Below are 243793 nucleotides of genomic sequence, written 5' to 3' on the forward strand. Positions count from 1 at the left end.
GGAGACATTCTAATTATGCAGGACATTTTATACTTTTGAACTTTTAAATCATGTCCATGTCTGAGTTTTACTATATATATATATATATATATATATATATATATATATATATATACACATATATACACACACACACAACATATATATGTGTGTGTTTATATGTATGTTTATACATATTTATATATATATTTTTATATTTATATATGCTTATATATTTATATAAATATATATTATATATATATTTATGTTTCAGAATATGTCTAGAAAATCCCTCTGAGTACTGAAAAAGACCCAACTCACTCAGCCCCAAATTAACAGGCCAAGGCACTGTTTTAAAACTTAGATGATACCACTGACATATTTGAGAACTCTTAAACTTTTTGTGTATTACCCTATGCTATCTTAGTAACATGCTTTCCTTCAAAATCAACAAGAAATTAGCACTTTCTCTGTAATCAAGATTATGCCGGGTTTGAGATTCACAAAACAGAAAAAAAATTAAGAAAAGGAAGTGGGGGGCGGGAAAGTTCCTCGGAGGTGTCAAAATTCAAGGTGAGGCCGTGGATTGTTACCAGTGTCCACGTAAGGGGAATGCTTTCAGCAGATGAGCGAGCTGGGGAGAGGATGCTGATGGGAGTTGGCAGCCTCCTCAGTGTTTACCTAAGTGTGGGGCGTTGTGAAGGTGGCAGCCAGGAGCCAGAAAAGATGGGTGCTTCCCTGGAAAACACAGCAGGGCAAGAAGTTGCCTCCTGGAAAAGCGGGTCCATCAGGCTCAAGGAGGTGGAGAGGTCGCTCAGGCAAGTGTGAAAATGTAGGGATATTTGTTCACAACGGGACACAGGCTCGAGAGATGGAAAGAAGAAAAAAGATTGGGTTTCAGGGTACAAGTGGATTGAAAGGTGACTTTTCATTCAATAACTAAGAATCGTCTAAAGCAGGAGCCTCATTGGAAATAAAAATCTTGACTCCCCTCCCTCTGCCACAGTGATGTCACATCTGCCTGTGGACACTGGCTCTTGTGTTAATTGTTAAGTAACAAATCCAAGACATGGATTGAGGTCGGCTGGCTCCCGATCTGGCAGTCCTCACATCCCCTCCACCCACACCGCCTCACTTGCCCATGGTTATCAGGCACTTCCTACATGCAAGACACTATGAAGACCATAACAGGAAGAACTAAGGCGCAACCCCTGCTCCCCCAAAATACTCAGCAGGACTAAGACGAGCTAAGAAACTTTAGAGCATTAGAACCACCTGGAAGGCTCATTAGAACACATAAAAAAAGAATGTGTACATATATATATATTCAGTTATATATGTATATAAAACTGAGTCACTTTGCTGTCTAGCAGAAATTAACACAGCATTGTAAATCAACTATACTTCAACAAAATAAAAAATTAAAATAAAAAAAAACACACAGATTGCTGGGCCCCACCCAGAAGGTTTGATTCAGGAGGGCTGGATTAGATTCTGAGGCTCTGCATTTCTAACAAGTTCCAAGACAACGCTAATGCTGCTGGTCCAAGGACCACACTTTGACAACAGCTGACTTATGAGAAATAGTTAACTATAGATGCCATGGGAACTGAGAGTGTGGAGATACTCATTTATGGACATTAAAATTGTACCATAAATAAGCATTTGCTAAGTTCCCAAAGACTTTTAGGTCTATGATGTTCCCTGAAAAATGCATGTGGTTAATGTACTTTTTGTAAAAGCAAGTTCCAAGAGTGGGGAGCATATACTACCTAATTCGATCCTACGCAAGCATTAGAAACCAGGGCCTGAGGATGTCGTCTTTACAAGAGCAGATCCTGTGGTATGAGAGTCATGACACAAGCGCGTGGTCTCTGTGTGTGCAGGCCAGGCTGGACCACACGAAACATCTCTCTTCCTCAAGCTTTCCTGGGGAATATAATAACCACAAGAACTACAGTTTTATAGCAGATCGAAGTTTACAAATACTTTTCCACTGTGTTTACTTGAGGGACCAATTGAGAAACATATGAATAAGTATGCTATAAACTGTACAGTCTACTTAAATATTAGTTATCATCAAATTTGATCCCTACAGATTCCCAAGTGTGAGTATTGCTATCTTGTACCCATGAATAAAGTGAGACTGTGGCCAGTAAACTTCCAAGTGACAGAGATATGATTAAAATTAAGACTTTGAAATTTGGTCCCCAATTCTGTGCTGTAGTAGAAAGAAGATGTACCAGAAATGTCAATCTTTGCACTTGCTCTATCCATGGTCACCAAGGAAGAGACAGCCCTGGTAACCGTGTTTTATACCATGTCATCTCTGCTCTCTCTTTTTCCCCCAAAACCCCCTGACAGGGCCTCCAGCATCGCTAGGGGAAAACTCTCTGCCTCCTCTTCTTTCTGAGTCTGGGTTCTCTGCTTCTGGATACCCTCTCAATCCTCTCATCCCTATTAGACATGGAACCTTGAGTAAGTCTCTGTCCCTTTCAAAGAAAGAATTCCATTGATCAAGAGAGGAGATGGGAGCATTCTTCAATAATCCACCCTGTGTGTCCAACCACGGCCAGTCCCTAGATTTGGAAGCACTCTCTTCACTAGCGTTGTTTTGCAAAGCACGGTGGCTGCAGAGCGACCCTGGACAACCAGGTTCCTTAACACAAGGCCACTCCCCATCCTCTGGTGCCAACAAGGTCGGTCTGATCAGCAGTCATCACCTGTCCCAGGTTTCTGCCTGACCAAACTTGGCACATGTTTATCCCCTTATCATATGTCTTCTCCTGGAAGAATTTCTTGCACAATCTCCCAGCCTGGTAGAGGGAATGAAAAAATAGCCAGTGACTCAAAAAATACACACTCTGTTTCCTAATATTTTAAATGACTAGTTTCATGATTTGGGGTCATTACCTTTTTAAAAAAATGACGCCCTTTTAAAAAAAATGACGCCCAGAATACCTTTAAGGTGAAAAGCATGTTTAAACCATAGATCTATTTCCTTGTCGATGCCAGTGTATTGGAAGTGACTCCCTGGAGTGCTGTCTTGAGAAGGATGATAAGCCTGTGTCCATCACAGGTGTCATAACTGGTTAATAACTGTCACCGCATGGGAAGGGGAAGTGACCATCTGAATGCTGCATCTTTGCCCTCCCCTATCCAAATGCTATCATGGGTCCTTCCATTTCTTAGTTCTATGATTCTGTGTTATTATCCTTAATGTGAATGTTATCAAGCATATATTTACCTCTGAGATGTTAGCTCTATTTCTCCTGAAGGGTCATCTTTCTGGTTTTTTCCTGCTGTTTGGTCTTGGGCTCCATTTTTCCTCAGGTCAACATCACAATACACTAGCTCCCAATGCACAGCAAATGCATAATAATACAGTGTCTGCTAAACAATTCATAAAAAGTGGCATTAATAACACAAACCACATCCCTGCTTCCTTAGAAAAACCTGCATGGGGCAAACAAATTCAAAATCCCAGTAGGAGGGATGCAGCCCTGTGACCACAACTCTGGGATCCAGATTAAGTGGCTATAAGAAGAGAACTTTGATGAAAACCACCTTGGTTTTCCCTATTTCTTTTCTTCTGGAGCCTCTTTAAGTGTGGTGTCAAATTAGCCCAATGCACCATGGCCCTGTTTCTGTAGAAACTGTATCAGCATAAAATTACACAGCAGAGAAAATCATTAGGTCTAAACACTCTTCCAAAGAGCATTAGAAAGACAGCACTATTTACCTTGTGCTGCTGGCATCAGTGGGCCGCCTCCAACCTGAGCCTCAGTTTCCTCATCTGTCACAGAGGGGTTATGACAGATGACTTCTCAGGTCCTTTCCAGCTGTGACATCTTATGAAATCTATGACCTCCTCTGTGACAACCACTACACAGAATTGGGAAATTGAATGTAGTCTTTAAAAAGGAAATGGCCTGGGCTTCCCTGTTGGCGCAGTGGTTGAGAGTCCGCCTGCCGGTGTGGAGGACGTGGGTTCGAGCCCTGGTCTGGGAGGATCCTGCATGCCGCGGAGCGGCTGGGCCCGTGAGCCACAATTGCTGAGCGTGCGCGTCTGGGGCCTGTGCTCTGCAGCGGGAGAGGCGCGGTGGTGAGGGGTCTGCGCACCACGGTGAGGGGTGGCCCCCACTTGCCGCAACTGGGGAGGGCCCTCGCACAGGGGCGAAGACCCAACACAGCCATAAATAATAAATAAATAAATAAATAAAAATTAAAAAAAAAAAAGGAACTGGCCTGTGTAGCTATAATTAAACATTCTAATTGTTCTCTGCCACTGAGAATCTCATTTAAAAAAAAAATTCAATTGGTTAAATATTGGCTAGCTTCAGTATGGAGAACAGTATGGATGTTCCTTAAAAAACTAAAAATAGAGGCACCATATGATCTGGTAATCCCACTCCTGGGCATATATCCAGAGAAAAGTCTAATTTGAAAAGATACATGTACTCCAATGTTCATTGCAGCACTATTTACAATAGCCAGGACATGGAAGCAACCTAAATGTCCATCGACAGATGAATGGATAAAGCAGATGTGGTACATATATACAATGGAATACAACTCAGCCATAAAAAAGAATGAAATAATGCCATTTGCAGCAACAAGGATGGATCTAGAGACTATCATACTAAGTGGAATAAGTCAGACAGAGAAAGATAAATACCATATGATATCACTTATATGTGGAATCTAAAAAAAAATGATACAAATGAACTTATTTACATGGCAGAAACAGACTCACAGACATAGAAAACAAACTTATGGTTACCAAAGGGGAAAGGGGAAGAGGGATAAATTGGGAGATTGGGATTAGCAGATACACACTACTATATATAAAATAGATAAACAACAGGGACCTACTGTATAGCACAGGGAACTCTACTCAATAATCTGAAATAACCTAAATGGGAAAAGAATTTGGAAAAGAATAAATATATGTATATGTATAACTGAATCACTTTGCTGTTCTCCTGAAACTAACACAACATTGTAAATCAACTGTACTCCAATATAAAATAAAAATTTTTAAAAACTAAAAAAAAAAAAAAATTGGCTACCTTCAACTCAGTTGGTACCCACCCGTAGTTCTCAACCTGGGGGTGGAAATAGCACCAGGGGAAATTTGGCAAGATATGGAAACATTTTGATTGTCAAAACTGGGCCAGAGAAGACATGCCACTAGCATCTAGTGAGTCATGTCCACGATGTGCTGAATATACTGCCATGCTCAGGACAGCTCCCCAGCAAAGAAGATGGGTCAATGTCAATAGCGCTGAAGTCAGGGAACTCTGCACCACTCCACCACATCCCAACGAAGTTCACAAAGATGATGTGGGTGAGAACAAGATCTTCAATCTGATATAAAAATATGTTTCAGTTGTTTCAATGGACACAAATCAAGGTAATGTGTGGCTTATGTCAATGGTACTAGGCCAAATGAGGCACTACAACATAGCTAAAATATTTCAGGTTTCCAATATTCCCAAGTGACGAAAAAAGATTCACGCTTGGCAATATCTGAGCCAATGAGCGCTACTTGAAGCAGCACATTTTCCTATAGTAACATGCTTTGCTTGTATGAATTTCAATCTCTCATAATTTTATTTTTAACTTTTTTCAAGAAAAGCTGCAAGGTTCTCTTTAATTATCACTAAACGTGATAAATGAAACAGTTTTCTATTTCCCAGCCTCATTCAGCTAAAATACAAGAATGGAAAAACTTGCCAAAGGAATGTGCCTTCTCTTTCAGAGGGGAACCAGAAGCACCCTCCTATATCCAGTACTGAGACTGCCAAAGTAGAAGCTAGAAGAAAAACATATTTTTGCAGCTCTGCTAAATTTTATTTTTGCATGTTAACTATCTTTAGAGGATTAGAAAGAGTCCCACAGAAAAGCCTTAAAGCCACTACCTGCTTTTCTGCCTGATCAAAGAGGAAAGAAATATTTTCTTGTGCTAAACCCTTGAGGTTGGAAGATGATTGTTACGGTAGCATAACCTAACCTATCCTGACTAACACACTCAGAAATCGGACCCGTCTCTCTGGAACAGGCCTACAAGTGTGAGGCCCACGTGGCCTTGGGAGGATGAGAATATCTAAGACCTCAGGTAATCTAACTCTTAATCACAAATATGTAAATCCCAGATGCTGCACTTTCTATACCCCCCATGCCTCTTTGCTGTATATTAATCAGGGTCTGAGACCCTCCCAAATCAGTGTCTCCATTGTCACAAACTTTAATCCCAGTTACTAAGCATCTCAAAAAGTACATTTCTCGAGTGGCGGAGAGAAGATGGCGGAAGAATAAGACGCGGAGATCACCTTCCTTCCCACAGATACAGTAGAAATACATCTACACGTGGAACTGCTCCTATAGAACACCCACTGAACGCTGGCAGAAAACGTCCGACCTCCAAAAAGGCAAGAAACTCCCCCCGTACTTGGGTAGGGCAAAAGAAAAAAGAAATAACAGAGACAAAAGAATAGGGACTGGACCTGCACCAGGGGGAGGGAGCTGTGAAGGAGGAAAGGTTTCCACACACTAGGAAGCCCCTTCGCGGGCAGAGACTGCGGGTGGCAGAGGGGGGAAGCTTTGGAGCCACGGAGGAGAGCGCAGCCACAGGGGTGCGGAGGGCAAAGCGGAGAGACTCCCGCACAGAGGCTCGGCGCCGAGCAGCACTCAGCAGCCCGAGAGGCTTGTCTGCTCCCCCACTGGGGCGGGCGGGGGCTGGGAGCTGAGGCTCGGGCTTCGGTCGGATCCCAGGGAGAGGGCTGGGGTTGGCGGCGTGAACACAGCCTGAAGGGGTTAGTGCACCACAGCTAGCCAGGAGGGAGTCGGGAAAAAGTCTGCAGCTGCCGAAGAGGCAAGAGACTTTTTCTTCCCTCTTTGTTTCCTGGTGCGCGAGGAGAGGGGATTCAGAGCGCCGCCTAAACGAGCTCCAGAGACGGGTGCGAGCCGCGGCTATCAGCGCGGACCGCACAGCAACAGGGGCGCAGAGGAAAAAACGGAGAGACTCCCACACAGAGGCTTGGCGCCGAGCAGCACTCACCATCCCGAGGGACTTGTCTGCTCACCCGCCGGGGCGGGCGGGGCTGGGAGCTGAGGCTCAGCTTCGGTTGGATCGCAGGGAGAGGACTGGGGTTGGCGGCGTGAACACAGCCTGAAGGGGTTAGCGCACCACAGCTGGCTGGGAGGGAGTCGGGAAAAAGTCTGCAGCTGCCGAAGAGGCAAGAGACTTTTTCTTGCCTCTTTGTTTCACGGCGTGCAAGGAGAGGGGATTCAGAGAGCCGACTAAACGAACTCCAGAGACGGGGGCGAGCCGCGGCTATCTGCGCGGACCCCAGAGACGGGCGTGAGACGCTGGGGCTGCTGCTGCCACCTCCAAAAAGCCTGTGTGTGAGCACAGGTCACTCTCCACACCGCCCCTCCCGGGAGTCTGTGCAGCCCGCCACTGCTAGGGTCCCATGATCCGGGGACAAGTTCCCCGGGAGAACGCACTGCGCGCCTCAGGCTGGTGCAACGTCACGTGGGCCTCGGCCGCCGCAGGCTCGCCCCGCCTCCTCTGTACCCCTCCCTCCCCGCGGCCTGGGTGAGCCAGAGCCCCCGAAGCAGCTGCTCCTTTAACCCCGTCCTGTCTGGGCGGGGAATAGACGCCCTCAGGCGACCTACACGCAGAGGCGGGTCCAAATCCAAAGCTGAACCCCAGGAGCTCTGCGAACAGAGAAGAGAAGGGGAAATCTCTCCCAGCAGCCTCAGAAGCAGCGGATTAAAACTCCACAAACAACTTGATGTGCCTGCATCTGTTGAATACCTGAATAGACAACGAATCATCCCAAATTCAGGAGGCGGACTTTGGGAGCAGGATATATTAATTTTTCCCCTTTTCCTTTTTTTTGTGAGTGTATATGTATATGCTTCTGGGTGAGATTTTGTCTGTATAGCTTTGCTTTACAATAGCTTTATTTTACTTCACTATATTATAGCCTCTTTCTTTCTTTCTTTCTTTCTATTTTTTCTCCCTTTTACTCTGAGCCGTGTGGACAAAAGGCTCTTGGTGCTCCAGGCAGGCATCAGGGCCATGCCTCTGAGGTGGGAGAGCTAACTTCAGGAAACTGGTCCACAAGAGACCTCCCAGCTCCACGTAATACCAAACGGCGAAAATCTCTCAGAGATCTCCATCTCAACATCAAGACCCAGCTTCACTCAACGACCAGCAAGCTACAGTGCTGGACACCCTATGCCAAACAACTAGCAAGACAGGAACACAGCCCCATCCATTAGCAGAGAGGCTGCCTAAAATCAAAATAAGGCCACAGACACCCCAAAATACACCACCAGACGTGGACGTGCCCACCAGAAAGACAAGATCCAACCTCATCCACCAGAGCTCAGGCACTAGTTCCCTCCACCAGGAAGCCTACACAACCCACTGAACCAACCTTAGCCACTGGGGACAGATACCAAAAACAACGGGAACTACGAACCTGCAGCCGGTGAAAAGGAGACCCCAAACACAGTAAGATAAGCAAAATGAGAAGACAGAAAAACACACAGCAGATGAAGGAGCAGGGTCAAAAGACACCAGACTTAACAAGTGAAGAGGAAATAGGTAGTCTACCTGAAAAAGAATTCAGAATAATGATAGTAAGGATGATCCAAAATCTTGGAAATAGAATAGACAAAATGCAAGAAACATTTAACAAGGATGTAGAAGAACTAAAGAAGAACCAAGCAATGATGAAAAACACAATAAATGAAATTAAAAATACTCTAGATGGGATCAATAGCAGAATAACTGAGGCAGAAGAAAGGATAAGTGACCTGGAAGATAAAATGGTGGAAATAACTACTGCAGAGCAGGATAAAGAAAAAAGAATGAAAAGAACTGAGGACAGTCTCAGAGACCTCTGGGACAACATTAAATGCACCAACATTCGAATTATAGGGGTCCCAGAAGAAGAAGAGAAAAAGAAAGGGACTGAGAAAATATTTGAAGAGATTATAGTTGAAAACTTCCCTAATATGGGAAAGGAAATAGTTAATCAAGTCCTGGAAGCACAGAGAGTCCCATACAGGATAAACCCAAGGAGAAACACGCCAAGACACATTTTAATCAAACTGTCAAAAATTAAATATAAGGAAAACATATTAAAAGCAGCAAGGGAAAAACAACAAATAACACACAAGGGAATTCCCATAAGGTTAACATCTGATCTTTCAGCAGAAACTCTGCAAGCCAGAAGGGAGTGGCAGGATATACTTAAAGTGATGAAGGAGAAAAACCTACAACCAAGATTACTCTACCCAGCAAGGATCTCATTCAGATTTGATGGAGAAATTAAAACCTTTACAGACAAGCAAAAGCTGAGAGAGTTCAGCACCACCAAACCAGCTTTACAACAAATGCTAAAGGAACTTCTCTAGGCAAGAAACACAAGAGAAGGAAAACACCTACAATAACAAACCCAAAACATTTAAGAAAATGGGAATAGGAACATACATATCGATAATTACCTTGAATGTAAATGGATTAAATGCTCCCACCAAAAGACACAGGCTGGCCGAATGGATACAAAAACAAGACCCATATATATGCTGTCTACAAGAGACCCACTTCAGACCTAGAGACACATACAGACTGAAAGTGAGGGGATGGAAAAAGATATTCCATGCAAATGGAAATCAAAAGAAAGCTGGAGTAGCAATTCTCATATCAGACAAAATAGACTTTAAAATAAAGACTATTACAAGAGACAAAGAAGGACACTATATAATGATCAAGGGATCGATCCAAGAGGAAGGTATAACAATGGTAAATATTTATGCACCCAACATAGGAGCACCTCAATACACAAGGAAAATACTAACAGCCATAAAAGGGGAAATCGACAGCAACACAATCATAGTAGGGGACTTTAACACCCCACTTTCACCAATGGACAGATCATCCAAAATGAAAATAAATAAGGAAACACAAGCTTTAAATGATACATTAAACAAGATGGACTTAATTGATATTTATAGGACATTCCACCCAAAAACAACAGAATACACATTTTTCTCAAGTGCTCATGGAACATTCTCCAGGATAGATCATATCTTGGGTCACAAATCAAGCCTTGGTAAATTTAAGAAAATTGAAATCGTATCAAGTATCTTTTCCGACCACAATGCTATGAGACTAGATATCAATTACAGGAAAAGAACTGTAAAAAATACAAACACATGGAGGCTACACAATACACTACTTAATAACGAAGTGATCACTGAAGAAATCAAAGGGGAAATCAAAAAATACCTAGAAACAAATGACAATGGAGATACAACGACCCAAAATCTATGGGACGCAGCAAAAGCAGTGCTAAGAGGGAAGTTTATAGCAATACAAGCCTACCCCAAGAAACAGGAAACATCTCGAATAAACAACCTAACCTTGCACCTAAAGCAATTAGAGAAAGAAGAACAAAAAAACCCCAAAGCCAGCAGAAGGAAAGAAATTATAAAGATCAGGTCAGAAATAAATGAAAAAGAAATGAAGGAAACAATAGCAAAAATCAATGAAACTAAAAGCTGGTTCTTTGAGAAGATAAACAAAATTGATAAAGCATTAGCCAGACTCATCAAGAGAAAAAGGGAGAAGACTCAAATCAATAGAATTAGAAATGAAAAAGGAGAAGTAACCACTGACACTGCAGAAATACAAACGATCATGAGAGATTACTACAAGCAACTCTATGCCAATAAAATGGACAACCTGGAAGAAATGGACAGATTCTTAGAAATGCACAAACTGCCGAGACTGAACCAGGAAGAAATAGAAAATATGAACAGACCAATCACAAGCACTGAAATTGAAACTGTGATTAAAAATCTTCCAACAAACAAAAGCCCAGGACCAGATGGCTTCACAGGTGAATTCTATCAAACATTTAGAGAAGAGCTAACACCTATCCTTCTCAAACTCTTCCAAAATATTGCAGAGGGAGGAACACTCCCAAACTCATTCTACGAGGCCACCATCACCCTGATACCAAAACCAGACAAAGATGTCACAAAGAAAGAAAACTACAGGCCAATATCACTGATGAACATAGATGCAAAACTCCTCAACAAAATACTAGCAAACAGAATCCAACAGCACATGAAAAGGATCATACACCACGATCAAGTGGGGTTTATCCCAGGAATGCAAGGATTCTTCAATATACGCAAATCAATCAATGTGATACACCATATTAACAAATTGAAGGAGAAAAACCATATGATCATCTCAATAGATGCAGAGAAAGCTTTTGACAAAATTCAACACCCATTTATGATAAAAGCCCTGCAGAAAGTAGGCATAGAGGGAACTTACCTCAACATAATAAAGGCCATATATGACAAACCCACAGCCAACATTGTCCCCAATGGTGAAAACCTGAAACCATTTCCACTAAGATCAGGAACAAAACAAGGTTGCCCACTCTCACCACTATTATTCAACATAGTTTTGGAAGTGTTAGCCACAGCAATCAGAGAAGACAAAGAAATAAAAGGAATCCAAATTGGAAAAGAAGAAGTAAAGCTGTCATTATTTGCAGATGACATGATACTATACATAGAGAATCCTAAAGATGCTACCAGAAAACTACTAGAGCTAATCAATGAATTTGGTAAAGTAGCAGGATACAAAATTAATGCACAGAAATCTCTTGCATTTCTATACACTAATGATGAAAAATCTGAAAGTGAAATTAAGAAAACACTCCCGTTTACCATTGCAACAAAAAGAGTAAAATATCTAGGAATAACCTACCTAAGGAGACAAAAGACCTGTATGCAGAAAATTATAAGACACTGATGAAAGAAATTAAAGATGATACAAATAGATGGAGAGATATACCATGTTCCTGGATTGGAAGAATCAACATTGTGAAAATGACTCTACTACCCAAAGCAATCTACAGATTCAATGCAATCCCTATCAAACTACCACTGGCATTTTTCACAGAACTAGAACAAAAAATTTCACAATTTGTATGGAAACACAAAAGACCCCGAATAGCCAAAGCAATCTTGAGAACAAAAAATGGAGCTGGGGGAATCAGGCTCCCTGACTTCAGACTATATTACAAAGCTTCAGTAATCAAGACAGTTTGGTACTGGCACAAAAACAGAAATATAGATCAATGGAACAGGATAGAAAGCCCAGAGATAAACCCACACACATATGGTCACCTTATCTTTGATAAAGGAGGCAAGCATATACAGTGGAGAAAAGACAGCCTCTTCAATAAGTGGTGCTGGGAAAATTGGACAGATACATGTAAAAGTATGAAATTAGAACACTCCCTGACACCATGCACAAATATAAACTCAAAATGTATTAAAGACCTAAGTGTAAGGCCAGACACTATCAAACTCTTAGAGGAAAACATAGGCAGAACACTCTATGACATACATCACAGCAAGATTCTTTTTGACCCAGCTCCCAGAGAAATGGAAATAAGAACACAAATAAACAAATGGGACCTAATGAAACTTAAATGCTTTTGCACAGCAAAGGAAACCATAAACAAGACCAAAAGACAACCCTCAGAATGGGAGAAAATATTTGCAAATGAAGCAACTGACAAAGGATTAATCTCCAAGATTTACAAGCAGCTCATGCAGCTCAATAACAAAAAAAGGAACAACCCAATCCAAAAATGGGCAGAAGACCTAAATAGACATTTCTCCAAAGAAGATATACAGATGGCCTACAGACACATGAAAGAATGCTCAACATCATTAATCATTAGAGAAATGCAAATCAAAACTACAGTGAGATATCATCTCACACCGATCAGAATGGCCATCATCAAAAAATCTAGAAACAATAAATGCTGGAGAGGGTGTGGAGGAAAGGGAACCCTCTTGCACTGTTGGTGGGAATGCAAATTGATACAGCCACTATGGAGAACAGTATGGAGGTTCCTTAAAAAACTACAAATAGAACTACCATATGACCCAGCAATCCCACTACTGGGCATATACCCTGAGAAAACCATAGTTCAAAAAGAGTCATGTACCAAAATGTTCATTGCAGCTCTATTTACAATAGCCAGGACATGGAAGCAACCTAAATGTCCATCGACAGATGAATGGATAAAGAAGATGTGGCACATATATACAATGGAATATTACTCAGCCATAAAAAGAAATGAAATGGAGGTATTTGTAATGAGGTGGATGGAGTTAGAGTCTGTCATACAGAGTGAAGTAAGTCAGAAAGAGAAAAACAAATACAGTATGCTAACACATATACACGGAATCTAAGGAAAAAAAAAAAAGAAAAAGAAAAAAAAAAAAAGGCCATGAAGAACCTAGTGGCAAGACGGGAATAAAGACACAGACCTACTAGAGAATGGACTTGAGGATATGGGGAGGGGGTGGGGTGAGATGTGACAGGGTAAGAGAGTGTCATGGACATATATACACTACCAAATGTAAAATAGATAGCTAGTGGGAAGCAGCCACATAGCACAGGGAGATCAGCTCGGTGCTTTGTGACCACCTAGAGGGGTGGGATGGGGAGGGTGGGAGGGAGGGAGATGCAAGAGGGAAGAGATATGGGAACATATTGTATGTGTATAACTGATTCACTTTGTTATAAAGCAGAAGCTAATACACCATTGTAAGGCAATTATACTTCAATAAAGATGTTTAAAAAAAAAAAAAAGTACATTTCTCTGCTAAGTGATAGAGAATCTACGTTTGAGTGGTTTCCTGCTCTCCACTTGAATTCATCCCAAAATACAGACTTTCCTCTGCAAATTTTCCCTTTGTTTGACAAAGACGCTAATACCAAGTATCCCTACCTGATAATAGTCAGAGACCACTTCTATTTTATATTCTTGGGATACTTTATATTCAGGGTTTTCTCAGGCGTAATTAGGGAATTTGATGAATGATTTGACCTCATCTTTGCTCATGTATCACTTTATGTTTCAAGTACTGTCTTGATGGCAGGCTTTCTGTGGTCCTGGGGCCCATCACAAAACCATCACAGGAGAGCTGAGTCATTCATCCAGACTTCTCCATCTGAATCTCAATTATCCAAATAAAGCACCCCACTCCGTTGCCAACTGCCCAACTAAACCAAGTTATTACCAAGTTGCCCATTTTCTTTTATCAGCAGAAACCTGATTTATGAATTCTCAAACTTTTGACAAGTCATTCCTCAAAAGTAAGCTCTTCCATTGCTCTTAAAATGGTATGAGATTCTTGTTTTTTCAAAAAACACTGTGAGGGGCTTCCCTTGTTGTGCAGTGGTTAAGAATCCGCCTGTGGGTTAAGAATCCCACATGCCGCGGAGCAACTAGGCCCACGTGCCACAGCTACGGGGCCTGCACTCCAGAGCCCACGAGCCACAACTCTGGAAGCCTGGGTGCCTAGAGCCCGTGGACCGCAACGAAGAGTAGCCCCCGCTCACCACAACTAGAGAAAGCCTGCACACAGAAACAAAGATCCAATGCAGCCAAAAATACATAAATTAAATAAATAAAATTTTTTAAAATGTTAAAAACAAAAACACCGTGAATAGTTTTACACTTTGCTGTGGAAAACCTTCCAAAGTCTAGTATTAAGTCCTAAACTGGAGGAATTAGAATGCAACAGATATTTTTTGGCTGAAAGAGCAGACAGCTCCTTGCAAGGAAGACACAAGGCATTTAACAGCAGATGGCAAGAAGGAATAGGTCATGGTATCTGAAATCCCTCTCTGTTCTCAGGCTGTCTCTCTAAAAACAACACGGATGGAGTGAAGTAAGTCAAAAAGAGAAAAACAAATATCGTATATTAACACATATATGTGGAATCTAGAAAAACGGTACAGATGAACTGGTTTGCAAGGCAGAAATAGAGAAACAGATGTAGAGAACAAACGTATGGACACCAAGGGGGGAAAGCAGCAGGGGGATGGTGGGGTGTGATGAATTGGGAGATTGGGATTGACATGTATACACTAATATGTATAAAATAGATAACTAATAAGAACCTGCTGTATAAAAAAAATAAATTAAATTAAATTAAAAAAAAAACCATGGGTGACAGAATGTATAGTAATCACTTGTTTACCTGTGACAGAAAATAGTAATTTATCTGTTTACAAGTCTGTTTTTCCTGGACTCCAATGCGAGCTCTTGAGGGCAGGGAATGCGTCCCATTTATCACCTCAAGGCCTAGAACAGCACATGACATCCGGAAGGTATTTGATTGATTGAATAACTACATGAATGAACACTAGTTTTTCAACCTGATTTATCTGGCCTAGATACACTGTTTTGCTCTGCCTCTTAGACTGATTTTGCATTAAGGAACTATCACTAGAAATCTCCAACAACTTCAGAAAATTTTTTCCTTCCCCAAGGAGAGCCCCCCATGACTCTATCCATTTTGTTAATGGTGGCCTTTGGAAGATGCTGGCCATTGCATTCTATGCCCTTGTAAGACTGAACAAGAAGAAGTGGCAGGTGTTAGGATTGCACATGAAGAGGACTTACCTGTCACAGTGACAAAATATTGAAATGGGGATGCCAAAGAACATTCCAGAGTCTCCAGAACCTTCTCTTCTGGCGAGACCAAATGAAAAGTCCCCATCCTTTCTTCATCTCATGACCTCTCAAAGGCCCTCTGGCTGTATAATAATATTCAAGGGATAACAGTAGGAAAAGAGTGTGACCACACTTACTCGACTATAAAACAAAACTAAAAATACCAAACCACTCATAGAAAAATAAAAATAAAGGAGACTGTAAAGCACTTTGCAAACATAAAGGATTCTAGCAATGCTGAATAATAACTGTAATGCCTTCCAACAGAGCCACTGCCTTTGACAGGATTATCTTGAAATAGCAAGTAGGGGTCTATTCGGCCTAACAGAATTAAAAGCTGTTATCAGTGCCCTGGAAATCCATAAAGTCTGGATTTCATAACACAAGGCTGTTTTCTCTCTCTCTCTCTGTCTCCCTCCATCCCTCATTTCTTCCCTCTCTCCATTTCTTTTCTTTCTCCCTCCTTCTTTGTTTTGTAGTCTTATTTCTAGGAATATATGATGACAACAATTTACCTACAGTCAAGAAAATAGTACCCAATTACCTTAAGACAGAGCAAAATCTCACAAAGTTCTTTATCATTTTAAGGAGCAGAAAGCTTTTTAAAGCAAGCTTCAGTAATTGAAAACCAAATGACTTCCCAGTATTCTTGTTTAAGGAATCAGGGAGACTAACTGCAATCATGACCTAATTCATGGCCATGCTGTGTCTTCTCCCACTGCAACGTGACTCGGCAGCTCCTCCCATCAAGAGGGGAGTGTATTTCCTCACTATTTTTGTCTGGACTGGCCGAGGATTTGCTCTGTCCAGTAGAATGTGGCAGGAGAGAGGTATGTCCATCCTAGGTTTAGGCCTCAGGCCCTTTGTGTATTTGACTCTCCAGCTCAGACTTCCACCGCTGTCACACAGTGAGACCACATGGGAAGATCCACATTGTCCTGGCCAAGGGCAGTATCAATGACCAGTCATTCGCCAACCAACTCCTCGAATATGGGACAGGGCCCAGCCAATGTCCGCAGAGTTGCTGACCCAACATGGAACTCACCTCATTCATATGAGTTAGTTCAGCTGAGACCAGAAGAACCATCCAGCTGAACCAAAGACCTGTATGCAATAATAAATATTTATGGTTTTATGCCCCTAAGTTGTGGAGTGTTTGTTATGCAGGCATAGCTAACTGATATAGGCCTCACCTTCATCTCCTCACCATGTGATCATTGGTCTACCTGACATATATTAACCTCAGTGGAGTTGACACACACCAAGACTCTGGACATATACTTTGTACCTGCTACATTATGATAGGTTATTGACGTTTGGAACATCACCTGTGGTGCCTAAATGGCATCCCTACATTTAGAGGGATTTTTATGATGATCACAATCCCTAATTACATGGAACCCCTCTACTATTATTTATATTAAAGCAGCCATGCCCAAGCCTGGGCAAAACTGTGAAGTATGCAAATTGACAACATCATCTCATCTGTGATGAAGTCCTCTTCCCTTCATAGTTATTGCCCTACTTCAAGACTTTATCAGATAATCTCTGTTACTTATGGTATGGAAAAGAGTGAAAAATCTCTATCAAGACCAGAGATTTTAAATAGAGACTATCGTCCCTACAAGAGCAATAGAAAAACTTAGAAAATCCTTGAAATTGTGTGCAAATAATTGTATGCATGTTCATATATGTTTTGTTTGTTTGTTTTTTTTTACTGGAAAAATTGTCCAGTATCTCCTGTTAGTAAGAGATAGAATTTCTAGGCATAAATTTGGTAAGGATATAGAATATTTAAACAACACAATCAACCAATAGGATCAATAGAACACTCCATCCAACAATAGCAGAATATACATTTTTTTTTCAATTGCACATAGAACATTCACTAAGATAAACCGTATTGGGGTCATACACAACCTCAAAATATTTTAAAGAGTTGAAATATGTAGAGTGTGTTCTCTGAACATAATATAATCAAACTAGAAATCAATATGGAAAGACAACACACAAATCTCTAAAAACATGAAAAATAAACAACATACTTCTGAATAATCCATGGGTCAAAGAAAAAGTCTCAAAAAATGAAGAAAATACATGAAACTGAATAAAAACAAGACAAAGCATACATTTCATGGGGTTCAAATAATGCAGTGCTAGAGGGACATTTATAGCACTAAATGATTGCAACAGAAAAAAAGAAAAATCTTAAATCAGTAAATTAAGTTTCTACCTCAAAAAATTAGAAAAAGAAATATGAAATAAGTCCAAAACAAGAAGAAGGAAGGGAATTATGAATGTAAGAACAGAATTCAGTGAAACAAAACAGAAAAACAATAAAGAAAATCAACAACAAAAAAAGCTGGTTCTTCAGAAAAGATAATAAAACTGATAAACCTTTACTAAGAATAACAAAGTTTTTGTCTGTTTGTTTGTTTGTTTTAAATAGAGAGAGAGAAGGCACAAATCACCAATATCAGGAATGAATTAGGGAATATAACTGCAGCTCCTGCAGCATTAAAAAAATAATAAAGGAATATTATGAATGACTTTAGGCTCATAAATTTGACAATTAGAAGAAATGAGTCAATTGCTCAAAAACCACAAATGACAAAAATTCAACCAATAAACAGTAGACAATCTGAATCAGTCTATAACCATGTAAGAAAAGGAATTTGTAATTTAAAAGTTCCCAAATAAGAAATCTTCAGGGCCAGAGGGTTTCCCTTAAGAATTCTAGCAAACATTTAAAGAAGAATTAACAACAATTTTACATAATCTGTTTCAGAAAAGAGAGGAGGAAACACCTCCCAACTCATTTTCTGAGGCCAGTATTTCCCTGATACCGAAGGCAGACAAAGACAGTTCAAGAGAGAAAGAGAGAAAGCACATGGGCACAGGAGAGAGGGAGGAAGAGACATGGGGGTGGAGGCCCCTGGGGTCAGGCCAGGTCCCAGGCACAGCACAGAGGGGCCTTTTCCTCCCCAGGGGCTTTCTTCCCCTTTATCTGCCACAATGTAGAAGTGGGCGAGGAACGAAGGATCAGAGAAGGGGCCTCCACTCCAGCTCAAGTGGAGAATAAGAGGATAAGAAAGACATAGCTTGGGCTGGGAGGGATGGGGGTGATGTCTCCACCTCCCTGTGCTTCCCCACTGCACCCCACCCCCCGCCAGAGATTAATTTGTGTTCAGTGCATATTCATTATATTTTTGTCTCCTTAGTGATTTTTCCTTTGGAGAAATGCCCCCCTACACCTGGTGGGCCTACCCATCACAGGATCCTGACTCCCCAGGCAAGAGCATGAGCACATGACCCAGGGGGGCCAGACTATGCTGCCCTCTAGGTGGAGGCATTGACCTGGGGTTGAGCACATGACCCAAATAAGACAGCCTTTTTCGTTCTGAGATAGGAGACACCAAAGTGTCCAGAAGCCTGGAGTACACAGGAGCCGTCTGTGCTGCCTCATGAGAAGAACAACCCGTAAAGTGAAGTCTTCATAGCAGACATTAAAGTCCCAAGATGGAGATGGTCAAAGCCCCTATGGCAGTTGGTACCTCTCAATGCAATTGTACCTGAAGCAGCTGCCTCTGGGGTTTCCCAACGATTGAGGCCAATAAATTCCCTTGTTGCTTAAGCCAGTTTGATGTAGATTTCTGTTACTGGAAATCAGGCATCTTCTAATATATGATGTTACTCAGATCCAGCTGAAGTAACCTCATCCGTTGACATTTAAATAAAATGTATTTGTATCCCCTTCCCTTTATTCTATAGTAATTCATTTGCCTTTCCCAAGATGTCTGCAAGTTTGCCAGGATTTACAGTTTCCTACCTGCATTTAGCTCTGGGACCTTACTTTGTGTCGAGTGAAGTCTGATGGTCCCATGTAGATGCATTTCTCTGCACACTACACTGATTCAGCCATGGAATTTATCCCCTTTACTTTGACATTGCCAAAAACTACTCATAAGGGGTGTCTGTGTGTGTGTGTGTGTGTGTGTGTGTGTGTGTGTGTGTGTGTGTGTTTACAGCACAGAGAGACAGATAACCTGAGTTGACTGAGTGTTAGACATACCTTCTCTGTAAAGCCATGTAGAGTCCCCACCAGGAGTGGAATCTCCCACAGGTCTCTTATCTCAACCATCTCTCGTCTCCTACTGTTTGCTTGGTAATCTTCCTCTTCCTCTAGACTCTACACCTTTTCTGGCTTTCTTATTTTCCTGATCTCTCAGACTTGGATTCCTTCACCCAGAAAGCCAACCCCCTCATCCTATTATACTGAACAAGTTACCCTCACAGGCCTCCCTATGCAAATCCCAAAACTCATCAACATCCTCAGTTAAACTAAAGGGCCATTTGTTCAGATCCTCACCTTCAGAAACCCAGAATTTACAACTGCAGGCTCGCCTGCTTCTGTCCTCAATATGTCGTTGTGAAGAGAAGAAGCCATATACGAATTTATTTTTCATGATAAGAATTATGCTACCATCATCTATTTTCCCGCACCCACCCCCCACCCCCGCCCCTTCTCTTAGCAGGAAAGGCAGCTACAGTCAGTTGGGTTTCAAATAACAATATCGTCTCCTGGCCACACGTGTTTTGATTGAGAGATCATGATGAGCACCCCTGTTCTCCACTCAGCTATAGAGACAGTATCATCACATGCACAGCCACTACGTAGCAAGATGGAAGAAATCCTAAGCAAAACTCCCTCTTAGTTGAAATGACCTGAAGTTAGTAAGGTGTTCGCCCTAGTCTGGGGTTGGAGAGGGGTCAGGGTAGACAGCCTGCAGAAATGGCAAATCACAAGGTTTCTCTTTAGGGCAGGGCTTCTCAACCTTGGCATTATTGACATCTTGGACTAGATCCTTCTTTGTTGTAGGGGTCTCTCTTGTGCACTGTAGGGTATTTAGGATATTTGGTCTCTCCCCACTAGATACCAGTAGCATACTGACCCCTCTCTTCCCCATCGGGGAAAAACTTCTCCAGATGAGTATTATGCTAAGTGAAATAAGTCAAACAGAGAAAGACAAATATTGTATGATAGCACTTGTACATGGAATCTAAAAAATACAACGAACTAGTGAATATAGTGAATATAACAAAAAAGAAGCAGACTCACAGACATAAAGAACAAACTAGTGGTTACCAGAGGAGGCAGGGGGAGGCAAAACTGGGTTGGGTGATTAAGAGTTACAAACTATGAGGTTCAAAATAAGCTACCAGAATATATTTTACAACACGAGAAATATGACCAATATTGTATAATAACCATAAATGGAGTATAACCTTTAAAAATTGTTAATCACTGTATTGTACACCTATAACTTATATAACATTATAGAGCAACTATACTTATAAATAAATAAGTAAATTAATTAATTAAATAAAATAAAAATGTCCCCAGACATCACCAATATCCCAAGGGGGACAAAATTTCTGCTGGCTGAGAATCTCTGCTCTAGGGTGTCACTCTGTAGAAATACACAACAGAAAAGAAATGGGCATTGACTATAACATTATAAAATGTCTACATATAACCTAGTCTATGAACCGATTGAGTAAAACTAATTGCCTTGATTGTGTAGTTTTAACTGATACCCCCAAAATCCAATTTAACTATTAAGGCAAAAGCAGAATGTTTATTCACTATACTAATTTGTTTTAAAAATAACCCAGTCTGGCACACACCTTTGGTAATGATACATACTTCAGGAACATGCTGGGAGAATTAGCACTTAGAAAGTGCTTTAAAGATAAGACCATATTAAAATCATTAGTGTAGCTTTTAAAACCTATATTGTTTTAAAAATGGATTTTGCTAAGAGATATTCTGAGTTTCTAAACCAAACCTCTACTCATTTCTCCCTAATTACTTGTTAGTGGATTTTACAGATGTAGGGCTGGCTATAGTGCTATGTTTATTGGTCCCTGACATTTAACAGTCATAAAATTTTTGTTGACAGAAGGTGACCTATTATATTACACTGTCATAACTGGTTCAGATTCTTCCCCAAGCCATTGCTGGACCTTAACTGAAGGGCATAAGGAAAAGGAAAGAAAGAAGAGATTGGGTACAGCCTAAGCCAGAGGACGAAATTCCAGGGGCTAAGAGGCTTGAATCCAGAATCCATGCAGCCCTCTATACTTGAGATTAGGTGGGGTGGCAGGGCTATGATTCTGGGAAGTTTGTACAATTTAGAGAAGGTCTCTAGGTGTGAAATGAGAATACCATAGGAGCAGACGCAAAGTGCAGAAATTATAGTACAAGATAGGTTTGGTGGACATCTTTTCAAGCTCACCAGAAATAGGGGTCAGAAAAGGAAGACAAACTCCTATCCTGCTGTTGAGAATAAAGTTTCTGATACATCCTAAGAGGTCAGGTCCAGTTCAGAAACTAGGAAGAACTAAGGTTTCTGGATGTGCAGAGCTTACTGGAGATGGCAGCCTTATATACTCACTAAGACAGATAACCAACAAGGACCTTCTGTATAGCACAGAAGGTCCCACTACTCAATATTCTGTGATAACCTATATTAGAAAAGAATCTAAAAAAGAATGAACATATGTATATGTATAACTGAATCACTTTGCTGTACACCTGAAACTAACACAACATTGTAAATCAACTATACTCCAATAAAATTTTAAAAAAATAAAAAAAATTTAAAAATATATTCTTGCACCCCATGGGTCCATGGGATAGTGCTTAGTAATTAGAAACAGGACTCTGGAGACTGACTTGTCCAAGAAGATCCTGACACCCACCAAGAGAGAAACAAGAGAATACGAGGAACACTCCTAACTACAAATTAGAAACCTTTCTTTAGAGACAAGTTCCCTCATTCAGAGATGGAGAGATGGCATTTGTTAAGAGCTAAGGAGGAAGGGAAAGAGTATGTATCTGTCAGGGTAGAAAAACAAAATCGCCCCAAATATTTAAAATCAAGAGACAGAGCTACTGGGGGCAAGAGTTAGGGACAAACAAGGGATGTTGAGGCATCTGGCATTAACGTTAAGAAGCCAAGGCAGCAGCAGAGACAATCAGCATCACGGGAGCCCCGGCACAGGGCTTTCTGGATACACGCGGGGCCACACAGAGACACAGCTCTTGTCAGAGGTGGGCCTGCAAAGCAGGGAGGGAATGTGGAAGAAACAGCCTGACCTCACTCTGCTCTGATCTCTGATGGCTCCATTGGCTACACCCTAATGGAAGCCACCTGGTGAAGGAGCCTGGCTGTGTGGTCCAGAGGAACCACCCTTCTGTGTCAGAGTGGGCCTAGGTGGGAGGCAAATGGAGAATAACTAGCACAGGAATGCCTACTATGCAGACACCAGACTAGGCATTTTATCTAATTAAAGTCATATGTAGAATTGGTGGATGATTTGAGAAAACCTTTCCCCAAATATTTTCACTATCAACGTGAAATGTCCAGCATTCAATAAGATTTGGCTTTATTTTTGTGCCCTGAGTCTTCTGGAAGAATAACATTTTATATAGGTAAGAAACAGTTTGGCAAACGTTTTCTAGTTATAATTCTTGAGTTTTTTCGTAATCCTTGTATGGATGTCACCTAATCACAATTATTTACTGGCAGTGTGTGGATTAGATCAAGAATCTCCTGCGGGGCTTCCCTGGTGGCGCAGTGGTTGAGAGTCTGCCTGCCAATGCAGGGGACACGGGTTCGAGCCCTGGTCTGGGAAGATCCCACATGCCACGGAGCAACTAGGCCCGTGAGCCACAATTACTGAACCTGCGCGTCTGGAGCCTGTGCTCCGCAACAAGAGAGGCCGCGATAATGAGAGGCCTGCGCACCGCGATGAAGAGTGGCCCTCACTTGCCGCAACTAGAGAAAGCCCTCACACAGAAACGAAGACCCAACACAGCCATAAATAAATAAATAAATAAATAAATAAATAAATAAATAAATAAATAAACCGAAAAGTTAAAAAAAATAAATAAATAAAAATTAAAAAAAAAAAAAAAAAAAAGAATCTCCTGCGAGTTTGGCTGAAGTGCTGCTTAAATGAAGGAAGAAATTATGGAGAAGACTGTGGTAATGAATGATGGTGATTGGCTGTTGGGCTGTCAGGTAAAAGAAAATTTGCATTCCTTCCTTACAGCTGTGGGGCTCAGAACAAAGGTTGGAAGTGAATGGCCCACAGGCCAAATCCAGCTGTAGATGTGTGGTTTCCCCCTCAGAGTGTTGACCCACAGAATATTTTCAAGGTTTTGTATTGGTTGCCAATTTAATAGTCAGACCATACCACAGAGACACATTGTTAAGGCCACATTCTGGTTTATTTGAAAAAAAACCCATAGGAATATGGCCCACATTTGGCCCAAAGAAACAATAAATGAGAGCTGAAAAGTGGCATACTCTTCAGTTTACCATAGTCCCTACCACTCCCTATTGTCCTTACTACATTGTGGCCACATACCAGCTGCCACTTATTATAACACTTGAACTTCTTAATTTTAATACCTGGATTGCTTAACTCATGTGTACCATCTGCCATGTCTCTGTAGGAATTTGGATTTGGATTTCTTGAGTTAGAACGAGAATCCCTGGGTAAGTTCACAGAGAGAGAGATTTTCACCTGATAATAAGCATGAGCTTCCCAGAGACGCACTGATTGCCATAGATGATAACAAGGTCACTGACACTGAGGATTTACAAGGGAAGCTGGATCACAATTCGGCAGCAACTCTACAGAGAGAATTTAAGCTTTGGATGATAATCCTTAAAATCCCTTCCCTGAGATTTTACTGGAGTTTAGACTGTGATCTTTTAGAGCCATAGACTGTTCCTCACCTCTGATTCTAGCACACGAACTAGAACATGAAGCCAATAAACATATGTTACAGCAGATAATACTTTGATTCATTAACTATTCCTTACTTTAAGGCTATGATGGCTGAAACAATTTATTTTTTAATCTGGGGAAAATGCTGTATCAAGTTATTATTGTTCATCAATAAATTAATAATCTTACCTAAGAATGATCCAGCAGTCATGAGACTCAAAACAAGTAAAGTTTAAAAAGTCATGAAAAAGTAAATTATAAAAAGATCAGAGAAGTTCCTAAATAATGTTTATATCCTTTAAAATTTTTAAAAGGGATTACTCCAGTGAGTAACTAACAAAAGAGGAAAGAGGAAAAAAGAGGTACAGATTATGTTGGACTCAGCAAAAAACAATAAGGAGAGAATTTAACTAATAATGCAAAAACTCTAGAGTGTGACTACCTCTGAGTGTCTGATTAAAGACAGTGGCTTATAAAATATATAACTTAGTTTAGCAGTTATATGTTTTGTGCCTATTATATACATGCCATTCCTAAAAAGGAATAAAAAATTGAAAGTCTTTATGAAGAGCTCAAGACCCTTTTTTGTCCGTCCCTAAGAGGGGATACTGACATGGGACACAGGCCAAGATCACTATTTGGCTTCGTGGATAGAGCATGAAACTTTGCTGTAATCATAGAAGCTACAGTGTTATAAGCCAAAAAGTTAAAAACTGTACGATCCGCATAGCCTAGACTCTTTGGATTTCCTGTATTTTTAGAATTTCCCTTTTCTGAAAGTTTTCCCATGCCCCTGGGTCCTTGAGCATCTTTGGGACATTTATCTTTGAGTTTGTTCTTTCCCTCCTTTTCCTGCCCTAGGATTCACAAGATATCGAGGGCCAAGGTAAGCTTGTGGCCAATGGGGAAAGAGGCCAAGATGGTAAATTGACTTGCTTTTGATCTAGACCACAAAGCAAAGGGAATTTTTGAGACCCAACCAGAGGCCAGCTCACCCAACCTAGAGTTTCCAAATAACAGTTTGAAGTTAACATATTAGGACAATAAACCATCTGCTTGCTTCTTCTTCTGTGCCACTCTAACTCCATTCCCACAGAGCATTAGCCTGCTTTAAATTCCTTTAATGTTTTCTCATCATGCTTAGAATAAAATCCAAATGCTCTCCCAAAGTCTACAAGGCCCAGTATGATCTGATTCCCACCTTGTACTTCAATCTCATTTCATACAACTTTTATTTACGATACTCCATCCCACTGGCCTTTCATCTCTTCTTTAAACATACCAAGCTCATTCCTGGCTCATGGCCTTTCACATGCTGGTCCTCAATTTAGAACACTTTCCCCCAGTCCTCTGCCAGGCTGGCTTTTTCTCATTCTTCTGATCTCATATTAAATTTCACTGACTCAGAGGAACTCGCCCTAACTACATACATCTCATACCCACAACTCTCTTGAACATCACTTTGTTTTCTTTTCTTAGTACAAATCACAACCTACGTTAATTTATTTCTTGTCTTTGTCTCTATTCTAGAACATAAGCTCTATGAAAGCCTGAACTGAGTGTGGCTCCAATGCCTGGCACAGTGTCTGGCCAAGAAAAGGTTCTCAAATGTGGGAGTGATTGTAACAGCATGCATTGCCAGGAATGTCCACCCCAACACTTCCCATATAGATGCATGGCAGGATTTGAGAGTTCAGGAGCTAACAAAGAATGGTCTACCTCATCACAACCACCCAGTACAGGCATAAGTGAAAACCCCAGAGAGTAATGTAGGAGTTTAAGGAAAAAGAAGATGGTATTGGTTGAGGTGAATTAAGCAACACTCTATAGAAAAGTAGCATTACTTATCTATCTTTAAAACGTGCATTGGATTCCAATAGGTAAAAAAAAAAAAAAAAGAGAAGACGATATGAAGAGGAATAATACAAACAAAAGACTACATTGAAAGACATGTTTAGCGATAAATATTACACCAATGGAGTGAGAGGTTTCATAAGCAAAGAGTGAGAGAGAAAAGTGAGAAAGCCAGTCAGGGCTGTCCCAGGAATCCAGAATGGCAGGATAAAGAGTTTGACCCCATCTCATTATATACTGGGCATCCAGAAAAATTCCAGATTTGTGTTGCAATGATATTTAAGATGGATTGTAGTGGAGAGAGACTGGAAATCTGTTAAGAAGCTTTAACAATCAGTTGAATGGCAGCATTGGGTGCCTAAGATCCAGTTTTGTCAGTAGAAGATGAAATAAAGATACCAATGTCAGAGAGACATCCTGGAGGCTGAATCTTGTGGATGTCTGAGATGATAAAGAAAGAGGTTTTAGTGAAGCAAATAATGTGGCTCATATTCAAAGAGAAGAAAAAATAAGGATAAACTGGGTTGGGAAGAGGAAGCACTGAGTCCTGCTATGGGCAAGTGGTTTGAGTCCCCTGAATGACATCTAGATAAAGATGCCCTACAGTCAACTGGAAATGAAGATTCAATGGGGGGAGGGGTTGGTTGGACTGTGAAATCATCTCCTCTAGAGATAACAACTTAAAGTGTGCAGAAGAGTTCACTGATAGAAAAATACAGAGGTGAAGGAACAAAGAGAAAAGGCAGAACCTTGAGGAACATCTACATTTGGGGGCAGCTAGAGGAAGAGGGAAGCAAAGAAGTTTCATCAGGAAGTTCCAAAATAGACTGAACACGTGCTCTGTGTGTCAGAAGTTCAAGTTCCTAACAATAGTATCAATAAATGCATCTATTTATCTTCCAGCATTATTCTTCCTGCAGGATTGCAAATGTCTTATTAATGTCACCCACAACATCCATTTATCATGGCTGTTTATTATTCATCTCGAAGTGACAGCATACCTGGCACTTGTTTAAACGCTAGGAAGAGACTTCCTGCTGTAACAGATGTCAGGGAAAAGGAGGCAAGGTGTACGCTTCCATCTTAAAATAAAATCAGGATTTAGGATCTGGATTTTAAAGATACAAAATTCCTTTGTTTGTGTGAATTCTTTCCCCATCCAAAGAATTTGGGGAGAGAAATTTCATTGGTGTTTGTTTATGGTGAAAATAATTTTCTACGTGAATTATGAAAATTCTGTTAATTTTTCACTGAGGTTTTTATACCTCTCTGCACTTCAGTCTCTATATGAGATCTACAACTGATAAGCAGTCAGAGTTGCCCGAAGAAATTGGTACCAAGGAGTAGAAGACAGACCTGGTTGAATATGCAAGATTCACAATGATAATTTCAATTTTTATAACCCAAGGGTTTGTCTTTCTAGAAGTTACTATTTTTTTAACTTAATCTTCAGCTTGATTAATAGCCTCAAAGTTCAAGGTCCCAAAGGCTAGCCCTACCTGGCCAACAAACCTTACTTTCTGTTCCTTAAACCAGTGGTCCTCAGAGTGTGGTCTCTACCTTAGACCAATGATAAAAATTCCAAGGATTAGTCCAGTGCCCAGAGGACAAAATCTCCATTCTAAAGCTCAACAGCACATTCCTTTTACAAATGAGAAGATTGATCTTTCTACTGTATTTCATAGCTATGTCCACTTGCATCCTGTCTTATGTTTGTTAAGAAAAGAACTCCAAAATGGTGATCAATAAAACATATAAGGCGAATAACTGGGAAAGGAGCATGATTACAGTTTGAGTTGATAATCCAAGAGGGCCTGGTATAGAAAATAAATTTTTAAAATTAATATTAGTTAAAAATGTGCAATGGGTAATAATATTAGCACTCTCCTACTAGAAAATGATAATAAAACTTATGATCTTAAAATATATATGTTTCAGCATTTCCATAACAGTGGCCAAAAGTAGCATTACTTTATCTACCACCACACTCATGGGGATAAAATGGATGCAACTCTAGTGCTATTCTCTATTAATAGGAATCAGGGCTTCTCAGGGACTAAAAGCTTAGCTAATAGTAGAAAAAAATTAATATGGGTAGGAAACATCTTATTGCCTTTAAGAAACAGACTTTCAAAAATGCCTCAGGAAGACAAAAGAGGCAGCTTAATGGAGTGTACACATTGCAATCATTTGAGCAACATGAATAATTATAGTTCACTGGGACAACATGACTATGAAATGCCTTGATGCATAATAGTACTCAACGATGAAAAAGTGTGAGGTACACAAAAAGTTCATTGGAAAACAAAAACAAGGGCATATTTATTTTTTTTTAATATTTTTAATAAGTAGGTTAGAGAATTTATATAGAGACGATATAGAAATATAGATATGATATAGATGTTCTGTTTCTTTTATTTGATTTTTCTTCTAAGTAAATAGAAAAGAACAGATAGAGTTAATTTTAAGTCAAATAACTCAAGGAAAGTTAGAGATTTTTCTTGGTTAACCAGAGGAGTGATCACTTCCTATGGCCACACTTAACAGTCAATAGGAAGTCTAGCCGTGTATTAGAGGCTGAGGTATGAGGCAGCATCCGAAGAAGAGGGTCTGCTGCCTAGACTCCCCCTTTCACTCCTTCAGTGAGGAAACCACTGGGTGTTTTTATTCCAAAAATACTGAGAAATGAAGGCATCGTGAAGTAAAGGCTCACTGCCTGGGACTAAGATTGGATGGACGGGGCGCTCTCGGGGGTGCTCCATGTTGCTAGTATAAGGGTTTCTGATGACTCATTGCCATAGCAACTGAACCTTGACACTAAGACAAAATTCAGGCCAGAAAACATCAGCTCAGGATGGAATCAATTTTGAAGAGATCCACTAAGATCCCATATGCCAACCAAAAATAAATGACTGATAACCCAGAATCTGTAAACTCAGCTGGTCTGACACCGCATTCTGTATTACTGTAGCTCTAGGAAAGTAGAAACACTGAGAAGTATAAAATACAGGGAAGGTATAAAACAAGCTTATAAATAATGAAGACATAAATCAAACCCATAGTATAAATATTTCTTGATCACTTAAGTATAGGTGTAATACATTTTGAATCCCATTGTGATTACTTGTGTGTTTATATGCACGTATGTGCATGGTGTCTGCTTTTGAATTTTCTGAAGCTTTTAAATGAAATTGATAGAGATTTTATCGAAATATTTAGGAGCAGCTGTCTACTTAAATATGTAATCAGCAATTAAAGATTTAAGATGATTTGATTCCTAAAGTATGTTTTGATTTATTAGTGGCAAAAGTAGTGTTTGAATGTTGAGGAAAAAATTTAGTAATGAATAAGATTACAAATGTGAGCAATTAAAAAGTTACCAATAGTAGCAAGTGTTTTCTCTACACCTGGTCACTAAAGATCCTTGATCATTAAACATCCTTGGTCACTAGAGATCCTAGAAGATGTTATTCTCTGATTTTTCCTAGTAGGAATTTTGCCTTTCAATATCAGATCATACACCCAAGGATGGGGCTCTGATTTCTCCTTCCTTCCCCCAGAAGTGCAGGGCTGGGTACACACTACTGTTGGCTTAAACTAAGATTCAGTAGGAAATCTATAAAATAATTATTTTCCATTGTCTACTTCAGTCATTTTTGAGTAAAGGTGGAATGGTTACCAATAATGAAGGAAGCCCTGATCTCAGTCATACACTGAAAGCAAAGAAGCATAAAATATAGCCCTACCCTCCAAGACCTGAGCAAGGAGTGAAAAGAGGTAAGGCAGACTCTGGTACAACGATAATCCTGTTTACATCTCTGATGCACCAAGTCTTTACTGGGAACACCATAGCGGAAATGTGGGTTTTTGTATGTGTCCTCCACCCAACAACAAAAAAACAAATGAGGTGTGCGATGCCTCCAACAGAGATTCGGGCACATTTTCTTACTTTACAGGGCCAACATTTTCAACGTTTATCTTGACAAGTAGTCGTGGGTTAGTCTGACATGCTTTTTAGAGCATCATAACTTGAACTTAGAGAATTGGTTTGAGTTGATCACAATAAAGGCGGAGATGAAATCCCACTTACAAAACTGCGGTGCCAGAAAAAGCAAACCTCTTGTGTAACAGTCCTGACCAATGTGTTAGCTACTCCACGCAATATTCAATATTTCCACAAAAAGGTACCGGCACAACAAAGGCTGTGGACAGTGTCTTGGAGCCTCTTGTAATGGGATTTGACAAAAGCCAGGCACTTTGGGCAGGCTCCATCAATGTTAATTGAAGCAGAAGTGATTCAAAGACAAATAGGAGTCCTTGAGAGGTGACAGGGGGGCTTGGGGATTGTGACTCTTTCCTTTTCCCATTACCCCTTTATATTTAATTACTTGTTCTAGCCAGTGAATTGTAATTTGATTTGCCATTAGGTGACTCTCGCTTGGTCTCATATGTTAGCTGAGTCTTTCACTTAAAGGAAAAAATGTCTCATAGCCTGTGATGGTGCCTGTTTCACAGGACGGAAATTACCCCCTGGCAAGTGGGTCTCTAATTGATAAGGTCTCCTTTTCAGTTCCTAACATTGCAGAGGTATTTGTATTTGTGTGCAAGTTAGCTACTTATTGGAGAGGTGATCTCAGGAAACACTGGCTGAGAAGTGAGGTGTGAAACAAGGAAGGAAAGGTAGCCAGCAAAAGTGGGTTCACAAACTAGTTCCCACCATGGGCCACCGAAGTGTCACCTCATTGGGGACCTCAGAGCCAGCTTAGAATGCACCTCAGTCTGTCTCTCCAAAGGGTGAGGGAGGTGGGGCATTTATACACCAACGCTCCTCAGTCCTGGTTGAGGGCTAGACTCAGTGGGGTGGGGAGAACGCCCCAGAACTTCCGGCCTGGGGTGCACACAGGTACCCCAGTCCAAGAAAGCCCTCAGAAATAGGGACAAGGAGCCAACTGCGTCTGCTACAATCTGCCTGCAAATATGTAAACTGCTTTCAACGCCAGTGGTCCTTCAGAAAGACACACAATAACACCACCTCCTTGATAAGATGTTGGAGGGAATTAGGAAGAGGTTATTTCTGTCCCACTTGATGATGCCCTTAATACAGACTTTGGGAACTAAGGTTAGAGTCAGTATCGTTTTGCTGAAGAATCTAACATCGTGTCGCCTTTAGTAGGTGTCCATTCATTTACCCTTGAGGTAGCTCCTGGGCTCAACATTCCTGTCTGCTAGGCCCTCCCCTGGGTGCATCACTCTGGAACATCAGAATGCTAAAGAGAGGTCGAATTCAGCACACGGTGGGCTGAACCTGGATCCCACTCAGAAATAGGCATATTTTTTAACTTAAAAAATACTAATTTTTAAAATAAAACCTTTAATTTTCATATTGATTTGCTGTTAGTTGGCATACATTTGCCGAGCTTAGACAATAATTGTAGGAAGCAGGCAGGAGAGGATGGTAATCAATGACCCCAAGTTACAAGGAAGGACAATGAAGTTCCCAAGGTGAGGTTCAAAGTCAGAAGGCAGTAAAGCAGACAGGGGCTGGGACCCAGGTGAGGGAACAGCTGAGCACAGTGGTAAAGAGCCCAAGCTTTGGGGTCAGGTAGGCCTGGGGCATCCCAGCTGGGACTCCCACCAGCTGGGGGTCTGGCCCAGTGATCCAGCCATTCGTACCTCAGTTTCTCGTCCAAGTAATGGGAGGTGACAGGACCTACCTCATGTGGGTTTTGTGACAATTAAATGAGCCAGTGCTTGTAAAGTGTTGTGCCCAGTGCCCAGTATGTGGTAAGGACTTAATAATTGTTACTTGCTCTTGTGTTATTATTACCATTTTAATGACTTCAAGGTAGAAAGTAGGAAATGTTCTTTCTACTGTGCGTGGCTTGAAGTCCAGCGTAATATCCGTGGGACTATACTACGTATCACGGCAATCAGAGCAAATTCTGCTCGCCACCCAACACGGAATGAGTTACCTTAGCTCTGGTCTGTGCGTCACATTTGAAATCTCATGTGTGCAGGCGGGGAGTGCTTGGGGTTTTCTGGAAACTGCTTTCTGCTGAAGTGGCAGATCCAGTCTGATGAGGCCTGGGTGGAATTCTTCCCCGAGGTGAATGAGACCTCTGTGCCAGTATTTAGAGAGACACGACTGCCCTTGGATGCCCTGGGCCTGGTGGCGAAAACAGGTGAGAAAGGTGGCATCTCACACACCTGAGTGCATGTCAGTTTCACTTTCTGTAAAGGCAGCAGCGTCGCCCCTGAGGAGGGGGTGCGGCCCGACCCTGTCCTGCAGGAGGGACCAAGGTGTCTGGGTACAAGGTCCAGGCAGGGGCTGGCAGTCTCCTCCCCTGACTTCTGCCCATGAACCTCCACCTTTCCTTCTAAACGCTTTCAGCAAGGAGACCTAAGATGAAAATCAGAGGTTACTCGGTGCTCTCAACCAAAGGCCAACTCTAAGGAATTCAAATGTTCTTTCAACTCTTTATTAAGAAATAAAATCCCCACCATTTATTGAGTGCGGCCCCAGTCCAGTGTGTGTACAATGTGTGAGAACCAACCTTGTGATGTCCTTTTATGGGCACTTAGCACCATCACTATGGGAAGCACCATTATCCTCATATTTCCACATACTTTGTGTATGAGGAAATGGAGGTTCAGAGGGTGTGTGCCCTCAAGTCTCACGGAAATAAATGGGGCTCCAGAATTAGAGCATGCTGGCAGACTGCAGCACACTGGTCTCACAGGGCAACGCCTGACTAGAAAGTTCTGAAGGTGACTATAATAGGGAGAGCAGAAGAGGTGGACACACATGCTGACCCCATGTGCAGACATTCCTGAAGGACCAATAGCGTTGCATCCAGCTGAGATCTCTGGCAGGGCAGCCACTCACATGCCTACCCTGGACTTTCCTGCAAAGCCAATGAGGACACAGGACTGCAGGAAATGGACAGAGAGCTTGCTGCTGAGTCAGTGGAAGGTGTTTTATTGCGAGGCACGCACAGTTACAGAACACAAGTCAGAAACGCCACAGTCTACGCAAACGCAAACACAGAAGTGGGTCTCGTTCTCAGATTCCTCCAGAAGGGGCACGGTTGACGGGGCAGGTGATCTCTGGTCCCTGCTCTACCTTAGAGAAGCATCCACTTACTCCTGGTTAGTTTACATTCAAAGTATTTGAAGCCACTTTTGATATCCATAATTTCTCCACCATTCTAGCTGCAGGATCAGATAGGAATTAAATTTCCACCTACAAGGTTTGTGTTTCTTTGTGGAGTATCATACACCTCAAATAGCATGCAAGAGGCCCGGGTATAATATATGTTTGATTTATTTCAACCCCAAGCGATGCCGCACTGACGTTGCTTCAGTAGCGAAGCAAATGGGACTCGGGCCATTACCTGGATCCAGATGTGAAAAAAAGGAAGAAAGAAAATGTATTTTTAATCTAAAGATAGGTACTACACACATCAAACCATGCAGCCCCATTTACTAGATAATCTGGGATGACAATTCAAAAATCCCTAGGGACAGAATTGGTTCATAAACAAGGCTAATTTCAGCCACAGAATTATATTTTCCAAAGCAGTTCTTCTCTTACAATCCCCAAGGTCAAGGAAGAAAAAAGAAAAGACAGGGGGGGAAAAAAAGCCAACCATTCAAAAGCATCCAGAACTGGTGTCAATTGGGTGATGACAAAGCAAAGACAGTCCAATCAGGAACCGCAGCTCAGGGTGCTCCAGGCTGAAGGGTGCTGGGCTTGCGTCCCGCTCTGGGTGCTTCTCCGTTCCACCTGCTGTGCTCTGTCTTGGGGACCAGCATCCTCCTCCTCATCAGGGTCCTTCAGCAGATCCAGGACACCTGAGAAGACGGTCCATCCTCCAGATAAAAAGTAGAACCTGTGGAAGGACACACAGGAAAAGGCCTGTCATGCTGGGGCCCAAACCAACTGACAGCTAAACGCCGATGTAGTCAAGGGCAGAGGGAAGAGTGACATTCCTCACCTCCTCCAGGCTGGCTTCCTGCCGCCTCTCCAGGAAGGTGGCTTCATGCTTGGGAGCAGCTAGTGGCGTGGAATCTTTGAGATGCTGTCGTGAGTGCATCCGGGTGTCCATCACCTCTCAGGCCACGATCTCTCTGTTGACAAGAACATAAATCAATTCCCCTGCGTCACTGGCCTATGGAACCTTGAGGAGAGGGAGACACAACAGAGCAACACAGACACACGGAAAGGAGGGGAGGGAGGACAGGAGACAATAAACTCAGAAAGGATACTCTACCTGACGCCTGTCCCTGGGGTTCCCCGGGGCAGCCGGGTGCCGACGGGAGGCTTGAAGTGCTTTCTAAGGGTGCGCAGAGGTCTCAAAGGTCTGAAAGGTCGGGAAGCATCATTCCACTGCCGGGCGGGCACCTGAGCCCAAAACTCAGCTCCTCGAGAACCTCAGCCAGCCTCGCCCCAGCTCTCCCGAGTGGGTCCTGCCACTGAGATACTATATAACAGAGAGCAAAACGCAGTGGATATTAGCCGGGGGTGGCAGCGGGCAGGGGGACAGGCAGGGCAGGAGGGGCGTCAACCACCACCTGGGCTTCTCTTTAGTGAGTTCAATCAGCTTCCAACTCTCCATTTGCCACCAGGTGACAAATCTCTAAGAGTGTCCCCCAGGCCAGTGGTCCACACCCTTTGGTGTGGCTCCTGAAGGAAGCTTCTGTCACAGTCAGGCTCCCTGCCTAGGGCAGCAGAGCTCCAGACCTGGAGTGAGACAGGCGCCTGGCTCCACATCTGCCCCTCCTCCCCCAGAGCCCAGGGCCACCCCTCTGTCCTTCACAGGACCTGTGTCCCCAGAACACGAGGTAAGGAGCACACCGGAAAGAATGGGGCTGAGGACCCCCGGAACTTGGAGAGCTACCAGGAAGGCGAAGAGAGGAAGGCATTCCAGAGACACTTATCCAAACAAACCTAGCTGCCAGTGGGTAGGGGCTGGAGGGGGTAGTTTGTCCTGGGCACACGTAATAAAGAGGGCACATTGTCTGTAGAGAATTTAAAAGTAATAATAAAACTAAGAGCCAGTGTGCTTTTCACTACGACCATGCACTCACTGGCAACTCTAAGCAGTATGGGTGGCAAAATACTCCTTCCCACCCAGACAGACCCCCCACTCCTTGGCCTCATCTCACCAGAGTCTTTGCTTGTGCCCCTTCCTCCACCAGAAATCTGCTTCCCCCAATCCCACCAGCCATATCCAACCCACTTCCAAGATCCATTTAAATGCTATGCCTTCAAGGAAGACTCTCACGACCCCCCTGGCTGGGGGTCATCCCTTCCCCATCTTAACTCCGAGGGCAGCTTACCTACATCTTTCATTTCTACCTTACGCTAGTGTTAAACATGCAAAAGTGTTATCTTGCCTACTAGTCGCCATGAAGATGCGGTGGAAAGTGTATGGGATTTGGAATCAGGCCTGGGTTAGAACTGCAGCTCTCACACTGAACTAGCTGTGTGATGGTGGGCTGGTCATTAAACCTCTGTAGCTTGTTTCCATGTCTATAAACTGGGGAGACTCTCCCCTCTCTCACAGGGCTAGGCATTCAATTAGAAAATGCACACAATATGCCGAGCCTGAGATAATAGACCCTCTAAAGTTTTTTGTTTCTCTACTCTTCTTAAAGATAGAATCTTATTCTTTTGTCCTCCCTTCGCCACTCCTGCAGGACTTCCCAAGATGTCATAACATGTGGAAGGTACAGAAATGTGGAGGGTATTAAAAATGAGGGTATACAATACCTACCACATAGGCCTGTTTGGAGATTAAATGAGGGAATACTTGTTAGGCTCTTAGATCAGAACCTGGTACATGATATGAACGACAGAAATGTATGTGAAATAAAACAGTCTTGTGAGTTCACATACAACTCCTTGACTCCATGAAGCACTCCAAATACAGATTATCAAGACCTTCTTCCTCTGCTTCAAACTCCCTCCCACCTTCACCAAATAAAAGTATCAGAGGTAAACGGAGATGGTAGAGTGTTTAGAAAATCACATAATGTTAGTGCTAACATACCGTTTCCCCCTTTAGGTAACTAATGCATACTAAGAACACACAACATGCCAGGTACCACGCTAAGAATGTTACCAAGAGTGTCTTATCTAACCCTCCTCTGAACCCTATGAGGAGCTGCCTGACTATCCCTATTTGACAGAAGCAGCAACTGAGGCACAGAGAGGTTAAGTTACCGGCCTGTGGATGCACAGCCTGAGAGGACGGAAGCGTTCTGTGCCATCTGGTTCAGGAATCACTGGCCACCATGGCTGCCAAGCTCTTGAAAAGTGGCTCATTCAAGGAACTGAATTTTAACTTATACTTAATTTTAATTAATTTAACTTTAGTCACACATGCCCAGTGGCTGCCAGATTGGCGAGTGTGGGTCTATCATATCTACAGACCTCACAGGGGCCCTTGTTTGATGTTGGCGTCAACATGATTTGCCCTAGACATGAAGTCAGGGCAGAACCTTCATCAGGGGCAGCGGGGCTGTGCTATTTACAGAGCCTAGGCTGTGGGGCAGACACACTTGACGTTGAAATGCAGGTTCTACCACTTACTGGCTGTGCCCACAGCACATTAGTCCACCATCCTGTGCATCTGATCTCTTTTTGGTTAAGGGGGCACAGTAATACCATTTCTAGGGTTAGTGCGATCAAGTAATACAGCATCTGAGAGCATTTGAAGAGTGGGGAAGGGAGGACAAAGATAAAAAAGTAAGATTCTACCTTTAGGAAGAGATTCTAGTGTTTATATATGTTTTCCCCTCATGCCCTGACTTTAGAACTTAATCACCACCCCTCCCCAAGCTAAATAAGGGTCCTTAATGTCAGTCCCCCTGAACCAAGTTCTCGTGTCCAGGCTACTATGATGGCGATTTGTGTAACTGCATGGCAGCAGCAGCCGGCTCCAGGAAGAGCAACTGAGGACTCTGCAGTTTCTCTGTTCTCCCAGCCTCGGTTTCTCCACGCCTCCTTCAGAGACCCCGGCACAGCCGCTGTCCAGCTCCCGCTCCTCGGGGGTCTGGGTTTCCCTCTGCAGGGCCCACCGGCTAAGTGTTTAAGTTTGCATCATGCTAACGTCCTCCCTCTGTCCCCCAGCCCTAGAGGCACAGCTGCTCCCTGCAATCACCCCTCTGGAGTCTCAGTTTCCCACCTCACCTCTTGGATTGTCCACTACTGGTTAACAAGGGATGGGGTTCAGGACGCGTTCTGCCAGCATATGGCACCTTGCATATTGAATATGTGCAGCTGAAGGAGTCTGAGAAAACAGCAGCAGCAGTAAGCTCACTCTGCCCTCCTCCCCTCTCACTTCTTCCCTGAAACAGATCATAAAACCTTCCTGTGAGAGGTGCCCTCCCTACACCCAGAGAAAAGGAGCATCCTCATCTCCAAAGACAAAGGGATGCAGAGAAGAATCCCAGCACACAGGCCTTGCTAAGTTCCCCCAGGTCACTGCGCTGACCTCACACTCCTAACCTGTCATATTCCTCCACCACGGCCCTCCCCTCACCACACACAGCACAGAAATACGCAGGTCTGTTTCTTCTGGTCTTCATTTCCTTATGAAGGCTCTATGTCAGGTAAAACGTATATTAATAAATGTGTATGCCTTTCTCTTGTTAATCTGTTCTTGTCCCTTTAATTTTCAGACCCAGCCAGGGACCCTAAGAGGGCTGAGGAAAATGTTTTTCTCCCTGCACAAGTCTTCCTACTAATTCCTCCTGCTAAAGTAACTTGTGTAGCTTCTGTCTCCTAATCCAACCCAGCCTGAGACACCCTTTCCTCTCCCTCTTCCAGGGATAAACTGTCACCCTGCACATAAGGACGTACAAGCACGTCTACTTTTTCCCAGATAAAAGACATCAATAAATTATCAACATATTCTGACATCTCTATGCTAGATTCTCTCTGCCCAGCATCTAAATGCAGGACAGAAAAAGAAGTCAAGCACATGAAATCATATAATTTGACAGATTAGAGAGAGTAATCAAAGCCCATCTCCATGAATGCAGATCAGCACTGGGGACTCCTTGCAGGGGTGTGAGCCGAAGCCCGGGGCCCAGCGACCTGTGTCCGTGGACATATATTTATATATGTCCATATATGGACATATTTATAAATATATACATATATTATTTTTATATACACATATATTTATACATACACACAGATGTATAGGTACATCTGTATATGTACCTATACAGATCTATAGGTGCACGTTTATATACACACAGATCTATATGTACACATGCTTACATATACACAGATCTACATGTACACTTGTATATATATATACACACACATAGATCTATACGTACGTAAAATTAAAGCATTTGCTGAAATGGCTGAAGTGACTGGAGCTGGAAAATGGTAGTTTTCTACTAAGTTTTAGTTCCCCAGGGGTAACCCTAGGAGAAGGATTTGAGAGCTAATAGTTGATGGGGGCGTATTGGAAACACCAGTGGGAGGACAGGGAAAGGGCAGCGACCAGTAGAGGGGTGTCGCTGGGCCAGCTGTGGGTGACGTGGACACTGGGGCTCGAGCCCACGGGGACTCTGGAGAACAGCTGAGACTCATGTACCTCAAAACTACCCCGGGCTCCATCAGCTGCTGGCTGAGGATGCCCCTCAGGAAGAGGTGACACCCAGAGATTCCTGGACTGCCATGCTCAGGTGGTTTTTGGAGGAAACACTCATGCAAAGAAATGCAACTAATGGCAGTTGGAGGCTGGCCTCTGAAAGGCCTGAGGGATGAGGGCGGGACCCTGGCAGCCTCTGCCACATTTACGGTGCTGATGAGAGCCATGGCCTGGAAGGGGGGTGGTGGGAGGGAAGACTGAGGGAACTGCCATCTATGAAGACCTGAAGTGACGGGGTGACATTGAAGCCAGGACCACAGGCTTTCTCCTGCAGGTTCCTCGAGGGCTTGTGGCCCGGCAGCCAAGGGAGGGGGGTCCGGGCTCCCAGCTGCAGCAGACAGGAGGCAGGAGGCAGTTTGGAGTGAGGGTTCAGGCAGTGGTGGCTGATCAGTTAGGACGCCCGTGGACTCACTCACTGCCTGGGCTGCAGGCCACATCGGGGCTGGCAGACAGATTGGCCCCATGTGGATGTGAGACCATCACTTGATCTGTGGCATGAAGTCCTGATTCATCCACAGGAACCATCGCAGAAGGACGAGAGCAAGACTGGCCGGGGATGCGATGGGTCAGCGTGTCCGTCAGCATCTCAGCTGGGTCGGGGAGGTGGGGTGACCAGCGAGCAGTGGGGATTCAGCCTGGTGTCCTTATTTATAAAGGATGAGACTGACAGCGCTGGCGGAGTGGACCGGGGCGGCTGTGGTCACTGCCTCTGAAGTGGATCTGCTGTGGAACAGGCTCGTCTGGTACCGTGTTGTCTGTATGCTCCCTCCCCAGAGAGTTGGCAGATCTATATAGGTACCTATGGATCTGTGTATATATAAATATATGTACCTATAGATCTGTGTATATATAAATATGTGTACCTATAGATCTGTGTATATATAAATATATGTACCTATAGATCTGTGTATATATAAATATATGTACCTATAGATCTGTGTATATATAAATATGTGTACCTATAGATCTGTGTATATATAAATATGTGTACCTATAGATCTGTGTATATATAAATATGTGTACCTATGGATCTGTGTATATATAAATATGTGTACCTATGGATCTGTGTATATATAAATATGTGTACCTATGGATCTGTGTATATATAAATATGTGTACTTATGGATCTGTGTATATATAAATATGTGTACCTATAGATCTGTGTATATATAAATATATGTACCTGTAGATCTGTGTATATATAAATATGTGTACCTATAGATCTGTGTATATATAAATATGTGTACCTATGGATCTGTGTATATATAAATATGTGTACCTATAGATCTGTGTATATATAAATATGTGTACCTATAGATCTGTGTATATATAAATATGTGTACCTATAGATCTATGTATATATAAATATATGTACCTATAGATCTGTGTATATATAAATATGTGTACCTATAGATCTGTGTATATATAAATATGTGTACATATAGATCTGTGTATATAAAAATATATGTACCTATAGATCTATGTATATATAAATATATGTACCTATAGATCTGTGTATATATAAATATATGAACATATAGATCTGTGTATATATAAATATATGTACCTATAGATCTGTGTATATATAAATATATGAACGTATGGATCTGTGTATATATAAATATGTGTACATATAGATCTGTGTATATATAAATATATGTACCTATAGATCTGTGTATATATAAATATGTGTTCATATAGATCTGTGTATATATAAATATATGTACCTATAGATCTGTGTATATATAAATATATGAACATATAGATCTGTGTACATATAAATATATGAACATATAGATCTGTGTATATATAAATATGTGTTCCCAGGCTATGTTAATTGGATTTATAAATAATGAATGATATATATCTGGCTGATATTTGAGCTTTCATGTATTTTGCATTGTGCTGATTCTGTCTCTCCTGTAAGTTGATAAGATGCTCAAAGGCCAAGAGTGCATCACGTCCTTTTTCTATAATTTTACACCATGCCTGGCATGACGCTCTGCAGAGTGAATATTCAATCAGGGCCGACAGAGAGGAGGCCACAGAGGTCAGGTCTATTTGGTCCATGGGCTTGTCAAGGGTGAGAAAGCTCCTAAGAGAAGGAAACTGGGATGCTATTTTCAACTCTTTGAAGGATGAGCCTGGAAGCCCAGAATGGATGCTGGCACTGAGACAGGGCACAAGTCAGGACAGCAGGGTCAGGTGGTGCCCTCCACGCCCTCCAGGCCAGCAGGACGGGAGATGCTGCAGTCTCAGATGTGCTCTCTCAGCCCCTTTCTGAGTGAGAGTCCTGTCCAGGTCAACTGAGCCTGAGGGCCTAGACAAAGTCAGGTCCTTCCCCAGGAGACCTTCCCTGAAAATCCTGGCATTTTTGCTGAAAATCATTAGCCATCTGATTTATTAAGCACCTCAAAGTACATCACAAAACTGAGTGCTAATAGGTGAGGGACCAAAACAGGTAAAGAGGAGGCCCTACCTTGACCCATCTTATACCCTAGAAGGGAAGATTGGGGGACAATTATCAGAGGCAGGTAGGACTGAGCACTAACACCCCTGACTACAAACACCCCCCTTTGCCTGGGGCTCTCAACCGTCTCCTGGCTCCACTATTTCCCTTCCTAAATAAAATAAAGTTTCATCAGCCATTCTAGACCTGGAATCGTTATTAACCAGCTCCCCCAGGATGCAAAGATTTTTTTTTTTTTAACATCTTTATTGGAGTATAATTGCTTTACAATGGTGTGTTAGTTTTTGCTTTATAACAAAGTGAATCAGTTATACATATACATATGTTCCCATATCTCTTCCCTCTTGCATCTCCCTCCCTCCCACCCTCCCTATCCCACCCCTCTAGGTGGTCACAAAGCACAGAGCTGATTCTAAAGGACCTTCCAAATCAAAGAAAGGTGAAATGACACTCTGTTTCAGAACTGAGTATTTTGTTGCATTATTTTCTAAGCCTTTTGCAATTGATAATCCAGATAAGGTATTGATTAAATAGATCACTCGCATCTGCAGCTAGGCTGCTAGCAGAGGTCACTGTCACAGCCCTTCGGCCCTTCCTGGTTGAATCTGGTGCCCCACAAGTGAATGGCCACTCAAATCCCTGCACTCAGCCCCTTGCAGGGAGTCTTGCATCCCTGCAGGCACACGGGGAATCCTGCCCACAGGTTGCACCGTGCCCCAGCTCTGGGAACCTAAAAGAACATTTCTAAGACTTTATCTGGAGAAATCACACCAACATATGGTTTTACATAAATCTTGCTAAATGAGAAAATTTAAATTCTATAGCAGCTTTCTAAAAATAATTCTAATTTGAATAGAGAGTCCAGCCCTTTACAGATCCCAGACTGGTTTGCTTTCTTTCCCCCATCACATGGGAACTTGAAGAAGCTACAACAGTGACAAGCAGACAGAGCAATGGGTAATTCATCTGGGAACGAACAATAAACAGCTGTCACAATGGCTGGAAAGAAGCCAGAATTAAGAAGGGTGTGGAGGGACGCATGTGACAACCAGAGACCTCTTCGCACCCAACGTGAAGACGCATAGCAAACTTCCTCTAACTGCAGCCTGTCTGCAGAGAAAGGCTTCCTCTGACAGCCAGATAAATTGACTTAGCCAACAAACCATCATACACGAGATACATCAAAAACACACACAACAGCCAGGGCATGTGGTCTCAGAGTGAAGCTCTAAATGATCTTGCCAATTCACAAGGATTTTGCACACTCTTTATGGGAGAAATTCTCTACTAAACTTTTCACACGTGAGAAACACAATGCCTGTGGGATGTTTCATTAGTCACCTTCAGAGCTGCAGGTCAACTTAAAGAGAACCATGGCAAAAGGGAAAAAAGGAACACATTGCATCAAGCTTATTTACTCTCCGGGTTCTTTGCATGCATGTTACGGGGCCATCACTGCCTGAGGATAATGTCACGTGTTGCCAATGACTTTACCCACAAGGAAGGAAGAACTGGGCACTTCCTTAAGAGTCATGTGAAAAATATTCCCTACTATCCCAAACTGTGCTCAAGTTTGCACTGAACTTAGCATTGGCTATTTAAACTGTAGAAAGTTATCATTTAAACATGGCCCCTTGGTAGCCCTGTTAATGTTGAAAGTAGCTGCATACTAAAGCGAGGCTTATTTGAATGAAGTCAATTCTAATTCTGCCTGGTCTCCAATCCTAAAGCAGTTTAACATCTCCCCACCTTAGCTCTAAAGCAATTCTTTTCCTTCACCCTCATATTGCATCTGTCCTTGACAGTCTCTGGGTATTATGAATCAGGAACGGGCAAGGGATTATTAATTGTGTGGAGTGTTTTTATGATGCTGATGGTCAGTGGCCCAAAGAAGACGACAAACTCCTATTTGAACGTTTTAGACACATTCTTGTCTTTAGCAACTGGAGTATAAACTCCCTGAAGGTTGAGCCTTCTTATGCATGTTCCTTTTGTAAGTCTCATGATGCCTAGTCGAGTGCTGGATGTTGAGTTAAGGTGACTATATTTCCTAATAAAAAATCTGATGCTCACTGTAATAGGACATAGCTTTTTTTCCCCTCTGTGCTATACAGTAGGTCCTTGTTGATTATCTATTTTATATATAGTAGTGTGTACATATTAATCCCAACCTCATAATTTATTCCTCCCCCAACCTTTCCCCTTTGGTAACTGTAAGTTTGTTTTCTAAGTCTGTGAGTCTGTTTCTGTTTTGTAAATAAATTCATTTGTATCATCTTTTTAGATTCCACATATAAGCAATATTATTTGGTATTTGTCTTTCTCTTTCTGACTTACTTCACTTAGAATGGTCATCTCTAGGTCCATCCATGTTGCTGCAAATGGCATTATTTCATTCTTTTTTATGACTGAGTGATATTCCATTGCATATATGTACCACATCTTCTTTATCCATTCCTCTGTTGATGGACATTTAGGTTGTTTCCATGTCTTGGCTATTGTTAATAGTGCTGCAATGAACATTGAGGTGCATGCATCTTTTCAGATTATGTTTTTCACTGGGTATATGCCCAGGAGTGGGATTGCTGGGTCATATGGTAACTCCATTTTTAGTCTTCTAAGGAACCTCCATACTGTTCTCCATAGTGGTTGTACCAATTTACATTCTCAACAACAATGTAGTAGGGTTCCCTTTTCTCCACACCCTTTCCAGCATTTTGTAGACTTTTTGATGATGGCCATTCTGACTGGTATGAGGTGATATCTCATCATAGTTTTTATTTGCATTTCTCTAATAATTAGCAATGTTGAGCATCTTTTCATGTGCTTTGGGCCATCTGCATGTCTTCTGTACTAGGAGCTATCTTGCAGTGCTTCCAAACTGGGGTTAGACGTCCCCCAGGCTTCCAAGGGTAGGTCCCAGAGAAGTGTCCCTGATAAGGATGGTGCCAATCAGCCTCCTCCCGAAGAGCTTCCACTGTTTCTCATTTACTCCTCTCCCACTTCTACCTGTAACCCGCTGATTAAAGACAGAGGCTGGGAAGGAGACTGTCAACGCCAGAAAGCCACATGTGCAGCTCACTGATGTCAATACTGCAAAGAATCTGCCAGATCATCACAAAGGGGAAAGAGACGTGAGGTGCCAGCATCAAACCCAAACAGTGACAGGGCCAATTACAACTCCTCTCACCTTCCTGAAGTTGAAATGTCACTGACCCTGGAGAAATCCTCTGTCTATAAAAGCCCCATAAAAGAGGTACCACACCACTATGCCTCACATTCCCATGGATGCCCTGAGGAGGAGGCCAGGGGAATAGCCCACACGCTGTGCTATGCAGCAAACCTGTAAATGCCTTGATTTTGGAGAAGGCATCTTTAATTTAATCCAGAAGTCACAAACTCACATGAACTCAAAGGCCCTGGAGGTAACAGAGACAATGAAGAGGGCTGGGTGGGTGCATGTGAAACCTGATATCACATGATTTCCATTCCAGTGGTCACTTGTCACGGAGGGATTAAGGCCTGGGGATGCCAGATCTTTCCATTTTTCAAAAGAAGTCAGAAATCTAGATTATTTATGGCAAGCTTCCTGGTATGAAAATATTGGCAACTATAAATTTTTGTAATTCCCATGCTGGCAAACAAGAAACATCGAGCAGGCAGATTTGGCTTGTAAGTTACCAAATTCCTAGGTTTCCTCTATAGATAAAATTATAGAGGTAGAAAGAGTCAAATTGCAATGGTTTCAATGTAAACATATTCATAACCAAGAAACAAGTGTTTAAACACTAAATTTTACCAACATGGACACAGAGACCCAGAGAGAAAAGCAGTGTAGTCTGGTCCCTGCTGGTGGGTGGCAAAGTCAAAATAGAGAGCTAGGTTTCCTGACTCCTGGCCAGTAAACTTTTCCATGAAGCTCTAGTTCCTACTAAACTCTTGGATCACAAAGTGCTTTCTCTGTATTGGTTTCATCAATATATTCAATATTAACCAGTAGGCTGGTGCTATTTTGTTGTTGTTAATGACTAATGAAATTGATGTGACCTTGTCTTAATTTATACAAACTGGGAAGAGGCAGGAGGAAAAAACACTAACCGACTTTCTCTCTTATATAAAATCCAAAAGATAATTTATATTTTTCAACAAAATCCAAAGGATCCACTAATTTTCTTTTTTAAAAAACTACTGTATGAAGTGCCCTGCATTCTGGTTTATTATACAAAATTAGAATTCGGTTCTCTTTTCATCTGACAGTTCTGAAACCAACGGTCCTCAGGACCACCAACAGTACTGTCTGATGTCTGCAGGGAAAGAATGATACTTAGGTAGACAAACAAAATTATCCCAAACCACTGTTTGTCTAAACAGGGCTTATGGATATCCACACTGTCAAGGTAAAACACGCAGGAATCCAACATTATCTTCTATGAAAGCAAAACTGCATAAAAATATTTGGAATGCTAGGTAAGAGTCAGCATTGTAAAGTATCAGGAAAATCGACAGTTGCCCAAACATAAAGTTCCCTTCAAATCTAAGGCGAAAAACGGGGCCCTATTTGTTAAAATGTGGTTATTGGCTACTTTCTCTCATTCATCTGCACTTCCTTTCCTTTGTTCTTGTCTGTTCTTCACATCTTGTCTCCTGTTAGGACCTGATGTTCTAGAATCCCACTTCTTTCTCAGGTTCCCACCCCGGTTCCATGGCCACCACGTGGAGATCAGTCTCTTCAGAAAGTCTGTGTGAAGCACGCACAGCCTCGCCATTTAACCAGGCTCTGGGAAGACTCTTCTCTCAGGAAGTTCCCTCCTCTGCTTCCTCATTTGTTTAAAGCTTCTCATTTGTTTAAAGACTTAGTGAACACTCACGGGGTTAGACACTGACCCTACCCATTCAGGCCCATTCATCCAACAAATGGCACTCTTCGGTGGCCATTGTCACCTATATCTAAGTAGGCCCTTAGCTTTAAAGCTGCAGAAATAACAACAATCATAAATTTAAGTCCTCAAGGCTTACTTCCAATCACCTTCTCTGTCTACTTAGCCCTGATTCTATCAGACAAAGTTAGTCTCTCCTTGGCAATTTGGTCTCAGTCACCACAATTTCTTTTCACTAGTATTAAATATGTATTCTGTTACCTGCTAAGTTGCATTTTAAGCTCCTTGAGAAAAGAGACCAAGTACTATCGGCATTCGGAAATATTCCACCTAGTAAACACTTACTAGAATGTCCTATACTTAGTAGGTGTCCTTGTAGTAACTTGTTGAATTGAATTAGGCCCAAATTCATGTCTGGTCATCATTTTAAAACACATCGACCTTTGAAGATTCTTCTCGGTGCTCTCACTGGAGAAAGTGGGGTGAGTTCATCACCGTGCTGGGCAACATGAAAAGCCAAATGGATCTGCCTGGCCTTCTGAGTTTGTTACACAACCGGAATGCGAAGCTGGTGAGAAATCACATCTTTCCAGGTTGGCAGATCCATGAGGACCCCATGAAGATACTAACATATGAGCCCGACAGATGGGAGTAGGCATTTCCATTAAAGGCAATAGAGATGAGAAGGAACCTGTCATATCACAGGGCCTATCTGCCCAAGGAGAGGGTTCAATTAAAATGATTATTTATATATGTTCTGTAGAGCTGGAAAGACTCCATTCTTTATACCCCCTTGGGAATCTGGCAACGGACAAAGAGTATGTCCATTTTTGTGGGTGAAGCAAAGAGTAACTCAGTGAATAATCCCAGATCCCTTAGAGATTTAAGCTCTGTCTCCTGAGCTCAGACAATGGAATGTTTAGGCCACAGATTTCAAGACAAAGATCCTTTGGCAGGTTTATCTGTCCCTAATCAGAGTGTAAGAGCTAATGACAATGACATTTACTGTCATTTTCTAGGCATGGCTTTACAGAATGAGGTTATTTATTTCTTCCTAAATACAGATATGATTTAGATATTCAGTAGTGGCTTAACAATGGTTTCCTAGGCTAAAACACATATAAATAGCACAATAATTCCACTTAGGTAAGGTTTTTTACCATAAAATAGACCTGCTTATTAAAACAATTATCTTTCTTTATATTTAGTCAAACAATACACAGAGCAATAGCAAAGAAATTCAAACACCTAGTAGATTAGGTGCCCCGTTTACAAACCTTACACTGTTATCAGTCACTGCTCTCTCTAAGCGTGATCACAGATAAACCTGATTGGACCTCCTGACGCCTAAGTTTCTTACCTCTGTGTGTGTCTATGTGTGTCTGTGTTTTGGGTGGGGCTCTTTGCTCAAAAATCATCTACCCAGCATTATGAGTGTCTAACTCCACGTGGCCTTTCTTCATATTTAAGTTTTCACTTTCTCTAACATTGAAATTAACAGAAGAATACATCTCTCCTGTCTGCCAGACTACTTAGCACAGAATATTCCCTTTTTCCCTTTCCAGATTTCCTGGTTTCTCTTCTTTGCATGGCTTTGGCAAAAAGGATAAAACAGGCACTCTAGAGATATGACCAATTTTGTGAACCCTTTTATAGTTTATTTCTAATGTGAGAAAGAGTTCTACCATGAAATTGAGTCACTCTGTCTGTTACTTTAAGGTTTACTCCACAACCCTCCATAGCTGCTGCTCACAGATACTACACTATTTTAAAAGTACTTGGAATTACTTAAATACTTAAGTACCAACTTATTTCAGAACTTTTCCATTAAAAACATGTAAATAAAATATTTTCTTTATACACATACACCACACACAAGCACACACAGTATTTAAGTGCCCATAGGAACAAACTATATTAGATCCTCTGACATTTGTTTTTTCCTAAGAGCTTATATTAAAATAGGCAACACTGACTCAGACAGACAGATAGTGGGCACTCAGCAAACACTACCTCATCACCAGACTGTGAAGGACAATGAAATGCCTGTCCCATACACCAGGGGTCCCCAACCCCCAGGACACAGACTGCTACCAGTCCGCGGTCTGTTAGGAACTGGGCCGCACAGCAGGAGGTGAGTTGCGGGTGACCGAGAGAAGCTTCATCTGCCGCTTCCCACCGCTCGCATTACGACCTGAACCACACCCCCTCCATCCATGGAAAAACTGTCTTCCACGAAACCGGTCCCTTGGTGCCAGAAAGTTTGGGGACCACTGCCTTATACCACAGCCCCAGGGCTTCTGAGCTGAGAAGCAAAGATAGGTGTAAAACTGAGGAACGCACTCCAATATCTAGTGACACTCATTTCCAGTAGGCTAAGGAGGCTGAAAAATCATAAATACTGAACTTATCGAACAAAACAAAGAACCAGGACAACATGGCTTGAGAAATGAAAAAGGGAGATGGCTCAGTTAATGGAGCTGTCAGATTTCTTTACAATGTCTAAGAGAGGATGAGGAAATAGTCATGAAGCACTTGACTGAGTCTGACACACCAGAGCCCAATAAATCAGATCCTAAAATGCTGAAGGCTTTATGGGGTAATTGTAGAATACTCAGTAAAACTCATTCTGGTTTTTTTTTTAACATCTTTATTGGAGTATAATTGCTTTACATTGTTGTGTTACTTTCTACTGTATAACAAAGTGAATCAGCTATACGTATACATGTATCCCCATATCCCCTCCCTCTTGTGACTCCCTCCCACCCTCCCTATCCCAACCCTCTAGGTGGTCACAAAGCACCAAGCTGGTTTCCCTGTGCAACGCAGTTGCTTCCCACCAGCTATCTATTTTACATTTGGTAGTGTATATATGTCCATGCCACTCTATCACTTCGTCCCAGCTTACCCTTCCCCCTCCCCATGTCCTCAAGTCCATTCTCTAAGTCCGTGTCTTTACTCCTGTCCTGTCCCTAGGTTCTTCAGAAACTTTTTTTTTTTTTTAGATTCCATATATATGTGTTAGCATATGGTATTTGTTTTTATCTTTCTGACTTACTTCACTCTGTATGACAGACTCTAGGTCCATCCACCTCACTACAAATAACTCAATTTCATTTCATTTTATGGCTGAGTAATATTCCATTGTATATATGTGCCACATCTTCTTTATCCATTCAGCTGTCGATGGACACTTAGGTTCCTTCCATTTCCTGGCTATAGTAAAGAGTGCTGCAGTGAACATTGTGGTACATGACTCTTTTTGAATTATGGTTTTCTCAGGGTATATGCCCAGTAGTGGGACTGCTGGGTCGTATGGTAGTTCTATTTTTAGTTTTTTAAGGAACCTCCATACTGTTCTCCATAGAGGCTGTATCAATTTACATACACACCAACAGTGCAAGAGGGTTCCCTTTTCTCCACACCCTCTCTAGCATTACTGTTTGTAGATTTTTGATGATGGCCATTCTGAACGGTATGAGGTGATACCTCATTGTAGTTTTGATTTGTATTTCTCTAATGATTAGTGATGTTGAGCATTCTTTCATCTGTTTGTTGGCAATCTGTATATCTTCTTTGGAGAAATGTCTATTTAGGTCTTCTTCCCATTTTTGGATTGGGTTGTTTGTTTTTTTGATATTGAGCTGCATGAGCTGCTTGTAAATTTTGAAAATTAATCCTTTGTCAGTTTCTTCATTTGCAAATATTTTCTCCCATTCTGAGGGTTGTCTTTTCATCTTATGGTTTCCTTTGCTGTGCAAAAGCTTTTAAGTTCATTAGGTCCCATTTGTTTATTTTTGTTTTTATTTCCCTTTCTCTAGGAGGTGGGTCAAATAGGATGTTGCTGTGATTTATGACACAGAGTGTTTTGCTTATGTTTTCTTCTAAGAGTTTTATAGTGTCTGGACTTACATTTAGGTCTTTAATCCATTTTGAGTTTATTTTTGTGTATGGTGTTAGGGAGTGTTCTAACTTCATTCTTTTACATGTAGCTGTCCAGTTTTCCCAGCACCACTTATTGAAGAGTCTGTCTTTTCTCCACTGTATATTCTTGCCTCCTTTCTCAAAGATAAGGTGACCATATGTGCGTGAGGTTATCTCTGGGTTTTCTACCCTGTTCCGTGGATCTATATTTCTGTTTTTGTGTCAGTACCATACTGTCTTGATGATTGTAGCTTTGTAGTATAGTCTGAAGGAAGGGAGCCTGATTCCTCCAGCTCCGTTTTTCTTTCTCAAGATTGCTTTGGCTATTCGGGGTCTTTTGTGTTTTCATACAAATTGTGAAATTTTTTGTTCTAGTTCTGTGAAAAATGCCATTGGTAGTTTGATAGGGATTGCATTGAAACTGTCGATTGCTTTGGGTTGTTTAGTCATTTTCACAATGTTGATTTTTCCAATCCAAGAATATGATATATATCTCCATCTGTCTGTATCATCTTTAATTTCTTTCATCAGTGTCTTATAGTTTTCTGCATACAGGTCTTTTGTCTCCTTAGGCAGGTTTATTCCTAGGTATTTTATTCTGTTTGTTGCAACGGTAAATGGGAATGTTTCCTTAATTTCTCTTTCAGATTTTTCATCATTTGTGTATAAGAATGCAAGAGATTTCTGTGCGTTAATTTTGTGTCCTGTGACCTTACCAAATTCATTGATTAGCTATAGTAGGTTTCTGATAGCATCTTTAGGACTCTCTATGTATAGTATCATGTCATCTGCTAACAGTGACAGTTTTACTTCTTATTTCCCGATTTGTACCATTTTCTTTCTTTTTCTTCTCTGATTGCCATGGCTAAAACTTCCAAAACTATGTTGAATAATAGTGGTGAGAGTGTGTAACCTTGTCTTATTGCTGATCTTAGTGGAAATGCTTTCAGTTTTTCACCATTGAGAACGATGTTGGCTGTGGGTTTGTCATATATGGCCTTTATTATGTTGAGGTAAGTTCCCTCTATGCCTACTTTCTGGAGGGTTTTTATCATAAATTGGTGTTGAATTTTGTCAAAAGCTTTTTCTGCATCAATTGAGATGATCATATGGTTTTTATCCTTCATTAGTATGGTGTATCACATTGATTGATTTGTGTATATTGAAGAATCCTTGCATTTCTTGGACAAATCCCACTTGATCATGGTGTATGATCCTTTTCATGTGTTGCTGGATTCTGTTTGCTAGGATTTGGTTGAGGATTTTTAGGTCTATATTCATCAGTGATATTGGCCTGTAATTTTCTTTTTTTGTGATGTCTTTGTCTGCTTTTGGTATCAGGGTGATGGTGGCCTTGTAGAGTGAGTTTGGGAGTGTTCCTTCCTCTGCAATTTTTTGGAAGAGTCTGAGAAGGATGGATGTTGGCTCTTCTCTAAATGTTTGATAGAATTCGCCCGTGAAGCCATCTGGTCCTGGACTTTTGTTTGTTGGAAGATCTTTTAATTACAGTTTCAATTTCATTACTTGTGATAGGTCTGTTTATTTTTTCTAATTTTTCCTGGCTCGGTCTTGGAAAATTGTTACCTTTCCAAGAATTTGTCCATTTCTTCGAGGTTGTCCATTTTATTGGCATATAAAATAAAGATTATTGTAGTAATCTCTCATGATCCTTTGCATTTCCTTTGCTTTTCTGCAGTGTCAGTTGTAACTTCTCTTTTTTCATTTCTAATTCTATTGAGTTGAATTTTTTCCCTTTTTTTCTTGATGAGTCTGTCTAATGGTTTATCAATTTTGTTTATCTTCTCAAAGAACAAGCTTTTCGTTTTATTGATCTTTGCTATCGTTTCTTTCATTTCTTTTTCATTTATTTCTGATCAGATCTTCATGATTTCTTTCCTTCTGCTAACTTTGGGGGTTTTTTTGTTCTTCTTTCTCTAATTGCATTAGGTGTAAGATTAGGTTGTTTACTGGAGATTTTTCTAGTTTCTTGAGGTAGGATTTTATTGCTATAAACTTCCCTCTTAGAACTGTTTTGCTGCATCCATAGGTTTGGGTCATTGTGTTTTCATTGTCATTTGTTTCTAGGTATTTTTTGATTTCCTATTTGATTTCTTCAGTGGTCTCTTGGTTATTTAGTAACATATTGTTTAGCCTCCATATGTTTGTATTTTTTACATTTTTTCCCCTGTAATTGATATGTAGTCTTATAGCATGGTGGTCGGAAAAGATACTTGATACATTTCAATTTTCTTAAATTTACCAAAGCTTAATTTGTGACCCAAGATATGATCTCTCCTGGAGAATGTTCCCTGAGCACTTGAGAAAAAAACTGTATTCTGTTGTTTTTGGGTGGAATGTCCTATAAATATCAATTAAGTCATCTTGCTTAATATGTCATTTAAAGCTTGTGTTTCCTCATATATTTTCATTTTGGATGATCTGTCCATTGGTGAAAGTGTTAAAGTCCCCTACTATTATTGTGTTACCGTGAATTTCCTCTTTTATAGCTGTTAGCATTTGCCTTATGTATTGAGGTGCTCCTATGTTGGGTGCATAGGTATTTACAATTGTTATATCTTCTTCTTGGATTGATCCCTTGATCATTACGTAGTGTCCTTCTTTGTCTCTTGTAATAGCCTTTATTTTAAAGTCTATTTTATCTGATATGAGTATTGCTACTCCAGCTTTCTTTTGATTTCCATTTGCGTGGAATATCTTTTTCCATCCCCTCACTTTCAGTCTGTATGTGTCCCTAGGTCTGAAGTGGGTCTCTTGTAGGCAGCATATATATGGGTCTTATTTTTGTATCCATTCAGCCAGTCTATGTCTTTTGGTTGGAGCATTTAATCCATTTACATTTAAGGTAATTATCGATATGTATGTTCCTATTACCATTTTCTTAATTGTTTTGGGTTTGTTATTGTAAGTCTTTTCTTCTGTTTTGTTTCCTGCCTAGAGAAGCTCCTTTAGCATTTGTTGTAAAGCTAAAGCTGGTTTGGTGTTGCTGAATTCTCTTAGCTTTTGCTTGTCTGGAAAGCTTTTAATTTCTCTGTCAAATCTGAATGAGATCCTTGCCGGGTAGAGTAATCTTGGTTGTAGGTTTTTCTCCTTCATCACTTTAAATATGTCCTGCCACTCCCTTCTGGCTCACCGAGTTTCTGCTGAAAGATCAGCTGTTAGCCTTATGGGGATTCCCTTGTATGTTATCTGTTGCTTTTCCCTTGCTGCTTTTAATTTTTTTTCTTTGTATTTAATTTTTGATAGCTTGATTAATATGTGTCTTGGCGTGTTTCTCATTCGATTTATCCTGTATGGGACTCTCTGCGCTTCCTGGACTTGATTGACTCTTTCCTTTCCCATATTAGGGAAGTTTTCAACTATAACCTCTTCAAATATTTTCCTAGTCACTTTCTTTTTCTCTTCTTCTTCTGGGACCCCTATAATTCGAATGTTGGTGTGTTTAATGTTGTCCCAGAGGTCTCTGAGACCATCCTCAAGACTTTTCATTCTTTTTTCTTTATGATGCCCTATGGTAGTTATTTCCACTATTTTATCTTCTATGTCACTTATTCTTTCTTCTTCCTCTGTTATTCTGTTATCGATTCCTTCTAGAGAAATTTTAATTTCATTTATTGTGTTGTTCATCATTGTTTGTTTGCTCTTTCGTTCTTCTAGGTCCTTGTTAAACATTTCTTGTATTTTCTCCATTCTATTTCCAAGATTTTGGATCATCTTTACTATCATTACTCTGAATTCTTTTTCAGATAGACTGCCTATTTCCTCTTCATTTGTTTTGTCTGGTGGGTTTTTACCTTGCTTGTTCATCTGCTGTGTATTTCTCTGTCTTCTCATTTTGCTTAACTTACTGTGTTTGGGGGTCTCCATTTCACAGACTGAAGGTTCATAGTTCCCGTTGTTTTTGGTGTCTGCCCTCAGTGGGTAAGGTTGGTTCAGTGGGTTGTGTAGGCTTCCTGGTGGAGGGGACTGGTGCCTGTGTTCTGGTGGATGAGGCTGGATCTTGTCTTTCTGGCAGGCTGGACTGTGTCTGGTGGTGTGTTTTGGGGTGTCTGTGAACTTATGAATTTAGGCAGCCTCTCTGCTAATGGGTGGGGTTGTGTTTCTGTCTTGCTAGTGTTTTGGCATGGGATGTCCAGCACTGGAGCTTGCTGGTCATTGAGTGGAGCGGAGTCTTAACATTGAGATGGAGATTTCTGGGAGAGCTGTTGCTGATTGATATTACGAGGGGCTGGGAGGTCTCTGGTGGACCAATGTCCTGAATTTAGCTCTCCTACCTCAGAGGCTCAGGCCTGACACCTGGCCAGGGCACCATGACCCTGTCAGTCACACGGCTCAGAAGAAAAGGGAGAGAAAAAAAAAGAAAGAAAAATAGAATATAAAATAAAGTTATTAAAATAAAAAATATATTATTAAAATAAAAAATTTTTAAATAAAAAGAAAAAAAAGAAGAGAGCAACCCAACCAATAAACATATCCACCAATGATAACAAGCACTAAAAACTATGCTAAAAAAAATGGACAGACAGAACCCTTGGACATATGGTAAAAGCAAACCTATACAGACAAAATCACACAAAGAAGCATACACATACACACATAAGCGATGTAAGAATTAAGTTTCCCATTTCTCTCTTCCCTGACTCTAAATGGAAAACTCATTATTTCTGGTCTTTGGTGACCTTATCTACTAGTCTCTTTCAATAGAAGCTCCTGTGCATCTTGAGTTCTTTTTTCCTCTTTCTGCCTCCTATACATCATGTAATGATGACCACAGTAAGTTTAGTGAATATCCATCATCTCTAGATTACTGGGTTTTTATAAAAAGATACAGTTGAGAAACAGCCCGACAGAAGAGATGACTGGGAGAGGTATGGAGAAAGGGCTCAGAGCTTCCAATCCCTCTCTGGGTGAGTTACTCTCCCCAAACCTCCACGTGTTCACCAACCTGGAAACTCTCCAAACCCTGTCCTCTTAGGTTTTTATGGAGGCTTCATTGTATAGGCACAATTTTCTCTTTCAGATTTTTCATCATTAGTGTATAGGAATGCAAGAGATTTCTGTGTATTAATTTTATATCCTGCTACTTTACCAAATTCATTGATTAGCTTTAGTAGTTTTCTGGTAGCATCTTTAGGATTCTCTATGTATAGTATCATGTCATATGCAAACAGTGACAGTAGTAAATCTCATTCTTTAACAATTTTTATAAGAATGTCAAAACCTAGAAAAGTATTAAATGTTTTTTTTAAAACAAGTCTAACAATACAAAGAGAATCCAGAAGACAAAGTTATGGGATCATAGCAACATTGCAGTCAAGGTCCTTGTGCACACGTCTAGAAGCAGCAGTGTGCTAGAGCGTGCCTGTAGGATCGTGTGCATCTTTCCCCAAGTCTGTATGTTCCTAGTTTGAACTTGGCCATGGTGGGAGTATTTACAGCATGGAAACTGGCAAGTGCTACAAATGAGAGATTTTCATTCTTCTTTTCCTTTCTTCCTCTCTTTTTTTCTTGAGAGCCATTGGTTAAACATTCACCAGTACACTGACGTCTTGATGTAATAAGCTGTGACTTCTATAGAACTGTGTTTCCCAGTGGGCTTACTGGGTGTGTATTTTTTAATTTTTATACATGCTACCAGATTTTATTTTCCTTAATAGATAAATTTATGTTGTGACCATAAACATATGAAAGGATACACACAGCAGAGTCCTCGTCAGTTATATGGTGAATGGTACACCTGATTTTAATCATAGCCAATCGAAAGGGTGGAAAATTTTATTCCAATGTTATTTTAATTTGTGCCACCCAGATTACAAATGAGGTGAGTGACATTTTTGTAAGTTATTGGCAGTTTGCATTCTTTCTTCTGTGAACGGCCTGTTCATATACTTTGCCCACTTTTTAGTTTTATATCATTCGGTGCAATCATATTAGTTACATTAACTTTTGTCCTGCCCTGTGTTAGAAATACTTTTTTCCAAGTCTACTTTTGATCTTTAGATTCTGTCTTTGGTATCTTTTGTCAAACACTTTTTGTTTACCAATGTGTCTCTCTTTCTTCTATAACTCCTAGTTTTCTTGTTTCACCTAAGCAGTACCCTCCCCCACCCAGGTGCTATGTTCTGAAAGTTTTGCATCCTCCCCAAGTTCATACGTTGAAATCTTAATGCTCAGTGTGATGGCATGAGGAGCTGGAGTCTTTGGGAGGTGACTAGGTCTATAAAAGAGGCTTTTGCCATGTGAGGACCAAGGAGAAGTCACAGCTGGAGGAGGGTCCTCACTGGACCCTGCTGACCCCCAATCTCAGACTTCCAGCCTCCAGAACAAGAAGAAATACATTCTGCTCTTTGTGAGCCATGCAGTCTGTGGTATTTTGTTATAGTAGCCAGTACAGACTAAGACACCCAGGCTTCAAGGAAAGTCACATTGTCAGGTAACTAAGACCATGGCTCTATCCTCAAACTGCTTCATCTCGATTCCAACTCGGCTATTGTGAATGCTAATCTGCTCTAAACCTCTGTTTTCCCATTTATAAATTGGTCAAAAAACGAGTAACACATTCATAGAGTGATTTTGATAAGAAAGTATTTAACTATATATTGTGAAATTCACTGTTCATCACTGTCCTTCTCCGTCTTGAAATGTCTATTCTGGTTCAATTTTCATTTGGTTATGTTAGTTCATCCAATACTTTCACAGACAGAGCATAAGAATAGATGGCAGCCTGAGGCTTTGCATGTCTTTTCTCTAGTTGATGAGCGAAATCTCAATGCTCTCTCAACACCCCACTGCTTTCTAGCTTCAGTGGTTGCAGGCTAGTGCTGGTCTGATTCTCCTTCCCAACTAAGAAATATATTCTTTCTCTCTGGAAGCTTAGAAAAATTTCTGTCTCCATGTGCTTCCAGAATTTCACCAGGAGATAGAGATTATACATATATACCATACATTCTGCTACATACACACAGCCCTGTGTGTATGTGTGGATTTTATTTATACATAGTACTATACATACAAAACGTACACACCCACATGTATTCATGGATGTGTTTACATGTGTGTATATATTTATATGTGTGTATAAATATTTGTGGATATATACATGTCTGCACATATGTATGTATATACACATATACACCAATACTTTTGTTTTTTCATGAAACCAGCCTGGACCTGGATTATATTTTTCAAACAAACTTCAAGTCTTTCTTTATCTTAAGGAACTTTTCTTCTTCTTTTTTAAAAATTATTATTGCTCCTTTATCTGTTCCTTCACCCATCCCCAGAAAATTTTAATTTGCAAATTAAATGTCTTGGAACTGCCTTCTACATCACATATTTTCACTCAGTATATTCATTTCTTTGTATTTTTGCTCTGTGTTGTGAGATAATCATTACACTTGATCTCCTAGGAATTATAGTTGGTCTTCAGAAGAGACTATTCTTTCAAATTGTGTGCTGATTTTTTTTCTAATTTGCAAAGCATTTTTTTCTTACCTCTAGAATTTGGAGATTCTAATTGCATCACTTAAAAAAATCTTCTTACCTTTTTGATAAAGTTTGCATCTGTCAATTCTATTACTTCTATCTCAATAGGAAAACCTTTTCAACTGTTTAATTTGGCTGTTCACACATATTTCAGTCCTCTCCGTTTTCAGTACATAGTGGGTTGTACTTCCTGCCCACGTGAAGTTCTGTGTGACTTGCTTCTGCCATTAAATTGAGGAACGTGTTGTGTGTAACTTCAGAGCAGAGCTTTAAGGGATAGTCATGCTTCATAACACTCCTTTCTCTCTGTCCCAGCAATCACCACTGCTCAGAGAGAAGATTTTCTACCACCTTGAGCCTCAGAGTATGAACAATGATGCTGTGGAGAAAAGCCCTCCGATCAGCCTTCAGTGAACATAGCAGGTGGGGGAAAATTAAGCTTATTTTAAGCCACTTAATTTGGGGGTCTTTTGTTATTGCAGCAAAGTCTCGCATGTCCTACTGTACAACCTACTTAGTCTTCCTCTCTGGTAAAATTGTGCTTTTCTAGTCACAATTAAGTAACTTGTGCAGATAAAGATGTTGGACTTTCTCATGTGGTGAGAGTGAGCAGAAAGGGGTATTTCTTACACTAATAGGCTAGCTATGAATGAGCTGGTTCTTCTCAGATATGAGAATGAATACTTTCTAATCTCAAGTTCTCACAGTACAAATGATATTCTCCTTTTACATACCGAGACTAGGAGACATTCAGCTTCCCCATGGAGTAAAACACTGTGTTTAAATGGAGTCAGCACTTGGGGACCCTCCAAAGAGCAGAAGCAGTCGGTGGGGAGAGGTGGGCTCCTCACAAATCTCAGAAGTCATCATCTTGACCAAGCCCAATATTTATGGTGAAGTAAACCACCTTCTGTTGCTTGTCCCTTGACTCTTGTCCAGTGACTCTGAGAAGCAAGCTCGATGCCTGTTCTCTTGGGAATCTCTGGGGAATGTAGGGTCACAGGCCCACCCTCAAGGGTTCTCCAGCCTTCTTACTCTGGTTGCTGTAATGCTCCAGAAAAGGAGGTAAGAGGAATAGGTGGACAAAATGAGTGACTGTGCAGCTGTCTTCACAGATACCCCCTGGAGATTTAAGAAGAATAGAAGAGCTGCCAGGTATCCAGAGAGAAATAAACGTCCTGATTTACAAAGGGAGTGGGGATGATCAATGAGGAAAGAAAACAGACTCCAGAAATTGGTGAGCTTTATATCATGCCTTAATTAAATTCTAATGTGTATCTACTAACCCCAAACTATTATATATAGGCTGGATAAACAACAAGGTCCTACTGTATAGCACTGGAAACTAGATTCAATACCCTGTGATAAACCATAATGGAAAAGAATATGAAAAAGAATGTATATATATGTATAACTGAGTCACTTTGCTGTACAGTAGAAATTAATACAACAGTGTAAATCATTGATACTTCATTAAAATAATTAAAAATTCTAAAGCATATATTAAATAAATTGTGGCTGCTTCAAAAGAAGATGTGATTACCAAGAATTAATATTTGCTTACCTAGATAAGGTTGCCAAATCTGGCTGATTCAGGGACATAAAATAACAAGCTCAGCAAAAGATTTTACCGTTTCAAGTACCCTTTTAAAGAACATGGAGAAAGGACTAGGAGTGAGATGGATTATCAGCTGGCTGAAAAAAATATTCCTAAAGAGTGTTGATTAATAACTTCAAATCAGTGTGGAAGAAAATCTGTATAAGTTGCAGAAAGTTTTTATACTTTTCAATGACATATATCAATGTCAGATACAATAGCAGAAACCTGGCTGAACAGAAGCTCATATAAATAAGGCCCAGGGACTTTCAGTAGCCACAAGGTCAAAATGATGCATGAATGATACACTTGCTGAAACAGGGTAGGAAATCTTAGGCTGTATTTTAATGATGCACAGAGTCTAGAAGGTGGGCAAGGTGAGAAGAGGTCAGAGTAATTTACTTGGTACTGGCAGGTCTGTATCATGCCTTTGTGATGGTGAGAAAATGGAGGCCCCTCCTCTGTGAAGACACAACCTGGGCAGGGGGTTTAGTGGGGGGAGTGCAGGCTGGAATTTGGCCTCCCTACACCACCTTTGCCAGGCACCACTGCACAGTGTGCAGGCTGCACAAATGGACAGCAGCCTTGGTGATAAACTGCTATCAACTGCACTGTTCAGACCTCACCCGGCAGATCTCGCTCTGAACTGGGTATCCCTTTTTTTAATTGAAGTACAGTTGATCTACAATGTTGTGTTAGTTTCAGGTGTACAGCACAGTGATTCAGATACATAAATCTAAATATATATATATATATATATATATATATATATATATATATATATATGCACGTCTCCCCACAACTAGGGCACCTGCTAGACGCTGGTGGGGGGCCTTGACACCCAAGGGGACAGGAGGAACTCCTGAGTGACAGGGTAGGATGTGGGGGGAGAGAGGTGGGGAGGAGAAGTGGAGGCCAGACGGTGCCAGTGCCCCTGAGGGGTGGCTGGGGGAGGGGAGGGGGTTCAGAGGATCAGGGGGAATGCAGCTACCATTTCCCCTGCCCATTTGGGCCCCAGGAAGCCTGCTGGGCTCCCGGGCCTGTCCCTCCACCCTCTGAGGCCCCCTCTGGCACCTTGGGTCCTAGGGGCATGGGAGGGAGGGGGATAAGAAGAATAGAGGCAAATGGGGAGGGACCCTCCAGGATCGGAGGATCAGGGGGGAGGCGCAGTGAGTGTTTCTGCCAACCACTCAGGGCCCAGGGAGGCTGCTGAGGTCCTGGGCCTGATGATCCACACTCGAATGCCAGAGGCACTTCAGGGAACCTCCAGCCATGCTGAGCCTAAGCTCCGCTCCCACCCCCCAGGGCCTTTTCCAGCTGCATGGGTCCTAAGCATAGGCCCTGCCCCCCACCAAAACCTCTCCCCTACCTAAGCCTCGACCCCTGCATAAGCTCTGCCCCCCCACAGCCAAGGCCTTTTCTGGCTTTTTTTTCCTTCTTTTTTGCTATTGTGGTTCTGTTTTACCTTCTGGTTGTTGCTTCATCTGTATTTTTATTTTTTCTATCATATCTGTTAGTGTTCTAATCTTATTTTATTTTTTATTCTTTGTTATTGTTCTGCTCCTTTTTTTCTGGACTTTTTTTTTGCCTCCCTGCACGGCTTGTGAAATCTTGGTTCATGGGGCAGAGGTTGGGCCTGAGCTCCTGTAGTGGGAGCTCTGAGTCCAAACCATTGGAATAACAGAGAACCTCAGATCCCAGGGAATATTAATCGGAGTGAGGTCTACCGGAGTTCCTCATCTCAGCACCAAGACTTGGCTCTACACCACAGCCTACAAACTCCAGGGCTGGAAGCCTCAGGCCAAACAACCAGTAAGACAGGAACACAGTCCTACCCATCAAAAAAAAAAAAGGTGAGACAACAAGAAAATATGTTACAGATGAAGGAGCAAGGTAAAAACCTACAAGACCAAATAAATGAAGAGGAAATAGGCCACCTACCTGAAAAAGAATTCAGAGTAATGAGAGTAAAGATGATCCAAAATCTCAGAAATAGAATGGAGGCACAGATCAAGAAAATAGAAGAAATGTTTAACAAAGATCTAGAAGAACTAAAGAACAAACAAAAAGTGATGAAACACACAATAACTGAAATGAAAAATACACTAGAAGGAATCAGTAGCAGAATAACTGAGGCAGAAGCACGAATAAGTGAACTGGAAGATAGAAAGGTGGAAATAACTGCCGAGGAGCAGAATAAAAAAAAAAATGAATGAAAATAATTGAGGACAATCTCAGACATCTCTAGGACAACAATAAATGCACCAACATTTGAATTATAGGAGTCCCAAAAGAAGAAGAGAAAAAGAAAGGGTCTGAGAAAATACTTGATGAGGTTATAGTCAAAAACGTCCCAAACATGGGAAAGGAAGCACACCCAAGGCAAGGAAGCACAGAGAGTCCCACAAAGGATAAACCCTAGGAGAAACGCACAAAGACACATATTAATCAAAGTAACAAAAATTAAATTCAAGGAAAAAATACTAAAGGCAGCAAGGGAAAAGTGAAACATAACATACCAGGGGATCCCCAAAAGGTTATCAGCTGATTTTTCAGCAGAAACTCTGCAGGCCAGAAGGGAGTGGCAGGATATACTTAAAGTGATGAAAGAGAAAAACCTACAACGAAGATTACTCTACCCAGCAAGGATCTCATTCAGAGTTGACAGAAAATCAAAAGCTTTACAGACAAGCAAAAGATAAGAGAATTCAGCACCACCAAACCAGCTTTACAACAAATGCTAAAGGAACTTCTCTAGGCAGAAAACACAAGAGAAGAAAAAGTCCCCCCAAAACAAACCCAAAACAATTAAGAAAACTGTAATAGGAACATACATATGGATAATTACCTTAAATGTAAATGGATTAAATGCTCCAACCAAAAGACACAGACTCACTGAATGGATACAAAAACAAGACCAATATATATGCTGTCTACAAGAGACCCACTTCAGACCGAGGAACACAACAGACTGAAAGTGAGGGGATGGAAAAAGATATTCCATGCAAATGGAAATCAAAAGAAAGCTGGAGTAGCAATACTCATATCAGATAAAATAGACTTTAAAATAAAGACTGTTACAAGAGAAAAGGAAGGACACTGCATAATGATCAAGGGATCAATCTAAGAAGAAGATAAAACAATTATAAATATATATGCACCCAACATAGGAGCACCTCAATGCATAAGGCAAACGCTAACAAGCATAAAAGGGGAAATCGAGGGTAACACAAAAATAGCAGGGGATTTTAACACCCCACTTACACCAATGGACAGATCATCCAGACAGAAAATGAATGAGGAAACACAAGCTTTAAATGACACAATAGGCCAGACAGATTTAATTGATATTTATAGGACATTCCATACAAAAACAGCAGATTACACTTTCTTCTCAAGTGCACACGGAACATTCTCCAGGATAGATCACATCTTGGGTCACAATTCAAGCCTTGGAAAATTTAAGAAAATGGAAATCGTATCAAGCACCTTTTCTGACCACAGCACTATGAGGTTAGAAATCAATTACAGGAAGAAAACTATAAAAAACACAAATACATGGAGGCTAAACAGTGTGCTACTAAATAACCAAGAGATCACTGAAGAAATCAAAGAGGAAATAAAAAATACCTAGAAACAAAAGACAACGAAAACACAATGACCCAAAACCTATGGGACACAGCAAAAGCAGTTCTAAGAGGGAAGTTTATAGCAATTCAATCTCACCTCAAGAAACAAGAAAAATGTCAAATAAACATCTAAACTTATACCAAAAGCAACTAGTGAAAGAAGAACAAAGAAAACACAAAGTCAGTAGAAGGAAAGAAATCATAAAGATCAGAGCAGAAATAAATGAAATAGAAATGAAGAAAACAAGAGCAAAGATCAATAAAACTAAAAGTTGGTTCTTTGAGAAGATAAACAAAATTGATAAACCTTTAGCCAGACTCAACAAGGAAAAAAGGGAGAGAATGCAAATCAATAAAATTAGAAATGAAAAAGGAGAAGTTACAACTGACACCGTGGAAATACAAAGGATTATAAGAGACTACTACAAGCAACTATATGCTAATAAAATGGACCATCTCGAAGAAATGGACAAATTCTTGGAAAGGTACAATTTTCCAAGACTGAGCCAGGAAAAATTAGAAAATATAAACAGACCTATCACAAATAATGAAATTGAAACTGTAAGTAAAAATCTTCCAACAAACAAAAGTCCAGGACCAGATGGCTTCACAGGCGAATTCTATCAAACATTTAGAGAAGAGCTAACATCCATCCTTCTCAAACTCTTCAAAAAAACTGCAGAGGAAGAAACACTCCCAAACACATTCTACAAGGCCACCATCACCCTGATACCAAAAGCAGACAAAGATATCACAAAAAAGAAAATTACAGGCCAATGTCACTGATGAATATAGACACAAAAATCCTCAACCAAATCCTAGCAAACAGAATCCAGCAGCACACTAAAAGGATCATACACCATGATCAAGTGGGATTTGTCCCAGGAATGCAAGGATTCTTCAATATACACAAATCAATCAATGTGATACACCATATTAACAAATAAAGGAATAAAAACCATATGATAAACTCAACAGATGCAGGAAAAGCTTTTGACAAAATTCAACACCATTTATGATAAAAACTCTCCTGAAAGTGGGCATAGAGGGAACCTACCTCAACATAATAAAGACCATATATGACAAACCCACAGCAAGTATCATACTCATTGTTGAAAAACTGAAAGCATTTCCACTAAAATCAGGAACAAGACAAGGATGTCCACTCTCACCACTCTTATTCAACATAGTTTTGGAAGTCCTAGCCATGGCAATCAGAGAAGAAAAAGAAATAAAAGGAATACAAATTGGAAAAGAAGAAGTAAAACTGTTGCTGTTTGCAGATGACATGATACCATACACAGAAAAATCCTAAAGATGCCACCAGAAAACTACTAGAACTAATCAATGAATTTGTTAACTTCGCAGGATACAAAATGAATGCACAGAAATCTCTTGCATTCCTACACACTAACAAAGAAAGTTCAGAAAAAGAAATCAAGGAAACAATCCCATTTACCATTGCATCAAAAAGAGTAAAATACCTAGGAATAAAGCTACCTAAGGAGGCAAAAGACCTGTACTCAGAAAACTATAAAACAGTGATGAAAGAAATCAAAGATGACACAAACAGATGGAGAAATATACCATGTTCTTGGATTGGAAGAATCAATATTGTGAAAATGACTATACTACCCAAAGCAATCTACAGACTCAATGCAATCCTTTTCAAATAACCAATGGCATTCTTCACAGAATTAGAACAAAAAAATTTTACAATTTTTATGGAAACACAAAGGACCCCAAATAGCCAAAGCAATCTTGAGAAAGGAAAACGGAGCTGGAGCAATCAAGCGTCCCAACTTCAAACTATACTACAAAGCTACAGTAATCAAGACAGTATGGTACAGGCACAAAAAAAGAAATATAGATCAGTGGTATAGGATAGAAAGCCCAGAGATAAACCCATGCACATATGGTCACCTAATTTATGACAAAGGAGGCAAGTACATACAATGGAGAAAAGACAGCCTCTTCAATAAGTAGTGCTGGGAAAACTGGACAGCTACATGTAAAAGAATGAAATTAGAACACTCCCTAACACCATGCATAAAAATAAACTGAAAATGAATTAAAGACCTAAATGTAAGACCGGACTCTATAAAACTCTTAGAGGAAAACATAGGAAAAACACTCTTTGACATAAATCACAGCAGGATCTTTTTTGACCCACCTCCTAGAGTAATGAAAATAAAAACAAAAATAAACAAATGGGGCCTAATGAAACTTAAAAGCTTTTGCACACCAAAGGAAACCATAAACAAGACGAAAAGACAACCCTCAGAATGGGTGAAAATATTTGCCAAAGTAGCAACAGACAAAGGATTAATCTCCAAAATATACAAAGAGCTCATGTCGCTTAATATCAAAAACAAAAACACAATCAAAAACAAAAACAAATCAATAAATGGGCAGAAGACCTAAATAGACATCTCTCCAAGGAGGACATACAGATGGCCAATGGGCACATGAAAGGATGCTCAACATCACTAATTATTAGAGAAATGCAAATCAAAACTACAGTGAGGTATCACCTCATACTGGTCAGAATGGCCATCATCAAAAAAACAATACAAACAGTAAATGCTGGAGAGGGTGTGGAGAAAAGGGAATTCTCTTGCACTGTTGGTGGGAATGTAAATTGATACAGCCACTGTGGAGAACAGTATGGAGGTTCCTTAAAAAACTAAAAATAGAACTACCATATGACCCAGCAGTTCCACTACTGGGCACATACCCTGAGAAAACCATAATTCAAAAAGATACATGTACCCCAATGTTCATTGCAGCACTATTAATAATAGCCAGGACATGGAAACAACCTAAATGTTCAATGACAGATGAATGGATAAAGAAGGTGTGGTACATATATACAATGCAATATTACTCAGCCATAAAAAGGAACGAAACTGGGACATTTGTAGAGATGTGGATGGACCTAGAGTCTGTCATACAGAGTGAAGTAAGCCAGAAAGAGAAAAACAAATATCATATATTAACACATATATGTGGAATCTAGAAAAATTGTACAGGTGAACATATTTGCAGGGCAGAAATAGAGATGTAGACATAGAGACTGGACTTATGGACATAGAGGGGGAAGGGGAGGGTGGGACGAATTGGGAGATTAGGATTGACATATATACACTACCATGTGTAAAATAGAGTTATCGGGAACATGCTATAAAGCACAGGAAGCTCAGGTCGGTGCTCTGTGACGACCTGGATGGGTGCGATGGGGGTGGGGGATGAGAGGGAGGTCCAAGAAGGAGGGGATATATGTATACATATAGCTGATTCACTTCATTGTACAGCAGAAACTAACACAACATTGTAGAGCAATTATACCCAAACAAAAAAAAATAAAATAAAATATAATAAGAGGGAGAAAAAATTCTTTTTAAAGAATTTTATAGAAGAGCCTTCACTAAGCATAGGTTGAACTAGCAAAGCTCTTCCAAGATTCCACACAATTTCACAGCACACGGTGTTTGACTTGCACATACAAGAGGCTGTGAGAGACACAAACATAAATAACAAACATTTTCTGCCATGAAGTTGGTTATAGTGTAGTAACAAAGACAGACATGTACACAGCCATCATGTTAAGCTACAAACAATTATTTCCTGAAAGTACCCAGTATACAGAACCTGTACAATAGAAACCACATATCTTATTTATGTTCTCACCTGCAGGATTGGAGGCTGAGGCATCCAACAATTTGCCATCCATGTTTATTCTCTTGTCTTCCAATGTGTAACCCCAGTAGGAATACGAAGAATAAATTTATTCACAATAACCCCCTAAAGTCTATTCTTAGGTGTCAGAAAACAGACCCAAACATAGTGCCCTCTGTACAATCTCATTAATGTTCAATCTTATTTAAATCAGAATTATCATTCGTGCTTCCTATCTGGTTTGCCCTGGAGGGTCCTGCTGTCCCAGCATATTTCTAATACCACCTCCTTCACTCTCAAGAGTGTCCAGTTTGGACTATAAATTATACGGTTACCTGATGCTAACCTATCTTCTAAATACCCTATGCTCCACTTTGTGGAATACAAAGAAAGAAGAATAAAAAACACTATCTGGGTAGTTTTTTTTAATTTTATTGAAGTATAGTTGATTTACAATGTTGTGTTAATTTCTGCTGTACAGCAAAGTGACTCAGTTATACATATACATATACATATATATATTCTTTTCATTATGGTTTGTCACAGGATATTGAATCTAGTTCCATGTGCTATATAGTAGGACCTTGTTGTTTATCCATTCTATAGATAACAGTTTGCATCTGCTAATCCCAAACTCCCAATCCATCCCTCCCCCACCCCCCTCCACTTTGGCAACCACAAGTCTGTTCTCTATGTCTGTGAGTCTGTTTCATAGATAAGTTCATTTGTGTCATATTTTAGATTCCACATATAAGTGATATCATATGATATTTGTCTTTGTCTGACTTACTTCGCTTAGTATGATAATCTCTAGGTCCATCCATGTTGCTGCAAATGGCATTATTTCATTCTTTTTATGGCTGAGTAATATTCCATTGTATATATGTACCACATCTTCTTTATCCATTCATCTGTCAATGGCCATTTAGGTTGTTTCCATATCTGGGTAGTTTTAAAATTAAACAACATGCTCTCTAGGTGACCACTAACACTACTTAAATGTCTTTAATACAAAGCAGATTAAAATAGTTACCTAAACAAAATACAAACCTCTATAGAAGCGTGGTGCAGGAGGACAAGAGCCCCACCAACCACAGGAGGCAGGCTCTGAGAAGCAGCGAGTGTCCTAAACACTGAGGAGCAGGTGGGACCTCGGTCAGCAGGAGGGCCTCCCTACTAGAACATGGCAGCACTTTCACACTCATGTTTATTCAGTCATTTCTCTACGCATCTAACAAATAAGAATATAAGTAAAATTGGTTCCAGGAATACTTTATTATGGAGGTAATAAAATAGGGAAATAGAAATACTGGGTTAGTCATTAGAATATCTATTCCTGTATCAACATTCCTTTTTGGTTGTTGTTAGCAAAAGAAATTGAAATGGAAGGAAAATAAGAGTAAATGGGTTTTCCAAGGTCTTTTACATATTATTGTTAGCAAATGTGGTTCAGTGTAACCATCTTAAATGGTAATAGTTTGTCCCACAGTGGTTTTCTTCATAGAAGTAATTTTTTCTCCTTCTCCTGCCTGGGGATTTATGATTTAACAGGCTATAATAGGCAAGATAAAGCCATTCATCATACAGGCTTAATGTGGGAAAGTAAATTTAACCTGGTGAGCTTGATATATAAATATTGGCCTTTTGGGGAGCACACAGAGAGTGTTTACTTGAGTGTAAAATCCAGACTACATACTATGTCCAACAAAATTCTCGGGTCTGAGGTTCAGGGAAGGGTCTCTTTAGGTGATGGAGAACAGTGAGGATACGCCTGGGGGGAGGAAGAGGCTATGTGTTCCCCAGCCCTGCTCTCCTTTTGATAGAATTTTAATAACAGTACATCTTTCTCAGTATTTATATCTATATTTACATTTAAAGGACAATGGAAATGAACATCTTGTCACCTGGAAATTTGAGGGTGGGTCTGTTCTTGGTGGATTTATTCTCAAAGATGGTTGGAATGCCCCTGACAATGGCAGGGCAAATGAAAATCACATTTTGTGAGTTTTAATACCACGTCTCAACATTGTTCATCAGCCACCAACCGTATCATGTTCCAAACAGGCTTTGGGTGGTAAATGTGGGGACTGTCACCAGGGGGTGCTGTCAGAGGCTGTACATTCACCAGTCAATATAGAGAAATACTGTCAGCTGATCAGTCAAATGACTTGACTTTTAGCCAATGATTCTAGCATTCTCTAGATAAAGCTGAGATTCAGACTCAGAAATTTGGAAATGCAGCTATACATCTCCATGTAAAGCTTTAATAATAAGAGCCATGCTTACAGTTCGCAGCTGGATATGCCCCATTCATATAATTTAAAGTATCTTGGGATATTTGTCATTTTATTTTAAAGTATTTAAACTAAATTGTGAGGCTGTGTACATGAATAATGCAACTCTCATTAGAAGTGGTGATTAAGTCAAGCTGTCATCAGTAGCCAAAGGTTTTGCCAAAGCCAAAGCAGAAGCCATCTCAGCTAGGACAACTCGAGTTAAACACAAATAATGTTCAGAAGCCCAGTTATCAAGGAATGCTATGAAATTTTTTTTTTTCTGAACATCTTTAAAACAGGCATGTATATCCTGTTAATTCAGTTCAAGAGGTAATTCAGTTCAGTTCAACAAAATGCAGAGCACCTATAACATGGTAGCCTCTGGGTGCTGGGGATTGAAAGTTATGTGAACCATGGTCCCTGTCCTCAATAAGCTTATAATCTTCTAGTTTAGGGGATCAGGCTAATATAAAGGCAAAGAGATGGACTCAGGATATTAATTTTCAATTTGCCCAACTGTTTCAACTACATATACACATATGTACTGGATAAGGAAGGGATATACACAATTAAGGTAGTGAACCTGCCTTTGAGAAGCTCAGAATCCAGAATCTGGATTGTGGGGAGATATGCACACAGAGAAATTACAGGACAGGATGGTCCAGGGGACTGAGAACACAGCCAAGGTGGTCCCTAAGCTGGTCAGTGAAGCCTTCAGAGAAAGGGTGGGACTTAAAAGTGTATTGGATTCAGGAGGACAGAAGGCATTCCAGGAGGTCAGAGTTAGTGGGAAAATCACAGCAAAGAAATTTGCAAATTTTCTAGAGATTGAAGTGGGATAGGAAAAGCAAGGAGACAGATGCTATGGCTCAGTTAATGTGACAAAGGACTTGAGTGATAAGGCCAAAAAACATGTATGGAGCCTTACAGTAAACTCAGTATCAGGGGGCGGGGAATGAGCCAAGGATCAATGTTGCCACAGCCTTTCAACAAATCTCTAATTCACACGGCCAGGCCATTCACGGTTATGATGGGTGACCTCATCCTCGCTGAGTGAGGATGCTAAACGGAAGACGGTTACTCTGTGAAATGCACCCAGACACTAAATACTTTGCACGCCAGGAGGAAAGGTTTCAGTTACCTAGGGGATCTGATCATGCATTCACCATTCTGTGCTGGAAAATAAAATCTTGGCTTGTCTTGAAAAGAGAGTTTGTGCATGCAATTAACTCACTATACCCTGACTTGTCACCTCAAGGAAATTAGTTCTTTCCATCAATTTTAAGTACATTAGAGCTTTCAAGCAGCAAAACACATTCTGCATTATCAAGGACATCATTAGTCATGTGTGTCAAGCCCTGAAATGTCAAAAATGATTCTAACATTCTCGTAAACTGTTCGAAGTCCTGGAAGTCACAGAGGTGTGACTTTGTTTACAGACAACAGTAAAGAACGGTGGGAAAAAAAAACAAAAAAGAGGTGAGCAGGTAAATTACAACTATACATGTTTATTTCATTTAGGGCTTTAAGGTATCGCCCCTGGTGATAATATGACAGCATATGCACTAAGCTTTTGATATAATTCTGACAAATGGCTCCAGAATAAGACCTGGGGGTATCAGAATGTTTAGCTGTATGGATTAGAAAAGGCATATGATTCGGGAAAATCATTTGGCTTCAAAATATATGGTTCTTATAGTTGTTTCTGTACAGATAATGATACACAAAATACTGTGTTCAAATTACATTTAGAAGAGTAATTTCCATTCTAGGTTTCTTAGTTGAAAATCTCCTAATTGCATTTAAAAGCCTGAGAAAGTATTCTCCGGCCCCAGTTGTTCACTCTTTTAAAACATCCTTCTATAAATAAGGCTAATAGCTTCATTTTCTTTACAATAATGGGTTTAACTATTTATGGACATAACGACAGGTCAAAAACCAATCTCCGTTAACTGCCAGATGAAAACAATTCAGTAACTGCTTTTGGCTTTTTATTTTTAATGTGTTGGATGTAACACAACATTATTTGAGATAGTTATTAACCTTTGTCAGAATACTATCAGCACAAACCTACCCTGAAACTAACAGGCAGATGAGATGTAGCTTCTGCAAATTCAGGGGGCTGAAGGGCTAGGGGAGTGAACCGAGCCTTGACCGTGGGTCTTTCTGGTGGTGGCAGCCACTTATCGGAACACGATTTACAAAGTCAATACACACTCCAGCGGCTTTTGTGTTCCTTCTCTAATACTGTCAGGTCTTTCAAGGAGAAAGTGTCCCACAGCATCTGTGTGACAGTTTACCAACATGGCCAGCTACTGCTTGCCAACAATGAAACATAAACTGTTTCCTACAACTAAGAATTTTTAAAAATCAGTTTTCTATTAAAATAATATTGGCAAAGATAAAATTATAGGAATTAGATTCTTTTAGTCAATCTTAACCACACTGAAAGTTTTCCTAAAAAAGCACTCTTGATTATTAATGAGTTGGGAGAAGCTTATGCTGTTTCCTTCATTTTACCTAGAAGACCCATCCACCTTCCAAAAAACCTGTGATCCGAACTGTGGGGTCAGCATTCTGAACTACAGAAAAGAGTTTCTGGTCAACACCTTATTTTTGTCTGCCCTATAGATCCTCTCTCTGTGCATCCTTTCCTAACCCGGCATAGTCAGTAATTCACCCTACGATCAGTGCATAAGGAATTAACTGGCTCTTCACCATCACCCTGCCCTTTCTTCCCTCCTTCTCTTAGAGTCCTCCCTACCCCGTAATTTGCCATTTCATTTTACCAAAAAAGCCTATAAAACATTGGTACCTCTTTATGGGTGCTGGTCTATTAAACCATTTTTACTTCGCTGGAGCTAAGAGAGGGCGAGTCTCCACATTACCCAATCAAATAAAATCTAATGCCAACACTAAGCTCATAACCTGCCCGAATTAAGATCAGTTGTATACAATGTGTGGCTTATTGGGGGCATCACTTGTACAGCAATTCTTTCCAGGACCTTAGTCCATTTCCTATTCCATCCTGACACCACTATTGGAACTTGGTGGGTTCAATGAGTCAAAATGAATTCAGGACTCCTCTTCCAAACGATGCATGCATGAAATTAACAAGATTTTGGAAATACTAGTGTTAATCGCAAATCATCAAATCACATTACATACAGATTACTTAGCAAGTACAGTAAGTTTCTCAGTTAATTGGAAGCATAAAATAGAAGTGTTATTTTGCTTTTCATCATCAATCCTTCCCTATTAGAGAGATGATAAAAGTCAGAAAATCCTAATTTGTTAGATCTAGAGATCATCCCTGGATCATTAGTTTCTAGCCACTTTTGAACACCTACACCCTGAGAAGACCCCTCCCATACCCCTAAAATGTACAAAGGACAATCAGAAAACCACTTAGTATAGTCCATCCACTTTGCTTAACAGGAAGGATGGACACATGGCTAGTTTAAGGTGTAGATTTCTCTCCTGGTTTTCTCTCTATCTTTCTCTCTGTCTCTCCCCCCCCCTGCCCCTTTTCTTTTACCCCCTCCTCTTCCTCTGCTTCAAGCCTAGGGCCATGTTTCATTTCCTCCTGGTGTACTGCCTTCTTGCCACATGGTTCCCTTATTGGTCTGTTTTTTGCACCTACTCTCAAGATCACATTCTCCCATTTGGAAACGAGTTTCAGTATACTTGGCCCCTTCAGTCTCCACCCTTATCCTCCCAGAAAAAGATATAACTCTGAGAGGTCTTTCTGCTCTGACTCACTTTACTTATTAAATAATAAGAGCAGTTATTTCTCACCTTCACTTTTTCTAATAAGAAAAGACTGATTTCTTGAGACAATATCTCCAGAACAATAAGAAAACTTGTTTTGACAGTGTTTTTTGCTTATACCCCTCTTCCCCTCTACCACTTTTCAGTATTTCTCTCACAGCTATAAAAAACACAGTGACAGTACTTCAACTGATGCCATTTACATTTCTAAGTACTCCTAATCTCAATACGGTTGACTGTTTTCAGTTTTTACTTATTTTTGTTGAAGTATAGTTGATTTACAACATTATATTAGCTTCAATTCATTGTGATTCAGTATTTTTACAGATTATCCTCCATTAAAAGTTATTACAAGATTACGGCTATAATTCCCTGTGCTGTATAATATATCCTTATAGCTTATCTACTTTATACATAGTAGTTTGTATCTCTTAATCCCACGGCCCTAATTTGCCCCTCCCTCCTTCCTTCTCCCCACTGGTCACCACTAGTGTGGTTGCCTGCTTTTAGAATCAATGGTTGTTGCATCTACCTGACTATCCAGCCAGCTCATGGGCTCACTCATCATCATTAATTCAGGAACTGCCCAAGGTTTCCTGCCTAAGATGTGATGAGATTGATCAGCATCTCCTTCAGTCCCTGGTACACAGCAGGTACTTAGTAAATACTGTTGACTGACTGAAAGTGAGGAAAGCAATCTGATTAAACTAAGTCATACTAATACATGAATTCATGTTAACTCTTGTGAAATTCGTATTTCCAAATTCAGCTGTATATCCAGTTCCAGTCTTTTCTAAATGCACATAATTCTAAAAAGCTTTGTGTTTTCTCACAGTTGCTTCCCTACCAGGGCTCCAGCAGTAGGTAAGACATGTACATAGATTCCGATGGTCAATTTGTGAGAAGGGATTGTCGAGTTTACCCTGGTCCATTTCTGTGGAACAACAACATTATGGAACTGCTCCCTCAAACATCCATCAAGCGTCTCTCATCGGAAGTGTGACTGTTATTTCACTGAAGGATCCTAAAGAGAGCACCCATTTTATATGTTGGTGCTTCAACAATTTGAGAGATGCACCCAAATTCCGCTTTGGTTTCAGAGGGAAAGGGAAGGGAAGAAACCAACATTTATGAAAATGTCTCTTAGGGCCAGACACTGCTGCATATTCCATTTACATCCTAAAATTTACAATCAAACCTATTTTTTTGGTAATTCATTAATTCACTCAATCATTCATTCACTGCACGTTTATGGATTATTTGTTATATGTCAGGTACTGTGCTTAGCACTGGAGATGAAAGGATGAACAAGACATGTAGGAGGAAATGTATAGGTTAGAATGGTCCATGTAAAGGCAGAGTCATTATCCCCACTTTCCAGAAAAGGAAACAAGGCTCAAAGGGCTTAAACAACCTGTCTAAGTCACACAAGTTTCAAGTCATCGTAAGTCTCAGAGCCAGAATTCAAACCACCCAGGCCTTCCTGGTTATAAAGCTCAACCCCTTTTTGCTACCAAACATATTCCCCTTCATTGAGTGACTTCTACTCAAAATATGGTCCTCCGACTTGCATCATCAGCATGACTCTTAGGCCTCTCCCCCGCCAGACCTACGGAAACAGAATCTGCAATTTGTTTGTCATTGAACTATTGTTGATTTACAATATTGTGTTAGTTTTCGGTGTATAGCAAAGTGATTCAGTTATACATATATATGTATGTATCTATATTCTTTTTTTATATTCTTTTTAAAATTCCTTTCCACTATAGGTTATTACAAGAGATTGAATACAATTCCTTCTGCTATATGGTAGGACCTTGTTGGTTATCTATTTTATATATGGTAGTGTGCATCTGTTAATCCCAAACTCCTAGTTTATCCCTCCCCCCTTTCCCTTTGGTAACCATACGTTTGATTTTTATGTCTGTGAGTCTGTTTCTGTTTTGTAAATAAGTTCATTTGTACTATATTTTAGATTCCACATATAAGTGGTAGAATCTACATTTTTGACAATCCTCAAGTGATTTGTGTGTACATCATAATCTGCACAGATCTAGGTCAAGAAGCTCTTTGGTGAGGTAAGGGAAGGAAAACAAAGAATCACAGCATTTTGTTAAAACTATACCAAAAGGGCTATAATTCCACCAGCGTTGTCTGCCCTTTGAGATAAAAGATGTAGTCTGAGCCTTCACATTTATAACCTAACTTAAATAGCTTACGCACTTACACTTGAAGAAAAGCACAAGACACAAAATCAAAGTTGCACTGAGACTCTCAGAACACACACCAACTCCTGGAAAACATTGATTTGAATATGCCAGTTTGCTAAGAGTCTTCAGGATACGCCAGACTTAGACCACTTCTGTCCTCATTCAGTAAATCCTCTTAATTAGAATGACCTTTATTCCCTCTAAGTCACCAAGCTAACCTATATTTCCTTCCAGACACAAGTTAACTACCACTTCCTCGGGCATTCACTCATCAAACTGTGGAAAGTCCCTTGCAACTGAGAAAGGTCACTTGCAGGAAGCAAGGTCTTTCAAAAGATGTCAGTCACTGCAAAACTCTACAGGAACTTTTCCAACCCGCTGGCCAATAACCTCTCTCCATCTCATTCCTTTGGACCTGACCCACTGCTTCCTCTGTTATTCCTGGGTTCTTGGCTTTAATTGTGACAGATGTCTTCTGAGCTCTGAGTGACTGAGAACTGGACCAGTTTGTGGTCTTTCCCCATCACTCTGGAAGGTTCCAGTGCCTTTTTGTATTCACTTAAAACTTCCTATCTAGAAACAGCTAACCAACCAACCAATAAGAAAACCCTTCTGAATGCTCTCTGAATCTTGGTCCTAAGACATGTCTTCCTCCAGTTCAGTGTCAGAAGTCATCAATAAACTCTAAATCATCAAATCTAATAACCGCTTTTGGCAGGTTACAGTATTTTAAGGCATTATTCCTCTTGAGAAACTCCTTCCTCAGAAATCCCAGGGCTCTTTCTAGAATGTGAATGAGTGACTCTGGGGGAAACCAGGAAACGGACTACAAAACTACTTCACTGTAAGTTCAAAAACTATGCTTCAAAATGTACAAACCATTGGCACAAATGAGCAGGAAAAGAGGAAGGAGAAGAGCTGTGTAGGCAGGAAGGCATGAGACTCAGAAACCAACATCCTCCCTAAAGTGCAGCATCCGTGGCCAGAAGCTGGGGCTGTGAGGGGCCAGCATCCAGATGTCTCTTCAATGATGCCACTGAGGACACTGCAGGGCACACGATGCCTGCTGATGTCCCTCAACGATGACATCTGTCTGGTCCTGTGCCTTTGCTCCTGACCCCCTCGGACCACTCCACACAGACATCCTTAATGATAAGGATGCTCGTTACCCCCTGGAGGTTCGAGAGATCTTGAACACCAGGGGGAGGTGGCGGGAGCATGATAAGAAAATTCCCACATCTGACCAAGGTAGGACCAGATGGAACCAGTTCAAGATCCTCTCTTTCAACAAGGCCCATGTTGTAATTCACACCCAGTTTTATTTTCCCAGATTGGTTATTCTTGAATATAACCGTATTGGCCATTAACCTTCCTTAAAACATTCTCTCTCCTTCATCTATCTTTATGAACCAAAAGATCACAGCTCTCCCACTAAGGGTCCCTTCTGAAGCACTGGCTGTTTCTGCTTCTCTCACATCCTACAAAACTACTCCCAAAGCTTCCATCTACAGCCTTCTGTTACCTGCTTGCCTCCTCCAAGGTCTTTTCTCCTAACACCTTGGTCAATAGAGCACTATTTCTCCAAATTCTTCAGTTCTTGGTCTTCCATTCCAATGTCTCTTCTCCTTTGTGTGTTTCTACAGTAGTTCTTGATTGATTTAAAGGTGACATTTGAACAATTTAGGCTGTAGATCAAAAGAACCAAGCAAGTAGATGGATAAACAAACATGAATGCTACACTGAAAATGCTTACACTTTGGGAACAGACCCCAATTGTGTACCAACCACATGCGAAATTCAAACAGACTGAGCCTTCAATGGTAAGATAGATTGGAAAATTGGAGTAATTCACTGGGTAATTTAGTAAAAGAAATAAATAAATTCCAGCAATGAGGGGAGCATTTTTTTTTTTAATGAAAGGCATCCAGGTTGCCAGTCTACATTGATCAAATTGATGAGAAAATTGCTCAATTCTCTATTTCACATTTCCTGGTAAACACAGTGGAAGACATCCAGATGACTGAGCAATTTTATAAAGTGACTATTATACTCAGGCCTTAATGCAATGTACATGTGTGCAAATGCCTTGCATGTACTACCATGGAGAGATGAATCTGTGTTTGCATAATGACCTCTGCCAACAGTAGCCCTGTAGGTAGTATTTAAAAGAATACTGGGGCTTCCCTGGTGGTGCAGTGGTTAGGAATCCGCCTGCCAATGCAGGGGACACGGGTTCGAGCCCCGGTCCGGGAAGATCCCACATGCCGCGGAGCAACTAGGCCCGTGAGCCACAACTACTGAGCCTGCGCGACTGGAGCCTGTGCTCCGCAACGGGAGAGGCTGCGACAGGGAGAGGCCCGCGCACCGCGATGAAGCGTGGCCCCCGCTCGCCGCAACTGGAGAAAGCCCTTGCACAGAAACGAAGACCCAACACAGCCAAAAATAAATAAATAAATTAATTTAAAAAAAAAAAGAATACTGAAAGATCAGTGTTACACATCTCTCTCAGCAGCTGAAAGCTGGGTTAGGCTCTCCTTGGGGACTTTCTGGGTACAGTAGACAGTACAGAATTTTCTAAAGGCAGCCTCATATCTCCCTCAGGCCATATTCCTAAATTTTCTCAAATCAAAACAGATATTTGGTGACCACGTAGATAGTAGACACTCTAGGCTTTGCAGGCTACAGAGTCTCTGCTGCGACTACTCAGTTCAGCTACTGCAACATGAAAGCAGCCCTGGGAAAGACACAAGTGAATGGGCACGTCTGTGCGCCAGTAAAACACTATTTACAGAACCTGGTGAAAGGCCAGACTGGATCTGTTGGCCACAGTTTGCCCACCCCTGGTTCAGATTCTGGGGTGTAAAACTGGGTCAGAAAAACAGTCAGTTAATCACTCATCATCCTACTCACCATATTCATCATTATGATCCTCATAATCATCATTCCCATTTTATAGATGAGGAAAGGCCAAAAGATATACTTACAAAGTTGTTTATAGTGTTTGGGATGGGACCCTGATGATCTGTTCTCAAGTCTAATTTTCTTTCCAGTTGAGTACAGTTTATTTTTTATATAACATAAAAATAAAACATTCTAAAATCAACTAGAAAAATAATAAAATAAAAAAATAAAACATTCTAATAGTAGTTCAGTACCAGAGTAGAAGAAATGGCAAAAGAAAGAGGGTGGGGCAAAACTAAATTTAAAGGAGTAAAATTAAAGGAGTGCAAATTAACTGTGCACATCAATAATAGTGTTCACTGGAAAGAAAGAAACATGACTGCCAATAGGAATTCTCACCTGTCTACTGTGAACCACATTCATTTATCTCTTATCGGAGCTCCTTTTATTGGCTGTACCTCATCATTAACTTGGTTATTTTGAGTTTTAGTTCATAATTAGAAGTGTCAGAGTAATAGACATAGAACATTAGTGACACAAAAGGTCAGCTTCTTTTGAGCACCTATTTCCCAAGTTCAGCAGTAGACTTCCTGCATGAGTATACCTGAGCCCACAACAGGTAAAGATAATTCAGAACAGTTCACAGAAGCAGGTAAAAATATTCAGAATAATTTTAGTGATGCTATTTTGTCGTCTGAGCACATATATTTCATTAAAGATAACGAATTCAAGAGAATATTTTTATTCAGTTGTCCTATACGTTTGTTTTCAATAAAATAATTTGTGTCTTCAGACAAGACATATGTACTAAAACAAATATTTTTTCTTGCTCTAAAGCATTCGACTCAAACTCCCTCAAATTTTTATTAGTCACTACTAATTATTCTAGTTGCATTTGGATTTAGCAAAATATTTGTTTTGAGATTGTTCTGTTCAGAGTGAATTGATTGGCAAAAGGCAAACACACTTCTTGAATTTTTAATCCACGCTAGATTTATCAAAATTCAAATACAGATAGTGTTTTCAAAGAGCAAAGTTATTGTTTTTGTCTTTCCCTTCTCTTTGAGCCACTAGGCAGGTATTGTTGGTTCACCATGATGCATCTCCCCTACTCCATGGGCACACAGAAGACTCTGCCTCCCAGTCCCCCTGTAGCCGGTTAAGGCTCTGTGACCAGTTCTGGCCAACAAAACAAGAGCAGAAGACATGTCACTCTGGGCTGAGGTGGTGACAGCCCCAGCACGGCCCTCCAGTCTTGTTGCCCAGTCTTGGCAAATGTGGAGCGGGTCTGTTGAGATGGCAGAGCCACAGACTAGAGCTGCTTGAATTATTGAGTTACCTGGTAGAAGGAAGCTTCCCTGGAGAGTCTTCTGGCCGCCGCATGCACCACCCCCAACAGGGCCAGCCTCAGGGGCACGACTATGGAATCACACAGGACCCTACACTCTGTGCTAAACCAAGCACAGAGTGTCCTGCTGTTAATGTTCTGAAATTCTGAATAATTGTTGGAAAGAGGGTTCAATATTTTCATTTTGCACCAGGCCTCACAAATTGATACCCAGTCCCACCCATGGAGCAGACTTTGCATGAGGGGTGTGTGTGTGTGTTTGTGTGTAAGTGAGTGAGAGCACTGAGATTTTGAAGCTGTTGGTTTTTACATCATATCCCTCTCCTATGCTGACTAACACAATCGTGAAACGCTTCAAGCCTCAGTAAGTAAAACCCTAAGCCCCTCCTCCCTCTGAGACAGATGCTTTCACTCGATGCTCCTACAGTACTATTATCTGTTCCAGCACAACACTTACACAATTTACTGTGGTTATATCCTAGCCTGTCCATCTCCCTGTGGGGGGTACCATGGATTCATTTCCTCCATACACATGCCAGCCTTTCTAGTCTAACTTCTTACATGGCAGAGACTGGAAAGCTTAAAACTACATTTCCCAGATGACTCTGCAGTCGAGATCTCTGCTGTGACCTAGGCTTTGCCAAGGAGATGTAACCTGCAGAGGTTTGGAATAAAGAAGAAGGCAGTGCAAGACCACTGATGCTCCTGGGGAGATGGGCTCTTCCAAGCCTGGTGTAGGGGGATCCCTCCTGTGGCAGCGATGGCAGAGGGTCTTGCCTGATGTCATGAGCAAGGCTGTGGTTGGGTACCGCCCCTGGCAGCTCTCACACTTGGCTGCTTGGCATCCAAATGCAGTCCCCAGGGCTTTCCAAAGGTTTTGTCAGCTACCTAACACCCTCAAATAAATGGGTTTTTTTTTTTTTGGTTAGAGTAGACTCTGTTGTCTGAACAACAACATAAACTTATACTCCCTCCCCACCTGCCCCGCAGAGCATAATGTCTTAGAGGACAAGAACTGAGTCCAATCTATTTTCAAAATCACCTCTCTCTCCCACCCAGGACCAGCTTAGTGCTTTGGTATTTTAGGAAGAAGGGCAGACAAGTAGGCAGGCAGAAAGGAAGGAAGGAAGGATCAAAGGAAGAGGAGCATTCTTTTCGAACATTTATAGAACATGAATACAAATCTGTTAATAAATGACCCTCCTACTTTAAATGGATTAAAAATGTAATATATGGCTCTGACACCCAGGGCTTCAAACAGCCTTACAGCGATAGAAAAACTGAGCATCTCAAAAGCCACGGTGGATCTTTCCATGTGCTATGGTATAAAGGTAAAGTTGAGCATCTGTTCATTTGGGTTTCTGTAAAGTATCTATTTGACCCACTCTGTTTCTCAGATAAGAAAATTCTTTAAAAAACAAAAATTACGCAAATACAAAAAAAACCCTGTGCTTTTCCACGACTTGCAAGCCAGGTTTCCACCAGGCAAAGGTGCAGGGTGTTGCCCACAGTAGGGTAGCTGCTGTCCTGGGTGGGGAGAGGAAATTTGTCAAAAGATTCCAAAGGAAGCCCCTCCCTTCACCCAGGTTCCTAAGACATTTGCTCATAGCCCTCAGGGTAGCTTCTTTGGTGGTAGCAACACCTTGGGCTGCCCCATGTTTTTTTAAAAACCTGAAGTCAACATATTCAGCAAATAAGAATCATGCTACCCAGGCAAATACACTCTTTGCTTCTTCAGACATTCTCCTCAGTGTGGAATCCAGCACTACTTTATACAGTATCAGCTGCTTATTTGTGATCGTACAGTCACTGCAAAGTAGGTCAAGACATACTGGAGCTTTCCCGTTTCCCCAATAGTATATGCCAGGTGTGAAAGCTAAGACTTATCAGGGCTGGGGTATAGGAGAGGAGGGAAAAAACAAGCAGAGGGGAAGAAGAAATGCAATCTATTTCCCTCTATGCCTCTTCATAAATCTTCATCTTCTTTCCAACAATATCCAGGAAAATCACAGCTTCACCCAAGACAGGGATGCTCATTACCCAAGTTCAAAACCTATGAAAAATTACAGTAGAAAAATCATTCATGACTGATTTATGGTGAAATGGAAAGAAGTAGAAGTGTTGGACCAATCACCTACTTTGTAAATATCCTTCAATCTGAAACCTACTCTAGAGCTTGGCTCCAATCTGCTTCTATAATTAGAGTACCAAAACATGAGGCATTAATACCTCCAAGAGATCATTAATCATCCCAGCTCCCTCAGGATGGAGGCCCAGCCACGGGCTGGAGGGAGGGCTGAACAAATAAAATAGTCATTGATCTCTATTTGAAGACCAGAGCAAGACCGTTTACGCTATGTGTGTTTGTTGGCATCTATCACACTGGAATTGCTACGTAGACCATCAATAACAATACCGTTTCACTCTAACAAACTGAAACAGAGAAACAATGCACATTTTCTGGTAATCAACAAATTAAGATCCATTTGAGGTGCTTACACTTGTTTAGTGCTTAGTCCCTAATAGGTGATTAAACAGCAGCTAACATCATCGTCTCCTATTACCTCAGTATTGAGACAACAATTGATGTGTATGCAATAAAACAGTCCACAGTCTCCTTCATGACTCCTTCATGAATCGACATCTTTTCTGAGAGCAGTAAAATCTCATTAATATGAACAGTGTAGAGGGCACACCTTCTAAACAATGGGGGAAAGTAGTCATTATAGATGCATTTTGCTTAAATAAGTGAGGTTGCCTTCCTTTTATGGTCTGTTAGAAATACCCTAAGATTAGGAGCCAATAGGCATGGAATCAACCCCAGCTCACCTGCTTTGGTTGGAAAGATAAAACCCTAAGTACCCTATTTCCCTTGTCTGTTCATTGCAGATCATGATACCTGCCCATCTTCAGAGGATGGTTTGGAAGATGCTAGGATATAATACTTATAAAGTAGCTTTGCAAAGTTGGGATCATGAAGACAAAGGTAAACTTCCACTAAGACAAGAGAAATAAATTTGGAGTCCTCTAAAGATATGTATTAATGAACAGATAAGAATAATTTACTAGCATATTACTAGTTTATCTATAAACGAAGGCTTAGCTATCACTTGAAAATTATCTTCAAGCAGAGCAATCATTTCTAATTTTACACATTTGACTGATTTATTATGTGTTCTCTCTATATATGATTATAAGTATTAATCCCTAGACCCAGATCACATGGGAAGTAGCAGGGCTTCACTGTGCTAAAATAGCCCCTGGTCACCGCCATGCCTTAGCCAAGGGCCTCCTGCATCCCCTGTAGATAGATCCGGAATAGAGGGGCATGGAGTCCCCTGCAAAAACACTAACTGGATGACTCCGAGAATTCTACCCCCGTTCTCCATGAGCCTGTAGCAGAACACAGTGAGTGAAAGCCTCTCTGACTCTTTCATCATCTACCTTGTGACCAATAAGGACAGAACCAGGCATAGATACAGAGTCTGCCTCCTGTTCTGATATTCCAGGTACCCATGTGCTACTGAGCCTGCTGCTGACCTTGATTTAGGACGCAGGCAGCAGTGAACAGTAGCTATAAGTGAGACCTTAGTTCCCTGACCAGGAATCGAACTCTGGTTGCCTGGATGAAAACCAGGAGTCCTAACTGCTAGACCACAAAGGCCAGCGGCTAGAGCCTAAATCCCCCGTTCTTGCCTGCCTTGAATAGAAAATTCTGACGAGGAGGTGGAAGGTAAAGAGAAAAGTAAAGCATTTATTGGAAAAGCAGAGTACATGGGGAAAGACGCATGGGCGAACTCAGCAAGAGAGTGGAGAGAGTCACGGCTTTTGGGAAGTTTAAATCGTTTATAAGGGGGCAGTTTTCCAGGTCTTTGTCTTCCCCCTGGCCAATAGTCTTGCTTTGCCCCCATGGCTAATTTGCCTTAGGACCCTCCCCTAGGTGCTCACACACCCCTCAGCCAAGATGGATTTCAGCGCAAGGGCCTCTGGGAGGGGGTTTGGCATGACTTATTATAGTCTGGCATCCCCTTCTTTTTGACCCCCGAGGAGGCTTTCTGCGCATGTGCAGTGTCTCCCTTGCCCCAAGGATGGGAAACATGTGACCTCTTGATCTTTACTCAAACAGGGTTTAGCCCCTCTCTGTTCCTGCCGTGACTGTTATCTTAGAGTGTCCTCAGGAGACAAAGCCTGGCTACTTACCGTGTTTCTGTTATTTCTATTTTGAAGTGTAAACAGGAGCCTGATTGTAAATATCCTGGAGCCCACCTATCTCCTGCCTCAACCTGACGGACCTTCGAGAACTCCTTCCAATATTTTCCAGATGCCCTAAAGCAGGGCTGTTCAATAAACTTCCTGTGACGGAGGAAACATTCTTTAACCTGAACTCGGCAGCATGGCAGCCCTAGCCCTGGGCCTCAGGGGGTACGGCCCTGCTGCTTTCACATCACTCTCGCTTCCCCACAAGGATGTTGCCTCTCTCTGCCCTGCTGACCTTCCCACCCTCTTCAATGAATGTTTCCTTATTTCTCTGCTCTAGCCAGCTGGATGGTTATTGTTCAAATTGAATTGTTCTCTGTGAGGAGACCAGTGCTGGGAACTCCCACTCTGCCGTCTTGCAGACATCACCCTCTAAGATGCTGAGCATTTGAAATGTGGTTGGTGTGACTGAGGAGCTTAGCATTTTTTAATTGAATTAATTTAAACTCAAATAGCCATATGTGGTCAATGGCCACTGTACTAGCTAGCCACTGCAGCCTCGGAGTTCTTTTCCAGTCCAAACCCAGTTTTGCCATTCTCCTGGTGGGACCTTAAAAGTTACTTAATCTGTAGGAGCCGCATCTGCCAAATGGTGGTAATAGTATCAAACCATGTAAAGTCTTGGTGAGAATTAAAAATAATGTATTAACTACCTGGAGGAGGCAGTCAGGCTATTATGACCCAAGATTCTCTCCCAACCTAAATCCTCCATCACCTTTGAGCATCACTTCCTCCAGGAAACCTTACCTGGTCTTAAAATTCAGCCTAAAGCCCCTCCCTAAGAAGTCCTTTACTTAATTGCCTGTATTTCCTCACTAGACCTCGGGCTCCCAATTTACCATTATATTCCAAGCATCAGTGCCTAGAACACTGCAACCCAAAGAAACTATTAAAAGGCCCTTCTACCAACTTCCAACAGATCCCAATACAGTAAGGCCCCTACATACGAACAAGTTCTATTCCAAGATCCCATTCGTAAGTCCAATTTGTTCATAAGTCCAACAAGGTTAGCCTAGGTACCCAACTAACACAATCAGCTAGATAGTAGTGTACTGTAATAGGTTTATAATACTTTTCACACAAATAATATATAAAAATCAAACACAAAAATAAAGAAAACGTTTTTAATTTTACAATACAGTACCTGAAAAGTACAGTACAGTACCAGCTACATCACCACTGCTTTTACGCTTGCTTCCAGACATCCTGGGCTTGAAATAAGATACTGTACTACTGTACTCTATACAGTACAGTAAAGTACACAAAAGGACAACCATTTGTAGAGGATGCACGCACGTGACAATGTACACCAGGCACGTGAACTAATTTATGTGATTGGACATATGAACGCACATTCGCATCTTTGAAAGTATGCAACTTGAATGTTCGTATGTAGGGGACTTACTGTATACCACACACTGTAGGTGGTTCCCTCAGGGCTTGTAGTTGTTGGTTATCCAGGAACCATTGTCTATGTTCTCATCACAGAAAGTAAATCTGGTTTCCTATGAGAGCCAAGTAACCTGCTAAAAGCAGATTCACAGTGGAAGTACCCCGAGTGAATCTTCCAGCCTCATGTGGACAGGAGGAGCTGAGTGAGTCTAAGTACTGTCCTGGGTCCTCTTGCTCACCCCTCTGAAGGGCAGCAAGCCCTGAGATCACCAATGAATGACTGTGTTGGCAATGCATGCTGGGAGCCCTGTTAAGCCGGTAAAGTTAGCACTGCCCGCACCTTCACAAGGACCTCCCTGCCACCCTCTCCCCCACCCCCGGTTCAGACAGAAAACACACTATTAGGCTAAGCACACAATGGCCTATGTGCAGCTTATAACCCTATGGCTACACCCAAATGGTTTGATCAGGCTTCTGCTTTTTTGTTTTCCTTCAGAAAGATCACTGGACTTGGAAGAGAGCAGTAAATTAGTCCAGTGCTTAAAGAAAGGATGGCCATTCTAATGTCTCAGTATAGAACCAATCTCATTATTTCATGGAATAACAGAGGGCTTTTACTGTTACTTCATCTTTATGAGACTCCATTTCCACATCTGCCAAATGACAGTAATAGTACCCACCATGCAAGTTTGTGGTGAGTATCAAAAGTAATGCATTAAGTGTCGAATCTGTAGATTGCCTTGGATAGTATAGTCATTTTGATAATATTGATTCTTCCAATCCAAGAACACGGTATATCTTTCTATCTGTTTGTGTCATCTTCGATTTCTTTCATCAGCATCTTATAGTTTTCAGAGTACGGGTCTTTTGTCTTCTTAGGTAGGTTTACTCCTAGGTATTTTTCTTTTTGATGTGATGGTAAATGGGATTGTTTCCTTAATTTCCCTTTCTGATCTTTCATTGTTAGTGTATAGAAATGCAATAGATTTCTATGTATTAATTTTGCATCCTGTAACTTTACCAAATTCATTGATGAGCTCTAGTAGACTTCTGGGAGCGTCTCTTAGGATTTTCTTTGTATAGTATCATGTCATCTATAAAAGATACTCAGGCTATTACAAGGCAGCATTCTATACCTACTTAATTCCTATGTTGCTTCGTCCATGAATCTTTACCTGGTCTCAACATTTGGGAAACGATTCTTCCTATGAGGACTCAAGACACCTGAATTTTCTCAATTTATGTATCTTTTTCCTCTCATTAGACCTTGAATATCCTGTTTACCACTGCATCTCAAGCATTAATGCCTAGAACACAATAGGAACTCACTCCATGTTTAAAGAATGGATGAATGAGTGAATTAATGAAGGAATGGATGCTTATTCCTTAGCCATCAATAGAATCATGTGGGCATGATTTGCTCTAGTTAGTTAGGTTCTAGTCTAGTTAGTTTGCTCCCTTTCAGAACTGGAATTAGCTGGCAGGACAGGCCGAATAATGGCTCCCCAAAGCTGTCCACCTCATAATCCCCGGAACCTATGATACGTTAGGTTACACCACACAGAAGAATCCATTAATTATGGATGGAATTAACATTGCTAATCAGCTGACCTTAAAATAGGAAGATAATCCTGAATTATCTGGATGGGTCCAATGTAATCACAGGGGTCCTTAAAAGGGGAAGAGGAAGCAGAAGAGTTGGGTCAGAGAGAGATGAGCCACAGAAGGAGGTCACAGTGATGCAGTGTAAGGAGGACGGGACTCACTGATGCTGGCTTTAGAAAAGAAAGGAGGAGGCCACAGACCAGGGAGTGTGGGTGGCCTCCAGAGCCTGGACAAGGTAGGGGGCACCTTCTCTACCAGAGACCTCAGAAAGGAATACAGCCTCACTGACCTCATGATTTTAGCCCAGTGAGACCTATGTCAGACTTTTAACCTACAACATTGTAAGATAATAAATATGTGTTATTTTAAGCCACAAAATTTGCAGTAATTTGTTATACAGCAATAGAAAACAATCCACCTGGGTAGTTGAAGAAATATTAATGCCTGAGTCCCATCCCCAGAGATTCAGATTCAGTTAATCTGGGATGTCGCCAAGGCATTAGGATTTTTAAGAGTGCTGCAGGTGAGTCAGATGTGAAGCAAAGCTTAAGAATCATTCAATTATCCAACAGTATTTGGATATCCTCTCTCTCTCTCTCTCTCTCTCTCTCTCTCACGCACACACACACCTGCCCAGAAAAAAAAAAAATATCAACCCACTTCCATGCTCACACGCTCAGCTTAAGAGAAACAGGGGGACAAGCAAATTTAATATTCCTTAATTTTTAACAGGAATGTGTATGTTCCTGAGCGGTGTTTTGCTTGGCCATCACAACAACCCAGGTAAATTGGTAACGAAGAGATCACAATTCAGTCCATCAAGGAAAGAGATATGAAGACAGGGGCAGAGCCATTCCGTGGATTCTCCAACCTGGGAGTCAGTAAGTCAGGAGCCCGTCTTGGGACCACTTGGTGTCCAGGATCTTAAAAATCGAAGTGCCTTGGACCCTTGGAATTAGAAACCCACCCTTGAGTGAGCATTCCTGCACACCACGCCCAGGAATAACCAAACTAGGAAACAAGTGGTATGAGCATAAGTCACGAAAACCATTTTCACATTCTTGACTTTGAAATTGTGTCTCTCTTGCCATTGGTTCAATTTAGTAATGTATTCCTGACTCAGTTCATGAGTAGTCCATCAATGGAATTTCATCTTATCTCTTAGATCCAGTGTTAGCAACCCACAGCCCACAGGCCAAATCTGGCCCACTCCTGTTTTTGTAAATAAAGTTTTATTGAAATGCCACCATGATTATTTGCTTATATATTATCTATGGCTACTTCCTTGCTACAACAGCTGAGTTGAGTTGAGTAGTTGTGACAGAGATCATATGGCCCACAGTGCTGAAGATGCTTTTATTGTATGGCCCTTTACAGAAAAAGTTTACCAACTTCTACTCAGATCAAGTATGGGTCCTTCACTCTCCCCATTGCCAGCCACCATAGTTATTCTTCAGCCTGTTAACTTCATGAGGACAATTTAAAGAGCCTGGTAGAAGTGTCCAACAATAACAGTTCATGGATGTAGTCAGAATACCTAAGACTAATTATTTTTATAATAATTTTGATTTAACCAATGATTTAGTTCAGAGAAACTCAGTATTCTTTGAACATTATCTCATTTTTTTCTGACAGTTTTTATTAGAAAAAAAATTGGGAATAACCAATATATTAAAGACATCACTTTAATCATTTAAGATATTACCAGTTCCCTTGTGTTTTCTCCCACTGTCAGTGTTTTGAGAATTAATTGCTCAATTGTGCATAACACTGTATAATGCAACCTAAAAAGACATGGTATTTGCCTTCTGGGAGCTTACACAATCTAAGACAGACAAGGATGGCAGAGAAACAGTGCTCCTCAAGTGATATGCTAAACAAATCCATAAAACAAACAAATAAGCCTTAGTGTGATATATTCACAAAAGGTGAGCCCAGATTTAAAGGGAAGCAAATAAACAAATGTTCATGAAAGTGACCCAAGCCTTCTAACAAACTAATTATTTAATGGCAGTTTTCCTTGAGATGAAGGTGTAGATGGAGTGATTAAGGTGATCTGAGAAACAATTCTAGGAGTATGTTTTTTTTTATTTTTTTTATTTTTTTTTATTTTTATTTTTTAAAATTAATTTATTTATTTTTGACTGTGTTGGGTCTTCGTTTTCTGTGCGAGGGCTTTCTCTAGTTGCGGCAAGCGGGGGTCACTCTTCATCGCGGTGCGCGGGCCTCTCACTATCGCGGCCTCTTGTTGCAGAGCACAGGCTCCAGACGCGCAGGCTCAGCAGTTGTGGCTCACGGGCCCAGCTGCTCCGCAGCATGTGGGATCTTCCCAGACCAGGGCTCGAATCCGTGTCCCCCTGCATTGGCAGGCAGATTCTCAACCACTGCGCCACCAGGGAAGCCCCTGGTTTTTTTTTTAATTAATTAATTTATTTATTTATTTATTTATTTATGGCTGTGTTGGGTCTTTGTTGCTGTGCACAGGCTTTCTCTAGCTGTGGTGAGAGGGGGCTACTCTTCGTTGCAGTGTGCGGGCGACTCATTGCAGTGGCTTCTCTTGTTGCGGAGCATGGGCTCTAGGCGCACGGGCTTCAGTAGTTGTGGTGCACGGGCTCAGTAGTTGTGGCTCACAGGCTCTAGAGCGCAGGCTCTGTAGTTGTGGCACACGGGTTTAGTTGCTCTGTGGCATGTGGGATCTTCCTGGACCAGGGCTCGAACCCGTGTCCCCTGCATTGGCAGGCAGATTCTCAACCACTGCGTCACCAGGGAAGTCCCTAGGCATATGTCTTAATTACACTGAAAGGGGATAATTAGATGTAAGCATGGGCACAGAAATTCACCAAGGAAGACTAAGGAAAGTTGAAAGCATTCTAACATCCAACACTGGAAAGAAAGACCAGGCTCTACACATGGGATAGCAAACATGGTGCATGAGTGCCCCCCCAACCCCGTCTCTAACCTCACACGGCAGGCACCTCCAATTGACCACAGCCTTCTTGCTGGCCAGGCGTAGACATGGCCTTAAAATTCTTTTCATCTCAGCACTCTAAGCAGGTTTCATACTGACAAATGATCAGAAGTAGCCTTTACATTTAAAAAGGAAAGATAGCACCTCTACTTTAAGTCTTTATTCATTGGACATTGAGAGATGAGTAACTCGTTGCCCTGATCTCTGCCCACTGACCCAAAAAAAGGTTGACCAATGATAAATAATAACCTATACAGTCCTTAGATATCAGCTCAAAAGGCGCAACATAGGAATTACAGGTCCCCAGAGGAAAAAGCAACTGCTAATCAGAGTGAAACCTAGCATTGTGAGAGGAGAAAGGAAGTGGATGCCAGAGGGCAGGGCAGAGCCTGCTCCCCATCACTGGGCAGGCAGTGGGCATCATGGCTGCACCTGGCTCCTTCACACCCAGGCACCCAATCCTCGGCTACCGGAAGTGACCCTGCTGGTAGCACCCAACTGCATCCCTCCCCAGCAGAAGCCCTTGGTAACTCAAGGCTACACCGCCTCCCCTGGGAAGCCCCACTCAGTCACTCCTTGATACAGGAACAAAGCCTGGGGATTTTTCCCTGATTCCCAAGGATCATCCTGACTCCAGTCTCCCCTTGGGTTTTGTTGAGGCTTCAGTTGCAATTGCCTTGCAATTCAATTCCTCCTTCTGCCCAATCCGGCCACCCTCACTTCCTTAAAGATGGTGTTCTAAAGACCACTGCCCTCCAAAATCTTTTGCATGTAAATCGCCACCTCAGAGTCTGTTTCCAGGGAAACCAATTTAAGACAGAGGACCATCTGAACAGTGGATACCGTTAGGTACTTTTTTTAGACACAGGCTTAAGGTACGTGCTATAGCCAAGAGGTGAACCCAGGCAGGTGCTACACTGTTGAGATCATGGACTGATTGGCAGGATGACAACAAGAAGCCCAAACATTCAGAGGACCAGGTGACACTGGAAAGACGAAGGTTGAAAAGGTCAGAGGAGGCACTAGGTCCAAGTCAAGAAAGGACAAGAAGTTTGAACCAACAGTGCGAATGAGTAGAAACTCAAAGCAAGACTAATTCTGAGACAGGAAAGGTTGTCCCTTGAATATCAGTTATGTTTCTTACCCATGGGTAATCCCAAGCCTACATTTGTACACAAAAAGCAAATAACAATAATAATAATAGTAGCTACCATTTATGGGAAGGCAACCTCCAGCCAGGCACTGTGCTACTGGTTTTATATAAAATACTCATATACAAGTATACTACCTGTGTCACACAGACCACCCATACATATATACTACCTGCATACACATATACCACCTGCATACAAATATACCACCCACAGGCATACACTACCTGTGTCACATACACCACCTATACACATATGCCAGGCACAGACATATATTACATCATTGCACGCAAGTATCATGGTATCATTTTGCAGATGAGTACAAGTGAAACTCAGAAAAGCCAAGTGACCTCTAACTGTGAAAGTCAGTACTAATGGAATACTACTCAGCCATGAAAAAGAATGAAATAATGCCATTTGAAGCAACATGGATGGACCTAGAGATGAAGAAAGTCAGGGAAAGACAAATATCATATGATAACCCTTATATGTGGAATCTAAAAAAATGATACAAATGAACCTATTTACAAAACAGAAAAAGAGTCACAGACATAGAAAACAAAGTTATGGTTACCAAGGGGAAATGGGTAGGGGAGGGATTTAAAAAAAAAAATCATTATTAAAACCCAAGTCTGTATCAGTGTCCAGCCCATCATGCTTCTCCTACCCCACAAGTTAGTCCCAGTGGAATTCTATGAATCTAATATTTATAATAACAATAGCTAACGTATATTGAACACTTATCAAAAACCAGATACTTTCTGCCTCTTAAATCTTTACAACATCCCTAGGAGTTAGGTACTATTATTATTATTATTATTATTATTATTGTCATTTTACAAAAGACAAAAAAGAGACATGGAGAGACAGAAAAAAACTTGTCCAAAGTTGCACAGCTAGTAAGAGGTGGAGCAGAATTTAAACCCAGGCATCTGACTCCTTGTGTCACTGACCAGAAGCTGGGGTAAAGGAGCTGGGGATTCAGACAGTTCCTTCAAACAAATAATGAATCAAAATTGTTCTCAGATTTGTAACCTGAAATCTCAGAGATACAAGATGCTGCCGTCCACCGGGATGAAGAAACTGGAATCAGGTAAGAATCGTGGAGTGAAGGTGAAATTATTACCTTTACCCAGGTAATTTTGAGTAGATGATAAAAATATTCTGTTACATTTCATATTAAGATGGTATTTAATATTTTCAAAGGGTTTCTACTATATTATAGAATTTCTATCTTATATGATCATTTATATGATTTATACGGGGCTGGGTTAAGCTGACCATTTAGGGGTGGCCAGGAGATGCGGGTGTCATCTAAGAGTGATCAATAGCCAAACGCAGAGGAGCAGGAGCTGGCGGGGGGGGGGGAACGTCAGGACAGCAGACCAGACGGAGGAAAGGAGAAGCCCCGCTCTGGCTGGGGAGAGAGGATGCTGACAGAAGATGCCTTGCCTACCTGAGGGACAGAACAGCCTGGAACATCCTAACGACATTTCCATACATATCAAGAAGCAGTTCTCACTTTTTCCTTCAAATGCCTCCTTCCAAAACAAGTCTGGAATTGCTCCCCTCCCAAGCCTGATGTCACCTCTGGCACCTTGGTCACCACAGAAGAATGTTTCAGCCCCCAGGACCTTCACCCAGGCTAACACAACACTGTGCCCCTCCTGGGCAGTAGCAACTTCTCCTGGGCCTGATTCGGAGCTGTAGTTGAACTTGCCTTAAGCAGCCCTTGGAGCTGCCCTGGGAACCGTTTTCTTCACCACAGAGACTCTGCGTGGATGGCCCTTTGTCGGCCTCTGACACTTCAGCAGAAAGAAAGGAGGCAGCATCCTTATAAGAAGGCCCTTGCCATTTATGCTCCCTCAGCTCAGCAGTATAAGTTCATTCTCCTTCCTTCTCAGATATTCATTTCTCCTGGATTGCAAAATGCTGTCTCCTCCTCTTTTTGCCCTCCTCCTGGGTGGTGTCTCCCCTAAGAACTGGGGGCTCCAGCTCCTCCTCTGCACTGGGATTTATCTTCCCACCCTCACTTTATGGCCCTTTAGCATTAGTCCTTCCCCTAGACTTATGGGCCCCAACTTAACCCATCCATTTTGCCCATACAAACAACAGGCATCTCAGCTTCACTCAAATCCTCCTATGACTCTGCAAACCCGAGAACGACCCCTGTCATGTTTGCCATGAAACCTTGGTGCAAAGGAGTGCAGTGACTCACTGAGCTGTTACCAGCATCGCAAAGGCCCAAGTGGCTTGGCTCCTATTCCATCATCTTCTAGACCAAGGCCTCCTTCCTCCTTCAGAGCAGGATGACAGCAAATATACTCTCATCTTTATTCAAGCCAATAGCATCTCTAAGAGCAAATAGCTTTACCTAGTTAAGCAGTGGCATTCGGTAAGATCTCTCTACTTGCACATTCATGGCATGAAACCATTATCAAGTAATGTTGGCAAACAAGCATCAGTGCCTTCTAAGCACAAGACACTGTGTCCCTTTGCTTCTGAGTCACCCACGATGGACTAGCCAGTTTCTCAGGTCTGGTTTTGAAAATGAAGTCACCAAGTGGTTAGAGGCACCTCTGGCTCTGGTTGTCTCTGGCCTACGTGCCACAGGAAATCCAGGCATTTCCTGAAACTGAATGGGTACCAGCTGCCTGCTCGCTGGGTAGTCCACTTACACAGTCCAGCTTCCTCAGATCTGTTCAGATGAAGACTGGATCATGACGGGAGACAGGCTGGTCCCAAGGTCCCTGCTGATGGGATTAGTGGGGATCAACCCGGGGTCACCTTTCAGAACCACGATGTTGCAGAGGAAATTGCCAAACAATGAGCTTCCTATTGGATTGGAAGAGGGATGGGAAGCCACAAAATCTGGAAGCTGAGGGTCAGGGGAATCTTCAATGAGAAAGTTATTATAATATGACAAAATTCATTGTCTTTGAGGTGAGTGACCAAGACCTGGTTTGGCCACTGATTTACTCTGAAAGTTTGGGCAAAGGAGCCGTGAAGTGTACCTTCTGCCAAAAGAGAATGTCCTGGATGCCGAAAAAAATGAGTGCTTTACCATTCTGGTTGTAAATGTTATTGAACTGATAGAGAAAATAGACCCTGACCCTAAACCTAACCGCCTCTCCTTCCATACTCTCAGGGACCCCACCACTCACACACACTCCTCACCAAACGTCCAGAAAAGCCCCCAGACCCCCAGTAAGTCCCCTCTCTCCCCAGTAAGTCCCCACGTCCAGAAAAGCCCCCAGGTCCCCAGCCAGAGTGTGGAGGAGAGCAAACAGCAGAATGGACGACCAGGTCCCCAAAGGAATCAGGACAAAAGCAGCATCTGGGAAGCAAATCAAACAAGTCCTGAACCTCCTGCATCTTAAATCAACCTAGCATTTAAGTTAATATCAGCTAGGACACTGGGGCCTTGTTGAATTGAAATAAAAATCAATGTGTTTTGCAGAACATTTTCCAGAAAAGGATGAATCTGGAAGAACAATCACTCATGGGGAAGATAATGAGGGGAGTTGAGATGTCTTTTGGCTCTAATTTCAACCACCACAGAAAAAAACCAAACAAACATGGAATTCTTCTCATATCTAAAATTTAGGAGAAGCTGAAGAAACTAAACTTGCTTATCCTTTATAAAACAGTGCTCCAAGGTAGGGCAGGATAGATAACCCCATATAAATCCTGGAAAGTAAACAATGCTGAAAAAACAAAGGACTCTTTCTATCAATATTGGCTTTAAAACAAGAAAACGGCTGAGGCAGACAAAAGATTCTCCCCACAGAACCACTTGTCTTCCTGCCCCTTCCACTAAAAACCAAGCAAGGCTGTACAGTCATAGGGGCAAGTGTGCAGCCCACCACCTGGCAAGTCAGGAGGGCCTCCGACCCACCTTACCCCTTCGGACGAGGCTGGTGCTCAGCTTGTCAGCAACTGCCCCAGCGCACGAGACCCCAGAATACTTAAAGCAAAACAAAACTTCTAAGCTAGTTGGAAAATGGTTGCAGTCCTGAATCCCTGTGCATGTCCCCCACCCTGACTGCCTTTGGTCTCTCTTTGGGAACTTTCTAGAACCTCCCCCACGATTCAGCGTCTAAATGATAACAGCGGCCACTTCAGCTGCCACCAGGACCCTGCTTCAGGCTTACAGCCAGGATCTTTAGATTGAGTGGCCCCCCTGCCTTACCACTTGGTGAATATTAGCATCACTCCAACCTCTTTCCTCTTCTTGTGGTTCACGAGTAACGGGATCATACAGAGTTACTTCTTCCCAGGCAAAACCACCACCTCACCATCCCCAGATCAGCCCAGTGGAGCTATGGCTTTCAAAGTATCGTTCTAGGCAGTGCCTTGTTTTTCTTCCTGAGCAATACACAGCACCTCAAGAGTGCAGGAAGCCTGGACTTGGCATCAGAGTAGCCTGGGTTTAAACAAAGCCCAGATCTTCCCCTAGTTTAGTGGCCGTCGTGCAGCCACGTTCCTGAGCATCAGGTTTTCCACCTGCAATGCTACAGACGACACAGGACTCTTGCAGGGTTTCAGGAGGGTTAAAAATAATATAGATAAAGTGCCAAGCATAGTGCTGGGAGCCTGATTAGATGTTCTAATGTTATGATCACACTAGGAAGGGCAGTAGGTAGGACATGCGGAGTGAATACTCATGTCTATCTCTGTACTCCAGATACATTCCTCTCATTTCCTGAATTTTTTCTCTACTGAATCCTTATTTTGTGCAATAACAATCAACATCCTGCTCTCAGAGCCCACTTGGATAGATGCTACTCTACTGGAAAACTATGCCCAGTCCAGGGGCCCCTGGTGCAACCATATCTCTTGCCTCCATGATGTGACAACCCAGGACCTCAAAGTCTGTGGACCATCCATAACCACCTCCTCACCTGTGAAAGGACTCAAATAATACCCGAGGCTGACACTCAGTGGACTTTGCCCTTGGAGATCCTGATACTAGGACGCCATTGAATCAAGGTCTTGCCCTACGAACTGACAGCCACAAAATACCAAAGTCCAGCAAGACACCCCAGCTCACCGGGGTCTGCCTGAGAGGTAATCTTAAAGGCTCTGCTGCCTGGGCCACGGAAATGCTGCCTTCAGTGCTAAAGCTATGAAATTTCATTAAGAAACCAGGTATGATGCGGTGTTGACAATTCACCCTCGTCTAGACAAGCTCAAGGCCAGCCCGATTTATACTGGATGTTGAAATGTCATAAGTCTGGGGATCAGGATATGTATATAATAGGCTGCAACGATAGCACCTACTGTCCACTGAGCATGTTTTAGGTACCATGCCCTGGGCTCATTATTTTCCATATGTCATTTACAATCACTCCAAAACATAGCCATTACCTCGGTTATACTGATGGGATGCTAAGGCCCAGAGAGGTAAAATAATTTGCCCTGAATCACACAGCAAAGAAACAAAACCAGGATGCAAACCATGTCTGCTTTACTTTCAAAGCCCCTGCACTTCTCAGTGCGCGATACCTCTTATTCACATTTAATTCTGACGTTGGGTGGAAATCATCGTCTCCATTTGGCAGGTGAGGAACCAGAAATACAGAAAGGTCCACACTTGTAAGTGGTGAAGACAGTATAAAAACCCAGGCACACCGTCTCCCTCCATCTAAAATGCACGCAAGTGTGCAGGCACTAAAAGTAGAAGACTCAGCATTTATTTCATTAAAAAAAAATTGGGAGCAGCCTTGGGTGATGGGCAGGGGAGAAAATATGAGTGAATAGGATTCAGGATCCAGACAGTGTGAGCCAAGTGACCTGCAAGAGGCCTATCAACTCCATCTTCCCTGGAGACCATCTCCAGGGAAATGGTAACCTATGGGTTTCCCCCCAATCAAGTTGGCCCTCAGTCTTTGCTATTTTTTTTTAACGGGTCTCACATTCCCAGCTCAACAGTCTGGTGAAAGAAGGATATTTGTCACCTCCTGGCTGGGCTAACGGACTTCATCTCCTGTTCTCCAGCCTTCAGGGGCTTGAACACAGATCTCTCAATTTATTTCAATCATGCAATTTGCTTTCTTCCCTTTATTTCTGACCTGATCAGTTCAAGGAGTTTTCCATGATCAGTGCAGAAGGCAACATGTCCCATCTGATAGGAACAGTCAATATTTGGCAAAAGGTTAACATGTGACTCAAATGGTCAAGACGAAATTGAGACTGAAATTAGCAAACGCTGCCTGCTGCAGGTGCCCTCCAGAAAGCTCACTGGGTCTTGAATTCAATGCCTTTATTTCAAGCAAGCAACACAACTGCCACTGTTCGAGAATATTAAAAGAGTAAATAATGACACCTTTACACACTTGGCAGGCTCTCCCACCAAGTGGCTTCAGCATCAATGCCATGAAACCATCCCACACAGAGTGAAAGGAAATAAAATCACTGCTCTCACCAGCAAAATAAGTCAGCAGGCATTCCTCCCAGGGGGGTTTCAGGGGAAGTTTGCTCGTGGAGAAGCTAGTATCGTGTAAAACTTAAATTAAAAAAAGAAAAAAGAACAAGACAAAACTCTCTTCAGGATCAAAGATTTCACAGACTGAGAGAAGGTTCTGGAGCAGCTTTGCTAGTTAAGCTGGCTGAGGAGGCCTCGGCTGCCTTGGCTGTGATGGGAGATGCATCCCCACACCTCCCAACCCACACAGGACTCAGTCCCCCGGGGGCCAGGGCCAAATGACCTTGGCATGCCAGCCTTACGCAAGAGGGTACGTGTACATAATAAAACTCAGAGCTTCTGAGCCCCTCTTAAGAGTGGTTGCTTTAACTAAATGGGGCCCTTAGACCCAGCTTTCTAAAAAAAAAAAAAATTATCATCAGAGATGATCAAGTTCATTTGCCTCTGTTCTGCAGATAGGAAAACAGGAAGGCACACATGGGAAAGGACTTGCTTAGGGGGCTCTTGGAAAGTTTTTTTTTTTTTTTGGTCGAACCACACAGCTTGCGGGATCTTAGTTCCCCGACCAGGGATTGTACCTGGGGCCCCTGCAGTGGAAGTGTGGAGTCCTAACCACTGGACCGCCAGGGAATTCCTTCTTGGAAAGTTTTAAAAAATATTTTAATAAATATAAGGGAGCCTAGAGTGAACCAGAGTGTTCATAGAAAAAAAAAATTAGATTTTCCCCCATCTTCGTAATGAAAGAAGCCCATCTCAAGTAAGGAGACCTTTATTAGGCCTTTATAAATATTAAAATCAACTTTTGCCTAATTAGATAGTTGATGTTTTCAAAATTTACACCCCAGTACCAACTTTCACCAATATTCATCTCAAAAAGCATTAGCCTCATTCAGTCCCTACATTCTCCCGAGCATCCACCCCCAGAGGGGCCTGAGATATATGACACGTCTGTCTTTCATTTTCCTTCCACAGAACCGCACAGGCCGGGGCCTTCCTGACTGTCCTCTGCGGCTGCCCAACCACCTCCAAGCCAAGCACAGCCTCTCCATCCCCCTCTGTCCATCCCTTGCTCAGTCTTCCTCAGCACAGAAAGGGTACCACCGTCATCACAGCTGTTCAAGCCAAGGGACAGTAATAGCAACTCCACTCCCCAGCTTTCTAATAAGATACTTCCAATTACCTATGATCCAGAAGAATAGATCAAAAACCTATTAGCATTGGATGCAGTGTAAGCATATATATGCTTTGAATGAAGACCTAAGTAAGGAGCTTGTATTTGGTCCTATAATTTTATACCTGTTCTAGCTGCTCAGGACACTATGCCTGCTTACATCGTATTTATAGGTGTGCTCTACAGGGCATGCTAAAGGGAAAACAACTTCTAGAAAAGAAGCCTAGCGGTAGTAGTAGTAATAATAAATTTAATAATCATAATCATAATCATATCAAGTCATATTTACTGAGCCCTTACTAGTTGCCAGAGAACTTCCTAATTGCTTTATATATTTTAATTCACTCAATCTTCACAGTGATCTTATGAAGTGAGTACTGCTATTACCTTGCTAATTATACAGATGAGTAAACTGAGGCACAGAGAGGTTAAACAGTAAATTGTCAGAGTGAAACAGTTAGTTAATTAGCAGAGAAAGGATGTAAACCCCAAAAATCTTTATTTAAAATGTGTGCTCATAACCACTATCCCATGCTGCCTCCCAGTGAGCCATTACTGAGTTGTAATTCTACACTTTAAATATGAATGGATTAGTCATGTATATATTTAAAATAATGATGCTTTAAAATAATTTAAAACCAACAATACGTAAGTCCCTCAGTTACATCCCTTGACTTCTGGAAATGTTTAAAAAGACAGAAAAAAAAAGAATAAAAGATGTATTTTTAAAAGTGACGAAATCAATGGCAGGAGCAAAAAGAAACATGAACTAGCACTTTTGTACACATACAATCATGAACTAGAAGAATCATGACTTAGAAGAAATACTTTCTGTTGCTCTTCAAAATGGAAACGATATCACCACCAAAATATTGTTTTAAAAAAACATTTTCACCTTGTATAATTAATGGCAAAATTAATTTAAACGTTAAAATATTTGATGTGTCCTTGATGTGCACAAATGCGCAAGGGAGGATTGCTGCGTGGATGACTCAGGAGAGCGCCACCCAGGGGCACTTGAGACAGGCGTTCCCTTTACCACATTCTTGGAGACGCACTGGAGACAAGCAGACTCATGACAGAGACGCCTGCTTTTGCCTGAGTTTCTGGAAAGCAGAGCCTGGGTTAAAGGGAAACGGGAGTGAGTGACCTGGGGAGTGTGGTAGAAAGGGTGGAGGGCCAACACAGCAGCCACCAAGTGCCACCAATCTATGCCACTCAGACCGTGCCCAGGGGACAGAGGGCAAAGAATGCATCTTCAGGCTTTGGTCTCCCTCTGCTCAAAGATTTGTCCTGCATGGCAGGAAACGCTCACATTCCCAGGCTGAATGTGCACAGGCAAGACTGTGGTCCTCAGGACATCTCATGCCTCTGTGTCAACAGGAAGGTCTCAGGACAGGCCAGAGGGCAGGCACAGTCAGGGGGCACCTGGATGGAGCCGAGGAGAGTCCACACTGGGCAAGTCACAGCAGCAGCAGCTGAAGGAAATGCTGAAGCCCAGAGGGCCTGATGCACACAAGGCGTTCTGAGGAAGGGCTGGCGGGGCATACTTGTCACTGGCTGAATCACGGGGCCCAAAGAGGGCTGAGGAGCAGGTCCACTGCAGCCTGAAGAAGCGTAAGCACCAGGAGGCTTGGAGGGGGATCTCATGCGCATCTTTATTACCTACTTGAATGAAGACACAGAAAGCGAGTTCATGACCATTCAGATGTTACGAGACTGGGAAAGATAACTAGCAGACTGAATGAGTGAATCAGAGCTCTAAAGATTTTGACAGGCTGGAACGATGGGTGACAACTAGTCAGATTAAATTTAATAAGGAAAAAAGATTGCTTGGGTGGGTTCCCTGGCTAGATGAATCACCAGGAGGAATGAACATCTGCAGTAAAAAAATCATGAAAAGAGAATGTTTTATCTCTAATTCTTTCTCCTGAAGGGCTGGGTAGGGACACCAGAGAGAACACAGCACAGCATCATTGACCAAATGTCTACGAGCCAGGCCTTCCCTCCTCCAGATGTCAATTCCCTGGTCTCTTTACTCCATCCAGGAAGCAAACAAGAATGGCTTGTTGGATTTGCTTCCCAAGTTTTTGTTTTGAAAATGCTCAAACATAGAAAAGTTAAAAGAATACTACAATGAACCCCCATAGGCTTATCACCTAGATTTTAATTATTAACCCTTTGCCATGTTTTGTGTATGTGTTTGTGTGTGTTTACCCCAAGCATTTGAAAGTAACTCAAAACCCTTCAGCATACATCGCATGGCCACATGCCATTATCACATTGACAACTAGCAACAATTCTCTAATAATATCCAATGTTCAGTCCAGATTCAAATTTCCCCAGCCAGCTCATAACATCTTTTATAACTTTCCTTTTTCACACTGAACCTGGCCAAGGTTCCCATGTTACATTTGGTCATCATATCTCTAATAATCTAGAAGAATCTCGCCATGTTTTTGGTTTTAGATTCATCTGGTTGTTTACTCTTGGTGTCATGTAACTGATTCCTGTATTCTCAGTATCTCCTATAAATTGGAAGGTACCTCTACGTCTTGATTAATTTCACCTTGTGCATTTCTGACAAGAAGGCCCCACAGAGGATGGTTTTCCAAAGCCTTGCATCATTTTAGGAGGCACATTACATCCATTTGTCTCACTTTTAGTGATAAATCTGATTACACAGATAAGTAGTGATCACAAGATCTCTCCCTTATGAATACTATATGTTTCCCTTTTCAGTTAGCAAGTAATCTGTTGTATCATGTTTTCACACCGTGTGAGTATACTTTTTTTCCCAGCAACACTTTTCATAAAGGTTTTAATATCCATTGACAATACTTGTCTGGGTCAGTTATTTCACAGCAACTGTCAAAATGGAGATTTTCTAATTCTGTCATTACTTCTATTTTTATTTTATTTTATTTTTATTTATTTTTTGCTGCATTGGGTCTTCATTGCTGTGCACAGGCTTTCTCTAGTTGCGGCGAGCGGGGGCTACTCTTCGTTGTGGTGCGTGGACTTCTCATTGCGGTGTCTTCTCTTGTTGCAGAGCACGGGCTCTAGTCACGCGGGCTTCAGTAGTTGTGGCTCACGGGCTCTAGAGCACAGGCTCAGTAGTTGTGGTGCACGGGCTTAGTTGCTCCGAGGCATGTGGGGTCTTCCCGGACCAGGGCTCGAACCCGTGTCCCCTGCATTGGCAGGCGGATTCTTAACCACTGCGTCACCACGGAAGCCCTGTCATTACTTCTTTATTTATTAGCTGCCATTCTTCATGAAAGAATTCATCCTTCATCAACTGCAGATAAACTACAGTTCTTCCTAAAAATTCATACTGGATGTGTATATCTTCCTTGTATTTGAGAATTCCAACCGAACAGTGCATGGTTTATAACAGGGATTGGTAGACTTTTCTACAAAGAGCCTGACAACAAATATTTTAGGCTTTACAGGCCATATGGCTGTAAAGGCTTTACAGGTCTTTGTTGCAAATATTCAACTCTGCCATTGCGTGATAGTAGCCATGGACAACCCATAAGTAAATGGATGTGGTTGTCATCTGATAAAACTTTGTTTACAAAAACAAGTGGAGGGCCTGATTCACCTTCAGGCTGTAAATCGCCTACCCTGATCTATAATAATATCATTTACTTTTGGTGCCTTTCATTTGCCCTACTGAGTGGCTTTCAAAGTCCTTTTACATCCATCATGCAGTCTGTTCTTCACAACAGCCCTGGTCCCTGGGTGGATCACACACATGATTGCTGCAGGCAGATGACAGGAGGCTCAGGAAGGTTCCAGTGGGGCTGGAATCTAGTGTCCCAACTCCATGCCTGATGGTCTCATTCCCACTGTCTCTCTTTGTGTGGATGGATATAGACCCCAAACCCACCATCATGAGCAACCAGTGAAATGCCCCAAAGACTTCTGAAAAATGAAAGGTCAAACACTCTAATCACCAAAGTATGCCTTCCCCAGGGAGTCAGCTACTGATTTGCCAGAACAAAAAATAAACCATCATGGCATAAATATACTCTGAAGACTAACAGCTATATTTTCATTTCCATGAAAAGAAAACAAAATTTTAAATGTTCTGAAATGCATAACCCAGATGTAAAATAATGTCTGGGCTTGGTTTGTTAACAGAATATAAAAGTAAGTAGAAGTGCAAACCCTTCACATTGCTGTTTAACTTTGCAGCTAGATCTATCAAAATGTCAGAAGCCACAGTTTTCTTCCCTAACTTACTAACAGGTGGTAAAAAATACATATATACATGTGTATATATATATACACACATGTGTATATATGTATATATGTGTGTGTGTATATATATACATTTTTATATATAGGCATGTTGAACATTATAAAGTGCTACTCCAAAATCAGTTAATAGTGTTGGTGTCACTGCTGTTGTTAAACACAGAAATGATCCTTAAATGATTATACAAAATGCTTATTTTGCCTAACCAAGTAAGCTTGCATCCATGCCAGGAAAAGAAGACTATTTAAATACATAGGAATAAGCTCCAAATCTGGCCTTTTTATTATTGATTCTCACCGGCATACAGTCTTAGTGAAAACAGAACATTTAAGGGATCACAGTCTTATTTTTTTTTAATGCAAACTTTGTTTTAAACTCCATGAAAAAAGACCAGATGCTTAGAAAGTTGGAAACATCTTATCCATCATTTTCTAGTCCCACATCCATAAAATGTTGACAAAGTTCCAGAGATACAGCTGTCTTTTCACCATGAAAGACAAACAGGTCAGGGAAGAGGAAGGAAGCTAACTTTCAAGAGGCAACTAGTACGACCCGACAGTTACATTAGGCCTAACCCTAATGTTTACAGGGGCAAGAATACAAACGAAAGCCTAAGTACCCTAGGTTTAATGTTTTAAAGTTATATATAAAGCTAAGAAATAGTTACAATTCAGCAGTGTCTGGCTGACACAGCACAGCCCACAAACCCTCATGGCATTCAGATCAGGCGTCTTTTGTTGGAGACGTGGGAAAGCGTGTCCCTGGGGCCCGAGTAGTATTAGGAGTCAGGACAGTGGGTGTTTAACTGCCCTGCTGAGTGCTGAATGTTGAGAGGGAGGAAGGAGGGATAAGGTGAAGAGATACAAATTAAATAGGAGATTGACATTTTAAGTGGATAACACTGAGACCTGTAAAAACTTTAAGTGGGATTGTTTTACTAGAAATAAGAAAGTGGGTTTTGAGAGAGTAAATTGGTAGCAGTTATTAAACAAAATAAAAGCATTTCAGGATGAGACAACAGGAAACCAGGAAATTCTTAAACATATTCCTCAAGTCACAATTGGTGAAAAGGTGATAAAACTACATCACTGCACTACAGAGACGTCTGGTGTGTTCCTAGAAGGGTTCCCTTACAGCCAGTCCAGGGAAGGCCAGCCCTGTTTGCTACCTCTTAGCTGCTCGGATTACAACAGAGATTGGATGCTGCTGGTCTTGATCGGAAAAGGCATTTAAAGTCGGCAGAAAGTCTGGTGTACCATTTGCAAACTGTTCATTTGCAGCTGGGATCTCTTTCCCCCAAACTGCAGAGAACAGACAATTGCAGTCTGCACTTTTTTCTTTGTACCTTCTTCTTGCTTCTCATCTTCGTGGTTGCCCATTAAAAGTGATCGTCTTTGGAAGGGAGATCAGAAATAGCTGCAGAAGGGGTCTGTTCTTCCAAACGACATTGTTAAGATGCGGGTGTTTTTTTCCTAAAGCTGTTTCTCTTCTGATCTCTTCACTTTGCAGCTAAAATCTTTCAGCCTCCTTGGGATGAAAGAAGAACTGTACAATATTGATTTTTTTCCTTCCCCCTGTAAATTCATGACAAACGGTGAACAAAAGCTTATCTGGAAGTGTAGACGTCCAATTAAAATTTTACTCTCAAGTGAAAATTTCTCTAAAAAAAAAAAAGGGCCTCCACTTCTGCGCAGTCCTCCTGCGTCTCCATTCCCCCTGGGGACACGTCCCAGGGCAGCTCAAGAAACTAGTCTTGAAATTAACTTGAGGAGTGTGCACGTGTGTGTCAAAAGTGAGAAGCATCTGTCAACATGCTTTCTTCCTGGGGGTCAAAAGAGAAGTAAGACACGGCACCTGCAGGGAGGATGGTGGGGTTATGTGGATTTGGTGATGATTGGGATCCAGGCCCTTGGGATCTGGCCGTGGAGGGCCAGGAGGGGGGGCCTGCCATTCAGGCCGAGTGAGCACGTCAGCGTGGAGACAGGAACCAGAGGGCAGCAGGCCTGGCAAGGTGTGAGCACTGTATGTATGACGAGAAGTCAGAAAAAAATCTGGAGAACAAATTGGAGCCACCCTCAAGTGGGCCCATTTCATAAAGGCTTAGTATTTAAATTAGTTCTTTGCTCACTTTTTGTTTCTTGGCTCTGATTCTCTCTCTCCATCTCATGGCACCCCCTCCTACAACTGTGTCAGATATAAGCTTTCTCCACTCCCTCTTTATGCCTCTTCTCCAGCCACCACTTGAAACTATTGCTGGAAAGGTAAAAAAAACAAACAAACAAAAACCCAATAAAAACACGGCTGATTAAGGAAATTGGTGATGAAATACTGAAACGATGATTGATATTGCACCCCAAAACAGAAAGATAACCGCCTAGATACATGTATATATACAGGCATTCATGCATACACCTGTGTGCACACGGCACACATATACACACATTCACATGCTCTCACACATGTGCATGCACACACTTGCACACACCTACATGAGAACGCATGCATACACATGAATAGACATGTGTATTTGTACACACAGAGAACAAAAAGAAATGAAAAGAGAAAGTGATTCTCCCCTTTAAAAACAAAGCCGGTCTTGAAAGTGCCTGCCCATCTTTCCACCTCCCAGGGTTCACTATGTCACCCTAGTGAACTGTCCCACTGAAGAATAACAGCAACACTCTACTGATCATCCAACCTTGACTTGGTCATCATTTCTTTGCAGTGCCAAAGAATAGCTTTGAGTGACAGATTTAGAGGCATAACCTCTAATGCCAAATCCTAACTTCCTAACCTGGGTTCAGCCTCAGGAGGTCCAAAGCATTCTCAGGTTCCACGCTTCCCACCTTCCCCACATGCCATGCTGAGGGACAAAGGAAGGCATCTGAAACCCCACAGAATTATCTCGGAAAGGATCCTGGTATTTTGCGCCAAATACATGTTTCTCAAAACCTTGGCTTTATTGTGGATAAAGACCTACAATCCAAAGTTCTCAGCTCTCCATGTCACAGACATGGTTTCATTAACTCCAGAATCAGAATGCCTGAGAAAGGGGTTTTAAGAGAGACACATGTTTTGAACTTATCTGACCAAGCAAAGTGGGTGGGGGTACTGATTGCACCAGGCAGTTGGAGTCCTTAGCAAAAATTTCAAAAACAGATCTTGAATATGTTCACTGACAGATAAACTAGTTCTCATAGTTTTAGAAAAATGCTACATGGCAGGTACTCTTTTTCCTGCTCTCCTGAGCTTTTCCAACAACCCCCATGCACTTCAAAACCTCCTTCATCCATCCATCTGTCCATCCATCCATCTGCTCATTGAACAAATGTTTACTGAGAGCCTACCCTGTGGCAGGCACTGCTGTGTATCAGGGACTCAGCATAGACCAAAACAGATATAGCCCTTTCCTTCATGGACTTTACACTCCAAGAGGAAATAACAGTTATTCAAAAAGAAAAACACAAATGAATATCATTAAATATTGTGCTAAAGACTCTAAAGGAAAAAATGTCTCTGCAAGAGAATAAGCAAGAACACAGCCTTTGTGTGGTTAGGTATGGCTTCTCTAAAGGAGTGACAACGTTGCTGAGAAGGAAAGGATGTGCAGATACTAATCGGTGGGAAAAAGGAGAGAGGAAGGCTTCCCAGGGCAGGCGAGCAGAGACTATGTGAAGAACTGGAGGCAGGAGAGAGCAGGGGGTGTGGTCAGGTCCCGAGGGAGGCAGGTGAGACAGGAGAACAATGGAGTGAGGTGCGGAGTGGGTGGGGCAAGGTCAGAAAGCCAGGCCACTCAGACCTTGTGGCCTCGTGAGCCAGAATACGCAGGGCCCCCCGGCCAGGCAAGGACTTCGGGAAGTGTTAAGAGAGGAGTGATGCCATCTGACTTAGTTTTTAAGAGACTGCTCCAGCTTCTGCCGGGACAATGAGCCTGAGGGCTGAGGCAGGAGGTAAAGAGACTATTAGGGGCACAGATTCCCAGCGTGAGGTCTGAGGACTAGTGTCGTCAGCATCCCCTGGGAACTTAGAGAAAAGCAGGTTCAGGCGAATGGAATCAGGATCCCTGTGATGGGGCCCAGTGTCTTAACAAGCCCTCCATCAAAGCCTGTAACCACTAGTGTAGGAGGTTACCACATAGTCCTGGCAAGAAACTATGGTGACATAACAGGCTGGTGATGGTAGAGATGAAAACCATTAATCCATGAACAATTCTTAGGTATTAAGAGGTGTTCTTTACCAATATGGCAGAGATGAGTAAACAGAACACCTGTGCAGCTGAAATCAGCAAAACACACCAATTAGCCCCCCATTCAATAAGAAGCACCGATTTCACAGATATAGTTTCTTCTTTAATTGCTAGTTTTAGAAGGGAAACTGAACTGCTTAAGAGAGAACAACTTTGTGAGATGAGGTCCTCAGATGTGTGCATGCAGAATATTAGAATGTGGAGAGGGCACTAGTGGCCACCTAATGTGACCTTTACCGAGGATGTCCAGGGGTCCAAGGTGTGTCTGAGGTCGCATCAACCACAGCAGAGCTGACACTAGGGCCGTCCACCTCTCCCACATCTTTTCTCTCCCAACACCCCTACCAAAGAATCATGACGCTGGTTGGTGTTCATTTATATAAAAAAGTTTATGTAAACTTCATTTAATGACTATGAAGTAGCACACGGTGGAGTATCCCAGCTAAGTGAGAGGCAGGCTGTTTAAATAGCTCCTGAACGTTCTAGCTAAGACTCCACTCCGTGTCCTTAGCCACCATCCTCCTCTCGGTGCAGATGTGCTTGCAGGCTGCAAAGACACTCATTAGAGAGATTAGAGATGCTTCCAAGTGCAGGAGAGGGACAGAGCAACCAGGAGAGGTCTCTTCCTTGGCAACATCGATTAGGTGCTCCAAATTGCCCAGTGAAGCAACGTCTCTCTCCAAATAGAATGGAGATGGGAAAAAAAATCCATGGCAAACATCAAGAAAGAAGCAGCAGCTCCAATAATATCTTCGTCCAAAAACAAACCCCAAACCCTAACATCATTCAATGTTCTTTTTTAAAATTATTTTCTCAAAATAAAGAACAGCTGAATGGAGTGGGAGTTTTGATGGGGACAAATGATTTCTATAATTTGTTCTGGTCATTTTCTTCATTTGTTCTTAACAGATCAATAGCTGCCTTCACTTCCTCCCCCACAATTTAGCCATCTGGAAGAGAATGAGTTTCTGCAGAAAAGGTGTGACTCATTTGGAGGTTTGCGTTGGGGCATCCACACAGATATCAATTTGGGGAAACCTTCCTGTTCAGTATTGATGTCAGCACCTCAGCTGAGTTTAAATATCAAATGTTTACTCAGGGGAAAATATAATTACGTTTAAATTAAGGAAGCTTAGACATGAATAAAATAACAAAAAAGAATGATGCTTTCTCTCCAGTTCTAAAACAATCTACGACAGGAAACTCCTTCCCATGAAGATGGGGAGCTCACAGCCACTCAGCTATGTCATTCCAGGTGTTTCTGGTGACCCAGATGGGCTATGCTATGGTTCCGAGGGGGCTAGCAGACTGTGACTTCAAGGGAACCTCTTTAATACACAGGCTTTCAGTGCCTGATTTGCCCAGAGAGGCAGAGAAACCCAGAGAGAGAGAAATTAAAGAAACAGACACACAGAGTTGGAACGAGAGAGAGAGACACACACACAAAGATGCATTGAACACACACCCAGGAGAGGCTGCTTCAGCTGCCATGGTCTCCATTTCCTGTCCTTGGAATTCTCAAAATCTGCTCATGTCCTTAAAGCCAGGCCTCTCACAACCAGAGCACACTGTGGAGAATAACCCCTGGTTCTGATGACTTTGGAGGCAGTGGCTTCCATTTTTATTCAGTCAACATGACTACACTAATCTACATGATAAATAATCATAATTCAATTCACAAATATTAAACTCACAAAGGAAGCAAATGCAGTCAGATGACTCTCTCCCTAAAATCCGCTGATGCTCTCCCCTGCTCTGAGGACACAGGCCAATCTCTCCAACCTGCTTTCACCTCACCACCCCCCTTGCATCCTGCGTTCCGGTCAGAACCATGGACAGTTACCCAGACCCACCAAGGCCCCACCTCTTCTCCAGGCCTCTCCATAAGACCTCCACCCTCCCCACAAGACCCCACACTGCCTTTTCCCATGGTTCACTAGCCAGTCCAACCCCTGGTTCTCAGCATTTACAGAACAGCCTTCTCTAAATCCCCTCAACTCTGATTCCTATGTGTCCCCGCGGGACAGTGTGGCTGTCCCAGTCACAGCATGTCTGGACTCTTTCTCCACCTTCAGGACTGGGTTGTACTTTGCATGTTCACTGCTACATCCCAATCTCCCAACACTGAGGACAGTGTTTAAAGAGTGCAAATTTAGGGTCTCTGTGGGCTAAACCAGTCTTCCTTTACTTTGAGGATAACAAAAAGGAATTTTCACTAAGCGATATCAGCAAAAGAATTGCATCCTCCCAGTATTCCTTATGAAGGTCTAGGTCAAGCAACACCCAGATGTCATGAGCCCAGCTTTAGCTCACTGCCAGATGTGGGATTTTAAGAGTCAGCACAGCCCTGGACCAGTGTGGTTTGCTGGTAATGGGGGTGGGTGCTGAGGGATGTTGCCTCAATTTTCAGCCAGCCCACTGCACAGATAAGCAGACTATTTGTCTGAGGTTGAGTTCCCTGGGAAACAGAGTCTGAGATTTGTGTGCAGGAGGTCTACTGGGGGTCCGCTTGGGATCACTCCTGGAGGGAAAGGAAGGGAGCAGGATGAGGCAGAGGGAGGAGCTGACCTGTGAGGCCCTCTCAACAAGGACCTCTGGGTCCCCGGGGGAATCTGGGGGCTTGAATGGCCTCTTAGAGATTGTCCTGAATTGAGGCAAGGGGGCCAGGCATTTGTGCTCTAGAGGAAAAGTCACTGGATGCTGGGATGGATCACGACCTTGGGCAGCGAGCAGTTAGGAGGGAGAATGAGGTCTGGGAGCTGTCTGTGGCCACACTCACTGCAGCTGGGGAACGGGGCCTGGGCTGCACAGCACAGCAGGCACCACTGGATTTCGGAAGATGGAGAGAAAGGTTCTGATTGTTCATCACTTTCCATTGGCCAGAACTCATGGGTCCAGGATGCTCGTCAACTACAACTTGGCTTCAACCAATTAACAATACGATGATGGGACAGATTTCTCCCCAACATTCTTCCAGGGATAAATCTAAAGAGCTAGAAAGCACTTTTGATATGAAAACACAGCTCTCTCAAGAGACTTTTGGTAGTAGAGATGTGTAGCTTTGGGTAAAGAGGGGTTGAGGAAACACAGAAAACTTTAGGGGACCTCAATTAAGAACAAGAAAGAGTAGCTATGCATTATTCCTTCCACAGGCTTCCCAAGAGAAGGGAACAGAATCAGAATCAATCAAGATGAATCATGAAGGTCCAGACCCTCAAAGGGAATTTTCCTGAGGACCTATAAGAGCACAGATAGAAACTTGATGCATATTTGTTTAACCAAATTGAATGAAATCTTACACAAAGTTACGGCACTCAGACTTTTATTCTGAAACAGGGAAGGTTTTAGTTCTAAAATATGCTAAGTCAGCCTTTTAAAGGTAAATTAATAAATATGTCCTGGGGTTTGGGGATGAAAACAGGAGGTAAAGGAAATAACAGAAAAGGAAACGGGGTCTTATAGGAAGTGCGGAGTAGGTAAAGTGGAATCTTCTACTGCATTCTGGCTGTGTCTGAGCCAAGGAAGAAACTGGAAAGGCGTCTAAGAGGGGCTGAGAGATGTGGGCCCCAGGAAGGCAGAAATCAATAATTCTGAGTCATAAAACCAGAAAAGCATTGAACATTTGGATGGTGAAGCAGACTCAGGGGGGAAAAAAAAACCAACTTGGGTTATAAACAATATCTGCAAAAATAAACAAATAAACAAACACAAGCTACTTGCCACAACTGTTGGGAACAGAGGAATTACCTGACTACTCACTAAAAATGTATAAACTCTCATTAATATTGCCCTTACGTATAGTGCTGTTTTACGTTATTTTAGTGGACATAAAATTTTATAAGCTTTCATAGACTCATTTGGACCTTCCACTGCCTACCCTTATTTCAAATATGATGCCCTAGAATGTGAATTCTCCTACTATGAGGGGTTTTAATGCCTAATCTCTGTGGTTAGGGAGAAGCTATTGCATCTACACACGTTTTATTAATGGACACATATGTGTTCGATTGCAGCTTATCAATGTCCACAAACTCAAGGAACTTAACAAGAAAGATGGTGGTCCCAGCTCTGTCATTTACTAGCCTTGAGATCTTGCAAAATCCTCTTAAGACATAGCTTTCTCGTGTCTTATATAATGTAGGAATGAATATTAAACAGTCCCTGTCCATCTTGCAAGGATTTCTGATTCAAAGGAGATTTTGTAAGTGAAAGTAATTTGTAAATTTTAAGATGCAAAACAAACATAAGTAATTATCATGACATGTAGAGAGTATAGGAGTCTATTACAGAAAGAACATAGAAAATTTCTAGCAAAATTGGTGAAAAAGTATTTTAGATATAAGTTCACTTACATCTGGCCATTTTTCACCCTAGTGATAAAAGCTACCACAACATGAAACATAGTAAGAAATGAATTTCTTCATGGTTACCGTAGAAATGCTTTCCATGTTCTAAGTAGCATTACAAAACAGTTGTGTCTGGTGTGATAAAAAAAAAAAGTCAATATTTACCAAGCACACTTAATATGGGTTCACACTGTTCTAAGGGTTTTATATGTATGAACTCATTTAAGAACCCCATTACAACCATCAGAGGAAGGTACTATTATTACATCCACTTTACAGATGAGAAATCTGAGGCTCCAAGAAGTTAAGTGTCTAACCCCAAATCCCAGATACAGGAAGTGGAAATCCTGAGAGGTGCAGTTCAGTGGTCTGTCTCCTAAGCCAACTGGTGACACACCAGGGGACAGAGAATATCAACACTAACCTTGAAAAGTCATAACTGTGGGAAGCGGGGTGGGAAGACAAGGTCAGGGGAAGAAGGTATTTTTAAAATGTTACCGTGCTTAATGTTTTTACCTCTTTCAAGTGTATAAAACTATGTGATTAAAATCAAACCCTTAGCCCACAACAATCTATTTCTCCTTTATAAAGGAACAGACTTATCCGTGGTGGTTCTCTGCCTGATCTCACACTGACCTACCTCATTCCCAATCTTTAATGACCAACAATTCAACTCGAACCAGGGTAAATGGACAGCTTGGTCATGCCTTCAATCTGCTACCAGAACTTCTATGGCAACTACCCTAGAAAAAGGAAGTGATCCTGTAGCTTGGATCATCTCCTATCTTTCAGAAAAAGAACGCTGGAAAGCACCAATGATCCACACCTTTCGGCCAGCAATCTGTAATAATGAGCCCTGTTCTCCTACAGGTCAGAGCACGATACCCTGCCATTCAAGGAGGATGGAGAAAGTCAAAGGTCCTTTGAGCTGATGTGACCACAGGAAAGCATGGTCATTTTCAACTGCCAGGAAAGCTTCATTCACTTCTCAAACACGAGCACCTTCTCTGTGCCAGTCACTGAGTCAAACCCCAGAACACAGAATAAGGATGGCCCAGTCTCTTCCCTGAGGAGTTCAAAACATAGCAGGGAAAGGCCAGAGCATAAGTGTCCACCTGTGATGAGTGCTATAAGAGAGACAGGGAGAGAGGTAATGGGAACACAGAGGAAGGAGAGAACAGAGGGCGATGCATATTCAGGAATCATTTTTGAGTAAGATGGATGGGACTGGGGGTCCAACCACATGAGGTGGAAGGGAAAAAGAAATGGCTTTAAGATTTCTAGCTCCCAGACCAGCTCAGATCAACATAAAGAGACTAGTTCTAAAAAGCTCTACCCGAGTCCATTTGCTCAAAAGTCCAGAGTTTTAAGCTACTATTAGCACAACCTGTTGGCCACAGTAGAAGTTGGCATATATTGGGCTGGCATTAAACTTTATCTAAATAAACTTTGGAAGTTTCAAAGTGGAAGACCATTCTGAAAATGATGACATCCTTAACCTAGAAGAGGAGGAAAGGATAGTGGTTAAAAGTATATGAACTCTGCACAGACATAGAGAACAGACTTGTGGTTGCCAAGAGGGAGGGGGTGGGGGAGGGAAGGATTGGGAGTTTGGGCTCAGCAGATGCACACTATTACATAAAGGATGGGTAAATGACAAGGTCCTACTGTATAGCACAGGGAACTATAGTCAATAAAACATAATGGAAAAGAATATTAAAAAGAATGTATACATATGTAAAACTGAATCACTTTGCTATACAGCTGAAATTAATACAACATTGTAAATCAACTATATTTCAATAAAAAATAATTAAATAAAAGTATATGAACTCAGCAAATGGGCAATAAAAAGAAATAAAAGGCATCCAAATTGGAAAGGAAGTAGTAAACCTGTCACTGTTGCAGATGACATAATTTTATAAATAGAAAACCTTAAAGACTCCACCAAAAAAACTATTAAAAATAATAAAGGAATACAGTAAAGTTACAGGGTACAAAATCAACATACAAAAATCTGTTGCATTTCTATAGGCTAACAATGAACTAACAGAAAGAGAAATTAAGAAAACAATCCCATTTATAATCACAACAAAAAGAATAAAATACCTAGGAATAAATTTAATCAAGGAGGTGAAAGACCTGTACACAGAAAACTATTAAGACATTGTTAAAAACAAGTGAAGAAGACACAAATAAATGGAAAGATACTCTGTGCTCACAGATAGGAAGAGTTAACATAGTTAAAAAGGCCATGTTACCTAAAGGAATCTACAGATTCAATGCAACCCCTATCAAAATACCAAGGATATTTTTCACAGAACTAGAACAAAAAATTCCAAAATTTATATGGAACCATAAAAGACCCTGAATAGCCAAAACAATCCTGAGAAAGAAGAGCAAAGCTGGAGGTTTCACCCTCATTGATTTCAAAATACATTACAAAGCTACAGTAATCAAAACAGTATGAATTGGTAGAAAGACAGATACACAGATCAATGGAACAGAATTAAGAGCCCAGAAATAAACCCACACATATATGGACAATTAATTTACAACAAAAGAGCAAAGAACATATGATGGAGAAAGGACAGTCTCTTCAATAAATGGTGTTCAGAAAACTGGACACTTACATGCAAAAGAATGAAACCAGGCCACTATCTCACACCATACACAAAAATCAACTCAAAATGGATTAAAGTATTGAATGTAAGACCTGAAACCATAAAATTCCTAAAAGAAAACATAGGCAGCACATTCTTTGACATTGGTCTTCACAATATCTTTCTGAATCAGTCTCCTCAGGCAAGAGAAACAGGAGCAGAAATAAACAAATGGGACTATATCAAACTAAAAGCCTTCTGCACAGCAAAGGAAATAATCAACAAAACAAAAACCTACCAAGTGGGAGAAGATATTTGCAAATCATATATCTGATAAAAGATTAACATCCAAAATATATAAAGAACTCATACAACAACACTCAACAACAAAAAAACCCAATTAATAAATGGGCAGAGGATATATACACGAATATGTATAAAATAGATAACTAATAAGAACCTGCTGTATAAAAAATAAATAAATAAAATTAAATTAAAAAATGGGCAGAGGAACTAAATAGACATTTTTCCAAAGAATACATATGATGGCCAACAGTCACATGAAAAGAAGTTCAACATCACTAATTGTGGAAATGAAAATCAAAACCAAAATTAGATATCACCTCACCTGTTGGAATGGCTATTAACAAAAAGGCAAGAAATAACAACTGTTAGAGAGGATGTGGAGAAAAGGGCATCCTTGTGCACTGTTGGTGGGAATGTAAATTAGTGCAGCCATTGTGGAAAACAGTGTGGAGATTCCTCAAAAAATTATAACTAGAAACACCATATGATCCAGCTATTCCACTTCTGGGTATTAATCTGAAGAACACTAAAACACTAATTCAAAAAGATATATGTACCCCTATGTTCATAGCAGAATTATTCATAATAGCCAAGATGTAGAAGCAACCTAAGTGCCCATCAATGGAATGGATAAAGACGTGGTATATATATATATGTGTATATATATATATATATATATATATATATATATATATATATACGCACACACACACACACACACACACATATATATACGTGGTGTGTGTGTGTGTATATATATATATATATATATATATATATATATATATATATATATATACACAATGGAATATTACTCAGCCATAACAAAAGATGAAACTTTGCCATTTGCAAAAACATGGACAGAACTGGAGGGCATTATGCTAAACGAGGTGTCAGAAAGAAAAAGACAAACACTGTATGACTTCAGTCATACATGGAATCTATAATAAAAAACAACAAAACAAAAGCAAATAAATGTACAAACAAAGCCAAACAAAAACAAACATGTAGATATCAAGAACAGAGTAGTGGTTACAAGGGGAAGGAGCTGGGGGGTGGGTGAAATGGGTTAAGGGGGTCAACTCTGTGGTGATAGATGGAAACTAAATTTTTGGTGGTAAGCACTCTGCAGTGTACACAGAAGTAGAAATATAATGTTGTACATATGAAACTTACATAATGTTATAAACCAATGTTTACCACAATAAAAGAAATAATAAAAATAAAAGAAATAGACATTTTAAAGTATATAAGCTCTAAGACCAGACTGCCTTGGGGGTAAATCAATAGTACATGACCTTGGTCAGGTCATTTGTCTTGTCTAAGACTCAGATTTATTCAAATCTAAAAGAAAAAATAAAATAGTAAATACATCATAGAGCTGTTTTGTGGATTATAACATGCGCAGCATGAACAAGGACTCCAGCACACTGCTCAAGGACTATAAGCTGACAGCACCATTTTTGAAAATTGACTGTCAATATCTGTTAGTGTTGTACATACGTCCTATGCTGCAGCAGCTTCACTCTTAGGAATTCACCCAACAGAAGTGTGTACACATGGGCTCTGAATGATACACAGGAGAATTACATAGTGTTCCTATGTGTAATAATAAAAAAATTGAAAATAATACAAATTTCCAGCCACAGAAAAATGGATAAATTGTGGTGTTCATATGATGAAAAACTATACAGTATAGAACAAGTAATAACAACAAAGAGATGAATGAATCTCACAAACATAATATTGAGGAAAGATGCCAAACAGTACCTATGATATGACTCCACTTAAATTACCTACAGAAATATTCTAAACTAATAAATGTTATTAAGAGAATAATGATTAACCTTGAGTTACTAACTGGAAGGAACACTAAGAAAGCTATGAAGATGCTGGTGATACTCTGACCTTATTTGGATGCTGCTGACCTGAAAGTATTTACTTTATAAAAATTTATATGGCTATACATTATCACTTGAGCATTTCTCAGTATTTATGCTATATGTCACTAAAAATTTACTTAAAATTCATTTTTTAAAGTGATATTCTGCCTGTAAAACTCTCACACTACACAATTTCATGGCTTACTACAAAGCTACAATAATCAAGACAGTGTGGTAGCAAAAGTAAAGACATATAGGTCCGTGGAACAGAATAGAGAAATAGACCCACACACATACAGTCATCTGATCTTTGGCAAAGGAGAAAGGCAATTTCATGGGAAAAGGGTGGTCTTTTCAACAAGTGGCTCTGGAATAACTGTATGTCCATATGAAAAAAAAAAGAGAGAGGGCAGACAGCAGAAGTAAGAAGAAATACAGTCCTGCAACCTGTGGAACAAAAACCACATTCACAGAAAGATAGACAAGATGAAAAGGCAGTGGGCTATGTACCAAATGAAGGAACAAGATAAAACCCCAGAAAAACAACTAAATGAAGTGGAGATAGGCAACCTTCCAGAAAAAGAATGCAGAATAATGATAGTGAAGATGATACAGGACCTCGGAAAAAGAATGGAGGCAAAGATCGAGAAGATGCAAGAAATGTTTAACAAAGACCTAGAAGAATTAAAGAACAAACACCTAGAAGAATTAAGGAACAAACAAACAGATATGAACAATAAAATAACTAAAATGAAAAATACACTAGAAGGAATCAATAGCAGAATAACTGAGGCAGAAGAATGGATAAGTGACCTGGAAGACAGAATGGTGGAATTCACTGCCACAGAACAGAATGAAGAAAATGAAAAGAAGTGAAGACAGGCTAAGAGACCTCTGGGACAACATTAAACATAACAACATTAGCATTCTAGGGGTCCCAGAAAGAGAAGAGAGAAGAGAAAGGACCCGAGAAAATACTTGAAGAGATTATAGTTGAAAACTTCCTTAACATGGGAAAGGAAATAGGCACCCAAGTCCATGAAGTGCAGAGAGTCCCAGGCAAGATAAATGCAAGGAGAAACACGCCAAGACACGTAGTAATCAAATTGACAAAAATTAAAGACAAAGAAAAATTATTCAAAGCAACAAGGGAAAAATGACAAATAACATATAAGGCAACTCCCATAAGGTTAATAGCTGATTTCTCAGCAGAACTCTATAAGCCAAAAGGGAGTGGCATGATATATTTAAAGTGATGAAAGGGAAAAACCTACAACCAAGATTACTCTACCTGGCCAAGATCTCATTCAGATTCAATGGAGAAATCAAAAGATTTACAGACAAGCTAAATCTAAGAGAATTCAGCCACACCAAACCAGCTCTACAACAAACGCTAAAGGAACTTATCTAAGTGGGAAACACAAGAGAAGAAAAGGACCTACAAAAACAAACCAGTAACAATTAAGAAAATGGTAATAGGAACATACATATCGATAATTACCTTAAATGTGAACGGATTAAATGCTCCAACCAAAAGACACAGACTCACTGAATGGTTACAAAAACAAGACCCATATATATGTTGTCTACAAGAGACTTACTTCACACCTAGGGACACATACAGACTGAAAGTGAGGGGATGGAAAAAGATATTCCATGAAAATGGAAATCAAAAAAAAGCTGGAGTAGCTATACTCATATCAGATAAAATAGGCTTTAAAATAAAGAATGTTACAAGAGACAAGGAAGGACACTACATAATGATCAAGGGATCAATCCAAGAAGATATAACAATTATAAATATATATGCACCCAACATAGGAGCACCTCAATACATAAGGCAACCGCTAACAGCCATAAAACAGGAAATCGACAGTAACACAATAATAGTGGGGGACTTTAACACCTCACTTACACCAATGGACAGATCATCGAGACAGAAAATTAATAAGGAAACTCAAGCTTTAAATAACACAATGGACCAGACAGATTTAATTGATATTTATAGGACATTCCATCCAAAAACAGCAGATTACACTTTCTTCCCAAGTGCACACGGAACATTCTCCAGGATAGATCACATCTTGGGTCACAAATTAAGTCTCAGTAAACTTAAGAAAATTAAAATCATATCAAGCATCTTTTCTGACCAAAACGCTATGAGATTAGAAATCAATTAGAGGGGGAAAAAATGTAAAAAATACAAACACATGGAGGCTAAACAATACATTACTAAATAACCAAGAGATCACTGAAGAAATCAAAGAGGAAATCAGAAAATACCTAGGGACAAATTTCAACGAAAACACGACGATCCAAAACCTATGGGATACATCAAAAGCAGTTCTAAGAGGGAAGTTTATAGCAATACAAGCCTACTTCAAGAAACAAGAAAAATCTCAAATAGACAATCTAACCTTACACTTAAAGGAACTAGAGAGAGAAGAGCAAACAAAACCCAAAGTTAGCAGAAGGAAAGAAATCATAAAGAACAGAGCAGAAATAAATGAAATAGAAACAAAGAAAACAATAGCCAAGATCAATAAAACTAAAAGCTTTGAGAAGATAAACAAAATTGATAAACCATTAGCCAGACTCATGAAGAAGAAGCTGGAGAGGACTCAACTCAATAAAATTAGAAATGAAAAAGGAGAAGTTATAACAGACACCACAGAAATACAAAGCATCTTAAGAGACTACTACAAGCAACACTATGCCAATAAAATGGACGACCTGGAAGAAACGGACAAATACTTACAAAGGTATATCCTTCCAAGACTGAACCAGGAAGAAACAGAAAATATGAACAGACCAATCACAAGTAATGAAATTGAAACTGTGATTAAAAATCTTCCAACAAACAAAAGTCCAGGACCAGATGGCTTCACAGGTGAAATCTATCAAAAATTTAAAGAAGAGCTAACACCCATCCTTCTCAAACTCTTCCAAAAAACTGCAGCAGAAGGAACACTCCCAAACTCATTCTATGAGGTCACCATCACCCTGATACCAAAACCAGACAAAGATACTACAAAAAGAGAAAATTACAGATGAATATCACTGATAAATATAGAGGCAAAAATCCTCAACAAAATACTAGCAAACAGAATCCAACAACACATTAAAAGGATTATACACCATGATCAAGTGGGATTTATCCCAGAGATGCAAGGATTTTTCAATATATGCAAATCAAACGATGTGATACACCATATTAACAAATTGAAGAATAAAAAGCATATGATCATCTCAATAGATGCAGAAAAAGCTTTTGACAAAATTTAACACCCATTTATGACAAAAACTCTCCAGAAAGTGGGCCATAGAGGGAACCTACCTCAACATAATAAAGGCCATATACAACAAACCCACAGCAAACATCATTCTCAATGGTGAAAAACTGAAAGAATTTTCTCTAAGCAGGAACAAGACAAGAATGTCCACTCTCGCCACTATTATTCAACAAAGTTTTGGAAGTCCTAGCCATGGCAATCAGAGAAGAAAAAGGAATGAAAGGAATACAAATCCAAAAAGAAGAAGTAAAGCTGTCACTGTTTGCAGATGACATGATACTATACATAGAGAATCCTAAAGATGCCACCAGAAAACTACTAGAGCTCATCAATGAATTTGGTAAAGTTGCAGGACACAAAATTAATGCACAGAAATGTCTTGCATCCCTATACACTAATGAAGAAAAATCTGAAAGAGAAATTAAGGAAACACTCTCATTTACCACTGCAACAAAAAGAATAAAATACCTACGAATAAACCTACCTAGGGAGACAAAAGACCTGTATGCAGAAAACTATAAGACACTGATGAAAGAAATTAAAGATGATACAAACAGATGGAGAGACATACCATGTTCCTGGATTGGAAGAATCAATATTGTGAAAATTAGTATACTACCTAAAGCAATCTACAGATTCAATGCAATCCTTATCAAATTACCAATGGCATTTTTTACAGAACTAGAACAAAAAAATCTTAAAATTTGTATGGAGACACAAAAGACCCCGAATACCCAAAGCAGTCTTGAGGGAAAAAAACAGAGCTAGAGGAATCAGGCTCCCGGACTTCAGACTATACTAAAAAGCTACAGTAATCAAGACAGTATGGTACTGGCACAAAAACAGAAAAATAGATCAATGGAACAGGATAGAAAGCCCAGAGATAAACCCACGCACCTATGGTCAACTAATCTATGACAAAGGAGGAAAGCACATACAATGGAGAAAAGACAGTCTCTTCAATAAGTGGTGCTGGGAAAACTGGACAGCTACATGTAAAAGAATGAAATTAGAACACTCCCTAATACCATACACGAAAATAAACTCAAAATAGATTAGAGACCTAAATGTAAGACTGGACACTATAAAACTCCTAGAGGAAAACATAGGAAGAACACTCTTTGACATAAATCACAGCAAGATCTTTTTTGATCCACCTCCTAGAGTAATGGAAATAAAAACAAAAATAAACAAATGAGACCTAATGAAACTTAAACCTTTTGCCAAGCAAAGGAAACTACAAACAAGATGAAAAGACAACCCTCAGAATGGGAGAAAATATTTGCAAACGAATCAAAGGACAAAGGATTAATCTCCAAAATATATAAACAGCTCATGTAACTCAATATAAAAAAACAAACAACCCAATCAAATAATGGGCAGAAGACCTAAACAGACATATCTCCAAAGAAGACCTACAGATGGCCAAGAAGCACATGAAAAGCTGCTCAACATCAATAATTATTAGAGAAATGCAAATCAAAACTACGATGAGGTATCACCTCACACCAGTTAGAATGGGCATCATCAGAAAATCTACAAACAACAAATGCTGGAGAGGGTGTGGAGAAAAGGGAACCCTCTTGCACTGTTGGTGGGAATGTAAATTGATACAGCCGCTACAGAGAACAGTATGGAGGTTCCTTAGAAAACTAAAAATAGAATTACCATATGACCCAGCAATCCCACTACTGGGCATATACCCAGAGAAAACCATAATTCAAAAAGACACATGCGCCCCAATGTTCATTGCAGCACTATTTACAATAGCCAGGTCATGGAAGCAACCTAAATGCCCATTGACAGACGAATGGATAAAGAAGAAGTGGTACATATATACAAGGGAATATTACTCAGCCATGAAAAGGAACGAAACTGGGTCATTTGTAGAGACATGAATGGATCTAGAGACTGTCATACAGAGTGAAGTAAGTCAGAAAGAGAAGAACAAATATTGTATATTAATGCATATATGTGGAACCTAGAAAAATGGTACAGATGAACCAGTTTGCAAGGCAGAAATAGAGAGACCAATGTAGAGAACAAATGTATGGACACCAAGGGGGGAAAGCGGCAGGGGGTAGGGGTGGTGGTGTGATGAATTGGGAGGTTGGGATTGACATATATACACTAACATGTATAAAATGGATAATTAATAAGAACATGCTGTATAAAAGAATAAATAAAATAAAATCCAAAAAAATAAAAGCCTAGGCACACAGACACATACCTACACCTTTCCAAAAATAAAGTCAAAATAGATCATAGACCTGAATGTAAAATGCAAAATTATAAAACTTCTAGAAGAAAACTTAAAAGCATGATCCATGAAAGAAAAAATTGCTAAGTTGGACTCTATTAAAACCCAAAATTTCTCTGCAAAAGACACTGCTAAGAGTTTGAAAAGAGAAGCTACAGACTGGGAGATTATATTTGTAAAACACATATCAGAGAAAGGTTTTGTATCTAAAATATGTGAAGAACTCTTAAAATTCAACAATTTAAAAATAAACAACCCAATTTAAAAAGTGGGCAAAAGATCTGAACAGACACCTCACCAAAAAGATATACAGTTGGCAAATGAGCATATGAAAAGATGCTCCACATCATATGTCATTAGGGAATTACAAACTAGAACAACATTGAGATACCACTGCATACCTATTTGAATAACTAAAACCCAGAAAACTGTTGATACTAATAGCTGGTGAGGATGCTGAGTAACAGGAACTCTTATTCATTGCTGGTGGGGATGCAAAATGTACAGTCACACTGGAAGACAGTTTGTCATTTCCTTACAAAGTTAAACATAACCTTATTATATGATTCACCAATTGTGATCCTAGGTATTTACCCAACTGATTTGACAAATTATGTCCGTAAGTGCAAAAATCTGCACAAAAATGTTTATAGCATCTTTATTCAGAATTGGTAAAAACTAGAAGCAACCAAGATGTCCTTCAAGAGGTGAATAAATAAACTGTGGTGTATCCACACAGTGGCATAATATAAAGCAATAAAAAATAAGCTATCAAGGCATGGAAAGACACAGATGAATCTTAAATGCATATTGCTAATGAAAAAAGAAAAGCCATCCTAAAAGGCTACATAGTATGTTTCAAATTATATGACATTCTTGAAAAGTCAAAAGTATGGCAACAGTAAAAAGATCAATGGTTGCCAGGGTGTTGGAAAGGGCCTACTGAGTAGGTAAAGCACAGAAGAATTTTTATCTTGGTAAATCTACTTTGTACAAGAAACTAACACACTATTGTGAAGCAATTATACTCTAATAAAGATCTATTAAAAAAATGTAATAGTAGATACATGTCACTATGCATTTATTAAGCCCATACAACTTTACAGCACAAAATGTTACCTTCATGTACAGAAATTGTTAACAAATCATTTAGGAGGTTGGGAGATCCCAGGATGGCATGCTAAAAGTGATAAAGCAATCCAAATGTATTAGAAACATATGATACAGTCTCACCACAGGTGGGAAAAAACAGTGCTAACCTAAGTAACTTTGGAAAGAACTAGGATCTGTAAGACTAAAGACTAAAGATTAAACTGTACATAAGTACTGTACTCTAGTTGGTAAAGATTTTTCCCATAGGTTACAGATTAACAATTTTGATAGCACTATAAATGTTTACTGGTATTGAACAATTAAGAAAATGAGGGCTTCCCTGGTGGCGCAGTGGTTGAGAGTCCGCCTGCCAATGCAGGGGACACGGGTTCGAGCCCTGGTCTGGGAGGATCCCACATGCCGTGGAGCAGCTGGGCCCATGAGCCACAATTACTGAGCCTGCGCGTCTGGAGCCTGTGCTCCGCAACAAGAGAGGCCGCAATAGTGAGAGGCCCGCGCACCGCGATGAAGAGTGGCCCCCACTTGCCACGACTAGAGAAAGCCCTCGTACAGAAACGAAGACCCAACACAGCCAAAAATAAATAAATAAATTTATAAAAAGAAAAAGAAAAAAGAAAATGAATGGCAGAGTGTGGGACCAGGTTTCTCACTGTTGGAGTGGGAGGTTAGTTAGCAACAAGCAAGAGGAGAAGGCAAAAATGATCCGTGTGGCAAGGGATTAGAGTTGGAGACATCAGTGTGAACTCGTGTTCAGCTTAATATAGATACAAATGGTTACACGAAGAAATAGTTACAGATATTTATGTATAGTCAGGTTGGTATACACAGATATACGTACCTGCTCTGTCAGCTTAGTGTGTTTAAAATAAATGAGACCCCAGTAGCAAAGAGCACACCCAGCACCCAGACATTGGTTTCTAACACCATTCTCCAATAAATGGAAGCAGGGCTCCTTGGAGAAACAGCTGATTTTAGGACTGAGGTAGGAAATATATAAGATGAGTTTGGAGTATTTCATAGTGCTAGAAAGTAAGAAGGTGCTCCAAAAAGAATATTCAAAAACATACACGGTAATAGGAGTATGTCAAAGGGAAACAGGAGCCAACTGGAAGCTCCTAATGACCGAAGCTGGAACAATTTGAGCACAAAATAAAGTAGCATTGGATTATAACCAAAGCAGAAAATAAGTAACCATGAGTCCATAATGATATAACTAAATGATTGACTAATAAATGGGAGACAAGAGCTAAATCTCCATTGTAAAAGAATTCCAAATAACATAAGTAGATAACGCTGCCCTCCAGGGGTTGAAGCATAACGCCCCACTCATGAAGTGTGGGCTGCATGTAGCGACTTCCTTCCAAACAGCACAGTATGGAAAGGGGGAAAAAAGTAACTTTACAGTGGAGAATCCTGACAAACACCCCCTCATTCAGGCGATCAAAGTTAACATCAACAATGATATGTCATGCTGATAATATGCACCTTTGATAGGATGTGAGGAAAGTGGTATTTACCTCTGTCGTCCTCCTCTCCAAAACCCATAATGCCAGTCTAATCATGAGGAAAGCATCACACAAACCCCAGCTGAGGAGCACTCTACACAATCTGACCAGCACTCCACAAGGGTATCCAAACCAAGGAAGGGCTGAGAAACCCCACAGCCCAGAGGGGCCAAAGTAGACATGACTAATAAATGTGATGTGGTATCTTAGATGAAACCTTGGAACAGAAAAAAGGTAAAAGCTAAGGAAATTATATTAATTTTTTTTTTAATTTTTATTTATTTATTTATTTATTTTTGGCTGTGTTGGGTCCTCGTTTCTGTGCGAGGGCTTTCTCTAGTTGCGGCAAGCGGGGGCCACTCTTCATCGCGGTGCGCGGGCCTCTCACTATCGCGGCGTCTCTTGTTGCGGAGCACAGGCTCCAGATGCGCAGGCTCAGTAATTGTGGCTCACGGGCCTAGTTGGTCCGCGGCATATGGGATCCTCCCAGACCAGGGCGCGAACCCGTGTCCCCTGCATTGGCAGGCAGTTTCTCAACCACTGCGCCACCAGGGAAGCCCGAAATTATATTAATTTTTAAAAAATGATACCCTGCTTTTAAAGCTCTCAGCACAGAACCTGGTTTGTAACAAGTGTTCTCTGTATATTAGGTATTAGAACATCATGTGGATGAAGAAGAGGAGGAAGAATTAAGTATAAGAGCAGTTGGGGGAGGAGGTTGGGGGTTATAAATTCTGCTACATTCAGAGAGAGACAGTTATCAGGCCAACAGACAGTTATTGAAGTCATGGCAAAGTACACAGTTGCTAAGGACAGCTTCTAAGTACAGAACCTGGGAGACATATTATACACAAGGTAGACAGAGAAGAAATAATTTGGAAAAGAGACTTATTAGGAGGTGGGAAGAGAAGCAAAATAGGATCATGGTTCAGAAACAAAGGAAACAGAGTCTCCCAGGAAGGATGGTGTCAAGAGTTGTAATAAGACTGGGACAGATGAAAACTATATAGAGATTTGTCTGTGACCCCAGCTAGAACCATTTTAGAAGAGTTGAACTGGGAATGGAACTTGAAGGAGTAAAGGCAGTGAAACATGAACCACTAGGGCGATGAAGGTACGGGAAGAAATGTGACACTGTGTCAAGATGCCGTAGGTAATGGCAGTGTCTTTATTACAATATTTAAGATGAGCACTTTGGAAAGAAAACAATAGAAGATACAGGAAAGATGGTGTAACTAACAGAGTAAGGTCTGTGAGGGGGCATGAGAGGAAATGATCCAGTTCCCAACTGAAGCAGTTAGTCTTGGAGAGGAGGGTGACCCATCTTCCTCTAAGACAGGCAAGAAAGAAGCAAGGATGAGTACTAATATGGCCTGCTGCTGCTGATTTTGATAATGGTGATGATGATGATGATGGTGGTGGTGATGATGGTGGTAATGATGATGATGGTGGTGGTGATGATGGTGGTAATGATGATGATGGTGATGGTGGTGATGATGATGATGATTTTGATGATGATGGTAGTGATGGTGGTAATGATGCTGATGATGATGTGGTGATGATGGTGATGATGATTTTAATAATGGTGGTAATGGTGATGATGGTGGTGGTGATGGTGATGATGATGGTGGTGATGGTAATGATGATGGTGATGATGATTTTGATGATGATGATAGTGATGGTGATGATGGTGATGGTGATGATGATTTTGATAATGGTGGTAATGGTGATGGTAATGAAGATGATGGTGATGATGGTGGTGACGATGGTGATGATAGCTGCAGCTCCATTTACTGAGCTATTCCTTTGTGCTCTGTATTGGATGTCTCACTCATAGAGTCACCCCAGGAGGCATGTACTATTGTTACTTTCACTGGACTCAGCTAGGTTAAATAACTTGCCCATACTGCTAAGTGGCAGAACTTCACTGCTCCTCCCAACATTCTCCTCAGAATATTTCAGACCTTGTCCCCTTTTTGGTGGCAAGCAGTGTGTTTACGTTTTCTCCCAGCCCACAAACCTGGGTGTGAGAAATAAAGGGTATTCTGGTCCACCTCTAAAGTGCTGTGGAGCCTGTGTGAGTCACGTGTCGTCTCTGAGACTCAGTCTCTCTGTGGAATGAACAGCTGGAACTAGATGAATCGTTTCAGATTGTTTCTACCTCCAACATTCTTTGATCACTTTTAAAGCTCCCGAAAGACTTGGGAAGGCTACGTGTACCACCTAGCTGCAAAATCTTTCATAGCTTTCAAAGTGAAGAATTGTGGCTCATTCAACCCAGAGGTTAGTAAACTTTCTCTGTGAAGGGCCAGAGAGTAAATATTTTAGCTCTTTCCAGCGAAATGGTGTCTGCCACCATGACTCAGCTCTGTAATCACGGTAGAGAAAGCAGTCTTGGACAATACATAAGTGAATGAATGTGGTTGTGTTCCAATAAAACTTTATTCACAAAAACAGGCTGTGAGCTGGATTTGGCCCATGAACTGCAGTTTGCTAACTCCTACAACTTTGGAGCTGTGGCCATTAATACCACCTCTCTTCTATTTAGAGTATAACTTCAGATAAGTCAGTCAAGCTTTCCTCAAATCAGTAAGCTACAGACCACGGGGGTGGGGGGAGGGGAATCAAGGGCATTTACCTTTGGTGACAACAGGAGGCAAAGCTACTAACTTTAGTGTTAGTAAAACAATGGAAACAGACTTAGGGATATCACACAGTATGGCAAGGCCAGATGTTCTTCCTTTCCAGTAATAAATAAGAAAAAATAGAATGAAACTGAACCAAGAGTTATTTAAGTTAAGAAAGAAAGAAAAAAAATGAATGATTTCCTATGAAATACCATGCTGTCCTCTAAAGTAGAGGATTTGGTTTCTCTGTATATCTTCAAGAATTAAATAGATAATGATGTGATTGTTAAATCATCAGAAATAGGTCCAAACAGGAACTGATAGAAGGAAGTGAACTTGGAGCCCTCTTTCCTCAGCCTATGAAACCGACAAGGCCCTTCACTGCAGTGCACCACCACAGACACCTAGTCACATCCAAAGTATCCATTCAGCCCCTTCTGACACTCCCATTTACATGGGGACAAGCTGATTTCATCCCCACCTCCAGGGGAACTGTGATCTGGTCTAAGCCAGTCAAGCAAGATGATCAGAAGTCTCGGGCTGATTCAGAAATGAAGAAACATGGGCACAGGCACCTTGTCTGGACAGGGCCAGGTGTAGACAGGGGGCCTGGAACCACTGCAGCTGTTTGAGGGAAGCCAGGCCGAAGGGCATGGAAGCACCAGGGTGGGCATGCAGGCCAGGAGTCAGGAGAGTCACGAGCAGTGAAGTCAGGGTCCCCATTACACCATGGCTTCTGGATCAAGTGTCACTTGAAGACTGCTCTACTTTTGGCTTTGGACAGTTACATCACTGATACATCCCCTCTGTTGTCTGAGCCAGAGCTGGTTTCACTATTACTTTCAAAGATTCCACCCTAACTGTTACATATTCTCTCCCTGATTTGTATCTGTAGCATTCTTTAGGCAAGGAGATGAATGTTTAAATCAATCCTAACACTTTTATCTACTTTTAAAGTACTTTCCTAAACTTTACACTGTTTTTCAAGCACAATAGGCAAATGATCACCTCTTGTCACTGTGGTTGCAACTGGTCAGCAACTCATTTCTTCCACAGCTTCTGAAAGCAAAAGACAGACTAGCTTGAAGTCCCCTCCCCTTTCATCTGATCAGAAAAGAATGATCATAATTCAAAGTCCTGTCCTCATGAGAGAACTGCCTCTTGCTAATCAGTTCTGTCTTCCAGTCTCTAAGCTCCTACCTCAGAGAACCTCTGAGTGAAAGCATGGTTTCCACCCCTAGAGAACCCCATCCAAGGGCAAGAAATAAGATATTAGGAATCTTTACGTCTTAGGGCACCAGAAAAGAGATTTCTGATTTGGAATGAGGGGAAGGGGCTAGAAAATGTCAGGCTGTGCTATGTTTTGTGTGTTCCCTGCCTTCTATTTTTAGTTTCTTCCGGGAACCGTAGGACCACAGGAAATTTTTAGTGTTCAGCATATTGGATACTTTATATGAACATAAAAACAAGCACAGGACAGCCTATTGGCCATCATAACATTCCTCCCTTGCTGACCAGCAGCAAAACAAAGATAATGTATGACCAGCCCCTCCGATCCATTCATCTTCTCAAGATATGCCAGATTCTTAGCCTGGAAAGATGCATGACGCTGAAAAATCCGTCTTTTAAATGTCATTGAAATAAGGCTACTACTTCAAACACAAAGTCGTCTTTTTTCCTTCACTATTACTAAGGAAAACTTTTCCAAATGGCATGCCCTCCTGAAAACTCAAATACAGAGAGAACAGGCCCACTACAAAAGTACGCATGTCTCTACGTGCCCAGAATATAAAGGGCGTCAAGTAGGCCAAGTGGAAAGCAAACAGGAAAGCCAGTGGAAAGCAGACACAGGGACCTCAAAGGTAAACCTGGCTTCTTAAGTTCTGTTTCTGATGAACTTTCTTGGGATTCTATGCCCGTGAGAGAACGTAAAACACTGGAAAAGGAGGGCAAACAGTCTCAAAGCATAAAAAGGTGCCCAGTGGGTCTCTCAGACTCTGGCTGCAGCTTCTGCTTCTACCTGTTCTGATCCATCCATCCCCCTCCCCATCACACTACCTTTTCCTTCATCTCTTCCAAGGGTAATAAGCTCATCTACCAACGGCCCTGTCCTCTGGTGCCCGTGGGGCCTGAAATCCCATTAGCGTTATTCTTGTATTACTTTTCTTTCCTATGGGAACACAAGGGAGTAATGTTATAGCCATTATTCTAAGCAAGGGAGGCCAAAAGCCATGGTGCCTTTTCTTCGATATATCTTCATGCTTGCTTTAAGAAAGAAGGAATAATGTTTGCAAATACCCTGCTGTAAATTCTTTGTATAAGAATCCTACCTGCTTTATCTTTATTTCTTCCTAAATAGTTTAGAGAAGTTCTCCTTTATATCCACCCCCCACAAATCATACAAGGACATCATGGGTCAAAGTCACAATTGGATTATGGTTAAAATTATTTCCAAGAGCCCATACCTATGACACCAAAAATAAAATTATAAAAGGTCCCTTGGGATTATTTAAATGACCCACCTATGGAAGAAAGCTGAAAGAATTTGGAGGATTACACAAATACTTTGTGAATCTAGTCAACAGTATGTCCTATATTCATATTCTTCAATTCTTTTTCCTTAGCCCTTTTTATCAGTGGACACACAACTATGCTAAGCATTTTACACATATTTTTTCATATAAATATTCCATCAACATATTTGCCATTTTAAATAGCTTTCTATCTTTAAGGACATAAGAGAGATACACATGGCAACTGTCCCACATACACACATATACATGCATATTTGCATATACAACTCTTCTTCTCCTTACAAGGAATGAAGCAACTTTAAACAAAAAGCTGAAGATAATGGGAAATGATGTCCTAGTCTGCATCTCTGCATCCCCACAGATACCCAAATCACAAAGTTGGTTTCTTTACTTACTCTCATGAAAGACAAAATGGTGCAAGTGTAGCATTTTCCAACCATAGTTCTATGTTAGAACCCCCAAGAGGATCTTTTAAAGAATATTAATACCTGGGCCCCACTCCTGGAGATTCTGATGTAATTTGTTGAGTGGAAAGGGCCTTAAATATAGGGTCGGATGGACCTGTATTTGAGCTCCTTCTCGATCACTATGAAGTACATACCCTTGGGTAAGTCACTGAAATTCTCTGCCTCAGTCTTCTAATCTGGACAACGGGAATGGTATTACAGAGAGAATCAGAGATAATATACACAAAATTCCCAGCATACTCCCTGGCAAACAGTACATCTCCAAAAAGGGCAGCTTATTATTACTCATACTCACTAGTCTTCATGTTTCCTGACAGTAAAACAGAAACCAAAGTAAAAGAGAAGGCTATGCAGCCTTCAAGGATTCAAACATGTTTTAAATGTCATGCTGTTTAGGAACTATGTCCATGAAAAATTGTACATGATCTGAAATACTATTGTGACATCTTAAAGAGATAATACAATTCAGTGCTAAGCAATGATGTATTCTGACTCTTTCATTTTATCACACATTTCTTTTTATTAAATGTCTTTATCTAATTTAACACAAATATATTAACTGCCTGGGTTTTAACATGACCAGTATTTTTTTAACCACAATCGAGTATAATAGAAAGCTCTTTAATGTTTATTTAACAGTAGAGCATTACTTGTGTGTAAACAAAGCCCGAAATTAGTGGTCTCTTGTATAATGGTATTGTTCTTTATTTTTACTTCCTAAGTTACATATGAATTTATGCTGCATACAAATCTGAGTGGATGTAAGCTGGACACATTACCAAGATGCTATTAAGTTGTCATGGTCTGATAGTGCTCAGTGTCATCTCCTTTGTGCGGTGCCTTGTTACCAAATGCCTCCAATGCAAAATGTGTGACTGCAAAAATCAAGTACAAACAGGAAGAAGACAAACATGTGCAAATGTGGGGGTAAATCTTTTCCTTTCGGTACATTGACCTGAATTACAAACTGAGTTTTTTTGCTAAAGCAATCCCATGTTTCTATAAACACATCCCTCTAGTAGAAGAATACCATAGAAAAAGATGCAAAAGGAGGTACGTTGACAACACCATAGGTTCTGACTTCTACAGGATGGCATATTATTCCTCCTTTTCAGAGAAAAAGTTCCAGCCCTGTTACTAAAAGTGAAAATGAAGAATCCACAAGAAGAAAGGGTGTAGCTGGTGTGCAGAATCTGAGCACTCAGGCTCACGGGAAAGGGAGCAAGGGGACAATGGTCGTTCTCCATCCTCACATTCTAGACACTGGAAGGAATAAAAAGGGTACTGGGAAAAATGCCCCGAGGCACCACCCCAAATGTTTTCAGTTACTATTCTGAACATTCATAAGCATCAAAAACATGCTATGCTGAACACATTCTTTGGTAGTTATCAATCAAAAGCACATTTTTTCACAAATGCACAGTGGGAAAAAAGCTGCAACTCTGGCATCTTTATGCCTCCTGATTCTTTTCTCTGGGAAAATATTGCTTTTAATTGATGTTTGTTCTTATAATGGACTCGAGCCTTTGAGGTCTTACTGCTTAGAGCGCTCTTAATGTACAGTCAATCTACACAGAAAGTTCGCGCTGATTATATGCAGCTCAAAGGATTTCAAAACATCTCCCTAGAAGCTTTGCCTTTCTCGTCAGAATTCCCAGATGAATTTCCTGGAGGCTGATTTTCAACAGAGTCTCCTGTTGGAAATGGATTTTGCACAGAAGTGAGATGCATCAAAAGCAGTGAGGGAGATGGCTCTGATTCCACCACACGGAGGAACCAAAGCAGCCTCTTCCCAGACACCAGCAGTGCTGTGCAGGCATGAAGCATTCCCTCACCCTCCTCCCCTGTGCTTTCCTGGCCATTTTTCCCTCTGGTTTCATCCTTCACGTTTGGCTGGGCTTATTTCAGAGGTCCTGGGCCCTCTCTCTTGGAATTTCTACTAAATTCACTGGATTTGTTTGGTGTGCAGCTTTCTTGTACCTCTTCAGCATTTGGTGGGGTTAATTCTTTTTTTTGGGGGGGGGGTCCTTATTACTACTTTATTTTTTATTTAATTTTTATTTTATCTTAGAATATAGTTGATCTACAACGTTGTGTTAGTTTCAGGTGTACAGCAAAGTGATTCAGTTATACACATACATATACCTTTTCTTTTTCAGATTCTTTTCCCATAGAGGTTATTAAAATTATTGAATAGAGTTCCCTGTGCTATACAGTAGGTCCTTGTTGATTATTTTATATATAGTAGTCTATATATGTTATGATGGGGTTAATTCTTAAAAATGTGTTCAGGCCAATGCAATGCCACATGTAGGCCTCAGTCTCTTTGGGGTCCTTCCCGTGCACCCTCACATGTGGGGTCTGTACCAGCTCTCTCCCATCTCACCCAACATGAAGAATGACTGAAATAGAAAACATAGTATCAATGATGCAGGAAGAGTGGCCAAGATGGTGGAGCAGGAAGACCCTGAGCTCACCTCCTCCTTTGGGTACCAAAATCACAGTTACCTACAGAGCAACTATTGATGAGAATGACCTGGACACTAGCAGAAAAGAGTTCCCATGACAAAAGCAGGAACCACAACAAGATGGGTAGAAAGGGAAGAGATGCTATACCGCAACACCCCAGGAGGGCAACCCACAAACAAGAGGAAAATTACAACTGCAGATTCTCCCCAAGGAACAAGCCCCACAGGCTCCCCAGCCTGGGGGTCCTGCACCAGGAAGATGAGCCCCCAGAACATTGGGCTTTGAAGGCCAGCAGGGCTTGTGTACAGAACACTGCAAGAGCTATAGGACAGAGACTCCTCTGTGAGCACACACAAAATCTCACACACTTAGAGACCCAGCACAGAGGCAGGAATTTGAAAGGAGCCTGGGTCAGATGCCCTTGCTGATCTTGGAGAGACTCCTGAGAGGAAGGAGGCATCAGGACTCCCCCAGGGACACACATGCTAGTGGCAGCCATTTCTGTCAGCTTGTTCTACCATGAGGAGACTGGTGCTGGAAAGAGCCATTTTGCCCTCTAGCTTTTTAGTGCCCTGGGCTTACTCGCCTACCAGCCAGTCAGCACCAGTCCCAGGACACCCAGGCCAAGCAGCCAGCTGCATGGGGTCCCAGCATCACTCACCAGGGGGATGGCACCAGCCCCAGGCTCCCCCAGGTCCCCAATCAAGTAGCCTCAGGACACAGCACTGCTCGCCAGCAGCCAACAGCCTCCACAGGAGGCAGGACCTGACAGCCAACTGGCCAGGGACCAGCCCCACCTACCACCATGCCCACAGTAGTCAACCCCACCATCACAGAAGGACCCATGCAGCTCACACAGATGGCACCCCTATATCATGTCACTCCAAGGACCAGAGGGGAGTGTGCTGCTAGACCCCATAAAATGTCTCCTACACAAGGCCACTTCTCCAAGATTGGGAAACATGACTGACCTACGACCCAGAGAATTAGGCAAAATGAGGTGACAAAGGAATATGTCCCAAATAAAGAAACAAGATAAAACCCCAGAAGAAGAACTAAGTGAAGTAGAGATAAGCAATCTACCCAATAAAGAGTTCAAGGTAATGACTGTAAAGATGCTCTAAGAACTTGGGAGAAGAATAAATGAACACAGTGAAAAGTTTAACAAAGAGTTAGAAAATATAAAGAAGAACCAAGCAGAGCTGAAGAAATAAAATTGAAATAAAAAATAAACTAGAAGAAAACAACAGTAGATTAGATGATAAAGAGGAATGGATCAGCAAACTGGAAGAAAGAGTAATGGAAATTACCCAAGCTGAACAGAAAAAATTTTTTTTTAATTTTTTAATTAGGACAGTTTAAGAGACCTTTGAGACAACATCAAGCATAATAACATTTGCATTATAGGGGTTCCAGGAGAAAAGAAAGAGAAAAGGGCAGAGAATGTATTTGAAGTGATAATAGTTGAAAACTTCCCTAACCCAGAAAATGAAATAGACATCCAGGTCCAGGAAGCACAGCGAGTCCCAAACAAGATCAACTGAAAGAGATGAACACCAAGACACACTGTAATTAAAATGGCCAAAATGAAAGCTAAAGAGAGAATATTAAAAACAGCAAGGAAAAAGCAACAAGTTACATACAAGGGAACTTCCATAAGACCAACAGGTCACTTCGGCAGAAACTTTGCAGGCCAGAAGGGAGTGTCACGATATATTTAAAATGATAAAAGGAAAAAAACCTACAAGAAGAATACTCTACCCAGCAAGGCTACCATTCAGATTTGAAGAAGAGATAAAGAGATTTATAGACAAGCAAAAGCTAAGAGTTCAGCACCATTAAGCCAGCTCTACAAGAAATGTTAAAGAGACTTCTCTAAGTGAAAAAAAAAAGACCACAACTAAAATAAGAAAATTATGAAAGGAAAAATATCATTGGTAAAGGCAAATCTCATTTTTGAGGTAAATCTCAAAAGTAAAGATAGTAGATCGAGCACTTAAAAAGGTGCTAGGAAGTTTAAAAGACAAAAGTAGTAAAATCATCTATATCCACAATAAGTAGTTAAGGGATACACAAAACAAAAAGATGTAAAATATGATGTCAAAACACTAAATGTTGAGGAAGGGTAAAAATGCAGGGTTGTTAGAATGCATTCAAACTCAAGAGATGATCAACTTAAAGTAATCATATATATATTATCTTATATATATAGTTTGATATGTATATGGTTGCTATATATAAAGCTCATAGAAACTACAAACCAAAAATCTATAACAGATACACACACATAAAGAAAAACACCCAAACATAACATTAAGATAGTCATCAAATCATAAGGGAAGAGAGCAAAAGAAGAAAGAACAAAAAGGAACTACAAAAACAGCCCCAAAACAATTAACAAAATGGAAATAAGTATATACCTATCAATAATTATTTTAAATATAAGTGGACTAAATGCTCTAATCAAAAGACATAAACTGCCTGAATGGATAAAAAAGCAAGACCCATATATATGCTGCCTATAAGAGAGTCACTTCAGATCTGAACACACACACAGACTGAAAATGAGGGGATAGAAAAATGTATTCAATGAAAATGGAAACAAAAAAAAGCTGGGGTAGCAATACTTATACCAGACAAAATAGACTTTAAAACAAAGACTGTAACCAGAGACAAAGAGGACATTACATATGATAAAGGAATCAATCCCACAAGAAGATATAACAATTGTAAATATTTATGCACCCAACATAGGAGCACCTAAATACATAAAGCAAATATTAACAAACATAAAGGAAGAAATTGAGAGTAATGCAATCATAGTACAGGACTATAACACCCCATTTACATCAATGGACAGATCTTCCAGACAGAAAATCAATAAGGAAACACTGGCCTTAAACAACACATTAAATCAGATGGATATATACATATATATACACACATGACATTCCATTCAAGAGCAGCAGAATACCCATTCTTTTCAAGTGCACAGGGAACATTTTTCAGAATCAATCACATGCTAGGCCACAAAACAAGTCTCAGTAAATTTAAGAAGATGGAAATCATATCAAGCATCTTTTCTGACCACAATGCTATGAGACTAGTTGAGACAATGGTATAAGAAAACAACTGCAAAAAACACAAACAAGTGGAGGCTAAACAATATGCTACTAAACAACCAATGAGTCAGTGAAGAAATCAAAGAGGAAAGCAAAGAATACCTGGAGACAAATGAAAATGGAAACAAAATAATCCCAAATCTAGGGTCACAGAAAAAGCAGTTCTAAGAGGGAAGTTTATAACGATACAAGTCTACCTCAGGACACAAGAAAAATCTCAAAAGAAAAAAAAATAATCTTTACACCTAAAGGAACTAGAAAAAGAAGGACAAACTAAATCCAAAGTCAATAGAAGGAAAGAAATAATAAAGATCAGAGCAGAAATAAATGAAATAGAGAAAAAAAAAAAGACAGAAAAGATCAATGAAACTAAGAGATGATTCTTTGAAAAGATAAACAAAACTGATAAACCTTTAGCCAGACTCATCAAGAAAAAAATAGAGAGGGCCCAAATTAATAAAATCAGAAATGAAAGAGAAGTTACAAGCAACACCGCAGAAATACAAAGGATCACAAGAAACTACTATGTACAATTATACACCAAAAAGATGGACAACCTAGAAGAAATGGATAAATTCTTAGAAACACACAATCTCACATGACTGAATCAGGAACAAATGCAAAACATGAACAGACCAATTACCAGTAATGAAATTGAATCACTAATTTAAAAACCTCCCAACAAAGAAAGTCCAGGACCAGAGAGTCTCACAGGTGAATTCTACCAAACATTTAAAGAAGAGTTAATGCCTATCCTTCTCAAACTGTTCCAAAAAACTGTAGAGGAAGAAAGGTCCAAACTCATTCTGTGAGGCCAGAATCACCCTGATAACCGAAACGAGACAAAGACACCACAGAAAAATAAAAATTACAGCCCAATAGCACTGATGAACATTAATGCAAAAATCCTCAACAAATTATTAGCAAACCAAATCCAACAAGACATTAAAAGGATCATACACCATGATCCATGATCATCACTGGGATTTATTCCAGTGATGCAAGGATGGTTCAATGTCCACTAATCAGTCAGTGTGATACACCACATCAACAAAGTGAAGAATAAGAATCATATGATCATCTCAGTAGATGAAGAAAAAGCTTTTGACAAAAGTCAACATCCATTTATGATAAAAACTCTCAACAAAGTGGGTATAGAGCAATCAAACCTCAACATAATATATGCCATATATGATAAGCCTTCAGCTAACATCATACTCAACAGTAAAAGCTGAGAAACAAACCCACACTTATATGGTCAATTAATCTACAACAAAGGAGACAACAGTATACTATGGGGAAAAGAGCTTCTTCAATAAATGGTGTTAGGAAACTGGACAGCTACATGCAGAAGAAATACACTGGACTACTTTTCCACACCATGTACAAAAATAAATTCTAAATGGATTAAGGACTTAAATGTAAGACCTGAAAACATAGAACTCCTAGAAGAAAACATAGCCAATAAGCTCTTTGACATCTGTCTTAGCCATACATTTTTTGGCTATGTCTCCTCCAGCAAGGGAAACAAAAGCAAAAATAAACAAATGGGACTATATCAGACTGAAAAGCTTTTGTATATCAACACAACAAAAAGACTGCATACTGAATGGGGGAATACATCTGCAAACTATATATCTGATAAGGGGTTAATATCCAAAATATACAAATAACTCATATAACTCAACATCAAAAAAAAAAAAAAGATTTAAAAATAGGCAAAGGACCTGAATAGACAGTTTCCAAAGAAGACATAAAGATGGCCAACAGACACATGCTCAATATCACTAATCATCAGGAAATCCAAATCAAAACCACCATGAGGTATCACCTCACACCTGTCATAATAGCCATTATTAAAAAGACAACAAATAACAAATACTGTCAAGGATGTGGAGTAAAGGGAACTCTCATGCACTATTGGTGGGAGTGTAAATTGTTGCAGCCACTGTGGAAAACAGTATGGAGATTCCTCAAAAAAAATAAAAATAAAAACAGGACTACCATACAGTCCAGCAATTCCAATTCTGTGTATAGTTCCCAAAAAAACCCTCAAAATCATTAATTTGAAAAGAAATATGCACTCCTATGCTCACTGAAGAATTATCTACAATAGCCAAGATACGGAAGCAACCTAAGCGTCCATCAAAAGATGAATGAAAAAAAACGTGTGATATATATGTGTGTGTATATATATATATATATATATATATATACGAAGAATGAAATCTTGCTACTTGCAACAACATGGATGGACCTAGAGGGAATCATGCTAGGTGAAATAACTCAGAGAAAAACAAATACCATATGATTTCACTTATATGGAATCTAAAAAACAAAACAAATGAACAAACATAACAACAGAAATAGAGTCATACATACAGAAAATAAACACAGGGGACAGGGATAGGGAGATGAGTGAAATAGGTGACGGAAATTAAGAGGTACAAACTTTCGGTTACAAAATAAATGAGTCATAAGGATGAAATGTATAGCATGGGGAATATAGTCAATAATAATGTAATATATTTGTATAGTAACAGATGGTGACTAGACTTATTGTGGTGATCATTTGTAATATATCAAAATATTGAATCACTATATTGTATAACAAGAACTAACAGAGTGTTGTCGGTCAATTATACTTCCAAAACAAACAAATTTATAGAAAAAGAGATCAGATTTGTTGCTACCAGAGGCATGACGTAGGGGAGGGGGAATCGGATGCAGGTGGTCAAAAGGTATAAAGGTAAGATAAATAAGTACTAGGGGTGTAATGTACAACATGATTAATATAATTAACACTGATGTATGTTATACATGAAAGAAGTTAAGAGAGTAAATCCTAAGAGTTCTCATCACAAGGAAAAAATTTTTTTCTTTTTCTCTTATTTTGTATCTATATGAGATGATGGATGTTCACTAAACTTGTGGTCATCATTTTATGATGTCTGTAAGTCAAATTATTATGCTGTACATCTAAAACTTATACAGTCCTGAATGTCAATGATATCTCAATAAAACTGGAAGAAAAAAAAGAAAAGAAATCATATTATCTAATTCAACAGGATACACAGGAGGCAGGAAGCACTCTCTTTTACCTAAGTCTAGAAAGTATCTTCCTAATAGAAAAGGTTATAACCACAGAGATAAACCAATTATAAAAAAGATTATTTTTTTAATTTTTTAAGTTTTCTTTCCCTAATCATCCTATATGAATCATAAACATGGCTCCAATTTCTGGCTTGCACTTTTAATGTTCATAGCTTCCCATATTTTATACACACACACACACACACATACCAGCCACTGTATCTGGCTCAATACGTCATTTGATTTCATGTCTTGGAACACCAAGATGTACTCAACTCAGGCAGCCCAACTGCCCTAGTGCAAGATCAGGCTTAGGAGTAAGGGGAAAGCAAAAGGGATGGGGAAGTAGTTTAAATTCCAATAAAGGAGCAGAAAGCTGGAAACATTACTTGGATCCCACCCCCTACAGCTTTCTAAACATTTTGGTATTTCTTCAAAATAATGGATATTGTAAATCAAAGTCAGGAATCCAAATACTACAGAGGCCCAGGAGATAAGTGATGGATCCTGAGTCAGGGGCCTTGGGTGGTCGCGGCACAGGGCATTGTGCGATCCAGAAACATCCTCCACTATCCGATGGCATTTGTCTTGGCTTTTGTTCCACTGCAATATACCCTGCACTTGCTATATAATAGAATTCCTGAAAGTTCACCCTTGGCCCAGTGTGTTATGAATATTCTATCTGGGCAGGCGCAGAGTGAATTCTAACATCCAGCTGGGAACTCCAGCTGCCACGTCTCCTTCTTCCTTGCCAGCTTCAGGTCTTTGCTCAAATGTCCCTTTTCAGGCAGACCTTCCCTGACCTCCTCTGCCAGCAATTCGCCTTCCCTGCTCTACTCTTCTCCATAGTTCTTCTCATCTGACTTAATGTAACTGTTATTTATGTGTCTGCCTCTCTTTCCTTTAGGAAACAATCTTTGTAAGGGTAGAAATTCTGTCCATTTTTTTCACTGCTCTATCTTCAGCACCCAGAATGGTAGCTGGCACAGAGCAGATGCTCAACTACTTGTGGGTCAGATGAAAGACTTCATCCTTGACTGGGAGATGTCAAGAGTGACTGGCCCTATCTGGGTCTTCCAGCTGCTAATGGAGGAATGACAGAACACAAGAAGCTGAGGAGTCCACAAGATGAAAATGAACCCTAAGAGCAACAATGAAGCCCCCACTACACCTCTCCTGATAATGGAACCAACTGTTTCGTAAGGGATGTGTGTTGTCATGGTGACACAAGGCAAGAGAATGGAGAAGATGGGAGGGAGCAATAGCTATACCATTCGGAATGGTTTGCTTCTTCAAGATGGATTTAACACACTTCACAGCCTACGACCATGGGACAGCAGCCAGCTCTAAGTTAGTACCTAATGTTTAAGGTTTGCAAATCAGACTATCTGCCCTGGAGAAATAGTAAGGAGGGCTCAAGTCCCACAGATGGTGATGGGGCCAGAGTGGTGCTGTGATACAGTGGAGTGAGGGTCAGAATGGACTCGGTCTGGCTTCCAGTCCCAGCCACGCTGATTCCAGCAGTGAAAAGCTGGAAGAAGGACCTCAGCTCTCATCTTCTTTGAGGAAAGAATTCAGCAAAGGGACCAACATTGTGAAAGAGATAAAAGCGTTTATTAGAAGCAGAGCACGTGTGAAAAAACACATGGGCAGACTCAGAGTGAGTTACACGCCATAGGGGTGGCTTAGATTGTTTATATATGGGCAGTTTTCCAGGGTTTTTTTTTCCTGGCCTATCATCTCCACATTTGGTCCTGGTGTGGGCATGCATCTCTCAGCCAAGATGGATTCCAGCTGGCATCTTCTCCTTTCTTTTGTCCTTCCCCTAGACTGAGGGCCTGTGTCTGGCCGGGAAATCCACAAGAATGCACCCAATCAGGGCCCAATGCTCCTGCTGGTATCCCATCTCAAAGCATCAGCAGGAGGTCAGCTACAGCTGCTCAGCCTGGGGCCTATCTCCTACCTCAATGCCATGGACCGCGTTGCCTTGTGTGCTCAGTAAGGTACATACTGTAGTTCATTTACTGCTCACTCTATCTCTGAACCCATCACTTCATTTGAAGCATTTTTTGAGAATGCCTACCAGGTACAAAGCATTGTACCAGGTGCCATAGGGGAGAGAGCAGAGAATCAAGTACCTGCCCTCAAAAACTGAGTTACTCTGTGGAACGCTGAGATTGCTGGCTTGTATGAGCCTCTGAGTTGTATCTGGGTCAGAGGACCTATGGTGAAACCCTGGCCGAGAGAACTGTGCCTTTCATATCTGCCTTCATTGGTCCCTTTTAAATCTTTATCTATATTCTCATGTCCAGGAATGCTAGAGACGCCTATTTCATCATTATTTTGTTTTAAGAAAGCTGTGTACTAGAATCAGCGCAGGGCTTGCTGGCTTTCTGTGACCCCAGGCCTTCCAGAAAATTAATACAATTACATTGTTAAGCACTCCCAAATGTGAATGAATCATTATATTCACTACGCCCAAAGGTAAGGAGCCCAAAAGAGAATCTACAGTTTTATAGGAAGGTGCCATAACACCCGTGACCACTATCACCCCCAAAATAAGACTACCCACCAAGTAAATCAGGTCACATGTGAAGGGAGTGGTTACTAGAACCTTTCAAACCAATACACAAAAGATGGGAGAATGTAAACTAAGAACCATTTTGAACAAGAGTTGGGGGGGTGGAAAATGACTGGTAACAGGCTAAATATGAACTTGTAGAGTGACTGCCAAGTCAAACGCCAGCACCCAGAAACAGCCAGAGGAGCCGTAATGGGTCAGCACCACACTGACATTTACATGAAAGGTACTGCTCAGAGGTCAGGGGATCTTTACATGGCAATCTCCTTAGAAGGTCATGTGTACTGCTACACACTCCATTTTGAACATGTCCAGAGATGGGAGGTAAAAGAAGGCAAAGGGACAAGAATTGGCTATGATGCCTAGAGAAGAGGTTAAAAATACTACTTCTTAATTAAAGAAATGAGACATAGTCAGGACTATGTCTGCAAAGAAACTATCCAAAGCAAGAGTTTGGGGAGGTTAGTACCTTCATCTAACAGCTACTAAGTCCACCCACCAGAGACAAGATTTCTCCTCCTAGGGGAAAAAAAACACCAGCAGCATATTGTGGACATGGCAAATCTGAGTGCTGAGAGCAGAGATTCCTCCTGAAGGAAGACGTTGGCAAAAAGGAGAAGCTGCGATCTCCTGGGTGGGACAGTCAACACGAGGTTATATAAACCCCTAGGCAGAGTGGTACAGAAGCAACCCCTCAACAGCCCTCTCCTGTCACCTTGTTCTGAGATGCAGAGGGAGAATGAAACAAATAAATCCAATTTCCAATAACATTTTTTTAAATAAATTTATTTATTTTTGGCTGTGTTGGGTCTTTGTTGCTGCGTGCGGGCTTTCTCTAGTTGCGGTAAGCGGGGGCTACTCTTCATTACGGTGCGCAGGCCTCTCATTAAGGTGGCTTCTCTTGTTGCGGAGCATGGGCTCTAGATGTGCAGGCTTCAGTAGTTGTGGCACATGGGCTCAGTAGTTGTGGCTCGAGGGCTCTAGAGCGCAGGCTCAGTAATTGTGGTGCACGGGCTTAGTTGCTCCGCGGCATGTGGGATATTCCCGGACCAGGGCTCGAACCCGTGTCCCCTGCATTGGCAGGCGGATTCTTAAGCACTGCGCCACCAGGGAATCCCCTCCAATAACATTTTTGAACAGTGACATCACAGCCTTACATTTTGAAGTGCTAAGTAGGTGCCCGCTAGCATGCCAACACAGAATCAATACCATTTTTCAATTTAATTCACAAAACAGAAAAATTGAGCATTTCCTAAAAGATACAGCAAGAAATACTAGCAAGAAAAACTTAGTTTCAATGTGTTTTATATTAAAGTAATTGAATAAAAAACATGGGGCAGGGACAAAATGATTCTTGTATTAAAAATTGCCTTCTCCAAAAGCTCACCAAGCAGTTATCATACAATGAAGAACTTAAAAGGACTTAACCTTTCTGCTTGACCCATGGAAGAATTAAATTATATCTTCCCAACCTGATTTCTCCCATGAAATCTATTCTGTTTAGGATGAAGGTCAAGTACCAAGTGAGAATGATTTAGTGCTGCCCTTCAAACCCAATTCCATAATCACACTCTTGTCTCAAAATACCAGCCGGACGTCAAAGATGAAAAGAAAAAAATGACACCAAAAAATGCAGCCACACTCTCAAGAAAATTATGAAGCTAGAATAGGACCATTTCAAATTCTATCATCCTCAAGTACAAATAGCATTTTCATTCATCAAATACTAAACAAACACAGAGTCCATAGCTGGCCCCACTGTTAGCTGCATCTCACCTTTCACACCGAGCAGCAGAACTTGACTTCTTTTGAAAAGCTGCAGTGCTTACATTAAATTCTTTTCTTTCCCTTTCTGCCCATGCATAATAGTCACTTGACTTCAGAGAAAGGAAAATTTGACAACCCATGGCATTACTGAAAATTCTTCAAAAACAGGCAGGACCAAAATAGCACAGAGGACAAGGAGAGCAACGGTTTGGTCTATAACACAAACCTATCAAAAGCGTGGAATGGAAAAAGAAATAGTCTTTATTGATTATTACCTGCGCAATGATGAACCAGGAGAGTTTTGGAAGAGGAAGATGTCATTTAAATAGAAGCCCTAAAACAAGTTTGAGCTAGGCAAGACAACTGCACATTAAAGGAATTTCTTCTGCTGCTCTCTCTTCTAAAGCACTGTTGAGGCATGCCAGAGATTAAAATTATTCTTCATGGATAAATTTGGGTTTTAATTAAATAAAGATGAATTAACCAATATAAGTTAATTGAGTACCAACTATGTGCTCTGCTTTCTACTACATCTTTACAAAGTAATAGAGGAAATGTTGTTTGGTTTCAGAAAGCTACAGTCTAATTAGGGTCATCAGACACCTTGGTGTCAGAAGCTAAATTATAGGGCAAAACAGCAAAATGTAAGTTGTCTCCAGGTAGTACATGACATAACGTATGGTTGTGTGATCAGAAGTGGTATAAATTCAAAGGAACAGGATGGCACCATGAACTTGGCAGACTGAGATGGGCCTTGACATAAGGTTAAAAGTTCTGGCACTTTTGCAGGAGAAGAAAGAACAAAAGAGTTGGGGAAGGAGTCACAGGAACAGAGCCTGAAGGCAGAAAGCCTTGAATCCACTTTGGGAAGCAGACAGAGTGCAGCTGGCTTGGCAACTCCCTTGAGGCCAGTTCACAGCTGCTCAGGTCTATGTTCAGGACATTTTATATATTAGGGGCTACACATCTATGTGACTATCTGCCTAACGCCCTTCTTCTCATGTTCATGGCAATGGACAAGTTTACCTACCTCTCTCACCTGTTGTTTCTTTCTTTCTTTTTTCTCCGTATGATTGACCATCTTAACCATTTTTAAATGTACACTTCAGTGGTACATTCATATTGTTGTACAAACATCACTACCATCCATCTCCAGATTCTTTTTTATCTTGCAGAACTGAAACTCTGTACCCATTCAGCAATAACTCCCCACCCCCCTCCCCCCAGCCACTGGCAACTACCATTCTACTTTCTTTCTTCCTTTATATAAAAAAAAAAAAATCTCCTATTTTCTCCTGCGCCCCAACCTCCAGTAATCACCATCCTACTCCCTGTTACTGTGAGTTTGGCTTTCTTTTTTTTTTTTTTTGGTAAGATTCTACATGTAGGATCATGCAGTATTTGTCTTTCTGTGTCTGGTTTATTTCAGTTAGCATAATGTCCTCCAGGTTCATCCACGCTGTCACTAATGGCACAATTTCCCTGTTTTATAATGCTGAATAATATTCCATTGTGTTTGTGTACATCACACCACATTTTCTTTATCTATTCATCCATCGACTGACACTTAGATTGTTTCCTATTGTGAATAATGCTGCAATGGACATGGGAGTGCAGACATTTCTTTGAGGTAGTGATTGTATTTCTCCTGGATATAGACCCAGAAGTGGGTCATATGGTAGTTCTATTTTTAATTTTTTGAGGAAACTCCATACTGTTGCCCATAATGGTTGTACTAATTCACATTCCCACCAACAGTGCACAAGGGATTCTTTTTTCTATCTTTGCCAACACTTGTTATTACTAGTCTTTTTGATAAATGCCATCCTAACAGGTGTGAGGTGATATTTCATTCTGGTTTTGATTTGCATTTCCGTGATGATTAGTGATGTTGAGCATCTTTTCATGTTCTTGTTGGCCATTTGTATGTCTTCTTTGGAAAAAGTCTAATCAGATACTTTGCCTATTTTTTAATTGTGTTTTGTTTTTGTTTTTTTGTTTTTGCTATTTAGGTGTAAGCAGTCCTTATATATTTTGGATATTAACATCTTACCAGATACATGGCTTCAAATATTCTCTCCTGTCCCGTAGGTTGCCTTTTCATCTTGACTGATTCCTTTGCTATGTAGAAACTTTTTCATTTCATGTAGTCCCACTTGTCTACTTTTGCTTCTGTTGCCTGTGTTTTGGGTGTCAAACCCAAAAAATCATTGCCAAGACCAATGTCAAGGAGTTTTTACCCTATGTTTTCTTCCAAGAGTTTTACAGTTTCAGATCTTACATTTAAGTCCTTAATCCATTTTGAGTTGATTTTTGTGTATGGTGTGAGATAAAGGTCCAGTTTTATTCTTTTGCATGTGGACATTCAGTTTTCCAACACTATTTATTGAAGAGACTATTACTTTTCCCACTGTGTATTCCTGACACCTTTGTTGAAAATTAGTTGACTGTATCTGCATGGGTTTATATCTGGGCTCTTGATTCTGTTTCATTGATCTATGTGTCTGTTTTTGTGACAGCACCATACTGTTTTGATTAATATAGCTTTCTAATATAGTTTGAAATCAGGAAATGTGATGCTTCCAGCTTTGTTCTTCTTAATCAAGATTGCTTTAGCTATTTGGGGTCTTCTGTAGTTCTATATGAATTTTAAGAAATGTTTTCCTATTTCTGTAAAAAATGCAATTGGAATTTTGATAGAGGTTGAACTGAATCTGCAAATCACTTTAGGTAGTATGGACATTTTAACAATATTAATTCTTCCAAACTATGAGCATATGATAGTTTTCTGTTTATTTGTGCCTGCTTCATTTTTTTCCATCAACATTTTACGTTTTTCAGTGTACAGATTGTTCACCTCATTGGTTAAATTTATTCCTAAATATTTTATTCTTTTTGATGTTACTATAAATGGGATTGTTTTCTTAATTTCTTTTTCAGATAGTGTCTTTTAATATCTTTTTCAGATAGCTTGTTGTTAGTATATAGAAACACAACTGATTTCTGTATGTTGATTTTGCATCCTGCAACTTTACTGAGTTTATTTATTAGTTTTAACAATTTTTTGGTGGAGTCTTCAGGGTTTTCTACATATGAGATCATATATTCTGCAAACAGAGACAATTTTACTTCTTCCTTTCTGAAATGGATGCCTTTTGTTTCTTTTTCTTGCCCAACTGTTCTGTCTAGGACTTCCTCTACCATATTGAATAGAAGTGATAAGAGCAGGCACCCTAAGATCAAGTCCTGATCTTAAAGGAAAAGCTTCCAGCTTTTCACCATTGAGTATGATGTTAGATGTGGGCCTATCATTTATGGCCTTTATTATGTTGAGGTACATTCCCTTTTTATATCATTCATTTAGAGTTTTTATCACAAAATGATGTTGAATTTTGCCACATTCTGCACCCATTGATATGATTATATGATTTTTATCCTTCATTTTGTTAATGAATATTGTATCACAATTATTGATTCATATATGTTGAACCCAAGTGTACCTTGCATCCCAGGGATAAATCCTGCTTGATTATGGTGTATGATCCTTTAATGTGCTGTTGAGCAGACATTGTTGACTGGCTAAAGTAACAGTCATTCCTAACCTGTACTAGAGTGCTGCCTCTTACAACAGAGGCTGGTAAGCTAGTTGCTTGTTTTCCCAGACTCCCTCACAGGTAAAGACATTCACATGGCTCCATTCTGGCTGACAAATCATAAAGGAAAGTCTAGTGTGGGCTTCCAAAAAAAGTAGGTGAAAAAGATAGGAGGAAGAAGCAATTCTGCTAACCATGCAAACACTTCTCTTCTTGCCTTGAATATGTACATGAACCTTGGACCTCTCTGGCAGCCATCTTACAATGAAGAGATAACAAGCAAGAATATGAAAAGTCCATCCAGGGAAGACAGAGTGAAAAGATAGAAGGTCACTCATGCTGTAATTGAAATAATGGTTCAACCCTAACTCCAGATTTTTTGTTGTAATAGTAAATAAGTATTAAGCCACCATTAGTTTACACTACTTTGTTATCTGCAGCCAAAAGCATTCCTAACAAATTTACCTGCCCTCATCCTCCATAATGCCAAGTCTGCAAGGATGCCTCAGGAGAAGCTATATACTTCACACCTTTATTCTCAAGCTACAGTTAACTGTTCAACCATGAGGCCCTGACACAAGTTCCTTCCTGGGATTTTTAAAACTGAATCTAGGAAGGAAACTCAGTCCTTTCACATGGCTAGAGTCTTATAAAATGTTAAACTTGGGTCATCAACAGCAATGGTTTTTGCACTGAATAGAATGCCTGTCTACAGTGAGAAACATAAGTGTCAATGTGCACATAAAGGAAACATGAAAGAAAGTCCTGGTGGGACTCAGTTCCCTGGTGCTGGCTGCTCCCAAGCCCAGCTGCACTGGTGCCCTTTCTATAGTTTGCTGGGTCAACCATTCTTTGAATTCCCATAAATCCGCCTTTTTGCCTAAATTAGTTTTGAGTTAGCTTTCCTTAATTCATAACCTCCCAAATGCAAACTATATATAATATTTCATATTCTTCCCAGAAGAACTTTCTTACGTGTTTTCCCTTAGACTAATATGAGATGCAAGTATGAATTTTCCACAAGGTCAAAGTATAAGAAAAAGGTAGAGTTAATCTTTTCTCCTAAATCAGGCTGGGAAATACTATTATTATTCTGGGTTCAAATTCTAGCTCTATCTTTAGCACTTTAGTGACCTTGGGTAAGTTATTTAACCTCTCTGGGCCTCAGTTTACTTACCTATAAAATAAGGATGACAACTGTAACTAACTCAGAGTGTTTCTAAGAATTAAATAAATCAATACATATAAAGAACTTAGGACAATGTGAGGTAATAAGGGCTCAATAAATGTGAATATTCTTAGGCTTACCTCAAAATCCTGAAAATAATGAGATACGTGATCCATGAAAGATAATAAATGAACTTTCAGCCGTGGGTCCAACAAATTAATCTTTTAAGAATCTACTGTTTTTGTAGCACTTCATAGTGCTTAAAATAGTGCCTGATACTAATTCTTAAAATAAACCTATTAAGTAGCTTATAACTATAATCATTCTAGAGGCAAGTAAACCAAAGATTCAGGAAATTTAAATAGTATGTCCACTAGGGCATAACTAGAATTTGAACCCAAGGTTGTATGAATTATAAGACTCAACTTTTCTCATAAAACCATACAGCTACAGGATAAGAATACATTCAATATTTTGGTTCTGGGTAGTAAAGTAGAACAATTATAGTAGACTAATAGGGTCTAAAATCATATTTTAAAGCAAAAATTAAGTACAGATAAAATGGCCCTTGCAAAGTCTCTTAATTCATCTATAAATTTCTAGCACTTGGGTCCTTAAAAGCACAAACGCCAAGAATTTATTTTTTTAGTTTTTCTCTTTTTTTGTTTTTGAAAAAATCTTTGAGGGAGGGAGTACATGGAGCCCCATGGGGCAAAGGGATATCTTTTTATAAGTTCTTTTTTTGTTGAATTGGTGTAGCTGAATTTGTGCCAGTAGAATATATAGTGTGACTTCATGGTGACCACTACTCAAGAGAGCACAGTCTTCATTGAATAGCATGACTACCCACTCCGGGTACGATCATTTAACTTCCCTTCCACCTTCAGGAAGGATGAAACAGCTGACTCAAGGTCAGGGACAGAAAAAAAGAGAAAAGTAGAAATATTCAAATATTTCTGTTTCCTCAAAAGAGTTAAGTAATTACATATTTGCCTTCTCACCCTATGGACAGATACTGCCTTCATACATCTTTATGTTTTAATAAATTTTGACATTTTAGCTAATATTGTCTGTTGAGCACGTATGTTTATTACCACTCTGGCTCAAAATCCCACAAATCATAACAGTAGAAAAAAATTTTAAGGCCAAAAAAAAAAAAAACCACAAAGAAGAGGAGAAAAACAACAATTAAATTTTGAAAGCTGGAGAGGAATTGAAATTAGCAGACCAGACAAAGTGTTTCAGCAATGAAGAACCCCCTTTCCAAGAGGGTCTGTACCACCAGCCCCCAAAGGACTCAGGATGGGGGGCAATGGATATGGATGAAAGATGCAAGTTAAGCAGAGAATAAGGGAATGGTTGGAAGTCAAAAAACAACCAGATCCCCTAGACTCCCTCCACCAAACTCCCTTATGCTGTCAAGCTACATCACACACCCAAGGGCATCTTCTTGGCAGGAGTAACAATGGCTCCAGGCAGCCCCCTTCCTGGGGCCCCGAATGTTCACAGGACACACCTGAGCAGTCTTTGCCCCACCAAACTCAGGCTATATCCTCCTATTTAACTGGATCTTTCCTTTCTCTCTGCAGCATCCCCTGTACAGCAACTTATTCTTCACTGCCCTGCACAGCCTGTCCTCAGACACACATTTCAGTCTTGCAACTGACTTGGAATTTTCTGTCTTTTGTTACCTAGCACCTTTGATGAAACAGAATTTAATATCCTATCACACTTACATAATCAAATATTATAAACCTAAATACTGTTTTTTAAAAACATCATGACACACCTATAATAGGGGAGGTGTCTGACTTGGGGTGAGGGGAAGAGCTAAATCCTTATTTGCCAAAGGAGAACATTAATAGATAATACCTAAAACTAAAAAAATACATCAAGAAATGGGAGTATACATCGACAGATGAATGGATAAAGAAGATGTGGAATATATATATATATATATGTATATATATATATATATGTATATATGCAATGGAATATATATATATATACACACACACATACACACAGATATGCAATGGAATACTAATCAGCCATAAAAACGAATGAAATAATGTCATTTGCAGCAACATGGATGGACCTAGAGATTACCATACTAAGTGAAGTAAGTCAGAAAGAGAAAGACAAATATCATACAATATCACTTATATGTGGAATCTAAAATACGACACAAACAAACATATCTACAAAACAGAAACAAACTCACAGACATAGAGAACAGTCTTGTGGTTGCCAAGGGGGAGGAGGGTGGAGAAGGGAAGGATTGGGGTTTTGGGATTAGCAGGTGCAAGCTATTATATATAAAATGGATAAAAAACAAGGTCCTACTGTATAACACAGGAAACTATTCAACATCTTGTGATAAACCATAATGGAAAAGAATATTTACAGAAGAATATATATATATATATATATATATATATATATATATATATATATATATAACTGAATCACTTTGCTGTACAGCAGAGATTAACACAACATTGTAAATCAACTATACTTCAATAACACTTAAAAAAAAGAAGTAGGAGTATAAACTTGTTTTTTGGAAACATGGAGATTAAACAGAAGAAACAGCTCTAAAAGTTGGAAGCAGTTGGCTCTGGAGACTAGGAATGGAGCTGAGAGGGCTACTGTCATTCATGGTGAGTTTTTCAGGATTGTGTGATTTTAAAATTATATGTAACCTTGAAAAAATAAAAATCAGACAAAATAAAATACATATGCAGTAATCTGTTCCCTCTCCTAGTTGCTAACTCCATGTTCAGTTTTGCTTTCACATTCAACGTGGGTAAGTCACGTCAGGATGTCAGAGTGATTAACCACAAGTGGACACTTTAAACAAGTCTGAGAAAATCCACACTGAAATACTATAAACTAGGAGATGATACATCAGTCCATAAAGTCTTTCCCAAATGTATTCTTTCACACAGTGAGGTCCTCTAATATATCAAAAATGATTCAATCGGTTTTTAAATGTGACTTACATACAGTTTTACAGCAATATATTCATTGAATGTAGAAAAGAAGGGCTGTATTCAATCTGCAATTTCCACACTATCACACTGAAGATGATGTGATTATGTGAGATTACTACCTTAAAAAACTTGAAACAGTCGCTGGTTATATTTCAATCAAAATATGCACTTTTCAAAATTTTTTGAATGAGGTGATCAATCCATTACGACATTGCTTAAAGCTTATGAGTTAAAATGAGTACTCTGTGAATGATTTTCTCACCTTTAGAGTAGCTCTGAAACACAGATTCACAAGCATTATTAGAAGTGTGATCAACCCCACTGAGGACTGTGGCAAACATAGGGCTTTAGTAAAGCTGACTGTTGAAACCTGCATTCACTGTCAACATTCAGCCGTTTTCCCCTCATCCACAAAGATTGCCCTCAGATCACACATTGTTTGATAACTTCCACAGCCGTGGATATTCTGGAGTTGTTCAAAACACTCAACTTAAATTTGTTTTTCATTACATCATAGTGACTTTGGCTTCTTATGTTTGACACACCATAGGTTTCAAATTATATTTTTTCACTGCAAAGGAACACATGTCTAGAAGTTCACTGCCTGCACTCACAAGATTTCCCATGTACATTTTCACAGATTTATAAAGATGCCTAGAACTACTGAAATCTCTGGGCATATGTCAACTGTGGACACCAAATTTCTACCATGAGCTTAGCTTAAAATTCACTACTGTACAAGGTCTAGTATACAGAAAGGTCTAAAATGGTATCGTCAAATGTTATTCTTTTTATACTTTTAAGAAGGTAAATCATGTAATATTTAATATAGTTTTCAGGAAATTATTTCCAGGCTCAGATAGTAATTGAAATAATTGGAGTGGCTAAAATCAAAATTTTTCAGATAGTGCCAGTATGCAGCATTAGCATGTTTTTATAAGGCTTTTTTCATTATCCAACACATGTTTAAGGCTGTACATTAAATTCATTATCATTTTTTCCCTTATTAGAAAGCTTTATCCAACTGTCCTGGGGTATCCTATATGTGTAGGCTTAAAAATCATTCTCCTAATCAATGATAAAAATGAACAAAATCAGTTAACACAATATTGTAAATCAACTACACTTCAATAAAAAAACTAAAATAAAATAAATTAATAACAAAAAAATAAAATGAACAAAATCAAATCAGCAATATATCATCATTATCATCAACAATGACATGAGGCAATGGTCCCACATTTCCAGCAAAAACTTGAAGGTATAGGTGCCATAAATGATCTCCTTTGAGCTAAAAGAATATAGCAAAATTTGGCATTAACTCCCCTTCCCGAGAAAGCAGTGCAGTGTAAACAGGAAATGCTAAAATGTCTCACCAGCACCTCTCAAGTGTGAGGTTCCAGTGAGCAAGTGGGTAAAAGAGTGTGTCAAGAAAGATAGGAAACCCTACTTGGAATCAAGTCATCCCTCCTTCTATCCACAGCACTCAGGCCACAGGTCCTGAACCAGGAAACACACTCGAGGAACCATCACTGAAACTGGGGACAAAGAACTTCGAGAAAAGTCAGCTGTGCAGGGATGGAGTACATGCCCCCTCCCCTCTAACAGGCCCTGAGCCCACAGCACCACTGCACCTCCCTTCTCACAGGATGCCCGTGCCCCCTGAGCAAGGAGAAGCCTCGAAAGCCCAAAGAGCAAGGAAGGCAAGGATGACACACGAACATACTCCCTCAAGTTGATAAATCAAGTGACAGAAGTGACATGATAACACAGACAGATGCCCAAAAGGCAGCTGATAAAATTCAGCATCCATTCCTAATTAAGACACTTTAAAAAACTGGAATAGCAGACACTTCTATAACATAATATCCTTAACAGTGAGAGTTAAAAAAAATCCTCACTGAAAGAAAGATTTTAAAAAATCAAGGATGAAGGCTGGAAGTTTTAATCAATTCAGAATAAGAAAATGAAGTAAGTGGCAAACATTTTTTGGAGGTTGTTGGCAACATGCATCAAAAGGCCTTTTACTGACCACTTCCACGTCTAAGACTTTACCCTCTGAGATAAGCCACCAGAGGTGTGCACACATGCCTAAGGGCCTGTCACAATGGGAGGTGACACAGATGTAAACACTGAACAAAAGCAATTGTAAAGGAACACGTGTGTGTGTGTGTGTGTGTGTGTGTGTGTGTGTGTGTGGTCCAGCTAACTGTTAATACTATGCAGTCATTAAAAATGTTACCCGGGCTTCCCTGGTGGCACAGCGGTTGAGAATCTGCCTGCTAATGCAGGGGACACGGGTTCGAGCCCTGGTCTGGGAAGATCCCACGTGCCGCGGAGTGACTAGGCCCGTGAGCCACAACTACTGAGCCTGCGCGTCTGGAGCCTGTGCTCCGCAACAAGAGAGGCCGCGATAGTGAGAGGCCCGCGCACCATGATGAAGAGTGGCCCCCGCTTGCCGCAACTAGAGGAAGCCCTCGCACAGAAACGAAGACTCAACGCAGCCAAAAAATAAATAAATAAAATTAAAAAAAAATCAAATCAAAAGCTTTACAGACAAGCAAAAGCTAAGAGAATTCAGCACCACCAAACCAGCTCTACAACAAATGCTAAAGGAACTTCTCTAAGTGGGAAACACAAGAGAAGAAAAGGACCTACAAAAACAAACCCAAAACAATTAAGAAAATGGTCATAGGAACATACATATCGATAATTACCTTAAACGTGAATGGATTAAATGCCCCAACCAAAAGACATAGACTGGCTGAATGGATACAAAAACAAGACCCATATGTATGCTGTCTACAAGAGACCCACTTTAGACCTAGGGACACATACAGACTGAAAGTGAGGGGATGGAAAAAGATATTCCATGCAAATGGAAATCAAAAGAAAGCTGGAGTAGCTATACTCATATCAGATAAAATAGACTTTAAAATAAAGAATGGTACAAGAGACAAGGAAGGACACTACATAATGATCCAGGGATCAATCCAAGAAGAAGATATAACAATTGTAAATATATATGCACCCAACATAGGAGCACCTCAATACATAAGGCAACTGCTAACAGCTATAAAAGAGGAAATCGACAGTAACACAATAATAGTGGGGGACTTTAACACTTCACTTACACCAATGGACAGATCATCCAAAATGAAAATAAATAAGGAAACAGAAGCTTTAAATGACACAATAGACCAGATAGATTTAATTGATATATATAGGACATTCCATCCAAAAACAGCAGATTACACGTTCTTCTCAAGTGTGCATGGAACATTCTCCAGGATAGATCACATCTTGGGTCACAAATCAAGCCTCAGTAAATTTAAGAAAATTGAAATCATATCAAGCATCTTTTCTGACCACAACACTATGAGATTAGAAATGAATTACAGGGAAAAAAACGTAAAAAAGACAAAAACATGGAGGCTAAACAATACGTTACTAAATAACCAAGAGATCACTGAAGAAATCAAAGAGGAAATAAAAAAATACCTAGAGACAAATGACAATGAAAACACGATGACCCAAAACCTATGGGATGCAGCAAAAGCGGTTCTAAGAGGGAAGTTTATAGCTATACAAGCCTACCTAAAGAAACAAGAAAAATCTCAAGTAAACAATCTAACCTTACACCTAAAGAACCTAGAGAAAGAAGAACAAACAAAACCCAAAGTTAGCAGAAGGAAAGAAATCATAAAGATCAGAGCAGAAATAAATGAAATAGAAGCAAAGAAAACAATAGCAAAGATCAATAAAACTAAAAGTTGGTTCTTTGAGAAGATAAACAAAATTGATAAGCCATTAGCCAGACTCATCAAGAAAAAGAGGGAGAGGACTCAAATCAATAAAATCAGAAATGAAAAAGGAGAAGTTACAACAGACACCGCAGAAATACAAAGCATCCTAAGAGACTACTACAAGCAACTTTATGCCAATAAAATGGACAACCTGGAAGAAATGGACAAATTCTTAGAAAGGTATAACCTTCCAAGACTGAACCAGGAAGAAACAGAAAATATGAACAGACCAATCACAAGTAATGAAATTGAAACTGTGATTAAAAATCTTCCAACAAACAAAAGTCCAGAACCAGATGGCTTCACAGGTGAATTCTATCAAACATTTAGAGAAGAGCTAACACCCATCCTTCTCAAACTCTTCCAAAAAATTGCAGAGGAAGGAACACTCCCAAACTCATTCTATGAGGCCACCATCACCCTGATACCAAAACCAGACAAAGACACTACAAAAAAAGAAAATTACAGACCAATATCACTGATGAATATAGATGCAAAAATCCTCAACAAAATACTAGCAAACAGAATCCAACAACACATTAAAAGGATCATACACCACGATCAAGTGGGATTTATCCCAGGGATGCAAGGATTCTTCAATATACGCAAATCAATCAATGTGATACACCATATTAACAAATTGAAGAATAAAAACCATATGATCATCTCAATAGATGCAGAAAAAGCTTTTGACAAAATTCAACACCATTTATGATAATAACTCTCCAGAAAGTGGGCATAGAGGGAACCTACCTCAACATAATAAAGGCCATATATGAAAACCCACAGCAAACATCATTGTCAATGGTGAAAAACTGAAAGCATTTCCTCTAAGATCAGGAACGAGACAAGGATGTCCACTCTCACCACTATTATTCAACATAGTTCTGGAAGTCCTAGCCACGGCAATCAGAGAAGAAAAAGAAATAAAAGGAATACAAATTGGAAAAGAAGAAGTAAAACTGTCACTGTTTGCGGATGACATGATACTATACATAGAGAATCCTAAAACTGCCACCAGAAAACTGCTAGAGCTAATTAATGAATTTGGTAAAGTTGCAGGATACAAAATTAATGCACAGAAAGCTCTTGCATTCCTATACACTAATGATGAAAAATCTGAAAGAGAAATTATGGAAACACTCCCATTTACCATTGCAACAAAAAGAATAAAATACCTAGGAATAAACCTACCTAGGGAGACAAAAGACCTGTATGCAGAAAACTATAAGACACTGATGAAAGAAATTAAAGATGGTACCAACAGATGGAGAGATATACCATGTTCTTGGATTGGAAGAATCAACATTGTGAAAATGAGTATACTACCCAAAGCAATCTACAGATTCAATGCAATCCCTATTAAATTACCAATGGCATTTTTTACGGAGCTAGAACAAATCATCTTAAAATTTGTATGGAGACACAAAAGACCCCGAATAGCCAAAGCAGTCTTGAGGCAAAAAAATGGAGCTGGAGGAATCAGACTCCCTGACTTCAGACTCTACTACAAAGCTACAGTAATCAACACAATATGGTACTGGCACAAAAACAGAAACATAGATCAATGGAACAAGATAGAAAGCCCAGAGATTAACCCACGCACCTATGGTCAACTAATCTATGACAAAGGAGGCAAAGATATACAATGGAGAAAAGACAGTCTCTTCAATAAGTGGTGCTGGGAAAACTGGACAGCTACATGTAAAAGAATGAAATTAGAATACTCCCTAACACCATACACAAAAATAAACTCAAAATGGATTAGAGACCTAAATATAAGACTGGACACTATAAAACTCTTAGAGGAAAACATAGGAAGAACACTCTTTGACATAAATCACAGCAAGATCTTTTTTGATCCACCTCCTAGAGTAATGGAAATAAAAACAAAAATAAACAAGTGGGACCTAATGAAACTTCAAAGCTTTTGCACAGCAAAGGAAACCATAAACAAGACGAAAAGACAACCCTCAGAATGGGAGAAAATATTTGCAAATGAATCAACGGACAAAGGATTAATCTCCAAAATATATAAACAGCTCATTCAGCTCAATATCAAAGAAACAAACACCCCAATCCAAAAATGGGCAGAAGACCTAAATAGACATTTCTCCAAAGAAGACATACAGACGGCCATGAAGCACATGAAAAGATGCTCAACATCACTAATTATTAGAGAAATGCAAATCAAAACTACAATGAGGTATCACCTCACTCCTGTTAGAATGGGCATCATCAGAAAATCTACAAACAACAAATGCTGGAGAGGGTGTGGAGAAAAGGGAACCCTCTTGCACTGTTGGTGGGAATGTAAATTGATACAGCCACTATCGAGAACAATATGGAGGTTCCTTAAAAAACTAAAAATAGAATTACCATATGACCCAGCAATCCCACTACTGGGCATATACCCAGAGAAAACCGTAATTCAAAAAGACACATGCACCCGAATGTTCATTGCAGCACTATTTACAATAGCCAGGTCATGGAAGCAACCTAAATGCCCATCAACAGACGAATGGATAAAGAAGATGTGGTACATATATACAATGGAATATTACTCAGCCATAAAAAGGAACAAAATTGAGTCATTTGTTGAGATGTGGATGGATCTAGAGAGTGTCATACAGAGTGAAGTAAGTCAGAAAGAGAAAAACAAATATCGTATATTAACGCATGTATGTGGAACCTAGAAAAATGGTACAGATGAGCCAGTTTGCAGGGCAGAAGTTGAGACACAGATGTAGAGAATGGACATATGGACACCAAGGGGGGAAAACTGCGGTGAGGGTGGGATGGTGGTGTGCTGAATTGGGCGATTGGGAGTGACATGTATACACTGATGTGTATAAAATTGATGCCTAATAAGAACCTGCAGTATAAAAATCAAACAAAACAACTAATACTAAACTTTCATTGGGTTATTTATATGGAAATATGTTAATATAAATGTTTCAGACATTACATGAAATTTCTAAAAATCTTGTATTTGTATTTGTATGGAAATATGTATGGAAATATGTTAATATAAATGTTTCAGACATTACATGAAATTTCTAAAAATCTTATATGTTCTGGTATAATGTTATAAGTAATAATCCTAGTTATTACTTTAAAATGTATATCTCAGAAATAACTAATTTTCTTGTCAACTGCATTATTATGAACTTTCATCAAATCTTTAACCGTGGTCATTTTTAAGTCTTTTGTCATTTACAGACAGTTCTGGGTGGACTCTGATGATTTTGCAAATATGTTCCTATAAAAGGGTTTCATCTTCAAGAAATTCATGGAAAAGACTCTGACAAGTACAGGTTTCTGGTAACTGACTGTACTGCTGAACTGAATGAATAAGCATTTTCAGAACTCTAATGAAAAACTGATGAACTCATAAAAGTGCTAACAAAATATCAAGATGAAAAAAATAATGAATTACATGGGACTGAGTGAACTGATGAGGATGAGTATAATTTTTGTGACTTTCTGTCTGAATTTAAAAAAAAAAAAATCCCACAAGGACTCAGAGGCAAAGAATATACAAATCAATTTTCACTGCAAAGTAAAGGAGCTGTTACAGTGGAGGATTACTGGACTGAATGTCAATATTATGACATAGTATGAGTGTGTTTCATGTTTGGTAATTGCAATCATTGTTGCTTTTGTTGTGGTCATCCATGTACAATGCTTGGTGTCAGTCTATTTATCTCTTGTAAAAATAAAATACAGTGTGTGTGTGTGGAAAAAAAAAAAAAGTCTATTTAAAAAAAAAAAAAAAAATGTTACCCAAACTACATAAGGATATGGGTAAATGATTGCTATATTGTAAGTATTGTAAAATAAGGTGAATAACAGTATGCTCTTCATTCTGTAAAAAAACAAACAAACAAAAAACAATGCCCACGTCCACCTATGCACAGACATACATAGAACAATGTGCCTAAATTTTTAACAGTCAACAGAACAAAATTATAAGTAATTTCCAATCTTTATACTATTTAAATATTTTCCAACCTTTATCTAGAGTAGACAAATATTCCTCATAAATTATGGAAGAGCAGTAAATATGAAGTGGTTTTGAAGCATCACAGTAGGGTCTGTGCCAAGCCAGGGCAGCAGGCTGGAGTTTGGTAAAGTCCCGAAGAAAAGGCTTCCTCCAAGTGACACGACTGAAATAGAGGCAAAGACCAGACCATGCTGAGTACCGAATGCTTGGAAATTCTCGGTAACCCAGGAGGGAATAATTAGAAAACACACAAACACAGGATAATGGCTAGATCATCATGTTATCAGCCAAGAAAGACCTTGTCAGATGCCTTTTAAAAGAGGTTGTGAAGCAACCTAAGTGTCCATCAACAGATGAATGGATAAAGAAGATGCGGTATATATACACAATGGAATGTTAATTCAGCCATAATAAAGAATGAAATAATGCCATTTGCAGCAATATGGACAGACCTAAAGATTATCATACAAAGTGAAGTAAGCCAGACCAAGAAAGACAAACACCCTATGATATCATTTATGTGTGGAATCTAAAAAAAAATAGTGATACAAATGAATTTATTTACAAAACAGAAAGAGACTCAGACTTAGAAAACAAACTTATGGTTACCAAAGGGGAAACATGGTGGGGGAGGGATAAATTAGGAGTTTGGGATTAACATATACACACTACTATATACAAAATAGATAATCAACAAGGACCTACTGTATAGTACATGAAACTCTACTCAATATTCTATAATAACCTATATGGGAAAAGAATCTGAAAAAGAATGGATAAATCTATATGTATAACTGATTCACTTTGCTGTACAGCAGAAAGTAACACAACACTGTAAATCAACTATACTCCAATATAAAATAAAAAATTAAATTAAAAATAGAGGGTGTGATAGTTAACCCAGTTTCAACAACTCCCAAAAACCAGCATGAAGGATGGCCTGGCAGGCTACGCTGTAGCATATTCTACTTCACAAGAAGGTGAAGGGAAAGATCACCAGAGGTGGGTACAAGATGCAGGGCAGTGGTGGTGTCTTTTGCACCTGTGCATCTGGCCGCAGGCCTTGGGAGAACTACAGCTAGAAACCAAGTGGTAGGGGCTCTGAAGAGGAGCGTGTCTAAATGATCCCTGATCACAATTCAGAAAAAGCAAAGCAAGGAAGTCCATGATAAAGTTCACCATCTGCACATCATGAGACAGAACCCTGCAGATTATAGGCATCACCTACTGGAAGAAGATGAAGATGCTTCCAGTAGACACATCTCTCTGTGCACAGAAAACAAGGCACTCCAGCCACGGAGGAGATGCGTAGGAAAGCGGGTGCTTGGAGGCAAGACAGTGCAGTCTGAGACAAACCCGAAGAAAGAGGTTTACACAAAAGGTGGAAACTGCCCCCAAATGTCTCTTGTCCAGAAAATAGATTGGGTTGTTCAGAAAGGCTCCTCAGAATTTTATGAAGATTTTAAAGCATAAGACACATTTATTGACTCAGCAAAAATATATGTAGACTTTAAAATTTCCTAGTTCTGGTTCATGCCTTGTTCATGAGTTCTAAGAATAGAGTTCCAAGAACAGAGGTGAAACTCTTTAGATCAAAAAAATGAGGTCAAAAGTCTAACATGCTTTCAAATAAGATATATTTTTCAGTTTTAAAAACAAGTCCCTGGCCCCTCTACCCACTAGATTCCACCAGCAACCTCCACTCTTGCAGTTCTGACAACCAGAAATGTCCCAGAGGAGGGGCAAAATTCCCCTCCCCCCATTTGAGAATGACATACCTAGCAGCATTTTGACCACACATTGGGATATTTCAAAGTCTGGATATTAAAGACAGTTATTGGGGACTTTATAAACCTCAGTGCACTTGCTTAGAATTGAATTTAAGGAGAATAACAACATGATTTTTAGTTGTCTGCTGTGATTTAACCTAATCTAAGGAAAATGTAAAATTTACCAGAGGGTGTGTTGAAGGGTGAATCTCTTCTCATAAAAATAAGACCATCTCATAAATTTTACAGAAAGTTTCAGTCATTCCTTTATGTTTCCATGGCTTGCAAGAAAAGTAGGACTAGGCTAGAAGGCAGAAGTATAAAATCCTGTTACCAACACAAACTACTGCATAATTAGCAGATTTAAGTTATGTTAGAATGAGCATATGTATATATCATCAATGGATTCTCCATTATATGCACACAAGAATGTTCTATTTGGTGAAAACAGTCACTAAGTGTGAATAAAGGGGTTTCTGCCGCAAAGTAAATCTATGGAAACATATTGAAATCTTGATACTCTGCTCTAATCTCTACCCATCTCTTTTCTTTAGATCATTTTTTCAATTCTAACATACACTTTAGACACCAAGCACTTTTTGAGACTTCTTTCTGTGAGAACGACACTTGCATCATTCAAGGGTGTCTTTCAAGATGTCATAAAAATTGTATTTCTCCACAAATCACATTGACTTGTTTTTCATACTCTAAATATCCAATCCTCACCTCTCCAGGACCTTTTAGTTTAGATTATTATAATATTAATTACTTGTTATTATTAATTACTATTGACTCAGAGAAACTTTTAGTTATTTTAGTTCCTTCTCGAATTTTCTTCTCTCCCTCCTTCTAAAGTCTGAATTCTTATCTTCAGCCTGTACTCTTCTTTCTCCACATGTTTGTCTCTCAGAAAACTTAGACACACTGACAGTAAAAGTACTAATCAAACAAAAATTTTTTACACAGTGTTTCCTAAGAGCCCAGCCCTGGACCAGGTGCTATGAAGCAGGAGATGAGTAGATATGGAGGTTCCACCCTGGATAACCCTGGAACACAGGTTCAGCCACAGAGTCAAAGAGCAGGAAATAAGAGCACAGGTGTCCCTTAGCCGAGCCATCCCCCACCTCCAGGCAGGGCCGCTCCTCTGAGCATAAAAGTCCAGGCAGCTCAGCACCAGGCGGGGCATGCGGGCTCCTGGTCCAGGCCTCAGCTCCATCACCTACAGTGTGATGCGCACTGGGCGTGTAACTGCACGAGGGTCCACATCTCTTAGGCTGAACCGTATTAAATCGCCAGTCTAGGACTGTTCTGACCTACATCAATCACAACAGCAATCTCACATGGTTCAATCTAATATAAAATGGGAATACTCATCTTACCAACACTCCTGGGATCATTGGAAGGTTCAAATGAATTAATGCAAGCAAAGCACTTAGAACATTCCCAGTCCATAGTGAACACGCAACACAACTTTATTATTGTCATGACTATTTTCTGATACTCATTTCCTTCCATGGATTTGAACTTCCTGATGTCTAAGCCTCTTTCTCACTCACCTCTGAGTTTACCCTTACCCTAACTCCAACTCCTAGAACAGTACTGGGCGCCTAGTAAATGATTAATACATGTGTGTTGATGAGTGAATAAATGAAGTGGAGCTGCAGAACGAACCACAAAGGTGGAGGAGGATTTGCACGAAGGGGTCGGCCCATGAAATGGGCAAGATTCAAATGTGTACAAAGGACCAGGGAGAGTGTGTTAAATGGCATGAGGGAGGGACTTGTACAAAGAATGGAAAGAATTCTGTGCAGGCTGGCCAGGGCCCCAGCTCTACAGAATGACCTGTGTGAGGGAGAAAAAAGGCACCTCTCTGGGCCACTGCAGATGTCAGCCTCCACTAGCTGAGGATCAGGAGCCTTGGGCAGTGTGCACCCTGCACTACCATCCAGAGTGGCCCTGAGGTGGCTCCCTGAGAGGCAGCAGAGGACTTCGTTTTCCCAGCAGGCGCTCAGGACCTGAGTCTGCCTGTAAAGTGGCTGCTGCCATCAGCAAACCCTCTCCTCAAGGCTCCAGGTGGCCGCTCTCATTTGCCTCTCTACCTCTAGACCTCAGCTAACAGACAGCACCCCACAGGGTTTGAATTCAGCTCTGCTGCTTATGTGACCTGGGGTGAGTTAAACTTAACCTGTCTGTGCCTCAGTTTCCTCATCTGGAAAATGGGATGGTTGACACTTGCCACACTGCTGCTGTGAGGAGCAGGTGTGCAAGACCCTCAGCACAGGCCAGGCTCCAGCGACACCAAATGAGGGTCCCTGGGTACCACAGACCCGGCTATATGATGTTTCCTGCGTTTCCAATATGAAGCGTTTGGAAAGCCAGCTATTCAAAATGAAAAGAGCTCTTTATACCCCTTGGGGATGGGGGATTATACATTCTCACACTTTAAATTACCTTTCTTATTGAGTACAAGAAGTTGGTCCTATGGTTTTAGCTAATAAAATACTAATATTAGAACACTTCTGAGGATCAGAAACTAGGAGAAAGCATTTAGATTTTTTTATATGTTCATAGTTGCACAGTCTTTTATCCTTGGGAAGTACCCCAGAGGGATGGTTAGAATTCTCTTCCTCAATTTACAAATGAAGAAACTGAGGCTTAGAAACACAGAAGGGCTGGCCGTAGGGCACACAGAACTAGTAGGAGAGCCAGCTGAAGCAGGTCAGGTTTTGAGGGATCTGGAGCTTATATAATAAGCGATGACCAAGAAAAAGAATTCAATGTTATGAACACAAAAGGAGGTACAGCACGTTGGAAGGACCCTTGCACGTGAGTGGGCTTGAAGCTTTAACTTTATTCACTGCAAGACAGTTCCTCCTCTGGCTGGGATTAGAGGTGATTTATTGCATTCAGTGCCATGTTACGGAGTGTGTGGGGCCTATGCTCAGTGCTTTACTGACCATAATTCTGGAAGCACCCACCCTCATGCTCCCCGACCTCCCAACACCACTAAGCCTGAGTGTGATGGTCAGTTTTACGTATCAACTTGTCTGGGCTGCTGTACCCTATTATTGAATCAAACTCTAACCTTGGTGTTGCTGGGAAGGTATTAGGTAGATGTGGTGAACTTAAAGGAAATTACCCTAGATAATGTGGGTGGGCCTCATCCAATCAGTTGAGGACTTAAGAGCAAAAACAGGGTCTCCCCAGAGATCAGTTCTGCCTCAAAACTGTAATGTAGAAATACTGCCTGACTTCGCAAGCTGAGGGCCTGCCCTACAGATTCCACACTTGCCAGCCCCACAACTGCATGACCCAATTCCTTAAAATAAATCATCTATCTGTGTACACACACACACACTTATACATCTTTTCTATATTTATTATAAGTACTTATAAATGTTACATAAATATACATTATACACACACCTACACACGCACATGAATATCTACATATCTCCTCTTGTTCCTATCTCTGTGCAGAACCCTGGCTGAAACACTAGGCCCCCTCCTGCTCAGGGGGTGGGTATGGTCAGCTCTTCGCTAGGTGTGCAGTTCGGGGTGATACGCGGCACAGCACCGGGCCACCTCTTCCAGATGCCGGGACTCTGTTCCATGAATAAGCATCCCCCCCCCCGGCCCTTTCTCATCACACCTGTTCTCATGGGAGAGTGCCCCCCCATCAATCCTTAGCCTCACACTTCCCAACCTCCCAACGCCATGACTGCACCCACCCAGGTGGTTAGAGGGCCTGGTGGGAAACATTCTAAAATAGGACAATCCAGGACTTTGCCCTGCACATACCCCCACTATTCAGAAGTCACAAACTCTCAGCAGGAGGGCTGAATCCCATCCAGAAGTGTTTCATTTGTCCCATATTGCTTCAAAATAATTCAGGCCAACATTTAAAAATTCATTAGAGTTCACGTCAAAAACTAGCATTTCCAGTTTCCTCTGAAAATACTGCAATGCCTAGAAACACCACGGGGGTGGGGCTGGCCACTGCTTCCTTTAGGAGCAAGCGCTCACCTGTCCATGCCCATCTCCACCACATCCTTTAGCACACCAGCCTCCTTCTTTTATTAAGGTTGTCCACTTGAACCCTATAATCCATCATTGGGGGGGGATTTAAAAGTGACTGAAATCCTGCCACCAGCCAAGAGAGAAGTAAGGTTAGTTGCATGAAGCCTTCGGCCGTGGGCTGGATGGGCACCCGGGAAGGCTGGGCCCAGTTCCCCTGCATCTTTGTACCCCCACCTCCCATCCCAGCAGGAACTCCCTGAGGGCCTGGCTGATGTGCAGCTTCCTGAACTCCAGCCCATTTATTGGTCATTAGAGCAAACAGGAGATGCACAGGGAAAAAAATACAAGTTATTCACGTTTTCTAATCAGCAGTTCTCAAAATAGATTCAGTGGGTGCAGGAATTGGAAAATCTTGGTTGAGAGGGCAATTAAGGATTACATGAGACCTTTACTTTTAAATTCCTTCCAGCTCACCTACGTACAGTTGGTGCTAAAAAAAAAATCATCATTAGTAGGAGATGCTTTTAAAGTTAATATTCTGGTAGAGAGGAAAGGACTGTCACGAGCTATCTATATGATTATGAAACCACTTGAAAATAACAGCCGACTGCTCTGAAGTGTAGACTAGATCATGGGGTGGGTGACAAGAGGAAGCTGGTATTCATACTATGACAGATCTTTATTTGGGGCAACAGGCCTAATGAAACAGGGAATTTATCTACTCTTCATATTCTCCTTCAGTTGTTGGTAATCATGGAACAGGATGATGAAATCCTGAATTTACTACCATTGCCACTAGCAGACTATATGGTGCCTGTACACAAATTAGATACAGCTCTCCCCCCATCCCGAGCAGGACAGTGAGTACAAGGTACCGGGGTGGGGGGGCGGGCTGTCATACATGGGGGAGAAAAGCCCCACGGACACTTGAAGTGGTCATAGGACATTTGTGCCAGGGGGAAAAAAGGCAGCTCCACCTCCGATTAGATGGAGCTACCTGCCAGGGCGCATGACTTGGTGAGCAGAGCATAGGCTGAATTTCAGTGCCAAGCTGTCTTCCTGTCTGGACACATCTATGCAAAACTAAAACAGCACTGCTGTCCTCAGCAGGCCTATCTGGGGGATAAAATATTATAGTTTCTTGTCTACAAGTAAGATACAGGAAAAGGAAGGAGAGACAGAAGTCAGTTCTTTTTTTAAAATTAATTTTATTGAAGTAGAGGTGATTTACAATGTTGTGTTAATTTCTGCTGCACAGCAAAGTGACTCAGTTATATATATACATACATTCTTTTTTATATTCTTTTCCATTATGGTTTGTCACAAGATATTGAATATAGTTCCCTGTGCTACACAGTAGGACCTTCTTGTTTATCCATCCTATATACAATAGTTTGTGTCTGCTAATCCCAAACTCCCAATCCATCCTTCCCCCACACCCCTCCCCTTTGGCAACCATAAATCTGTTCTCTATGTTTGTGAGTCTGTTTCTGTTTTGTAGATATGTTCATTTGTGTCCTATTTTAGATTCCACATATATGTGATATCATATGGTGTCTGTCTCTCTTTCTGACTTACTTTGCTTAGTATGATAATCTCTAGGTCTATCCATGTTGCTGCAAATAGGATTACTTCATTCTTCTCTATGGCTGAGTAATATTCCATTGTGTGTGTGTGTGTGTGTGTGTATATATATATATACCACATCTTCTTTACCCATTCATCCACTGATGGACATTTAGGTCGTTTCCATGTCTTGGCTATTGTAAATAGTGCTGCTATTTACATGAACATAAGGATGCATGTATCTTTTTGAATCATAGTTTTGTCTGGGTATGTGCCCAGGAGGGGGATTGCTGGATCATATGGCAACTCTATTTTTAGTTTTCTGAGGAATCTCCGTACTGTTCTCCATAGTGGCTGCACCAATTTACATTCCCACCAACAGTGTAAGAAGGTTCCCTTTTCTCCACACCCTCTCCAGCATTTATTGTTTGTAGATTTTTTGATGATGGCCATTCTGATCGGTGTGAGATGATACCTCATTGTAGTTTTGATTTGCATTTCTCTAATAATTAGTGATGATAAGCACCTTTTCATGTGCTTATTAGCCATCTGTATGTCTTCTTTGGAGAAATGTCTATTTAGGTCTTCTGCTCATTTTTTGATTGGACTGTTAGTTTTTTTGTTACTGAGTTGTATGAGCTGTTTGTATATTTTGGAGATTTAAGTCCTTGTCGGTCACATCATTTGCAAATATTTTCGCCCAGTCCATAGGTTGTCTTTTCATTTTGTTTATGGTTTCCTTTACTGTGCAAAGGCTTATAAGTTTGATTAGGTGCCATTTGTTTATTTTTGATTTTACGTCTATTGGCTTGGGAGACTGACCTAAGAAAACATTGGTACCATTTATGTCAGAGAGAGAAGTAAGTTCTTTAAGTGAGTAGGAGCTAAACATATTTTATGACAGACCCAGACACTAAATTCATTTACTCATCTGTTTATTCAACAGTGACTGAGCAGCTAATATGTGCCAGTTAAGGAAGATTCAAAGGTGTCTTAGACATGGTCCCTCAAGATGCCAAGGAGAAGGATGTGTCAATAAGAGCTTAGCAGGTGTAATGATTTCAGAAGAACGTTGGAAGGTTGGGATTACTGGTGGGTGGGAAGGCTGCTGATGGTTAGGCTAGTGCTTTCTAGCCTTCATACTCACAGGCATTTCTGAAGGCTCTACCTGCATATTCTGCTTAGAAGGTGCAATGCTGAAAAATGAGAATTAAAACCAACATATCCAGTTTTTACAGTCACCAATTTCCTTAGAAAGCCAGAGAAAGACAGCTAATTTTAAAAGTGGTAGGCATCAGAGTGCAAAATTACATGATGAAAAATGTTCCCAATAATAGTACAACTGGCTCTATTAATAAACAGAAAAGATTCATTTCTTTTTGCAACATAGCAAGCCAGGTACAGAAGGTTTGAGTCTAAAGCATGAATGCAAGGGGAGAGATATATTGAAAGTATCTTTAAGGGTCCAATATGGTATTTTTAGTTACTAAAAATAATCTCATGAACCAGAAACTGGCTTCTTATTAACTGCTCTGAAAAATCCCCCAGATTCCAAGTAGTAACCAACCCATATTAAGTTATATCCTCCTTTTCAAAGTTTAATCCCATGAGTATTCTGAGGGATATTAATAACAATAGACAATGGTTATTGAGCCAATTTCTATATGCCAGGCATTCTTATGGCTGTTTTGCTATATTAACTATCTTAACACTTTTACAGCATTTCCTTTTCCCTAATAAGGAAAATAAGATACAGACTGTTTAAGTAATTTGCCCAGAAACACAGCGATAGTTAGGAGTGAGGCTGGGATGTCAACAAAGGCTGTCTGGCTCCAGCATCTGGGCTGTCAACCACTGCACTTCACTGCTTCTATGACAGTCATCATCCTTCTATTTCACTTATCATACTGAATTATAATGATTGGCTTAGATACTTAAGTTCCCCAGGACATCATGTGTTCCTTGAAGACAAAGAGTCACCACTCACTAGCACAGGGCCTGCTACATATAAGGCAGCCAGTAAATATTTGCTAAATAAATGAATGACACATACGTATGCTTATGGTTCTGTCTTAAACTCTGTGTAGCCCTACCAAAAGAACTTACCACATATACCACAGGAAACAGGCAAAACTAAGTGAAACACAGAAGTTGGGAGAAAAGAAAATCCTAAATACACAAAGGCAGGTGATTGAAGAGTTTTGTCAAAATTTTCTGACAGCCTGCAATGAAGTTCCAGCTCAAGAGCATCTTCCAGGATGCTGGGAATAATCACAAGAGGCCAACAAGGATCTTACTTTACCACCAGGTTAAGAGTGAGTGTGTGCGTGTGTGTGTGTGTGTGTGCGTGCGTGTGTTTGCGCACGTGTGTGTTTAGGGGTGGGGAGGTGGGGGCAGGGAGAATGAATACCAGCCTTTATAAGGTGTGGGCTGTAAATGAATGTGGCTGAAATACTGCAAATAGAATACAAAAGTTAACCACAGTGCCCAGACCAAGAAACCCAAAGAAACAATCCAGAGCTGCACAGAGAACGCAATCAACACCAGTCAGCGCAATCAAAGCATAATCACAAGCTCATGCCAGATTTTCTGCTCTCACAGAAACCAGATAGAAAAATATACCCAGAAACTAGCTTTTACTCTTGACTGTCTAAAGAGAGGGTAGATTATAGCTTTTAAAACTTTAGAAGAGTTAACATGTAGAAAATGAGACACTATCTCCCAAAGAAGTAAAGAAATGCAATGTCCTTTTGGTGTAAAATCCAATGGAATGAACCAAAGATTTCATGAAACCTAATTCCAATCATCACCATCTCCCCTACCAACTCTAACATGGCTTCAAACCAGACCTGAGTCCAGTAACTTCCCCAAAGTTCCACTGGAAGATACCAGAACAACACCCGGCAGCAGCCTTCAGGTTGAGGACCTGCCCATAACTGCAATAAACACCACCAAAATATTCCCTGTCCAAACAATGGCCAGAGTGATTTTTTTAATCACACATTAGATTACACCATCCTTGTTTAAATATTTCCGTTGCATCTATAATGAAACACCACGTGTCTACAAGGCCACGGGTAAACCCACTCATCTTATCTTACTCCCTGCCAGGCAGCCTGCAGCGGCCCTTCTGTGATTCAAGCACTCGTAAGAAGTTTGCACCAGCTGCTTCTTCTGCTTCACAAAATGGCATTTCCCTAGATCATTTCCTTGTTCTTTTCTTCTTAGCATTCAAACTTCCCCTCCAATCTGTTATCACCTTACCGTTTTCTTTTTTTTTTTTTTAATAAATTTATTTATTTATCTATTTATTTTTGGCTGCGTTGGGTCTTCGTTGCTGCGCGTAGACTTTCTCTAGTTGTGGCAAGCAGGGACTACTCTTTGTTGCGGTGCGCAGGCTTCTCATTGCAGTGGCTTCTCTTGTTGCAGAGCACAGGCTCTAGGCACACGGGCTTCAGTAGTTGTGGCACGTGGGCTCAGTAGTTGTGTCCCGGGCTCTAGAGCGCAGGCTCAGTAGTTGTGGCACACGGGCTTAGTTGCTCTGCGGCATGTGGGATCTTCCAGGACCAGGGCTCCAACCCGTGTCCCCTGCATTGGCAGGCGGATTCCTAACCACTGCACCACCAAGGAAGCCCCCGTTTTCTTTTCAATATTTTATTTTCACCATCTAAAATTATCTTGATCTGATTCGTTGATTTCTTTAGTATTGTTTTATCCATTCGGATCCAAGCAGGAAATAGATGCTACAAATAAATCAGGCGTCACTTACGGAAAGGGCTCCTTACAGAGGTGCAGGCAGAATGTGGGAAACTGCAGGACAGCACAGTCCCCAGGCCAAGGGACAGGAGGGATGTGAGGCCTGGAGGGGAGGGGTGGGTGCAGATGCTGGTATATGGAGGTGGAAAGGGTTTTGCATTTCGAGGGCCACCTGGTAGGAGCTGTGACCTTCAGAAGCTGGTTCAGCCAACCCGCAGACTCAAGGAGAGACAGGCAGGGAGTAAACGTCCCGAAGCCCACCCTTCCCTGCACCCTGACCTCCAGCAGCTGCTCCCCATTGGCCAAGCTCAACAAAAACAAGAGGGCAAGGAATCTTTGAGTGAAAGCTAGGGATCAGCAATTTTTTTCAATAACAGGCCAGATAGTAGATATTTCAGGTTTTTTGGGCCAAAGGGTCTCTCTCAGTTCTGCTGTCTCAGGGCAGAAAGCAGCCATGGCCAACAGTAAACAGATGAGACTTGTACATACTGACACTGAAACTCAAGTCTCATGTCATTTTCATGTGTCATGCAATATTCTTCTTTGGATTTTTTTCATGCATTCAAAACTACACAAATCATTCTTACTCACAGGCCATACAGACAAAAAAAGTACGCCCATTCCCTCCACTTCTATTTAACATAGTACTGGAAGTCTTTGTCAAGCCCTGGACAAGAAAAAGAAATGAAAGCCATCCAAATTGGCTGCTGGGAACCCACGAAGACTTGACACACAGGGGGCCTGGCTATTTCAGGGGGTCCATGCCAGAGCCCCTTCTAACCAGGAAGCCTCTAACAGCCTCCTCCAAACTGCCCTCAAGGTCCTGATTTTTCCTCTGATGGCACTGGCCAGAGTTACACCACTATCCTGTACAGATGGAAAAATCTGGGCTGTAGACCCTAAGTTAATGATGCAATGCCATTCTGCTTGTGTGGCGTCCTTGTCTTGTTCCGGATTTTAGAGAAAAAGCTTTCAGCTTTTCACCACTGAGTATGATGCTAGCTGTGGGTTTGTCATTAATGAGTACTTAATTTTGTCAAATGCTTTTTCTGCATCTTTTGAGATGATCATGTGACATTTATCCTTCCGTTTGTTAATGTGGTGTCTCACATTGGTTGATTTGAGAATATTGAACCATCCTTGCATCCCTGGAATAATCCCACTTGATCATGGTGCATGAGCCTTCTATATACTGTTGAACTTGATTTGCTAATATTTTGTTGAGGATTTTTACATCTATATTTATCAGAGATATTGGTCTGTAATTTACTTTTTTTGTAGTGTCTTTGTCTGGCTCTGGTATCAGGTAATGGTGACCACCTAGAATGAATTTGTTCCATCCTCTTCAATTTTTTGGAATAGTTTGAGAAGAATAGGTATTAGCTCTTCTTTATATATTTGGTAAAATTTCCCTGTGAAGCTGTCTGGTCCTGGACTTTTGTTTGCTAGGGTTTTTTTTTTTTTTAATTACTAATCCAAGTTCATTACTAGTGATTGGTCTTTCCAGATTATCTATTTCTTCCTAATTCAGTCTTGGAAGGTTGTTTTTTTCCAGACATTTTCCCATTTCTTTGAGGTTATACAATTTGGTGGCATATAATGGTTGACAGTATTCTCTTATGATTGTTTGTATTTCTGTGATAGTGGTTGCAATTACTCCTCTTTTATTTCTTATTTTGTTTATTTGGGTCCTCTCTCTTTTTTTCTTAATAAGCCTAGCTAAAGGCTTATCAATTTTTTTCTTTTCGAAAAATTGCTCTTGGTTTCATTGATCTTTTCTATTGTTTGTTTGTTTGTTGACATAACTGTATTTGTTTTAAACAGGTAGTCCTTTAAGTTCAAACACATTCTAAAAGATCCACATTTTTTTACTCCCTTCCCCCACACTTTGTGTTTTTGATGTTATACACCTTCATGTTTATCCTTTTACTGATTATTGTAGTTATACTTGATTTTACAAATTTTTTGTCTTTTAATCTTTAGCTTATTTAAGTGGTTGATCCTCAGCCTTTACTATATATTTTCCTTTACAAGTGTGATTTTTTTCCTTTCCTATAGATACTGACTTCTTGTTATAAGCTTTTCTTTTCCACTTGGAAAAGACCCTTTAACATTTCTTTTAGGGTTAGTTTAGTACTGATGAACTTTTTTAGTTTTTGCTAGCCTGAGTTCTTTATCTCTCCTTCAATTCTAATGATAATCTTGCTGGCAGGTATCCTAGGTTGAAAGTGTTTCCCTTTCAGTACTTTAAGTATATCATACCACTCCTTTCTGGCCTGCAATGTTTCTGCAAAAAAGTCAGCAGTTAGCCTGATGAGGGTTCCCTTGTATATGACTCTTTCTTTTTCTCCTGCTGCCTTTAGAATCCTCTCTTTATCTTTTGCCATTTTAATTATGATATGTCTTGGTGTGGGTCTGTTTGGGTTCATCTTGTTTGGGATTCTCTGTACTTCCTGTACCTGGATATCTATTTCCTTCTTTGGGTTTGGGAATTTTTCAGCCATAATTTCATTAAATACATTTTCCACCCCCTTTTCTCTCTCTCCTCCTTCTGGAGCCCCTATAATGTGAATTTTGGTATGCATAATGTTGTCCTAGAGTTTCCTTAAATTTTTTTTAAATGTGTTTTTCTTTGTGCTGTTCTGATTGGGTGATTTCCATTATTCTATCCTCCGGATCACTTATGCATTCTTCTGTTTTACCTAATCTGCTGTTCCCTCCTTCTAGGGTGTTTTTCATCTCAATTATTATATTCTTCAGTTCTGACTGGTTCTTTTTTTATAAATTTTTTAATATTTTCTAGGTCCTTGTTAAAATTCTCACTGTGTTCATCTAGTCTTTTCCTCATTTAGTTAGCATTCTTATTACTAATTCTTTGAATTCTTTATCTAGTAAATTGTTTATTTTTGTTTCATTAGTTGTTTTTTTCAGAGGTTTTCTCTTGTTCTTTCAATTGACACAAATTCTTCTATCTTCTCATTTTGCTTATCTTTCCCTATCTCTATAAAATTAGGTGAAACAGGCCTATTCTGGTTGTGAAGGGGTGTCCTTGTGTGGGAGCGTCCCTATACATTCTGCGTGTGCCAGCTGCTTTGGTGGGCGAGCTGGTGAACACAAGTCACGTCATCCCCCAGTGTGGGCTGGCAGCTCTCACCTTGGTAGGAGGTGGGGCTGGAGATGGATGGGCTAGAGCCAGAGCTGGGTGTGAGCCGGGGCTTCTCCTGTGCTCAGTGGCCAACATCACTCTACTAGGGGCGGGGGCAGTTCTTAAGTTGCTGGATCAGAAGCCCTGAGGGTTGGGGTCCAGGCTGGTGCTGTTCTTTTTAAGGGTGCGCTCCTCCCCATCCTAGCACCCCCACCCTCATCCCCAGAGGGGAGCCGTGCTGAAGTAAGAGGGGCTGGCATGGATATTTGGTGAGGGCCAGGGCACTGGGTGTGGCAAAGTGGCCACTGTCAGAGATCCAATCTGCCTCTGATGCACTGTCTGTACAGTCACCGGTAACAGCTGCCCCCTCCCTGCTCAGACACCACTTAGAGTTTGAGCCACCACAGAATCTCACAACCGAGCTTTTTGCTCAGTCATGGCAGCCCTCGCTCCCGTGTGGAGCTGCGAGATGAAACAAGGCTTTAGGGTTAGGAGCGTTCACCTCACTCAGGCTGGGGTGTACACCAGGGCAGTCGAGGGAAACCAGTCAGCTACCCTGCTGGTTTCAGTTCACCCTCTCCATCCTGCTTCAGGAGGAAGCAAGCATTTGTGTGCTCCTCATGGCAGAATCCAGGCTTCTGTTGGTCCCACCAGCCAAGGGGGGCTCATCTTCCCTGTGTCAGACCCCAGGACTGGGATGTCCAATATGTGGCTTGAACCGCTCATTCCCAAGGGAGGGTCTCCACCTCTATTATCTCCTGTTTCCTCTGAGTCCCCTCCCAGGGGCACAGGTCCTGACCCAATCGCTTTTCTTCTCTTCCTACCTGATTACATATGTATCTTTCTTACGGCCTTGGTTGTGCAAGAGTCCTTCTGCCAGTTTCCAGTTAGTTTTCAGTGAGAACTGTTTCACATGTAGATGTATTTTTGGTGTGTTCATGTAGGGAGGTGAGTTCTGTGTCCTCCTACTCCACCATCTTGATCCGATTCCAAGATACATAATTGTTTTAACAAAATAGCAGATTTGCATTTAGTTTAATATATAAATAAATGTGGCATAAATAGTCATTTTTGTACTAGGAATATATCATATTTCTTTTTAACATGACAAGGCTCAGACTCTTACAAAAAAAAATAGCTGAAGTTCCATATTAATAGGAATTTGTTATTTACACCACTTCTGCAAAATTCACTGTGTGATTATTTTGGAAAGTTTCCTGCCACTGAGGTCAGGCCTAAATTCTAGAATAAGCTTCCTTCCGTGGGTGCTCTGCCTCAATGAATTTCCTGAAATAGCAGTCCCTTTGCCCCAGCTCTCATGGGTCTCTGATGACAGTGGCCCCTGAGAGCCCTGAGTCTGTGGCAACTCTTCCCCATCAAGCACTCAATCAGATGACTGACTCCCCATGTAACTTTTAAAATGTACTAGACAGCTTTAAACACAAAGTCAACAATGAAATATCCTAAGAGCGAGAGATATCTTCCCACCCAAATGATCACATCATCTTCTCTTCTCCACCCAAAGATAGACCCCTTCATCATCATGCTTTGTCCCTACTCTCAGCTGCTCTCCTATTCATCTTCCTGCATCTAGCAACAAGGATTTAAAGGTCCTGAGTACTGCACTGGGGTTACAGAAATTATGACAATTCTGGCTCACAAGGAAAAAGCAAACAAATGAATATTCTTATTGAGGAGCAGAAATATATACACATTAAATAATTTTTGACCCAAACAATAATGCATTTTGTGGCATTAGTATTTTTACTAAGTATTTATAACAAATAATCTTCAATTAACACAGTGACCTTGTTTTCAGAAGCATATAGCACCTCACAACAACAACAAAAAAATTTAAGAGTCAGCAGAATCCAAAGTGTTTTAAGTGTTCCCACTTGAAACAATAGGAGAGCAAGAAGAAAATTCAACACGGAGGCAACAATCATGGCAGCATGACTGAGACCCAAAGCAAAGCAGAGTGGAATATTTATAAAATAATTTCAACAGCCCTATACATGGGCTTATCTCCAGTTTCATAACCATGAAGCCCACATGGTCCATGACCATGAATTCACTCCAGTATCCTGTCCGAGACGTGAAAAGGCCTCTCCATTTCGAATTCCCATGGGGAGTCAGCATCTGATTTTATCACAGAGACTCAAACTTAACATGACAACTGATTTTAAATATATAATTTCCTAAGAGTTCTGAGATTTGGCATACGGAATTTTGCTTTTTAGCATGGGAAACACAATTCCCTAAAAGAGAAACCAGTTTGTTAATCAACGGGCCTGAGTCTTGATTATCAATTAAACAGAATCTAAAAACATCTAAACCGATGCTAAACATATCTATGCAGATGGTCTCATTCAGTCCACAAATCTCAAGAGAGAAAACTCTAGCCCATTCATGGAAATTTTATCTCCTACAAAGTGACAGGAACATGCCATTGAATGCAATTGGTCTTTTAAAAAGAATAACATTGATATTTGTATGAAAAGTGATTTAAGAGAGTTGAGTTAGAACATGGCCTGGGATTGGGTGCAGCAATAGGATTTTGAAATAAACAAAATTCTACAATCTTTTTTTGGCAAAAATCACAGTATTCTTGACTTATGTGAGTATAAAATATTCAATATTATCTTTAAAAATGCAATCTTTCCCAAGCAAGATTCCTATTGACCTCCATGGAACTTCTAAAATTGAAATAACTTTAGGGATGCTTCCAGGTACAATTTTAACAAACTCACTGAAAGACAGTCAAGCCTTTAAAAATTTTCCCTGAACACCAGCAATTTTCTGTCAGGGATCATTATTATGGGAGATACTAAGAAAGTTTGTTTTTAATCATTCATAAGATTTCATATCTGTATTATACGAAAATCTTTCATTTTAAGACTATATCAAAAACTGTTCCAAAGTGGTGAGGATTGTGCTTTGAAATATAAAATTTTATTGGTAAAATTAAAAGAGGTACTCTGTAAATATATGGACAATTAAAACACGTTTCCAATAAACGTCTTGTTTATGCACAAACATGGACCACTTTGTACAGTAATGAATATTTTCCTCGGAGTTCTCTATCTGTAAAGTTTACCACATGGGACAAGATGTGAATTTGGCTGGGCTGTTTACCACTTATTCCAGAGTGCTTGCAAATAGCTTCCCGTATTTGATCAGCCAACTTTTCCTACATTCACAGGTGTGAGAATAGGAGAGATTTGGGGAAGGAAAAAAAATGGGACTGTCATGTGATTATAGAGCTTTCATTTTCAGAAGTGGTACTACTCCAAGAACCATACAGCTCTCCAATCAGAGAACATTCACTCTTTCTTTGCTGTTTTCCTAATCTTCACATTTGCTTTCTCTCTCCTTTACCCATGTGGGGTTAGCTGACAGAAGATCAACAACAGAGAATGTCCTTAGAAGAAATTTGGCAAGAATGTCTTTTTTTTTAAGCACAGGAAAGCAAACCTTCCAAATCAATGGAGAAGAAATTACATTTTCAACCAATATTGCCTAAAAATTTGCTAATTTGGAAAAAGAAAATCAAATTAGAGTCTCACCTTATACCACACACTCAAATAAATTCCAAATCAATTTAAGGAGTAATGTATAAGTGATAGAGCATAGGCAAATATTTAACTTATTTGGGAGAAAGATTTTCTAAGAAAATATGCAAAGGAAAAGGTAGGAGGAAAAAATCTTAAATTATTTTCTTAAAGAATGCAATAATAGAGGTCTGGGCAAGATGGCGGAAGAGTAAGACGCGGAGATCACCTTCCTTCCCACAGATACAGTAGAAATACATCTACACGTGGAACTGCTCCTACAGAACACCCACTGAACGCTGGCAGAAGACGTCAGACCTCCCAAAAGGCAAGAAAATCCCCACATACTTGGGTAGGGCAAAAGAGAAAAGAAATAACAGAGACAAAAGAATAGGGATGGGACCTGCAACAGTGGGAGGGAGCTGTGAAGGAGGAAAGGTTTCCACACACTAGGAAGCCCCTTTGCGGGCAGAGACTGCGAGTGGCAGAGGGGGGAAGCTTCGGAGCCATGGAGGAGAGCACAGCAACAGGGGTGTGGAGGGCAAAGCAGAGAGATTCCCGCACGGAGGATCGGTGCCGAGCAACACTCACCAGCCCGAGAGGTTTGTCTGCTCAGCCGCCGGGGCAGCTGGGGGCTGGGAGCTGAGGCTCCGGCTTCAGTGCTAGCTGGGAGGGAGTCCGGGAAAAAGTCTGCAGCTGCCGAAGAGGCAAAACTTTTTCTTGCCTCTTTGTTTCGCGGCGCGCAAGGAGAGGGGATTCAGAGCGCCGCCTAAACGAGCTCCAGAGACGGGCGCGAGCCGCGGCTATCAGCGCGGATCCCAGAGCAACAGGGTCGCAGAGGGAAAAACGGAGAGATTCCCGCACAGAGGCTCAGCGCCGAGCAGCACTCACCAGCCCGAGAGGCTTGTCTGCTCACCCGCCGCGGTGGGCGGGGGCTGGGAGCTGAGGCTCGGACTTCGGTCGGATCGCAGGGAGAGGACTGGGGTTGGCGGCATGAACACAGCCTGAAGGGGTTAGTGTGCCATGGCTAGCCGGGAGGGAGCCCGAGAAAAAGTCTGCAGCTGCCGAAGAGGCAAGAGACTTTTTCTTGCCTCTTTGTTTCACGGCGCACGAGGAGAGGGGATTCAGAGCGCCGCCTAAACGAGCTCCAGAGACGGGCGTGAGCCGCGGCTATCAGCGCGGACCCCAGAGACGGGCCCGAGCCTCGGTTATCAGCGCGGACCCCAGAGACGGGCAAGAGACGCTAACGCTGCTGCTGCCTCCACCAAGAAGCCTGTGTGCGAGCACAGGTCACTCTCCACACTGCCCCTCCCGGGAGCCGGTGCAGCCCGCCACTGCCAGGCTCCCGTGATCCGGGGACAACTTCCCCGGGGGAGAAAGCACGGCGCGCCTCAGGCTGCTGCAACGTAACGCCGGCCTCTGCTGCAGCAGGCTCGCCCCGCATCCGTACCCCTCTCTCCCCCCGTCCTGAGTGAGCCAAAGCCCCCAAAGCAGCTGCTCCTTTAACCCCATTCTGTCTGGGCGGGGAACAGACGCCCTCAGGCGACCTACATGCAGAGGCGGGTCCAAATCCAAAGCTGAACCCCGGGAGGTGTGCGAACAAAGAAGAGAAAGGGAAATCTCTCCCAGCAGCCTCAGAAGCAGCGGATTAAAGCTTCCACAAACAACTTGATGTGCCTGCATCTGTTGAATACCTGAATAGACAACAAATCATCCCAAATTCAGGAGGTGAACTTTGGGAGCAGGATATATTAATTTTTCCCCTTTTCCTTTTTTTGCGAGTGTATATGTGTATGCTTCTGGATGAGATTTTGTCTGTATAGCTTTGCTTTCACCATTAGTCCTAGGGTTAGGTCTGTCCGTTTTTTTTTTGTTTGTTTGTTTTACTTAAAAAATTTCTTTTCCTAATAAATGTTTGCTTAATAATTTTTTCCTTATTTTCTATTTTTAGAAATTAAAAAAAAATTTTAATAAGTTTTTTCATATTTTTTATTTTAAAAAATTAAAATTTTTTTCTTAATTTTTCTTATTTTTCTTATAAAAAATTAATAAATCTTTTTTAAAAATTAAAAAAAATTTTCTTAATAAATTTTTCTTAATAATTTTTTTCTTATTTTTTATTATAATAGCTTTATTTTATCTTATTTTATCCACTTTCTTTCTTTCTTTCTATTTTTTTCTCCCTTTTATTCTGAGCCGTGTGGATGAAAGGCTCTTGGTGCTCCAGCCAGGCATCAGGGCTGTGCCTCTGAGATGGGAGAGCCAACTTCAGGACACTGGTCCACAAGAGACCTCCCAGCTCCACGTAATACCAAACGGCGAAAATCTCTCAGAGATCTCCATCTCAACATCAAGCCCCAGCTTCACTCAACGACCAGCAACCTACAGTGCTGGACACCCTATGCCAAACAACTAGCAAGACAGGAACACAGCCCCATCCATTAGCAGAGAGGCTGCCTAAAATCATAATAAGGCCACAGACACCCCAAAACACACCACCAGACGTGGATGTGCCCACCAGAAAGACAAGATCCAACCTCATCCACCAGAACACAGGCACTAGTCCCCTCCCCCAGGAGGCCTACACAACCCACTGAACGAACCTTAGCCACTGGGGACAGATACCAAAAACAACGGGAACTACGAACCTGCAGCCTGTGAAAAGGAGACCCCAAACACAGTAAGATAAGCAAAATGAGAAGACAAAAAAACACACAGCAGATGAAGGAGCAGGGTCAAAACACACCAGACCTAACAAATGAAGAGGAAATAGGCAGTCTACCTGAAAAAGAATTCAGAATAATGATAGTAAGGATGATCCAAAATCTTGGAAATAGAATAGACAAAATGCAAGAAACATTTAACAAGGACATAGAAAAACTAAAGAGGAACCAAGCAACGATGAAAAACACAATAAATGAAACTAAAAATACTCTAGACGGGATCAATAGCAGAATAACTGAGGCAGAAGAACGGATAAGTGACCTGGAAGATTAAATAGTGGAAATAACTACTGCAGAGCAGAATAAAGAAAAAAGAATGAAAAGAACTGAGGACAGTCTCAGAGACCTCTGGGACAACATTAAACGCACCAACATTCGAATTATAGGGGTCCCAGAAGAAGAAGAGAAAAAGAAAGGGACTGAGAAAATATTTGAAGAAATTAGAGTTGAAAACTTCCCTAATATGGGAAAGGAAATAGTGAATCAAGTCCTGGAAGTGCAGAGAGTCCCATACAGGATAAATCCAAGGAGAAACATGCCAAGACACATGTTAATCAAACTATGAAAAATTAAATATAAAGAAAACATATTAAAAGCAGCAAGGGAAAAACAACAAATAACACACAAGGGAATCCCCATAAGGTTAACAGCTGATCTTTCAGCAGAAACTCTGCAAGCCAGAAGGGAGTGGCAGGATATACTTAAAGTGATGAAGGAGAAAACCTACAACAAAGATTACTTTACCCAGCAAGGATCTCATTCAGATTTGATGGAGAAATTAAAACCTTTACAGACAAGCAAAAGCTGAGAGAGTTCAGCACCACCAAACCAGCTTTACAACAAATGCTAAAGGAACTTCTCTAGGCAAGAAACACAAGAGAAGGAAAACACTTATAATAACAAACCCAAAATATTTAAGAAAATGGGAATAGGAACATACATATCAATAATTACCTTAAATGTAAATGGATTAAATGCTCCCACCAAAAGACACAGACTGGCTGAGTGGATACAAAAACAAGACCCATACATATGCTGTCTACAAGAGACCCACTTCAGACCTAGAGACACATACAGACTGAAAGTGAGGGGATGGAAAAAGATATTCCATGCAAATGGAAATCAAAAGAAAGCTGCAGTAGCAATTCTCATATCAGACAAAATAGACTTTAAAATAAAGACTATTACAAGAGACAAAGAAGGACACTATATAATGATCAAGGGATCGATCCAAGAGGAAGGTATAACAATTGTAAATATTTATGCACCCAACATAGGAGCACCTCAATACATAAGGCAAATACTAACAGCCATAAAAGGGGAAATTGACAGTAACACAATCATAGTAGGGGACTTTAACACCCCACTTTCACCAATGGACAGATCATCCAAAATGAAAATAAATAAGGAAACACAAGCTTTAAATGATACATTAAACAAGATGGACTTAATTCATATTTCTAGGACATTCCACCCAAAAACAATAGAATACACATTCTTCTCAAGTGCTCATGGAACATTCTCCAGGAGAGATCATATCTTGGGTCACAAATCAAGCCTTGGTAAATTTAAGAAAATTGAAATCACATCAAGTATTTTTTCCGACCACAACACTATAAGACTAGATATCAATTACAGGAATAGATCTGTAAAAAATACAAACACATGGAGGCTACACAATACACTACTTCATAATGAAGTGATCACTGAAGAAATCAAAAGGGAAATCAAAAAATACCTAGAAACAAATGACAATGGAGGCACGATGACCCAAAACCTATGGGATGCAGCAAAAGCAGTGCTAAGAGGGAAGTTTATAGCAATACAAGCCTACCTCAAGAAACAGGAAACATCTCGAATAAACAACCTAACCTTGCACCTAAAGCAATTAGAGAAAGAAGAACAAAAAAACCCCAAAGCCAGCAGAAGGAAAGAAATTATAAAGATCAGGTCAGAAATAAATGAAAAAGAAATGAAGGAAACAATAGCAAAAATCAATGAAACTAAAAGCTGGTTCTTTGAGAAGATAAACAAAATTGATAAACCACTAGCCAGACTCATCAAGAGAAAAAGGGAGAAGACTCAAATCAATAGAATTAGAAATGAAAAAGGAGAAGTAACCACTGACACTGCAGAAATACAAACGATCATGAGAGATTACTACAAGCAACTATATGCCAATAAAATGGACAACCTGGAAGAAATGGACAACTTCTTAGAAATGCACAACCTCCCCAGACTGAACCAGGAAGAAATAGAAAATATGAACGGACCAATCACAAGCACTGAAATTGAAACTGTGATTAAAAATCTTCCAACAAACAAAAGCCCAGGACCAGATGGCTTCACAGGTGAATTCTATCAAACATTTAGAGAAGAGCTAACACCTATCCTTCTCAAACTCTTCCAAAATACTGCAGAGGGAGGAACACTCCCCAACTCATTCTACGAGGCCACCATCACCCTGATTCCAAAACCAGACAAAGATGTCACAAAGAAAGAAAACTACAGGCCAATATCACTGATGAACATAGATGCAAAAATCCTCAACAAAATACTAGCAAACAGAATCCAACAGCATATTAAAAGGATCATACACCATGATCAAGTGGGGTTTATTCCAGGAATGCAAGGATTCTTCAATATATGCAAATCAATCAACGCGATACATCATATTAACAAACTGAAGGAGAAAAACCATATGATCATCTCAATAGACACAGAGAAAGCTTTCGACAAAATTCAACACCCATTTATGATAAAAACTCTCCAGAAAGTAGGCATACAGGGAACTTTCCTCAACATAATAAAGGCCATATATGACAAACCCACAGCCAACATTGTCCTCAATGGTGAAAAACTGAAACCATTTCCACTAAGATCAGGAAGAAGACAAGGTTGCCCACTCTCACCACTATTATTCAACATAATTTTGGAAGTGTTAGCCACAGCAATCAGAGAAGACAAAGAAATAAAAGGAATCCAAATCGGAAAAGAAGAAGTAAAGCTGTCACTGTTTGCAGATGACATGATACTATACATAGAGAATCCTAAAACTGCCACCAGAAAACTACTAGAGCTAATCAATGAATTTGGTAAAGTAGCAGGATACAAAATTAATGCACAGAAATCTCTTGCATTCCTATATACTAATGTTGAAAAATCTGAAAGTGAAATTAAGAAAACACTCCCGTTTACCACTGCAACAAAAAGAATAAAATATCTAGGAATAAACCTACCTAAGGAGACAAAAGACCTGTATGCAGAAAATTATAGGACACTGATCAAAGAAATTAAAGATGATACAAATAGATGGAGAGATATACCATCTTCTGGGATTGGAAGAATCAACATTGTGAAAATGACTCTACTACCCAAAGCAATCTACAGATTCAATGCAATCCCTATCAAACTACCACTGACATTTTTCACAGAACTAGAACAAAAAATTTCACAATTTGTATGGAGACACAAAAGACCCCGAATAGCCAAAGCAATCTTGAGAACAAAAAATGGAGCTGGAGGAATCAGGCTCCCTGACTTCAGACTATATTACAAAGCTACAGTAATCAAGACAGTTTGGTACTGGCACAAAAACAGAAATATAGATCAATGGAACAGGATAGAAAGCCCAGAGATAAACCCACGCATATATGGTCACCTTATCTTTGATAAAGGAGGCAAGCATATACAGTGGAGAAAAGACAGCCTCTTCAATAAGTGGTGCTGGGAAAATTGGACAGATACATGTAAAAGTATGAAATTAGAACACTCCCTGTCACCATACACAAAAATAAACTCAAAATGGATTAAAGACCTAAGTGTAAGGCCAGACACTATCAAACTCTTAGAGGAAAACATAGGCAGAACACTCTATGACATAAATCACAGCAAGATCCTTTTTGACCCAGCCCCTAGAGAAATGGAAATAAAAACACAAATAAACAAATGGGACCTAATGAAACTTAAAAGCTTTTGCACAGCAAAGGAAACCATAAGCAAGACGAAAAGACAACCCTCAGAATGGGAGAAAATATTTGCAAATGAAGCAACTGACAAAGGATTAATCTCCAAGATTTACAAGCAGCTCATGCAGCTCAATAACAAAAAAACGAACAACCCAATCCAAAAATGGGCAGAAGACCTAAATAGACATTTCTCCAAAGAAGATATACAGATGGCCAACAGACACATGAAAGAATGCTCAACATCATTAATCATTAGAGAAATGCAAATCAAAACTACAATGAGATAGCATCTCACACCGGTCAGAATGGCCATCATCAAAAAATCTAGAAACAATAAATGCTGGAGAGGGTGTGGAGGAAAGGGAACCCTCTTGCACTGTTGGTGGGAATGTAAATTGATACAGCCACTATGGAGAACAGTATGGAGGTTCCTTAAAAAACTAAAAATAGAACTACCATACGACCCAGCAATCCCACTACTGGGCATATACCCTGAGAAAACCATAATTCAAAAAGAGTCATGTACCAAAATGTTCATTGCAGCTCTATTTACAATAGCCAGGACATGGAAGCAACCTAAGTGTCCATGATCGGATGAATGGATAAAGAAGATGTGGCACATATATACAATGGAATATTACTCAGCCATAAAAAGAAACGAAATGGAGTTATTTGTAGTGAGGTGGATGGAGTTAGAGTCTGTCATACAGAGTGAAGTAAGTCAGAAAGAGAAAAACAAATACAGTATGCTAACACATATATATGGAATCTAAGGAAAAAAAAAAAAAGGTCATGACGGGAATAAAGACACAGACCTACTAGAGAATGGACTTGAGGATATGGGGAGGGGGAGGGTTGAGATGTGACAGTGTGAGAGAGTGTCATGGACATATATACACTACGAAATGTAAAATAGATAGCTAGTGGGAAGCAGCCGCATAGCACAGGGAGATCAGCTCGGTGATTTGTGACCACCTGGAGGGGTGGGATAGGGAGGGTGGGAGGGAGGGAGATGCAAGAGGGAAGAGACATGGGAACATATGTATATGTATAACTGATTCACTTTGTTATAAAGCAGAAACTAACACACCATTGTAAAGCAATTATACTTCAATAAAGATGTTTAAAAAAAAAAGAATGCAATAATAAAGTTCTTTTACTACTCAGGTGTAACTACAATTAAGATAATTTTTCTACTTACAAAAATTTTACACTCTCACATTTGAAAATTTAGAAGACAAAAAGAGTAAAAACAAAACAAAAAAATGCTTAAATCACCTACAATGCCACTCCAAGAGATAGCCACCATTCATGTTTCCTTATGTCCTTTTATTTATCTAATTATTTAATATTTTATATTAAAAAGGGAGGGACAAATTAGGGGTATGGGATTAAGAGATACAAACTACCATATATTAAAAAGATAAGCAACAAGGATATACTGTATAGCACAGGGAATTATACCAATGATCTTCTAATAACCTTTAATGGAATATAAGCTGCAAAAATACTGAATCACTATGCTGTACACCTGAACTAACACAATATTGTAAATCAACTATACTTCAATGAAAAATAAATTAAATTAAAGCAACTGTCTTTCAAAAAAAAAGGATACCATATATATACACTGGGCCAATGGGATTGTGCTTTGAGGTAGTTTGAGAGGGAATACACCCCCAGACTCCAGGCATAAGGCACATAACCCAGATCCAAGACAGTTAAGACTTGATATGCACCCTGGCCACAGTGAACCACGCGGGGAAGGATACATGACCCATTCGGAGCCAGTTAGACTGCTGGGACTTCCAAAAAAAGAACCTCACTCCTCCTAACTGGCTTGGGGCCACGTTTGGCAGCCATCTGTGACCAGAAAGGGAGCTGCTGTGTGAGCACAGAGCAGAGGCACTAAAAGCAGAGCCAAAAAATAAGGAGAAACTCAATTCTAATTTAAGCTCTGAAGCCAACGGAGCCTAAAGCCAGCCCTACCCCAGAACTGCTGAATTATGTGAGCCAATATACTTCATTTCTCTTGAATTGATCATGTTGAGTTTTCCATCATTAGCAACTGAAAATGCTCCCAGATTCGTTTGTGAGCAGGGGATAAAAATAACCTCCATGAAAAAGAAAAGAGAAGCCTCCAACACTGTTGGTGGCAATGTAAATTGGTGCAGCCGCTATGGAGAACACTATGAAGGTTCCTTAAAAAACTAAAAATAGAGTTACCATATGAACCAGTAATCCCACTCCTGGGCATATATCTAGAGAAAACCATAATTCAAAAAGATACATGCACCCCTATGTTCATAGCAGCACTATTTACAATAGCCAAGACATAGAAACAACCTAAATTTCCATTAACAGAGGAAGGGATAAAGAAGATGTAGTACATATGTACAATGGAATATTACTCAGCCATAAAAGAGAATGAAATAATGCCATTTGCAGCAACAAGGATGGATCTAGAGATTATCATACTAAGTGGAATAAGTCAGACAGAGAAAGACAAATACCATATGATATCACTTATATGTGGAATCTAAAAAAATGATACAAATGAACTTATTTACAACACAGAAACAGACTCACAGACATAGAAAACAAACTTATGGTTACCAAAGGGGAAATGTGGGGGGGAGGGATAAATTAGGAATTTGGGATGACATATACACACTACTATATATAAAATAGGTAAAAAACAGGACCTACTGTATAGCACAGGAGACTATACTCAGTAACTTGTAATAACCTATTATAGGAAAAAAATCTTTAAAAGTATATATATATATATATATATATATATATATATATATATATAAAACTTAAGTTTTAACTTATGTGATTAAGTTACATATATAACTTAATCACTTCGCTATACACCTGAAACTAACACATTGTAAATCAACTATACTTCAATAAAAAAATAAATTTAAAAAAATGAAAAATAACTTCCATGAAGTTATGTTTCCAATAATCAACACCTCTTTTTCACCAGTAGTTTCCATTTTCTTAGCTTAAACCTATGAGGGATCCATTTCTGGAGATGTGGATTCATGCAGAATTGTCTGAAAATTAGCACAAGAGCTACCTGAAGAAAAACCATGAGGAAAGGTAAACAAACGATGGACCATAAAACTGCAGCCATGCTATAAAAGTTACCGAGCAAAGTCTGGGGACATACGTAGGAATTTCTGTGGCAGTTAAGGATTTGGCCTCTTTTCCTTGGATTATGGGACTGTTTGGAACTGTCACTGTAACAGAACCTGTGTCTTCTACGGTTTTCCTCATATTCTCACTCTGAGAATCTCCTATACCCACAGCTCTTGGCTAAATGAGTGCAAAAATGGTAATCTCTTACAGAGGAAAAGAAACAAAGAAACAGCTCTAACCACACTAAGGTATTTCACAGCTTCTGTTACCAGCTAGATGCCAATCACTGCCTTGAAGGATGAATAATTATGCACTAAGGTGCCACACCCATCAATCAGTAACATGAATTTATTTTATTTTTTTAACATCTTTATTGGAGTATAATTGCTTTACAATGGTGTGTTAGTTTCTGCTTTATAACAAAGTGAATCAGCTATACATATACATATATCCCCATATTTCCTCCCCCTTTCGTCTCCCTCCCACCCTCCCTATCCCACCCCTCTAGGTGGACACAAAGTACTGAGCTGATCTCCCTGTGCTACGTGGCTGCTTCCCACTAGCTATCTATTTTACATTTGGTAGTGTATATATGTCCATGCCACTCTCTCACTTCATCCAAGCTTACCCTTCCCACTCCCCATGTACTCAAGTCCATTCTCTATGTCTGTGTCTTTATTCCTGTCCTGCACCTAGGTTCACCAGAACCAATTTTTTTTTTAGATTCCATATATATGTGTTAGCATAAGGTATTTGTTTTTTGCTTTCTGACTTACCTCACTCTGTATGACAGACTCTAGGTCCATCCACATCACTACACATAACTCAATTTCGTTTCTTTTTATGGCTGAGTAATATTCCATTGTATATATGTGACACATCTTCTTTATCCATTCATCTGTCGATGGACACTTAGGTTGCTTCCATGTCCTGGCTATTGTAAATAGAGCTGCAGTGAACATTGTGGTACATGACTCTTTTTGAATTATGGTTTTCTCAGTGTATATGCCCAGTAGTGGGATTGCTGGGTAATATGCTGGTTCTATTTTTAGTTTTTTAAGGAACCTCCATCCTGTTCTACATAGTGGCTGTATCAATTTACATTCCCACCAACAGTGCAAGAGGGTTCCCTTTTCTCCACACCCTCTCCAGCATTTATTGTTTGTAGATTTTTTGATGACGGCCATTCTGACTGATGTGAGGTGATATCTCATTGTAGTTTTGATTTGCATTTCTCTAATGATTAGTGATGTTGAGCATCCTTTCATGTGTTTATTGGCAATCTGTATATCTTCTCTGGAGAAATGTCTATTTAGGTCTTCTGCCCATTTGCGGATTGGGTTGCTTGTTTTTTTGCTATTGAGATGCATGACCTGCATGTAAATTTTGGAGATTAATCCTATGTCAGTTACTTCATTTGTAAATATCTTCTCCGAGTCTGAGGGTTGTCTTTTCGTCTTATGGTTTCCTTTGCTGTGCATAAGCTTTTAAGTTTCAATAGGTCCCATTTGCTTATTTTTATTTTTATTTCCACTTCTCTAGGAGGTGGGTCAAAAAGGATCTTGCTGTGATTTATGTCACAGAGTGTTCTGCCTATGTTTTCCTCTAAGAGTGTTATAGTGTCTGGCCTTATATTTAGGTCTTTAATCCATTCTGAGTTTATTTTTGTGTATGGTGTTAGGGAGAGTTCCATTTTCATTCTTTTACATGTAGCTGTCCAGTTTTCCCAGCACCACTTATTGAAGAGCCTGTCTTTTCTCCATTGTATATTCTTGCCTCCTTTATCAAACATAAGGTGACCAAATGTGTGTGGGTTTATCTCAGGGCTTGCTATCCTGTTCCACTGATATATATTTCTGTTTTTGTGCCAGTACCATACTGTCTTGATTACTACAGCTTTGTAGTATAGTCTGAGGTCTGGGAGCCTGATTCCTCCAGCTCCATTTTTCTTTCCCAAGATTGCTTTGGCTATTCGGAGTCTTTTGTGTTTCCATACAAATTGTGAAATTTTTTGTTCTGGTTCTGTGACAAATGCCATTGGTAGTTTGATAGGGATTGCACTGAATCTGTAGATTGCTTTGGGTAGTAGAGTCATTTTCACCATGTTGATTCTTCCAATCCAAGAACATGGTATATCTCTCCATCTGTTTGTATCATCTTTAATTTCTTTCATCAGTGTCTTATAGTTTTCTGCATACAGGTTGTTTGTCTCCTTAGGTAGGTTTACCCCTAGGTATTTTATTCTTTTTGTTGCAATGGTAAATGGGACTGTTTCCTTAATTTCTCTTTCAGATTTTTCATCATTAGTGTATAGGAATGCAAGAGATTTCTGTGCATTAACTTTGTATCCTGCTACTTTACCAAATTCATTGATTACCTCTAGTAGTTTTCTGGTAGCAACTTTAGGATTCGCTATGTAGAGTATCATGTCATATGCAAACAGTGACAGCTTTACTTCTTCTTTTCCAATTTGGATTCCTTTTATTTCTTTTTTTCTCTGGTGGCTGTGGCTAAAACTTCCAAAACTATGTTGAATAATAGTGGTGAGAGTGGACAACCTTGTCTTGCTCCTGATCTTAGAGGAAATGGTTTCAGTTTCTCACCACTGAGAATGATGTTGGCTGTGGGTTTGTTGTATATGGCATTTATTATGTTGAGGTAAATTCCCTCTATGCCTACTTTCTGGAGGGGTTTTATCATAAATGGGTGTTGAATTTTGTCAAAAGTTTTTCTGCATCTATTGAGATGATCATATGGTTTTTCTCCTTCAATTTGTTAATATGGTGTATCACATTGATTGATTTGCATATATTGAAGAATCCTTGCATTCCTGGGATAAACCCTACTTGCCTGTGGTGTATGATCGTTTTAATGTGCTGTTGGATTCTGTTTGCTAGTATTTTGTTGAGGATTTTTGCATCTATGTTCATCAGTGATATTGGCCTGTAGTTTTCTTTCTTTGTGACATCTTTGTCTGGTTTTGGAATCAGGGTGATGGTGGCCTCGTAGAATGAGTTTGGGAGTGTTCGTCCCTCTGCAATATTTTGGAAGAGTTTGAGAAGGATAGGTGTTAGCTCTTCTCTAAATGTTTGATAGAATTCGCCTGTGAAGCCATCTGGTCCTGGGCTTTTGTTTGTTGGAAGATTTTTAATCAGTTTCAATTTCAATGCTTATAATTGGTCTGTTCATATTTTCTATTTCTTCCTGGCTCAGTCTCAAAAGGTTGTGGATTTCTAAGAATTTGTCCATTTCTTCCAGGTTGTCCATTTTATTGGCATATAGTTGCTTGTAGTAATCTCTCATGATCCTTTGTATTTCTGCAGTGTCAGTGGTTACTTCTCCTTTTTCATTTCCAATTCTACTGATTTGACTCTTCTCCCTTTTTTTCTTGATGAGTCTGGCTAGTGGTTTATCAATTTTGCTTAACTTCTCAAAGAACCAAGCTTTAGTTTTATTGACCTTTGGTATTGTTTTCTTCATTTCATTTATTTCTGATCTGATCTTTATGATTTCTTTCCTTCTGCTAACTTTGGGGTTTTTTGTTCTTCTATGTCTAATTGCTTTAGCTGTAAGGTTAGGTTGTTTACTTGAGATGTTTCTTGTTTCTTGAGGTAGGATTGTATTGCTATAAACTTCCCTGTTAGAACTGCTTTTGCTGCATCCCATAGGTTTTGGGTCATCGTGTTTTCATTGTCATTTGTTTCTAGCTATTTATTGATTTCTTATTTGATTTCTTCAGCGATTTCTTGGTTATTTAGTAGTGTATTGTTTAGCCTCCATGGGTTTGTATTTTTTACAGATTTTTTTTTTTGTAATTGATATCTAGTCTCATAGTGTTGTGGTCGGAAAAGATACTTGATACAATTTCAATTTGCTTAAATTTACCAAGGTTTGATTTGTGACCCAAGATATGATCTATCCTGGAGAATGTTCCATGAGCACTTGAGAAGAAAGTGTTTTCTGTTGTTTTTGGATGGAATGTCCTATAGATATCAATTAAGTCCATCTTGTTTAATGTATCGTTTAACGCTTGTTTCCTTATTTATTTTCATTTTGGATGATCTGTCCATTGGTGAAAGTGGGGTGTTAAAGTCCCCTACTATGATTGTGTTACTGTCGATTTCCCCTTTTATGGCTGTTAGCATTTGACTTATGTATTGAGGTGCTCCTATGTTGGGTGTATAAATATTTACAATTGTTATATCTTCTTCTTGGATTGATCCCTTGATCATTATGTAGTGTCCTTCCTTGTCTCTTATAACAGTCTTTATTTTAAAGTCTATTTTGTCTGATATGAGAATTGCTACTCCAGCTTTCTTTTGATTTCCACTTGCATGGAATATCTTTTTCCACCCCCTTTCAATCTGTATGTGTCCCTAGGTCTGAAGTGGGTCCCTTGTAGGCAGTGTATATATGGGTCTTGTTTTTGTATCCATTCAGCCAGTCTATGTCTTTTGGTTGGAGCATTTAATCCATTTACATTTAAGGTAATTATCAATATGTATGTTCCTATTACCATTTTCTTAATTGTTTTGGGTTTGTTATTATAAGTGTTTTCCTTCTCTTGTGTTTCTTGCCTAGACAAGTTCCTTTAGCATTTGTTGTAAAGCTGGTTTGGTTGTGCTGAATTCTCTTAGCTTTTGCTTGTCTGTAAAGGTTTTAATTTCTCCATCAAATCTGAATGAGATCCTTGCTGGGTAGAGTAATCTTGGTTGTAGGTTTTTCCCTTTCATCACTTTAAATATGTCCTGCCACTCCCTTCTGGCTTGCAGAGTTTCTGCTGAAAGATCAGCTGTTAACCTTATGGGGATTCCCTTGTATGTTATTTGTTGTTTTTCCCTTGCTGCTTTTAATATTTTTTCTTTGTATTTAATTTTTGATAGTTTGATTAATATGTGTCTTGGAATGTTTCTCCTTGGATTTATCCTGTATGGGACCCTCTGTGCTTCCTGGACTTGATTGACTGTTTCCTTTCCCATATTAGGGAAGTTTTCAACTATAATCTCTTCAAATATTTTCTCAGTCCCTTTCTTTTTCTCTTCTTCTTCTGGGACCCCTATAATTTGAATGTTGGTGTGTTTAATGCTGTCCCAGTGGTCTCTGAGACTGTCCTCAAGTCTTTTCATTCTTTTTTCTTTATTCTGCTCTGTGGTAGTTATTTCCACTATGTTATATTCCAGGTTACTTTTCCTTTCTTCCGTCTCTGTTATTCTGCTATTGATTCCTTCTAGAGAATTTTTAATTTCATTTATTGTGTTGTTCATCATTGTTTGTTTGCTCTTTAGTTCTTCTAGGTCCTTGTTAAACGTTTCTTGTATTTTCTCCATTCTATTTCCAAGATTTTGGATCATCTTTACTATCATTACTGTGAATTCTTTTTCAGATAGACTACCTATTTCCTCTTCATTTGTTTGGTCTGGTGGGTTTTTACTTTGCTCCCTCATCTGCTGTGTGTTTCTCTGTCTTCTCATTTTCCTTAACTTACTGTGTTTGGGGTCTCCATTTCACAGGCTGCAGGTTCGTAGTTCCCGTTGTTTTTGATGTCTTCCCCCAGTGGGTAAGGTTGGTTCAGTCAGTTGTGTAGGCTTCCTGGTGGAGGGGACTGGTGCCTGTGTTCTGGTGGATGAGGCTAGATCTTGTCTTTCTGGTGGGCAGGACCATGTCTGGTGGTGTGTTTTGGGGTGTCTGTGGCCTTATTATGATTTTAGGCATCCTCTCTGCTAATGGGTGGGGTTGTGTTCTTGTCTTGCTAGTTGTTTGGCATAGGGTGTCCAGCACTGTAGCTTGCTGTTCATTGAGTGGAGCACTGAGATGGAGACCTCTGGTAGAGCTTCCACCATTTGATATTATGTGGAGCCAGGAGGTATCTGGTAGGCCGATGTCCTGAACTCGGCTATCCCACCTCAGAGGCACAGCCCTGACACCCGGCCAGAGCACCAAGACCCTGTCAGCCACACGGCTCTGAGACAGTCATAGCTGTTTTTAGGATTCGAGACAGGGATTCAGGGAACCATGAAAAGATGGTGTGCTCCATCCAAGATGATCTCCTCTTCATCCTGAAGCCATCTGTAGAGAGTTACTACATCCTGGTGACCAATAGCACTCTGGTGACCAAGGTGGTGGCAGTGGACGGCGATTTGAGCCAGAACGCCTGGCTGTTGTAGCAGCTGCTCAAGGCCACAGAGCCCAGGCTGTTGTGCTTGTGGGTGCTCAACAGCGAGGTGCGCATGGCCTGGCTGCTGAGCGAGTACAACGTGGCCAAGCACAGGCTGGTGGTGCTGGTCAAGGACAATGGCGAGCCGCCACTGTTGGCCAGCATCACGCTGTACGTGTTGCTGGTGGACAGCTTCTCGCAGCCCTACCTGCCAGCCCCAGAAGCCAGTAACATGAATTTACTGACCTCCTATTATGTGCCCAGCATCATTCAAAGTGCTCTCTAAATCAGAATGTGTATTGACACTGTATTAAAATGTCAAAGTTATTTTTGCAGCCCCTCAAAGTGACATGTGGGAAACACCATGCCGGCCTTTCCACTGTGTCCACCAACCACACAGTTGTGTGTGACACTGGCCACGGGCACCGACTTATGAAGGCACCGATCAGATTTCATTTCTAGAGAAAAAAAATCACCTTGATGACAGTTTTATAATCGTGTCACTGTGTGTATGTGTGTGTGTGTGTGTGTGTGTGTGTGTGTGTGTGTGTGTTAAAGGTAATTGTCAAATGCAGAAAATAAGAAAAGAGGGATAAGACTAAGATACTAACAGTGTATAAAGACCATTATGAGTAGTGTTTTATTCTGTTTTTACAGATTTAGACTTAAAATGCAGTATCCAGTCGGCTCTCCATATCCTTAGGTTCCACAACTGCGAATTCAACCAACTGCAGATTGAAAATATTTATAAAGAACAATTCAAAAATTTCTAAAAAGCAAAACTTGAATATGCTGTGCACCAGCAACTATTTACGTGGCATTTACATTGTATTAGGTATTATAAGTAATCTAGGGACTTCCGTGGTGGTCCAGTGGTTAAGAATCCACCTTCCAATGCAGGGGACGTGGGTTCAATCCTTGGTCGGGGAACTAAGATCCCACATGCCGTGGGGCAACTAAGTCCAGCCTCTAGAGCCCGCATGCCACAACTAGAGAGCCCGCACACCACAACGAAGAGCCTGCAGGCCACAACAAAGAGCCCACATACTGCAACAAAGAGCCCGTGTGCCAACAAAAGATCCTGCATGCTGCAACTAAGACCCGATGCAGCCAAATGAATATTAAAAAAAAGAACTGAAGAAACTAAAAAAATTATTGATAATAAAAAAATAAGTAATCTAGAGATGATTTAACATATATAGGAGGATGTGCATAGGTTATATGCAAATAATATGCCATTTTATATGACACTTGAGCATCCTCAGATTTTAGTATCTGCCCAGGGTCCTAGTACCAACCTCCTGCAGATACCAAGGAATGACTGTAATTTGTTCTTTCTTGTCTCTCTTCTTGCTTTGGGGGCATATAAGAGACAGAGAACAGAAAAACAGTGAGGAAAAACAGCACCATTCCATTGAGAAATTTTCAACAGCTGCTGAGATTGTGGCCTGCCACAAGAAAGTCAAAGCTTTGAAACACCAAAGCACCAGAGACACAGCAGTTGGCTATGCCACAGAGAAACTTCTGACCCCATGAAAGGAAGCAAGGTGAATTAGGACATCAGGATAATTGAGAGTTAAAGGGAAATTAGGACAAATGGAAGCAGTTGTTAGCAACTGTTTTTCCTATGTGAAAACTGTATCTGTGGTGGACATTTACTGACTGACCGCTTTGGCTACTGAGCATCCAAACGTACTCTTTGGTCTTGGTAGAATAACAAAGCCAGGCACACCCCAACCCATCCCAAGAGCCAGTCATGTAATCCAAGCTTCAGCCATTGCACACTTTAGTGTAACTTACAATCTTCAGCAAAGTGGCACAAGATCATAAATGATGAAACAGTTAGGTAGCCCCTGTCGCTGGATGCCCAGAGCTGCCTGTTCCTCATCTATCACCAAGCATCATCCTTCAGTCTACTATCCATTCTGCCATCTACTTAGTATCCCTTCTCTAAATGCTCTTTTTATTTTTTACCTTGGACAGAATTGGGATCTGTTGCTTACAGAAAAGGCTCTTAACCGATGAAGTATCCAACCACACCTCAGTGTTTGTATTTCTTTGACTCTTACTCTAAGATGCATGGCATTGTGTTAAAGCTCAATAACAGATACAAATTAAGATTAGGAGCATTTGCAGGATATGTACCCATTACCTAGACCTTGGTGGCTCAGAGTAATTTGTTTCTTGACTAAAAGTATCCCCACATGGGGAGGGTGGGAGGGAGGGAGATGCAAGAGGGAAGAGATATGGGAACATATTGTATGTGTATAACTGATTCACTTTGTTATAAAGCAGACGCTAACACACCATTGTAAGGCAATTATACTTCAATAAAGATGTTTAAAAAAAAAAAAAAGTATCCCCACAGTCATAATCCACACATATTACCATGATCTGTGGGTTACTTTTATAGCCACAAAACCTCAAGCCCAAACCTCCAACCAACCTAACCCATGTCCTTCTAAGAAGGAAAGAGAAATGAAGGAAGGGAAGAGAAAGAAGGAAAGGATAAAAGAGTAAAAAAGGCAAAGGAGGAAGGCAGGAAGGGAAAGAGAGAGAGAAAGAAAGAAAGGAAGGAAGGAAGGAAGGAAGGGAGGGAGGGAGGGAGGAAGTAAAGAAAGAAGGAAGGAAAGAAAAGGGATCACAATATCTTTTAATACTATTTCGCAGGGAAAATATATACACGTTCTTGATTTTTTAGCAATCTTTCCACTCCTATGATATCAAAAAGTTCTACTTTTTACCCAATATAATTCTACTAATTTGTGTCTCCTTTATCCTAATTTATCTTGGTAACTTAATTCATTATTTTTCTGGGAAAGATACTACTGTGTTTCTAATAGCACAAGCTATATAGTGGGATCATTACCATCAGTACTAGAAGACAGTTTTTGCTAACAGTAAACCATAAATGTTAATAGCTATATTTTGATAGGGGGAAAAAAAAGTAGACCCAACTCAAAAAGATATGCCTATCAGGTCTATTAGTAATGCTGATGGCTGCAATTTACAGATTATCTACATCCGCCAGGCACCAAGTGGGATGCGTTACATACGTTCTCAGTAGTCTCCCATGACAATCACAGGGAGCAGGGACCGTGCTCCCACGTTACTGATAAGAAAATCAAGACAGGTCAAAGCTAACCTAAGGCCTGTCTTCTTCCCAAAACACTATACCACTCACAGCTGCCTTTGCTCCAAGGAAACCAAGCCACACCACCCAAGTAGCATCACAAGGTCGGCTGCCCAGACTGCAATAGTCATAATCAACTAGTAATTAAAGCTCTACAAACCCTTTCAAGTGATGTCATCACTTCCCAGAGAGTTTCAAAAGAATCCTGAACATTCTCCAAAAAGATACGACCATTTATAGACTGATGACATTCAGTCTGATTCATACCTTATTACCAAAAAGAATGAAGTGGATTATTTAAGAAAAAAATTCTATAAATTAAATTGAATTCATTAAATCATGCTAGCAGGCACTGCAAGAAGACGAGAGCTGGGCTCAGCCTGTCTTTTTGTGTCTAACTCTGTGGAGCATAAACATCATCCAAAGTCCTTGAACCAGTCGCCCACAGATGTCTTTAAGCTTCTGGACTGCAGGACTCTTGCCCAGAAATGCTGAGAAGTTTAAACATTCTTTGGTTTGTGTCTTATGGCCTCTCAAGTTCTTTGTCCACCCTTGGCTGAAAGGCAAAGGACAGAAGGAATGGTAAAAAGACTAAATGACCCACAGAATCTGACAATCTATTAACAGCCATTCAGACTCTGCATCAACAAAATGTTGCTATATTAGTAACAATGCTAACGTGCCCTTTGTATGCAAAAACAAAGCTTTCATAATTACCCTGAGAGCAGTCAGAGGGAACCATGTTTGGAATTTCTGATCCACCTGATTGCTTCCAATGAGATTTTCTTAATCAAAAATGATTTGAGTGAATTCAGTTTATCCTTTCAGAACCAATATAGGGGGTGGTGGTTACGACTTGGGACACTAGAACTGCATTGTTTAAACCACGAGCCACGTGTGGCCGCTGAGCACCTGAACTGTACCCAAGTCTAAGTGAGAAGTAGCAGGAGTGTCAAACGCTCGATGGATCTCGAGGATTAGGTAACAAAAAGTCAAAAGAATGTAAAATAGCTCAATAACATTGAAATAATTCTTTGGATATATTAGGTTAAATAAAATGCATTCTTAAAAATATTTTTGCCTGTTTCTTTTTATTTTTTACAACATAGCTACTAGGAAAGTTAAAATTACATTCTATTTCCTTTGGAAAGCACTGCTCCACTGCCGCAGAAGGTCTGGGATCTGTCATTCACCAGCTGGGCTGCCACACAGGCTGTGTGGACTGTGTGAAACACAAGGGTACCTGGCAGGGGACCTAAGCAGAAGCCGAAATCCATCCTCTGCTCTGGCAGCCAAGCCATCACCAGAGTGGGAGCCTTTTCCTAATTTGCACACAGTGCTACATGGGCTAGGCGTAGCCCTGCTTATTAGCTGCCCTACTTTAAGTTACTTCTCCCTCTTTCCCATTTCCGTCATCCAAAAAAATGGGGCAACCTGGACTTTACAGGGTTCTAGCAAAGATTAAATAAGTTAATTAATGTCCAAGGCCTAGCCCCTGGGGTACATAGTAAGTACTCAATAAATGTTAGTTACTATTGGCTGTTCTATATAAATTATTCCGAATTTTGAGTCTTCTACAGAGACATTTTCATTCTAACACCAGTCCTTCGAGCAGGTAACAATTCTCTAAGTCAGACAACCATGGTTTAAAGGAAAGGAAGAGTGAGTGGCCAGGCGTGCTTTCCCAACAGTTGACTGATGAAATGGAATCAACCCAAGAAACTTCAAACATTGGATTTCACCAAAAGAAACTGTACCATAACAATTGAGAAAGAAGGTATATAGATGGAAATTTTCCTTTTAAGAGTCAAATGGAAATCTGAGGAAAGAGAAGAAATGCCAAATAAATTATATCTCCTCAACTCGCGGTGACTATAAATTTTCCCCTTGAAATGAATGCCAGGTGTATAAGAAGGATAAAATTTCAATTAAGCTGCTATATAAAGATTAAATGAACTTTAAAACAACTAGTGTGCTTGAAAAGGTTATTCTTCATCATAGGGTCTGTGTCAACCACGATCCAAAAGTCTAAGGGCTCAGACTGGGCACAGCATCTCAAAGGTGGTAATATTTCACCTCCAAGTGCAAGGTGAGGAGGGGCACCAGAGGAAGCAGGAGGGTGTTCCCATCAGGGGGGAACTGTCACCTCGGCCTGTTTTCTCACTATGGGGAAATAAGTTACCGACACAGAGTTCATTAAGCTGTAAGCCCAATTACTACCACATGGCACCAACCATATTGCAATTACAGCCCTTCCAAGAGGCAGCCAGCCGCCGTTTCAGTAGAGAAACACTGGTTTGGACAAGGTTTATAAATGATTTTCATTAACTATCATTTACCATTAGTGCAAATCAAAGCACTAAATGCCCACTTTGCTGTAGAGAGTGACCTTTGGCCTGGATTCTCTCTCTAACTGATGAGGGCTAAATGTATTGTGACAACTCCTAATCACATTTAGTGCAGCCCGTGATCTGATGGCACTGGCTGTCCCATCAACTACAAACAGCCCTGGCAAGGCCATTATATTCCATTTCCTTTTAGAGGTATGCATATCATATCCCAGGGACTCAAGAAATAGAAGCCTCTTCCAACCATCCGGAGTATATTTCAATAGCTTAAAAAACTCATACAGTTACACCATTACCGACAAAGAATTGCTGGCAATGAGAACATATTTCTCTTCTTTATAATTCAGGTTTATAGGCCTAAAATACATTAATCCGATCAGCCCAACTCTAGTAGGATAGATAAAAAGCCAGTCATCAGAACCCACCCATCAGAAACAATCCTCTCCAAATCCACACATAATGATTGCAGCTCCGCTTCAGCTCATAAAAAGTGAATACAACTGTGTGATATTTAATACCGAGGCATTGGTGCTTGATTTTGTACTAATCCTGGATAACACATTTCCAGAAACGTCCAGGGGAAACACTGGGAAATCTAGACTCATAACAGGAAAATGATTTCCTCTGAAACACTAACGCCTCGATTTGAATGAAAACAAGTAAATGGCTGCCAAACGTTCAAAAAATAAAATCCTAAATTATGAGTCTGACTCCACATCGCGGTAGGTAATAGGTTTCCTGTTCCTGAAAGAGGCTGGATCATACGCTTCCCCAGCAAACATCTGACCCCAAACCGGGGATAACGGATGCTAAGGACCCAGGGGGAGGCCAAGAGGGAAAAGAGGTAGAAGATTTACAGAGTGATGCAAAGGTTGCTTTCTAATAAAAAGCTAAAGCCAAGAGGCAGTTAACAATACATTAAATGCTGCCGGTGCTGGGACCTTCTCAGGCAAGTGTTGGTTCTCATCCATCAATGTCCCTGCATCACCAAGGCCGGCTGTCCCCACCCTGTGTTCGCTGCTCTTTACGCTGGGGGAGCAGCCAGCTGGTGCCCGCCCTCTGTTCCATAGGAAAGTGACACCTATTTGTGGAAAACTCAGGAAAAGGTGATGGCTTTTATCTCGATACAAATATTTAAGGAAAAGAAAAAACCCACAACATCAGAGGCTACTGTAGTGTTTTGGAAGTTAAATGGATAGTTTACATGCACAGGGCCCCTTTCCACAGACATCTGGCAAAATGCTATGTATGTGCTTTATCAACATCAAAAGAGCTGAAATGATTTTTAACTTGGTTACATGGACATCCTTAAAAACAAACCAAAAAAGCCCCACTATCATTGCTTTCTATACTTGGAACCTGTGAGAACTTAGAAATCGAGGAGAATGTTTCCTCTGCAAGTAAAACTGAAAAGCAGAGATGTGTAAAGTCACTTTAAAGGTACAGAATCACTTCTATGTGAAGAAGGGAGCTCCTTGGGCAACTGAAGCATGGATGATACGATGATGATGGTTTCTCACAGGCCAAATACTTTGCTAAACCATTTACTCATCCTTTTTCATTTATAGGAAACTTGGAGCACAGTGAGGCAAGTAACTTGCCCGAGGTCATAGGGAGCAATCCCAGTAGGCAGTGCCCACACAAGCACCACTTAAGGGATCTGGTCCCACTCTTTTGTGGAACTGATGTAATCAACGATCAGCCTCATGCCACTGAATATTTAAATCATGTAGCTCAGTCATCTTGGCTGGTTGCAGCTTCACTGGGCAACCAGCTGACTACAGTTTGTTGTCCGTGCCTTCAAGGACTTAGTGGGTTAGAGGGTGACACACATCAACCCTTTTGGCAAGTGGGGCTCCCTGTGTGTTCATCAATTGGTTTTCTGGTTTTACATATTAGGGTCCGAGTTTGTGAGTTTATGAGTCCACAGCCCAGAGAAGAAACCACTAGCAGTGCACGGACAAATGGGTGTGCTGAGCTGCTGGGACTGGGCCCAGAAGGTGACAAATTCTCAAAACTAATGGCATCCTCCAATGAGATCCCCGGCAGGTGTGGGGCAGGAAATCAGAACACTGTCATTAGACAAGTTAGACTCCTTTTCTTTTAGTTTAATGCACACAATTACACAACTCAGGGTCTCTGATATCCCATGGTTTTCCAAAACATTTTTTAAGTGCAGAAAGTAAAAGCCTAAGGTCATACAGTTAACCTACAAAGAGCTCATTAAATCACCTTTTAATCCTACCTTACAAAAAGATTCCCCTGAATCTACCAAGTCAGGACATGCCTTATTTGTACCTCTTCATGCTATTCTACACTTTGGATATGGATTATAGAATCTTCTATGCTTTTTTTTTTTTTATTCAAACAGAAAGTCACAAAAATTATAATCATCCTCATCAGTTCACTCAGTCCCATGTAATTAATTTTTTTTTCATCTTGATCTTTTGTTAGCACTTTTATGAATTCATCAGTTTTCCATTAGAGTTCTGAAAATGCTTATTCATTCAGTTCAGCAGTATAGTCAGTTACCAGAAACCTGTGCTTGTCAGAGTCTTTTCCATGAATTCCTTGAAGATGAAACCCTTTTATAGGAACATTTTTGCAAAAGCATCAGAGTACACCCAGAACTGTCTGTAAATAACAAAAGACTTTAAAATGACCACGGTTAAAGATTTGATGAAAGTTCATAATAATGCAGTTGACAAGGAAATTTAGTTATTTCTGAGATACACATTTTAAAATAATAACTAGAATTATGACTTATAACATTATACCAGAACATATAAGATTTTTAGGAATTTCATGTAATGTCTGAAACATTTATATTAACATATTTCCATACAAATAACCCAAAGAAAGTTTAGTATTAGTTGTTTTTTTGTTTTTGAATTTTTGAATTTTATTTATTTTTTTATACAGCAGGTTCTTATTAGTCATCAATTTTATACACATCAGTGTATACATGTCAATCCCAATCGCCCAATTCAGCACACCACCATCCCCACCCCGCCGCAGCTTTCCCCCCTTGGTGTCTATACATTTGTTCTCTACATCTGTGTCTCAACTTCTGCCCTGCAAACCAGTTCATCTGTACCATTTTTCTAGGTTCCACATACATGCATTAATATACGATATTTGTTTTTCTCTTTCTGACATACTTCACTCTGTATGACAGTCTCTAGATCCATCCACGTCTCAACAAATGACCCAATTTTGTTCCTTTTTATGGCTGAGTAATATTCCATTGTATATATGTACCACAACTTCTTTATCCATTCGTCTGTCGATGGGCATTTAGGTTGCTTCCATGACCTGGCTATTGTAAATAGTGCTGCAATGAACACTGGGGTGCATGCATCTTTTTGAGTTACTGTTTTCTCCAGGTATATGCCCAGTAGCGGGATTGCTGGATCATATGGTACTTCTATTTTAACTTCAAAGTCACTAAAACTAAAAGCTTTGCTCCCTTCTTTAAAGTGACGCTATTACGAACAAGCTACCATTAGAAAGAAAATATTCTAAATGCTTCTTCAAATAGATGGTCCGTGTTTTAGCAAAACAGGGCAGTTCCACTTAATCCAGTTCCCTTTGAAGACGAAGTGCTTTGGAATTCAATCTTTATAAATGGATCAACTGCAACTGTGTCGATTTTCTAATTTATTCATTGCCTTAACCTTGACCTGCCTGACCGCAGGTCAAGCTGGAGTTGAACTTAGGGGGAAAAGCACCCTGAATGATCTTTAGAAAACAGAGCTGTGAGGCTGAACCCCAAGGAATGGCGTTACAGCAAAGGGATGAAGACCAAAGACTGAAGTTGGGATCATACAGAGATGAGAATCCCAGCTCTGCTACGGAAGAACTATTGCCCTCGGCAAGTTATCGAACTTCTCTGAGTCTCAGTTTTCTCACCTATGGACTGGAATAATTTTAAAAGCTAACATTTAAGTAATTACTAATTCCAGACATTATTCTGATTAGCAATTTCAGCCTGGCCACTATATAATGAAGGTGGTTTATTGTTGCCATTTTACACATGGGGGACTCGAGGTTCAGTGAAATTAAAAGACTTGCCAAGGACACACAGCTAGTCAATAGCAGAGCTGGGCTTGGGACCCAGGCTGTCTGATGCTGACTTGCCTCCTTAATCATTTTACTTAATACCACCCAGGGTGGGTAATACAATTAAATGAGATGATACATGTAAAGCATATTATCCAGCACGCATTAAGTATGCAGAACTTACAGGTGTTATTTTTATTTTAATTTTTAATTATTAGTTTATTTTGCTGAAGTGAAAAAGGAATGTAGACCCTTATTCCTTCATGGGTAAATGCCTGTTTATGGAATGAAAATACTACTTATACTACTATAATAGCAGAAGCAATAATGCCATAATAGTCATAGAGTAGTTCAGGGCATGGCTCCAAGCTCAGAAGGTCTGGGTTCCAAATCCGGTGTCATGGACTGAGTGCTTGTGTTCCCCAAATCTGTGTGTTGAAGTCCTAACCCGCAGTGTGGTGGGCCTTTGGGAGGTGATTAGGTTTGGATGAGGTTGTGAGGGTGGAGCCCTCGTAATGAGATTAGTGTCCTCATAAAGAAGAGGAAGAGAGGGATCTCTCCCTTCGTGCACACACTGAGGAAGGCAGTGTGAGGACACAGCAAGAAGGCGGTTGTCTACAAATCAGGAAGGGAGCCCTCCCTAGGAAACCACCTGCTAACACCTTGATCTTGGATGTCCCAGCTCCAGAACTGAGACATAAACCCCTGTTGTTTAAGCCACCCAGTCTGTAGTGTTTGCTCAGGTGCAGCCTGAGCTGATGAAAACACCAAGTCTGCTTCTTACTGGTGAGATTGTGGACAAGTTGCTTAATCTCTTGGAGCCTCACCTATACAAGGTCCCCTACTTCGTAAGACTGTAGTGAGAATTACATGAGATGATACAACAAGAGCGCTTAGCAGGTGCCTGGCAGAGAGTAAGGACTCTCTAAATATCAGCTGTTACTTTGGGTATGGCCCCCTTCTCTCATAGACTCCAAGACTGTAAAATCAAATATGCCTGTTGATATGTCTGTTCATTTGGGGGCTCATGTACTAGCAGAGGTTTCCAACACTCCTAGGAGGTATCACTCATCCACCTCCAGGACGTTTTTGCTCTCCTACAACTGTTCACCATTGCAGCCCCAGCAGTGCTAACATATACAAATGAGCCACACAGGCTTTTCTGTTTTCCCATTTTCCTTCCCATATCCTCTCAGCAAGCATTTTTCTTTTTAATGAACTCCTCTAGAAGTAGGTTCTCGGATCATTCTCTTTTCTTAATGTACTGATTTATAGAACATCCCCTGTGCTGCCTCCTCCTGTACTAATCTAGCTCCCCAGGCTGCAGTCACACCTGCAGGTGGCACCAGGTGGTCCCTCGGGGGCAGTAAGCACCTGCTCTGAGCATTACAGCTCCGGGATCTCTGGTTCCACACGTGAACATGACCCACTCCTCCTCTGACCAACCCTAGCCTCCAAAGAAATCCGTTTCATGTCCTGGAGACTGCAGATTTCCTCTACCTGATAATATCTGAAGTTAGAGAAACCAAATTACAGCTGTGTGTTGGATGTTGAGGAGAAAGGCATCATTTAGAGAAAGTTATTTGCTCTGGTGCAGAAAGAACAACCTAACATTTAGGCTGAATTTTTTCATTTTTCAACCAGTGGAGTCAGTATAGCATACATCAAGCCTTAAAACCATCTTTATTTCTCCCCAGCTACTTTGGATTATTAAAAAGTCCTTACTATTCCATTTCCTTTTTGCCCTGTAGTATTTGGACCTCATTAGAAATGTTGATTACTGAGAATGTAAGCTTTTGCCATACAGCCAAAAAATACTGAACGTCTCTCCTTTAATCACTAATTAGCATATTTTGGTTTCTCTTTTCTGTTGTTTATGCACTTTGCAAGTTAGACTCATTTCTCCGAAATGAGGCTAAGCCCTTTCACACCGATTTTAAATGGGGAAAACGAAAGTGGAACATTTCAGCTTTCTCCCCCCCTTTCTCTTTCTAAATATTTAAGACACAAGCGCCAGTCCTTTAAAAAGGCATCATTTTATCATATATAATCCTTCCCAGAAAAGTGACTATATCATGCACCTTCTAGCCAAACCCACCTCAACAATAAGACTACATATTCAATTCTGGGTAACAGGGGGTCCTCAGGAGCGAGGATGCTCTAACAGTCTGAATGTTTTCCTCGAGAGCAAACACTGGTCACGGCCAGGCGACTTGCCCCCACTCAGCCTCTCTCCCGAGGGTGCTGTCTCAGGTCCTACACAACCAAGTTCCCAACTGCCCTGTCCCCATCTTCCCTTCCCTCATTTCTTTTTTTTTTTTTTAATTTTACTGAAGTAGAGTTGATTTACAATGTTGTGTTAATTTCTGCTGTACAGCAAGGTGACTCAGTTTTATATATATATATATATGTATATACACACACATTCTTTTTCACATTCTTTTCCATTACGGTTTATCACAGGATATTGAATAGAGTCAGTAGGACCTTGTTGTTTATCCATTCTATATATAATAGTTTGCATCTGCTAACCCCAAACTCCCCATCCATCCCTCCTCTAACCCTCCTCCCCCTTGGCAACCATAAGTCTATTCTCTGTGTCTGTGATTCTGTTTCTGTTTCGTAGATAGGTTCATTTGTGCCATATTTTAGATTCCACATATAGGTTATATCATATGGTATTTGTCTTTCTCTTTCTGACTTCACTTAGTATGATAATCTCTAGTTGCATCCATGTTGCTGCAAATGGCATTATTTTGTTCTTTTTTATGGCTGCGTAGTATTCCATTGTATATATGTACCACATCGTCTTTATCCATTCATCTGTTGATGGACATTTAGGTTGTTTCCATGTGTTGACTATTGTGAGTAGTGCTGCAATGAACATAGGGTTGCATGTATCTTTTCAAATAAGAATTTTGTCTAGGTACATGCCCAGGAGTGGCACTGCCAGATCATATGGTAGCTCTATTTTTACTTTTCTGAAGAACCTCCATACTGTTCTCCAAAGTGGCTGCACCAATTTACATTCCCACCAACAGACCTTCACCCTATTTGTAATGTGCACACATAGTCCTTGTTCTATTCAGATGCCAGCTCCACCACGTTTCACTCAGAGGAGTTATATCTGTCTCATCATTATTTAAAGCCAATTGCTGTGTCCCCAGTTCCAATGACTGCATTATAAAACAAATACATTTTGCCTTTAGACTATAAGGTCAGTCTTCTGGGCTTTGGCCAGTTAGCTTGATTCCAAGAACAGAAAACCAACAAAGAGTATTTATCATTTTCATAAATGCGTAGGTATCACTCACTTTAGAACCAACAAGAGTGACACATAAGGAATGTGTAACATAAATCCCTTCCAGCTGGAGATGTTTCCAGGTATCCATGCCAACAGACCTCTGCCTTCTGTCCAACTTCTGTTCTCTTGACTCACCCCTTGTTCATGCTGCTGAGATACTTCCTATTACAGTCTTTTCATAAACTGCCTAAATTTTGACACATCCAAAAATATCTTTATTTTGCCTTCCTACTTGATTGGTAAAGTGACTGAGAATAGAATTCTAGCTTCAAAACCTCCCCTGTTTGGGACTTCCCTGGCGGTCCAGTAGTTAAGACTCTACACTTCCACCTCAGGGGGCATGGGTTCAATCCCTGGTCAGGGAATTAAGATCCTGTATGCCGTGTGGCGCAGCCCCCAAAAAAGAAATACCATTTGATTGTCTCAATAAAAGCAGAAAATTATTAAAACAAAACAAAACAAACCTTCCCCTGTTAGGTAGCTAGTCAGACATGAGCAGGTCCCACCCTATCCTGGACACTCATCATCTTTCCCTCCACCACCTGGACACTGGTGACCAGAACACACCCAGAGATCCTCCCTTTTGTGGTTAAAGACCGCTAAGTTTCCAGCCTTATCAGGGCCAAACAAGATAACAAAAACCCAACAGGCTTTCCAAACCTCCAGCACTGGCACAGGTGCACCAAGACCTAAGAGGTGACTCAGAGTAATCCGGGGTTCATTATGCCATATTTATAATAAGTTAGCATTGCGTTTCCCCCCCCCCCATTGGATTTCGCTTGGGTGCTTATGGGTAAGCGCCTGTGCGCAAGGAGAAAAGCTGTATAACCTAAAGTTGTCAATCAGCTTGTCATAAGTGATGCAGGACACAGGGAGGGACCTTCCGTCACTCTGAAATGCCAACCTACCCCCATTGTGGGGTTACTTCTGGTTCCCAGACAGCCCGTTCTCCTACTTTTCTCGAGACTATACTTTCACTTTGCTTCATAAAACTCCTGCTGCTTGAAACTGCTCTATGTCTCTTGACTGAATTCTTTCCTTTGGGAGGACAAGAACTGAGATATCACCATTCCACCAGGGATACCCCCACCCTCCCTGCATCATGAAGACACTGCTTCCTTATCTTCTGCTGACAAAGGCAGTATATCACTCTAATTCGGATACCTGGGTAAATAATTTGCTTCCTCTCCTCTCTAGAAGCTTTTGGGATCTTCTCTGTATCCTCGGAGTACTAGAATTCCCTCAGGATAAGGTAACTATATTACCATGACTTTTGAGACAGAAACCCATGTCAAACTCTTCTGTTCTTAGTGGGAAGCCCAAGGGATAGTGTAAAATCAGCTACAGCCACAGGGATGCTTTAAACAGTGCTATCAGCTTGGGTCTTTTTCTTCCCATCTCTCAGAGCTGGTCTCCTGTGTGTTGGATTTTCTCAGGCTGACACGGTCCTTAACAATGACCCCTTTTGGTTTCACAGTCACTGGATCTATAAGTGCTGGAAACCTCAGGAAGGGTAGGAACCAGTCTCTCACAGCTTCTGCATGGCTCCCCTAAGAAGCACTAATTGGGCAGTTCTAGAACACGGTAGAGGAGCTCTTAGTTACCAAAAGGAAAAAAAAGCTGAACAGACAACAGAAGTCCACTAAATTGGCAGCGGGTTTTCTTTTCCTTCGTTCTGTTTGGCACTTGCTGGAACCTTTCAATCTAAATACTTGTATTTCTTCTGCTAAAGAAAATTTTCGTCTATTATTTGTTAGCTAGGTCCTCTCTTCTTTTTATTCTCTTTCTGGAGCTCCTGTTAGAATCAGGTTGGATGCCTAGACCTCTGCTTCCTGTCTCAGTGCTCTTTCCCAATTTCCTGACTCTGTCTCTTTACTGGTCAGTGTGGGAGGTTTCCTGGGCTCTGTCTTCAAAACACCAACATGGTCTTCAGCCCCATTCAACTTATTACCAAGCCAAGACTTTTTTAATATCAGCAATCTATGCTTTGATTTTCAGAAACTCTTGCCTGTTTTCTGGATGAAAACTACTCTGAGAACACTAATTTGAACTTTTTCCCATTATTTGAATTATTTCTATTTAATTTTAGATGAGTCATTCTGTTCGTCTTTGTCCTCTTGTGCTTTTCCTGGTGGTTTTCATCAGATATCTGCTAAACCTTGTTTGACCATTCCTATTTTTGAATGTGTGTCGACTGAAAAAAAACAACTGCACAACCTAAAAGTTGAGAATTATGTTTTATTTTGCAGACATTCTGAGGACTTAAGCCCGGGACACAGCACCTCAGATAAAACTGAGGACAGCTCCAAAGAGACAAGGAGGAGCCAGGATATACAGGAGCTTTTGCAACCAGGTAGTCGGAACCTCAAAAGATTCCCATTAATTAAAGAAAACCAGACATCTCAAGTTAAGGAATTTAATGATTTTCTATGTATGGGAGGATACAAGAGGCTGGGCTCATTGAAATCATTCCTTTGATATGCACCTCAGCTCTCTGGGGCCAGTATCCTGCTTTTCTCCATCCTGAGTCCCCTCAGGGTGCAACGTTTGGTTGGTTGGGGGAGGGGGGCGGCTGCAGTGGCTGAGGGCTTGGCAGTGGGCAGCCTGTTTGTCTCCAGCCTGAGTTCCCTCAATGCTCACGGTCCCAGTGGCTGTAATGTGATGGCTTGATGGCTGCAATATCCTTTGTTTAGTGATATGACACGCAATATTTTTCATTCACATATGGTTTAGGAGAGGCAGCGTGGATTTTCTTTAAAGCTTGTTACACCAGCATCTGGGCCTTGAGGAGAGGCTGAGTGCAGGTTCCAGGTGGGACAGTGGAGCATGGAAGGGTATCAGCAGGCACACACCCTGGATACACCCGGGCACGGGGCCTGCAACAGACAGGGAGCAGCCACGACCACCGTTGGGGTAGACTAGTCTGCTACATTTCCTTCCTGGGCGCTGCCCTGTCTTCTGTTTTCCTTACCATGTCTGTCCCAGCGATCAGGATTTCCTGCACACACACCACCACCTCACTCACAGACTCCGACAGTCTCACTGGGATGTGTCCTAAGACAAATCACTTTCTTTAGGAAAGTCCTTTTGCCTTAGCTCAAGGGAAAAGCCCATTCCAACAAGCTGTTCATATGCATAATGGCTGGGCCGTCAGAAGCACCGTCTATACAGTGAACAGCTCTAGTGGTTGCTCCATGGCCCAGTCTAGCCCCTATGTTGATGTTGACCTTGGCCTGGAAGCTGCTCTGGACTGGTTTCTACCTGAGCTTTCCCCACCAGGCCAACCCCATCCATTTGTTACCTTCCACACACTCTGCAAAAGTTCTGGCCACAGAAAGTACCTTCACTTGTTCTTCTTATACTTTAATTCTTTAAAAAACTTTTTTCTGTAATTTTAATGGAAGGGAAAAGAGTTATATGCATATCATCAGACTACCATTTTGAGCCAGAAGCCTCTGGGTACCAATTAAATCCTACTGGATTGACAAAAATTTAAGTGATTAATAACACTGGGAGATGGCAAATGTGTGAGAAATGGGTACTTTGCCTGTAGAGAAAAGGAGTCTAGAACATCCTTCTTGGAGGGAATTTGACAGTCACCATCAATATATTAAATGTCCACAATCCCTGATTTTATAATCACACATTTATAATCTACTGTACAGAAACACTAGCATGACTATTAACGATATATTATATAATTATGTTTACCAAAGCACTCTACCCAAAAGGTGAAGGCACACAGAGGGCAATGATTGAACAAGATTGTATATCCATAAGATGGGTAAAGAATGAGGTAAATCTATTTGTGATGGCTTTGAAAGATGCCCATGATATATGATTGACAAAAGCAAGTTGCACAAGAGTATGTTTTTGATGATGTTATTTTAAAATAATAAAATAAAACAGTGTGTATTAATGATGTGCCTTGCACATCCTGACATATTATAAAATGTTTCTAATATATTTCTTTTGCCTTTCCTACTTCTTTCCTTTTTAATTTGCAACCTCTGTATAAACCAGACATAGTTAGTAGCTACTGTCAATTAAAATCAAGCAACAACAATGCATGAAATGCAAGATTTCTCTGGAAAAAAAGAAAGTACTGATATGATATACAGACCCAAAAAAAGTGTTGTAAATCATAAGTAAAATATTTTAGTATTCTAGAACATTTTATTTCCTAAAATTTTCATATTCACACCTCCAAAATTTTAGGTATGTGAATTCTATGGCTAATGTCAGTATCCTTCATGCCAAAATCTGAATTCATCTTCATTAAGGCAAAATACTTTCACCAAATATCTGTGTGACAACTTGCTGATTTCACCAAGAATCAGTTCCTAGTTGTATATCACGTGCCCAAAGGCACTGTGTACTGTTCTCTTTCCCTTCACTTCCTCCACAAACTCTCTTTACCCTTTTCTTGGACATTTCAGAGTAAAGAACAGCAGAGCCAGGACTGGAATTTATTAGGTGAAAAGCAAAGTTTTTCACCAAAACAATAAAGCTTAGACTTGTTTTACAATTTCAAAGTGACATTTGAATACACTCATTGCATCTAGAGGCACTTAAGCAAGTTTTACTAATAAACCCATCAAAGTCATTCTCCATTTCTGTCACAGCGGTTTTGATTTATAGCTTTTTTTTATTTTCTTAGAATTTGCATCTCTCTGCTTACGTTGCCCACCTGTTCTTGCATGTCATCCACTTTATCCATTACAGTCCTTAGCATATTAATCACTCTGATCATTCCAACATCCCTGCCACATCTGAGTCTAATTCTGATGCTTGCTCTGTCTCTTCAAACTGTAGTTTTTGCCTTACAGTATGCCTTGTAATTTTTTGTTGAAAGGTGGACATGATGTACTGGGTAAAAGGAACTATAGTAAACAGGCCTTTAGTAATGTGGTGGAGAATGTGGGGGAGGGGAAGCGGTCCATGGTCCTGTGATTAGGTCTCCGTCTTCCTGTGAACCTGTGCCCCAGGCTGTGACCTTTACACGTGCTTTTCAGTCCCCACCCCACCCCTCTTAGGTGAGACAGGAAGGCAAGAGGGGGCTTCTCTTCCCCATGGTGGGTTTTGATAAAACACCAGTCAACTGGGCTCTAGTGAAATAGTTTATCTTGAGAGCAGGCCTTGTTAAGAAGAACAGAACGCTCTGGCATATTTCAAAATGGTTACCTTTCCCCTCTCCGTGTCGGAAGCACACAGGGATTTTTCTTCCATCTTCACTGTGAGAACCTGGTGCTCCTGGAGCTAAAACACAAGTGTGGGGATCCCCAAAGACCAGGCCCCCTTAGAGTTCTTAACTCTCAAACTTGGCCACACTGAGTCTCCAGCGATTCATCAGTTCTGGTTCAGGTGTTCATGCTCTGGGGTTGGTTCCTGCAGATATTTTTGCTCCAGGGTTTCTCCTTTGGTAAGTTGTGATTCTCTGTATTCACAACTTGTCTCTTCAATTTGGGGGCAGCGGTTTGCCCTGCAACCTTGGTTCTCTGATGGATCTAAGAAGAGTTGATTTTCCATTCGTTTACTGTTTTTTCTTGTTGGGCAGACAGGGGAGAGGACGTCCAAGCTCCTTATTCACCAGACCAAGAAAAGGGAAAATTTTACAACCCTTAATACTGGATGCTTACTTGAAATGTCTCTGTGATTTGGCAGTGTCTACTCCAAATCATATTATTTATTTTTTAAATGACAAAATGAAGGAAGAAATCTTAAACAAACTTATTCAATAAATTAGCAGCAGGTCACATGAGAGGAATAGGGTCAAACTTACCTCCAGTGGGATGCCCGGAACTCTTTCTGGCTGTTAGAAACTGGTGGTTACAAAGACTTTAACTCTAGCTGGTGAGGGTGGGGGTAGGGTGGAAGAGAGAGCCTACTAATCATTTGCTTTTACTAAGTTACTAATGAGATTACCAGTTCACTCCTTCAGATAGACAAGGAAGCTATTAAGAATTAGGGCAGCTTCCAAAATCATCCCAAATTAAACACACACAAACACACACACACACACACACACACACACCACAGAAGGGGAAAACCAAATGGCTAAGAAACACAGGAGGTGTTCAAATTTACTATTAATAAGAGGAATGAAACTAAATGTCACTAGGGTGGCCGATTTAGAAAGGGGGACAATTCCACATGATGTTACGAATGATTCTCATGTATATGTCTCATAAACCCACTTACACTGCTTATAGGAGATAAAGAGGTATGACCATTCCAGAAAGCAATGTGGCAGTATCTACCCCATGTGTCAATCCAACCCCGAATACACACCCCACAGCCATGCTGACACAGCGGAGCACTACCTGCTGTAGCTGGGAGTGCAAGGCACTCCGGATGCCTCCCACTAGGGAGATGAACCAGCAAAATATGGTGACGCACACTTGGAGTATCACGCAGCTGTTAGAAGCAAACCAGCTGTACACAAAGCATAGGCAGATATTAAGACATTGTCTTGGGGTAAAATAAAATAACCAAAGGTGAACAATAGTATAAAACACAAAACAAGATAACAGATTTTGTGGGCATCTTTAAGGACAACACACTAAAGTCGGTGCCTATGTGGAAGAGAAGAGTTGAAAAGGGCAGGGGATGTCATGGGGTAAAGGTAAAAAATGAACAAAGAATAAGAGAGAAGCCTTACATGGGAAAGAACAATAAACCCATGCAAGCTGTCTCTAGAAGACTCTACATTTCACCCAACTCCTCAGCTTCCCCTGGACCTGCCAACTCACAGCAGAAAGGGACCCTAGGCCTAGGTCTGTCTTTTTCCTCTTAATTTTTCCCAGACATCCCTTGTGTACCTGTTGAGTTCTCAGCCACGTAATCATTTGCCTCCCATGGGCTGGTTCACCACTGAGTGAGTCAATTTTTAATAAATCACTTAATTCATTTCACAAGTTCTGACTTGTTTTGTCATTTCAAAAGTGACATTATGGAAAACAGTATGGAGGTTCCTCAGAAAACTAAAAATAGAGTTGCCATATGATCCTGCAATCCCACTCCTAGGTATATATCCAGACAAAACTATAATTCATAAAAGTACAACCACTCTTATGTTCCTATCAGCACTATTCACAATAGCCAAGACATGGAAACAACCTAAATGTCCATGAACAGATGAATGGATAAAGAAGGCGTGGTACATATATACAATGGAATACTACTCAGCCATAAAAAAGATGGAAATAATGCCATTTGCAGCAACATGGATGGACCTAGAGATTACCATACTAAGCAAAGTAAGTCAGAAAGAGAAATACAAATACCATATGATATCACTTATATGTGGCATCTAAAATATGACACAAATGAACCTATCTACAAAACAGACGCAGACTCACACACATAGAGAACAGGCTTGCAGTTGCCAAGGTGGAGGGGGCTGGGGGAGGGATGCAGTGGGAGGTTGGGGTTAGCAGATGCAAACTTTTATATGTAGGATGGACAAACAACAAGGTCCTACTGTATAGCACAGGGAACTATATTCAGTATCCTATGATAAACCATAATGGAAAAGAAAATTTTAAAAAGAATGTATATATATGTATTACTGAGTCACTTTGCTGTACAGCAGAGATTAACACAACACTGTAAATCAACTATACTTCAGTTTAAAGAACAAGTGACACTTCATTACACTCAGTGCATTCAGGGGCACTTAAGAAATTTTTATAATCCTTGATACTAAATGTTTACTTGAATGTGTCTAATCTGAAAGCATGTATTCTTATTATTGTACACATGAGAAAATCTTGCTTATACAAATAAATCTAGTAAATTAGCATCAGGCTGTAAGTGAACAGTCAGGATCCCTGCCTCTCAGACAAGCTCCTCTACTCGCAGGGTAAAGCCCAGGGTGGCAAACGTTGCCTAAGGCCTCAGCGCTACTTACAGGCAGTCAGGTATAGACCACAGGTCTCGAAAGTCCCAGTTCCAAGAGCTCTGTCTCCTTGCTGTGCATCTCTTCACTGATTCCAAAAGACTAGGTGTTGCCCACAATGCTCCCTTTCTGGTGAAACCAATATTTTTTTTAAGGAAGGATACGCAGCTCTCTGACGCCTACTGCTAACTGTCAAGGGGAAAGGACCACAAACTCACATACCAGTGTTGGAAAAAGATAGAGTCAAGGGCACAAAAAAACAGGGACTTTTGAGGGTGGTTGGCAGTTCCATCCTTTTATATTTTTCATATGAAATCCAAAAAGGCAGAACTTGGTTACCTTTTAAATATTTTCCCACAACGAAAAAAAAGCTTCATGCTGAAAAATCCAACATGATACAGTCATATTTCCCTGAAAACCCCCACTTTCTTCATTTATTAATCACATTCTGCCATCGTGGTAGCATTAGAAAATTAAATTAGTTCTCACTGACCAAATACTTAAAGGAAAGAAAGAAGAGCCTCAAACTGCCTCCCAAAAAAGTAAAATAGTCCCAGCAGACTGAATTAAAATGCTCATTTTAGTCTTCCCGGGGTCTAAATCTCCTCAGGCACCTTCTGTGATCTTTTATTTAGAGGAAAGAACTATTCAGCTGCCCGCCTATACTTTCTCCTTAAGGCATTTAGCCCTAAAGAACGAGGAAACAGGAAAACATTTCTAAAGAAAGCCCAAAATATAAGAAATGAAGAACCAGATTAGAATCGAAGCAATTTCTGCAGGAGGTGGACCATGGTGTCATTTGGAGTAAGCCTGAAAGCACAGATGACATGTGACCCACTCTGATCTTTCATAAAGAAGTGGAATTCATATTGATAGAAAGAGCTCCCAGCTCTAAGAAAACAAAAGTAGCAACAATCAACAATGCTGATCTCTTTCCTCACAGAAGCGCTATTCATGGACAAAGGAATTGAAGTGGAAAAATAACTTCAGATTTCAATCTACTCTATGGAGTGATTCACACGCACATACACAGAAAACAGGCTTAAATGGTAATCACCTGACAAAGTACAATAAACCTGGGTAGCGGCACCTCTCCCGGGTTGAAGAGTGAATTCGTACACTTACCAACAGCCCAGAGGTCACCGGGAGGAACGTCTCATTCTAACGTGAGCTCACTTAACCACTTCTGCCAAAGGAGATTCTAAAAAATGCTGAAGGTCTCCGGATAACACTGCCGAGTCACAGCCAGGAACGCAATGCAAAGCTTAAAAGCCTCCACTAACAGGAAATGATCTCATGTGGGGAACTAACTGAAATCTCCCACCCCAGCGACTTCACCTGTCTCTTCCCTTGTTGATTTCAGAGGTTGATGCTGCTCCAGTGGTGAGCTGGTCCCTTACTGGAAACGGGTCATCAGCTTGGCCTTTGGGATGAGCTCCTGTGCCGTTTGACCCCTGCTTCTGGTTCTCCCTTCACAGCACTCCAGACACATGGGGGGCTCCTGAGGAAACCCTCTGGTTCATGAAAATAAGTCACGTGAAGAGAAGAGCAAACAGGTCCTTCCTATGAACTGTAAGGAGCCGGGAGACGGCCACGGTGGGGCCTCTGAGATGCTGGGGGTGTGGGGGGAGCTCAGGACAACTCTCCAAAGGATGTGGGGAGACCAGTGATTCCTAACCTTCATCCTGAAGATACTTCCTAACACTAACATTTACCTACTAACATTTATCTACAGGCAATGTTCACCGCAGCCCTGTTTACAACAGGGGAAAACTAGAAGAAACCCAAAGTTCATCATTAAGGAAATAACTGCTTATACTTATATGGACATTGAGTAGAATATTATTCATCCATGAAAAGCAATGCTGCTAGATGCGTATTAACACAGAAATATGTTATATTATGTTATTTAAGAAAGTAGGTTGCAATACTACATACACAGAGCGTTCCGTTTATGTTTCATTCTGTATGCGTTTGTGTGTGTATCTAAAAATACTGGTCTAGAAAAATACACACCAGGATGCTGGCAGTGGTGATTGCTGGGTGGTAGGATTATGAGAGTTTTGCTCTTCTTGTTCTTACCTATGAATATGTTCTGATTTTTCCTCACAATGAACATATATAGCTTTTGTAGTCAAAAAAAAAAAATCTAGTAGTTCTTTTATGTTTGAAAACCTCTCTTAGGGAAGATGACTTGCTACTTTGTACAAAACTAAGTAGAAAAGTGGAACAGTTCAGATAAATAAATTTGATAAATTTATTAGGGTCAGATCAATAAATTAGGGTGTAGACAAGGGTACCTTCCAAAATGGGGGACATGTCAGAGAACCAGCAAATGAAAAGTTAAATGAGGTGAGAATCATCGGTTTCCCCACATCCTGCAGGGTCTCTAAAGCTCCTGGGGATGCCCCACCCTCCTGGCTGTCCTCACCCTCTACTGCCCCTTCATTCTGGCGTCCACTCCTCCTCCCGTGGCCCTGGGCTTATCTCAGCTATTGCTCTGTACCTGGACCTTCCACCACGCTCTCTCCTGGCCTGTAGAAATAGACTCCAACCCCCAGAAGTCCTCTGGATGCAGCTCTGTGTATGCAAAACCACGTGCATCACCCCCTCCCTACCATCTCCTTTCCCAGGATTCCTTCTCTACTCAGGGGCATCGTCAGCACCCAAGCTGACATCTCAGGGTTACTTTGAACCCTTACTTCTCTCTTATTCTTCAAGCAATTCAGGACATGTGATGCCATGCCCACTAACTAAATGCCTCTGGTGTCTGTTGTCGCCTCTTAATTTCCTCCCAGCCTTAGCCCAATCCCCCATCATCCCTAACCTGCATCCAATACTTCCTCCTTTCAGTTCAAAACAGAAGTTCGTTATCTCTTCCCTGTGCAAAGCCATCTGGTACCCACTCGCCTGCAAGATCAAGTCCAAATTGCTTTCTGCTATGCACAAGGCCCTTTAAAATCTAGTTCCAACTTGCCTTTCCAGTATTAACACTCCTCGACCACCACCACCACCATCACGCCCCACCTTACACACACACACACACACACACACTCACACAAAGAGTACCCACCAAGTCCCAAACATGCAATGCGTACAACGCCCACATCACTGCATCCCATTTCTACCGCCTGAAACACCCCCTCTTTCCTCTCCTATGATCCGTTCTTTAGCATCTTTCTCAAACACTGTCTCCTCTCTGATCACTAAGCCTCAGCCCCACTCCTGTGCAGTCATTTTTTCCCATTCTGCTTTCATATCAGCACCGTCCTGTTTTATGCTTCTTATACCTTCATTCCCACGCTGCCCCCGTCCGCAAATGAGACTATGAGAGGGTCCTTGCCCAGGTCTTCTGTTGCAGCTGGGAAAGCTAAATGTCCTTCTCCAGTCTCTCTTGCAGCCAGGGATGGTTGTGTGACACAGCTGGCCGAGGAGACACCAGTGCAAAACTGCTGGGGAATCTCTGCATAATTTTTCTGTTTCCCTGGTAACAGAAAAAAGCACAGCTGACACTTTCCTCTTGCTCTCACCTGGCACATGGACATGACATCTGGGACTGCAGAAGATATCTTGCCCATGTGAGGGCAAAGCCCAGAGCATCACAGAGGTTACAGCCTGACATCTTGGAGCCCCTGAACAATACTTACAGCCACCAATCTGCAGACTTACAAGGTGAGAAAAGTCAACTCTGGTTTTATAGCTATTTTTCACATTGTCTGTTGCTTGCTGCATCCCTAACTGATATTTTTATAAGCAAATTAATGTAGCAATAACTACTGGGGATCTACCAGTCTCCTGACACTATACTGAGTATTTTTGTTTGCTTTATTTAATCTTTAGGCATCACCACTTCTTTTTGCAGAATTAAAGACTCTTGTACTGAAAACATAAGTAATTTCTCAACCATCACACACAGCTATGGAGTTTCTGAGCCAGGATTCCAATTCAGTGCAGTCTTATTTGAAAGCTTGTTCTTTTTGCCACTTTTGAAGACTGATTCAATGAGGCTAGACCAAGAAGAGGGCCATCGAAGACAACGTGGGTTTGTAAGCCCAGCAAATGAGAAAATCTGTATCAGCTGAATCCATTTACCAGTTTACCAAGGAGTCGGTAGTGTGGGATAGAATCAGAAGCCCTGCTAAAGTTGGTAACAGATGAATTCTTTCTAAACTGCCTTCACAAGAATTACCAATCCTGCTACCCTTTGTCACAGGAGATTGGATTCTCCTCTATAGAGCCAAGATGGTTACTTACTGCCCAGTGCTCCGTTCTTCAAGATGTTTGCAAATTCATTCTCAAAGGAGACCCGTGTTCAAAGAAAGGTTGGGGAAAAGTAAGGTCGTCTAAAGCATTTATGTGCATGCAAAGGCATCACAGGACAGGAAATGTCTCTGTCCTGAGTGAGGAGGCCACGTTTGGGGTCAGGAATGATTTTAAAAGGAGCAGGAAAACACCTCCACAAGTGTGATTTAAGGATCAAGAAACATGTGATTTAATTTAACCTAGAGATATGAGACCAAAAAGTCAAATATACCCACTCTATTGCTCTTTGTCTGATGGACCCCATATTGTGGAAGAAAAGGGAGGGCTTTATACCAGATAGAATATATTTCAATCTCAGCTCCACCATGAACTGTGTCTTAGCCTCTGAAACTCAATTATCTTAATGGTCAAATGAGGATGATACCTTATAAGGTTTTGTGAGGATAATTAAATGAGATAACAGAGAAGTAAAACACTCAGGTCAATGTCTGGCCCCAGTAAGTGCTGGAGAAGTGGTGTTGTTGATGATAACAATAACAATGACAAGAGCAATGACAACAATGGCTCAGAAGTACCTCAACTGAAGGATGACCATGTCCACGTTGGGGACAAAAGAGGTGGTTTAGGTACGCAAGTTAAAGTATTACTAGAAGCAGTGCCACGAACATAAGTCCAAGAACACTTGGGGTAAACATGGCTGATTGCTTCCTATGGAACGGTTGATGTCTTAAAGACCTCATGTATTCTAGAATAATCCTGAAAAAGAATGGTGGGCATTTATGTTTATCCAAAGTGGTACCCCTCCTTTATCAACAGTATAAACAGTTTATAATACACTTAGCCACCAAGTTTGAAATTATGTAAGTCTTGCTGAAATTTTTACTATGGGATTGGGTTCACACTATTTTAAATTTTACTCATCAAGTAAAGCAATATTAACTTTTATCACAAAATTTCACATCCGCATTTCAGTTCTCATAAAATGGGAGTGTTCCCAGGCAAGCCAAGTTCTGAAGTCTGGTACCTCAGGTAGAGCTGCTTGTCTCTGTATCAAAATCCATCCTCACCCAATCCCCAATCCTAGAGAAAATGCCGCTCCAGAGAAAATGGACTCAGCTTTTCCATTTCTTGGCCCTTGTGGACCAGTCAGAGCCTTGGCAAGGGCTCTCCTGCAGAATGTAAATGACCTTGCCTTCTCCACCCTTTCTCAGACTGGATGCATGTGACAATTTGCCCTTCAAGAATGCCCGACCACAAGATGCAAGGAGTCTGGTGTCCTGACTCACTACAGGAAGAAAAGCCACCACTGACCGGGAAACACACATCTTGGACTGTGACATTAGTGAGAAACTTTTATAGTGTTTGAGACATTATACATCTTTAGGTCTTTCTTTTTTAACAGCAATTCTGCCTCTCCTAACTAATAAAGATTCCAGAGAGGAAAGTCACATGAAAGATTTGAGTCAATAAGACCAGTTGGGATACTTACACAAGAGACAAAAAAAATCTAGGTACATAATTGCAACACTCTAGGAGAATTTTTTTTAACTGAACAGTCAGCATCCACTAGGATGTCCAGCTAGTGTATCTGACAGGTGCTATCAACGGCACAGAAAAAAATTCCAAACCCATCAGATATATGTTAAGTTTTACATCTCTGTATGAAAAGCCTAGGTTAGTATGGCTTCCATAGGTTCAGAAAGGACCTTTGCTGAAGTTTCTATCTTCATGAAAATGAAAACTAAAAACAGATAGTTAATTGAAGAATCTTTCAATCTAGTAACTGGCTAGAGGAGCCCACCTCCAAGATCCCGACCTCTTGGTACTCACACTCCTGTGCTGTCCCCTGCCGCACTGAATAGGGCTGACCTGTGTAACCAGTAAGTAGGGTACTGCACACAAGACCAAGTGTGACCAAGGCTGTCAGAAAGACACTGTCGCTTCCACCTTCCTCTCTCTTGGATCACTTGTTCTGGGAGAAATCAGCCACCATGTTGTAAGGATACTCAAGTAGCCGTATGGAAAGATTTAACTGGTAAGGAACTTAGGCTCCCACCAACAACCAGCACTGTGCCTTTCCAGCCACATAACTGGGCCATACTGGCAGCTAATGACCCAGCCCCAGTCAAGCCTTGAGATCCCTGCAGTCCTGGTTGACATCTGTGTGCTGCAACTTCATGAGGGACCCTGATCCAGAACCACCCAGATGAGTTGCCTGAATTCCTGACCTACAGAAATTGTATGCATTGAAAAGTTTTTATTGTTTGTTAAGCTGTTAAGTTTTGGGGTAATCTTTTATGCGGTGATAGGTAACTAATTCACTAGCCTCTTTTATAGATAAATAAATAGAGAGGTAGTTCTACTACAGCTGAAAAGCTTTGCTCATCTTTAATTCTTTTTAATGCTTCCTGGAAATATGGGAGTAGGCTGTGCCAGACATCATGTAAGTATCATACTGAGTTTTCTTCAACTGAGTCACACGATGAAATCAGTTCTATGTGACAAGGCAGCAGAGGTTTTACTCATGAACTTGTTCATATGAAACTTGCTCATATGAAAGGCAAATGTAAAGGTTTCTTTGTGTGTGTGTGAAATGTGTGTGTACATGTGTGTTGGTTGTGAGAACTGAAGAAAACAGGGCTAATTAATCATAGTAGAAACTTCATTCAGGGAATCAGAGACTCTGTCTTAAGAGCCCCACATGTCACATGAAGTGAAGACTCAGGGCATTTTTATGCTTGGGCTCCTCACGGTATGTGGGACGTCTCCCATCCCATGATTGAGAGCCCTCACACAACTCCTGCAGTTTTATCTTTCTTGACTGAGGGCACTTAAGATGAAGTGGAGGAAATCTCTCCTTGCCGCACAGGGCAACTGGCCAGCTGGTTGGAAGCGTCACAGTGTCTGGTCACGCTGGCGTGATCACTAATCATTTCTCTCTTTACATTTTTAGGAACCATCACTCGTTCTGACCTCATGTCAGCTGACACTGACCGGGCCTAGTAACAGAGCCCCACATTGGAAAACTACACCAGGAAGGCCCAGAACCTACTGAACAAGACCGTGCCACACCTCTACCAGGGTCAGAAGCCAGGATGTCTGATGACCGTTGTGTGAGACCCACAATTCTGACCAGCAGGCCACTGCACAGCTCCAGTGGGCAGGGAATCCTCATTTGAAATGGCTGATTTCTTTTTTTCCCAATCTAAATCTTCATAAAATCTGAAATCTAGCAAATATTAAAAAATGACATGGTATTTTTATAGTAACCTAACAGACCCTATGAGATCATTTTCATGAACACTGCATCACTTTTTAATAAAAAGTGTGTGTAAGGTACCCTTTGCCTTTTACCTTGTTGATGGTCTGCAGACCAGCACTTAAGCACATCCTGCAATGATTCCCCACCTGGAGTCTTTGAAGGTGGTCCTGGTGTTCCATAAATAATCCTCATCATTGCAAAAAACATAACAGGAACTCTGTACTTGCCCGTGATAAAGCTGCCTGGGGTGAGTTAAGCAGGGGTGGGCACACTAGGGTCTGGTGGCCAAACTGGGCCCAGCACCTGTTTTTGTGAACAAAATTTTATTGAAGTGCAACCACATCCATTTATTTGTAGGTTGTCTGTAATGGCTCTCATACTACAACAGCACAGTTGGGTGGCTGAGGTGGAGAATTGTATGGCTCACAAAGCCAAAAATATTTATTATCTGGCCCTTTGCAGAAAAAGTTAGCCAACCTCTGAAATAAAGCATCACACTCACACTTCTCACCTTGGGCTCAGCAAGTGTTACCTGGTGTGGGGCCCTTCCCTGGCGCCTCACACAGATTGAGAGTTAATTTCTTGGTTTAATAACATTAACATAAATTTTATACATTAAATCGTTCAAGATTTAGGGTGGAGTCAGCAGAATTTTCCTTGTTAACCAAGAATTTCCTTACTCGTGCTTATCAAAATTAAAAATGGAATCAGTCTATTTATCTCTTGTAAAAATAAAATACAGTGTGTGTGTGTGTGAAAAAAAAAAAAATGGAATCTGGACTGCTCATATACTTTTAACAGTCTTTAGATCCATTGGGCAAGTTTAAGCAGATGTCTTTTTTCCAACATGACTTATTTAGTTGGACACCAATACTTTACAGAGCTAACTGCTCTTAGCCTTATAGTGTGTTTTTAAAATGAAAACATGTAAACTATTTGGGATACAATGTTTTTCTTGATTTGAAAAGTCATAAGCATGGATTAATCCACATTGTACAAGATAGAAAATGCTGGTAGCAAAATTTAATACAAGTATAACAGCTACAGGATTTGAATTCACTGGTTTGGAAACACAAAGCATATATTTTTTGGCACTGAGAGAGAGAATCTTTGTTACAGTCTAAGAAAATTATTTTTAGGGAGGAGGATTCCAATCTTCCACCTTCAAGGCAACAGAAGGAGTCTCAATGGGTGTCAGTTTTATTAAAAGCAAAGACAATGCTTGGAATTCTTGGTGTAAAGAAATTTCTCCTCAGACTTGCCTCTTAGAATTAGATCTGACAAAAGGATGAATTCACAGATTTGGGAGTCCTGACAACTCTGTAACAAGGAAAAGTCTTAGACATTCTGTGTAAAGCTTCCCCTCATAATACTATCCTCATGAAGTATACACAAAGGCACGATCCAAATATCTAGAACATTCTCTGGATCAGGGTTTCCAGCCTTGGCACTGCTGACATTTGGGGCCTGATGATTTACTGCTGTGGGGGGGCTTGTGCATCGCAGGAAATGTAGCAGTGTCCGTGGCTTCTACCCACAAGATGCCAGGAGGACCCCACCCCTGGTCAAGAACAAAATATCTGCAGGTATTGCTAAATATTCCAGGGGGGCAAAGGGAGAACAGAATTGTCCCCGCTTGAGAACCATTGCTCCAGAGAAGATCAGACCTTTACCTTGCCAAAAGATGGTTATTTCATTCAACCTGTACAACCAACTTATCCATACAGGTGGAAGCAAAATCTGTTCCCTTCTGAGAGGACGTGGCTACATGTCTTGTCCCAGTTTTCATCACTGCCCCACTAAAAAGGAGAATACTTTGTTCAGAAAATTCCTCAGAGTTAGTTTCTCTGGTTGTCATCTTCTGCTGCAGTGCCCAGGTTTCCTCCCAGAGGAAATCTGCATCACAGGCATCCACAGAGAGACCCCCTTTCCAACTCAGTGTCTTCGCAGCCTGCCCTGACTCCGCAGCAGGGAAGGACAGACTCTTGTAACTGATCAGGACCGGAAACTAAGCAGACTGCATCCACTGAAGGGTCCACCGCGATGGAGTGTTGCCTCGCCCGCTGACATTAACAGAATTTCTCATGATAGCGCCAGCAGTTGCATGTGGCTGTTTTCCTTATGATCCCTTTAAATCCCCAATTCAATTACCAGGCTCATTTTTCTGATGAATCATCAGCAGAAAGCCAGGCTGTCTTTTAGAGAGCACCGTGACCCTCAGCTGAAACATCTCTTCTGTGAGACTCTGTTTTACCTACTTGGCACTAAACAGACACTCTCAGTCTGGCCCTGAAGAAGGTTAAACCTTAGTACTTAACCCAACATGGAATTAACCCTTTCGAGAACTTGCAGTGTCTCTTACACAATTGAAGAGAAAATGAAAAGGGAAAAATGAAACTAAATAACGGAGCCAAGTGTGTGGTTACTGGACTGCTGTGTCTCTACATTTGATGGCCTCAGAGATGCAAATCTCAGCTCCAGGCCACAGTTAAATTGATGCATCAGAATAAGAACTTCTCGTATATTTTCAAACATCACAGCAGCTGTAAATGCTAGGTCCTTGGGATTGCTTCTCCCTCCAGAAGCTCCTTTTCTCTCTCCTCTACTCCCCTCACCAGAGGGATCCTCACCAACAAGGCAACATCTGACATGTCGACAGTGACGCAGAGACAAAATCCCTGTAGAATTCAGGGCCTGTGCCGCGAATGAGGATGTTTCTTGGAATCCCAAAATTGTCTGAAAACTGAAATAGGAGAAAAAATGGACAGGTGCCTGCCTAGCATTTAGGCTACGACTCCAAGCTGAGTGCTTCTGTTACAGTGACGCACAGGTCGCTCACTACACACCTGTGAGTGGTGAGCATGAGAAGCCTCCATGGTTACAGCAAGGAGGTCCCAGGGACTAAAAACCCAGCTGTGACTCGATTTTCCCTTGTATGTGCACCTTGTTAGGTTCCAAGGGGCTTGAAACTGTTGCTATCACAGCCACCACGATCCCATCTTTGCATCCTCAGCATTCCAAGGGTGAGACATGAGGCCTCAGCATCCCGGGGGTGAGAAGTAGCCCTCAGCATCCCGGGGGGTGACACGTGAGCCTGCCTGATGTTCGGGACTCCAGAGTGAGCTGGACTCCTGTCCTCAGTGCAGAAAGAAGGAAAGAAGAAGGTAACAGCTAACAGGCGATTGTCGTCACCTTGCCTACAACTCTAACTTTTGGCAAATATGTTAATCTTTCCATACCTCTGTGATTATGGTACTTATTTAAATACTACCTAAAAATACCAAAGAGGTGTCGTTATTACTGACTTAGGCCTGCCCCTTTTTCTTTCTGGACTACTGTTCTATTAGCTGTGCTCTCACGCCCTGGCCCAGATGACCTGCCTCAGCTGGACTGAGGGGAGCACTCACACCCTCACCCCATTTCCAGGCTTTGCCACGTTCTGACTGTGGAGCCCAGGGGCCTCCCTGCTAACTGCATGTGTAAATAAAAGAGCTTTAAATCACATCCAGGTGTCATTCAAATTCTCATCCTTGCTCGCAGGGTGTCATTCAAATTCTCATCCTTGCTCGCAGGGAGCAGAAGCACCAAATCCTCCCTGGGGCCATTTCCCAGCTCTGCTCCTGCAGACACTCCTGCAATGTGCTAGACAAAGGTGCAGCAAGCCCCATATTCCAATCTTTAAGGACTAACTCCCCAGTCCTTCCTCCAACCTCAAAAAGATCACTTTTCTCACTCATAAATGAAAAAAGTAATACAAGAAGCACTGAAAAGGTAGCTTTTATTATCAGACTTTTAAAATTCATATCCTCTTTTCCTTATTTATCCATCCCTGAAACCACTATTAATTGTAATGTACTTGGAATTTTACTGAGTGAGATAGAAGAAGAATAGGACACCTTAAGGGTGTAACTTTGGAACTCAGTACTCTTAATCCATTATATAATTTGGAAATTATTCCCTGAATAGTTGTTGCAAACATAGGGGTTCTGTAATGACACTGGATTTCTCTGCCTGTGTATCTGATAAGTACCATCACAATAACCCCACAGTGTGAGGGCTGTCATCAGTAAATGGCAAAGAGGAAGTGTCAGTGTGGTTCAACTCCCCACTAGCAAAGGCTCTGAACTTGGATAATAGAAAAGCCATCTCTTGGAACCACTTTACCAGAGACTTTTTCTATAATGGCAGGGGACAAATACCAAGATTCACTGGAACACCTAGATAAAAATAGTAACACCATGACTCAAAGGTTTTGAATGAGATCTTGCTCTAAGCAGCCTCTATACACAACAATATAGGTAGTTCAAAAACAATTTGCAAGTAATTCACCAAGAACCTAAAGCAAACCCCAGGAAGCTGTAAAATCTTCACCCTTGTCAAAGGATTGGTTTCAGAGCATCTCAGAGGATTTCAGTCAAATAGGGTGGACCAGGAGAGGTGAAGTCACCCTCTACCACACTGCTGTCCAGTAGAACTTTCTGCAATGACAGAAATGTCCTCTACCTGCACTGCCCAACATGGTAGCCATTAGACTTAGAGCTTTTGACCATTTGAAGTATGCCTAGACAAATGAAGAACTGAATTTTTAATTTTAATTACATTTACATTTAAATAGCCACATGTGTCTAATGACTGCCATATTGGATAATGCAGGTCTAGAAACTGAAGAGGAGGGTGTTGAGGATTGAGTGACTGGTGGGGGCAGGTGAGAAGGCTTTTGGAGGAAAGCTGTAAGCCCAGGGCAAGGACAGCACCAGCTTCACTTTGCCAGCCACCCACAACTGAATGTCTGCTCCCAAGACTAAGGCTGAACTCATTAGGAAACTGTACTTGGTTTAACCAGAGAGACATGACCTGACTACAAGAAAGGGCTGGGGGCATATATGCTGTGATTTCCCGATGCCAATGTGATGAGGAGAACTTACACTCTGCAGAGGAAGTAGAGAGAAGCAGAGGAGAAGGTCAGGTTCTGAGGCCATAAGATAGATGGCAACTCTAGAAAACAAACTAGGTGATGGTTATTTCTTCACTGCCCTGAACTGATGCTCTTGTATAAATAGGGTTCATCAGGGCTTCTAAAAACATGCCTGAAGCCTGACAGCCAGGGGGCCACTGGAGTCAGATTATTTATTGGGTTGTTTATTCATTATCTATCATGTTTATTCACTTGTTTACTAATTTAGTATCTGTCACTCCCACTAGAGTGTGCACTGCATGAGGACATGGATCATTCTGGGCCAGAAAGTAGGTACTGGGTAAAAGGTTGTATGAAATTAGTATTCATATCCAATTATTGGTCAAAATATAGTTGAAGGCCTACTCCATGGAATGTACTATGTTAGGGTTGGAGAAATAGCTGGGAAAAACACAGGCCTGGTCCCTATCCTCATGGCTTACATTAAACAGCTAACAATACAATTAAGAATGTATGCTGAACATTGCTAATTATTAGAGAAATGCAAATCAAAACTATAATGAGGTACCACCTCACACCAGTCAGAATGGCCATCATCAAAAACTCTACAATTAACAAACGTTGGAAAGGGTGTGGAGAAAAGGAAACCCTCTTACACTGTTGGTGGGAATGTAAATTGGTGCAGCCACTATGGAAAATAGTATGGAGGTTCCTCAAAAAACTAAAAAGAGAGTTGCCATATGACCCAGCAATCTCACTCCTGGGCATATATACAGACAAAACTATAATTCAAAAAGATACATGTGATATCCTCGAGGAACCAAGATGGCGGAGTAGAAGGACGTGCTCTCACTCCCTCTTGCGAGAACACCAGAATCACAACTAGTTGCTGGACAATCATCCACAGGAAGACACTGGAACTCACCAAAAAAGATACCTCACATCCAAAGACAAAGGAAAAGCCACAATGAGATGGTAAGAGGGGCGCAATCAGAGTAAAATCAAATCCCATAACTGCTAGGTGGGTGACTCACAGACGGGCGAACACCTATACCACAGAAGTCCACCCACTGGAGTGAAGGTTCTGAGCCCCACGTCAGACTTCCCAACTTGGGAGTCTGGCAACGGGAGGAGGAATTCATAGAGAATCAGACTTTGAAGCATAGTGGGAATTGATTGCAGGACTGGGGGAAACAGAGACCCCACTCTTGGAGGGCGCACACAAAATAGTGTGTGCATCGGGACACAGGGGAAGGAGCAGCGACCCCGGGGGAGACTGAACCAGACCTACCTGCTAGTGTTGGAAGGTCTCCTGCAGAGGCGGGGGGTGGCTCTGTTTCACCCTGGGGACAAGGACACTGGCAGCAGAAGTTCTGGGAAGTTCTCCTTGGCATGAGCCCTCCCAGAGTCTGTCATTAGACCCACCAAAGAGCCCAGGTAGGCTCCAGTGTTGGGTTGCCTCAGGCAAAACAACCAACGGGGAGGGAAGCCAGCCCCACCCATCAACAGTCAAGTGGATTAAAGTTTTACTGAGCTCTGACCACCACAGCAACAGTCAGCTCTACCCACCACCAGAGCCTCCTATCAAGCCTCTTAGAAAGCCTCAACCACCAGAGGGCAGACAGCAGAAGCAAGAAAAACTACAATCCTGCGGCCTGTGGAACAAAAACCACATTCACAGAAAGAGAGACAAGATGAAAAGGCAGAGGGCTATATACCAGATGAAGGAACAAGATAAAACCCCAGAAAAACAACTAAATGAAGTGGAGATAGGCAATCTTCCAGAAAAAGATTTCAGAATAACAATAGTGAAGATGATCCAGGACCTCGGAATAAGAATGGAGGCAAAGATTGAGAAGATGCAAGAAATGTTTAACAAAGACCTAGAAGAATTAAAGAACAAACAAACAGAGATGAACGATACAATAACGGAAATGAAAACTACACTAGAAGGAATCAATAGCAGAATAACTGAGGCAGAAGAACGGATAAGTGACCTGGAAGACAGAATGGTGGAATTCACTGCTGCGGAACAGACTAAAGAAAATAAATGAAAAGAAATGAAGACAGCCTAAGAGACCTCTGGGACAACATTAAACACAACAACATTTGCATTATAGGGGTCCCAGAAGGAGAAGAGAGAGAGAAAGGACCAGAGAAAATATTTGAAGAGATTATAGTCGAAAACTTTCCTAACATGGGAAAGGAAATAGCCACCCAAATCCAGGAAGCGCAGAGAGTCCCATACAGGATAAACCCAAGGAGAAACACACCAAGACACAAAGTAATCAAATTGGCAAAAATTAAACACAAAGAAAAATTATTGAAAGCAGAAAGGGAAAAATGACAAATAACATACAAGGGAACTCCCATAAGGTTAACAGCTGATTTCTCAGCAGAAACTCTGCAAGCCAGAAGGGAGTGGCATGATATATTAAAGTGATGAAAGGGAAGAACCTACAACCAAGATTACTCTACCCGGCAAGGATCTCATTTAGATTTCACAGAGAAATCAAAAGCTTTACAGACAAGCAAAAGCTAAGAGAATTCAGCACCACCAAACCAGCTCTACAACAAATGCTAAAGGAACTTCTCTAAGTGGGAAACACAAGAGAAGAAAAGGACCTACAAAAACAAACCCAAAACAATTAAGAAAATGGTCATAGGAACATACATATCGATAATTACCTTAAACGTGAATGGATTAAATGCTCCAACCAAAAGACACAGGCTTGCTGAATGGATACAAGAACAAGACCCATATATATGCAGTCTACAAGAGACTCACTTCAGACCTAGGGACACATACAGACTGAAAGTGAGGGGATGGAAAAAGATATTCCATGCAAATGGAAATCAAAAGAAAGCTGGAATAGCTATACTCATATCAGATAAAATAGACTTTAAAATAAAGAATGTTACAAGAGACAAGGAAGGACACTACATAATGATCAAGGGATCAATCCAAGAAGAAGATATAACAATTATAAATATATATGCACCCAACATAGGAGCACCTCAATACATAAGGCAACTGCTAACAGCTATAAAAGAGGAAATCGACAGTAACACAATAATAGTGGGGGACTTTAACACCTCACTTACACCAATGGACAGATCATCCAAAATGAAAATAAATAAGGACACAGAAGCTTTAAATGACACAATAGACCAGATAGATTTAATTGATATTTATAGGACAGTCCATCCAAAAACAGCAGATTACACTTTCTTCTCAAGTGCGCACGGAACATTCTCCAGGATAGATCACACCTTGGGTCACAAATCAAGCCTCAGTAAATTTAAGAAAATTGAAATCATATCAAGCATCTTTTCTGACCACAACGCTATCAGATTAGAAATGAATTACAGGGGAAAAAACGTGAAAAGCACAAACAGATGGAGGCTAAACAATACGTTACTAAATAACCAAGAGATCACTGAAGAAATCAAAGAGGAAATCAAAAAATACCTAGAGACAAATGACAATGAAAACACGACGACCCAAAACCTATGGGATGCAGCAAAAGCAGTTCTAAGAGGGAAGTTTATAGCTATACAAGCCTACCTAAAGAAACAAGAAAAATCTCAAGTAAACAATCTAACCTTACACCTAAAGGAACTAGAGAAAGAAGAACAAACAAAACCCAAAGTTAGCAGAAGGAAAGAAATCATAAAGATCAGAGAGGAAATAAATGAAATAGAAACAAAGCAAACAATAGCAAAGATCAATAAAACTAAAAGCTGGTTCTTTGAGAAGATAAATAAAATTGATAAACCATTAGCCAGACCCATCAAGAAAAAGAGGGAGAGGACTCAAATCAATAAAATTAGAAATGAAAAAGGAGAAGTTACAACAGACACTGCAGAAATACAAAGCATCCTAAGAGACTACTACAAGCAATTATAAGCCAATAAAATGGACAACCTGGAAGAAATGGACAAATTTTTAGAAAGGTATAACCTTCCAAGACTGAACCAGGAAGAAACAGAAAATATGAACAGACCAATCACAAGTAATGAAATTGAAACTGGGATTAAAAATCTTCCAACAAGCAGAAGTCCAGGACCAGATGGCTTCACAGGTGAAATCTATCAAAAATTTAGAGAAGAGTTAACACCCATCCTTCTCAAACTCTTCCAAAAAATTGCAGAGGAAGGAACACACCCAAACTCACTCTATGAGGCCACCATCACCCTGATACCAAAACCAGACAAAGATACTACAAAAAAAGAAAATTACAGACCAATATCAATGATGAATATAGATGCAAAAATCCTCAACAAAATACTAGCAAACAGAATCCAACAACACATTAAAAGGATCATACACCACGATCAAGTGGGATTTATCCCAGGGATGCAAGGATTCTTCAATATACGCAAATCAATCAATGTGATACACCATATTAACAAATTGAAAAATAAAAACCATATGATCATCTCAATAGATGCAGAATAAGCTTTTGACAAAAATCAACACTCATTTATGATAAAAACTCTCCAGAAAGTGGGCATAGAGGGAACCTACCTCAACATAATAAAGGCCATATACGACAAACCCATAGCAAACATCATTCTCAACGGTGAAAAACTGAAAGCATTTCCTCTAAGATCAGGAACGAGACAAGGATGTCCACTCTCACCACTATTATTCAACATAGTTCTGGAAGTCCTAGACATGGCAATCAGAGAAGAAAAAGAAATAAAAGGAATACAAATTGGAAAACAAGAAGTAAAACTGTCACTGTTTGCAGATGACATGATACTATACATAGAGAATCCTAAAAATGCCACCAGAAAACTACTAGAGCTAATCAATGAATTTGGTAAAGTTGCAGGATACAAAATTAATGCACAGAAATCTCTTGCATTCCTATACACTAAAGATGAAAAATCTGAAAGAGAAATTATGGAAACACTCCCATTTACCATTGCAACAAAAAGAATAAAATGCTTAGGAATAAAGCTACCTAGGGAGCCAAAAGACCTGTATGCAGAAAACTATACGACACTGATGAAAGAAATTAAAGATGATACCAACAGACGGAGAGATATACCATGTTCTTGGATTGGAAGAATCAATATTGTGAAAATGACTATACTACCCAAAGCAATCTACAGATTCAATGCAATCCCTATCAAATTACCAATGGCATTTTTTAAGAAACTAGAACAAATCATCTTAAAATTTGTATGGAGACACAAAAGACCCCAAATACCCAAAGCAGTCTTGAGGGAAAAAAACGGAGCTGGAGGAATCAGGCTCCCGGACTTCAGACTATACTACAAAGCTACAGTAATCAAGACAATATGGTACTGGCACAAAAACAGAAACATAGATCAATGGAACAAGATAGAAAGCCCAGAGATAAACCCACGCACCTATGGTCAACTAATCTATGACAAAGGAGGCAAGGATATACAATGGAGAAAAGACAGTCTCTTCAATAAGTGGTGCTGGGAAAACTGGACAGCTACGTGTAAAAGAATGAAATTAGAATACTCCCTAACACCATACACAAAAATAAACTCAAAATGGATTCGAGACCTAAATGTAAGACTGGACACTATAAAACTCTTAGAGGAAAACATAGGAAGAACACTCTTTGACATAAACCACAGCAAGATCTTTTTTGATCCACCTCCTAGAGTAATGGAAATAAAAACAAAAATAAACAAATGGGACCTAATGAAACTTCAAAGCTTTTGCACAGCAAAGGAAACCATAAACAAGATGAAAAGACAACCCTCAGAATGGGAGAAAATATTTGCAAACGAATCAATGGACAAAGGATTAATCTCCAAAATATATAAACAGCTCATTCAGCTCAATGTTAAAGAAACAAACACCCCAATCCAAAAATGGGCAGAAGACCTAAATAGACATTTCTCCAAAGAAGACATACAGATGGCCAAGAAGCACATGAAAAGATGCTCAACATCACTAATTATTAGAGAAATGCAAATCAAAACTACAATGAGGTATCACCTCACAACAGTTAGAATGGGCATCATCAGAAAATCTACAAACAACAAATGCTGGAGAGGGTGTGGAGAAAAGGGAACCCTCTTGCACTATTGGTGGGAATGTAAATTGATACAGCCACTATGGAGAACAATATGGAGGTTCCTTAAAAAACTAAAAATAGAATTACCATATGATCCAGCAATCCCACTACCGGGCATATACCCAGAGAAAACCATAATTCAAAAAGACATGCACCCCAATGTTCATTGCAGCACTATTTACAATAGCCAGGTCATAGAAGCAACCTGAATGCCCGTCGACAGACGAATGGATAAAGAAGTTGTGGCACATATATGCAATGGAATATTACTCAGCCATAGAAAGGAACGAAATTGAGTCATTTGTTGAGACGTGGATGGATCTAGAGACTGTCATACAGAGTGAAGTAAGTCAGAAAGAGAAAAACAAATATCGTATATTAACGCATGTATGTGGAACCTAGAAAAATAGTACAGATGAACCGGTTTGCAGGGCAGAAGTTGAGACACAGATGTAGAGAACAAACATATGGACACCAAGGGGGGAAAACCACGGTGGGGTGGGGATGGTGGTGTGCTGAATTGGGCGATTAGGATTGACATGTATACACTGATGTGTATAAAATTGATGACTGATTAAAAAAAAAAAAAAGATACATGCCCCTCTGTGTTCATAGCAACTCTATTCACAATAGCCAAAACATGGAAACAACCTAAATGTCCATCGACAGATGAATGGCTAAAGATGTGGTATATATATATACAATGGAATACTACTCAGCCATAAAAAAGAACAAAGTAATGCCATTTGCAGCTATATGGATGGACCTAGAGGTTATCATACTAAGTGAAGTAAATCAGACAGAGAAAGACACTTACCATATGGTATCACTCATATGTGGAATCTAAAATATGACACAAATGAAATTATCTGCAAAACAGATGCAGACTCACAGACATAGAGCACAGACTTGTGGTTGTCAGGGGGGAGGGGGGTGGGAGAGGGAAGTATTGGGAGTTTGGGATTAGCAGATGCAAACTATTATATACAGATTGGATAAGCAACAAGGTCCTACTGTAGAGCACAGGGAACTATATTCAATACCCTGTGATAAACCATAATGGAAAAGAATATAAAAATGAATATGTGTGTGTGTGTAACTGAGTCACTTTGCTGTACAGAAGTAATTAACACAATATTGTAAATCAACTATACTTCAATAAAATTTTTTTTTTAATTTTAAAGGAATGTTTGGTACCCTATCAGCAGGGACCTGACCTATGGGGTAGACAGGAGAAGGTTCTAATAAGGGAGCACTTCCTTGAACTGAATTTTGAAGGCTTAGTAGGAATGAAGTGAAGGGATAGGGGGTAGGTGGTCAAGGGAAATGTCTTGGCCACAGGCTGGTATTACTGTCATCCAAAGAATAAGCAAGACAGAGTGGCAAGAGGACAAGCTGTCTGGGTCAGCCAGCGATGTCCCCAGAGGAACATCACAGCCCAAACCCAGCCCCGTGGGCCTTCCAAACACCTGACCCCACCCAGTGCCACCTGAGGGCACCCTTCCCAGAAAGACCACATGCACCTATGGACCCCAACTCCCAGCACCTTTAACTCCAATGAGATACTTGTTTGCTTAATTTCTTAGACAGGGTCCCAGAAAATCATGGGGGAACTCACTTATCCCACAAAACCAGAGAGACTTACACACACACATATACACACACAGACACTCACACTCAGACTTGTGTAAGAGTTTACAAAAGGCTTTGCCCAAGTACTATCAAATTTGAGTTTCTAGTTCAGACAGTACTTAGAAAAGTAAAACTATTATCCCCATTTCACAGTTGAGGACCCTGAGGCTCAAAGAAAATGTGACTCTTTGAGAGGTCCATTAGAAGGGGCAGAGCCAAGATTCACAGTCACACCACCCAAGTCCCATTGTCTTCCGAACGAGAGCAGTTTCTTCCTAACTGAGAACCTCCTGGGAAACACTGAGTCTGATTCTTTGTGACACGAACCCTACCAACTATGCGATTTCTAAAAAGTTATTTGCTGGGGTGATTCTTGTCCTGCCAATGCAGACCGTCCTTGAAAGAGCCCTTGGTCCTCCAGCCAGGGAGACTTTTTGGGCTCACTTTCTAAAGCACACTTACTTCCTGGTTGGAGGCCTTGGGGAGCTGCCTTGAAAAGTCCTACAGCCACTTACTTGGAAAGGTGATGCTATTCATCCAATTCAAATCCACAACCGTGCTTTAACTATTTTTTAAGCCAATGTGGAGAACCTGGAATCCTTCACAGGGCCTCATTAGTTCTGAAACACCTTAAGTCATTTTCATACTCATGGAGAGAATGCCCCAAAGCCCATTAAACAGTGACAGCTCTGAGAGTCTGTAAGGGTCCAGACACTTTACAGGTATCCTGTAATCGGGGTGACCAACTGTCCTGGTTTACCTGGGACCCAGGATTTCCTGGGATGGAGCAAGTTGGTCCCCCTATTGGTTAATTCAATCCTCACAACGCTCAGGTGTGGTAAGGGGGGTCTTCTCCATCATCTTTACTGATAAGAGAATCCAAACCAGAGCCTTCACAGGGTTTGCCCATATTCCTCCAGCCCGTAGAAACAAAACAGGGATTTGAACTGAGCTCTGATTCTCAGGGCTTAGCCCCACCCTGGCCCTCTGGGTACCCACAGCACCGAGATTTAGCTGAGAGAGAGGGACATCCTTGGGTCCTGACAGGTAAATGATACCTCAAAGCTTCCATGTCTCTGGAGAATTCTCACTTTTCTACCTTATGAAGTGGATAGGATTTTTTCAGGACTGAAATAAAACTGGGAGCACTCTTTTGCCCTAAGCTCAATGTTCTGATTTGCACATCAGTGGCAGCAGTGTTATTTCCCCGGAGGGCTGCTTTTACAACACCCAGAGCAGTGCAAGCAGACTGGGCTGGGGAAACTAAGGGGAAATTGTGGAGAACAGGCCTTGAGTCACACCTGGTGAAGTGGAAGGAGTAAGAGTCAGACAGACTTAAATCTGAGGCCTTCCTCTGCCATATCCTAACTGTGTGACCTCGGGGCTAATAATAAGTTATTTTGCAGGGTTGCTATGGAGCCTGGAATGAGATGACCCAATCTGAATCTACCTTCGTCCATGACTGGCACAGGATAAATGCCCAGTAAATGTTAGTTCACCAACAACCCTCAAGAAAAGAAACTCAAAAATGTCCCTTGCTTTGTAATCTCTTCAAACTTCTACCAGGGTTTCTGAAGCCTAAACTTACGTGAAAATAATAAATTGTATCAAAATAATAAGAATACAAACAACCCAATTTTTTAAAAATAGGCCAAAGATTGGAGCAGACTTTTCCCCAAAGAAACATACAGATAACAAATAGTCACAGAAGATATTCAACATCATTAGTAAACAGGGAAAAACAAACTAAAGAAACTAAAGCCACAGTGGGACATCATTACACACCTACCAGAATGACAAAAATTAAAGATACTGACAATAGCAAGTGTTGACAGTGATGTGGAGCAACTGGAATTCTCACGCGTGGATGGTGGAAATGCACGGTCTCAGCACATTTTCAATGGCTGCTCTTGAAAGGAGACTGGCAGCTTCTTATAAAGTTAAACATCCTTACCATACGACCCAGTAGTCCCATTCCTGGGAATTCACCCAAGAGAAATGAAAATATACAGTCCACAAAAAAAAAAAAAAGAAAAAAATTATAGGAGCTTTATTCACAAAGGCCAAAAATCTGTAAAGAACCCAAATATCCATCAACCGGTGAATGGATAAACAATACACATCCATACAACGAAATAAGACCCAGTAAGCAAAAGCAACCACTGATACACACCAAGGTGAGTGAATATCAAATACATTTTGTTAAGCAAAAGAAGTCAGATGCAAAAGGCTACATGCTATTTGATTCCATTTATGTGAAATTATGGAAAAGGTGGGGTGAGGGGATTATCTGCAGAGGGACACAGAGGAACCCTTTGGGGGTAATGAAAACCTTCTATATCCTGTTTGGGGTGGTGGCTACACAGATGTATACTCTTAAACCTACTCTGAACCTACTCTTTATCTGAGGGCGTCCAAACTTCCTGCCACCCTGTCATGTGGCCTCCACAAGAAATACACCTCCAGCCAAACCTCCGTAGACCCCACAACGAGTTTCTGAATATTTCTCAGCCCTTCTGACCACGGACACCCTCCCTACATTCCCAGCATTCCTTTTCCTCCAAGACTCCACTCCACGCAGCCTCCGTGCAAGTAGCTCCTGTTCTCACCTCTCTGTGGCCCTCAGCTCCTTAGAGCATCAGGGTCTGTGTATAGGTGTGTGTCCTCCATGAAGCTGTGGGCTTCCCTCTTTCAGTTTTGCAATCCCAGCATCTAAGGAAGGGCTTGATGTGCTGAATGGACACGTCCAGGCAGGGTTCAATGGACCTGCTATTCCCCGGGTACCCACTGTGTGCCAGGCCTGGTGCTGGAACAGTGCGTGTGCCCAGGAGTTGAACATCTGTCACCCAACAGTGAGAAACACACGGCCTGGGGTGCATCCTTCCGTAGGACCTAAGATCTAAATATGAGGACAGAGATACCTTGACATGTAGATTCAAAGTCAAAGAAAAAGCTGTAGGGATTTGCAGGAAATCAACCTGCTTTAATTTAGGGGCAAACAAAAAAAAATGTTAATATATCCATTCTAATGACATGAGAGTCCCATAGAAGGTCTATGTTTTAAAACATCAGTGCCCTATCACATTCATCCTCAGATTATCTGCTCAGCAGATGTGAAATGTATCATTAATTTCACTTTATAAGGGGGGAAAGTAAGAATGAATTTCAGAAGCAGACTCCATGTCTTAGGCTAAAGGGCCTTCAAGTGCCAGCTCTGTGTTTGGGCAAATCACTTGTCATGGTGCCTCAATTTTTCCCATGTAAAAATGTGGGGGGCAGGGTCCAGACTCGGTAGGCCATGTATTCCATTATGGTTTCCTAATTCTGGGGATCTCACGTGGCAAATCAGAATAAGGAGCAAGTCATCATTTACTCTGGATTCTTTCTTTTCAAATGGTAGGAAATTAGTGCCAAAAAATATTCCAGTTTCTTGGATAAGCTCATTGTCTGTCTCTGTCTGTTTGGTTCTCTCCTTTTCTCTTTCCCTCTATTTCTCTCCTTTTTTCTTCTCTCCCTACTCTCTCTCCCTCCCCCCAACCTCCCCTGAAGAGAAGTTATACTGGCTATTTTGCCCTTAATATCCATTCTCCTTGGTCTGGTAACAGTACCTTGATTTCCTCCCCCATGAACTATACCTCTTCCAAAGGACACAATATACCAGAATGTTCTATGTGGATGTCCACTCTTCCCTGACCAAGAAACAGACATCTGACCCAAGCAAGGCCAGTTAGATAACCTTCCATGGACTCTGCTCATCAGAGTGACAGAAAGGCGAAAAACAAAAGGTTGGAATTTATTCTTCTTATGTCAGTGGCCTCAAGGGACCATTCATCATTTTCTACTACTCAGATCTTCTGAGACTCCCTGGCTTCAGTATTTCCCCAAAACCACTTTTATCACTTTTCCTTTGATTCCATGATTGCCTTATAATAAAATACGTTTTTGCTCAAATTAAAGTCAGTTTCTGTTGCTTGCAACCAAAGAGCCCTAAAGGATACAACTTTTTATCTCAATCATTTTTTTAAGTCTTAAAATTTGCCACCTACTTCTTCTAAGAAGTCATAAATGTAATGTGTAAAAGCAGGGCAATCCACTTGCTTTATTAATGTCCTGTGTGTACCCCTGGGACCTGGGCCAGGAGGCAGGAGCCTTCCATCCTGGTCTTCCTTGGTTTTCCTGATGAGAAAGGAACAGTCTATTGACAAGTCAGGATAAAGGATAATGCTTTCCTAAGGTCCTGCCCACCAGGAAAAGAACTGGGAACATCTCAAAGCGCATAGGGTAAAGTCAGACCAAGGAGCACCAACCTGGTTTGATTGTAGAACAGTGTGTCTGCATCATTTCCAGCCCCACAATTCTCTGGGAAACTGAAAATTCTAGGTGAACTTGGCCCCAACTCATTCTCCTCTTCAGAACCCTGGACCACAAGAGCAATAATAATCATCACAGTTATTACTAATAATTACTGAGTGGTCAGTAGCTATGAAGCATTGAATCAAGAACTTTATATATTTTACCTCATTCAAGCCATAAAATAATAGGTGGTGGGCCCTATAATTATCCTATTTTACAGATGAAGAGACTGAGATTTAAAAAGGGTAGGATCGGGCTTCCCTGGTGGCGCAGTGGTTGAGAATCTGCCTGCCGATGCAGGGGACACGGGTTTGAGCCCTGGTCTGGGAAGATCCCACATGCCGCAGAGCAACTAGGCCCGTTAGCCACAGCTACTGAGCCTGCGCGTCTGGAGCCTGTGCTCCGCAACAAGAGAGGCCACGATAGTGAGAGGCCCGTGCACCGCGATGAAGAGTGGCCCTCGCTTGCCGCAATTGGAGAAAGCCCTCGCACAGAAACGAAGACCCAACACAGCCAAAAATAAATGAATAAATAAATAATAATTAAAAAAAAAAAACCTCACATTAAAAAAAAAAAGGGTAGGATCTTCTCTGAGGTTAGTAGCTAGTGAAAGGCAGAGCCAAGACCAAATGATTTGTGATTTCACTCTTCATCAAAAAGCCAACACTGATCACAATGGCATCCTGCCTAATATGGGCAAGTTTCTGCTTCTGTGCTCGAAATCAGAGTTCCCTGGGTGAGCACGATGCAGAAAGGAAAGGGCTTCCGCTATTTTTCATGCCAGGAACAAACACCCAAGGGTTTAGGCATCAGAGTGAACTGTCTTGATTTTATCAATCGCCTTTTCTCCTCTACCTGCCACTTGAGACTCTGCTGTCCTCTGTGTACTGACAAACCCTGTCTTAACGTGGAGCAGGAAATGTTTTTCAGGACAAAATAAAAAAGAAGACTATCACTCCCCACAAGTTCACAGCACTCAAGAGCTTTGCTAAAGGTGTAACTCCCACAGGGCTCAGGGCAGCGCGGTGCAGGGCCCCAGGACCTCAGCCTCTGACTTCGGGAGCTGCCCACCCGCCAGGAACAGGGCGCACAGTTAACCTGAAGTTAAATTTGGCTCTTAAATACCCTCTCATAGAGTCTTTCAGGTATACAAAAAAAGAAAGTCTTAAGTCCTAGGAGGACAGAATGAAAAACAATGATATGTTACACATTCACTCAACAAAAACTGGACAGAGGTTAGCTAACGGTATTGTACCCATGTTAATTTCTTTATTGTAATATACACACCATGATTAAGTAGGATGTGAATATTAGGGGAAGCTGGGTAAAGGGTATATGGGAACTCCTTGTCTTATCTTTGCAACTTTTCTATAAATCTGAAGTTATTTCAAAATAAAAGGCTTTCAAAAATGAACTGGATGAGAGACTCCCGACAGCATCCTCTGTGAGACTGATGGTTTAGGACAGTGTCACTGATGGGATGCAGGCAGGTGAGCATCTTGGGTCATGTCTATCAGTGAAGTATCACTGGGAGCAACAGCACAGGATCTCTCTAGTCCAAATCACAAGAATAACATATCTTGCAGACCAAGGCTTTAATGAGAGCTGAACACAAAAGAGAGTTTGGTCATGATACCTCATAGTTGTGCCATTAATACACACTTCTATAAAAAACATCACAGTAAGTGGTGTGTGTGTGTGAAAGAGAGAAAATGGGGGGGAGGGAGGCAGGAAAAGGGAGAATGCATGAAGCTGAAGCAGACAAGAAAGAATCATTTATACATCACTCACCTGGGGTCGGGGAAGAACCCACACATTTGTGAAAGCAACTTGATAACAGATGGAGTAAGAAACTGGGGTGTTAGTCCTCAACACAAGGAACTTTAAAAAAAACTTTTCCAAACAAAGTTTCAGAAATACCCATCTTAGAGTTACTGAGCACAAGCAAAGCATTTCAGAATGGTTTTAAACGTCACTTAAAGGATGGAATGTGATGGCCTAAGGAAACTCTGCAAGAAAGTTTTGAGGATGGTCCAATCCATGGTTGAGAACACTTTCAAGGATTTGGAGGTCTCTTATTCAAGGTGAGTGACCATTTAATCTTCACCTGCAAGACTGGAAGAAAGGAGTTTGTCCAGGTGAGAGAACCTCTTTTCAGATATGAGGAAGAGGTTCTTGAGATCATGGGTGAGGAAACATCTCACTAGGTCCCCACAGGGGGTCATCACATTGTCTTTGCCTGTCATTGCAAGGAGAGGAGACTGCCTTTCACAGGGTTTAAGGTAAGCCTGCCTTAAAGCCCAGGGGACTGGTTGATTTAGGGTCTTCTCCAATTCTTGGAATCAAAGCATACACAGCATGTAGCTGCTATAGCATCTCTCTGAAGAGCAGTTGCTAGAGAGGAATCAGGCATTTTAATTCTAGGAACAGAAAGCACCAGTCACGTCATGAAACTCAGGCGTAAAAAATCCCTTGACTGATCCAGGTTTCTAACCTTCCTTCCTATTTCAGAGACTTTCTGAGGACATATGAACATGAACCTGCAATTTAGGAGACAAGCTGATCTGGCACTAAGCTCCAATTTTTTTTCCAAGAAGATAACTGGGGTAAACTCAAGAGAAAATAAAATCATGACCCCAAACCAGAATCTGGAAAAATATGCCCTGACACTTTTGCGGGAAGGGGAGATTTAAGATAAATAATATAGTACTGAAAATTCATTTTTTATTACATTTGTGAGTAAGAAACAAACATAACAGTCCAAAATATTACATTTGTACATTACTGTGTTTATATCCTATCGTGATCATCTCCCTAACTTCACCCCAAACAGCTTGGTGAAACCACATTCCACTTTATCCCAGTTTGTCTTCCATTTATATCTTAGTAGAATAATTTGATCAGACACCCAAAGGCCTTCCCACTAATGAAACCAGGATTTGCTAAGAAAAATCAATGTATAACTTGCCTTAGTATCCATCAAAGACAAAAAGAGTTATTAAAGTCTGAGACACAGCCACCATCCTCAGACTCTTAGAAGAACCGGTAGGAGAGTAGCAGAGACAAGCAAAGGGTTAACACAGCTGATTTCTGGGTGGAGAGAAGGAGGAACATAATTTTTTAAGGCAAACACCTGGAGGCAAAAAAAAAAGTAGTATTTTGTTTCCACCGCAAGAAACTGCAGACACAGAAAGCCAATCACATCAGTGGAATACTCAATTATCTGTACATGCTAATTAACGAAATATAATCAACCCACTTTCCGTCCATCCTTTCTTCACCTGCTCTAGTATTTGTCATGCACTGGCTTCCTCACTCCTCACAACCCACAGAACATCAGACAGTCTGCGTGGTGCATCAACGGGAAACAAATAAGCACAGATTTTTTGCTGATGGCAGAAATTTCTCATGCTCAGGGCATATGAACCAACAACGTGGAAATGGCAGCACTTGCTGTATATTTTAATGATTGCCCACACCTATTTTGCAAAAGAGATTTAAAGTTCAATTAGGTAATACGATGCTTAGTTACGGTTATTTCATTAAACTGGGTGCAGTCATTTAAAGTAGTAAATATGCAGTCATGACAGAATTAAATATTCATGAAATCAAATGCGACTGAAAAGCTGAGGATGTTAGAATATTAAAATTCCTCATAGTTTGGCAATGTAAATCTTGTGTGCATCACCCCGGCCCAGTCTAGAGTGTGTTCAAATGCCAGTTCCTTGGTAGAATGCCATATAAGTTATAATATTGATCTTGGTAGATAAACCACAATCTAAATCCTTAGCTCAGTATCCAAACGCAAAACAATTTTGAGGATTTGCAAATACCATCTTGTTAAGGTGAGCCTGTCCCCAAGTACAGAGAGGCGGCACTCAATGTGATCCCAACATGTTTGGGATACTGTTTAGTCCTCTAGGAAGGTCCAGCAGAAACCCAGGCAACCTCCCAGGAGGAGCATGTCATGACTCGCTTTCCTAACCAGGCACGGTGGCTGCTTCCTTGCATGCTTCCTCCAGTGAGCCACAGTGAGAAAGAACTTCAGCTGACTCCTCTTTGGTTAGTTCTGATTTGTTGAACCAGCTTTTCCCCAACACTCACAGCCACTTCCAAAATGCATTAACAAACACATGTATACACTTCACAGAGATACAACTGGCCGGCACTAGCATCCACAAAACTCAACTCCAAGTGAATATGGAGAAAGAAAACCCTGCTCAGAGACCAAGCTGCAATAAATACACTCCAAGAATATCACACCAAGGCATTATTTTCTACACCACTTCCTCTACTTTACAATTTTCTCAACAGGAAAAAACATCAGCACCAGAGAATGGCATTTGAGCTATTTCTTACTGGAACCCAATTACCTGAGGAGCTCCTCTCTCCACAGTCAGTAGCCACTATCCCCGGGGCTACAATGACACAGCAGGGCTTCAAAAGGTTTCCAGACCTCACCTGGTGCCAGGCACCTGGCCCCTGCCCTCCCGGGCAGGAGGATGCCAGGGGAGGAGCAGGAGCTCCAGCTTAGAGCTGGTTTAGGCAGAGCTCTCCATTCTGCAAAAGAGCCAAACTTTGCTCCCACTGTTGTCATCTTTAGGTTGATGTCACCTCCCTTCAAGGAGTCTCAGAAGCCACTTGGCAGCTCCTGAAGACATATGTTTCCCCTTGACCTAGATCATCCAAATAAGCTGTGGCTATACGGCGCGGGCGAGCAAAGGTCTCTCAATCTCCCTCTCCCGGCGTGCTGCGCTCCACTCGGCATCACGTTGCCTGGACCAGAAGACTTTTCTCTACACGAACACTGAATACGGAAACCAGGAGGGACTTCTGCACGCGCCTTCCCGTTCAGAAAGTCACTGTCGCCCAGCGATTCCCTTCCATCTTACGCCTTCCCTACATCTGCAACCCTCACCACCTCCCGGACGAGGGAAGGGGGTGGGGGAGCGCAGGGGTTAAAGTGACAGCCGCTGCCAGAGCTCCGTGGTTTTGTTCAAAAGGTGTCACAGCGCCAACGCGGTGGACCTACCTTGCTCTCGTCCTTCTCACCGCTGGCTCTCGCTTCGGGATCGTCGCTGTCCTCGGCGCCGGCACTCTTGCCGGGCGGATCATCTGGAGCCGGATGCTGCGGCGGCGACGGCGGCTGTGGCGGCGCCTGGCAGGCTCCTCCAGCCCCCTGGGAGCGGGGGATGGGCTCCGGGCATGGAGAAACTCCCTCCACATCCATCTCCATCTTCCCATTCACTGGAGGACAAGACAAAAGCGGAGCGCAGATTTGACAGCGGCGCCGGCGGCGGCTCAGCTGCCGGTGGCACGCATGGCTCGCCGAGGAGGAGCCGCCTCCCGCGCGCCCTCCCTCCCGCTAGCCTTCGCCCGCGCGCCCCGCAGCTCCGCTCGCCGCTCGGCTCCGGCACCGGCGGCGCCGGCCCGGGGAGCGCGAGCAGCGGGTGGCCGCGCGTCCTCGGAGCAGTGGCCTTCAGGAGCCCCCGGCAGTCCCGCTAAGCCGAGCGCATCCCGGAGGCGGCGGCAGCGACGCCTCCCATCCACGCGCCCAGCCCCGGGGCCGCCCGGGGACTCCCTCCCCAGCTGGGCCTCCCGATCCTTGTCGCTTTCCAGTCTCTCCGGGGGCCTCTCGGCGTCTCCCCTCCCCTCCGCCTCTGAACAAAGTTACTGGAAGAACAATCGCATTGCTGGGACCTGCCGGCGAAACTGACAGGAGTGGGGCGGGTCAGGTGTAAGTGAAATCTACCATCCCCGCCCGCTGACCAGACACCGACCCCTCACCCTGCCCGCTCCAGCCGAGGAAGGCAAGGCTTTCCGATTTGTGCCAGGCGGCGGCGGAGCCCTGGAAGGAGGGGAGCCGGCAGAGGGCTGGCGTCCGGGGCACCCACTTCAACCCCGGGCGACCCCCACCCCCACGCCGGCCCCAGGCCCCTCCCGCGCTCCCTCCCGCGGCCGCACGTGTCCCCGGGGTCACCCCTCCCGCGCGCGTGTGCATCCCCGCGCTCCCGCGCCGCCCAGCCAGCGCCTGAGGACTAGGACCGAGCAAGCGGTGGCCAAGGCCGGGCAAGCAGTTCACCTACCCTTGCCTCCGGCCCGGTCGTGGGCGGCACCCGCAAAGGGTGGGGCCCCGCGCCCAGGGCGAGGACTCGAGTCTCGCCTCGCAGCGGAGTTCCTCGTAAGGCTCGGCAGCAGAGGGGCGGAGGGGGAGGCGGAGGGAGAGCGAGGGGTCGCGGCCAGGCATCGGCCGCCAGGTGCCCCGGTTGGCGCCAGCTCCCGGCCAGCCCTCTGCGCTGGAAGGGCGTACTCCGCCGGGCAGGGCTCCGGGAGGTGCCGGCGGGGACCCCAGGCTGTGCGGTGAGCTGCGTCTGTAAATCTAGAGAGACAGATGGAGATGGCAAGGGTAGACTTGGGAATTCTTACACGGGGCTCTCCGACAGTCAGGTGATTAGGGTGACTTCTATATTTAACACTACTTGGTCCTGGGGAGTAGCTTACAACTTCACGGGAACTGCTACAGCGACTCTGCACTCCCGAGGGACCTTCCGGCAGCTATGGAGAGAAATAACGGATTATTAAGAAGCTGTTTAATGTTAAATAGAGCCTATTGTTCTGGGCTTTGAGTTCCATAATGCCC

The 243793-nt window shown here is 41.0% G+C and overlaps 1 protein-coding gene across 3 annotated transcripts; it reads right to left on the reverse strand.

Moving 5' to 3' along the window:
• Positions 1 to 33184: 33184 nt before the first annotated feature.
• Positions 33185 to 243169, reverse strand: LOC309608523 (uncharacterized protein). 3 transcript variants are annotated; one of them, XR_014232929.1, is made up of 4 exons: positions 242186 to 243165; positions 34502 to 34711; positions 34226 to 34358; positions 33185 to 34120 (listed from the first exon to the last, which is right to left on the reverse strand). XR_014232929.1 is itself a non-coding variant. In XM_082348810.1 (2 exons), exons 1-2 carry the CDS (start codon positions 242387 to 242389, stop codon positions 237068 to 237070), a joined length of 354 nt encoding a protein of 117 aa, XP_082204936.1. In that variant the 5' UTR covers positions 242390 to 243169; the 3' UTR covers positions 223729 to 237067. The 3 variants fall into 3 exon arrangements, 1 of the variants encoding a protein (XP_082204936.1); XR_014232930.1 differs by having other exon boundaries at positions 241527 to 243154; XM_082348810.1 differs by lacking the exons at positions 33185 to 34120; positions 34226 to 34358; positions 34502 to 34711 and adding an exon at positions 223729 to 237217 and having other exon boundaries at positions 242186 to 243169.
• Between the last annotated feature and the right edge of the window lie 624 nt (positions 243170 to 243793).

Source organism: Balaenoptera borealis (assembly GCF_965194805.1).
Source record: "Balaenoptera borealis genome assembly, chromosome: 12".
Lineage (NCBI taxonomy): Eukaryota > Metazoa > Chordata > Mammalia > Artiodactyla > Balaenopteridae > Balaenoptera > Balaenoptera borealis.

Excerpts from the sequence above, each read along its gene's own strand:
- LOC309608523 (XM_082348810.1), bottom strand. The coding sequence starts at position 242,389 with ATGGAGATGGATGTGGAGGGAGTTTCTCCATGCCCGGAGCCCATCCCC. Across the intron at positions 237,218-242,185 it reads GTGAGAAGGACGAGAGCAAG|GGTTCTGAAGAGGAGAATGA; the intron begins GTAGGTCCACCG and ends CTTGTGGTCCAG.